General features: G+C 42.0%; 2 protein-coding genes, 2 long non-coding RNA genes and 1 pseudogene across 4 annotated transcripts; 3 read left to right on the plus strand and 2 right to left on the minus strand.

The window, feature by feature from the left end:
* The first annotated feature begins 34,286 nt into the window (after nucleotides 1-34,286).
* On the plus strand, nucleotides 34,287-193,356 carry LOC117553508 (annotated as a pseudogene).
* A 7,720-nt stretch (nucleotides 193,357-201,076) lies between these two features.
* LOC117553566 lies at nucleotides 201,077-208,641 on the plus strand. The gene is made up of 2 exons (XM_034227564.1): nucleotides 201,077-201,175; nucleotides 207,180-208,641. Exon 2 carries the CDS (start codon nucleotides 207,324-207,326, stop codon nucleotides 208,233-208,235), a length of 912 nt encoding a protein of 303 aa, XP_034083455.1. The 5' UTR covers nucleotides 201,077-201,175; nucleotides 207,180-207,323; the 3' UTR covers nucleotides 208,236-208,641.
* Nucleotides 208,642-209,741: 1,100 nt separating this feature from the next.
* On the plus strand, nucleotides 209,742-210,974 carry LOC117553561. Its single transcript, XR_004570159.1, has 2 exons — nucleotides 209,742-209,811; nucleotides 210,161-210,974. It is a non-coding gene; the product is annotated as an uncharacterized LOC117553561 (long non-coding RNA).
* On the minus strand, nucleotides 209,812-211,607 carry LOC117553560. The gene is made up of 5 exons (XR_004570158.1): nucleotides 211,277-211,607; nucleotides 211,144-211,177; nucleotides 210,976-211,042; nucleotides 210,512-210,583; nucleotides 209,812-210,407 (listed from the first exon to the last, which is right to left on the minus strand). It is a non-coding gene; the product is annotated as an uncharacterized LOC117553560 (long non-coding RNA).
* A 1,379-nt stretch (nucleotides 211,608-212,986) lies between these two features.
* On the minus strand, nucleotides 212,987-286,970 carry LOC117553551 (formin-like protein 1). Its single transcript, XM_034227546.1, is given in 28 exon segments — nucleotides 212,987-213,812; nucleotides 215,191-215,270; nucleotides 216,497-216,611; nucleotides 217,400-217,495; nucleotides 217,679-217,780; nucleotides 218,793-218,956; nucleotides 219,969-220,098; nucleotides 220,235-220,315; nucleotides 221,377-221,445; nucleotides 222,128-222,362; nucleotides 222,735-222,937; nucleotides 223,263-223,387; nucleotides 224,054-224,180; nucleotides 224,182-224,342; nucleotides 225,323-225,566; nucleotides 226,840-226,941; nucleotides 251,308-251,457; nucleotides 251,607-251,717; nucleotides 252,878-252,952; nucleotides 258,906-258,999; nucleotides 259,216-259,292; nucleotides 260,240-260,345; nucleotides 262,441-262,584; nucleotides 262,705-262,788; nucleotides 263,228-263,301; nucleotides 264,188-264,271; nucleotides 265,402-265,485; nucleotides 286,203-286,970. Coding segments are annotated over 28 exon segments (3,276 nt in total). The 5' UTR covers nucleotides 286,356-286,970; the 3' UTR covers nucleotides 212,987-213,806.
* Nucleotides 286,971-288,358: the final 1,388 nt, after the last annotated feature.

Genomic DNA, 288,358 nt, shown 5'->3' on the forward strand with positions numbered 1-288,358 from the left:
CATTATGAACACGGGAGCATCCACGCTCTCAAGGCCCAGCAAGCGCTATCTTTAATTTATCGCTATGTTTTATTAACCAGCAACTCAATTCAGGCCACCGACTAGTGTGCCGCGTCCGGTCTACTTTGTAGGTCACTTTGTAGGGCTGCCACTAGGGCTGGGCTTTATGGCCTGTAAATAATATCTCAAAATGTTTTGACGGTGTATACGATATTGTTCATCACGATATTTTGAAATCCCTTTCCATAACCATCACATCAATATTGTCATCCTATTAGTAACTAATAATATTAATATTATTTTGTATATTGATTAATGGCTTCTATTGGAACAGTTTTTAACTTGCGTGCAAATTGTTTTTATATTAAAGGTCCCATGTCATGGCCATTTCGACTGATCATAATTCCATTGTTGAGGTCTACTAGAATAGATTTATATTGTGCAATTTTCCAAACTCACATTGGTTTATCATACAGCATCTCTGTATAGTATGTGTATTCACTCTCTGTCCTAAACGGCTTGTTGGAGCTCCTGCCCCCCCCCCCCCTCCCTGTGAGCCCACTGTGCTCTGATTGGTCAGCTCGCCCACTCTGTTCTGATGAGTCCACCACGTTACAGCGGAACATCAGTGATTATGTGTTACAATGGCGTTTGTTAGCAACCAGGAAATGACACCAGTAATGACAAACAGATGAGAATGCTGCGTGGGGTCTGGGTGCCGTGTTAGCGGAACGTTGCGGAGCTCGCTGCAGGAGCGGACAGTGTGAGCTGGCTTGCTGGTGTTGTTTCCTGGTTGCTGCATGGGGTCTGCGGGACACGGCGAGGCCCGGGTCGGGCCTCGCCGTGTCCCGCTGTCTCAGGCTGAGTCCAGGCTGAGAAATCCGCGGAGCTGCAGCTGAGAAAAATAAGGCTGGCTGAGTGTGTGTGTGTGAGGAGCTCCGTGGATTGGTCCATTTGGATCGTCGTTACGTCACTTGGTTCCCGGAAGAAAAAAATGGAAAAATAAAATGTCCAACGAGGCGTTCTGGGGCAGCATAGACACGTATTTTCTGTGTTAGAGTTTTACTCGGTACAGGTTGTACTTTGAGGGTTTGTGACTCTGCAGACCTTTACATGTAGAAAAACCTACAGAACACACAAGGGGACGGGTAACCGGAAAACATGACATGTGACCTTTAAGACATCAAGGTGCTGTCAGAGAGCTGAACTAAAGCAGGTCGCATGATCGTGAAGATGACTCAACAAAGTGAAGTAATTGCCTCTCGACTGCCGGCTGGTGTCTTGCTCTCAGTTTAGTGAGCGCTTGATTTAATATGCAGCAGTGTTATCTTTGTACGCATATTTGCCCAATTCAACTCCTGCTGTTAATAGACGGGCAATTGTTTGTGACATAAACGTGTGAGGAGCAAAACGCCAAGTCAAAAGCCGGCAGCTTGAAAATAAATGACGAGACGATTTGTACTGTATTTGGAATATAGTCATTTCATGTATCTTACGTAGAACACATTTAATCACATTTGAGTGTCATAAAAATGGTCATCCCTGTTTCTTAAAGGTGATGTCTTTTTAAGTGTCTTATTTTGTCATTACAATATCCAAAGATAAGGCTTTAATGTGATATAAAACAAAATGAAAGCATATTTGAAAGGCTAAAAACAGCATTTTCTCATACTTTTAAAAAAGGTCTCTCATACATTTAAAAAATCCCTATCATTATTAAAACAGTAAGAGATATTTTTTGTAAAGCAACTAATCAATTAGTCAAGTTATTATTGCAGCTCTATCAGTATGCAGAGTGGCGGTCCTGCTGATTCATTGTTTTTTTTTTTTTTTACCAGGATAGAGTTGAGGTCAGGGTGTCACCATGTTTTGTGGTGAGCAAATATAACGTAACTCCTCTCTCAGGGCATCCTATTATCAGATGTCATAGTGTGTATGACATACTGCCCCTCTGACCCTGAACACACAGTCTCTGTCTCATTAATTCATGGCCTTCAACTCAGGATTGAATTACAGCTGCTGTTAGTGCAGGATTCACTTTGACAATATCCTTTGCTGTTGACACACACTCTAAGATCAGCTTAATTTCACAGGCATATAACATAGAATTCGTGATATCCTCTCAGTGTTTGCTATTCCACACTTTGCTTTCTGGTATTCATAATTCATTGTGACTGCTGAAAAGTGTCAGATCTATCTGTATATACTTTTTTTTCTGGATTCCTTTTCATCCCTCCATCACTTGCTTTCTTTCCTCAGTTGCATGGGGACAAGTGTCAAGTATAAATAGTGATATTGAATTACTGATGTCCTCTCCGGTAAATTCCCACAGACGCGTCATTAAAATCCAATGCGCATGGCATCGGCGGCGAGATCAAAGGCAGCAGGATTGGGGATGCAGGCCCTTTAAGAGCGGCAGAGTGGGGAGGGCTCTTCATCCATAAAACATGAGTTTATTCAGTGGCCGCGCTGAGACATGGTTAGGAGCGCCTCTGCACTCCAGCGTGCTCTCACTACAGGCAGAGCATCCCCGTCCGAAAACAAGCGCTTCACACAGACGCTGAGGCATGGACGCGCAGAGAAGAAAAGGATAAAACTGGAGCGTGGGGAACGGCAGAAGAAGAAGCAACAGCAGAAGAGTGAATAAGGAAGAAAGAAGAGCTTCTGAACAAGATCAGAGAGAAAGTGACGGCGCGGTAGAGGACAGTACACAGGTGCATCCAGGCGGAGAATGGGCAATTCCTCCTTCCCAGGCATGTCCCCTCTCTCTCCGTCCATTCTGTAGTTGCAGGTATTTCTAACTTGAGTGCCCTTCTCTGACGCGCTGGGGGTGCTGGGAAACTACTGCTGGGTGCCTCCGCTTTCTTCTTCAGTGTGATGCTGTGTGTGTTTGCTGCACATCTGTCTTTTCCTGCATGATTCTCAAACATGCATCACTTTACAGAGTTAAAGTACATCCCCACCCCCCCAAAGCTGTATTGCACTGTATGAATATATAACATGTGGAAGTTACATTTTTTTATTTGAGATATAGCCTCTAGGTTATCCTGTTGTAATGCTCAGTTTTAAATGCTACAGCACATTTGAAATGCATTAGAAGTGTGTTTTGCATTTTAGTGCAGATATTGACCAGACTGAGTGTGTGATGGGACCGGGGGGTGTGAGTGTGTTATGGTGTCAGTTGTGTCTGGCAGCCGCGCTTGTTTACTGCCTGTGCGGATGGGAGACGGTTGATGTTCTGGCTCTCTGCGGTTGGCATCTGGGGCAGCATGAAAGGGAGCTATTGAAGGATTTCCAGAAGTGCTGTTGGTCAGAGAGATGGAAAGAGTGAGGCAGACAATGAGGCCAGTTTATAGACTGTTCACTGGATGCTGCAGCAGTTTGAAATATAGAAGCACTGATAAAGACAGCTGCAACATCAAAAACAAATTTGCATCGGAAACATGGAACTCAAATATTCTTCTTTTTTTGGGGGTTGTCCTCCTTTAAAATCTGCAGTTCGTGAATATTTATATAATTATCTTTTTAGATAATTACATTGAGAGCTAAGCATTATTTTTTCTGAAAACGAAATTGTCAACTAATAAACCGGATATAATAATAATGTTTTTAATCCATTCCCCTTTTTAGATGTGATCAATAGATTTAAAACATTTGGAGTCAGGACATTCTTGTAAACTCTGGCAGGTGCAGCTGTTTTAAATTGGAGTTGCTTGAAACAATTAACATCATAAATAAATCACAAATTAATCAAATAAAAATGACCCTAAAGAGAAAAGTATAAAGGCACTATGGCTACTTGATTATGCCAAAAATCCTAATCGTGATATTTTGGTCAATATTGAGATCATGATTATTCCATATGATTACTCATTGACTTTGGAACCCTTAAGCATTTATTGATAAAAAAAAGTGTCATTTTAACTTTTTGAATGTTCTAAACATTATATTCAGTTTTTGTTATTGTAACTTCAGTGTGCGAAAAAGCACACGTCCCACCGTCTGGGACGTGTTATTTACAATATCGGACAAGTAGATCTTTCAATTGACTTGTCCGGTGGACAAGTGACGTTTTTCGCCCTCATTTATTGACAAATTATAGATAAATTCAGTTTACAAAAGGCAGAACTTGTTCGCAAATTGTCCGTGTCCGCCATTGTTCGTTTAGAAATGTCAGTTTCGGTTCTGCTTGTCGATTCAGGAAATGCATCTCGCCGCTTTCTGTACTGTAGATGGGGGCGGGGCGGGGGGGGGGGGGAAGTGTAGCACAGTGGCAGGGTTCAAACTCGGTTCCGATTAGGAACAAATAACAATTGTCCGGTACCGGGATTAATAAGAGTTGTGAGGACAGGAGGCGAGGCCGAGCCCCGCGGACTGCACAGCGGATCCGCTGCCCGTTTAACAGCCTCATCTTTGTCAAACTTTCTTATGTTCTTTCTCTAACACGTAATGAAGGTTATTAAGCGCTTTAGCTGCTATGTTGTTAATATTGACCATCATTTCCTTTATGAAGTGAAGCAGCCTCCCTGTCTGTGTCCTCGCGCTGTCCTCACATCCCCGGACCCCCAGACTCGGAGGAGCACAGGGATGTCAGTATTGTTTATGAAGCAGGGTATAGAAAGTACATTATTGAAATGAAAATACTATTTATTTACTTTTACAAACAGTGAGCAGCTGGGCAGCTGCAGCATGTGTATTGCAGGACATGTGTAAGCGTGCAAGCGTCTTTGAGTTGTAGAAAAGCGCTAGGCCTATAGGCTATAAATATAATGTATCATTATTATTATTATTAGGCCTATGTGTTGGACATGTGTGGTTGGACTCTGTCTCACAGGCAGGTTGCAGTGTAACATCAGAGGAGACTGGGCTAATTGTACATTCTCAAACTGCACCACTAACTAACTTAGAACTAACTAAACAATGCAGAGATTATTTTTATATAATTGTATTCAATAATCGTAAGAAATTAAAGAGTATGAAGTGATTTGTAAATAGGAATACAGATTTGACTTAATGTTTTCATAAATATATTTGTCTCCCAGTTTGTCATGGACTTATTTTTACCCTCTCAAAGAACCGGAATCGAGAACCGAAAATAACCGGGATCGAAAAGCAGAACCAGAATCGTTAAAATCCAAACGATACCCAACCCTATGTGTGATGCAGTAAAATCTTACCGCTCACTTACGTTAGCGGTGTCGTAAAAACCGTGGGAAAATGTAAAATACGATGGCGAAGAAGAAGATTTCAGTGGCCCCAATTTTTACTCTCTAAAAACTTTTTCTCACACTGAACTCATCAGACACTTTCAAACCAAAATGTTTCGAGACAGCTCAAGTGCTTTTAACCTTCCCTGTTGGCCAAAGGCTCTCTCACGCACACACATCAGTGGGGCTGTAATGTGAAGACCACAAAGAAGACGCACCTGGCTCTGGACAAGGAAAGCTGCTAGTCGGCTTGACCCAGGGGAGATACCAATATGCCTTCCTACACTGTGACAAGTGTTCAGTTTTAGTAATTTATTCTCGCTCTTAATGCTTTGTGTTGTTACTACTCCTCTGATTCTCCAAATCATACGTGCAAAAGGTTACCCAAGTAAGTCTGTTGGTCGGTTTAGTTAATACTGAAGTCAGCCCGCTGCAATGGTATGCATTACAGTGGCCCTACTCGAGTTGATTTATTGGGAATGAGTCCTAAAGCAGGAAATTAGTCAGCATTGTATCATTTCCGGTTTGTTCTTCTCAAAGTCAGTTACTTTTTGAATGACCCTTTGGCCTGAAATAAGATATGTAGTAAACACAAGCTGAACATATATTTTCACATTTTGTTTTGTCATAAAAATGTATGAGTAAATACCCCAATGGTGAATATCTTAAGCTTCTATTTGTCATTAAAATGTTGTCTGTTAACAAGTGACTAAATTAGACTGCAGAACATTAGCTGCCTTTTAGCATAGCGATGGTGACCTGAAATCATGCCACCATGATATAGCCTAATGTTGGCTTATAGCTAAACATTTCACAGTTTTATAGCCGCCTTTAGCTTAGTGGTGGTGACAAGAAGTCATGCGATTGTGATATAATTAAAAGATTGCCTGGTGTTAGCTTTTTACTTCCGGCGATTATTTAGTCTTCCTGCTAAAAAAACTTGTACGCGTTTGAAATGTTTGTTTGCCACAGATACCATTGACTCTTTGTGCAAAACTTGCAATGCTAACTTACAGGTCGGCCTAAAATATGTAATCTCTGCATCACTATAATCAGGGCTGCACATAACTGGTGCGCAGGTGCGCATGCGCACCTCCGCCAAAAAAAGAGCACCGGGTCATTTGAAACAAAGCGCGTTTGCGTACCAACATTGAGAGAGAGAGAGAGAAGGGAAAAGAGAACAGAGAAAATAGAGGAGAGATGAGAGAGAGAGAGAAGAGAGAGAGAGAGAGAAAGATATTTGCGAGTTGCATATGAACCATGATATGAACTCAGGGCCGGCCCTAGGGTGCCAGATCTGTGGAGGTACGCTGGTAGTTCTGGGAGGGAAAAAAACATTTTGATAATCCTAATTTTCGGCCTTGATGTAATAATATTCATAATTAAGTAAATGTAACACCCTTTTCACCCCGGTTACACGTTTCATTTGCCCTGTACGATGGGCGTTGTAAGTGATGAAAATGGGGGATGTTGGCTTATCTGGCGCCCGCAGCTCACAGCCAAAATGCGAGGGAGGGAGAGAGGGAGGGAGGGTGGTACCAGCGCTGTTATTATTATAATCTGGTGCCGTGCTAGCTGCTCTAACGGAAGAAGAAGAAGATGTTTCTACAATAATGTGGAGGGAGAGTCCTCTCCAGTCAGACTGAGAGGCTGATACTACAGCTCAGTGAGGTAAAGGACTCTGAGTGTTTAGATAGTTCACTTTAGTCTAAGTTCAAACGGTTTGGTCACAATTTATGTAAACACATATTTCCAAGGCACTCCTTTATAATTATTTGGATAAACAGGTTTTAAATCATTCCAATGCATATACTATAGGACAGTAACCAAAGATATCCTTTAAAACTGGAGAGATACAAAAAAATGCATAAATAAATGTTAAGGTAAAATAAGATATGAATGAACAACACAAATAAAATAAGTTACATTAATTTGTTATTGGCTATGGTAGGTTATTGGTTATGTTCACATACTTATGTGATTACATCCACTTGTCTAAGATGACAACAGAGACTTTCCACCCAAACCCAGCTGTTGACTTGTGGATGCAAGCAGCTAATCACAGACTCAACCAGAGAGGAAGTAGTAGGCCTACATCATCAGCTACCATGTCTGACAGAGAGGAAGACAGTGAGGAGAACAGTCAGGAGGGAGTGATGACAGCTTGTAGGATTACTGGTCGTACTAATGTTGTCTTGTGTTCACCTCTGCATGTGTGTTCTGTGTTCACCTCTGCATGTGTGTTCTGTGTTCACCTCTGCATGTGTGTTCTGTGTTCACCTCTGCATGTGTGTTCAGTGTTCACCTCTGCATGTGTGTTCAGTGCCGTGTGTCTGGCAAATAAAGTCAAGACCCCTCAAAAGTTACAGTTTATTTCATTTTAAGGATGAGCACCAAGCAACATCTCCAGGTGCTCCTTTGAGAACCAGGGCAAAAAAGTTATGTGCACCCCTGACTATAATGCTTATACAATGAAGAGCAAGGACATTTTACCTGTTGCCACATTTGTTTTCGACATCTCAATACAATGGGAAATCAAATATTCCCCTAATGGGAATATGGTTACATTTAATTTGCATCTTGCCACCATATACGACGATGAATATATTTTATTCAGAAGCAAAGAAGTGTGAGGATACTGCAAATACTTTCACATTGCCTGGTTGATACACCAACCTTCTAGGTTTTTCAAAGATCACCTGGTATTTATCTTCTCTCATGAGAGAGGCACAGACTATTGCTGCAGACTTAACTGACAGACTTAACTGACAGAGTGCAAAATGGAGGTGTTCACTATCTTTAATCTGTATTGATTTAAATGATACTCATCTTCACCATCCGACACGCTGCACAAATCTTTGTCAGAACAAGAAAAATACTCTGGTGTCTTGAACACGTTGGGGAAGAAATACCAGCTATCTCAAAATTCGACGTTGTTCGATATGAGGCTTGTCACATCCTGCATGCCGTCTCCCCCGGAAATCGCTGAGAGGATTATATCTGAACGGAGCGTTTTGAAACACAGAATATATAGTCACCCTTGAACATCTCAAACTTATGTGAGTCATGTCACCTCTATGAGATGTAAAAGCCCTCCCCGGCTCCCCAGGGGGTGTCAGAGAGGCGGGGGGCGGTGGTGGTGTTGGTGCAACAGATCAAGCATGTTGGAATCACAAGTGACTGGGGAGAAGAAGAGAAAAGAAGAGGCAGGGTGGAGGATCTTTTAGAGCAGCAGCCAAACGGCAGTTTTCCCATGTCAGCCTAATCAAACTTGTTGACATATGGAAGGATATGGAAGGGAGACAGAGAGAAAGAGATGGAGGGCAGAGAGGAGGAGATGAAGGGCAGTGAGGAAGCTGCAGAGCGCAGTGTGTCGACATCACAGGGCTGATTGATGCCGAGCCACCAGGTGAGGGCGACTTTAATATTGACTCAGGAATATCTTTTCCCCTGAGAAGCTGCTTCTCACTCTGACATTTAGAGACTCTAATGCCTTTTCATCCTTAATCTTGCTCTCTCTGACTTCTATTAGAAGTCAAAACAACATTTCCCAGAAATGTTGTTCCAAGCAGCGAGACTGCAGGGACCCCAACGCAGCTTTCCACACCAGAGACTTCTTTATTTCTGTTGAATGTAAAAGAACGCTTCAACTGACAAATGATTTCATAGTAAAGTAAAAGTTTAAAATGTTCCACTCTGCTCAACCTTCTAATATATAAAGCTAAAACGGCTGACAACCCACTTCCTATCAATAATCAATTATCAAGTCTTTTACTTTTTTATGAATTAGATTTTATAACCTACTGAATAATCATTGCATCTATCCATATCCTTCATAGACTAAGTAGAGATGCCCTTTTGCAATTTACCATATATTAAAGTAGCATCGAATAGCTTTTAAAAAATCCAATAGGTTTGATAAATTAAGAAATAAATAACACCTTTCCTTAAAGGAGTTTATTTGGGTTTTTCTGTATGTAAATGGTCTGCAAAGGCCAAAGCTCCCTCAAGAGGAGGTTTCTCCCCAACACACCAACGTAAGCATGACGTATTGGTTATTGGTTCTTGCCGGGCAGCCGAGTGGGGCCAGCTAAGAACCGGTTTTTGGTGCTTAGAGCTGGCTCTGCTGCGGTGGAAACAGGAAGAACCGGAGCTTAATCAGGCTCTAGCCCTGGAACCGGTTTGGTGGAAAAGTGGCATAAGCGGTTGACCAACAGAGCTGGCCAGCTAACCAATCAGAGCAGACTGGGCTCTGGTTTCAGACAGAGGGTGAAAAGAGGTGCTGCAGCACAGGCAGTATGACTAAAATAAAGAGCTTTTTGAACATCAAGGGCTGCTCGATTATGGCAAAAATCATAATCACGATTATTTTTGGTCAATATTGATATCACAATTATAAAATACGATTATTCATTGACTTTGAAAACATCAATTTATTGAACTTTTAAAAAAAAAAAATAGTATGTTTTTAACAGTTGAGTACCCTGAACTTTAAGTATAATTCAACTGAAAAACCAATAAAACAATCATAATGCATTTATATCTACATTTAAATAAATAATATCTAAATAATAAATACCAATAAAGATCAACAAATATTTTGGAGCACACTTCCACAACCTACTAAACATATATAAATATGATAACTAATGTCACTCACAATCTGTAATGTTTAATGTCTAACCCTGCGACACGCAGTACTCTTATTTTGATAACCCCTTATCCGGAAACAGGAAGTAGCGAGCTAAGAGGCTCCGGCTTGATGAGGTTTTGTATTAGTAGAATTTGACTGTATGCTAGAGACCGGAGAATAAAGACATGGCAACTAAAGCTTCCCTTGTAACGTGTTTATATGGATTTATTAAACAGACTGCAAGTCACAACACAACCTGGCAGAGAGGGCTTTTAGGGAGGGGTGAAAGCGCACGCACGGGCAGGATGTATAACGCAAGACAAATTGAGAGCATCATTGCGAAAGGGAATGCAGCAAAAATAATCGTTTTATTTCGATTACGCTGTTTTCGTAATCGTTGCAAGCCAAAATCGTAAACGAGATTAAAATACGATTAATTGCACAGCCCTACATCAAAGCATGGAAACATATCACAGTAGAGGCACAACAAACTAATATATACCTGAAAAATGAGCATAATATGTCCTCTTTAGTACTAAAAGCCAAAACACATTCAGTCATTATTTGTATTGACTCCTCTGGTGCCATAGGAATGGATATGTCTTTATGATTCTCGCTGAAAAAGCAGAGTCCCTTGGTAAAATGTAACAAATAATAGCGAAACAGACACAGTATGAATAATCTTTGCATTCATTTAGCTTTATTGTGTATTGCTTTACAATCAGAGAACATACTTTCTCTTTATATGAGATGTTTGTTTGCTGTCGGGCGTCTATCGAACTACGCAAAGAGAAGAACATATTTTGCCTAAGATTTCAGCCCTTGTTGTCTTCAAAGATCTGTCTGTAGACATTTCCTCTGTGTGCAGCTGGTACTAATATTTATATGATCAAGTGTTAGCTGGGACACAGCTGCAGAAGTATAGATCCTCCTGTCTGAACGAGATGTCCTGAGTCCTGGGGCAATTGGTTTCCAGTAGATTAGCAGGCTGAAAAAAAACAACTCTGCAGACTTGTCAAAGCATGAATTCATTGTTTTTACTAACCGGTATCAGTATGTTGTTACTTGGGCATCATTTTGAAACGTGTGTTACAATTAAATCACGGTAAAATATGTTCATTTTGTTGTAGTTGCCAGCGATTCTCTCACTAGTTTAGCATTCTCAGCCCGGTTGTTGGCCCGGAAAGAACCTCGATTTTGGAGAGCCGGAAAACTGTGAAAAAGTACCCGCTAGACGGAACTACGCCTAGTGAAAACGCAACCAAAAACGTGCTGGGCACGGCACGCTTAAACCGCGCTCCGCGCTGTAGTGTATGTCATAACACTGATGCCAGGTGCTTTGAGATGTTTTGCCACTGGGTTGAATATCATGATGAGGAGGGTCACTCACACCGGCACTCAACTTTCAGAATAGAAATGCATGAAGAATCTCCTCACATTTTTTTTCTAGGGCACTCAAAACATCTTTCCATCCACTTTGAAATGTTCCTGACTCGACCTGCTTTCGGCCCCGAGTGCACCTTACTTATCTTTACAGGCAGATACTGCTAACATGCAGCAGGACATGCATGGCTTAAAAATCTCCTTTAACCTTAACTTTTTGTTTTCTCACATTGAGGAACATGTGAGGACTTTGAGAAGAGAATAGAAGATAGTTTTAAAATAGAATATGTTGTTTGTTGTTGTTGACGACTGTCACACAGCACTGCTTGCAAAGGGAGATTTTCTTCTCTAAAAATCATGTCTGATGTCTTTATAGGCAAAGCCCTCCGTCTGAAGATAAATGATATGCAATAAGCTTTGAGCGGAACAAAAGTCAGACAATATAAAGTAGGATAAAAAAAAGAAGTGAAGCAGCCTTTTATGCTTTTGTCATCAGTATTGTTGTATTCCAGCCTCCTGAAGCTGTGTACAAGGGGAAGAACAATGGAGAGAATAAGCAGAGAGAAGCCTCTCCTCAGAAGGGATGCTGGTTTGCTTTTCTGCTGTAAATCAGCTTAATTGCAGACCACTGCGTCACATTTTTCTCAGTAGCAGCCGTTCCCATTTTCTTCTCCCATCGACAGTTGCTGGACATAAAGTGCTGATAATGACCCCAGGTCTGCTAATGTGGGCACAGTGATGTGTGCTCATTTAATCTCCTCTGCACCAGAGCAAGCCTGGACGCTAGACAACATATCTATTGCAGTTTCTAACCAATTATGCATCATTTTGAATGAGCTGCACACATGGTCCCCATCATCAGCGACACAATAGATGTATGCAGTGTATTATCCTCAGCTGCAGTAGTGACTGACTGACTGAGCACATGTGTGTGTGTGGTTGACATGCAGCATGATGGCTGACAAAAAGAAAAAGATGGTTGAGAGAGGCATGGCGGGGTCATTTCCAACCTCACAGGTACGATTAAAAAGCTAGAACGCATCTGCCTGCATCAGATACACAAGGGGGTACTGTATATTGATGAAATGAAGGTCATAAAGTTGTGTGATTTGAGTAGATGCATGTTGGGAAATTGGACTGTGGCATATCTTGATCAGGTGATGGTCAATACACAGCCGGTAAATTGATTACTACTGATCTACTATGTCAGGTATGCCACAGTACCAATTTTCTGGTATTGCTGTGCAATTAATCACATTTCTATTTCAGCGTCAATTTTTGCTTCCAAAGATTATGAAAACGACATAACACCATGGATTCGATAATACTTTATTTTCAGATCAAGTCTGAAATGTTTCTTTTATTCAACATCAAACCAGGGCAAATATTTCAGACAAGACTCAAGGAAACAGACATTAAACATAACATCACAATCACTGAAGACAACATGTTCAAGACCCTCTAACGTACACTTGACCTAGGATTTAACTCTTTAATCAACATAAAATGGTTATTGTGTGTTTTATCTGTGTGTGGGGATTCCAGTCAGTTACTGCCTCCTTTTAACAGACTGGACTAGATGTTTCTCTGACATTATCAGGTTTCCTTTAAGCATTGTGTTTGATTCTGAAATATTCATTACTAGGGGATTTTGCTGTTCGCCATCGTCTTGTCGGTCAACTCTCCTTACTCTCATCACGTGATGAATGAAATCTGACTCCTATGTGCTGCGACTCTGCTCTCGGCCTTACTATTGTAGTCAGTCATTAGAATCAGCTTTGAATACACACACTTAGTATTTTACATTGAAGTTTTTCTCATTCAATGGACGTGCGCGCTGATGAGTTAAATGAACTTGGGTTTGATTTATTTAGAAAAAATACAAAACGACATTGGGAAAGCAATGTAATTGGTTTACTGTATGCCCAAACATATACTACTGCCATAAGCTTAATATTGTTTTTAATTGTCATGATTTTCCTTTATGGGTTGTTTGGACAAACTGCTGCTTCAGGTTCAGTGACAGGATTCAGGTAGTTTGAAACACCGCTTATTGATTTATAATATTATGAGGAAGGGTTTTACTGCCCTGGAAAGCTATCATCATATTGTATTCTTTTTTTATGACGGCGAGGTTAACCAGAGCGTTTAGAATAAAAAGTAAACCACCTTCAGTGTGTGCTTCTGGCGCGATTTTAAAGCTTGATGACAAAAGTGATAATTCCTCTTTAATCGAAAAGAGGATGGATTTTGTTGTTCTGTGTGAGCCAGGCTCTATCTGTTCATGACAAAGGCACCAGGGTAAATCCTACCTCAGGACATGGTGCTGTAGTCGCATGGTGTACTCCTCAGACTGTGGAGATATCAGATCAACTGTATTGATCCCACAAGAGTCTTGCACTTCCTTTGACATGACACAAGATGCAAAAACTTGTATCATTTTTTAAATGAAAATCAGAGCTCCAAAAAAAAGGCCTATATGTTTGCAGTTTCTGTGATTTTCAGAAACAACTTTTTTCTGCAGTTAAAAGGCAGACTGTGGCCGTTTCTCAATCTCGAGGAAACTGGCTTCCAAGCCAATATTTCAAGGATGCTACGTCATCGAGTGCCGCCGAAGGACTGTTCCAATCTCCAGCATACTTGGAATTCCACCGAGGCCGCGTCCTTGGTTTGGGGGTAATTTCGAGGCTGCACATGGGTAGACTTTGCGTCCTTAAAATCCCCACAATGCTTTGCGCACGGACCAATTTCTAAAACCCTTGCGGAGAATGGCTGAACCGACGCAGCACACATTTAAATGTAAGTATCTAGTGGCGTAGAACATGTGTTGGTAAATATGTTACTTTGTTACATTTGTTTGTTATCAGCATAAATGTGTTCCGTGAAAGTAAAGCAAGTTCATAATTAGATAGACATCGTGAGGTATTTATTTCCGGTACAGTTTATGTTGAAACCGTTAGAGAGAGTGGCACACTTGTTAGCCTGTTCCATTCTTCTTTGTTTTCCGAAGCCGTGGCTTGGAAGCATACTTGCTTCGTTTCTGAAGGAAGTGACTTGGAAGTACGCGACTACCAAGCCAGCATCCTCGCGATTGAGAAACGGCCACTGACTATATTCATCAAATAAAGTTATTTAAAAAAAATTCTTACTCATATTCAAATCTAGGAATTTTTATTTAAAGTGGACCTATCATGCTATATTTGAAACATATATTGTAGGGCCATACCTATATAAAGTATATAAATATATATATTTTTTCAAAATACCAAAACAGATCCTGCATTTTAGCCATGCCTCATTTCGCTCTATTTGCTCTTTCCAGCCCTGTTTTTGCAGGGGGCTGATTCTGTGAGCTGCAGCTGACCACGCCCCCCTGCAGGAGAGGGGAGTTGGCAGTTACTTTGGCATTAGGGCAGGGATATCTAGATACTTTCCAAGGTTTGACATAATGAATTGTGCTACTTTTCAAGCAAGAAACGATGTTTTCAAATCTGTAATCAAAAAGCTCCTCAAAAACACTATCGAAGCAGTTCCTGCCGTTGCTACGTTAGTTCAAACAGTAACAACGGACTATTTTTCTTAGCGGATGCATGTCAATTTAAATCAATACAACTATTTTTTAAATCAATAAAATAATTTTCTAAATCCATAAAAGCATTTCAATTAATATTGGGAGTCATGTCGTTACTTTGTTGAGAATGTGGCCATGTAATAAGCGGGATAATGTGCAGCAACGCGGTCATTATGGGGAAAAGAACACCGACAGGCTGATCAGGAGCGCAAAGGGATAATAATGACCACGTCGCTGCACATTATCCCTTACATATGATTATATAGAGTCATTATTCATTTGTTTTAAAGCAGGAGGCGCAAAAGCTTGCCTCGAGGAGGGAGAAAAAGAGCCACAGCGGAGAATAAACAGAAGGGCAACCATGGCAACCATGCAAGGGAAGTCTTCTTCGATGCTTTTGTGGCAGACTACAGCGCCACTTACAGGCCTGGCATATGTACTACAGCGTCTCCAGCGCTTTCGAGCAGCAATGGCCGGCCGTGGCCCAACCTCTCATTCCCCTGATAGGTGGAGAATTGACCAATAGCTGTAGCGCCACCGTCCTGATGTCAGGACAGTGTTCAAATCTGGATCAGTCTGTATCAGATCTGTTGCAGCACTTTTTTTAGAGATTTGGGTATGGAGGAAAATAGAGAGGGTTGTGTTTTCTGACACTTGGTGAGTTCCCTGGAACGCCGGGGACACATATTCATGTATAAAAGACGTACAAAAGTGCATTTTGCATGATAGGTCCCCTTTAAGCTAGGACATCCACAAGAACCTCAATAGAAGTTTGAATGAAAAACACGGACATTCATTACAGCACTATTTTTTAAACCCTCCCTGCCTGGAAAAACTAAATCCCCCCCCAAGTTTATATACCAAGGTTCTTTTTTAAATAATGTCTCCAAACCGAGGTAAAGAACGTTATTTTCGTAGGAAAAAAAGTGCCCACCGGGACCTATAAATTGACTTGACAAATTGGTGAAGTGTCTCTTTAAATCCCACAAGGGACTTGTTACATTAGTACAGCCTATAGCTCTTTCTCACAGCCAACATTTGTACCCTTCTGACACAGGTGTCACTATTAATATTAATAAAGACTTCATTCTGTTTAGCAGTCCAGGATCCTGCCATTGGTGTAGAGCTTACCAATTGTAATGTTATCAGTAAAACCTTGCTTCCTGCTTAATTAGTCAAAATGACTGCCCTTTCACGCATAGAGGCTACTACAGTGGACAGCTTTTCAAAGCGTCATACATCAGAGTTCCCGTTAGCCAGTAATTATCGGACTATGACCGGTAAAATATGCTGAAGACCGGCAAATCTAAATGTCCGGTCAAAATCATTTCCCTTTAGCGCAATACCGCTTCAGTTGCGCCACTTATGTGACAGACAAAAGAATATGTGACAGACAAGAATAGTAAATTCTAATGTCTAACACGTAATGTGGAGAAAGAGATGTCCTGTATTGATTGTGCGTTGATCTGTTGGTAATGCCTCGGGGTTCCGGTGGGCATGTAAACAAATGCATAATGCTGCGCTATACTTTGCGGCCTCACCCGGTTGCATAGCGACGCTTATTGTTTAGGTGTCTTTTAATAAGCAGGTAGTCATATCATTAGCTAGAATTAGCTAGATCTGATCGATATGGACATAAACGCGAGTGAAGTCTAATCTGACGGGAGAGAGAGATCAGCTGCTGCTAACGAGTCGACACGCAGCTCTGCATGATCACCTGCAGCGGTGAGCGGAACAAAACACACACTTCAGGTTAGAATATCACACGTAGCTATTTTTATTACCTCTCAAACTACCTAAACTAGTTATAGATATGTTTAGTTTTACTGTCGGGTCACTCATTACTGATCCGCGAGCTGCATGATACTGACGGGCTGTCAGGAGAGGGAGAGAGTGCTCTGTTTATTATTCCCGTGTTATTGTAAATTACTGTACACTTTTGAATAGTTAATCTACTATAATTAGTTTGTTTAATATCGAATCATATCAATTTGTTTTAAAGCTCATTAAATAACAAAGAAGACCTTTGACCGGCACTTTTCAAATTTTGACCAGACGATTTAAACATGTTGACCGGCGAAAAAATATTCTAATGGCAAATCTGTCCCATACACTGCCACTCAGTGGAAAGTCAGTGTAAGTGCATGATACATTTCTCTAAACCAAGATGGATGACAGAAAGCCAGATGGACCAAGCCCCCAGGAAGTGCGCCGGACTCTGGTGAAAATATTCGTTGTGTCCAAACGGCAGTACTACAATTTCCGTATCAGTCCGTGACGTCACTGGGCCCAGAAAGGCTTTTCCCCATTGACTAACATTGGGAAAGAGACGTCTGTAAATCAGCGGATACTTTTTTAAAAACTAAATAAACTACCCAGTATGAAGTATTTGATAGCCCTTATTATAATAATTAGGTCCTTAAAGTTGTAAAATGCACTAAAAGCCGAATCTAGATTTATTTTCTGTCTCCATTCATTCTGCTGAGCCGAGAGTGGGAGCTCCGGGGGCAGGGCTTAAGGGGCGCATGCTCTGTGACCCACATACGGGTTCTTCTGCTCTGACAGCTAGGCATGATGGGTAATCTGTGACGTTTCGCTCTCTCAAAAGTTGGGCCATTTTGTCCTCATGCACCAATGAGCAGCTCTCATAGGAAAGAAGGAGACCCCGCCTCCGACTGTTATTCTTATTATTATAATATAATATTTCTTATTATACATCCATGAGATGGACCGAATCACTCGTCGATATCTTGCCAATCCTTTTATGGAAAGCGCCCCCTGCAGGTAACAACTAAGGATTCATATCATTCATAAATTGTCAAAGTATTGATTTTATGTTTGCAGGAATTTATGATTAATCACCTGTCCACTAAAGTGGACGTCATGCATCACTGGCTATATTTCAACTAGAATTCATACTGGTACTGCTGCTGTTGTTCTTGAAAATACTTCATCTGCTAAATCTTTTTGGGCCGTAAATCAATACACAGGGTTCGTATGGGTGCTTGAAATCCTTGAAAATGCTTGAAATCTGACGTGGTGTTTTCAAGGTTGGGAAAGTGCTTGAATTTTGGGAATGGTGCTTGAAATTGAGATAAAGTGCTTGAAAATGTAAATGCTTTACTTTTACAATAAATTGCTGTCTGACTGAATAGTTCGCTTTTTAGATTAAAAGAAAATAATTGCTTCGCTTCTACATAAAACAGCTCCGCTGCACCTTCCCGCGCTATGCGCGCGACCTGCAAGTGTTTGTGTTACGTGTGACCTGGGCATTCTGATGAGTGATAGATGACAGTGTGCCAGGAGGTTGCCGTTTCAACGAGCGTTGGCTAGCAGAAGACAAATACAAGCCATGGCTAAAACGAGGGTCAAGCCCACGAGTGCAAAAGTTGCACTCGTGGGCAAAGTTTGCAAACATAACGATGCGAGAGTCTGCGCTGACGAGCCACATGAAAGGTACGCCGTAGAAGAGCATTTTAGATTAGGCTAACGTTGCATGTTACGTTTGTTTAAGCTAATGTTAGCAAGCTGAATAGCGAACTCGATGAGGGATAATAATAATAATAATTGCAGCGGACAATCATTTCAGAGGAGCGTACCTATGTTATGTGCGTTACAGTCGCCATCCTGTGGTGTTCAGAGGATGAAGCACTCACTGTTGTAATTCAACCCAGTCTCACGGCATTTTGTGTTATAGTCACGAAATATAATCTATTGATTCGACACAGAGCGATTTTAAAAGCAATGTATTTCTACTGGTAGTATGTTTCGTGCCTAAACCAAATGTGACTTGCTCTATCGAAATCAGTCACATTGACCCGAAGACACAGTTTCGTTTGTATTACTGGTCTGGGGGAAGCTCGCGAGTATGTGTGTGTATTTTTGCGTTTGTGTACCGGGGAAACACTCACAAGAAACACCGGCTGTTGTTATGCTTGCTGTGATGTTACATTAGTCCGTTCTCTGCTTGTAATTATGCCGAAGCTTCAAAGTTGTATTTATCATCTACATTTGCCGAAACAAATTTAATATTCTGGAAGCCAATACTTTGTTTATTTGAAAACAGATGAAAACAAACTGTCTTTTATATCAAATTGAAGTATTATACAAGTAAAACTACATGTTGCTTTAATCCCATGTAATTGTAGAATGAACACAGTCTTCCTTTGAAGATGTATAAGTCAGGTGTCTTGAGTGGTCAAAATTACCTACAAATCATTGTACACATTTGTAAATATTATTTTCCACTTGTTACCATTGTGAGTCTATTTTTATGCAGCTCCGTGTGATTTTGTGGCTACAATTCAGGCTAATACGCTACCAGAGGTGGAATAAGTACTCAGACCTTGTACTTGAGTAAAAGTACAAGTACTCAGATCTTGTACTTAGTAAAAGTAGAAGTACCAGAGTGTAGGAATACTCTGTTACAGTAAAAGTCCTGCATTCAAAATGTTCCTCAAGTGAAAGTAGAAAAGTATTCTCATCAAAATATAGTGAAAGTAGCGACAGTAAAAGTAGTCGTTGTGCAGATTGGTCTATTTCAGAATAATATATATGATATGTTTTATAATGATTGATCATGAAAGTGTTCTCAAAGCTGGTAAAGGTGCAGCTAGTTTGAAAGACTTTGTATACTGCAGGGTAGCTGGTGGATTTACTCCAGGTGGAACTAAAGTCTGATTCAACACTTGATTATATTTCACATCATTCATCCACATCTGTGAAGTAACTAAAGGGATTAAATACATGTAGTGGAGCAAAGTACACCATGTACCTCTGACTTATGTTCACTGCCAACCTAAAAGTACCTCAAAAATAGTAATCAATAATGTATTGAAAAGTTATTTGGCTGATTGTTTTATATTGGCTCAGACAGGTTATATGGGAGGCCCAGTCTACGTACAGGTCACTCATTTTGAAATATTAAACTTTGTTTTCTTTTCTTTAATTGTTCATCCTCGTGTAGAAGGCTATCACGAAACACACATTTGGTTGTTTATAGCATAAAGAACATCTGATTTAATGTGAGGTAGAGAAATAATCATTTGAGTATGTGTATATAAATATGTAATTTACAACAGCTGTAAGATGCTTGAAAAGCTGGAAAATGCACCTTGAAAATGCTTGAAAAGTGCTTGAATTTGACTTTGGAAAAGGTGTAAGAACCCTGAATATACTTATGTTATTATAATGTAATTTTAAGTTTGCACATCTTTATTTATATTTTTTTCCAAATGTACATGCCTTCAGTTCAAACGTTAACGCAAACTGTCCACCTGAGTAGACATATAAAACATGTTTTTTCTAAATTTGAAAAAACTAGATAAAAAGAATCTTGTTTTTCATGCTCCAAGGGCAATAAACACACATGGTAAAAAAAATCCTGACTGAGGTTTTCATAATTCATGCATGAAAGGGGTTTGGGTTTCTTAACAGAGTACATGACTCCTCTCTCAGGTTGGTGGATTGGAATGAGGATGTTCATGATTTAGTTTTGTAATAAAGCTCCAAACAGATTTAGTCTGTCTGCAGTAAACAGGGAATATGTTAAATCACAGTTACACTTGACAGAATGTCTGAAGAATCCATTGTTCACACATCCCTCTGCAGAAGGTCTCTTTGCTCTTGCATCTTTCTGTGAGCTTGTTTGGTATTGCAAGAGATGTCTCTGGATAAATGTTTCTGCCATATAAAAGCAAAGTCTGATTTTTAGAACAGAAGACATGCCTCTAATGGCCTTTGTTGCAGTTGTTAAGGTACCTTATAAGGCATTTACAATCGTCATGGGGTTGTGGATTTTGCTATATGTGTTTGAGGGATATAAAGGACTGGCTTATCTATAGCCAGTTGAGTAGCACTTGAAATGTTTGGCTCTATGAAACCTGATGTACTTATATGATTCTGTTTTCTTCAAGGTTGTGTCTTCCTGGTCGAATGTACTTATTGTAAGTCGCTTTGGATAAAAGCCTCAGCTAAATGCAATGCAATGTAATGTGTTTGAGCGTGTGTGTGAGGGGTTACCTCAAGGTCTTCCTGCTGCTATCACACTGTCTGCATGTCGAGTGCAGTGGGAAATGCATTCAGAGTCTAATTTGACAACTTTCCTTGAAATACTGAATCATAGATATTCATCTCCTTATTTTTTCCTACAGCTCTAACTTTTCATCCTTGATAAGGGTTTGATATTCAGTGACATCCCCGGGAGAGAACAGCCTATCACATGGCATTACTGTGGCAAGTCTATGCACAGAGTGCAGAAAGGAATAGGCACAGGTACAAAGCGTATTTCTGTGACAGAAGAGAGAGGTTAGAAGATGAAGAAAGTACCTCTGTGTGCTTTATTTGTTTTATGTAGCAGATTTATCAGTGTGAGATTGGTTTGTGCTTCAGGCACAACACCACACAATGTTTGACATATCAGCCATTGACATGCTGGATGTGTAGCCAGAACGGCTCAGACATCATTCATCAGGGATATCAAGTCTTATTTGTTCAAAGCACAGGATTATATGGCAGAATAGGGACTCCGGTTTATAACTTGAACCACATACAAATTGACTTAAGACGTGTCATCGAGTCTAGATTTGTGGCTCAATAAGTTTCTATTAAACAGCCCTACTGGTACATGTTCAGAGCCCCGCAGACATCAGGTAGACATGTAATTTGTGAGGTGTGACACCATGGAAAACAGTTCTGCATCACTGCAGCAAGCAGAGAGGTTTCCCACCAAAGGGAAGGGAGAACAACCTGTTCACCTGCTGCTGAGCTGCTTTATCCATGTTAGCGACTGGCTCTTAAGATGGCAGTGTTGCTCTTTCAGTCGCTCCATCACTGCACAGTGAGAGCTATTAGGATGAATGTTAAAGACTTTTTTTTTCTAATACCTGCGATACTAATCAGCATCCGTTTGACTTTTTCCTAGTGCAAATCTTGCTCATGCTTACACATGTAACTAAAATAATGGCACAGGGTAAACATTTGACTTGCTAAATATTTGAGCATTTTGATGTTGGCTCTGAATGCTTTACTAAGAAACAGGGGTGTCTTGTTTGACATTTTAACATGGATAAACCAATGTGGTTAGACCCTCGTCCTAACAACATAATTTTCACTTATTCCTTATGGAATCTTAATTAGTTTTGTCACTGTCATCAAAATAACAACATATTTTTATTTAAGGGAATAACTGTTCATTTGCATATTGTGTTTAATCGAAAATAGACAGAATGCATGAAGATATCTGCATCTGCTCAATCTATGTCGGTCACCTTCAATATAAAGTCATTGGAAACAAATTGATTGACAAAGTCATAACATATTGTAATGATACATTTGAGAGTATACCTCTGGGGTCTGTGGGGACCTCAGTTGGCCGGCTTGCTTATCTTTCTTACAGTGCAGACGCTTTTCTGCTTGCTCTTGCCTCTGCTTACTTTTTATGCTGATTTTCCTATTCTTATTTTCTGAAAACTTCGAGCCGGACATTAACTTATCACTGGGACAGTTCATCTTCGTAAATAGACGGAGGGTTTCAGCCATATTTCAACATTTTTACGACGACCTCAGTCTTACAGTAGCGTGGCCTAGCAACAGCTAAAGCCTGTACTACATGCTATTTAGCTTAAGCTAATTAGCAGCCAAATGCCTCCGTTCTCTACAGATGACTTCCACAAACGTATACAGAAGATGACTGATAGTGTGTTTAACAAACTTAAACTGGCTTTATTAAATGTCAGATCTTTGCCAGGAAAAACATTTTTAATCAATGATTTTATCACTGAGCACAATCTCGATTTTATGTTTTTAACAGAAACTTGGATTGAACAAAATAACAGTGCAGCTGTTCTTATCGAATCAACCCCTCCCAACTTTAGTTTTATGAGTCAGGAAAGAATGCATAAGAAAGGGGGTGGAGTTGCTATTCTGTTCAATGATTCCCTTCAATGCAGGAAGACAGCGTATGGAAACTTTGATTCTTTTGAATATGTGGCCCTTCGGCTGAAATGCTCCTCTCGAGCTCTGTTCCTAAATATCTATAGACCACCCAAATACTGTGCAAGCTTTTTTGATGACTTTACTGAACTGCTGTCTATAGTGTGTATTGACTTTGACCGTCTAGTCATTGTTGGTGATTTTAACATCCATGTTGACAACCCCCAGGACAGAGGGGCTAAAGAACTGTTTTGTGTTCTTGATAGCTATGGACTGACTCAGCATGTGACAGAGCCCACGCACAATAAGGGGCACACTCTGGACTTAATTATCTCAAAGGGTGTGAATATCTCTAAGGTTGTGGTGACTGATGTTGCACTCTCTGACCATTCCTGTGTTTTCTTTGAGAGCTCTATTTCTGTTCACAAAAATGTTCAAAAAGAGGTAACCACAAAGCGATATTTAACTGAAAATATTAGGGAAATGTTTACTCAGAATTTCTCTTCCACACTTGCCCCTGCTAACATCTCAGTAAATGAGCTAGTAGATCATTTTAATTCAAAAATTCAAAATGTTATAGATGCCATTGCTCCAACTAGGTTAAAGGAAGTGTCTGGGAAGAAAATATCTCCATGGAGAAAGGCCATGACCGTGAGAGCAGAAAAAAGACAGTGTCGAAAAGCTGAACGCAGGTGGCGAAAAACAAATCTCCAGGTTCACTTTGAAATCTATAAAGAGAGACTTGGCCTTTATAATTTGGAATTGAAAAACGCCTTGGGTTAGATTAAACATTCAACATCTGATGTGTCTTCCTGTGTCTCTGTATTAAACCAAAGTGTTAAAACTAAATGCAGTTAGCATCTAACCAATAGTGCAAGAGAAGCGATTAACGTACATTTAAAAATACAACACCTACACCAAACAAAATGTGTAACACACACACACACACACACACACACATACACATACACATACACATACACACATACACACACACACAGGACTGTCACGATAATTAATTTTGTTGGAAGATATGTTTTCCCGGAAATCATTGCGATAAACGATAATATTGTCGGCACCGTTGTAAGACCATTTTAGACCACTGACATAATGATAATATATAATAATAATAATAATTCAAGTACATCCTTTCAAACAGAACTTTTTTATTGAACATTCAACATTTATTATTAAACTGTGAATAATGTATTCACTCAAATAAATACAAAATATAATAAAATGAACATTAAGGTGCAGCATTTCGATGAACTGAAATAATCTGTATTTGAACTGTACTGTACTGGCACCTAAGCAGCCAGCTTGACATTAGGACTTGCTTGTCATTGTATTTTCATGTTTTTTTAAAGAAAGATGAACTTGTCCACATTGCTGCTGAAAGGGCAGATCTGCTGGCACTAACAATGTCTCCTGCTGTGGAGAGCACCCTCTCGCTAGGGACAGAGGCAGCAGATACAGCCAGGTAGCGCTTTGCTAACATGGCAACATAAGGATATTTGGCGTTTGTAATAGCTTTGGCTCGGTCTGATCTTTCTGCGAGTGGTGGAGGCTCACATGCTAGCGGGAGTTGTGTTTGCACATCAGTCTTTTTTCTTTTGGTACCGGTGATATTCACGTTCGGGTGATGCCTTTTCAAATGAGTGTGATGTATTGCCAGCCGCGTAACCAATGTTAGTTGAACAATGCCGACAAACAGCTTTGGTTCGGTCCACCTGTCTTTGTCCGTCATCCTTGTTCGTAACTGCGAAACCAAAATGTTCCCAAACCGGAGACTTCAATGATGCTGGAGGATTTTCTAGCTCAACTTTATCTGCGTTCACAGTTCCTCAAATTACTGACTACATTTGAACGCATCCCTCTGACCAGCTCTCATAGTATGCCTCTCGTCCAATTAAATGACTTGGTCGCTCTATGACGCGTTGAACCCAATGTGAGCAAATTACTCTGAATGCTGCGACGCTGCACCTGAGATTACTTCCAAAAAGTTGTTCACGTTCTCAATTTTTTACGTTTAACGTTATATTCGTTCGGTACACTTCGGTACACACACACACACACACACACACACACACACACACACACACACACACACACACACACACACACACACACACACACACACACACACTCATTCTGTGTGTTTGTTGGCATCATGTGTGTGAGCTGCTTATACTTCTACATGTGCTATGTGACAGCTCTTTGTTTTCTCATGAGCCGGCGTGACAGCTCTGACACGTGTCTCCCTGAAAGCACACATAACTTATGCAGCCAGGCAGCGCTGACGTCTAAATTACAGTGAACAACATTTAACAAGCTACTCATTTGCTGATTATATAGAAGGGTCCTTCTGAAACCACGATTAGATTCTCAAATAAAAAGCATCTGTCTAGTGGAATAATAGGGTCTCTGAAATGAGGAGAGAGGGGGGTGAAAGAGGGAGGGGGAGAGTGATGATTAGAAAGTTAATGGAATTCTTCAAGGCTTGGAAATATCGAAAACAAATGTGTTGATACAGATTTATATTAGGTAATCAAATCAATTGAATATTTATGTTCATATGTCAAATGACATGTCAACTTTTTTATTTAGAGAGGAAATTCATTTTCAATAAATCAATAAACTGATAATAAATATAATTAATTTAAAACCCACAAATTAACCACAATCCAATTAAATAACTACTATCCTCCCACAATTCTTCCAGTGTGTGTTGGTGTGATATCCAAGAGTGTGAGGCTGTAACTTTGTAAGAAGCACATAGTAAAACCTCAGTTTACTGCTGTTTGTTCCGGTAGATGGATTTCACTCCTACACTCTCCCCTGCTTTATTTGATGCTTCGGGTAGGAACAAGCCAGGTTTGCGCTGGTTCACATTGTTGTTGGCCTGGTGGACTGTAAGTAGGAGTACAAATCACAGGCATGTTGTTAAGAGCTCTTTATGTGACTAAGTGCAAGCTTTTTTCCGGTGTTTGGCAAGACCAAGTGAAGGGGCTCTGGTTAGCCCCGAAGCTAGCAACGAAACCAACGACTCATACTTTAGGTGGGCTGACTTTGAAGGTGGACCATCTATTCACTTGTGACAAACCACTGCTGAGTTTCTGCAGCAGAAGCGAGACCAACCCCCCCCACCCCTAAATGGAACGATTGTTAACAGAACACTAGGGCTAAAATGAATGATACACTATTATTTAATGAACTTATGATCTATAAAAATGTGTGCGGGAGAGAACTTTGGGATGTTAGCCTTTGTACAAACTACAGCAAAGGGAAAACTCCAAAAAGGATAATCGGGCCCCTTTAGGTCTCCAAGTGTCAAATTAAAACATTTGGTCACATAAGTGAAAGAAAAGCCGAGCCCAGCGAAATAACTGTTACTGATCAAAGAAGTTGCCCCACATTTTGTAATCAACTAATTGATTAATTGTCTAATCATATCAGCTCAGAGGCTACTACTTACAATCATTTGCAGTAATTTTAGAGGCCACTTTATTGATTCGTGAACCCTAAAAACAATTACTATTATAACAAATGATTTGCTACTGCTAAAACAGATTTCAGTGTAATGCCATGTTGCTTTATGGATCACTGAAGTGAATACCGACATGCCGACACAAATCATGTCATGTTGTTTGTGGTGTTGAGAGACGCAGGAAGCAGATTTAAGAGCGAGACAAATCTGCAGACTCTGAGTGCAAGAAAGGAAAGATAGCTATAATAAGCAAGCACGATATGATCAGCAAACAGTTTTTGGTCATAGTTTTCTGTCTCTTCCACTTGTCTTGCTTTATGTCTTACACACACACATTCACAGGCTGTAGAATCTCATCTCTGAGCAGCTTTCCTCAGCAGCCCTGGAGAATGATTTCATTGGGATGATAAGTGTGCCTATCCCTCCATATTTCTGCCACCTGGGCTCCTAGCCTGGATCCAAAGGCCGTCTGCAAGAATATAGGCTGTTTTCTTTTCAATTTTTTTCCTGCTATTTTATCTCCGTCTACCAAATCTGATTTAGCTGTGCTGAAAGTAGCATTTTCTCCCAACATCACAACATCGCTAATGCTTACTTTCCTTCCCCTCTCAATCCCTTTCATTCCTCTCCGTCCACTAAGCAGAAAATGGGTCCAGTTGCAGTTGAAGGCTATTATCTGTGCGAGCTATCTATCTTGATAATTGACTTGTCGGGGTAAATGTGACCGTGATCGGTGTGACGCTAATACATTCTGCCAATTTGACATGCTCATAATCCGCTGAGCTCGCGTCGGTTTTTACAACCTGCAGCCGTGGCGGCGGAGGCGAGAGGTTTGACGCGTTGGAGCACAGGATACACACAGTATAGGCCGAGTGCGTGGGTGGAGAGAAACACTCGGTCTAAATAAGGAACCGGGAGCTTTTGAGGGGGCATGGAGGAAGAGGAAATTGGTCTAAACATGCAAAGGCGCACATGATAGAAACATGCGCGTACAGATGGATCTATCTGTCACAATGTGGATGTGTAAGCCAAACTTGAACGCATCCTAACATCACGACCAATTTGTTCTGTTTGCTGCTGATTGCTCTTGCAGAAGTCAGTCGCAGTGAAAGTGAATGACATGAATAGGAGGCATACTGTACATCCGGAGCACAAGTACTGATGTCTTAGACTAATTCCACCTGGTATGACATCCTTATTTGGCACCAGGAACAAATAGCATCCTGGTATATTTATAAGAGCATCCCAGGCTGTAAAGGGTCTGTTTCCCCAGTGCAACGGAGGCAAATGGAATTGTGAGGTGGCCACAAAACACAAATGTTCTTAATATTCTGCCAGTGGAAGGATTGAATAATTGCCAACAATTTTGATGTATTATAAGTTATTTCTCATTTTCCCACTGGTTCCAGCTTCTCAAATGTGAGCGTTTGCTGGGTTTTATGCGATTAAGTATTTTCTACAGCCGTTTAAAGGCCAAAGTACAATCGGAGTAAAGGTCAGTCATATTTCCCAGGAGACGATCCTGAGCGCCCCTTCAAGATGATGTCGATGAAGACTGCAAGCTTTGATTGGTCATAGAGTCTCTCATGTCTCTGGGCAAGGCACACAAAGGTTTTTACGACTATAATGAAATATAATCGCCTAATCTGACTATCGTTACTGACGATAACAAAAGTCAAAACCTGGCATGAAAAATGAAATCATGTACATTCAAAATAACCTGGTAAAATAAATGTCTCGTTCAATAAATAATGTCCTGGTAACTCTGAATAACCTTCACTGTGGACAGATTTACAACTCTGTAAAAACAAGTGTGTAAACTTCTTAGGAAATTAATGTTGCTGTTGATTTTTTTGAATGTATCATTACTTGATTCTATAAGCAAGGACCATTTGATTATATTCACCTACATTGTGTGGTGGAGGTAACACATGCACAACATAGCCAAAAGAGCCTTGGATTGTTGAAGAGGTATTGTATCCAGATGTGCAGTAGCACTCTAGAACAGACTCCAGCCAACAGCTTCCTGCCAAAGACCCAACGGATCCCAGCGGCTGGGAATGTTAAGCCCTCCCACTATTTTCCAAGAGGGCGTTGCCAGATTTTCAATTTCAGGATTTAACCATTAGATGGCGCTTCATTCACAAATACAGAAAGACAAGTTTCATGGACTTTCAGTACTTCAGTTGTGTTTTGAAGAGGATTTGAACACATATTTGTTATGGTTTTCACAGGCTACTACAGTATAACGAAAAAACACCAATATTTTAGATCAAATAAAGTATATTTAATCTTGTAATTCAATAATATATAGTCTTTATATATTAAACAATCATAATAATAATGTAAATGTTTACACTTCTTTATTTGTTATGCTCATACTTTTACCTTTACAATAAATAGTTTGCTTTAATATGCAGTATATTTTTTGTAATATTTTGTTTGGTGTTTGCTTCCTCCTGCTCCCTTTCGGACACATACTGTATGATTTATTATTATTATTGATATGAAGATATTATTAAGATAAGATGTTACTTTATTGATTGAACATTTTTGTTTAGAGTTCTCTGGTCACATTCCGACCATTATTTAAAACAATAGGCGCTTTCACACCGTCTACAGTTTGATTTGCATAGAGGGAGCTGTGGCTGAATGGCCGGCGATTAGGTGTGGCGCATTTATCATTAGGTGACACGAAACACAATTAAAATTTTTTCCAATTTAATTCATATTCCTGCCTTTCTACAAATATATTAGGGGAAAAATGTGTAGGGTTGGGAGGGTTACTGGAGACAAAAAAAGCAATAGGAAACTGAACGTGTTTTTACTGTTTGAATGGCTTATCAAGAGCACAACTGAAACATAACATCTGAAACGATGTAACAACATAATACTCTTTTTGGGGATGCAGCTTGGGATGTGAGGAGTGAGAGACACGGCTTAGAACGGGCGTGTCGCCTTCTACATGAATTAAAATGTCGAACTCGGACTTAATTTTAAGGACATTTCGGCCAGGGGTGTAGAGCTATATTTGTTTAAGCCTATTGTATGATAACTGTGATTACTATTTCTTTTCAAATGCATATATGCCACCCATTTACACCGCTCTTCCCGTCAAGAATTGGAATTTGAATAGAACTTAGTTTTAGTTTTTGGATCTCACGGAGAACACTGTCTCGCTTCATTGTAGGATTTCTGCCTTGTCTCCACTTTATACATAAGTAATTAGATAGGCCACCTTGCCATTACTGCGCTCATAAAGAATGATAAGATGTCCCTGGGCAACACTTCACCCCAAATTGCTCCTGTGGGGATTGCCCTCAGTATTGAGTATGTAAGTCGCTTTGGATAAAAGCGTCTAACAAGTGACATGTAATGTAATGTAATAAGAATAAGAATAATGTCGGCGTGATCAGATCACATGACCTGTTCAAGCCGGTGCCGCATAAAAACAACAGTCCGGACAAGTACTGGCTTGAAACTATATGCCAGTCTTTGTTTCATGCAGAAAGACCCAGTAAACACGGAGATACGATGATATAAAGTTAATACAAATATATTTCAAAAGTATGAAAAATGGAAGCACATGTATTTTAATATCTTCGCCGTATTTTATCATTTTACGTGATTAGTGAGTTTATTTAAGGTAATTAGGTAGAAGCCCTTTTTTATCAGTAACGAATTTAGCAGTTGAGCATAACAGTCAACTGAGTGTGACTTGCAATGACAGTGTTGTGTTTTTATTTGATCAACCTTTTACATTAAAAATTGTTGTTGAATATATAAATATTATTATGAATATGGATAAATACTAGGCTATTTATTTTAAACGTTAGTCCTTAACATCTATCACTATGTATATCACCATTCTTTAATTACATGTTTGATAAGTTTCCATGAAATAAGAAATGAATCAAATTAAAATGTAATTATCATATAATCAGGGTTGGGTTGTAACGGAATACATGTAACGGCGTTACGTAATCAGAATACACAAATCAAGTAACTGTATTCAGCTCGCGTTACATTTGAAAAACGAGTAATCTGATTACAGTTACTTTCGTAAACCTGAAGTGAATACATTTTGGATTACTTATTGGAATTATTGGTGGAAAGCTTTCCTCACAACATTTAATATTCATTACTAAAGGTATACAGCCGAATCATCACAGCCCACAAAACCTATTACCGCCGCAGATGGACCAAAAAAGCGTTTGAAAAAAAATCGCGGGTCCGCTCAGTGAAACAATAACAGCGAAACATGGAGGAACACAAGTCTGCGTTTAAATCGCGTGTGAGTGGTTAAAACACATCAGCCTGCGGTCGCTCTTTCTTTAGCCTTACTAATGATTATTTCTGAAGGTAAACACGGTGAAGGCGGTGCGTGAAAGGCACTGCGTGCTCGTCTTCTCAGAGGCTGAGTTAACCCTCCCGCTGCCTCCTGGCGCTGCAGAGATGTCATGAAGTGAAGGAGGTGTTCCTTCTATAAAACAGCTGCGGGCAGCAGATACTGTGAGAGTCACGGACATGAATTCATAGATCAAGGCAGACTGGTGCACACACTCTCCTGTTTTGCCAATCCGGTGCTTAAACAAATATAGCTCCACACCCCTGGCCGTAATGTCCTTAAAATGAAGTCCGAGTTTGACATTTTAATTCATGTCCTGCCAACACTGGCAGGACAGAAGGCGACACGCCCGTTCTAAGCCGTGTCACTCACTCCTCACATCCCAAGCTGCATCCCCAAAAAGAGTATTATGTTGTTACATCGTTTCAGATGTTGTGTTTCAGTTGTGCTCTTGATAAGCCATTAAAACAGTAAAAACACATTCAGTTTCCTTTTGCTTTTTGTGTCTCCTGTTCACCAAAACATATCTGTGATGGAAAAAGAAAGTAATCCAAAAGTAATCTAAAAGTAATCTGATTACGTTACTTTTTTAAGACACGTAACTGTATTCGGATTACTTTCAGGTTACTTTGTAAATGTAATCAGTAACTGATTACATTTACAAAGTAACCCTCCCAACCCTGCATATAATATATTATAATGTATATTGGATTATTAAGTAATATCATACATTAACCCCATTATAGCAGATGCCACATTGAATGGATGAACATATTTATGCATCAATAATTACAATGGAGTATTTCTAAATACAAGTTGTAAAAATACTTATATGTATTTAATACTAATAACATAATGATTAATTTTACTTTCAGATGATAATACTTTTCAGGGTTAGGTCCGGTCTGACAGCGCTTAGCTCTCTGCTGCAGAGAGGAAGAGAAGATCACTGCTCTAAACAAAGTCAAAAATCGTACATCCAAACGGAATAAATATAATTAATTATTATTAATACGTTAAGTCTTGTTCATTGTTTTTCACTTTTATTAAATGTTTGATATTTCCGGCACAGACCCTTTCATACCGGCAATGCGTGATAGAAACAACAGGAACTGCGACAGCATAACTACTGTATGCGAACACAAACCAGACTGCTGGAGAAGAGAGATCACAGGGGGGGGGGGTTGGGACACACACATTCCGATGGCCAATTAGTTTTAAACAAAGAGTTCGCAACATACATAGGCAGGGGGGTGGGGCTGGTGAACGGTATGGTCAATGTTTGTAAACACTGTGAAATGTTGACTTTATTTGATCATTTCAGTTAAAAACTAACGTTCATATTTCTCTTTTTGAGAAGAGAAATATGAATATGTTAGTGGCTGACCCAGCCCCATGGTCTGTCACAGTAGTGCGGGAAAGAGAAGTGCCCTGTTTTGCCTGGCTGGACCTGTATTGTACAGGAAAGGAGTGAGCAGAGGGTGGAGTTGTCCATTCTTGTTCTGTTTTCTGTGAACAATCTTCCTCACCCTCTCAGACTTTCAGTCTGCTGGGCCATTAGGTGTATAAACACACAGCTGAGAGCTGCCGTTTCATTCTGACTGTTTAAAAAACGGTAACAACGGACTATTTTTCTTAGTGGATGCATGTCAATTTAAATCAATAAATACAACTATTTTTTAAATCAATAAAAACATTTTCTAAATCCATAAAAGCATTTCAATTAATATTAGGAGTCATGTCGTTACTTTGTTGAGAATGTGGCCATGTAATAAGCGGGATGATGTGCAAAATCTAAATATTGTTAGTGAATTACTGAGTTTAGGCACGTTAATAACGTTTTAATGAAGTGGACTACAGTATATTCATATTTGTCAGTGCTTTCATGTAAATTCGGGGAACATAAACACAAAGGATCGTGGTGAAGATGATGATTAAATTAGAATAAAAAATCGAGAGCATTTCCTCCCGTTCGTTTTTGGAGCCGGCGGGCTTCCTGATGTTTTTTGTACAGTAGTTGTGGACTAACCAACATTATTTTGTTAAATAAAAACATGGTGATGTTTTGTAAATGATTAAATGTCTCTTATTTAGCACAGAGTATGATCCTATCCGTGACATATGGAACTTAACAAAGATCCGCTATACAGTAGAACCAGACATAAATCTACCGTACTGTATCAGAGTTTATTTCACATGAGCTCCATACTGCACTCCATACTGCACCCCCTGGTGGATCAATGATCCATTGCAGCTGGCTTCATTATAATTACATTTATTTATCACGGGGGCGGTCTCAAGTCACACTGGAGGTTTTCCTTTGAGCGAGGGCAGACCCCGTGCCGGCCACGGCCCTCGCGTTTCAAACTGTCTGAAATGCCTCATTTCAACTTCTCAAAATATCTATTTCTCATCCAATGCAGCACTGTGAGCAATGGGCACAAATAGAAACGGGATGCCTGAGGAAAATAGTGTCACACTGTGCCAATTAGGACATAGAGACAAATAGAACACAATGCATCCAATTTAGATTTTTGCCACTGTTTCACATGCGTCAAATTGTGTTGGACTTTCTGGGACCTGCTAAAAATTGAGATATGAATATTCCTTCCAAAAAAACACAGACGTTCTTTTTGGCCAATTTTGATGCCAATGATTGAGATCAGGGCCCTGTGCCGAGTACTATCTTAATAAAATGAGAGAAATAGTTCTTATTGGAGCTCGCCAAAAGCCCAATATTTGTACTCTATTAGGAAACGAAACAAAAGAACGTGCAGAACGCATTCGTTTTTGCTTGAAACTGTAATTTAATTAGAAATAATTGGAGACATTTCCTGTAGATTCAATACTTGTTTAACTGACTCGTTGCAGCTCCAGCAGCACAACATATTTTTTCTTTCAAAAGCAACCCCGTACCGAGATGGCATCAAAAATATGTAGACAAGCGGTTACACTGCAAAAACCAATATATTTGTTATTTGCCTGAACTAACTCTATCTTTATGAGAGGATTGTAGAACAGCAGTTTGAATACATTATAAGGCTATAAGCATGGAAGCTCTAATTACAAGTATAGAAAGAGAAAATCTCCACAAACATTCATTCTGTGTGTATTTGCCAGACATTCCCAGATGGAATAAGGATAGTCTGAGTCACTAACAGCATTTGCATAGTGCATCTTAAAGTGTTGCCAGAAACGAGAACACGAAACCTCAAATGCATCTGAAAGCCTCGGCACAAACAAGCCCGACTCTAAGCAAGCAAATGACACTTAGGTATTATCGCGCCCTTAGTGCTTTTATAAACAATAAAGTTGCACGTCTAAATGGCACAGCTGGAGAGACGGTGTTATCGCAGCGAGGAGTCACTGCGACACAAACAAACTCTGGCGCTGTTTTCAGGACCCGAGTGAGAAAAAAAGAGGACTTTATAGAGTTGTTGCAGTCATTAACAGCAAGACTGCTCTCTGCAATTCTGCCTTATCTACGGCAAGGTGGAAGCATGGGGAGGGTAATTCTGCTCGAGGCTCATGTGCAAAGCCGAGATACAGAGTGAGAGGGAAGTGGAGGGAGAGATAGAGCTGGTTCATTTGCAGCTCGTCCCCTTAGACTGTGGAAAGGATTATACTCGCAGAGAGAGAGAGTGAGAGAGAGAGAAGAGAAGAGAGGGAGGGAGATGCACAGCTCTGTCTTAGCACACACTGAGTACCCATCTTCTACCCTGCACTCTCAACAGCTGCTCTCTCTCTCCTCCACACACGCACACACACATGTGCAGACACAAACACACCAGTGCCATGTAGAGTCTCGGGCCAAGAGGGGGGACACCAACCTGCACAGGACCACGAGCCAGGTACGCTTCTTCGTTCCTTTTCCGCTCACATCATGCAGCAGCAAATGTTTTGGGGTTGTCGCTGTGTAAGTGAGCCAGCTACTCACTCTCTCTGCAGAAGACTCTCGCGGGCTGCATGCACCAAGATTATCCGGCTTCTTTTTGCATAGCCCCGAGAGAACCAAAAAAGAAAGATAAGAGAGGAGCCAGAGAGGAGAGGAGGGGAGTGGGGGATGAAAGGACAGTGAAAACAAAAGCCAAACTCTTAGCAGTGTTTTCTCATGTAGGGCAGAGAAAAGTATGCAGCAGGCGGCCAGCTAACCTGGGTCGACCTTCACGTGGAAAGTATTGCTTATACTACCTACCTATCCCACTATAAGTTGGATACTGCCCACAAAGACCCACATCCCCTACCCCAAACTCTTAATATATTCTCTCTCTCTAGAGGGCCGTAATAATAATCATATGCCGAACATGCTCAGGGGATTGGCTGCGATAGGTTGAAATGCAAATGGACATGCAAGAGTGCTTCTTGTGAAATTCATGTGTCTGCTATGTCCTCTGATGGTAACTCTTGCTCTAACTCCATGGCCCCTAAAAACTCTTTAAACTCGCAAGGCAAGGCAAGGCAATTTTATTTATATAGCACTTTTCAGCATGTGGCGATTCAAAGTGCTTAACAGATTAAAAGCAAACAACATTTAAGAACAAATACAGCACAAATACATTATTAAAAAGGCATTTAAAAACAGGCATAATAAGCAAAGGTAATGAAATAAATTAAATAAATAAACACAGCAGGTACAGAATACATGACTGAAAAGGCATAGCCTATACTGTAGTGTGAGTATGGGCAGCTCAATTAAAAGCAGCGGCAAATAGGTGCGTTTTTAGTCGGGATTTAAAAATAGGAAGTGTTTCGGCGGACGTGCACGATTTAGGCAGTTTGTTCCAAATTGTTGGGGCATAAAAACTAAAAGCTGCTTTTCCATGTTTAGTGGTTATTCTCGGAACAGAGAGCAGACCCGACCCAGAAGACCTGAGACTCCTGGATGCTTCATAGTGATGGAGTAGGTCGTCTATATTCCTCGGTCCTAAGCCATTTAGTGATTTAAAAACTAGCAGTAGTATTTAAAAATAAATTCATTGGCAGACTGGAAGCCAGTGTAATGATCTCAGAACCGGAGTGATGTGATCCACTTTTCTAGTGTCAGTGAGGACTCGAGCAGCAGCGTTCTGAATCAGCTGCAGCTTTCTGATAGATTTTTTAGTGAGACCTGTGAATACACTATTGCAGTAGTCGAGTCTACTGAAAATAAAAGCATGGACAAGTTTTTCTAAATCCTGTTGCGACATTAGTTTCTAATCCTTGATATATTCTTCAGGTGGTAGTATGCAGTCCTAATAACTGTTGTAATGTGACTGTTAAAATTCAGGTCTGAGTCCATCACTACACGCAGATGTCTTGCTTTGTGAGTTACTTTGTAGTCTGCCGACTGAAGCTCTGTGATTACTTTTAATCGGTCCTTCTTTGCTCCAAAAACAATGATCTCAGTTTTTTGTTTGTTTAATTGGAGAAAGTTCTGAGTCATCCAGTCAGTGATGTGCTCAATGCACTTGCTCAGTGTTCTAATCGGAGAATAGTCTCCCGGTGTAATTTAAAAATAAATCTGGGTGCCGTCTGCATAGATGTGATAGCTTAGATCGCTCTTTTTAATAATTTCAGCCAGAGGTAGCATACAAATATTAAAAAGCAAAGGTCCTAAGATGGAGCCTTGAGGAACCCCGCATGACATATTTATCAGGGTTGATTTGTAATTGCCTATTGAGACAAAGTTTGTTCTGTCCTTCAAGTAGGAGCTAAACCAGTTTAGAGATGTTGCTGAAACTCCCACCCAGTTTTCAAGACGGTCTAACAATATGTTGTGATCAACAGCATCAAAGGCAGCGCTGAGATCTAATAATACTAACACTGATATTCTGCCACAGTCTGTGTTCAAATGGATGTCATTTAAGACCTTAAAGGAAGGCTCCAGTCATTAGATAGTTAATCAAAACTTCAGTATTTAGTGAAACATTATGTTTAAACCATACCCTGAAGAAATCAGCGATATTCCCCGGTAAATAATGATTTTATAGCTCTTTTTTATCAAAACCTGTACATTCCGTCAGGCAGCTGCCATTTTGGCCATTTTCAGTAGTCACATGATCCGAAAAACTAGGTCGTGACGTCATCTATGCGTTCACTTTGTAAACACACGACGAAAACATGGCGGAGTATTTGAGTTCGGACTCGTCAGCCGAGGAAGAAGTTTAGAAAAATAAAGTCCAGGCGGACTTACTTTGAATTATCACTATAGGTATTCATTCCATCCAAATACAACTGTAAAAAAAATAAAAAACATACTCTGTTATCCTCTTAGGCCCCACGGACCCGGTTCCGGGGCCGAAATCGCGTCATTTGCAGGAAACAACGTCTAAGGAACCTTAATATTTAATAAACTATGAATATTTTATATCCATATAATGGGAAAAAAACGAATTTAACTGATCTTTTTCATTTTTTTCTTCAAAATAAACACACAATGCTAACAGTGAGCCTCTGAATTAGCCCCGAGCGAAAAATGCTAACCTATTACTGCACCGAAAATCACTCCTAGCTCCCTTATTACTTATCCTAGATGCACATCGTTTATGATTGTAAAGACACAGAATCTAACGGTGCTCACCTCAACACTGAAAGATACAAACTCGCGACGTTATCAACAAAAACGTACATCAAAACAAGTGGCGCTAGGTACTAACATGCGCTAGGCTAACATGGCTTACCTTGGTCTTTGTCTGGTCTAAACTGGTCTTCAATGGCATTACAACGATAAAAACGATGATGTAGTTAATCCATAGGTTAATATCCAATGTGACTGTGTCCCCTTTGAAATGTTCTGATAATCTATAAGCAATAAAACTGCAATTCCGTTATCTGCTGTCCGCTCTGTGCTCCGTGCGCTCTGGGTCCTGCCAATTCCTGCTTCCTTACGTAGTAAACAATAAGTAAAGTCTGCTGCGTAATGTGCTTACGCTGGCTGGCATTGGCAGTGAACTGCATCCCCATTAAGTAATGGTTGATTAATAAATCCCATTTTATGTTTCATCATACTCTCAGAGTAGTCGTCCGGAAACTTGAAATGTTCGCTGCATACATGCGCCTGTGGATCTTTCGGTTCGGGCCGAGCACATTTCGCTAGCCACTGCCTCCGAACGTACTTCCTACGCTTACCCGTTGGCAATAGATGGAACCGAGCATTCCGTGGATTGTTCCTATCCGAATTGTGGCAATGTTTCGCGATACAATGAGGCATATTTCAATAGAATTGTGAGAGTAACTAGAGTAAACAACATGAACAAAGCACATACGTCAATTTGTCCTCGACACCAAACGCATAGTTCACGTCACTTCCGGTAAAATAAGTCACGTGACTCGTCAAAATGGCGCCGCCCACAGGGTTGATGTTATTTCGGTAATTAATCAGCTTAAAATCACTGATAACGTCATCGGATTAAAAAAAAAAAAAAAAGACTGGCAGAGACTGGTCTGTTTTGTCGGATGATAATTATTTAAAAATGCGTGTCATGAGGATTGCCTCCCTTTAACAAGTGAAGTCACAGTGCTGTGGTTAGGTCGAAAGCCCGACTGAAACACATCAAAACCATCAGTTAAAAAAACATGAAATTACTCAACTGTTGAAAAACTGCTTTTTCAATCAATTTGATTAAAAAGGGAAGGTTTGATATTGGCCTGTAATTATTCATTATGATTTTGTCTAGGTTATGGTTTTTTAGGAGCGGTTTAATTATTGCAGTTTTCAGGGCCTGTGGAAATACACCTGGTTGAAGAGACTTGTTTACTATGTGTAGTATATCTGAGGCCAAGCAATGAAAAACAGTTTTGGGATGATGTGGAGGCTACAGGAGGAGGATTTCAGATGTTGGATAATGTCTTCCAGGTCTTTAGCATTTATCAGACGGAATTGTGACATGGTGTCTGAATTGGCTTTAGGTGAACATAGGGACAGTACATTTGCTGTACCTGATACAGAGGCACTGACTGCCTGTCTAATTTGCATGATTTTGTCAGTGAAGAAGGAGGCAAAATCATTGCAGGCCCTGGTGGATAGAAATTCTGAGGCTATCGACACTCAGGGGTTTGTTAGTCTGTTGACGGTAGCAAACAAGGCACGTGAGTTGTTTTTATTTTTGCTAATGATGTCAGAGAAGAAAGACTGTCCTGCTTTTTTTTATTTCCTGATTATAGAAACCGAGTTTCTCTTTATATATTTCCAAGTGAACCTGGAGATTTGTTTTTCTCCACCTGCGTTCAGTTTTTGCTTTTCTCACAGTCATGGCTTTTCTCCATGGAGATATTTTCTTGCCAGATACTTTCTTTATTTTAATGGGAGCGATGGTATCCATTACACTTGTTATTTTAGAATTAAAATGATCAACTAGCTCATTTACTGAGAAGTTAGCATGGGCAATTGAGGGAGTACAAATCTGGGCAAACATTTCCTTGGCGATCGGAGCATCCCTACATTTAATAAAGCCAGTTTGAGTGTGTTTGACATACCACCACTCTGACTGTTAACGATAGACCGTGGAGCACGTGGAATCACGACACAATTTGATACATTACATACATTCAGACGGATGCCCGTGGATCCTCTGTTCTCAGTCCGAGTCGCCAGCCTGTGTAAGCAGGCCACAACACAAATGGGACGCTGCACTGGTATAGAAGCCTCTGGTCGTTGGGTGGCGCCAGAGAGCGAGACGGCAGGCGAGGAAACAGTGGCCTTGGATGACACCGCCGGACAGGGGGGTGTGTCAACGTGGCGCAGGAAAAGTCAGGGAGAGGTCTGAACAGCGTGATGCATGTTAGCCGCTAGCATGCGGCTACCAAGCCTGCTGGGGTGGATGCCATCAGTGCCGAAGAGGGCGGGTCGGTCCCAAAATAGATTGAAATTGTCAATAAAACCAAAATTGGCAGCTCTGCAGGCGGATTGGAGCCAGGTTTGGAGGCTGAGGATCCTGGTGAAGCGCCCTGCTCCACGGCCTAGCGTTGGGATCGGACCTGAGATAAAAACCGACTTTTCACAGCTCCGTAAAAGAATAAAAAGTTTCTTAAAATTATTTTTTGTCAGCTCCGACTGCTGGCGGGCTGTATCGTTAGATCCCACATGGACGACTAGACGATTGACGGAGGACGGGAGTGAGTGCAGCAGCCCCGGGAGTTTCTCCAGGATAACCGGGACGGTGGCTACAGGGAGGCAGCGCGTGGCTGCGTTGAAAAATCGGATGTTTCTGATTATGGAATCCCCGATTATTAATGTGGTTGGGGCGAACAGGGGACGAGGGGGTGCCGGTGATTGAGGATGTGGTGACTGAGCAGAAACAGCTGGGCTCGGAGAGGATTTTCTTGCCGGCTCAGGGCCCGAAAAACTTCCCGAGTGTCTCAGCACGGCCTCTTTGAGGAGTCTACGACGTGAAAAGGTGGTCGCCGGGCGGGATGAGCGACGCCGAGTTGACTCCACAGTGGCCTGGGAAGCAGCACAAATGCTGTCGGCTGCCGGCGCAGAAGTTGCAGAGGCGGCAGGGTGCAGATCTGGACGGGTCGGTGCCGCGGAAGCACCAGCTGGACGGGCCAGATCGTCTGGACGGGCCAGCGCCACGGGAGCACCAGCTGGACGGGCCGGATCATCTGGACGGGTCAGTGCCCTGGGGGCATCAACTGGATGGACCGGATTGTCGGACAGGGCCGCGAAGCGGTTCCGAAGGCCCAGGCGAGGCGGTGAAGTTACCCCATTCAAAAAGCTCTTGCGCACCACTTCAGACCACGACTTCTGGTGGCCAGGTGTCGAGGAGTCGGAAGGCCGCGGACAGGTGGAAGGATCCCACAGAACTGTGTCGTGGATAGTTGCATTGAACGAGGCAAGCTGTTTAGACTGCACCGATGCTACCTCCATGAGACCGGACACGAGAGACTCATTTTCTTTCAGCTTGTCAGAAAGCCGTCGGATATCCTCCTTAAGATCTGTTATCTGTTTATTTGTTCTTTGAAGTAGCACATCATCCTCAGGGTGTTTTGATGGCATTCTTGAGTGTGAAAGGTTTAGGGCAATTACTGTCCCATGCACCAATGCCAAACTGCGTCAAGATGTTGTATAAGCAGGGATGGCTAAATGTTTGTAAGCAGGAGAGCTAGATGCTAAAAGATGCCAGATTAAAAGGTCTATAATTGTCTCATAACCAATTTTATAGGTGTTCAAATGAATTATCCACTGTTGTGTTAGCGGCTAATAATCAAGAGGAGAGGATCCATGGAATTTCTCCAACTTGGTCTGAATTTCCCCCATGAAGCACATTGTCACTCTGCCGTTGTGACTATAATGCTACCCTACCAGCTTCTTAAGATTAAATGTATCTATATTTAGGGTTCTGCTATACTTTGCTGCAATGGGGAAGTGCAAATTCAACCAGCTATGGAGGGATACTGTATTTAATATGTGGTTGAGTTCAGAGCAACATAGTTCATAGTGATTCAAGACTTTTTCAGACTTCTGTCAGTATGACAGCCACATATAGATGGGTATTAAATGAAATTCAATGTGTATTGGTAAGCGTAAAATTTGACCTGCAGAAACTAGGGATGCTCCGATCGCCAATTTTGGGGCCGATCGTCGGAATCAGTATCGGCCGATACCGATTGCAGATCAGATCGAGTGGGCGGGGCCTATGGGGATCTTCCATTTAAAGTGATGTTTAAAACTCAGTTAATGGGGCTCATTCACTGGCGCTTCCACAAACAACAACCAACATAATTATTACATTCAGATGAAGTACATTATTCAAGTTTACATTAACTTAACACGGGAGAAATGAGCGGAAGCGCTCTCTTTTCCTCTCACTCCCTCCCTCTTTCTCCTGACAGCCTGTCAGTATCTCATGCAGCTCACTGATCCAGTAATGAGTGACCCGACAGTGAAGAATAAATATATTTATAACTAGTTTAGCTTGTTCCAGAGGTAGATGAAATAGCTAAGTGTGTTAGGTCTAACTCTTAGTGTGTGTTTTGCTCCGCTTAGCGGTCCGTCACAGCGGGTGGAGCTGCAGGATTTCTGCTTCACACACGTTGCATACCGCTATTTTATTGTCCTTTTCGGACACCTTCAAATACTGCCAGACTGGTGAAGCCATTTTGGCGAGCTTGTTTTGCAGCACACTGAGAAAAGTGTCATGTATTTTACGTCATAATTTTACGTTATGCGATCGGCTCTCGCGATCGGCATTTTTAGAGAGCACCGATTGATCGGTAGAGAGTGAGTATCGGCCGATATCGATCGGCAGCCGATCGATCGGAGCATCCCTAGCAGAACCATAGAAGACAACATTGTGAGAGAAGAAGCCCTGCTGACTCCCAATCAATTTCAAGCTTTTTGAAGTGGCTCTACAAATGAGGTTTCTTTTTTCATTCTGGTAGTGACTCAGAATCTGGGGCTTCAGACTTTACTTTGATGCTGGTTTGATATCAGTTTGTACATCTCCAGACTGCAGGGGCCTTCCTGCTTTCAGGAATATGTTGGAATGATGTCGTGCTGGCGTAGAGAAGAAAAGAAAATCAGCTCCAAATGAAGTTTTTAATCTTAGTCATTGCTCATGTTTTCCTTCAGATTCCTTTGATCTTTCTCTTACCGAGGCAGGGTCTGAAAAGCAGCTTCAAGACAAAAAAAGTTGTGATGCAGCGTTTAAAACAACAGCAACATTTTTCTGTGTTGGGCGTTTGTTACGTAAGTCTTTATGATTAAATCACCGCCCTAGTTACATCAGTCCTGCCAAAGATCTGTTGTTTAATTATTTTAGAAACTGTCAAATCTCTTCATCCTTAATAAATACAATTTGGCAGCATGCCATGAATAAGTTAATAGTCTAGACAGAAGCTGATCATGTCTGTCGTGGGAACTTGAGAAACACCTGCAGTAAACTCCTCTTGTTGCTAAGAAACCATCCATCGAGCGTCACTACTTTGCTAAGAAACAAAACGCAAACTAAATATTTGTGCATGTTCCGCATGCTCTGGGGCCTCATTTATAAAGGGATATACGCTCAAAATGGCGTACGCCAGTTTCTACGCAATGTTTGCGATTTATAAAATACTAACTTGACGGAAAAATGTGCGGTCCTCCACGCAAACTCTAACCCATGCGTACGCACTAAGCACAACAACGGGAGAGACGAGAAACTGCGACGCCGTTGGCAGAAGGAAGAATGGAGAGAAATATGTGGAAATAATACCATAAATAAAATGTTACCTCTCATTTATCATATATGAATAATTCATTTTCACACATTGATTAAAGCCAATCTTAAAATGATTAAACAAACGCCTGTTTGAGACTCCTCAGTGCACACAAAAACATAACTTGGATAAATAAATAAATACGGAAATGTTATTGAAAACCACCTCGAATATGTTCTCTTGTTAAGAAATGTATTCTCATAAATGATGCGGTAAACAGAAGGACAGAATTACTTTAAACTGACGCCCTTTTGCTTTTCTATAGGTTTTTAGATACGAGCATGGTTTTATATACTATCATGTTTAATCATGTTTTATGCCGTTCGCCAATAGCCTACTTGATAAGTCGCTCGTAAAACACAGGAGGTATGGAAACTAAGAACACCATATGTGGTCAATTGTATAGCTAATATAACACAACACATTAGTTGTATTTCCTTTAACTGGTGGATTATGGTTATATAGTTGCTGGTCGACAGCTGGAACACAAACCACCAAATACAAACAAATAATTCAGATCCAGTCGTCATGACTCCACTCTGGAGGGATTCCCCGATCATTTCTTACAGTTCTCATCAAGGGGGGGGGGGTGTCCTGTCCCCGCTACAAACACACTGCCTGAGGAAGCTTAGGCTATGTGTATTTTCAGTCAAAATGAATGAATGAATGGGCGTTTCTTTGACTATTTACTGTATAGGCAAATATGGGCGTTACGTGAAGCCCGCAAAAGCTGTGCCGCATTTCGAGTTGATTGTGATTTATAAAGGGAAACAGGCGTAGGAGGTGCCGTACGCACTTTCCTCGCCGGTACGCAATGTTTTGTGAATCGGAAAATGTCGGAAAATGTCTGTACCTATTTTTTTTATTTCTACTACATAAGCAACCTTCCCACGTGAATCCTACGCACGTCATTATAAATAAGGCCCCTGACCACAACGCTTTTTTTTCCTTCTCGCTCTTTTTGCCTTTTTCCGAACTTGAGCACACACTCTAACAACCGAGGCACACACTCAGCATGACCTGTCTGAGCTGGGAATATGTTCTTTTTCCTAGGGGTTTCAAGAAATACACTGTATCTATATAAAGCTTACAAACTGTGTTGATCGTCACATTACTATACATTTGAGTTTAATTTAAACCATTCACCTCAAATAAGAATCGACCACCAAAATGCAGACAAATAAACTTGTAACTTCAAATTTGACATTACAGGGTATTCAAACAAACCATAGACCAACTTTGATTAAGACACTATAAGTCTGTCCATATTCAATTTTGTTGTTATTGTTAGTAAATCCAATGAAAAGACTAATACCAACAGTAAATGTAACTCCTTACACTATTGTGTGTTTCAAATCCTGATATATATATTTTATTTGTGACATTGATCTTTATTTCTAGACATGGAAAATTATAAACAATATTCTCTAAGAATTAAAATGTTTTGTTTTAATTAGATGGTTGTTGTTCAAAGCGTCATACATCAGAGTTCCCGTTAGCCAGTAATTATCGGACTATGACCGGTAAAATATGCTGAAGACCGGCAAATCTAAATCTCTCCGGTCAAAATGTCCGGTCAAAATGTCCGGTCAAAATAATTTCCCTTTAGCGCAATACCGCTTCAGTTGCGCCACTTATGTGACAGACAAAAGAGTATGTGACAGACAAGAATAGTACATTCTAATTAGGGATGCACGCTATTGGGTTTTTGAAACCGATACCGATACCGATAACTTCCTGCTTCTCAAGAACGATATCGATAACCGATAATAAAAAAACTTTTACGCCACTAATTATTTTAACGCGATTAACGCATGTGTATTTTTTTTCCTCAGCTGCCCCGTAGTTTCAGAGCGCATCGAGTTTAAAATACCATCTACAAGCTGATGCTGACAGCCCCGCTCCTGCCGTCCGCTTGTGGCAGACCACACTTCCACGCTCACCGGCAGGCACCGACTGGCTATCTGGAGGACCGGGAGGGTGTGTGTATGTGTGGCCCGAGCGAGAGAGAGACCTTACGTGCATTGTTGTTGTTAGCATCTGGTGCTAGCTAGCTGCGCTAACGGATATACGGAGCTGTTTAAATGAAAACAGAGGAGCGATATTTCGCCACAACTGCGCCGAGCACTTGACTTTATGCAGGAAGCCAGACAGTGGGACATTGTACGAAAAGTCAGCATACTCAGCACGGATAGTGCGCAACATGATTGCAGCGTCCAGGCAGCTCCGGTTCGAGCATATGCCTTGAGTAGCTCCAACGCCCATACCACCGACGACATGTTTGTTTACTGTCCTGGCTTCACGGCCGCACACCATTTACGTCACAGCCAGGCATGAGTTAGGGAGCGCTGGATTTGTGAAGAACTCCCCTCTTCCTAAACCACTAATACCACAGTACTGGCAAAACGGGAGGAGCCGAGTGAAAAACAAGCGCCCCTCATCCCAATCCACCCACACCGCAGTATTTTTTTCTTTTTTTTTACCCAAAACATATATTGTATATTATCGGGGCTATTAATACTGGTATTGGGTTTATCGGGATCCCGATAATTATCGTGCATCCCTAATTCTAATGTCTAACACTTAATGTGGAGAAAGAGATGTCCTGTATTGATTGTGCGTTGATCTGTTGGTAATGCCTCGGGGTTCCGGTGGGCATGTAAACAAATGCATAATGCTGCGCTATACTTTGCGGCCTCACCCGGTTGCATAGCGACGCTTATTGTTTAGGTGTCTTTTAATAAGCAGGTAGTCATATCATTAGCTTGAATTTGCTAGATCTGATCGATATGGACATAAACGCGAGTGAAGTCTAATCTGACGGGAGAGAGAGATCAGCTGCTGTTGACGAGTCGACACGCAGCTCTGCATGATCACCTGCAGGGATGAGCGGAGCAAAACACACACTTCAAGTTAGAATATCACACGTAGCTATTTTAATTACCTCTCAAACTACCTAAACTAGTTATAGATATGTTTAGTTTTACTGTCGGGTCACTCATTACTGGATCCGTGAGCTGCATGATACTGACGGGCTGTCAGGAGAGAGAGAGAGCCTCCGTTTATTATTCCCGTGTTATTGTAAATTACTGTACACTTTTGAATAGTTAATCTACTATAATTAGTTTGTTTAATATCGAATCAAATCAATTTGTTTTAAAGTTGTTAAAGTTGCCGATATGATGTGTTAGCTGTGTACGCTAAAGACTACAGTGACTAGCTGTCTTAAGACAGGATTCATTATTTTTTAAACTAGCTCGTTCATGCATTCACAGACACATCCTCAGAAACACTTGGCCTCCATGCTAAATGTCAGCCTCCTTGGGGGAATAACTGTGGCTGTCAAAGGATGGGAATATCCATATAGCTGTAGGCGCAGCTGAAAATGAAACTTTTATTTGGGACTTTGTTTCTATAGATTTTCCTCATATGAATGTTTGTCCGTAGGGCTGAGAGCCACAGACAGGATGGGTCATTCATAAAGTAAGGTCCTTAAAGTAAAGAATAAGAGTAGTTTTTCCTTCGAAATATAGAAGTGAGTTTTAGCTCCAAGTTTAAAAACACTCACCACAGGGACCTCTCAATTCCCAGAGCTCCCAACCAACCTTAGGTTTAGATACTGTGCACATCCGGCATTAAGTGGGCCTACTTTATGAGCATTTAGCAGCATTGCACACTCAGTAGTGCCTCTGAGTTCTTTTATGATACCCTGTATATAATGGTAAGGAGATATGAAGGAGGAAGACATGTGACATCCTCAGTGCTGCAGGAACATCACCCTCAGAGCCACCAGGGCAACGCCTCCTGTTAAACGTATTGTGATTGCATGTTTGCACCCCCCAACCCTCAGAGGCAGTCTGACCTACAACAGACAGTAGTATCAGCTCTGGCCCCAAGCCCACTGAACTGTCAGCCTCACATGCCAGGCTAAGAGGAGACGGTGGACATGCACAGTACGGGGGAGATGGGGGATAACAAGCAGAGGCTGAGGTAGACTGCAGTCTGTCTGAATAAGGTGGAGAGAGGAGAGCAGTATCCAGTTCATGAAGGAAATTGTGTGAAGTTTTTCCTTCATGTTTCTTCTATCAGATAGTCTGGACATGGGTAGATTTTAAGTGGCATTTTTACCAACAGCAGGGCCTCTCTCCTCTTCTCTTGGGGGTCCCTCCCTTGCTGCAAACTCTACATTTTATGCAAATGATTGCAAAATGACATCATCCCGTATGCAAATGAGCATGCCAACTACTTTTCATTTGATAAAGATTTAGCTATTGCCTTCTCTTGGCTATAAGTTACCTCTTTTAAAACATTTGTTTGAATACTGATGAGTACTTCCTAGGTTTTGTAAATCAAAGACAATCTTTTTTAATTGTCTAATTGTCTACATGTATATGCAAAAATGTGTGAAGAAAATGGGCTGGACAAAGGAACAAGGAATGGCATGACTGCGCAGGATTACATTTTATTTTCCAGTTACTTTGGTTTTCCCGACCTCTTACATTTTTGTTCAAAGCAAATCGAGATATTCTCTTCGGTTGACGCTGTAAAAGGAGGCCTTATTTTCTATTGAGTGAAAAGTGGGTTTATAAGGAACCAATCTAAAACCCAATGGTGTCATTATTCTAAATCCATAATGATAAGCTAAAGCAGAAAACATGTCTGTTGCCACTTTAAGAAAATTGTTGTTCTGGGTACACAGTGACATAAACATCCTTTGGGTCACAGTGCCAGGTTTAAAATGACTCACTTGCACTTCACGTGGGTTGACAGATGAAAGGTTTTTGAAAATGTAAGGAAGAAAAAACGTTCTCACTAAGTGTTGCAATGAGTTTTTGGATATCAGGGCTCATGGTTATTTCAGGATTTATGTATTATTTGTATAAGCGGTTGGCATTTACTGTGATGGGATTTCATTATCAGCAAGGGAAGTTACAGCTTTGAAATTCTGAAATATGCATATACAGTATACAAACAGGCAGGCCGAGACAGACACACGTTCCTTTGAAAGTGCCTTCTCAGCTGAGTGGATTTCCCTCCTGCTTCACTTTTCCTCCGAGCACATCAGTCTTGTTAATTGCCTGGCGAACTCCATATTTCCCATACCGATTGACTTATGACCATTGATGTAACACGCATCCAGTTTGAAAGATTCTAATCTCTGAAATGATGCAAGCACACGATCTGCACAGAAAGCATATTTTTTAGACAGTTTGCTGGGAAGGTACCAGTTAACGTGAATTATATATATAAAGAACACCATCTGCTTATAAAACGACTTACTTTACAACGCTTTAACCTCATACCAGCTGGTAGATAAATGGAAAAATAAATGTATATATAGTATGGTTTTTCGTTTTTGCCTTGCTGCTGTGACGAGTAGCTTGTAAGCTTCTTGTCGGTCGACAGACTTCTCCCAATCTTTTGGGGGCTACAGTTTTAGACCTTCGAGGCTTAAATGTATTATGGAAGTTCAATGTTTGTTAGTTTGTGTATGAATGAATTATCGCATGGTGGATGCACGTGTGTAAGTGTTTGCAGCTATAGGTAATTCATGGGGGTTTTAAAGCAGACAGGCACCTACATACCCCATAGTTCAAATTTTGATTAATATATGTACTTATTCTGCTGTTCTGATTCTGTTTCTACCTCTAAGCATGACCACTGAAGGACTATTCCACCAAATATGGGTTCCAACCCTCGCATTAGATAGTTCAAAAATGGATAGAGACATAAATAAACCTAGATAAGTCCAGTTTGAGTCCATGTCAAGTTCCTACTGTTGCTCCTAAAGAAGGTCAGTACTTCAATAGGATTAGGAAGGTTTGCGTTTGAAAAAGAACAGAGGAGAATGTACATTTGCTTAAATATTAGACCATTCACAGAAGTTGATCTCATCAAATGTGTTGCTTGGTGGCCACATGTCAAAGATATATGGTGTAAATCAGGGGTTTTCAAAGTAATGGAAGGTGAGCCTATCCCCAGAGAACATAAGAACAGCCGAACGATTATCCATTTACTTTGAAAACATCCATTTATTGAAACAGTATGTTTTTAACAGTTGATTACCCTGAAATGTAAGTATAATTCAACTGAAAAACCAATAAGAACAAATTAAAATAAATAAATAGTCGTTTTATTTCGATTATGTTGTTTTCATAATCGTTGCAAGCCAAAATCGTAATTGTGATTAAAATACGATTAATTGAGCAGCCCTACACTCACCCCCACTTTAGTGGGAACAATGAGTCTGCGTCTTTGATGCGCACAGGCGGATGATGCAGGGATACAATGTAGACGGGAACAAACGCAGATCATCCTCTGGCAGCAGCCTTGACCGGTGCTTGCTTTTGATCAAAGTCAATGCGGAAATCCCGCACTCACACAGGTAGGTGGAGGCAGGGGCGGACTGGGATCATCAGCCCTGGAATCTCACCCAGCCCAGCCCACACACATTGGTAGAGCACGCTAGAGAACTGTCAACGGGGGGGGTGCTTGTGAACTGTCAACGGGGGGGGGGTGCTTGTGAACTGTCAACGGGGGGGAGCCTCGCTGCGTGGAAACGGCCCGCTGAACGGACCTCTGTCAGCGCAACTTAAATGATGCCGTCTAAAACATAAAAAATCAAGGACGGTGCAGGCCGTCAGCGAACCAAGCCGGCCGCCAACGGCCCGCTGACGACCGGCCGTTCTGTGATTCTCCAGAACACACAGATGGCCAATCCGCCCCTGGGTGGAGGTGAAGGGAATTTTTACAGCCTTTTTGGCGAAGTGGGGGAACTCGGTCTCCACAGACAGCCAAAAGTGTGCAAGTGACACTTTACTCGTCTTTTTCTCGTTATTTTTTTCTCACGCTGCTCCTCCCCTGAAGTTCTCTGGCGCCCACCCAGGGAGGCGCGCCTCACACTTTGAAAACCGTTGGTGTAAATGATGCCGGCCAAAACTAAGATTGGTCTGCTATAATAATAATAATTTATAAAAAGGCAGTACTCAAGTTCTGCAGCTTTGGTTTTTGTTTCTGTTTGCAGACTGCCTACAAACCAGTCCCTGCCCGTGATGAAATGTTAAGAGAATTTCCTCTGCAAATGAACATTGCTGCTAAATGTATTATCTTACAAACCTTCCATAAACAACATATTTATCTACTGAGTTCTTGGACCGTATTTTACAACAGCATTTCACAATTAGTGCCTCATGCTGCCAGATCCACACTCAATTGCTCTTTATTTCTGTTTGACACATGGTTGTAACTTCTCTCTGTGTATACAGCCTCTTCCTGTATAATACCACTGGGTATTTATTATTGGGTATATATTAAGTTCATACTTTAATTAATTTAATTTCAGATACGTTACCATTCATCTGTGTGGCGTTTATAAGGCTAACTCTGAATACTTGAAAATATGTTCCTTCCAATTTACATGAACAAATAATGGTGCTATTTTGAAGTCATCTCGTGTACTCGGTGCTCTCCTAGGATCAAATCTAAATATTACTTCGATAAACCTTCCTGCAGGAAAAACAGTTTGAAGCAGAGGCTTGTTGTGTCTGTAAAAAGACCCTGAGGGATATTTTATTCTCTCTACATTAAAACTTAAAACAATTGTTATATTTCATTTCATCTTTGTTTCAGCAGTAATTTGGCTCTGTTATTGATATTTATACATGTATTTATTTGATAAATGAATCATGCTCGTCAGATTTCAAAGTCTCCGTTGCCCTAGTTATGGCTCAAATGTTTCGTGTTGCATGTATTAATACCAAAGAGCTTCCCTTTAAAGTAAGATTACCTCAGTTTGATAAGAGTAACAGTCAGTCAGATAAAATGATTGTAGAAAAAAATCACCCAGTTCCCTGATTGACTTTTGAAGTGATGGAAGAAGCCCTTATTTTATTGATTAAAAGTAACAATACAACAGCTTAGAAATACTCTTTTACAGGAGAAATAAAAAAAATGTAATGCACATTTTTTTTAAATAGTATACCAACAGTAAAAGTACTGATTACTGGAATTATTGATGTATTCACCACTTTAATGCTGCAGCTGGTAAAAGTGGAGCCATTTCAATGTGCTTACAGTATAAACGCATTATGTTTAAGGAATAGCTCACGACAGGCCGAACGTGAGCTGTTGCTTAAACGGCGTGCTTCGCGTCGGGCCGAATCACGGCCCTTAGCTGTGATATAATGACCATATATCACGGCCTGAAGTGAGCTATTGCTTTTATAAAACGGTTACCAAGTGTGGCAATATGAAAGAAAAATACACACTCTAATTTAAATAGTTTTTATTAGTAAATAATGATGTTCAAAATAAAATAGTCCCCCCGTTGCCTTCTGCACAAAATAACAGTGCGAGGTGGTTGCTATGCAACAACACTAACAGCTAGCGAACATATTAGACAGAGAGCGTTGATCGATTTATTTATTTGTATGTTGCCGTTTATTGTGCACCCATTGAAAACCTGTCCAGCATCAGTAGCATGGCTTACGAGGTCACTTGTATCGGTTGAGGTTGTTCTAGGCTGTTGCTTGGCGTGGCCAGAATATTGCTCCACTTTCTCCGGTCCCCGATATTCGGCTTCCAGTAGCTCTGGAGAGAGCTTTCGCACCTTTGGCCACTAACGGTCATCATTTCTCTGCTTTGTTTCAAGACCCGCATCAGAAAGCTTTTGAATGGTGCTACTTTTCCAGTTGGTCTACCTGCTCTTAGCTCTGCATGTCGTCGTTTAGGTGCTTTTTTTCTGGAGATAGGCACTCCTCAATCCACTCCTCTATAGTAAGGCCACCCCGGAGGTCGAAGTTAACCTTAAATGTTTCCATCTTAAGCTTTGTTAGTTAATTTCGTAACTGATGTAATGTAACAGTTGTAGCGGTTGTAGCTTTTTCTCAGACGCGGAGGGATACTGACTTGTGAAAAGTAACTACAATTCTACCCGTGATATACGCTCATTATATCATGGCTAAGAACCAATCAGATTGCTTGATTTGACTTGTCCGTTTTATAATAAACTTTATACAGATGGTTAGCTTGTGAATTTCCTTTTTCCGAACGCTCCTTCATCAAAGTTCAAGGTTCTTTATTTGGTCATACAAACATAGCTACAGTGTGGTTATGCCGATTCAATTCTTTGGTCACAGGCTTCTCCAACAGTGCAACACAAAACACAGATAAACAGAAAAATATAGTGCATGTAAATCGTAAATACTTATGGCCTGTGGGATGAAACTGTCCCTGAGTCTGGTGGCTTTAGTCCGGATGCTGCGGTAGCGCCTGCCAGACGGCAGCAGACAGAACAGTTTGTGGCTGGGGTGATGGGGGTCTTCATTTCCGTGATGCCACTCCCAGCAGTTCTAGTCTCATTTGCAGAAAAGAGCTGGTGACTTATATATCTGGCTGCGTCCGTCTATCTAGATCTTAATATGTCAGACACAAACTATCATTACAAAGACAGGAAAGCCCTTTAGTGGGAGCTGATCGGCCGGGCGGACACTGAATGTTGCTGCCGGTGAGTGTTCTACTTTTATCGCCGTACATCGATGGACCTCTTTGCACTACAGCTGTCAGATGGAGTGCTGACAACCTCATTCATACAGAGTATGAAGACTGGCATCTTGCGGTTGTTGTTCATGGTGAAAAAGCAATATCAAACGAGAAGATTGTAGCACAAATAGATAAAGGGGCAATGTATTTCTTTCATACAACGGCAGGAAGAGTGGTGGTTTGTTGTCGTTTTTTGGATGAAAAGCAGAAATAAGGCTCCACCCAGCGCCCTGCCAGAAGGAGACACTGTGTACACATACAATGAAGCCTTATATCAGAATTGGTTTGTTGATTATATGTATTTTAGCTTAATTTGGAAAGTAAGAAGTACAAAGTAGCAGAACAAATACAATAGTTGTTTGCAGTACTGTGAAAATGATATATAAACACGGTATTTTTAGAGTCACTTCTAGACTTTAAGATGTATAATTGTAGTTTATTGTGTGTGAAATGTATGCCGTGTATGGTGATTGTTCTCTTGTATGTCGTTGACAAAGACAGTTTACCAATGTATAGGAATTTGTTGGACAATAAAGTAAAATGATCTAGATTTGATAGCACTAAAGTAAAATAGTTACTTTCCACCACTGAATTTTGATTGGCTGCAATAAAACTTACTTCAAATACAGAATGTCCAGTCCTATGCATTTAGCATAGTTTCCCAGTATTGTGACACAGCATTCTTCCAGCTGCCTGCCTCCCAGAGCCCGGTGTGACACTCTGATTAGGGGCCACAAATAGATCTCCATCCCTGACTCATCCTGTCCCACTGTTCACTCAATGATACCAATTACTCACCTTCAGGACGTGTCGCGGGCTCAGAGCAGCCAAAAATATCACTTTGTAATTACCACTACTTCCTCTCTGAGCTGGAATTGATGTCTGGCCTCCGACCAGGTCTTGTCCTGTCATTGGCCAAGAGTTGAGGAGAGTGCCAACTGAGTGTGGTGATGTTACCGAGGCATGTGCATTCACTGTTGGCTCTTCAGGGGCTGATTTCAATCACACATCTGTGTTGGAAGGGGGCAGCTGGATACCCTCCATCACATACCTGTACACACCCACTCCTCTTTTCATCTAACATCATGCAGCCTCCCAGTGTTAGTATATATGTCCCACAGCTTGATACTTGGACAAGGATGAGCTCATGTGAGTGTGAAGTAAAAAAAAAGAAGGAAGAAATAGCAGCAGATTCACTGAGCATGCAGTCTAGTCAGTTAGAGGATCAGAGTGGAGGGTAAAGTGAAAGAGGATTGAGACTCACATGTCCCCGCTTCTCATCACGAGGGCACGTCCTAAATTATTACTCCCGTTAAAGATGGATCATCACATTTCTGATCTGCTCCCAGTGATGTTAGGAAATGTGCACAGTGGGTTGTCCTCGGCTGGCACAAATCCGCAGAGATGACACCCAAAAGATAGAGTCGGCGTTTGCGCAAGGCGAATGTTGATACAGTGATAAATGTCAGTGTTTACTGACCGTGTAACGGCATCAGCGCGGTGGATAAATGTCACACGGAGGCATCACGTGGGATTATTTGTGCTAAAAATGTACCTGGCTTTATTATAGCCATCATTCCTCATTTCATTTCCTGCCAGGACTCTGCCTTCCACATGATCTAAAGAAATACAACACAGGAGAGAGGGGTGTGAGGCATGCTCTTAAACGTGTATGACAACTGTGTAAATTATACACAGTTATTTACTTCCACAGAAGAGAAGTGTGTAGCTTTCTCTCCGGCTTGTGAAACATTACAGGAAGAAAATGGATTAAGCAGATCATTTACTGTTGGCTTACAGTATGGTCTTTAGTATGAATCTGTTTTGCTTCATATATAACTGTTGAATTTGCACTTTATACTCAGCTCTACTGATTGCATTAAAATAACACTATGCAAAAATGACCTGCAACTACTTAGCAAATGTGTCTAATTTACATTTTTATATTTGAGTTAGTTAGTATATCATGCCTTTTTACTAGTCTTTCTGGTGTTGTTATGTTTATATTTACCATATACTGTATTATTTACTGCAGTGCATTAAAAGCCTGCTTCTGGTTTACACCATAATCTTCTCATAACCTAATCTTTTCAAAAACTGAGCAGAAATACAGGGTCTTAATGGAATAAAAACCCAACAAATATAAAAGGTAGAAGCTGCTTTCAAGTGACGATTGAGAATAATGAAATCAGAGTTTTGAACGCAGCTCAAGGTGTTCAGTGATACTACTGTTAGTTCAATCAGGAGAGACGGTTTTGATGTAAGAATACATATTTATTGCAGAGATACACAAATGAATGTATGGTGATTTTGGCGATTAGGCCCCGTTGTGCAGGAAGTATCATTCGGGAGGGTAGAGCCGATCCCATGAAACCCCCCTGGGGTCTAGACACTGGTGGTGGTGAATGGATAGTTGGGGTCGGTCTGAAGAGGAGTGGTTTAGCTTGACCCTGGATTCAGCGGGACGGGAGGTGAAAAGGGGGGGAGGAGGGTTGCGTAGAGTCACCTGAAATGACAGCTGTCAGAGGGGGGAGAATAGATTTAAAAGATTTGGCAGAGCGCTATGATAGGCTCTTGGGAATAGAGCGAAGTGATTGGTTAAGCTGGAGAGGGACACCCCCGATCACTTATTGAGAGGAGAGAGAGTAGTTACATCGGAATAGTAAATGAAGAGTAGAGACGGTCTTCCTGGTGGAACTTACGCTGAGCTTCATTTGACCGGTTGGTACACTTTGGTCCAGATGGACATAATGACTTCATCATCCTTGTTCTCTCTGGGGAGTACATTGAGTCACCATCATTTATATTTGGCAACAGGATCATCTTCAATTATTGGGTAAACTGCCATAAAGTTGGGTACAGACACTGATGTTCCCCAGAGGCTTAGACACTTTGGAGCTCATCTGATTTCAGGCCATCATTTTAAAGTGTTATTTTTACTTTGTGTTTGATGCTAACAAGCTCATCTTTGGTGATACATTTTTAACAGCTCTGTGTGTCCCTCAGATCCTGATGTGCGTTGTTTAGTGTTGAGATCTGAGGTGACATGTATACTGTGATAGCTGTTACCAAAGACTGTCAGGGTTTGATTTGAACTTCACGAAACATACAATATATACTGGCCAGCTTTCCCTTCCTTTTGACTTTTCAGCGTTCCTCTGTTTGTTGTTGTTAGCAGCTTTAGAAGATCAAAAACCTTAAAAAGATATTTACTGCACTTTGATGATCTTATGTAAGAGGGGAGTTGGGAAATCGTATCAAACCTCAATCAAAGTATTGGGATGGTGATGGATATCGTTATTGAGTAATGCTCTATTATGAAAGTTCACACGTTTTAGAAACTCAACCACGGCCAAGATGAACAATGTTGCCATACATGTGGCTTTATTGAAATTCATATGATGTGACATGGTGAGACCTTTAGTTGTTACACACATGATGCTTTGTGGGTTGAAATGGAGTGGGGGTATGGGGTAAGAGACAGTGATGGAGATGAGAGGGCAGAGACATGCCCAGCAGAGCAGAGGACAATACGTTCCAATGGTGCACTGAAGTTATCTCCAGGATAACCAGTTAGACTGAGAAGCACACACAAATCGAGGGGTAGCATTTTTAAAGTTTAAACTGTTTTGAATCAATTTCTTGAAAGGGGTTCACTGCAAATGAAAAGACTGATCAATGATAACAGATTTGATTGCCTCTTGTTTAGGCCTATAACCGGATCCAAGACAGGATGGGTGGGAATTACAATAACATACTCTTACTCCTGAATATGTCACTTTATAGTTTTATTTTTATGATATTGAGAAAAAAATAAATGACCTAAAACAAATATATAATAAATAGTTATCAATGACCCAACCAAGTGTCTGTTTTGTAAAACATGCTACAAAGTAATCTAACACTCTTAATAATATTAAAAGTGATATCTATCACAGTTTACTGTGAGAGTGTAACATTGGATTCATCTTTGAGACATGAAAAAATGTTTTTCATAATGAACCATATGTAGCTGGGTAAATAATGTACATACAAACACATACTATTTACAAACAATGAAATGAAATAATAATACAAATGCTGAACATTCCCATGTTTTAGCCCTTATAAAATAGCTTCATGTTTTCTTTTGGACAAAACACGCAGTTAGATGACATAGATTTGAGTTCTAACAAACTGTGATAAGCAATGATAATATAATGAATCAGTTCATCAACACGGCTGATTAAAATAATTGCAGCCCGACAGAGGATCCCCTCATCAGAATCAGAATCGGGTTTATTGCCAGGTAGGTTCACACATACGAGGAATTTGACTTGATGTCATGGTGCAGACATACCATATAAAACAAAAACTCTCCATATAAAACAAAACATCTTTAAGGACATTAATAACATATAGTTAGATAGCAATAAAATAAAGCAGTAATTTACAGCTAAATGGAATGCAATGAGTTATAGAATATGAAATATGTGCAGTAAGCAGTATTTGAACATTGTGTGCATTAATGTAATGCATATAGAGTCTACGTTGTGGCTGAGGTAAAGTGTCAGTTAGTTTGCTAAGACTTGATAAGTCGCTCATAAAACACAGGAGGTATGGAAACTAAGAACACCATATATTTAGTAGATTTGGCAGCTGATACAACTCAACACATTAGTTTTATTTCCTTTAAGTGGTGGATATAGAGTTGCTGCGGGGGGGTTGAGACGGAGACGCTGCACACAGCTGATCGACAGCTGGAACACAAACCACCAAATACAAAAATAAACATGAATTGACTCCACTCGGCAGGGATCCCCCGATTTCTTGTCATGGGGGGGGTCTCCTGTCCCCGGCACAAACACACTGACACTCTGCCTGAGGAAGGTTATGTGTATTTTGTCATTAACTTTTTTCGGAACACTTATTTATTTATTTTGGTGACGATCCGACCTCCATGCTGCTACTCTAGTTCAAACTTTATCTCCACCTCCCCAAAATAACCAAAATCTTTTTTAGCTGTTCTGTCGTCATTTCCTGCGATCTTCTTCATGCAGTCAGTCAAAATGAATATTAATACGGGGCGTTTCTTTGACTATTTATAGGCAAATATGGGCAGTACGTGAAGCCCGCAAAAGCTGCGCCGCATTTCGAGTTGATTGTGATTTATAAAGGGAAACCGGTGTAGGACGTGCCGTACGCAAGTCCTACGCCGTTACGCAGGGTTTTATTAATTGAAAAATGTCTGCGTATTTAATTGCGTTGTCCTACGTACAGTAAGCAACCTTCCCACGTGAATCCTACGCAAGGCTTTATAAATGAGGCCCCAGGTCACCAGATGGTCCATCTCCCACCTGTAGGCAGACTCGTCCCCACAAGAGATGAGTCCGATGAGGGTGGTGTCGTCTGCCTCTCATGGTGTCGTCCACCCTTCACATGCATTCACCAAGACGGTTCATTTCATTAAAATCTGTTTAAAAAAATAAGTACATTCAAGAGTCAGCGTGGCTCTCTTCTTCCACACCTCCCCTCCCTCCTGGGTGAGGTGTTGGCTTTACAGAGACACCATGTTGAAGGTCAGCTGTCCTTCAGGCCTGTTACACTGCCCTGCAGGCTGAAGATTGACGGGGCAGGACTGGGTGACATGCATTGTTAATTTAGGAACTATGCACCGAGCCCGCTCTCCTATCGGGAGAGATTTTAGAAAGTCACTCTGTTTTTTAGAGGCTCCCCATAACTCTTTTATCATTCTTCCGGGCTGTACATTAATTATAAAGGACTCTCAGAAGTGAAATTGAACTGGAGGTCAAAGAAAGAAGTGGAGGCTTCTTTAAATTAGTAACGTGGTACAGACTTTGTTCTCCCACAGCAGGAAAACTACACCTTCAACCGTTAATAATGACTGTTATTAAGTGGCCCAACTCTGAGAATAGTAATGCTGTTAAATGAAGGAGAGGCTAATGTACATGGTACCTTAGGGGGAGGCACAGTCAGTTCTTCACACCGGTGATTGTAGCATTTTAAAGCGTAACAATTGATTCACTGTGATCCTGAATCCAGTTCCTCCCTCCCGGCAATAGTTTGGAGAAAAATTTGTATTCAGGGAAGACAGACCTTATTCCAAATATAGCCCGCTCGGTGTTCTCATTCAGATCTTGTTTGGGTTTTATTTTAATTTCCGAGTGCCCTGGAGAGCCGGATATTATAATTTGTGGAAAGAGGAGCGCCGTATATATATATATTTTCACTCATTCCTGCCACAGAGCCTTCACTTCTTAATTAATGGTCTATGATGAGAGGAAAGGATTTCTAGTGGGGAGAGTGAAAGGAAAGACTGAGTTGGAAGTTGCAGCTGATGGAAAGAAGCCACTGGCTGGAACTTGTGATATGATTGAAATGTGGGGGGAAAAAAATGAATAAATGGATGAGTTAGTTGCAAAGAAGAAGAAGAAACAAGAGACGAGAGAGTAGTGAGAAACTTTTCACTATTTAACGGATTTAATGAGAAAACTAATGACTGTTTACTACAGTTGTGGGTGACATGTAAAGCTTTCAACATCAATGTACATTTATAACAATTTGCGGGGTTTTTTCATGCTGAAAATAAATAGTTTCTAAAAGCGTGATAGCCTAATGACTACTGGCAGGGCTAGTTTGTGAACGACTGTAGCAGGCAAGCTAATTGCTAAAATGCTAACGCCATTCAGTCAAGATTTTAACTTTTCCCTGTACTTTGTGTCACTGCTGTTTACTCAATACTAACATTTTGATTCTCAGATTATATTTGATTTCAAAAGGATATCGTATTTTTCACCAAAGTCTCATAACTGTGTGAAACACATTTCCCTTCGTTCAGCAGTGAGCACTCTGGTGGAGGAAAATGTACGTCTCCTCAAACTAATCCACTATCCACAGCAGTTCCATTGACATGCATTGATTTTTCAGCAAAAATGTCACATTTGTAATGCTTGTGTAAGCAGTTTTCTACGCCAAAGGAATGTGTCGGTGCCTATTACAGTATCGTTTTGTTGTCTAACACAATTATTATGCAGCTTTTCTATCATTTGTTAAATAATTTAGTCAGTTCAATATAAAACGTCAGAAAAGACATGCAGATAGTTCAATATAAAACGTCAGGAAACTGAAAAAGACCCTACACGAAGGAGAACAGATTCACTATAATTAAAACAAAATAATAAACCTGAGAAAAGACATGAAATATACTATGTATTATAACTAAAGCATGCTATAAACATCATAGCAGGACTAAAGCATGTTAAAAATAACATCAGCTGTGAGCATTTTCTGATTATTATCAATGAACATACCGTCAGTGGTCCTCCCTGTCTGACACACTTGTGTCCATTTTTTTTCAATTTGGTATATGCAAATGTAACTGTATAATTAATGTCAATGTTTGAACATTAATTGAGTTATTATTTTTGGCTGGCTAAGATTTAAAGACCCCAAGGGATTCAGTAAACATGATGTACACAATTCTAACTTGATATGATTGATGACATCATACAAAAGCTTTAATTAATAGTAGGATAAGATTATTAATTGTCAAAATTGTTTGCGATAATTTTTTTAATCAACATGTGTTCTGTAATTTATGAATGTATATTTCATCCCTGCAGCAAATACCGATGTTGAAAACTAATTCAAACCCCACTATAGACATGTTCATGCTGCGTGACAGTGCATACAGTCATCAGCAGGCTGTACTGTGCTCCTGCAGGCACATCAAAACAAACCACAGCTCAGACACTCAGGAGGAAAATAATTTGAAGTACATTTGAGTGAAGTACAGGCGAGTGCAAATTATTAGACCTCAGCGTGATAAAACCATAAAGCTAACAAATGGCCTCTGTCAGACAGCAGCCAACAGTGGCCAAGGTTGTACTAACAACACACACATAGACACTGACACAAACGCACACTTGTAATGAGAAATGTTTGGACGTAGCCTTGAGAAGTCTTTTGGAATGAGTCCCGGACAGCTGAAATATGGTATCAGCGGCACAATGACAATCACTCACTTGTTTTTAAGTCTCCTCTCACTATAATGAACATAAAATAATGAATCATGCAGGCAGCCCGGTGTGACAGTGTTTGAAAATACACACACATTTTATGTTTGCGTTTGAAATATTAGAAGCAACAAATAAAAACTGATTTAGTTGGGTTTCAGTAAAACATTGGGATTTTTGTACATATTTGAGTATGATGAGGTCAACAACAACACAAAGTTGTGCAGAAATGAATCGTAAAAGCCATAAATGAGTTAGCATTTAAAGGTGGGGTATGTCATTTATTTCAGAAACACTTTTTGTTATATTCCATGGAATGCTCTTAACATCCCGATAGCAATGAATGTATTAAATGCTTTGACAATAAATCCATACAAAAACGTCATCTGTGGAAGCCGTGGCGCTGTAAAAAGCACGACCAATCATTTTAGCCGGCCCGGCTAAAGTAACTGGATGGCCTACCTGCCTGTCAGCCTTCCATCTGTGCACAAACTTATCTCGTGCCCTCATTGGTCATGTGCGCGTTCGTGTGTGTTGGAGGAGGGGCTCTGGAAGGAAGTGGCAGATTTTTTCCGGCTGTGTATTTTCAAATTCTTGCGCACTCGAGCTGGTTTCTCCAAAATTACCTACCCCACCTTTAAGCACTTCCGGTTCATTTATCTCGACGTCTACGTTTAAAAAAAATAAAAAGTTTATTCTTAAGATGCCCAAAGTAAGATCTGTGATAAACACAATTTAAGAGATTTTCACATCTTGTTCTACAACATAAAATATGTCAGTAAACACCCCACTTGAGAATTTCCATAAGCTACGTGTCATAGAAAATGGCGTCTGCTTACAAGTGACCAAATGAGAGAATATGTCATCACGTCCAACATTAGCCGCTTTTAGCTTAGCTGTGGTGATTAGCAGAAATGCACCTGGGATGTAGTGTGTTTTTAGCCTAGCGTTAGCTTTTACACTTAAAAAATCATAAAAGTGGTCTTAATATGTGGGAATGATCCTGGTCAACAAAACATAGATTATTTTAAACGCGTGTTTGCCAATATCTTATTTTCTGCAATAAAGAATGGTTCAGTGAGGACATATTTCGGTACCAAAAGCAATGTGATTTCCCCATTGGATTTCAGTATATTGCAGAAAAGAAGCCTTGTGGCCAACACACTTAACACTTAACACGTTTTTTTTCCTGCTTTTTGAATTTTTGGGAAAAAACGCTATCCCCCCAGAAATAAAAAGCTAACGTACTGCTATAGATGAACTACATTACGGTGGCATGGCTGCGCGTCACCACCGCTAAGCTACAAGCGGACTCGTGTTGGGGTGATGATGTTTAGTAGTCTCATTTAGTCAACTGTTAGCTACCGCATAGACAGATAGAAGTTTCGTACATTCACAAGTGGCATAAATACTGACAAATTGTATGTCTTAGAACAAAACGTGAACATTTCTTCAGCTTGTGTTTAAAACAGACCTTATATCAGGCTTCTAACCTCAAACCTGTTAAAAAAAACATTGTGTTTGAGACGAGGTCACTGGAAGTAAGTCTATCTAAAGTTTAACTGGTTTTAATTTAGGATTCATTACTGCACTATTCAATTAAAGTCCAAAGGAAAAATCCCATAACTCTTTGTAGAGGTACTGCGTTCCAGGTTGGCTTACAGTACATATACATCAACACAGAACCACTTTATAGCCATCACATGTATGCTAATTGAATTCCTTTTGGGCTTACATACATGTTTGCAGAGCAGTATTAATGTATACAAAGTTTTACATGCATGTGAGTGAAGCTGAAATATTACATCTTCCCAATGGCGACAACATCACAGTTAAATATTAACAATGTGAGCTAAGTAAGACAATTAAAGGGCAATCCATCAGCCGGAACTGGTAGCGCTGTTAGCTGTTAGCGGGGCCATAATAACAGCGGAGGTGCCAGGAGCATGCTGGGAGGAGGTGGCAGCCCATTAGCCAGCGCCATGAGGAATAATGACAGGCTAGAGGTAAGACAAAATAGAGCACTGTTGCTGCTTTCACACATGGATGAGTAATGTCATGATTGAAATAATAATGTGCTGGTGTTGGCTTTATGCACACAGTGTATGTGCCTCTCATTGAACACACAGAATATATACCACACATTACAGGCCTGAATATAATGGAATAGAATACATATGGATGCAAGGAAAAAACACTGTACTTTTATGTTGATAAGTGAGCTTGGAAGCAGAGGTCAACCATTTAAATCTGTGATCAAAAGGTGTTTTTGCATCAATTATAGAAAACAACTTCTTAATACTCTAACCACAGCTTTCACACTGGTCACACAGGTTGTTTTACGGGTCTATCAATTCCTAATTATTTCCCAGACTATTTCCTGAAAGGAATGCAATGTTAATTGGCACATATTATATGTGAAATAAATAACTGACTCAGCAGATAAAGCAATATTTATCAGCTCTGACTCCAATGGGCAATGATGGAAACATGATACACAAGCTAACTATGCCGCACTTTCAGAATGATGCTTTGTGATGCGCGTAGAATAAACAAAATCAACAGGGGTTTCTAAAAGATAAAAAACATACAGTTCAAATGCTCCCTTCAATGCCACCAGACTCCTCAGAACATATACAGTACATAAACACTTATTAATGAAAACGTTTCCAATAAGAGAATACTGAAAAACATTTGCCTAAGTTCAAACAGGTCAATTCTGTAAAATAATGAAGAAAATTGATTATACTAAATACAAATAATTGTTGTGTGAGATATAAACAAAAGAAGGAATAATACTTCATGAAATCGCAGTGAGCAAGATGTCCCTTTGCAGTTAGTGAGCACTGGTTGTACTGGAAAGCTCCCTCTGTGATTATATTTCATTCTGTGATTAAATGTATTTCTATGAATATAAATGACACATTTAGGGATGACTGCTCTGAATACAGCAAGTGAAATGTAGGACAGATGTTCTGCATTATCACTGTTACACAGTTTCTTCAAAGAAGACCGTTAAGGCAGAACATGCTTCTTATGGTAAAATATAGCATGTCTTTGTCCCACGTACCGCACATACACCCCCTCCTCCCAATATGGTAGGGCTTTGCTCAAGGCTCCACATAAATTAAAGTGACAAGCTCTTGTCTAGTTGCTCCCTCCGTACAAGAGTTTATTTTTATTTCCCCTACCATGGAAACACACCGGCATGCTGCTGTGCTCCTATTGGAAGATCTACATCTGTGGCCAACTCAACACTTTAGACACTTTTCAGATTCGAATGTTGCTGTTGTTAGGCTGAACCCCCCCCACCCCCGGGGAGACATTTCAGGTTCCCAGAGATGAATAGAAATGAAACTCTCAATGTAGGGTGTTATGTGTGATGGGAATATTCTCCACTCTTAAACATCCCAGTTTTGCAATTTTGTTTGGTTGAGGAACTCTTGGTTTTTATTGTTACTCTTTCATTAATCAAATTGAAAAAATCATGCAAAATGGCCCATTTCAGAATCATTCACATTATATTATTGGATACAAGTTATTGGTGTCTTTATGTGTTCCTACCTTTATTCTTTAAGCTTTCAATATTTGGGCTCATACCATTTTCTTGATTTAAAGTTTGATGATTATTTTTGGAGTTGATTTATGTTATGTATAGGGTTGGGTATCATTTGGATCTTAATGATTCCGGTTCCTACATCAGTTCTGCTTACCGATTTCGTATTTCTTTCTATCTTGGATTTTAGTATGAGAGGGCAACAGTAAGTCAAATGCCTATATAGAAACGTATTTATGAAAACCTTACATTTATGTGAATATGCATGGATCTTTAGGGCAAGGTCCCTGTCCAACTTTGATGAATATTGCCATAGTGCCAAGACAAAACAAAGTGAATTGCTTTGCTTAGCGCCACCCCTTCCAGAGCGAGCACACAGTTTGCTGGTACTGAGGAGCAGAACCCAAATAAAACAATTTCTTTGGGTATCCGGTGTTGGGCAGTTCGTATCAGTTCTTACAGAGTTTCAATTCTCAATCCTAGTTTGTTAAGTTGTGTATACCATCTCATCTTGGGCGTCTAAAATCCCCATCGCTCACGGCAGTCGGTGAACGTCACGCTTCAGCTCATCTAGCCGTGAAAGTGAAGACAATGCAGAAGACGTCAGCTGTGTGGAAACACTCTTACTGAATGATGACACAACAGAGGCAGTGAGGCAAATATGTCATGTTCAAATGTCCTGCCATGTGGCACAACAAGCCTGAAAAACCACCTGAACGCTGTCAGTATACGCTCATAGATGAAGGGATTTGAAACACGAGTTGTTCCCATGGTGCACTGCGGCTCCCCACTGGTCAGGATGAAATTCATTCAATTTCCTTTTAATGTATGCAATAACTTTGAAATAACAATAAATTGATAAATATATATCCTAAATTATGTTTGGATTCAGAGCCTATTGTAATGAGCTATGATGTAGGTCTAATCTATTCAAAATACAACTAATTGTCACAAGCTGTTGTGTCAAAAAAAGTGTAATCTCAAAATCTCAAAAAATAATGCAAATTATTATATTATTATTATTATTATGCAAATAATTTAACACACACCAAATCACTTGAAAAAATGTGTTCCGTTTTGTTCTATTAAAAAATAAATTGTGCGGAAGCTTCAACTTTCCACTTTTAAGTACAGCCAAAGCTCCTGGGTTTAGCAAATGGCACTCTGGGTAGCCCTACTGTTTACCAAGTGTGCCTTTATCCTGTATTTATATACAAAATGTAATGAATACAGTAACTTCTCCCTTCAGTTGCTGTAGTCTTCTGTAAAGTTTCTTTAAATGCAAGCTAAGGAAGTTCAAGTTCTTGCTTCAGTGCAGCTTTTGTAGCGCAGCAGTGAAATAAAAAGGACCTTATAGCACAGATCAATAATGTGTGGCGAATGTACCGTTTGCATAAAAATAACGTACTGTACACAAACGAGAACATGTTAGGAGCTTGTAGTATATAGCCTCTGAGTGTTCACTATTAAGTGTGTGTATCGAGACATCTTTTTACTTTAGTTACAGTATATATATCTGTGTGGAAGTTCCTAGAAATTCTCTCTGGTGTGACTGGAAATTCAAAAGGAAAGATATCACATCTACAGCATTTCAACAGATCAAATCTTCAAAACAACTTAAATTCATTACTTAGAAACACTTTGACAATACGATATAACTAACAGACTGGACATAATCTACAGTAGTATTGGAAAGGGCTTTTTTCCCAACCCCTTATTACTTTTTTATTTCACCTTATCATCATATTTTATTTCTGATTTGAGCAATATACCTTACGCAAAAGAAAGCCAGCGCTGAATAAGCTTTATTATGATTTGATAAGTAAATGTCGTTATTGTCACACTTAATAAACACTATTGCATATTTTCCCACAATCTAATCACCTTCTTCCAAAATGTCTCAATATGTGAGGTAAACTTCTAAAACATAGAAAGTCGTTTTATTGAATATCCTCTGTATCTGTCTGACATATATAATGTACTATTATACAATATTTATAGTAGGTAGAAGGATGGAATATTGACTCCTGCACATTGCTTTCCATCTCTATTTCCATGCCTTTTATTTTCCTTGTTTGAAACGAACATAAATTGGTGTATTATGTAAATTCTACGCTTCAGGTGTAACTGATCACCTTCAGACTAAGCAGTGCTTTGTGTACCTCTGGTCACAAGAGGGCACTACAACCTGTCCTCACAAAGAGGACATCATCTCCACTTCTGTCACTTTCCCTTCACTGCGCTTGACCGCTGTGAGACATTCCTGCTGTCACACAACAGAGAGGACGCTGCTGCAGAGCAACACGTTTTTCTTCCTGCTTCTGGGCTCCGAGGACAGTTGTTGGAACAGACAGATGTTGCAGCTGTTTTCACAAGGGCTATACTGCTAGAGGTGTGTTTGTGTTTTGTTCTAGTGTGTGTGTGTGTGTGTGTGTGTGTGTGTGTGTGTGTGTGTGTGTGTGTGTGTGTGTGTGTGTGTGTGTGTGTGTGTAGGACAACAAGACTGTTTTCTGTCCCCCCCCTAAACAAATGCACAGTGTTTCTTCTCCACATGAATGTGCGGTGCAGGTTGCTCGGGGACAGACGGAGTGCATGGATGCATTGTGGTTTGTCACATTAACACTCGCTCTCTTCACGTGCCTTAAGGTCTAACTTTCTAACTGCTGTGTGTTTACCCTGTACACTGTTTGCTGTTTGTTACCATTAACCAGATCATTTTCTTGCAGTGTAATGACCCACACTGATGACAGTAGACATATTTTACTGTTGACGGTTTTATTTTGGATCTCCACTTTTCAGGCAGCCATTGCTTTTTTCATGTTGTCCTATCTCTGAAAATGAATTTTCATCATAATAAACAATTGGTAGAATTTGTTTTGCTTTTATGCAGCTACTTTCATTTCCAAATATGTTTCTACAACTGTCTATTAACTCTCCTGAGAGAAATATTTATTTATATTTTGTATGTATATTTTCTTTATAACAGTAATCTGATTATGTCCAACCTGAGTTTAGAAAACCAAGTCTTTGCAAACAGCATTTTATAAAACATCTTCCTAAAGGTCGAGTAGCTGCCTATATTCATGTCACATGATCTCAGTCCACTGATAGAGTTGTCCTCACACACACCCATCTCACCACGATGCCTCTATAGTTATTGCCTTGCTTGAATTGTTTGAATTATGATTTCATTTTCGCCTTTATTGACGTGTCACCTGTCTGAGGAAGACAGGCTTCCTGATCAGTATTTTGATAACAACAAAGAGGCTACCTGGAAAGTAAGAAGGTCTACACACTTGGACAAATGCTGCATTTTATCATATGATATAATGGCGTCTCGTAATCATGAGTAGCTGTTGCACTGCTTACTCCTTCACTTTCTACCCCCCACTCTCTAACCCTCCCACCCTGACAATCTGCTGCAGGTCGCGACAAGAGAAAGGGTCCCATGATCTCTGCCGGTGATGCTGAGTTCCCGCGGGATTACCACACCCTGGCTGCCGGCGGGGGTCGCGGGGTCCGGCGGTTCCCCGACAACACCAACAACACCAACGGGGGGTTCACGTCATCCTCGTTGGACCGCCGGCACAACTCCATAGCCGCCAAGAGCCTGGAGGCCCTGAACAGCATCCACAAGGCAGATATCGAGCGCCAGCGGGACGCCCTCATGGATCTGCAGAAGAACAAGTTCTCCAACAGCCCGGGCAGCCTGTCGCAGGGCTCCGCCCCCGCAGGACGACAGGTATTTCACAACAAACACACCTTATTAGCTCCCAGTAAGAAGCAGAAAAACAAAGAATGCTTTCATCCTGCTAACAGGGTTATCATTTTAATTGCACCAATGGTCGTCAACTCAGTTAAAAAGATCCTTCGAAAGGTCACCTATCATGCAAAATGCACTTTTTGATGTCTTTTATATATAAATGTGTCCCCGGTGTGTAAGGAGACTCACAAAGTGTCAGAAAACAAAACCCTCTCTCTTTTCCTCCTTACCCACATCTCTAAAAACGGGGGTACAACGGAGCTGATCCAGATTTGCTGCGGTCATGACATAAGATCAGAAATGCATGACGTGTTTTGGACGTAAAATGGTATGAGGCATGCTACAATGTGTGATCTGTTTGGTATTTTGAGAAAAACACAGAGAGATGTTTTGTATAGATATGGCCCTATAATATATTGTTCAAATATAGTATAATATGGGACCTTTAAAAGTTACATTGCCAACTGGTCAAATATAGTAATGTAGCAGGCAATTTGGCTTTGAGATTAGATGTGGCATGCCATAAACAAGCCAATTATAATGTTGTAGTGTGGAAGTGGAAACAAGTGGAAACTCTGCTCTTGGCATTTGCTCCATGAGTCCTTCACCACTATTATAGAAGAACAAAGTAACAGGATTATCAGGAAAACAAGATTAAGTGCTATGGTGGAGATCATATTTGTGAAGGTTTTAGAATTATATAATGAATAAATACTCTATGATAAATACCAAGATATAGTTTGATTTTGACAAACCTGAACAACATTTGAAAGCTACCTAATGTTATATTACTATTACAACATATTGTATCAACACCAGGGTAGGATTTTCACCGGCCATGCCGTCATGGCCCTCGGTCTGGCCGTGAAGCCCAGAAAATAATTGTACATCCTACGGCCACCATGGCCTGTGTGCCCCTGAGACTGTTAACATCTCGAAGTTGCGTCAGAACCGTAGTTTCTGAACTGCATTATGCTGCGTTCACAACGGACGCGATGCGAATATTCTCATCGCTCTAACCGCTGGAGTTTCACCGCGGCTGTCAGCTGTGTTTACTCCTGTCATTCAAACAGGACGCGCTGGAGAGGGGGCGGGGCTTATATCCATCTAAATACTATGGTGGAAACCAACTACGACAAAATTAACCTATTTTACCGTGATTTAATTGTAATAGACATTTCAAAATGATGCCGAAGTAACTAAATACTGATAACGGTTAGTAAAAAACATGCTTTGACAAGTGTGCAGACAAGACGGCAGGCGAAAAACTTTTAAAATGCGTGTTCTCTGAATGGAGCGATCTCCATTCGATCCGATCAGGCTAAACTAACCTGTATCTGCTTCGTCCAAACTCACAACATCGTGCTAAAGACAGAATTAAAGCAGCGACTGTATTCGCCATGACACAGACAGTCTGTGGTTTGTTCATGTTTAATTTTTGTCTAGTTTCTGAACAGATATGAGGAGCTGTGAGGAGTTGATTAAAGAGAGACACACACACACACACACACACACACACACACACACACACACACACACACACACACACACACACACACACACACACACACACACACACACTTTTGCATTCCAAAGTATTGCTTGTTCATACAGTTGAATGTTGGAGCTTCACTGTGCACTGCTGAATGATGTATGTGCAGAGTTGGACCCTTCAAGGCTGTTTCTTCTGCTCTGAAATGGAATATATTTGTTACATATTAATAGAATTTTAGATTTTTTGATTTGATTTTGGATTTGGGAGAAGTAGTAGATGGAAAAAATACCAAACACTAATTATTCAAAGTAGAGTATTTCATTTTATATACGGTAATACTAAGGAGGCATAGGCCTACAGTATATGATGATATAATGTTTGACATGGTTGATATTAAAAAAGCGATTTGTTTTCCATGTCATTCGTGTGTTTTTCTTATCAGAAAGTGAAGTTATTTATTTGTAAGCTCCAAATCCAAATGTTTCCCTCAATGGCCTTTGTGCCCTGAAAAAATGTGTGACACCAAAGGCCAAATGGCCTTGCCCCTAAAATGACGAAAATCCAAGCCTGATCAACACCAACAACAATTATTGTCTCCTAAACTACTACACCTTTTTAAAAGAAGACATTTTGTAAATTGCTGCCTGTAATTTACTGCAGATCCACATTTCTATATAATAACACATGTATAATAATAACAACAACGTAGCCTTCAGGGAGAGGGGCATCAAATCTCTGAGTGCTTCCTTTTTCCCATATGTGAACATTTTCTTCCTTGGAGATAATAACAGCTCATCGGTGGGCATTTTGTGGCGAGAATCCTCTGGGGCTTAAGATGTTCGCAGTGGAGGCTTTTTTATGATCACCGGGCCATTTTTTAGTGGTTAATATCGGAAAAAGTAAACGATAGAATATTGAGACAAGGATTTAAGTGAGAGAACATTAAATATTGAACTCAACGCTCCATCAAATCCTGCTCCTGTCTCTCTCCTCTTCATAGTCTCTGTTTCATTCCTCCATCAATCACCACATGCTCTGACGTGATACCTGACACAGATGGGCTGAACACAAGCTGCAGCTTCTCTCCCTGCACAGCTTCAAGGAGCAGCTCAGCATTCTGTGTGCTCTCTGTCTGAGACTCTGTTAGGAAGATTGATGTCAATATAATATCTTCTCTGTGTAAAGTACAGAGCTAGAGGCTAGACAAAGCAGCCATGAACAATATTGTTTTTGTTGTTTCTTTCTAAAGAGCCCATTGAGTGAAAAGAATCATGTCTAAAGTTGGGTATTTACTTTATCTCTGTACTACCATTATATAATACTGTCACTTCAAGGTTAACTTTAAGTATATATAGTAAATGCTGATGGAACATTCTTTAAATAAACCTTGGCATTCTGGTTCTAGTTTTAAAAAATATTTAAATGTTTAAGCAGAGACAAACGACCCAACTCTCTCTTTTCAGTTTAAACGCCTCCATTGGACTCCTTTGTTTACATCCGCAACTTGTGCTTTTATTGGCAACACAATTTACGTGATAGTCTAGAGCAGTGGTTCTCAATCTTTTTTCAATAATGTACCCCCTTTGAAAAAGCAAAGTACCCCCTGATCAACGCAAAAACAATTTGTTAGGGACAAAATGCCTATATAAAGAGGTACAGTACAGCGCTGCACCATCAGTCTGATTTATTAAAACAACAACATTGTAACTGAGAAAAACTTAAATGTTACATTTCAAATGTTTACAATCCATCAATAAATTCATGGCAAACCAATTTTAACATCATACAATAACACTAAGACGACATTAGTTGCATTGAACTGATCTTTTTAATAAGTTATACTTACAATTTAGTGAGAATCATGGGTATTTATTTATTGGTATTTATTTAGGGGCGTGGGAAATGAAGAGAAAAAAAGATATGAGCATTTTATGAGCATGGGATTTTGACCCCTCATATAAACATATGCATAATGCTGCGCTATACTTTGCGGTCACACGCCATTGCCAAGCAACGCTTATTGTTTAGGTCCTTTGATAAGCAGGCAGTCATATCATTAGCTAGAACGAGCTAGATCTGATAGATTTGGACATAAACGCGAGTGAAGTCTAACCGGACGCGAGCGAGAGATCAGAGATCAGATCAGCTGCTGCTGACGGAGAACACGCAGCTCTGCATGATCACAGCTCCGCCGCTGTGACAGACCGGTGAGCGGAGCGAAACACACTAAGAGTTAGACCTAACACACTTAGCTAGTAAATCTACTCTGGAACTAGCTAAACTAGTTATACATATATTTATTCTTTACTGTCGGGTCACTTATTACAGGTTCAGCGAGCTTTACAAGACGGGCTGTCAGGAGAGGGAGAGGAAAATAGAGCACCCCGTTTATTTTTCCCATTTTATTATCCAGAATTACTGTAAACCTTTGAATAAAGTAGTTCATCTACTATTACTAGTTTGTTTAAAGGCATTAATTATGTTTTTTTTCATTAACATAAAATAAATCTCACGTACCCCCCAGAGTTCCCGTTAGAATATTTTTCCGCCGGTCAACATGTCCGTTAAAGTTTAAATCTTCCGGACAAAATGAGAAAAGTGCTGGTCAAAGGTCTTCTTTGTTATTTATTGTGCTTTAAAACAAATTGATATGATTCGATATTAAACAAACTAATCATAGTAGATTAACTACACTATTCAAAAGTGAACAGTAACTTATAATAACACGGGAATAATAAACGGAGCGCTCTCTCCCTCTCCTGACAGCCCTTCAGTATCATGCAACTCGCGGATCAGTAATGAGTGACCCGACAGTAAAACTAAACATATCTATAACTAGTTTAGGTAGATTGAGAGGTAATTAAAATAGCTACGTGTGATATTCTAACCTGAAGAGTGTGTTTTGTTCCGCTCACCGCTGCATGTCGACTCGTCAGCAGCAGCTGATCTCTCTCTCCCGTCAGATTAGACTCGCGTTTATGTCCATATCGATCAGATCCAGCTAGTTCTAGCTAATGATATGACTACCTGCTTATTAAAAGACACCTAAACAATAAGTGTGTCGCTATGCAACTGGGTGAGGCCACAAAGTATAGCGCAGCATTATGCATTTGTTTACATGCCCACCGGAACCCCGAGGCATTACCAACAGATCAACGCACAATCAACCCATCCAGGACATCTCTTTCTCCACATTAAGTGTTAGACATTAGAATTGACTATTCTTGTCTGTCACATAAGTGGCGCAAATTGCGCAACTGATGCGTTATTGTGCTAAACGGAAATAATTTTGAACAGACACTTTGACCGGAGAGATTTAGATTTGCCGGTCTTCAGCATATTTTACCGGTCGTAGTCCGGTAATTACCGGCTAACGGGAACTCTGGTACCCCCTGCAGTACTCCAACGTACCCCTAGGGGTCCGCGTACCCCCATTTGAGAACCACTGGTCTAGAGCAGTGGTTCCCAAACTTTTTGTGCCCAAGGCACACCAAAGGACAAGTAAAAATCTCAAGGCACACCTATTGTGCAAAATAGCCCTTATAACACGTGTTATCACTCATATCATGTAAAATATCTGTAAATGTGCATAATTATTTACTAATGCCAAATAAAATGTGACAAAGACAACTATATTACTCGTGAAATATTTATTAACGAAATATTTCAGAAATTAATTTGAAACTTTATCAAATTAGGCTTCATCAAAGCAGCAACACAGTCATTTAAACCAGACAGGTCACAACATTAAAAATGAGGCAAAGGAAACTCAGCAGAAATTCAGCACAGAGAACTGTCAATGCAAGGAAGCTGCATTGTCCATGGTCCTGAACTACAAATTATAAATGTAACATTTCAGCAATCAGCATTGAAACATGTGCTATTGTAAATATTTTGCTGACTTACAAATTAGTGAGATACATGTGAACTACGAACTGCGCATGCGTGAGTGGCAATAACTTTCCTTACCAGCAGGCGGCGGTAGTGTGTATTTGTTATTCAAAACAGGCAACAACCGGAAGACAGAGAAGAAGAACAGACTACGTGATATAAACAAACAACAAATAGCTGTGCGTTAGCTTCACCTTAGCATGTGTTCTTTGCAGGTGTTTGTTGAGGTTTGACGTGGTGTTTACAGCAGTGGATAACAGCTTCTGGCCTGGACACAGTTTGCACCTCACCGTCACATTCCTGTCTATTCTTCGGACGAACTCAAAATAATGGGCATACCTCCACCCCTCGAAAGTTATCGCTGACTCAGCCATGTTTATGCAGCACTGCACGTGGAGATGTGGACGCGCAAGTCGCGCAGATTACGTACATGTAAACCTACAAAGTACTGATATAGTAAATAAAAAAATAATTATTTTTGTGTAGTTGTATATTGCAATAATAACAATGTATGGTTGTCACAAAATCCCACGGCACACCCGGACTTGCCTCACGGCACACCAGTGTGCCGCGGCACACCGTTTGGGAACCACTGGTCTAGAGGATGGGACATCTTTTAGTGGTTGACAAATCACAACGGAGCTGCCCAGCTACTGGGCTCTTGTTTCAGACAGAGGGGGAAATATGTATAAGAACAATAAAGCACTTTTTCAACATTTAAACATGTCACAGTAGAGACACAAAATACTAATATGAACCTGAACATTCATACTCAGGGTGATAAGGTCATACAATATTACTAAATATATTCTAGGCTTAATTTGAAAACATCAAATGAGATTCAAACGTATTAAGAGCATTAGAGTTGGTTAGTTTTATTTTCTTCTCACTTATGACAGAGCCAGGCTAGCTGTTTCCCTAGCCCCCAGCTTTTATGCTGAACTAAGCTAATCCTGCTCTGTATTTACCACACAATCTGAGATCAATATTCTTATCTAACTCTCCTGGAGGAAGCAAATCAATTCCCAAAAACGTTGAGCTACTCCTTTAAGTGTGCTCTCATTCTCCAAGCCTCCGTCAGCTTCTGTCCATCACGTCTCCGTCTACTCGCATCATCTCACATCTCCTCCTTCCTCTCCACCCACTCTTTGCTCTTTCATGTGCTGTGCCCAAAGCCCCACCATCTATCTCCTGAGGAAAAAGGTGGTCTGACAGGGGGAGAGAGAGATAGAGAAACAGGTGGAGTCTGCTGTCGTCATGGCAACCCACCGGTTTCCCATATAAGGAAACTGAGTGATATCATATGGCTGGCAATGCCTAGGCTCTGGAAGGAGGCACAGGCTCTACTGAGTGAGAGGTGACAGCAGCAGGGGAGAGACAGAGTGGAGGAAAAGAGGGAGGCTGTTCTATCGCTTGAGTCAGGGGCGAGAGAGGGTGACGGCTAGAGAGATAGAGAGGTGGGGAGAAAGAGGGGAAGGCACAGGAAGAGGAGGAGCAGGAAGAGATGCTAACTGCCTCTGAGGCGATACTACGGGTACCAGCGAGGGGGGACTCCGGCAGATCCTCAGGGCGCGGGAAAGACACAGCCGCAGTGAGAAGAAAAAAAAACAAAAAAGATGGAGCGAGGGGAGGAGGAAAAGAGAGGCGTGTGGAGCGGGAGGATGCGCCAGGCGGACGACATGCTCATTAAGTAGCCACGGTAACTCAATCTAACCCCGTCTTTGCATGCTCAACTGAGACGTTTCAGTGGCGCTGCCATGGCTGTGTGACGCTTGTACTGCTGCATAAATGATGATGGAGTGTGAAAAGTACAGGAGTGTGTGTGTGTGTGTGTCTTCTTAATGTGTGTAGTGGCTTGTGTTAACTTATCCTCTGCTTCTTTTCTATATGATGTGAGTGCATGACAAAATGTGTGTGTGTGTGTGTGTTTGTGTGTGTGTGTTCCCATAGCTGGCAGGTGATGACCAGGTGTGTCTGTGCTGCTGCAGTGACGTATATGCATGTATGTGAAGGCTATGTGCATAATCACAAAATAATGTGTGTTGCACATGTGTGTGTGAGTGCACATGTGTTGGTGTGTGTGTTTGGGGCTTGAGAAGGAAATAAAAGAGGGTGGGTACAAAGATGGCTACTTGGCATGCAGGTCAGGCATGCATGTGTCTCTGCTCATCTCTGTCTCTCTGCTTCCTCGCGCCCCATCGTCTCTCTGAGCGCCGGCCGTCACTAAGCATATGTGCGCTTTGGGATTTCAGCTCAAGTGATTGAGAAATATAGCAGGCAGTAATCACTGAGTCACTGTGCATAGGGGGCCTGTTTGCGTTAGATGAGACAGGGTTTATATTCCCAAAAGTGTCCGCTTGTTGGTGCATTAAATTATTTGTGGAGTGACTCGGCGGTAGATTTGGCCATTTCCAATTTAAGGTGAATGGACCAGTAGAAATAGTGATTAGTTCCTGTGAATGGCAAGATGTATATTAGGGGTTATAACCCAACGGGTGCTCGGCCATCAGCTGTTTGTTTCGGTCACAATGATTCTGTGAGGAGGCTGATGATACCAATGTACATTTGTCATTATGAAGCCAATGATACCAATGCACATTTGTCATTATGAAGCCACCACATGGAGGTTCTTCAAAGTTTAAAACATCAGCTGGAGGTTACAGGGGTTGTTAGCACTATGTCATTAGAAATTATCCTTGACAGCAATATTATTCTTTTATATAAGTGATATTACATTAATGCATAATGTGAAGTTTGGAAGTGATTTATTGATTGCAGATTTATTATTAGAGCTTTCTGTAAGCAGTTGCTTAAACGCCAACTACTATCTAGTCCAGTCTAGTCAACTACTTAATTGTATTATTTTTTTAATTCTAATAACATATTTTAATGAACAAGTCCCAAATCGCAATGTGTATACATAGCTCTAGCTGCCAAGTAAATATGTGGGTAGTCTTGTTCTGTATATAATAAATATTTGCAAAAAATCAACAAACACATTTACAATTGCATTGATTGCACGGACAGGGGTGTCCCCATTAGACTGACCCCTTCAGAGAATACCAGTAATAAAAGCATAATGAAGTCGACTAATGGCGCTGGATTCCAACAAATGCTACAGATATATTAATGGGATTAATAGATGAAAGAACTAATTAATAATCTTTATTTGTTTAAAATGCAAACACACACCTGACACGAAGGACTCAAAAAGATTCTTCCTTGATTTCAAAAATACCTTTTATTATCCAAAAAGGGTTTCTAGGATCTACTAGGACTACTAAATAGTTCACTAGGTTCGACTAGCTCAAAGTGTGCATGAGAGAGTACAGACATGGACTTGGTAGACAAGACGAACTGACAAAAGACAACAGAAGAACAGGGCTACATATACACAACAGTTAATGAGGCACAGGTGCAAACAATCCAGAACAGGAGATCACAATCAAGCTGGCAAGTGACACACAACGACAGGAAGTGATGACACCTGAAACGAGAGGACAGAGTCAACATTAACATAAACTGCAAGGCCACCAGAATAAACACAAAACAATAAGCTCACAGACTCTAACGTTGAAACCTTACAACACTAAAACAGGCCATGTAGTTAAGGTCAGGTCTATTGATTTCCATTCAAGAGTAGCCCATTTAACTGGTTTCACAGAGAGTAATCAACATATTTTGATAAAATAGCTTAGACAGTTGGGCACACTGAGTCACTTGCGTCCGTCACTTATGGCCTCGAAGATTTCATACCTTGGAGTCCACAAACAACAAAGAAGGAAGTGTCCCAGTGCCCCCACAACAACAGACCATCTGTGACCTAGTGTTGCCCGGTCACAGAATGGGAACAATAACATTATTGGCTGAAACAGCCTGTGTCCTTAAAGGAGGTAAACAGACGTCAGGGTTGGTCCTGTACGTCATATCTAGGAGTCTAGGACAATTATTTCCCTAACAGTCTTCTCTTTTTATCATTTATGATAACCTAAAACATTAGTCTAATAATAATTTGGTCAATACTTAACTCAATAGGCATCTCTAGATTTGAGTGTGGTCTCACCTTAAATTAATTACATCACAAAGTAGAATAAGACTGAAACATTCAATCACAATGATTGATAAAGCCAATCATAATAGGAAAAATCATCTCTCATCAGTGTTTGATCATCTTTCGTCAAAAGCACAATAATGAACACACATAAAACACAGATGCATAAATAACTAAATATTTGTTTTAAACTAATATCTTTTATCATTTACCATTAGTTAATTTCACTCATCAAACTATAAAATCAAAACCAGCTTGCCGCTTTAAAGATTTACTTCAAGGCAATCACTAGTCAAAAGCATTTTAAAACTCAGGATCGTAAGAGATCCAGCTAAAAATGTACAGTTAGGGTATAAAATTCACACTGGTGATTTGATCAATCTGTAATCTGCAAAAGTGCAGTGTCCTCAATTTTAGGATTACTTTTACGTTTACTTAAATACGCTTTAGTCAAGAGTAAGGCACTTAGTGAAATCAATACATTCATTTTAGTCAAGTACATTGTTCAAAATCTGAAAAGGAAAAGTTAGGCAAATATTCAAAGACTTTTGTAAAAACCTGGAAAGGAAGGATTAAACATTCTTAAAACTTGAATTATTACATTTGTGAATGCTACCACTGATCTGTACCAAATTAAGTATATCAATTATTCCTATTAGCCATACTTACCTGAGCATCTACTTATGGTACTTGGAAAGGATTCTTCTGTGTTTATCTAATGTTGAATATAGAATATCAATTTCTTTAAATTATACTTCTCTAATTTGAGGATCAAATATGCTACATAATTGTTATATGAAATATTATAAATATTTGTTTTGGGCCAAAACTGAAATGAATCCAGTACTTGAAACATCATTGTAGGTCTTTCTGTGCATGGATAATACATTAAAGAGTAGTGTTGTTAAGCCTGATTGCTGGACGATTAAGGATATTAACATTATCTGTGGTAATAGTAGAAATATCTTATTATTCAATACTTTATAATCTGAAAATATTAATTAATTAATTTTGTTTAGTGCGAAAGTGTAATCTGATCCGGCAAAAATATATGAATCACCACTATTCAACACATGTCTGGTCATTGGAAATATAAAGACAGTCATTAATTGTACATCTGTAAACATCCAAGATATAAAATCAATTCAAAGTTCATCTTCGTACGAGAGCTGGAAGAACGTGTCCTTCAGTCTTTCTGACTCGTTCTCCTCCTCTCTTTATGACAAAGAGTGTCTGGTGTGTGTAAAGGCATCCTGATACTGTAGATTAGCACTGAAGTGCTGATTGGCTCAAAACTCTTCTTCATCAGAGCGCCATATTTCAACCCCCCAATTGCTCTGCTTTTGTGTGGCTCGTTCAGTGAGCACTGTATGATCCCCCCCCCAGTGAAACGGAGGCTCATCTGCCTGCATTCCTTCTGCTATCTGCTTGAGAGCAGTGCCACTGCGTATTCCAAGTGGCGCATCCAGGTGTCCCCCCGTGATGGGAGAGGTTAGGAAGACATCTGCTCCTCCAAGAAACAAGGAACCTTGTATGAAGCCTCTGAAGCCCTCGCTCGTCCCGCAGGGTTGTCTGCCTGAGCCCATCAAGCAGAAAGGTGAAGAAGCATCCCATCTCCTCAGATAGTTGAAGATTAGAATCCTCTCATCTCGAACGACCTCGTGCCTCCTTGCCCGTGGATGGGGGTGCCCTCTGCAGCCGGAGAGTGTGACCCTCTCTCTCTGACCCTTGGCTTTCAGAGCTGTCCTAGTTATTGGGTTAACACTTGATAGGGATGTTTTCCTGAGTGCAGACAACTCATAGTAATGGATTAGCACATTATCATTTAAATACAAAAATAGGATAGGCCCCTCAGAATTATTTGGGAGCCTTCCTGACACATGCACATGCATACATGTAAGGTTTGTGTTAGTCATTTAACATGCAAGAATCATATACTCATCAGTCCAAAGCAGAGACATTTTATTTTAAGTTAAAGGTGAGCTAGTCCCTGTGGATATCACCCCTTCTCAATGATTCTAAATGTTATATTAATTCACCGTTTGATAAAATATTAGTTTATCAGAATTTTTTTTTTTCCTCTTCCATAAAACAGGTTTGAGAAATAAATGTTCCAATATAAAATCAATTACACAATATAATTGACTCTTCCCTCCCTTTTCTTACATATGTCTCATATGAAATAATAACTTAGGAGTCTATTTAAGCATGGTGTAGTTTATAAGCTATTACTCGAGAAGACTCAGTATCACCTGTGCGCAGCTTACAAAAAAACAATTGTGAGAAACATATTATGCAGGAAATGTATACCTTTGTTGAAAAACAAAGCATATCTGATTTGGGAGGAAAAGCTTCATCCCCCTTAACATCTGAGTCACTACTGAAGGCATAGCATGAATGGAATTGGGTGTCTGAGGGTGTCACTACTGAGAAACATCAAACAAATTCAAAACCTTACATTTGGAAACAGGTTTGCATTCCTCCACTTAAAGTGACGTTATCATTGGAAACAATAAAAGCTAATTGTTTTGATGTAGAATCTATCAATTGAATCGTTAGAGCAGAACAGAATGGTCGTATTGTAGCCTGAGTACCGTGCAGCCTCTAGTTTTTACCAGGTGGAAACATTGTCCATATAATGTGAATACATGTAGAACTAAGAGGCCCCTGACATTAGGCCTATTTTAAAAATAGTAGGGGCTTTTAACAGCTTGCCAACCTACAGGCATCCTCTGCATAGCAGTATGAATAGCTTTAAAAAACAAACAACCCACTCTGTGGTAACGAGAGTCATATTTCTGAACCAAATGCCCTAAGTCAGTGACCACCAACTGGCGGCCCGTGGGCCACATCCGGCCCGCCAGACATTCTCATCCGGCCCGCACGACGGGGGTGACTGCGGCGTGGTTACTGCGTTCGCAGCACCGGAGTCCAACAGAGAGGCAGCAGCTGCGGGACAGTAGACTGCGTACTGCGAAACCTGCCCTGCCTTGAAGAAGAAGTGATCCTTCGTTGTGAAGAGTCTGGTTTGTGCGCTCCGCACCACAGCAGTAGCTCTGCTGCGACAGAGTCGAACAGAGAGGCAGGAGCTGCGGGACAGTAGCCTAGAAGCAGGGTTGGGTTGTAACGGAATACATGTAACGGCGTTACGTAATCAGAATACAAAAATCAAGTAGGCTAACTGTATTCAGCTGGCGTTACATTTGAAAAACGAGTAATCTGATTACTGATATACTTATTGGAATTATTGGTGGAAAAATGTCCTCGCAAAATGTAATATTCATTACCGGCAGAGCTGTGTGCACACTGCACGGCGCTGCAGCATGTCTGTGAGCGAGAGAGAGAAGCAGCGCGTCTATGAGGCCCCGCCCCCGCACGCAGATGAGAGAGAGATCTCTTTTAAAATATATTGAAAGTTAGAAACGGAGATGGTTAGATAAAATGTGCAAGATAACGTTTATGTAGAATTTCTTTATTGTCGAAATGATGACATTTAATAACAGGATGAAATCAAAGTGAATGGCCTGCTGCTGCTGAATGCATGGGGCAAGTGACTGGAAAAAGTTTTAAAAATGATAACATCGTTTCAGATAATAAATAATAATGATAATTCATTCTATTTAGGGGCGCCTTTCAAAGCACCCAAGGACACCTTACAATTCATAACATATTCTAAGGAAAGGTTTTAAGACAGTACAAAGAATGCAGTCCGGGTGATGTTTTTTATGTGTGGTGCAGAGGAGAGGGAGCTGTCCAGAATGACACCAAGATGTTGTGTTTGAGTTCTTGATAAGCCATTAAAACAGTAAAATACGTGTCTCCTGTTCACCAAAACATCTGTTATGGAAAAAGAAAGTATTCCAAAAGTATTCTAAAAGTAATCTGAATACGTTAAAGTAGACCCGATTCCAACGTTTAAGACACGTAACTGTAACTGTATTCTGATTACTTTCAGAGCCATGTATTCAGTATTTAGTAACTGATTACAGAACACTCAATACCCCCCCCCCCCCCCCCCGGTCTACAACTTCAAAATTCTGGACTATATAAAAATCGCTGGCCCGCGATAGTGTCTATTGGATACATTTTGGCCCTTGGACAAATGTAGTTGGTGATCCCTGCCCTAAGTGAAGCCGTTAGTCTCATCTGACTGACCCAAGGGTTGGTGCTGGTGTGACAGGGAGGCTTCCAGGTGTTCAAAGCAGATGTCAAGCTTTCAGTTCATGGCTTGGTGGGGGGGAGCAGACCCACGTGAGACAGTATCAACGGCTGTAATGTTCAGTTTGAGGAGCGTCATTCTCTCTGGGAGCAGGAAATGGTGTACATTCTCGGACCAGACCATTAATGTCATTTCATGTAGAGCAGCCATAGCATCTCTGTGACTGCACTCAGCCGGACTGTAGCAGGATAGAACTGGGTGACTCTTAGTGAAGCCGTCCAAGGCCATAGACAAAATGGAACCACGTACCAACAAAAGGGACACAAGGTCATCAATGTCTCTCTTTACCATTGGCCTAATTGCACAACAAATGAGTGGGAAAAAAATGTGGAACACTAATCCATCATGTGAAATGTTGAGTTAATCTAAATAATTACTTATGGGTTGAAATCAAATTAACATTAGAACTAAAGTCAGTCAAAATTGGACTTGCACGGATCAGAATCTAAGCAATACACCATTTTCCCAGCTCTGTAATGAAAAGGATAACAAGATTAGGTACATTACAAGAGTGTTAAAACACCCAAACATGCACACGTATCTTATTCTAGTAGAGATTAGAGGACAAGGTCTAATGTTGTGAACAAAATTATCAAGTCAAAGTTATTTTATTTATTCTATGTTATGTACCACATTTAATTTAATAATTAATCTTGAATTACTAATAACTTTAAAGAAGGCAACAATTTACAATTTGGATAAGGTGAATACTTATCCAAAGTGTGTGTGTGTGGGTGTGTGTGTGTGTGTGTGTGTGTGCTTGTCTGCGACCTTTACTCTGTTGTTCATAAGCTCGGTTTTAGAAAACTTGTCAGTAGTTTAACAACTATTTTAATTTTAGTAATGTCTATGGAGACCAATTGGTTGATACGAGAAATAATTTGAAGCAGTTTAATAAAGAATGTTAAACTATTTTTAAAACTGTAATTGAACTTCAACTTATATTAATTACCTGATTCCAGTGGCCAGTTGGAATAGATAATCAACAAAGTTTCCATTTTGCAGCAACAGCGCAAAAGGTTTCAACAACAATTAGTATTATGTCTGAGTCTAGTTCTGTCTTATCTGCTTTGTTTCGGAATGTGTTCAATACATTACGTTTTTATTCATTATTACCATACAATACATAGATTTAAGAATAAATTAAACAAATAATACAACATTGACCTAAAAAAACAGATTTTGCAACCCTGATCTCCTCAGGCAGGTCTTTACGACCAGCAGTGATACCTCTGAGGGTCTAGGGGCGCAGGACGATGCATAGGGTTTATACAAGGTCACAAACATATCTTAACATACCAGCAATACCATTTAAGAATGGATTCTTAAAGCAATATAATCTTCTTTTCTTACACTCTTACAGCGCACACCCTGAACAGTGGGCTTCTTGTTTACATTTTCCTCTGCACACTCAGATGCAGGACATAAAAACACTCTTTTGCTATTTATTTTCATTTTGCAGCACATTTATACTACCAGAATTTTGCTTTACATCTTTATATTATTTATTTTTCTCAAGTCATTTACTTTTGGTGAGATAACTAAAGTTTAGTTCATTTTACCCTGGCTGTGGACTGATTCATTATTAGTTGTTACAAAACATACACAAGACGGCGGGACAAACCAATATAGACCCCCCATACAAACAATCAGACAAACAAAACATGAACTCGTAATAAACACCAGCATGACAGCAAAGCTTATCCAGCTCAATTTAGTCCGAATTAGGAGGTTTCAGAGGGGGTGGAGAATTGTAGATGGGGCTCCTTGACTCGCGCGTCCACCCTTGTATACAAGTCATAGATTGGTGCCTGAAAGCCGTCCAAGAGCGATAACTAGCTTATCCACTTGCGACATCACTACTCTTTTCTAGTGGCGCTGTGCCCCCCTGATCGGAGCCCACAGACTTTTCCCTCTTCCCTTTCTCTCCAAACGACAGCCCAGTTGACTGTAGTCCGACACGACCAGCCTATACACTTGCTATCGAGTTCATCACAACGATGAAACAGTTTGCTCTACACTTGCTTGCCACGACCCACCCGTGATCAATTAGCCTATAATTTTATGTATGCACCCCTGACCGCCACCTGCTCCTCAATGTGTAGGGAACTGTGGCGCATCGGGTGATGCACGCACCTCGCGCTGGCCCGTCTTACCATGAGAAAGCGGTCGCAAACAACGAGTGCTTTTTAGACCATCTCGTTTTTAATAGAGACGGCGGTGGTGTGAGTTCAAGCTATAGACAAAAGGCTGTGACTTTCTCCCTCTCAGCTGCACTTCTCCAGCCCCACAAACACGGGGAGGTTTTACACACACACACCCGCGGCTGCAGCTGGAGCCGTGTTTTTACTGAGAGGCGATAGCAGTAATATCTCCGGCTGCTTATTTTCAACTGCTGTGGTTGGCCGCTGAAACCCCCAGAATTCGGCGATTTGTCCAATACAAATCTTTACATTGCTTTCACACAGAAGCTCCACCTTACTGATGCCTTTCTTTAAGGTCTCTCTAAACATGAGCTGTGTATGCTTGTATGGCACTTCCGTCCCGAGCAGCACACACAGAGGAAATCAGCCAGGACTGAGTCCCCAGACACTGATCCCCTGGGTTTATTATCCCCAAATGTTCATTAACCAAAAACGAAACACAGCCGCTCAGTTTCACAGGTAATTTTTAGGATACCGTCAATCACAGATTCTGGGAAGGCAATGTCCAAATGTAGATTTGAAATCACACTTACCAGTTCTGAAGATTTGTTGGTATCCTGCCGACAACGCCAATTTGTAAGGGAAACTTCTGTGTAGCAATGTAGTGGGAGTCACCGACTCAGGAAGGAGACACGGTAGAGCAGGAGCTTTGATGTCAAACACTGATGATTTATTTGGAGTTTCGGCCGGAGGATTCACATCACAAGTCACAGCAGTCACGGTGAGACTGCACGGGTGGGTTGCCACGTCAATTCTGGAGAGCCTCTCTCTTGTTAGCCCATTTAACTGGTTTCACAGAGAGTAATCAACATATTTTGATAAGATAGCTTAGACAGTTGGGCACACTGAGTCACTTGCGTCCGTCACTTATGGCCTCGAAGATTTCATACCTTGGAGTCCACAAACAACAAAGAAGGAAGTGTCCCAGTGCCCCCACAACAACAGACCATCTGTGACCTAGTGTTGCCCGGTCATAGAATGGGAACAATAACATTATGGCTGAAGCAGCCTATCTCCTTAAAGGAGATAACAGACGTCAGGGTTGGTCATGTACGTCATATCTAGGAGTCTAGGACAATTATTTCCCTAACAGTTATACTCGCAAAGCCCTTGTTGGAGACCCTATAATTAAAATATTTGAGATTAGAGATTAGAACACGTTTTTTTTCTTCCACAAAGGACCAAAAACTGTTGTTCATCAGTTTGAAACGGATACCAAAAACAAAACAAATCAAAATGAGTCTCTGAGGTTTGAGTAAGCCAACTTCCCTTTGGTATAATGCTATGACGTCCTTGCCGAAAGGCTTTCTATAGTACTTACCAGAGTTTAGCTTCTAGAAAACAGGTCATGTGATCAGTTTAATTTCCACATTAATAACCCTCACTAGCAAGCTCCTTCAGATGTCCTGCATGCAAACATCGTAGGACAGAACCATAGACTGTATATATAAATGGACGTAGTGTCCGTGACGTCACCCATAGGATTCTGCAGAGTTGCCGAGAAGCCCTTCGTAGGCGGAGTCGGCCACTAACGGCTTGACAGCAACGTCATAGTCTAATCCCGCCTGCTCCAAATAAGGGCAAAGAGGCGGAGCCGAGGCGGGACCTGCTGCCTCCGAACTGGAAGTAAACAGAGCTAGCTCAGGCTAAGAAGCTAAGCTAACATGACATACATGCATTACAGAGTTACTGCTAATAGTGTAGTTCCCCTATATAAACGTTACATTCATAATCAAACGAGACAATCTGCAAGAGAATTAGCTATATTTTGTTATTCTTAATGCTTGTCATTCACACGTTGAGAAAAGACGGACTCCACCGCCCGGACCTAATGGAGCCGCAGTGGGCTAGCTCCGGGACGCCGGCTGGAGCTAGCCCCCTGCGGCTCTGTTAGCTCCGGCGGCCACCACTGGGATAATTGGGTCCCCTATTAACATTTGCTCCCGTTTAGCATTATGGGCGTCATAGCCATAGACTATAAAAGTCTTACCCAAGGCTGAATCATAAACTAAAATGTATATGTATGCATAAAGGGTTACGTCCTTAGCTGGCTAATAAGTAACAAGCTAAGCTACCAAGCACACAAAAACTTGCGAACGGGGTTAACATGTATAATATTATCATTTTAGACTTCTTGGAAGTTCTGTTAGTACATTCAAGCGCACAGCACAACATTTTAATTGTCTGGTATTTGTAACAATATTCCCGAAAAGGCACAATCACCACGAACACAGCTAAAGCTAAAGGGTCAAGTACAGTACTATGACTAACTAACGTTGTAGCCTCTATGGTTGTAGCCTAGCTGAGTGGACAAGTTGCTGTTAGCTGACATGCAAAAACTTTAAGACCTAATATAAATAAAAGGGTAGTGTTAGAAAACAATTCACTCACAGATTCATAATCATGAAGGTGGAATCTAACTATATCGATAATAATATTTATTGCATCCATGGGTAGAAACATGTTTTTTTCTGCTGTAAAGTTGGGCATTTTAACATGGGGGTCTATGGAAATTGCTCCTTTCTGCAGCCAGTCCCTAGTGGCCCATGTATGAACTGCAGTGTGTGGCACTTCCGTATTGGCGTCCCGGCTGTTCCCCAGAGTTTGCCGCTTGGACAGAACGTTTTCAATAAGAACTTGCCCTCTCAAATTCAAGTGAATATCTCTAAGCACATTACGTTTCCACTGGCTGACCATTACTGTTACTGGCTGTGTGGTAAAGACCTGTTTAAAGCAGATAATGGCACATTTGTTTTACTGGAGTTAAGCTCCAATGCACTTGCTGTAAAAAGACCGTATGCAATCACATCACCCCCAAACAAAAGACTAGCAAAGACCACGTCATCTGCAGATACATATAAACCATAGTTTATATAATTGATTTCATAATAGCATTTGTAAATAAGGTAGAATGAATCCAATAGATATAATGAGTGGAAGTTACACACAAAGCATTTTTTGCTGATGTAGTTCTATGAGGATCAACTGCACTATAAATATATATGAATAAATAGTATTTAAAGGACAAAGGAATACAATTGAACAGAGTGTATACACTACTTCCTGTAATTGTCTGGATGGCTTCAGATCAGGTAGGATTTGTGGTTTTGGTCAGCACGTTTGGATTGATGCCTACAAACCACACGGAGCTCTGAAATCTGGGTCACAGCAGCCCACAGGCCTGTTCTTTCTTTCACAAACACTCTTCTTATACCCTTCAACTCCATTTTCAACATGAGTGAGACGGATTTCAAAAGTTTGCAACTGAGATTTTTGGAGAGAAAATATTTGGGTTTCAGGCAGCTCCCTGAACAGCTGCTCAAACATGAATTAAGTTCTACCTACACCTTAGTTTAATTAATAAGGGAAACGTTTGCATCAAAAGCTCTCACAGCATATGTGGTGCAATTACGACTCGCAGAAAACTAAAATGAGATATTAATTGGAGGTTAAGTTAAGGCAAAGTGCAAATCAGTATTTGAATGAATGCAGTGACTACATTGTAAAGAGCAATCAGTTTTCAAACATAAGTACAAGCCAAAAAACAGCTCGCAAGTTCTGTTCACACCTGGAGAACAGTGAAAGCTCTGTAAAAAACATTGAGACAAAGAATAATATTCAGAGAAGCCAGCATTTTGGCGTGAAGCCAGATCCAAACATCCCATCCTCGCCCAGAAGCTCAGTGTGCCATCATGTGTGATTAATTGATGGGTTTTAAGATGACTGTTGCCTCTTCTCTGCAGGCAGAAGACTTGAATAAATACAGACTGTTATTGGTCGATACTGTGACAACCCTGTGGTTGTCCACCATGTGGTGTTGTGGTAACCTGGGTTTTCCTTGTAATCAGCAGTGATGAGACCCAGCTGTGGCACCTGGTTCCACTATTTAAGAGGGCTGCAGAACAGGCTCTCGCTCTCTCTCAGCTGCCCTGCTCGGTGCACCAGGACACCGCTCCTGTGTTTGTTTTATTGTTGGTTGTAACCATTGTGTTGGTAAATAAATACTTGTTTTGGGCAACTCCTGTGTGGAACTGTTGTCCTTATGTTGCAAGCAGAGCCAGCTTGTAACATATGGGGGCTCGTCTGATCCAAGAACCAGGTGATAGTTGTTTACTTGATTTGTTTGCCTTGATTGTGTAGACAGCTCCTGGTGTAGGGCATTAAGGAGTAGCTTTGGAATTACCTTTCCTAATAGGCATAAGCAACATCTGCTTTAGGGGAGCTTGTTGGTTTGTTATTTTTGTGCATAAACATGATTCGACATTTGTGTCATGGGTACACGGCTGTGGCTGTCTTGGTGAGTAACAGCTTCGCTGGGGCTTTACTGGGTCATTGGGTAAGTGTTTAAAACACCTGTCGTGGCATGCATGAAGACTAGGGTGAGACAAGATAGTTAGTATTGGGTAGGCAGTTAGCTAGGGGAGAGGTATTCCAGAGTTAAAAAAAAAATATATATATATACAGTGGGGCAAAAAAGTATTTAGTCAGCCACCAATTGTGCAAGTTCTCCCACTTAAAAAGATGAGAGAGGCCTGTAATTTTCATCCTAGGTACACTTCAACTATGAGAGACAGAATGGCGGGAAATAATCCAGGAAATCACATTGTAGGATGTTTAATGAATTAATTGGTAAATTCCTCTGTAAAATAAGTATTTGGTCACCTATAAACAAACAAGATTTCTGGCTCTCACAGACCTGTAACTTCTTCTTTAAGAGCCTCCTCTGTCCTCCACTCATTAACTGTATTAATGGCACTTGTTTGAACTCGTTATCAGTATAAAAGACACCTGTCCACAACCTCAAACAGTCACACTCCAAACTCCACTATGGCCAAGACCAAAGAGCTGTCAAAGGACACCAGAAACAAAATTGTAGACCTGCACCAGGCTGGGAAGACTGAATCTGCAATAGGTAAGCAGCTTGGTGTGAAGAAATCAACTGTGGGAGCAATTATTAGAAAATGGAAGACATACAAGACCACTGATCTCCCTCGATCTGGGGCTCCACGCAAGATCTCACCCCGTGGGGTCAAAATGATCACAAGAACGGTGAGCAAAAATCCCAGAACCACACGGGGGGACCTAGTCAATGACCTGCAGAGAGCTGGGACCAAAGTAACAAAGGCTACCATCAGTAACACACTACGCCGCCAGGGACTCAAATCCTGCAGTGCCAGACGTGTCCCCCTGCTTAAGACAGTACATGTCCAGGCCCGTCTGAAGTTTGCTAGAGAGCATTTAGATGATCCAGAAGAGGATTGGGAGAATGTCATATGGTCAGATGAAACCAAAATAGAACTTTTTGGTAAAAACTCAATTAGACGTGTTTGGAGGAGAAAGAATGCTGAGTTGCATCCAAAGAACACCATACCTACTGTGAAACATGGGGGTGGTAACATCATGCTTTGGGGCTGTCCTGACCAGGACGACTGATCCGTGTAAAGGAAAGAATGAATGGGGCCATGTATCGTGAGATTTTGAGTGACAACCTCCTTCCATCAGCAAGGGCATTGAAGATGAAACGTGGCTGGGTCTTTCAGCATGACAATGATCCCAAACACACCGCCCGGGTAACGAAGGAGTGGCTTCGTAAGAAGCATTTCAAGGTCCTGGAGTGGCCTAGCCAGTCTCCAGATCATTCTCAACCCCATAGAAAATCTTTGGAGGGAGTTGAAAGTCCGTGTTGCCCAGCGACAGCCCCAAAACATCACTGCTCTAGAGGAGATCTGCATGGAGGAATGGGCCAAAATACCAGCAACAGTGTGTGAAAACCTTGTGAAGACTTACAGAAAACGTTTGACCTCTGTCATTGCCAACAAAGGGTATATAACAAAGTATTGAGATGAACTTTTGTTATTGACCAAATACTTATTTTCCACCATAATTTGCAAATAAATTCTTTAAAAATCAGACAATGTGATTTTCTGGATTTTTTTTTTTTCTCATTTTGTCTCTCATAGTTGAGGTGTACCTAGGATGAAAATTACAGGCCTCTCTCATCTTTTTAAGTGGGAGAACTTGCACAATGGGTGGCTGACTAAATACTTTTTTGCCCCACTGTAGGTGTCTGTACACCAGGTTCAAGGGAGTTTGCATAATCATGGCTACATTGACAGATTTTGTTAAGTGTCCCAGTGTGGAACTGCTGGAAAAATGTACTAAATACCAACTGTTAAAAATTGCAGAGCATTTTGAGGTAGACGTTCCAAAGCAGGGTCGTAAGGACACCATAGTGACTACGTTACAGGCCCAGTTGGTACTGCAAGAAGTTCTGCAAGCAGTGGCTGTCGATGATGGTTCTGAGGATGAGTTGGCTGAGAAGGCAGCTATAAGTCCAGAGCGGCAGAGAAGTGCAGGTTTCTTCTGGGTTGTCCCCAGCTACTTTTGATGTAGCTTATAACTTGAGGTTGTTACCGAAATTCGAGGAGAAGACTGTAGATTTTTTTTTTGGACTTTTTGAGCGACTTAGCCAAAGACGACAGTGGTCTGATTCGGAGAAAACATTGCTATTACAGTGTGTGTGTTAACTGGTAGGGCTCAAGTAGCATTTTCTGCATTAAGTATGGCTGACAGTGAAGATTACTTAAGGGTAAAGACTGCAGTGCTAAAAGCTTATGAGTTGGTGCCTGAGGCCTACCGTCAGCAGTTCAGGAAGCTAAGGAAGTCAGAAGGACAGACCTATGTGGAACTTGTTCGGGAGCTGACGATGACATTTAATCGGTGGGTCACGGCTTCCGTAGTAGTACATCTTAATGATTTGAGGGAACTGTTCCTTCTTGAACAATTCAAAGATATCCTTCCAGAACGCGTTGCTACGTACCCGAATGAGCATAAGGTTAAAAATGTAACAGACGCCGGGGTGTTAGCTGATGAATACACGTTAACACACAAGTTTCATTCAGGGGAGAGATTTGACTGGGGGAGCAGAAATAACTGGTCTGGTGACCCCAGAGGTAAAGTGGGTGAAGTGTTAAGGTCGGAGCAAAGGTCCGTGCATGGCTGGAGGGATAAAGTAGATCTAAGTACTTGCAACCTTTGTTTGGGTAAAGGTCACTGGGAAAAGGAATGCCCAGTACTTGCAAAAACCAAGGGACTCCAAAATGTCCAGTTTCCCAGGCCTGTTGCCCTTGCAGCTTCTGCCCACAAGGTTGCTATAGGGATGAGGCTATAGCTGCAGTTAAACTCCATACTGCCCACAAGGTTGCTAGGGATGAGGCTATTGCTGCGGTTAAACTCCATACTACCCTGCAACCAGTCGCTGCTGCGGTTTCTAACTTCGGACCAGCCCTGCAAGAGGTGAAACCTCGCCCCTCCCAGTTGGCAGATGAAATTGATCCAGGGTATGCCCCTTTCATACGTGAGGGTTATGTGTCTTTGCAAGGAAGTGAAAAAAAATCCTTGTTAAGATACTGAGAGACACAGGTGCTATCGATTCGTACATAACTGATGGTGTTCTTCCATTTTCCTCGGTAACTGACACTGGAAGTAGTGTATTGTCTAGGGGAATGGGGATGCAGTTGTTGTCTGCTCCAAAGCATCGGTTGGTGTTGTCCTGTGATTTACGGCAGGGTGAGGTTGCCATGGGAGTCCGGCCATCTTTGCCTGTTCCGGGAGTGGCATCCTCGGTAATGATTTGGCTGGCGGCAGAGTGTGGCTTGATGTGCCTCTTTCACCAGTGGTTTCCTCTAAGCCAGTGATGGGCGAGCTTGCTGACCCTGATAAAAAGCGGACAAAGGTTCGCCCCCGCCGAGGAAATCACCGAACCCAAACCAGCGGTTGATGGGATGGTCCCTGTTTTTGTGGTAAAATAATGTAACATTTACACCCCGGTAAGCTCTGTTTAATTTAGTCTATGTAAGTATAAGTTCTATTAATAATTTGATGTTTCAGTGTCTTGGGGACCCTTTTTTATGGGGGGGGGGTGTGACAACCCTGTGGTTGTCCACCATGTGGTGTTGTGGTAACCTGGGTTTTCCTTGTAATCAGCTGATGAGACCCACCTGTGGCACCTGGTTCCACTATTTAAGAGAGGGCTGCAGAACAGGTTCTCGCTCTTTCTCAGCTGCCCTGCTCGGTGCACCAGGACACCGCTCCTGTGTTTGTTTTATTGTTGGTTGTAACCACTGTGTTGGTAAATAAATACTTGTTTTGGGCAACTCCTGTGTGGAACTGTTGTCCTTACAGTATGTTGCAAGCAGAGCCAGCTTGTATCAATACCATGCCTCTTTAAATAGATCATGAAGTTATTATTGGACCTTCAAAAATAGTGTGAGCAGCTGTTGATGAGAACCTTTAACTACAGAATCAGAATGTTAAACCAGTGTCTGTTGTCATTGCTGTGTATTATTTTCAAACATTATCAAACACAACACCAAGAGCCACACTGGAAACAAGACTTGAACTTTATTTAAGTTGATGACTTAACAGATCTGAATCTATAATTGCTTTATTCTAATGGAACAATCAGAGATCACAAATCTCAGCCAGTTTCTGTAGCAGTCGACTGCTCCCACTTTGGTTCAGGGTCAGATTTAATTAAGTGTGCAAATACCAGTATTGGACGGATTGCAATCACATTGAAACAGAGAGACATGTGACTTCAGGAACAGTTATAATAGCCTTTGTGATCTCTTTTTATCTAGCAACATCATCAGCCAAAATGTTTGACTTAATAGTCCTTCCCATCAGCCTTACTGTACTTTGTTTTGTTCTTCTCAGCTAATGTTAGCATGCTAACAAGTTACGCTTAGATGATCACATGATAAATAATGTCCTTGCTAGGGTGGATGTATATTAATAGGCAAATGGTATTTTTTGCTTAGGAAGCACCGTGCATGCCCTTGAGCTGCATCCACATGATAGGTGGTAAAACGGTTCTGCTCTATGAAATATTCCATTGAAGGCCGAGGAAATGAGTTAGGAAAATACATACGACGGCCTTTTTTGACTGACCACAGCCTCAATCTTTTTTTGATGGGTATGGATCTGCATTCAAATGCTGGTCACAATCTTTTTCTCAAGTTCAGAAATGCAAAAAAACAAGAAATATATTTACAATATTATAAAACTGTAGAGTTTTTTGAGATGTTCTGCTATGTAAATATATTGGGCTATACACGTAACTTCAATGCCACAGAAAACCAATAAAAGTTAAATATCTGAGATCAGAAAAATGGTAGTCACTACAAGGTCACTTCTCTTTGAATTCAACCATTCAACCAACTCTGTTCTACCTTTTCCTTTTCACCGGAGTCTTGAAAAGTACTGAAAGACCTTGTGCTTATATCCAGGGGTGCACATAACTTTCTCAGTGAGGTACTCAGATGAGTACCTGGAGTCAGTGTTTGGTACTCCCACTTCTGGCTCCAGTCAAAGTTATTTGATGAAGCCTTCTGTATCGCAAACGTCAACGGGGGGGGGGGGGTGCTAGTGGAGTACTTCAGGAAAGTCGACGGGGGGGCTAGTGGAGTACTTTGTGACCACAGAGCTTGAACGTTGTAATCAGCTGTTTTAGCGCAGTTCTCCAGTGAAGGGGGGGACTCTCCCTCCGCAGCCGGTTGGCGTAGTTTTGACACAATTCCATTGTACAGGCCGACGTTAACAGCAGCCCTGTCTGTGCACACGGAGACCGACTCTGTTGTCCGGTGATCTAACCGCCTTCTGGAAAAGCTTCACAAGTACGTCGGTACGCAAATGCGCTTTGTGACACAAGTGACGGTACGCATTTCAGATTGTTGCCGCGCATGCGTACCTGCGTCAGAGTTCCCGTTAGCCGGTAATTACCGGACTACGACCGGTAAAATATGCTGAAGACCGGCAAATCTAAATCTCTCCGGTCAAAGTGTCCGTTCAAAATAATTTCCGTTTAGCGCAATACCACATCAGTTGCGCAACTTGCGCCATTTATGTGACAGACAAAAGAGTATGTGACAGACAAGAATAGTCAATTCTAATGTCTAACGCTTAATATGGAGAAAGAGATGTCCTGTGTGGGTTGATTGTGCGTTGATCTGTTGGTAATGCCTTGGGGTTCCGGTGGGCATGTAAACAAATGCATAATGCTGCGCTATACTTTGTGGCCTCACCCGGTTGCATAGCGACTCTTATTGTTTAGGTGTCTTTTAATAAGCAGGTAGTCATATCATTAGCTAGAACTAGCTAGATCCGATCAATATGGACATAAACGCGAGTGAAGTCTAATCTGACGGGAGAGAGTTCAGCTGCTGATGAGTCGACACGCAGCTCTGCATGATCACCTGCAGCGGTGAGCGGAACAAAACACACATCAGGTTAGAATATCACACGTAGCTATTTTAATGACCTTTCAAACTACCGTAACTAGTTATAGATATGTTTAGTTTTACTGTCGGGTCACTCATTACTGATCCGCGAGCTGCATGATACTGACGGGCTGTCAGGAGAGGGAGAGAGCACACCGTTTATTATTCCCTGTGTTATTGTAAGTTACTGTTCACTTTTGAATAGTGTAGTTAATCTACTATAATTAGTTTGTTTAATATCGAATCATATCAATTTGTTTTAAAGCACAATAAATAACAAAGAAGACCTTTGACCGGCACTCTTCTCATTTTGTCCGGAAGATTTAAACTTTAACGGACATGTTGACCGGCGAAAAAATATTCTAACGGGAACTCTGACCTGCGTACCAGTTATGTGCACCCCTGCTTATATCCATTTACTCAATCAACACATTCAACACTTACCAGTCCATGATGTAAAGGAAACTTCTGTAGCAATGGTGAGTCAGGACTCAGAGAGACACGGGACTAGCAGGAGTTCTGATGTCAAACACTGGCAGTTTATTACAAGCCTCGGCCGGAGAATTCATATCACAAGTCACACAGTCAAAGGTTCTGACTGCACGGGTGCGTTGTCATGTCAATTCTGACTCACCCTCTCATCTTGGTAGACCTTTTAACCAGTTTAGAGAGAGTCAACCCACATATTGGGGGAAGGTATCTGTGAACACCTGGAGGCACTGAATCACTTTATCTGACTCTATGGCTCTTGTGACCGAGAGTTAACCGGTCATAAAACTGACAATGGCAGCAATAGCTGACACTTCCCATTCCTTAAGACAGATAACAGACTTCGGCTTGGTCGTAAAACGTCAACAGGCCGAAAGGTCAAATATCTTAAGTAAAGACAAAATTAATCCCTCACACATGATAATGAATTGCAGTTAGTTCAGGAACTAGCGTTGCCTTTTTAAACATTACACATTCCATTGAGGTATAAATCAAAGAATCTTGTGTCGGTAGAATATCAGTCATGACCAAAACTGTAGCATATCTAACGTGTTCCAAGCTTTAATGGTGTATGCAGAACTATTAAAATGTCCTTTTTTTACTAGTTGTAAGCCTTACCCTCCCCTATAGTTTGTCTATTAACCACAGTCAATAATTGATAGTTACTGGAAATCAGTTTCTAAAGAACCTCAGGATGCCTCAAGGGTACTTTCATATCACAATAGGTTATGAGAAGATTATTGATAATTAATGCAAGGGAAAAATGTGTGCAAAAACCTTCAGAGAAAATGTGCCATCTTCTCGCTGGAGGCTGATTACATTTCCACTTATCAAGCACCACTGCTCCTGTTGCTATTTGCAGGAAAATACTATAGGTCTGGTATTATTCTATGTTTTGTCGACAAGTTCCACAAAAAGACCAATACCAACAATGAATGTGTAAAAGGCTGATGGCTCTTCTTTTTCTCCGCCATAGAGCTCCATTTCCCCCAAACTATTAAAACACATAATTAAGCCACACTGCTGCATTGGGTTACATGTTCCTTTATTACCATGAACGTACATACTATATTTTATGTTGACTAAATTTCACATACAATTTCACAATTCCTGAACCTGTTACCACAACTGCTCCAAAATTTGATTCATCCACTATAGGAAATAGTCCCCACAAAAAGCTCTTTTCATTCTGTTTGAGTAATTTTTTTATTAAAGAGAAGAGTGACAGGAATTTTAACAAAAATGTAACTTTACATTTGTGCCCGGTTTTAAAATAGTTATATCTTCACCTTGAAGATTTGAACTTTGGGATTAGAGTCAGGATGCCAATATTGAGAGATGGACTAAAATGTCTTAAAATAGGATTTTGAGACATAAACGATATATAGCCATCGTTGAATGTAAGATCTATGCAAACGAGGAATTGGAGCAGAGTGATGGCGGAAATTATCCAAAGTTGAAGTCTACCTGTGATATGTTTGTTGAGTCAATTCGGAACCAAACAAACCATGAAAAGCAGTCCCAAACATATACAGTATTCGGATAGGGTTGCCAAAATACATTTGATCACAAAGTGTACACTAGTGGATTAGCATATTCATTATAATGCATGAACTGTATGTCACGGACGAGCAGACATGCAGCCGCTGTGTCTTAAGGAATCAGAGGAACGTTGACCTGCACGCCGGCCTCCTCTCAGATAAAGCGAATATGGCAGTTTCTTAATCCAGTGTGTGCATTGCTTTAATCCTGCTGCTGGGTCCACGCCAGACTACTCTGCATCTCTGGAGAGCGATGGGTAGAGTTTAGGAGCTACATCATTAGTGTGTGTGAAGTCACTGTAAACATTTGATTAATTGCTGAGAAGCAATTACAAGCAATTAAAGTCCTATTATGATGGCAGTGAAGGACAACGCAAGTTAATCTGGCTATCATCACAATAATTAGCCCATCATTTTCTCCCCAAGCCTAATGTATAAGAAAATGGATACATTTTTTTGGCTATGGTAGAGACATTTTAGGGAGCGTACCACACTCGCTGCATGGAGAAAATGTCCCGTTTAACCTTTATTAGTCACACTTTGTGGTATCACGTGCATATCTTCCCATGGGAACGGAGTGACAAAGCATTTTTTCTCAGCACCGGTTTTCCCTAGCCGGTGATCTTTTGTAGTGTTTTGCAGTTTAACACATGACAAAATGTCTCACACTAAATCCTTTTCCTCCTTCTTCTCCCCTCCCTGTCCCTTTTCTGTCTCCTTGGCTCTTTGTTTTTCTTCTGCCCCCCCCTAGCAACAACCAAACTACTGGAGCTTCAAGGTCAGTGCCAATATTGTGTTTGTGTTTCAGTGTAAATCTGTTCCTCTGTGTGGATTTGTCTCTAATAGGATAACTTCTCATTGTGTCTTTGCATGCCTGCTTGCCTTTTCTCCACCGCTTTCAGTCTTGGTCACATGTTGGCACACACTTTTGTTTTTAACTCTCTCTTGTACCGAATGCTAGGGCATTTCTGTATCAGGAAGTAAGGCAAGGCAAGGCAAGGCAAGGCAAGTTTATTTATATAGCACTTTTCAACACAAGGCAATTCAAAGTGCTTTACAAAAAATGAAAGAGATTAAGAAAATGGCATTTAAAATCAGTCATTAAAAAGAAAAGCTAATAAAATAAACATTAAAAGAAAAAAATACATGGATAAAAGTTACAGTGCTGTCAATTAAACATTAAAAGAAAAAAGTACATGGATAAAAGTTACAGTGCAGTCTAAGATATGAATAGTTCAATTAAAAGCAGTAAAACAGTAAACAGAATTCTTGCCTTGAAATGGAGTTTGATTGGTGGCTCATAAGTGCTTTGTTTCAATTGAGCTATGCTCTATATATTGCTGTCCTTTTATGTGAATATGTGGTCTAGTTGAGAATTTGAAAAAACTAGTTAGAGTTTAGTTCTGTCCTGCTGCTTCCAACATTCTCTGTTCATAAAGGCCCATAACGTCCTGTTTGTATGTAGGTAAGAATTGGCTACTCTTATAGGCTGTAGTTGAATAGTCAAATAAATGTTCTATGTCTTCTCCTAGCCCCTTTTTTTTACTTCAATAGGCTCTTTCACACCGCAGTACTTTTCCCACTTTAGTTCCGATATAGTTCCGAAATGTTGCGTTCACACCAAAAAGAGCCGGAACTAAAATGAGTTAATCAGAACCTTTTCACCCCCTTTTCCGTCCCTGCTAGAGAGCAGGAACTTTCATGGGAGAAAAAGGTTCCTATGTCTGATTGGCTGGGCGGATTGCAAACCACGCCCCGTAAAATTCCCAAAAAGTTTTGTGAAGCCGCCATTTTATTATCCTCGCATTAGCATTATTAGCATTAGCCCAGCGCACAAACGCAGAGAGACTAACTTATGGCAACACAAAAGAAAACATGGGAACGGTGGAGATGAGGAGGTGTCGGCGTTCTGGTGATTTACTCGGAAGAATTTACCCAACTCCGGGGACTTCCGGCCGGGGACTTTGGGCGGCAGTATACGCCGTGAAGTTGTTTGCGGCCTCCCAGTAAACCCAAAGCAGAAGAAGAAGTAGTGACGTCAGCGGCTTCATTTGCCTAATCCACCCCCAGGGACTTATTCCGGTGTGAACGCGATCTGTACTTAGTTCATGAGAATGAAGAGTTCTCATGAACTAAGTTCTGATAACCTGTGATAAAGAGATAAGAAAAGAAGCATTGAAGAACTTTTTAACAGCATTAAGGTTAATCAATAAGATCTTATCATGGCTGCCACTTAGATATTTCTAGGTAATTTCAGTCATTTAGGAACTTTCCGATGACAAAGAGACTATTGGGTTGCAGCTTTAATCTACATCCTTGTTTAATAGATGTCATATATAAAGTTATCTTCTCCAACATGATATAGATGGGACAGAAATGTCACTTTACTATTGATTGGTTGACAACATTTTCCTAATAAGGTGTCAAACCACTTGATTTACACTGCAATATCTCAACATGTATGCAGTGGATCATCTTTAAGTTTTGTACAGACATTCATGAGGTTGTGGTCTAATGACTTTGGTAACTTCTTATCTTCTCCTCTATTGCCACCAGCAGGTCAACGTTTTCATTTATCCTGTGAAATATCTCAAAATCTACTTGATTGTTTGGATAGGGAGGCATGTGGTGCAGTGGGTTGAGCATTGGTGTTCAAATCAGGGGGTCACAGGTTCAAACCCCACTGCAGTCAGCATGTCGTTGTGTCCCTGAGACACTTCACCCCAAATTGCTCCTGTGGGGATTGCCCACAGTATTGAGTATGTAAGTCGCTTTGGATAAAAGCGTCTAACAAGTGACATGTAATGGATAAGTCATTCATGTTCCCAGGGGCTAAAATCGAATGGATTCTGTAATCGGACAGTTAATTAAAATTGAAATATTTCAACATCTATTGGATTCATCGCCATAAAATGTGCTTCATGCATTCAAGCGCCAAAAATGCTGCATGTGCTTAGTGTGCATCATGCACATTGTTGTTATTTATCACAATTCAAGCTCAGCCTGTACAGTAGGTGTGAGGTTGCTCTTAATGTGCCTCTCTTGCAAGTTTGACTGCTTCCTTGCCTCTGGGCCGTTACACCTGGGTTATTATTTGATTAGCTGCAAGAGAGCTTCTGAGCAGTCCCAAGAGTGGAAATGGAGACAGCTGTGAAAGTGCAATGTGGTGAAAGATTATTCATGGCCTCTTATGTATAAGTATAATAATAAGATAATATTAATGCGATCTGTACTGTATTACCGCGTTTACCTAGTGACAGATGGGATTATTGTCTCCATGAGAAAAATATTTTAACCCACGCTGTTAGAAACACATGATTGGCCTCCAGGAATGTTTGAAACACTCGGTTGCTTCTGAAAGTGTGCCCACACTGAATGCTCACATCAAAATTATACTTCGTGGAGTCAGATATTTTTACCAAGCACTGGCCAGGTTGGGATGTAAATGGTGTGAAATTGAACAACTTGTTTTGAAATTGGAGCCATCAGTGGCCAGTCGCTGCCAGCTTCATGCTATTTCTCTTTTTATATCGTAGCCAACACCGACTGGTTTCAAGTAACTGTGGAACTTAACTCTCATTGTTCTTTTTTATAAAAATGCAAAGACTAATTGTAGAGAGATGAAGCCAGGCTTGTTAGGACCAGAGGTGTTAATTTATGAACTCAGCTCAAAGTGCTGGCGAAGTGGGCTCATTAAGCGGAAGCTTAATAAAAATGAGAAAATAATCCTAGTAGTAACAGCAAAAATAAGTTCTCCCATGTGGTAAATGTATAATGAGCTCATGTGAATACTTTTAGGGGCCGGTTCACTTAAATCACGGAAATAAAAACCAACCGTTTGCTGTATCAGCCATGCAGAACATTTTGGATTCATACACCTAGGTTATGGTTTGTGGACTATCAGGGTTTTTTAACATTGTTTCAGATAAACAAACTGCTGGTGTTATACAAAAAAACATGACTTTCATTGTGTTTTAGCTGGATCATTAGAGAAGACAAATCGTGCGTGTGATTTAGAGCTTAAAGGTAGGGTATGTAAGTTTGAGAAACCAGCTCGAGATCGCTAGAATTTGAAAATACACGACGGGAGAAAATCTGCCACTTCCTTACAGAGCCCCTCCTCCAACACACACGAACGCGCACATGACCAATGAGGGCACGAGATAAGTTTGTGCCCAGATGGAAGGCTGACAGGCAGGTAGACCATCCAGTTACTTTAGCCGGGCCGGCTCAGATGATTGGTCGTGCTTTTTACAGCACTTCGGCTTTCACAGATGATGTTTTTTTATGGATTTGTTGTCAAAGCACTTCAGATATTCATTGCTATCGGGATGTTAAGAGCATTCCATGGAATATAACAAAAGGTGTATCTCGAGCCGGTTTCTCAAACTTACCTACCCCACCGTTAAATTCAAAAGTCAGTGTTTCCCTCTGAGCTTGGCAAACTAATGCTATAATGCATTATTAGTTCTACCTCAGACTTGGATACATTATGCTCATTGAACAGAGCATTTTGACCCCTTACTTTAATGTAGCCTGCGGGAAATTGTCCTGCTATGCATATGCTGACCTAAGCAGTTACTGCAGCTTACAGCATCCTATCCATAAAATGAGTCTATTTGCATACTTACTGTATTGCTGAACCAGCGAATATGCACTCTGCTAAAGAATTTTCTGAAATACAACAGAAGATAAGCTGCTGCTTTCGAATTCATTCAAACATAAATATTTTATAGCTATATTGATAAGTCTGAATGTTTAAAATGTTAACGGGTAACACTGACATTCTGTTGCATTGGGTGACATGTTCTTTCATTACCATGAAAACACACACACGCACACACACACACACACACACACACACACACACACACACACACACACACACACACACACACACACACACACACACACTGTGATTTACCTCTCTTAAGGGTTACAAGAGGACAAGGCAACTAAATGCTGATCAAATGCAAACACACACTTTTAAAAAGTGCAATACGTATATGAAAAATCTAGATAGTTGTTCCAATATCATATGGATATACTCCTGCCCCTGTTTGGATATGATTGTAAGGCCTAACTCGGGTTAATCCCTTTGTAAACACGAGTAAATGCATACAGAGAACAAATGCCAGATAACTTTCTTATATTGCCTAGTTTTCAATCAGTCATATTTTAAAAATAGCTAAGACCAGCCTGATCGTTACTGCACATGTGCATATCTTACCAAAGCTGAGAAAGATGAGAGATGGGTGATTTGCTGGCTACTGCACATAATAACACATGCATTTAAAAGAATAATTATGTCTTTTTTATAAGAGGTTTTCAACAGTGAATTAAAACAAAAAATATATGAATCCATGGCTGAAAATAATCCCTTCCAAATGTTAACTTCCACAACAGTGAACAGCTGTCTTAGAACATAACCACGCCTTTTAAAAGACACCACTTGTCTCCCACACCCCCCATGCCTGAAACGCCTCCATTGAACTTTTCCGTTTTCTTTTGTAACGTAATGACTAGGGGTACGCAAACAAATGGATTCACATAAGAATCGCAATTCTATCTCTGCCCATTCAGAATCGATTCAGAAATTGCAAGAAGCGATTCACATTTTTCAGTCTTGCCGCAACGCTGTTTTCCATTTTTTCTACAGCGTGAGCTCCGTAATGTCCCGCTCACATGGCACTTTATGCAGCATCCAGGGAAACACACCAGGAAATCCTCTTCACTCTGTCCGCCCTTCATGCCTCACAGGGCGGACTCCTGAGCTATTTTGAATCGAGAATCGTTTTGAATCACGAATTGATTGTGAATCGAATCGTGACCCCAATAAATGGAATGGAATCGTGCACCCCTAGTAATGCCTAGTAATGACATCACTATGTAACACTGCCACTTATATTGGCTAGCTGTCCAACAAATTGGACATGATAGGCTAAGGGGCGGGACATCTCTAAGCGGTTCACCAATCTCAACAGAGCTGGCCAGCTAACCAATCAGAGCAGACAGAGGGTGAAAAGAGGTGCTGCAGCACAGGCAGTATGAGAAAAATGAAGAGCTCTTTGAACATTAAAGCATGGAGACATGTCACAGTAGAGACACAAAATACTAATATGAACCTGGCATGGCATTATAGGGCCCCTTTAAAAAAAACTGTATCTTATGAGCTTAAGACTGAGAGTCGGGAAGTATTGACAGATGGACCAACACATTGTTGGTGTTTTCATTTCAATTGTTAAGACAGATAAAGAATAACAACTGACGATACTGATGCCAGCCCTGTGCTCAGTACTGAGCGTATTCTTTTTAATCATGATGTGCTTTATTACATAACCACACCCTCTGTCATTTTTTCATTTGCATAATCTTTCCATATTACTGGTCCCTTGTGTTCCTCTTCGTCATGTACAGCAGCAGCAGCTCCCTCCGTACATTTCCCTCCTCTGTTCAGCTCGTGACGAACACACATGCTGGTTTTTTTCCCTCCGATCTCCCCCTATTTGTTACTGGTCGGCAGCTCATACAGGATTGGTTATCGCTCCCCTTCCTCTTGGGGAGTTCTTCTCCTATTCTGATACAAGAGAATCCCCTGCAGCAGTGCAACGCTGTGTGTGTGTGTGTGTGTGTGTGTGTGTGTGTGTGTGTGTGTGTGTGTGTGTGTGTGTGTGTGTGTGTGTGTGTGTGTGTGTGTGTGTGTGTGTGTGTGTGTGTGTGTGTGTGTGTGTGTGTGTGTGTGTGTGTGTGTGTGTGTGTGTGTGTGTGTGTGTGTGTGTGTGTGTGTGTGTGTGTGTGTGTGTGTGTGTGTGTGTGTGTGTGTGTGTGTGTGTGTGTGTGTGTGTGTGTGTGTGTGTGTGTGTGTGTGTGTGTGTGTGTTTAATAGTCCCCCACTGCTCCCCTTTGATGTTCCATTGGTGTGCCAGCTCACTTAGTGCACACACAAGCATGGGAGATACACCCACTGCAAACAGCACATCATACATTAGCAAACAACTACGTTATGTGAGATATGAGCACACACATTTTCATAGATGTGCTCAGGAGTTGGGAAGCGTGAATATGGATGTTCAAACAGCACAGGGAGAGGCGATCGACAGGGTGTCCATATTTAGAGAGAACATGGATTCTGCCACTGTCAGAAACACAATAGAGCAGAGTGCTGCATAATTCTCCCCTTTTCTTTGCACCCAGCCTCACTTTTACAAATATGAATTCCCCATTTTGTATCTCTTGTGCCCTCGTAAGTCTGAATCAGCCAAAGTAATCACAGCCCATTGTCATCTCTCCATGCCTCGTTGTTGAATTCAGAGGAACGTACCACACTGTGGGTTTCAGACAGTGACAGGGGATCCATAGTTGTTCATCAACCATCTTCATGAAGCCTATTTTTCTTCTGTTAAAGTAACTACAGAGACAGAGCCAAGGAAATTATTAATTTTAAAGAAATATCGTTGCTGCCTCAGAGCATTCTATAGGATAATAACAGGCCATGAATAGTACTGCACCTCATTATCACGTGTACTCTGTTTATTGATCGTAAAACAATTGATAGGCAGGCGTTACAAAGCATTACATCATCATTTTATGAAACGTTGAAAATATGTATATTGTGCTTTTGGCATCAGAGCAGCTGTGGCTGGAGTCGACTCGTCCTCGCAGGTCAATTCTTGGCTAAAATGACCAAGAGTGGTTTGGAAGGCTGGTTCAGCATATTCCTGAAGTACTGAGAGGACACAGTCATTTTAAATTGTGGATCTCTAATTCAGTCTATTTTAATACAATTCAAAATTGCTGAGAGGGATTTTTTTTCACTGGACATTATGACTGAGGAGATCTAAATATGTCTGACTTCAACACATTTTGCAGAAACCCTGATTATGACAGCTAATGTGCACATCATACTACTTTTCAAAAGTGTTCCGACATATTTGTTGAAAAGGTATATAAGCCTAGTTCAGGAGCTGCCCATGCCAATGTTGCAGTGACAATTTAGAGACGATGTTGCTAGGCTACCCTTCATCTTCCACTGTGTGATACTGATGAACACATATGTAATATCATATGCATATTTATAGGAGGTGGTTTAGGTCTGTATGGCTTTCTATCATTCGTTTGGATTTATTTTGGAGATGAAAGGTAGTAATCCTTTCTTGCTAACTTCTTGTTGGGCCTTTTGATTCTATATTTTATATTTCACATTCCTTTTTGAACAGATACGTCTTCAGTAGGAACGAGTGCCACAGATTTGAATAGCAGTGCTAAATACAGCATAGGGTAGCCGAAAGGAGCCAGAGAACGTACTGATTTGTGAGATCATTTGTTGAGTCTGGCAAAACTACAAACATGCTGAAAATGTTTGTTTTCAACTAAAAGAGAAATCCTTTGGAAGATCTTTGATTCTGTGTGTAGATCATGTATCTTTACATTATGGCTTTTCAGTGGCTTTCCCATCTGCACTTTAAAAACAGAAACTCTACGTTTAATGTGATTCTTTACTCAGCAGTCTTAAACAAGATGGTACCAAAAAAAGGACATCATCTGCAAACATTTATTAAAAATGTTTTGAAAGGATTTGTGCCATTTCAGGGAGCCTGGGAGCTTTGCAAGTCGCTCCTCTGTGTCTCACATGTCTCACATACAGAAAGACTCCCCCCGCTGTATATGTCCCAGTGAGCTAGCTCAATGCTAACCCGTTCAGGCAAACCCTTTTGTGCCCTCGTGCTGTTTGGCTGTTGATATGATGCTCGGTGGAAAATTGCTATTCCCTGTTCAGCGGCGCAGAAAAGCGGGAGTGTTTTCTGCCGTTAAAAGGCTTAGGAGTCCGGGCGCTGACGAGTTCCCCGGCTGGCTCGTCGACAGACTCTGTGCCGAGGCACGTGGCCAGAATCACTTATTGACACTTCTCTGCCATCTGCCAACACTGCGAGCTATGCTTAGCACATCTCGCATTAATAAGGCTGAACTTATTAGAAAAGCAATGACAGGATGATAAGTTCACACAATATGTTATTTGAAAGACAATTATCTTTCAGAGTAAGCTATAAATAGGAAGTAATACAGAGACACAAATTGAATGAATTACACATTTACCCTGTAGACTTGGATAACTTTGGCTCACAGGGACAGAGCGGAAAACTGGATATACAGTAATTACTCAAATAATGTGGTTGAGTACGATTTTGATGTACTTATACTTATTTTCCTTATTATTTATGTATTTGTTACTTAGTGTTTGTAGCATTGTCCACTATTGTATACTTTCACCTCACCTAATTTCAGAGGGAAATATTGCTTATTTGATGATAAAGATAACAATACATTAATGTCCTCTAAAAAACTTGCTTTATGGACAGTGGTCCAAAAACAAAGACATTCATTGTGATGACTATTAAGATAAGCTATTTTAAAGATTGAAATTATACAATACATAATATGAATCAATAATAAAATATGCCCAGCAGTATATTAAGTAGTCAAGCTCCATTATTACCAGCTGAACACATGAATGCATCACTAATTCAAATCCAATAATATAATGGGATCATTCAGCACCCACATTTATGGCACAATTTAATTTGAATCTAACATTTAAAAATAATAGAAAATCCAGGAAGGGAACTGCAGTGTCTTTTAGATACTGCCACACATTGTATACATCAATACTGTGCTTTTAAGGAAGATCCTACTCATTCTTCCCTTTGACATATCTGAATACGTCTGTAACCACTCCACAAGAAAACGTTTGAAATTCCTGGAGATTTCAAGGTCAAACCCAGACTTTCATCATCAAGTCTTAAAACCTGTGACAAATCCAGAGTTCAGCAGGGAAGAGAAGAAGAGGTTTCTTCCTCTGACACAAAACAAGTGCTCTTGAGCAAGGCAATTAACCCCAGCTTGTCTGTGGGACCCACATCATGACTGGCTTTAGTGAAGTTGTCATGTGAGCTGCTTCACCTGCCTCTCCACCCTCAGGCTGTAGTAGCAGCAGTGTAACTGACAGTTCATACGCTGTGACACAGAGTCATATCTGCTGACCATGAGGGATTCAGAGGCTCTCTCAATTATCACTCTCACTGGAAAGGAATGCCACGGTACGCAGCTGTAATGCCCGTGAAATCTCAGAGTTGGGGGGCGTGACAGCTGTCCGTCGGGGGGGGCATGTTACAGCTGTGCACAGCTGCCTCATCAATCAAACTTCTGTGTGTGAGCTGCTGGGAAATCTGGGTCTGACCAGCCAGTCGTGGAGTTAAAACACTGAGCCGGTTTAACAGCGACAAAGATACTGTGCATTGATATCATCTTTATACAATTCTTAAAGATTTCCTATATCACAGTGTCAAGGAGAGGAGCTAAAGAGTAATAGACTCTTTTCATGCTAAACAACATGCTGGAAGTCGAGGTAAGGCTCAACTGTACATAATGGAAGATGGTATTTAACGTGCTGCCTCTGCTGCTGCTCTCTGAGGAGCTCAATGGAAGGATATTTACACCTAAAAATTGATTAATATTTTGCATAACTTACGTAATTGTTGGTAATATCACCCTGTTTGACTAATAAGTAGCACTAATTGGCTTTGCATGTGGTTATGGCCGCAGCTATTATCGATCGTCATTATCTATTCATGCTGTTGATTTGTTTCTTGTTCGGCCTCCCACAGAGCGCTTCTGTATTGTTCAATAATGATTGAAAAAACATTCAATTAAAAAAACAATCAGATTAATTTGTAACATTCTCTTCAAATCAAAATAAAATCAAGTTTTATTTATATAGCACATTTATAAACGATTTTTGGTCGAGCCAAAGTGCTGTACATAAAATAAAATTAGCCTACAGTAGAGACACTTTACAGCTAATACAACAGCACAGATTGTTCAGAATATCAGTATGAGAAAAACGACACCCTCTATCCTTAGACCCTCTGTCCTTAGGCCCTCTGTCCTTAGACCCTCACATCGTACAAGGAAACACTTCCAGAGAAAACCCACAGTTTAAAGGGAACATGGGAGAAACCTCAGGGAGAGCAACAGAGGAGGGATCCCTCTCCCAGGACGGACAGACGTGCAATAGATGCCGTGTGTAAATCGAAGAGATAATACATTTTTCTCTTGATATAATTAAAACATAATGTGTAGAACAGCATGGAACTCCAATAACTGAAATCCAAATAGACTAATTTGAGGGGGAAGTAATGTGTAAGAAGTACACAAATCACAAATAAACTGCAAAGCATATTCAACATGTATTTAGTGATGTTTTACAGATAGTAAAAAAACTCAAATACATCAGGCAGCTTCTGAAACAAAATGACGTTCACATAAGATTAGGAAAAAAACATCTGTTGGAAAGTTACTAGGTGCATTTCTTATGTTCAATAACCAGGTCATTTGAGGGATGTATTAGCAAATAAATGATACTGTGTTTCATTAGTGTATAATCACCTGAAAAATGGTTGTGCGCTCTTCCAAGGGGCGTCTGCCATTATGCATGTAGTGTTTTTAAATTACCACTACAGTTCTGCCACACTTATAAAGTGCCATAACACTGCATCCTGAATTTCCGGGGTAGTAATACAAAAACTACAATTTCTTAAAATGTATAACATTTTAATTTTAAATTTGAATGGCATGATATCCAAAACATGTTTTTTGAGGAATAGCTGGAATATGAAATGATAAACATTTTTAATTACAAAGATACTTCAAGAAAACCACCTCACCGGGTCAAAAAGGACCCACCTATGGAAGCTTGGGGTAGTAATACAAAAACTACAATTTCTTAAAATGTACATTTTAAATTTAAATGGCATGATATCCAAAACATGTTTTTTGAGGAACAGCTGGAATATGAAATGATAAAAAAATGTAATTACAAAGATACTTAGAGAAAACCACCTCACCGGGTCAAAAAAGACCCACTTATGCATCTAAGGGTTAAAAAAAATGATGTATCAGAAAATGTGTTTTAAAAAACACATTTTCAAAATACTTGTGATAGTCCAAAGCCCTAAGTTATCGCCTTTAAAGAGCATTATAAAATAGAGAGAGTGAAATAACTGTGACTATTTGGTGTTTCAGCTATATGAGGAATGTAAGCTATGTATCAACGGTTACATTTCTATATTCCATCAGATGTTAAAACATTGTCTGAAACAATTATAAAGTTTACCTCATACAGTAAAGTCATTTATGTACTTACAACCAAGGTTTCTCTGAGTCTCCCATTAAAAAGATTGTGGTAGCTTTGTTGGCTCAGGGTTGTTGCTGTGTGATTATCAACAGTGGTGCAGCCAGAGCGGATTATACAGCGTTCACCGCTCAGTGCGTTGTGGAGGGAATTGGCTGGTACGCAGCCAGATGTTCGGTAATTGTTACAGAGAAAAAAATGAATCTAAATGACGTGTTGAGTAAAACCCTACAATGTTCGACGAGATGGTGTTCATTTAAATTAATACAGTAGATTACACACACAAAATAAAATATGTTGAATACATTTCATGTACCCATCAAACTATTTCCCTAAAATTAAACAATTTCTCTGCTCAGAAACTCAGAAAGATGTTTGGCAGAACAGTGTAACAAATGTGACACATGAAGGTTTTAAAAGCTCATATGACAGACATATTCTTGAATGGATTTAAGTCAGACAGAATGGTGAAACGAGTCAACTCAAACAACTCTTACGATTGTCTTCCTTCAGTGATTACATTTCAATTTCAAGCTGTAGACACCCAGGAATCTTGCATGACTTGTTCAGCCCTCGTGAAATTCATGGAGTCTCTCATGCAAGAAATACAAATGGACTGGGTCTGACTGGGTGTATTTAAGATTTCAGGAAAGTCTGATGTTTTTTGCACATTCTGTAGCAGCTGGTTCGACTTCAATAACCTTTGAGCTGTCCATTATGTGGCCTGATGAGTGTGTTTGACCCTGGAGATATTAAAGTCAAACACAGCTGTGCTGCACGGCAGCTTATTACTTTTGACTCTTTGTCTATAGAGTGGTGCAGGAATGAGTCATAAACCCACAAATGAGTTAGCATTTTTTTGCTTCCATATCTAGGAGTCAAGTGTACATTATTTTCACAATTCTTTAAAAGTCATAAAATACTTCAATACTACTTAAAAACAGTGGTGGATAACAAGTGGCTAGATAAGACCACTAAACGTCATCACGCCGATCATTAGCCACCGTTAGCATAGCGGTAGTAAAACTAAGAAATTAAACAGTCATGTAGTTTATAGCATAACGTTAGCTCATTTCTTATTGCATTTGCATATATGCTTAAACTATTATAAAGCCCTTGCTATGCTAACTTTGGTAGGTCTACACGATTGCGTCATCACTGTAACACTCTATAAGCTATTAGCTATAGATATTCAATTGATTTCACAACCCTGTTGCTAATTAAATGGACCGTAAGTGTTGACTCTTCAGATGTAAAGTGGTACTTCAATCAGGAGAGACGTGATGTATGAAATACATGTTTATTATCGGGACACATGATATGCGGGAATAGTGATTGACGTATTACAACAAGTAACTGTAATGATGTTTTGGCGATTAGGCCCCGGGTTTGCAGGATGATCATTCAGGAGGGAAAGAACCGCTCTGATGAACCCCCCGGGGTCTAGACACTGGTGGTGGTGATAGTAGTTCGGTCCAATCTGAAGGGAGAAGGTTTTAGCTTGGCCCTGTATTAGGAGACAGGAGGCGAAGGGGTGGAGGAGGGTTGTGCGTTGACACCTGAAATGACAACTGACAGGGAGGGGAGAGCAGATTTAAAGGGGTTAGCAGGTGCGATGATTGGCTAGCCGGGGCGTAACACCCCTGATCGCTTATTGAGATAACGTGTGACACCAGATGATATTGTCTTCTTGATTGAACTTGAGCTAAGCTACATTTCAATCAGGAGAAACATGATGTATGAAATACATGTTTATTATCGGGACACATGATATGCGGGAATAGTGATTGACGTATTACAACAAGTAACTGTAATGATGTTTTGGCGATTAGGCCCCGGGTTTTGCAGGATGATCATTCAGGAGGGAAAGAACCGCTCTGATGAACCCCCAAAAGAAGTGAAGTATGAAGTACTGAGCTGTGAGCAATTCTTACCTTGTGGCTGGCTGCGGAGATCTATGGATGAAATGAGAGATTAACATGGGGACGTGATGAGGCGCCGGAATCGCTTCCGGGCTGCGGGGTTAGACATGCGCGGACCCACTGGCCGCAACCTGCACTGCAGGGTTAAACATCATTCGCAGGGTTAAACCTACCGCAGACCATGTCCGCAACCTGCATTCGCAGGGTTAAACCTAACGCAGACCCATGTCCGCAACCTGCACTCACAGGGTTAAACCTAACGCAGACCCACGTCCGCAACCTGCACTCACAGGGTTAAACCTAACGCAGACCCATGTCCGCAACCTGCATTCACAGGGTTAAACCTAACGCGGACCTGTGTCCGCAACCTGCACCCGCAGGGTTAAACTTAACGCAGACCCACGTCCGCAACCTGCACTCACAGGGTTAAACCTAACGCAGACCCGGAGGTCACAACCTGACGTGTAGGGTTAAACATGAACGCGGACCCGGAGGTCACAACTTCGGAGGTCACAACCTCGGAGGTCACAACCTGACGTGCAGGGTTAAACATGACGCAGACCCACGTCCGCAACCTGCACTCACAGGGTTAAACCTAACGCAGACCCGGAGGTCACAACCTGACGTGCAGGGTTAAACATGACGCAGACCCACGTCCGCAACCTGCACTCACAGGGTTAAACCTAACGCAGACCCGGAGGTCACAACCTGACGTGCAGGGTTAAACATGACGCAGACCCGGAGGTCACAGCCTGACGTGCAGGGTTTAAACAGAACAGAGACCCGGAGGTCGCAACCTGACATGCAGGGTTAACATGAACCCAGTGACACGTATACATGCTGACGTGCTATGAAACCACCACCAGTTATAGGCATAATTACCATTTTTTAGTGTTTGAGAGACCTTGGATAGCCAGCACACGCTGATGTCCGGGCGAATGGGGATATGGAGGCGGAGGAGGACCGCCGTCCGAGTTGCAGGGATGAGGGAGAAATGCCTTGATTGGCAGCAGAGGTGGCTGCGCCTATCTGAACGAAAGCCCTGATATGCTATTAAGACGCCACCACCAGTTATATGCATATTTACCATAGATAAACTGAATAGATCTTGGATTGGCAGCACGAGCCGATGTCCGGGCGAAGAGGGAGATGTAGACAAGTAATGCACGAGAGCTGTTAGCTGGAGTACAGTGATGCATGAATATCATAACCTGGATTAACACGAGCCATGTGAGCATGAATATGAATGAAGTGCAGGATGCACGCAGCACCATACACTTACTTAAATACTGAGACATGACCCGTGATATAGTCTAGCTCAGGGCTGGACTGGGACAGCAAATCAGCCCTGGCATTTAGACCTAGACCGGCCCAAATCCATAAAACAAACGAATAGTAGCGGTTCCTGACAAGAAGAATAACTCAGTATAATTTTCAAAAAACGCTATTATTATCCTTTGTACGTACCAGGGGAAAACAAAACTAATACATACCACAAGTATGTGTAACTATCAATCATTAGAAATTAGACCTTCAAACCCTCTCACAAAGCGAACAGTGACCGAGCACTAATAGGGGGGTCTGGGGGGGTATGCCCCCCCCCTCCCCCAGAAGAAAAGTTTTAAAAATAACCCCTTAAATGATGACTTCTAGTGAATTTAGGGGGGACACACCCTATAGTGCCCTGCCTCCCCTTTCTATGACAACACAATAGAGATAGGACCAGATGAGTCTACAGGATGAGTCAACGGCATCTTTTCTTGGGCTTGTTTCTCCCACAGATTGACCCTCTGATATGACTCCCTGATAAACACTGCTATGTCATTGATTAGGTTGAAAAGTGTTCCACATTCGATTACAGTTTGGGAGGTTTCAGCCAGGACAAGATTAAGAACATGAGCATAGCACCACACATGGACATGAGTGGGTGACTGGGAGGTCATCAGTGCAGAAAATCCTTTGTACCGGCCTTGCATATTGGATGCTCCATCTGTTGCATTACCTATACACATGCCCTTGTCCAGTTTCAGATGCTCTAAGACCTCTGAGAGCAAGTTCACAAAGTATTGTCCGGTGGATGCATGGCACTTCACTAAAGCCACAAGCCTCTCTTGCACAGTCTCATTGACATATCTTAAGATTACTGAACACTGATCCTGAGAAGTTATGTCTTGTGTTGTGTCCAGCTGAACAGAAAACATTCCGGCCTTCTGGACATCACTGGAGATACTTTCTTTGATTAGACTACCAACAGTTTCTATTATGGAGTTAACAGTAGTTTTGGAGAGTAGGGGGGTGAGAGACCCTCTACCTTTTGTTCCACTGGATTGGTGCAATTTCTTGCTCTTCTCTACGCAATCATCCAGATGCTCTTTTAAGCAGACTTCATACTTTCCTAATAAAAGGATGAGCTCCAAAAAGTTACCGTGGTCCACGGTGTTGTCAGCTAGCATATACAGTATGCTCCCTCATTCTCCACCTGCCTGCACTTTCACCACATCCACCACACGCTCCAAAACCTGACGTCTCTTTCGGACTTGTTCCCTATGAGCAGACATCTGACTGCCAGCAAACAGGCTTTCAATGTCTGCTTTAGAGCACCGTAAGAAAAAAGCTTCAGCACAGGTTGAATGTGTAATGCTCTTTTCGTGCTCCTCTGTACGCTGGTGTGCGTGCCTCCAATCTGACATTCCAGTTATAAATGTGCCAGTGTCAGTCCTCTTCCCAAATGCCAGACATACAAAACAAAACAACATATGACGTCCCTTGCAATATGTAAGCCACTTTCTGCTGGTGCCATCTTTACAGGTCAATCAATCAATCAATCAATGTTTATTTATATAGCCCAATATCACAAATGTTACATTTGTCTCAGTGGACTTTACAGTTTGTACAAAATATCAGTATGACAATACGACACCCTCTGTCCTTAGACCCTCACATCGTACAAGGAAAAACTTCCGGAGAAAACCCACAGTTTAAAGGGAAAAATGGGAGAAACCTCAGGGAGAGCAACAGAGGAGGGATCCCTCTCCCAGGACGGACAGACGTGCAATAGATGCCGTGTGTAAATTGAAAAGATAATACATTTGCAACATAGGTAGTCCAAATGTTTGGAAATGCATGTGTGTATAATAGGAAGATGAATCCACGAGGATATCCATCCAGGGCCTATGATCCAGGACCACAGCCACGACTCAAGATCCAGGGCTCGCGATCCAGGACAGAGGAGCGCAGGATCATCCATGACTCCGGATCCCGGCGTATATAGACACCAAAAAGAAAGACATTTGGGGAAGCTGGGTTAATCGGAACATGAGAGTACACAGGTATAGACAGAGAGAAGGAAGAAGTAAGATGTCCCCCGACAAACTAAGCCTATATCAGCAAAACTAGGGGCTGGATCTAATCAGCCCTAACTATAAGCTTTATCAAAAAGGAAGGTCTTAAGCGCACTCTTAAAAACGGATAGGGTGTCTGCCGCCCGAACACAAACTGGAAGCTGATTCCACAAATGTGGAGCTTGATAAGAAAAGGCTCTGGCTCCCATTGTACTTTTAGAGACTCTAGGAACAACCAACAACCCTGCATTCTTGGAACGCAATGCCCTAGTAGGACAGTAGGGTATAATGAGTTCTTTAAGGTAAGATGGCGCCTGCCCATTAAGGGCTTTGTAGGCGAGAAGAAGAATTTTAAATTCTATCCTGTGTTCTATAGGGAGCCAGTGTAAGGCAGCCAGAACAGGAGTAATGTGGTCCCTTTTCCTAACTCTGGTTAGTACACGAGCCGCAGCATTTTGAATCAGCTGAAGCGACTTGACTGACTTCTTGGTACACCCTGATAATAAAGAGTTACAATAATCCAGCCTTGAAGTAACAAATGCATGGACTAGTTTCTCTGCATCGTTTTGAGGCAAGATATGCCTGATTTTTGCAATGTTACGTAGATGGAAGTAGGCGGTCCTTGAAATTGATTTTATGTGGGCGTTAAAGGATAAATCCTGATCAAATATAACACCAAGATTCCTTACAGTCTCACTGGAGGCCAAATTAATGCCATCCATAGTTAGTATATCCTTAGATAATTTGTTTCGTAGATTCTTCGGGCCAAGTACAATAACTTCAGTTTTGGTCGTGTTTAACATCAAAAAGTTTAAGGTCATCCACGTTTTTAAGTCCTTAAGGCAGTCTTGAATTTTATTTAGATGATTAATTTCATCAGGCTTGATTGATAAATATAGTTGAGTATCATCCGCATAACAATGAAAGTTTACAGAATGATTCCTTATAATATTGCCTAACGGAAGCATATATAATGTGAACAAAATAGGTCCGAGCACTGAGCCCTGTGGCACTCCATGGCTAACTTTGGTTTGCGTGGAAGATTCATCATTGACACGTACAAACTGAGAGCGTTCAGATAGATAGGACCTAAACCAGTCTAAAGCAGTTCCCTGTATGCCAACTAAGTGCTCTAGTCTTTGCAATAAGATATCATGGTCGATAGTATCAAATGCAGCACTGAGATCGAGCAAAACAAGAATAGAGACACGTCCCTTGTCAGAGGCTATTAGAATGTCATTTGTGACTTTAACCAGAGCTGTCTCTGTGCTATGATGTGTTCTAAAGCCAGACTGAAAAGCTTCAAATAAATCATTGTTTTTTAAGTAATCACACAACTGTTTTGCGACCGCTTTCTCAAGAATTTTTGAGAGGAACGGAAGATTAGAAATAGGTCTATAGTTGGCTAAAACCTCTGGATCGAGGTTGTGCTTTTTAAGAAGCGGTTTTATCACTGCTACTTTGAATGATTGTGGAACATAGCCTGATAATAAAGACATATTCATAATATTTAATAAATAAGTGCTAATTAATGGAAAAACTTCCTTCAACAGCTTAGTTGGAATTGGGTCTAACATGCACGTTGATGGTTTAGAAGAGAGAATCATTGAATTTAATTGTTCAAGGTTTATGGCTGAAAAGCATTCTAGTTTACTATCTAGTGTAATATTAGAACTTACGTTTCCGGGAGCTGTTGATAACACTATACTGGTCAAAGGCAAGAGGTCATTAATTTTGTTTCTAAGAGTAACAATTTTATCGTTAAAAAAGCACATAAAATCATTACTACTGAGTGCTATGGGAATAGAAGGCTCAATCGAGCTGTGGCTTTCTGTCAGCCTGGCTACAGTGCTGAAAAGAAATCTTGCATTATTCTTATTCTCATCTATTAATGAAGAGTAGTAAGCTGCTCTCGCTTTACGCAATGCTTTCTTATATTCATTGAGAGTAATATGCCAAATTAAACGAGATTCTTCAAGTTTAAGTAGAACGCCATATCCTTTCAAGTTGTCTCGACTTTTGCTTTATTTTGCGGGTTTCGGCATTATGCCATGGAGCTAGTCTATGTTGTTTTATTTTCTTCTTTTTCAAAGGAGCAACAGAGTCTAATTTTATTCGCAGCGCATCTGTAGCACTATCAACAACATGATCAATTTGGGGTGGTGTACATTTTGTATAAGTTTCCTCCCTTACATGCAGACATGCTATCGAGTTAAGTATTGGTGGAATCTCTTCCTTAAATTTGGCTATAGCACTAACAGATAGGTTTCTGCTGCAGGAGCTTTTGACTAATGCTTTGTAGTCTAGTAACAGTACTTCAAAAGTTACTAAGAAATGGTCGGATAAAGCAGGATTATGCGGTTCGACTAATAGTTGCTCAATTTCAATACCATAAGTCAGAACAAGGTCGAGAGTGTGATTATAGCAGTGGGTTGGTTTATTTACACTCTGACAAAAACCAACAGAATCTAATATAGAGTTAAATGCAACAGTAAGGCTATTTTTATCATCGTCAACATGAATATTAAAGTCACCTACGATAATTACTTTATCTGTTTTAAGAACCAAAGTTGATAAAAACTCAGAGAATTCAGATAAGAATTCTGAATAAGGACCTGGTGCACGGTACACTGTAACAAATAAGATTGGCTGCAAAGTTTTCCAGGTCGGATGCGTAAGACTAAAAACGAGACTTTCAAAGGAGGTATAATTTAATTTTGGTTTAGTATTGATAAGTAAACTTGAGTCAAAGATGGCTGCAACTCCACCTCCTCGGCCCGTGCCTCGGGCAATATGAGTATTGATATGGCTGGGTGGAGTGGCCTCATTTATGCTGACATATTCTTCATGTCTCAACCAAGTTTCAGTGAGACAGCATATATCAATATTATAATCTGATATTAAATCATTTACCAATATTGCTTTAGATGCTAGAGATCTTATGTTTAAGAGACCACATTTAATATTCCTGTTTTGTTGCACTGTAGTAGTTGTTACATTTACTTTGATTAGGTTATTATGTATGACACCTCTATTAGGTTTTACCTTAACTTGTCCTTGGGCAGACACAGGTGAATACCTTCTGCACAACTGGATTTCTGGTATGTTGTTGTGGGTGCTGTTCTAAAAACATCTGTAACATAGATGGCTCGGGGCGGGCAAAGTAATCTATGTCCTCCTGCTCTTTGCTCTCCTCACTCTCGCTGACACTCTCCTCCTCTGGGGATGCGACCTGGCTCAACACAATGATACAGAATGAATGGATTCCCTGATAGAGGTCCATACAAATAGGCATTGACATAACAATACCACAGTTAATGGTCAAAACTACATGTTTTATCTATTTCTATATTATTCATTCTATATATTGTCAATCAAAACTACTACAAAAAGCTGACTATAAACATTTTTTTCAGGTCCCAAAAGACCACTGTTGCCCTTATAACCAAATAAGTAAATAAACTAAACAAAACAAGCTGCCAGCTGACAGTAATTGTTCATGAATGTTGGTTAACTTTCAATGAGACAACGTATCAGAGTCCCATTAAGCTATATTTTAACTTGCCAGGGAAAACCTAAAAAAGACAGCTTACTAGCTTGTAGGCTAACGAATGTTTCTCTTATAATATTTGTCTTATTAGTGCTTCATCAAGGGGATATTAATGGGTTCCAGAACTACAGAGTATCATAACCTTAATAATAATAATCTTTTCCTAATTTTCTTAGCTTCTGCTTACCGCGAGTTCTCCTCCCTCTCCCCACTCGCGCTGATCTCTCTCCCTCTCATCATCTTCCTCACCACCAATATCGGCCACGGGTGCTGAAGATGGACCTGCACCTGTACTAAACATGTCGGTTATTTTGACACAAGCGGCAGCATCAGCACGAAGGGCCTGCTTTTTTCTTGCCCGCACATTTTCTGCTCCCCCTTTTCGCTTGGCCTTCGTCTTCGCCTTCGCCTTCTCCATTTCTAACTCGAACTTTTTTTTTTTAGCGAAAAAAAAGGCACTTTGGCTTCAACGGCCGGCTGACCTCCTGGGGGCGTGATTTAATGATGGACACCGAGCGGCCCAAAGGGGGAGGTGATTAAAGATTTGATTCGGCCGGCCCAGTGTCAATTACTAAAAACATTTAAACAGAGGGCCAATCTACTCGTCTTATGGGCCGGGACTTCAGAAAAAAAAAAAAATGACGTGTCGGCCCAAAAGGCACGTCGGCCCACCGGGAAAATGCCCGGTATGCCAGATGGCCAGTCCAGCCCTGGTCTAGCTTAATTAGCAGTTAAGTGCGCCAGGATGAGTCATAGATGCTGATAAGCTGATTGAGTGATTAAGACCGTCTTCTATCATCTGAGTGAGGATGATGGAGGGACCCTAGTGTTAGATCCAGCGAGTGTGATAATAATGTGTAAGCAATAGTGGAAATCTGAGCGTGCCGCTATGGCGGAAGATCTCATACAGATATTCCCCCCAAAACAGAGGATGTGCAGTGCATGTCCTTAAGTCGGGGAAAACGCGGTCGTCGTGAGGCCGGCGGATGCCACGTCCAGGAAACGGGAGATGATGGCGTGCCGAAGAATATCCGCATGCAAAGTATGGTTGCCCGGTGAGGAAGAGCAACTGTTGTTGGAGATGTTTGCTGTATACGCCTTGACGTTTATGTGGATGCACACAGTTTGTTTAGAGCAGGGGTGGGGAACCTTTTTCCTCTCAAGGGCCATTTCAATTTTTTCAACATCCTCCGAGGGCCGCACAAATTATTGACCTCTGCTTAAAATCACAGCCCATTTCATTTGGCCTTTCTTTCAGGCTGTGCAAATAAAAAGCAACCTCTTAATCCAGATATCTTGCCATGACTCGCGCATGCATGCACGTGCACGGTTGTGGCATGATCACCAAACAGAAAGATATGGACACAAGATGTGTGCAAATGTATTTAGTTTCCTATCCATGTGGACATGATTTAAGTGTGGGGGGGGGGGGGATCTAACCTCCTCTAGGGCGGTCCAGGGGGGCAAGCTCCCCCGGGAAGATTTATTTTTAAATATTGAAGTTGAAAGCATCAATCTGGTGCACTTTGAGAGCAAAATGAAGAGATCTATGGATACATCTCTCAACACCCATATGAAACAGAACTGTAAGCAGATTTACTTTTTCTTTATGGATATTTTACAAATCACTCTCCTTTCAAACTGTATTCTTGTTTATTAATAACAACTTTTTGTTACTATCATATAGTATTTTATACCTGTTTACTATATTCTCTTATGTTTTGATAACTATAATGATCATATAAAGATGTGCCTTTACCTCACTGGTTGGAGAAAAAGCTTCTTATATTCGTTAGCATAGCGAGCTAACCAGATGCTAATAACAACAAAGTTATGATCAGTATGACAGATGAACAGATCACCACTGGGCTTTCGACTAAAGACACAGCCACGCAAAAACTGCAGCATGTGTACGGACTTATGGGTACTGCCATTTTTTGAAGTCCCGGAGCGGCGTTCTAGTGCTCTCCGTCAGAATTGCACCCCTGTCAGACGAGACATATACCACGTGATGACACGTTAGTCTCGTGTTGTGTTCAAGGACCATGACCGTTGCCAGGAAAAACAGGCACTCGCTTGTTTAATTATTTTGCGGTCTAGATTTCTTTATTTTTTAATTTTTTTTGCGTGTGTTTATAAATTACCTCGAGGGCCATACCAAATGGTCTCGCGGGCCGTATACGGCCCGGGGGCCGGAGGTTCCCCACCCCTGGTTTAGAGGAACATTAATACCATGAGCTTGATGTGATGCCTAGGAACTCCAGGTGTGTGACTGGGCCTATAGTTCCTCATGATTAGGGACGCTGTGCTCCTGGAGGAGTCTCTTCTTCTTTCTTCTTCTCTTTTCCCAGTTGAGCGGAGTTATAGGTTAGTAATGTTGTATTTGAACACTAGATGGCGTAAGGCAACGCATGAGGGGATCTCCCTGAGCAGTGGGTGATGCACTGGGTAGAGACGACTATTCATATTATTTACCCGAATAGCCGGTGCACGCGTAGTTTCTCATTACTTGACTCCCGCTTGAGGCTGAAAGAGTTCCGCTGAACGGATGATGGAAACTTTAAAGCGCGTCGTTAATATCTGCTTTGAAGAGCCAGCCTTGCCTGCACGCTATAAGATTACATTATCTCCGTGCGTAGAAGGGGGAACATTGACCGTTGTCATCGAGATTGCCCTGAGCCATACCAGTCATGCAAGTAGCTTACGCTAAAGCGAAAGAGTTGTAACTAGCAGTGGCGCTTGAACCAAGTGACTAGAACGCGACCGCACTTTGAAACACAAGTCGGGCAGCACTAGGAATCTGTTATTGTGTAGGAAACGGTTTAATGCCGCAATGATAGTGACAGTAGTCAAGATGACTGATTAGCTCAGTTACTAGCAATGCCATATCTAGGATGCCAGAGAATCTTAATGACGGTGTTGTGATGCCGACGGCGTAAATCCATACTGAACGCATCGCTAAGAGATGGGAAATAATTATCGGCTGCTTATATGACGTCGGACAGTGAGTGCTTAACGGCGACCGCTGGCGTGTGAGTTAAAAATGGAATAAACTCCGATGCATGCGCACTGCAGCGGCGTTAATGCCGCTGAACCACATGATAACCGATTCATCACGGCGTTCTAGAAGAAGTATAGTTTGAAGAAGTAGTTCTGATTGAATCTGGCTTCGTATGATTAAAAACTACCCGACGCCATCCTCTATTGATGTTTGTTTGACGCGGTATTGGGAGAGAAACGGCGACGTAAGCAATTACGTCATGACGCAGACGCGATATTTCACCTTTGAACCTAATTCACCTCTGTAATGTGTAAGGATTTAGTGGATCAGAGACTGTGAACGGATTTGGACGGTGCTGCTGAGGAGATTTTGTTGTCGCAGATCCAGCCGTTGCGCACCGAGGAACGGAATATTTCTTAGTGGAGAAGGAAAAAAAAAGAAAAAACGATCATTTCAGTCAATAAATCCTTCAATTAATATTGGGAGTCAATTCCTAATTTATTTAGTATCTGGTCGTGTCATAAGCGGGATAATGTGCAGTGACTTGGTCATTGAGGAAAATAAGCTCTACGAAACACCATTCATTCCAGGAACACTGTGTTGAAGCTGGACACTGCGTTACTTACTGAGCATTGTAATGGGTAGTAATTACCCGAACTGCATTAGTAATGCGTTACATTACTTCGTACGCAAAGTAATACATTACTGAAACTCCATACTGTAACACGTTACGCCCAATACTGCCTGGAACTCACCTTAACCCTGAACTAAAGGTAGCAATGCATATTGTTGAACTTCCTGTCGGCTCCCAGACCGTAGTCGAGGAAACAGGGGGGGATGACTCTCTGTCGTCTCCCAGGGAAGAAGCAACACGCTTCGGGTTCGATAACCCACTTATCGGAATGACTGGAGAGAGGCGAGCTCTTCTTGGGAGGTCGTTGCATTTATTTAGCTCTTCTGTTTCGCAAGATAGATTTGCAAGATCACAGACCTATCCTTTTTGCTGCCTCGTTTTACTTTTAGAAAACATATATCCCGCTCGCTTGCTCTACCATGCCCTCGCACACATGCACGCGCCACACCCCTCTCTTAAAGGGGTAGCGATCTCACTCTGCATGACCCTAATGTCATGATATAACGAACATCTCGTAAATTTGTTTCAACTGCCTCTTGCCAGCGCTACCCTGACGCCTGTTTTAGAGGTGAGGCGCAGGAAAAGAGGCGAGAGCCTGGGCTGTGCAATGAACCTGCTGCCGCCTAGACGCACTTAGTGTCCAGTACTGGCTACTGAGCCGGGAGGAGAAGTAGCTTCAATGGGATGTAGCTTAAGCCCTGCCTGCCTGCAGGAGGGGTTGTGGTTGAAGCCAGAATGGGTAAAGCTTCGCATTCGATGAGGGCCCGTTCCGCGTGAAGCCGGAAGCGCCGCATTTGAGCGGCCCTGATGCCAGTGATGCCCTCTCGAGAGACTGAAGGCGTGCGTCAATTGTTTGTGTGAAGTAGGCCATTTCCATTAAGCCGGAGGAACTTCCGTGGAGCCCGATTTCCTTGTCTTTTCCTCCCGCGTCCGGGTTTGCGGGGCGGCCGGCTGGAACCGCTAGCTGACTGGGGAACGCCGCCTGTAGCTTAATCCGCAAGACTGCGGAGCTGATGAATATATGCCTGGAGCTGGGACGAAGCCCTGCTGCTGCTTGTGCGTTGACACCTGAAATGACAACTGACAGGGAGGGGAGAGCAGATTTAAAGGGGTTAGCAGGTGCGATGATTGGCTAGCCGGGGCGTAACGCCCCTGATCGCTTATTGAGATAACGTGTGACACCAGATGATATTGTCTTCTTGATTGAACTTGCGCTAAGCTACATATTTATCATTTTGTAAAGGCAAAAGAGCTGTCTGATACACATTTCCTTCAGACACAACCCACATAGTCCATCCTGACTACTCTTTAGTTTTCTGCTGCTGCCTCACTACAAGCTAACGCCTACTCTAGTAGCATTTTACAAAGTCCATTTTTATCAATGGTGTCGTATACAAAGTGATTCTCCTCCTCTGTTCTTTCATAATTATATCAACAATGGCAGATTACTGAGAGTAGAATATGCATTTGGTCAAACAGCTGCATTTTCATTCAAAAGATAATACGAGATGCGAGTGTTTCATTTTCCCCACATTGAAACGATAGTTTGTATTTGGAATAAGTAATGACAGATCCAGTAGACATTTGTAAGTATGCTATGCATTATACATTGACTTTATGCAGAGTTAAACATTTTCGAAGCACTGTCTCCATTGGTTACTGTTTTTGTTACGTTTCTAAGCATGTCAATGTTTCATTTTTAGCAATGCATGTTCACAGGTATAGAGTTGACACTCTAATTAGCTAGCTTAATTAGTGCTTACTTATTAGTGAGTTGACTAAAAACAGTCTCTGGTTTACTTTTTTAATGTTTTCCCTTTGACTCTTTTAGAAATAACAACCCTGTAAATGCATTTGATGGATACATACTGCACAGCACATGATATTCCACCTCAACAGTTACCATTACTGATCTAAAAGGGCCGAGGCTAAAGCTTGTAGGAAAAGTGTGAAACATTCAGCTGATAATCCCTGTAGAAGACATGGAAATATGCACTTGTAATATGTTATAGCAGTGTAGAGCTTGTTGGAAGAATACCCACATGGGCTGGATAGAATAAAGTTAAATCAGATTTATTCATTTTTTAACATAAATTCATTGGAACGCTTCCAAATAATAGATAGAATAATAGAGATATTACAATCCCTCTGATGTTTCTCTCAGTATTCAGCACCTCATCCTTCAGGACTAACAGACGATTATTTTTCTGTTTGATGCTACGGTTATATGTCAGTTTACATAACTTCAATAAAACACGGTATGAGTTGAGAAGAGAAGAAGGATTCTGCTCTTAGTGTGTTGAATGTAAAAAATGTAGATCCTTTTAATCCTACGTTTGAGTTCTTTTGACCAATTATCCTCTATCTGTGGAAAAAGTACAAAGAGAACCCATTTCTTTGAAACATTGGGAACAGGGCTGCACATAACTGGTGCGCATGCGCACCTCCGCCAAAAAAAGAGCACCGGGTCATTTGAAAAAAGGCGCATTTGCGTACCAACATTGAGAGAGAGAGGGAGAGAGAGAAGGGAGAAGAGAAAAGAGAGAAGAGAGGAGAGAGAGAGAGAGAGAAAGATATTTGCGAGTTGCATATGAATTCAGGGCCGGCCCGTAGCCGCGTTATAGATGTTCGCCTAGGGCGCCAGATCTGGGGAGGCGCTGCGCTGACAGCTCTGGGAGGGAAAAAAACATTTTTGACCGTTGGCGCTCATCCTAATTTTCGGCCTTGATGTAACAACATTCATAATTAAGTAAATGTAACACCCTTTTCATCCCAGTTACGTTTCATTTGCCCTGTACGATGGGCGCTGTAAGTGATGAAAATGGGGGATGTTGGCTTATCTGGCAACCGCAGCTCACAGCCAAAGTGCGAGTGAGCGTGGCAGCGAGGGAGGGTGCACCGGTTCCGGCGCTGTTGTTATTAGAATCTGGTGCTAGCTGCTCTAACGGATATAAGAAGAAGATGTTTCTACAATGATGTGGAGGGAGAGTCCTCTCCAGTCAGACTGAGAGGCTGATAACTACAGCTCAGTGAGGTAAAGGACTCTGAGTGTTTAGATAGTTCACTTTAGTCTAAGTTCAAATGGTTTGGTCACAATTTATGTAAACACATATTTCCAAGGCACTCCTTTATAATTATTGGGATAAACAGGTTTGAAATCATTCCAATGTATACTATAGGACAGTAACCAAACATATCCTTTAAAACTGGAAAGATTAAAAAAATGCATAAATAAATGTTAAGGTAAAATAAGATATGAATGAACAACAAAAATAAAATAAGTTACATTAATTTGTTATTGGCGATGGTAGGTTATTGGTTATGTTCACATACTTATTTGATTACATCCACTTGTCTAAGATGACAACAGAGTCTTTCGACCCAAAACCAGCTGTTGACTTGTGGATGCAAGCAGCTAATAGCAGACTCAACCAGAGAGAAAGAAGTAGGCCTACATCATCAGCTACCATGTCTGACAGTCAGGAGGGTAGTGATGACAGCTTGTAGGATTACTGCTCGTGCTAATGTTGTCTTTTGTTCACCTCTGCATGTGTGGTCTGTGTTCACCTCTGCATGTGTGTTCAGTGCCGTGTGTCTGGCAAATAAAGTCAAGACCCCTCAAAAGTTACGGTTTATTTCATTTTAAGGATGAGCACCAAGCAACATCTCCAGGTGCTCCTTTGAGAACCAGGCCTGATTGGGAATCTGTATTCAATTGTATACAAAAACTTGAGTTATGTTAATCGCGCAAATTGGCATTGTGATAAATAAACAATACATTCTGCTGCCTAACTAAATTACACTTAAGTCAAGAAAATACATCATGTACACCCACTACATTGCATGACATTTTGTGATTATGATGATGTTTATCAACCATTTCCTGTGTTGACTTGTCACAGCTACCGGAGAAACTTAAAGGGGCCCTATTCTGCTCATCATCAGGTTCATATTTGTATTTAGTGTCTACTGGGACATGTCTCCATGCTTTAATGTTCAAAAAGCTCTTTATGTTTCTCATACTGCCTGTGCTGCAGCACCTTTTTTCACCCTCTGTCTGAAACCAGAGCCCAGTCTGCTCTGATTGGTTAGCTGGCCAGCTCTGTTGTGATTGGTCAACCGCTTAGAGATGTCCCGGCCCTTAGCCTATCACGTTCTATGTGTTGGAGCGCTAGAAAATCGAAGCACGAGTGTTACATAGTGATGTCACTATGTTATTGAAGAAAACAAAGGAGTCTAATGTAGGCGCTTCAGGCAAAGGGGTTACCCCTAGATTCCACCGGGTCCGTCTGCGTCGCGTCACGGCTGCGCTGCGGTTTTGGTCTGGCCTCCTCCGGCGTCATACCCTACCGGGCGCGTTTCAGGAGCATTTCAGAAGCGGAGCGTCTTGCGTGCCGGCTCGCAGTTTTTGTTGATTTTGGCATATTTCCTGGACAGGCTACTTTGTACAGACAAAGTTAATAATAATTGTAATATCCCAGTTATAAACTACATGAATCAAAGATGTGTTGCTGTATTTTAGTGGTAAAAAAATGCATTCATCGTCATAATTATTCTATATATATAATTTACACAGTGCCTGTAAACCGGAGGAGAACGCAGGCATTTCTCCTCCTACTTGAAAGACATCGGAGGGATAGGGTCTGCAAAATTAGTTTATTTTGGGGATTGACTGGATGCTCTGACCAGTCCACTTCCTGCCCGGTGCCTCTGCAACGCCTCGCGTCGAAAATAGACTTGCATCCTATTTTGAGCGGAGCCCACCGCTGAGACGCTTCTGGGACGATTCTCAGCCGTAACGCGGCGCGTCTGGTGGAATAGCACCCATTGACTAGAGTGGCCGCGATCTCAGCGAACGCCGCGGCGCAGCCGTAACGCGGCCGTCACACGGCGCAGACGGACCCGGTGGAATCGAGGGGTTAGTGTGTTGGATAGAAACTCCCTCTGAATGCACACAAACCTATAGAACACACTACAGGAAAGGGAAAACACAAAAAAGCATAATAGTGCCTTTTTATGAACGACAACTGCAGTGAGTGTCTTATGGATGATTTCCAGGAGAGAGTAAGAGCGAGGGAGTTCACTGAGACATCCCATGGGAAGCTTTATTGACTGTTGCTCTGGAAAATAAAACACCAGTGTTACCCAAGCTCACTTTCTTTCTTTCAACCTGAAGAAAAGTTCCTCTGCTGCAAATCGAAGAGAAAATCGAACCTAGTTAGGGAAAAGTTAGAGAACATTTGGCTTCATCCATCTTTAAGTTCCTCTCCTTTATTCTTTCTTCTGTTAGAAAATTATCTTCTTCATTTCTCCTGTGCATATAGACTCTAACAAGCACTCTTCCTAACCCCTATCTTCTCTCTTTTTGTTCACACTTCACTAAACCAAAACTTCATAATTCCAGTATGCTGCGTTCCTCGACTCTTGTGTGTTTGCAGGCAGAAGGTGTGCGGCGTCTGGCTCACTCTGAGACCGTAAATCTCCAAACATATGAGCGGCAGCTCACATAATCCGTAAGGCTGCTCTCAATGTTTGGGAAAGGTGTTTCTGTTTGTGTACACTTTAATTTAAGAACTCTCAAAACAGTAGAAAGATCCCAAAGACATAATGTGATGCAACAGTTTATGTGTGTGTATTTGAATCTTTTATGTCTTTGGATTCGTTAGTGTTTCCTTCATGTTTGCGCACACATGCCTGACCAAGCTCCACGCTTGCATGCTTGTTGTCGCCTCAAGAAATCAAGCGTGCATCCGTACATTACTCAGGAGGGCTAAGCAAAACCCACGGATGCATAAGGCGATGCTTCTCACAGCACTGTGGGAGCTCATTACTGTATTCTTTGGGCTGGAAAATGTCTGTCAGTGAGGATTCATTAAAAGCCAACCTGCTGCAGCAGCTCCTGGTAGAGCTGTAATGAGAGGTCCTTCACAATTTGGGCTCCCTCGATGGTTGCAGTTGGACAGGTAAAATATTGGCGATAATCTGCATCACGGATAGAGGCTTTGATATACTTTATTAATCCCTGTGGGGAAATTGTTTCTCTGCATTTGACCCATCCTAGTGTTAGGAGCAGTATGCTGCCATTTTGAACGGCGCCCGGGGAGCAGTGTAGGGTGCCTTGCTCACCTCGGTAGCACTTGGTCTTGAACTGGTGACCTTCCAGTTATAAAGCCACAACACTAGGGCCAAAAGGGTGGGTGGAGGGAAACTAACAACATGGAGGAAAAACACAGGGAGAGGGACCAGACATTATACAAAGAGGAAAACATTTCAAAACAAAGGTGGAAAACATAAATCCAAAACCATGACAGAACCCCCCCCTCAAGGGACGGATTCCAGACATCCCAAAAAACCCTAAAAAGTCCAAAACCTCTAGAAGGGTGGGTGGAGGGGGTCCGGAGGAGGGACTCGGACGGACATTCCGGGGCAAAGCATAATCCATGGAGGGGATCTCGGCGGATGGCCTGGGGGCAAGGCAGAGTTTGAGGAGGGGGTGTCGGGCGGACGGCCCGGGGGCAAGGCAGAGTTCGAGGAGGGGGTCTCGGGCGGACGGCCCGGGGGCAAGGCAGAGTCCATGGAGGGGGTCTCGGGCGGACGGCCCGGGGGCAAGGCAGAGTTCGAGGAGTCAGGGGGCCGGGCTCGAGGGCGAAGGCCGCGCCACTCAGGGGGCCGGGCCCGGGGGCGAAGACCGCACAGCTCCGGAGGCCGGACAGGACCCGGTGTCGGCCGGACAGGCACCGGAGCCGGTGGGACAGGCGTAGGCAAGGAGTAGGCAGGGCCCCCGGCGGAAGAGTACAAGGAGTTGGCAGGACCCCCGGCGAGACAGGTGACGGCGGGGCCTCCAACGGGACAGGACACAGGGTTGGCAGGCCCCCGGCAGAAGAGTAGTCGGCGGGACCCCCAACGGGACAGGACACAGGGTTGGCAGGACCCCCGGCAGGAGAGTAGTCGGCGGGGCCCCCAACGGGACAGGACATAAGGTTAGCAGGACCCCCGGCAGAAGAGTAGTCGGTGGGGCCTCCAACGGCACAGGACATAGGGTTGGCAGGACCCCCAGCAGAAGAGTAGTCGGCGGTGCCCCCAACGGGACAGGACATAGGGTTGGCAGGACCCCCGGCAGAAGACTAGTCGGCGGGGCCTCCAACGGCACAGGACATAGGGTTGGCAGGACCCCCGGCAGAAGAGTAGTCGGCGGGGCCTCCAACGGCACAGGACATAGGGTTGGTAGGACCCCCGGCAGAAGAGTAGTCGGCGGGACCCCCAACGGGACAGGACATGGAGTTGGCAGTAGTGTTAATTTCGTCAGCTATTTTTTAATTTAGTTTTAGTCTTAGTCCTGTGTTACATTTTCTTTTTAGTTTTAGTCATATTTAGTCACCTTCATCCTGTTTTTATTTAGTCAAGTTTTAGTCGACTAAAAGTCTGAGCATTTTAGTCTTTTTTTAGTCATAGAAAACTAATTATTTTAGTCTACTTTTTGTCAATGAAAACTGTTAAGTCTTTTTTAGTCATCAGATTATATAGAACATTTCAGTCAAACTAGTCTAGCCAAAACCAATAATTTGTCATTTTAGTATATATAAATAAATAAGATTATATCTTGTCCTTATTTGATGAAAAACACAGGTTGAATGATTAAGCAGCTTTGCAGAGAGGATCTGCTCAGGTTTGTGGTGTTTTCACCAGCTGTGTTATGGCCACATTGCTTCCCTTCTGATAAAACAATGCATTTGCTTTTTTTCTCCGCCTCATTGTAGCGAAAATGGGCCCAAATATCACATCGTTTCTTTCTCCCAAGCAGTGGTGGCTTTAGACTTTTTCGTTGTCAGTCATTTTGATGGACAGGATCGTAACATTTCCGTCATAATCCATTATTATCCGTCGAGTGCACAATTTATCTCTCACTCGCGCTGACGGGGGGGGGGGTCTTCGGTTAACGCGAGTGCGACCACTGCTCCCAAGCCCTGTTGTTGCCATTTTATTTTCTGTTAAATAAGGTTAGTTAGACCATGAGTTAGACCCGAGTCTTCCTGACAGTTCACAGTGTGCCGCTGCCCGGTGTAATTCAAATCTACCGCCGCGCACAGCACGGACACACACAGCTGCTGCCCTGCCGCAGCACCGGAAATGGAACTGCTGGGAGAAAAACTGACTATCAGAGATGTAACGTTATCTTTGATAATATTTCGTCTCCTCATTTTTCGTCAACGAAAGTAAAGAGAGATTTTGGCATAGTTTTTATTTAGTAAACTACATTTTCGTCTCGTCACTTTTCGTCAACGATATTGCATGATGATTTCGTTACAGTTATTGTTTACTGCCGTCGGTGCCGTCTCGTCATCGTCTCGTTTTTGTCATGGTAAAAAAGGTCGTTGACGAACATATTTCGTCATAGTTTTAGTCAACGAAATTAACACTAGTTGGCAGGACCCCCAGCGGAACCTCCAACGGCACTTGAGTAAGGACTTGAGTAGGGACTCGAGAAGGGACTTGAGTAGGGATTGGAGAGGGGACTCAAGACGGAACTCGAGAGGGGACTCGAAAGGAGGCTTGAGAGGGAACTCGAGAGGAGACTTGAAAGGGAACTCGAGAGGTGACTCGAGCGGTGACTTGAGAAGGAACTCGAGAGGGGACCTGAGAGGGAACTTGAGAGGGGACTCGAGAGGAGACTTGAGAGGGAACTCGAGAGGAGACTCGAGAGGGGACCTGAGAAGGAACTTGAGAGGGGACTCGAGAGGTGACTTGAGATGGAACTCGAGAGGTGACTTGAGAGGGAACTCGAGAGGTGACTTGAAAGGAGGCTTGAGAGGAAACTCAAGAGGTGACTTGAGAGGAGACTTGAGAGGGAACTGGAGAGGTGACTTGAGACGGTCGGTACGCCGACAGGACACGGGGAGCTGGCGTCGGCCGGAGAGCCAACAGGAGACAAGGTGCTGGAGTCGGCCGGTACGCCGACAGGACTCGGGAGCTGGCGTCGGCCGAAGAGTCAACAGGTGACGAGGAGTCGGAGTCAAGACCATGGCTGCTGGGCCCGGTACTTGAGCCGGAACCATGGCTGGAACTGGGGCCGGAACCATGGCTGTATGGGCCGGTTCTGGAGCAGGGACCATGGCTGCTGGGGCCGGCACTGGAGCCGGAACCATGGCTGCTGGGGCCAGAACTGGGGCCGGAACCATGGCTGCTGGGGCTGGAACCATGGCTGCTGGGGCCACGGCTGGAATCCTGGCCTTGCGTCTCCTAGAGACCTTTTGGAGGCTCCGTGGACCTCCTAAGGCAAGGCGGGATCCCAAGAAGGGGTTTGAGGCTTGAGGCTGGCACTCAGGGCTGCTAGTAAACATTCTTAGCTTCTCAGACAACAAGCTCCTAAGCCAGGGCCTGCTGTCAACCTCCCTGCGTGCCTCGTTAAGGGCAGCCTCTTTGGCCTCTCTGGATGAGGCCCTCCTCCAGTCATTGAAAATACCCTCCAGATTGTATTTAAGCTCATAAAGCTCTTGGCTAAATGAAAAAACTGCTGGGTCCATACTGGTCTATTCGTACTGTCAGGTTTGGGGAAAATAGGACCCAAGTGCAGTTAAAAAATACAAAAAAAGGTTCGTTAACAAAAAGCGAGCTTTATTATAAAAAGCCGAAGGCATGAAAAAACAAGAAACTAATTAACAGAAACAAAACCGGGGAGCACGACAGACAGGAACAAACTTACATACGGGAACAGGCAGGAGACACGGACAAGCATGGGTGACAGTGACATGAAATGACGATGAACAGACATGGAGCACAGGGGAAGACAAGACGAAATACACAGAAGGGTAATCACAGGACAAGACACAGCTGGGCAGGGGAGGAGAAACACAAGGGCAACAGGTGAACACACTCAGACAATTAGACACACCAGGGAAACTAACGACAGGGAGGAAAAACACAGGGAGAGGGACCAGACATTATACAAAGAGGAAAACATTTCAAAACAAAGGTGGAAAACATAAATCCAAAACCATGATACACAATCAGACAATCAGACACACCAGGGAAACTAACGACAGGAAGAAAGACAAGACACTGGGAGAACAGAATTGCAAAATAAAACCATGACAAGACAGACCAAACTAAAACCGTGACATAAAACTAAGATTGTGACAAGCTCGCTGTCACCTGCTCGGGGTTAGAGGGCTTTCTATTCGCTCCAGAATAACATCCATTTACCTTATCTTCCCTCAGCAACACTCGCCAACTGCCGCAGCCAGCCCAGTTTTTTTTTGTCCACGTTTCTACACACTCTCCCCTTTCAAAATGTAATTAAAGCATTGTTCAGTAGTTGTTGTCCCAGGTAGACCTTTCCGAGGGCAGTCTGGGCGTATTTTTACTCTAGGTTAGTGTAGGTTTGTTCAGCGCTGCTGCCGCTCTATCTGAGGCGCTCTAGTTTTATCTTCAGGATTCAGCTTTCTTTTAGTTAAGCTTCTGTTGGCAGAGTAACATTTAAAGGCTGCTTTGTCTGAGCTAAACTGTTTATTTACTCTGCGCCTGTGTGCTTAAAGCTTTCTTTTTCAGTCCCTGTTTTGTCTCTTTGCATTGATTTCCTGAGGCCAAGTTGTTCGTTTTTGTGCCTGTGTAAATGTTTCTGTGTATTACCATGGAAGCAGCAATAGATGTCTCCGCATCATTTGTCGTTATCTTTGCAACTAACCTGGCTTTTTATTATCTTCTCATCTTGTGTCTTGCAGTCTCGCACCCCACGTGTGGCACGCCTTAGCCCGACACAGCCGGCTCTTGCTGACCAGGCCAGCAGGGTTTCCTTTGCGTCAGCTGAAAATCTGGAGACCATGTCGGAGCCTGATATGCCCATTGGCTTTAACCGGATGAACCGGCTCCGCCAGAGCCTGCCACTGGCACGCTCCTCCAGCCAGGCGAAGCTGCGAGCGCCAGGTCAGAACTCAGAACATTTTGATTAACACAATGTTTGTGCTACACTCTGCCTTCAATCATAGACATCTGTTAGCAAATACAGGAGTTAGCTTAGCATAGGTTTTCTCTCTATATATCTACATATCAGAAACAGAGTTCCCGTTAGCCGGTAATTACCGGTCTTTGACCGGTAAAATATGTTGAAGACCGGCAAATCTAAATCCCTCCAGTCAAAATGTCCGGTCAAAATAATTTCCCCTTAGCACAATACCGCATCAGTTGCGCCACTTATATGACAGACAAAAATAGACAATATATTCTAATGTCTAACATTTAATGTGGAGAAAGAGATGTCCTGTATGGGTTGATTGTGCGTTGATCTGTTGGTAATGCCTCGGGGTTCCGGTGGGCATGTAAACAAATGCATAATGCTGCGCTATACTTTGCGGCCTCACCCGGTTGAATAGCGACACTTATTGTTTAGGTGTCTTGATAAGCAGGTAGTCATATCAATAGCTAGAACTAGCTAGATCTGATCGATGGACATAAACGCGAGTAAAGTCTAATCTGACGGGAGAGAGAGATCAGCTGCTGCTGACAAGTCCACACGCAGCTCTGCATGATCACCTGCAGCGGTGAGAGGAGCAAAACACACACTTCAGGTTAGGTCATCACACGTAGCTATTTTAATTACCTCTCAAACTACCTAAACTAGTTATAGATATGTTTAGTTTTACTGTCGGGTCCCTCATTACTGGATCCGCCAGCTGCATGATACTGACGGGCTGTCAGGAGAGGGAGACACAGATTGGGCAGAGGCGGCCCTGTAGATAGATCTTTTGGGCTTGGTCATTTTTAAAGTAGCTCCCATGCTGAAAAAGTGTGGGCACCCCTTTAAGGCCATGTATAACTGAATGCATTATGTAACCCTGCATAAGCTCTAACGTGACTCTCTCTTTGAATTACTTTTCAAGAACCACCTCAACAACATTAACACTGTTAATTTATGCGTCTTCACTTAATATTACTTGAAACTCTGGTGTGAATCCTCACTGTGCTCACATTGCCTTGCTGCTTCCAGCTAATATACTGATGATAATCAAGTGTGGTTTCATGGGACTCTCTTTTATTTGTTCAGGTGTGATAGATAAGATGACACAGAAGACAACCTTAGGAGCATTGTTGGTTAGCAGAAGTTATTTTTAAAAGTTGTAAAAAAAATACACTTTTTTCTAAACATTATATAAACAGTCTTGTTTTTTGCATTATCAAATCCCCAAACATTTTGAAAAATTGTTTTTATACATAAATCAACAGAAAGTGTTGTAGGAAACATTGATTTGAATTCAGTGTCAGTGGTTGCGGGGTAAGTTTGAATATGCAAAGTGGGCGTATTCAAGCTAAAATTGGTATTTAGTTGACTATTACTCCTTTAATCAACAAAAAGATGAATATTTTTAAGGTAAAAAATATCCCTCCACTTTCTATTTTCACCCCTGACATTCAATTTCATTACCCCCCTTCAACCACCGTGGATCCCCCTCATTGCTCCTCCCCATCCATAAATGCAGGGATCTTGTTCCTCCAGCTCGGGGAGGAGACCCGCAGGGTGCACCTGACCCACGAGCTGACCAGCCTGGAGACCCTGAGGGCCCTCATCGTGCACATGTTCCCCCAGAGGCTCACCATGGCCATGCTCAGGTACGCCTGCATTCAATAAAAGTGTGTGTGTACACAAGTAATTGAACTGTATATCTTCTAAACGGATAGAGAATGATGGCAGGAAATAAAGAGGAAAAAAAAGATAGAAATCAATAAAGCCAAAGGAGGCAGAAATAGACTCAGGCAACGGGAAAACATGCATAACATCTATACTTGAGAGTTTAAACAATCATTTAGGTTTAACTGAAAACTGAATCCTCTTAATTCTTTATCTAAAAGAATGCTACATCTTATTTACACATTTTCCAAGAGAGGATAAACTAATATAAAACATGTTTGAGACAACAGCATCCAAGCTTTAAGCCTCAAAGTGGGCTTTTCCTGTAGTGTATTACTAACAGGAGCTTTATATACCTCTTTGTAGCCTACAGATTTTGATATAGGAGTTCTAACCTTTTTCCACAACAAAAATATAGTACCTTTCATACAATCAAGTAGACCAAATTGCATATAGAAAACAAATTAAATAAACAATAAAAACAACTTTTCAAGAATACAATTCTGCAATATCCAGAGAAAGCTAGTTCATAGTTAAGGGGCACAAAGCAGACGGTAATCTGGTACCTGAGTGATCTAGCTTGAACACAAAATGTAATCTCTTATATGCTGTCCGACTTCATGACTGGAATTAACTCCACATGCACACTTGACCCAATGCCCTCCAAATTTGTTAAAGAGAGCCTCCCTGCCATCTTCCAACTCATCGCCACCATCAAAGTACGTCAGTAGCAGCCATGTTAAGCGCCGTTCCAATTCTCTAAATGAAAGGAAAGGAGGTTTCAAACTTCCTTTATAACTGTTAGGGCTGTACAAGGGCGTGGAATCAAATGCACATGCAGAGACAAACAAAGTATCAAAAATAAAGTGTTTTAATGTAGACAGGTCATAACACACTGAATACATAAAGCAACAAAACAAAAACTACTAATACACTAATCTAACTCTATGGACGATAACTCTATGGACAATGACAAAAGGATTTTACGCTGGAAGGCTTGGAACACACAAGACAATCTCGCAACGAGACCGGGGAAGACGAGAACTATATATACTAGACAGACAACACCAGGTGAAGACAATTAGACAATCACAACAGTGGGAAAACAGACAAGGCAGGAAACGTACTTTAGACACATGAGGGTAGACAAGACTATCAAAAATAAAACAGGAACCTATCTAAACACATAACATGAAACCTAAACTAGGGAACAATCTTAGCAGAGCCGTCTACTAGGGCTGCACGATTTTGGAAAAAAATCTAATTGCGATTTTTCTGACAAATATTGCGATTGCGATTCGAATTGCGATATTTGTTTTTAAGCGACCCAACAGAAGTTTATTGTAAAATGCGGCCATAACTCCGGCTAGGAAGGTCGTATCAACGTACTCCCGTCTCTAGCACCCCCGCAGCCCGAGCTACGAGTGAAAAAACTAAACTTACATGAAACTTCCGTTGGGTTGCTTTAAAGTCAAGCTTCAGTTTAAGATTCACCCTGTAATAGAAACATGTGATGGAGCATTACTAACCTGACCCAGATGGTTTGTTTCACCAAACCATCTAAAGCTCCATTGGAAGCCATTTGGAAAGAGAAGGCACTTTCAGAAGCACTTGGCAGGTGATTGGATCAATCTGTCTATCACCTTCTATCATGGGCTACTTCTGATTGATTAACAATGGCTGGTACATGTGGAGCACAGCACTTCTGATTGGTGTGGATGACTGACACACAAGAAAAAAAGAAAAAAAATTGTAAATATTTTAAAAAAATATATATATTAAATCGTAGGCTTTGCGATTTGATAATCGCATCATTTAAAATCGCGATTTCGATTTAAAATCGATTAATCGTTCAGCCCTACGCACAACAGTACCCTCCCCTCTAGGGACGACACCTGACGGCCCTGGGACCTCCGGATGACACCTGTAGTAGTCCTCGATTAAGTCTTTGCCCACGATAAAACTGGACGGGACCCAGGACCGTTCTTCAGGACCGTAGCCCTCCCAATCAACCAGAAATTGACGACCTCTGCCTCGATTTCTCACTGACAGGAGACGTTTGACAGAGTACACCGGACCGCCATCAACAACATGGGGGGGGGGGGGGGGGGGGTTGGAGGGTGGAACCAGGGGACTCTCCAGAACCGGCTTGATTCGGCTGACGTGGAACGTTGGATGAACCCGTAGTGACCTGGGCAGACGGAAACGGACAGATACAGGATTGATTATTTTAGTGACAGGAAATGGACCCACAAACCTCGGAGCGAGCTTCTTTGCCAAGACCCTGAGTGGCAGATCCTTTGTGGACAACCACGCCCGCTGCCCCGGTCTGTATGTAGGTGCCGCCCGCCGCCGTTGATCCGCCACCGTCGTCATCCGGTAGCAGAGGTGGGCAAAGAGTTGCGTGCATACTCCACCCATGTCAGATGCTCGCTCCAGGTTGCAGGGTTTTGAGAAACCAGGCAGCGCAGGCACGTCTCCAGCTCCTGATTCAGCCGTTCCGGCTGTCCGTTGGACTGGGGATGATAACCTGAGGTGAGGCTGACGGACGCTCCCAGGAGGGTGCAAAACTCCTTCCTGAACCTGGAGGAAAACTGAGGACCTCGATCCGACACAATGTCTCTGGGAATACCATGAATACGGACAACATGAGTCAATAACGCCTGAGCAGTCTCTTTAGCTGACAGCAACTTTGGCATGGCAATAAAATGGACCATCTTAGAGAAACCTGTCCACTACAGTGAGGACAGTGTTACCCTTGGATGGAGGAAGACCCGAGACAAAATCCAACGAAATGTCAGACCAGGGCCTGCTGGGAACGGGGAGAGGCTGCAGCAGTCCCATCTGTGATTTTGATGACGTCTTGTTCCTGGCACAAACTACACAGGCAGCCACATATTCTGAGACATCGTTAACCAAGGAAGGCCACCAAAACCTCTGTCGAACGACAAATACGGTCCGCTTGACCCCTGGATGACAAGTGAGCAGTAATGTGTGAGACCAATGAATAACCTGTGACCGCATGGATTCAGGCACGAATAGCCTGTCCAATGGACAGCCACTAGGTTTCGGCCCCTCACCATTGACACGTTTCACCTGATCTACTATAGGCCATGTCACCACCCCAACCACACGGGAGAGTGGAAGGATTGGCTCTGGATCCTTGGCTCTGGGTCATGGAGGCGTGAGAGGACGTCAGGTTTGCCATTCTTGGACCCAGGTCTGAAAGACAATGTAAAGTCAAAACGGTTGAAAAAAAGTTGCCGCCTGGCGTGAGTTCAACCTCTTAGCTTTGCAGATGTATTGAAGGTTCTTGTGGTCGGTCCAAACCAAGAATGGCTGTGGCGCCCCCTCAAGCCAGTGCCTCCACTCCTCCAGAGCCATCTTGACTGCCAACAGCTCTCGGTTTCCGACGTCGTAGTTTCCGACGTCGTAGTTTCTCTCTGCGGGAGATAGTTTGCGAGACAAAAAGGCACAAGGATGCATCTTATGATCCCCAGCCGCTCTCTGTGAGAGAATGGCCCCCACCCCATCATTGGAGGCATCCACCTCCACAACAAACTGTCGTTGAGGATCAGGAACAGTCAGTTTGGGAGCTGTGGTAAACCTTCTTTTTAACTCATTAAAAGCCTCCTCGGCCCTGAGGCCCCACACAAAGTTAACCCCTGGTGAGGTCAGTGCATGAAGGGGAGCAGCAACAGAGCTAAAGTTCCTAATAAATCGTCTGTAGAAGTTAGCAAACCCCAACAACTGCTGTACCTTCTTCCTATTGGTGGGGGTGGCCCAGTCTGCCACTGCACTGACCTTTGCAGGGTCCATCAGGATTTGTCCAGGAGAAATGATGAACCCCAGGAATGAGACAGTTGATGCATGGAACTCACACTTCTCTGCTTTTACGAACAGGTGATTATCCAGTAGGCGCTGTAGTACTTGATGGACATGTTGCACATGAGTCTCCTTATCAGGAGAGAAGATTAAAATGTCATCCAAATACACAAAGACAAACACATTCAAAAACTCCCTGAGTACATAATTGACCAGCGCCTGGAAAACTGCTGGGGCGTTAGTTAACCCGAAAGGCATTACGAGGTACTCGTAATGTCCTGTTGGGGTATTAAATCCAGTTTTCCACTCATCCCCCTCCCTTATTCTTACCAGATGATAAGCGTTGCGTAAATCCAGTTTTGTGAACACTTTAGCATCCTGCAATAGGTCAAAAGCAGAGTCAATGAGAGGGAGGGGGTATCTGTTTTTTACCGTGATGTCATTCAGTGGACTGTAATCGATGCAGGGACGGAGAGAACCATCTTTTTTCTTCACAAAGAAGAAGCCGGCTCCGGCAGGAGAGGAAGACGGTCGGACGAGTCCTGCCTTGAGTGAGGTGTCGATGTAATCCTTCATGGACCCCTTTTCTGGAGCTGACAGGGAGTACAGACGGCCCTTGGGAATCGTGGATCCTGGCAACAAGTCTATAGCACAATCATAAGGCCGATGGGGTGGTAGTGCACTCGCCCTAGCTTTACTAAAGACTTCCTTTAGATCATGATAACATGTGGGGACCTTTGATAAATCAGGGTAATCAGAAAAATAGTCAGAAAGAGGTTCGTTGTGACAGTCTGCTTTAGAAGTGGAGATTTTCCTCAGTATCAACTTACTCTGATCGTGTACACACTTCTGTTTACACAACATTCCCCAATCTTGTACTTTCCATGACCGCCAATCAATGACAGGATTGTGCAAAAGTAACAAAGGGTAACCTAAAATGATCGGGTGTTGAGCTGATTTAAACACATGAAAAACTATGTTCTCAACATGAGTGTCATTGATTGTCATTTTACAGGTGTGGTGCAATGAGTCACTGTGAATAATAATAATAATAAATTATATTTATATAGCGCCTTTCAAGGGACCCAAGGTCGCTGTACATGGTGGACAAACAAAACAATCAACGGGCAAACCAAAGAAAGAAATAAAGGAAGCCAGGGGACCAGAAAAGGGCTAGGGCCCGAAGGCCAGGGTGAACAGGTGTGTTTTTAGTGATAATTTGAAGATGACCAGGGAGGCAGCATTACGGATCTCGGCAGGAAGTGCATTCCAGAGGGTGGGGGCCGCAACACTGAATGCCCTGTCACCAACAGTACGGAGGGGAGAGCGGGGGATGGAGAGCAGGCCCGTGTCTGAGGACCGCAGACTCCGAGAACGGGTGTAGGGATGGAGGAGGTCCGATAAGTACTAGGGGGCGAGGGTATGGAGGGACTTGTACGTGAGGATGAGTGTTTTGTATTGAATCCGGGAGTTGACCGGCAGCCAATGTAGGTGGATGAGGGTGGGGGTGATATGGTGCCATGGCTTGGTGTGGGTGAGAAGCCTGGCGGCAGAGTTCTGGACATATTGGAGCCTATCCAGGGTTTTGCTGGGAACCCCGGACAGGACTCCATTGCAATAGTCCAGACGGGATGTAATGAAGGCGTGTACCAGGGTTTCTGCCACAGAGTCAGAGAGAGAAGGCCGGATTCTGGCAATGTTTTTTAGGTGGTAGAAGGCGGATTTGGTGACAGCTTTGACATGCGCCTGGAAAGAGAGGGTGGTGTCCAGGATGACTCCCAGGTTGCGGACTTCAGTGGACGGGGAGATAGAGCAGCCGTCAATGGAGAGAAGCAGGTCTCCAACCTTCTGGAGCTGCGTCTTGGGAGCCACAATCATGAGCTCTGTTTTATTGCTGTTGATTTTGAGCAGGTTTGATGACATCCAGTTTTGTATGTCCTGTAGGCAGTTGACAAGGGATTGAGGGGGGAGCTGAGTGGACGGTTTGGTGGAGAGATAGAGCTGTGTGTCATCAGCATAAGAGTGAAAGCTGAGACCATGTTGGCGGATTATTTGACCAAGTGGGAGCATGTAGATATTGAATAGGAGGGGTCCAAGCACAGAGCCTTGAGGTACACCTTGGTTGACTGGGGCGGGAGGGGAGCTGCAGTCACTGATGGTGACAACGTTTTTCCTGTTAGACAGGTAGGACACGAACCAGGCAAGAGCTGTGTCACTGAGGCCAAGGTAGTCAGACAGGCGGCTGAGGAGGATGGAATGGGATATGGTATCGAAGGCTGCTGAGAGGTCCAGGAGGATGAGAATGCTGATGAGGCCAGAATCAGATGCGATGAGGAGGTCGTTTGTGATTTTGATGAGGGCAGTCTCAGTACTGTGATATGGTCTGAAGCCAGACTGGAGGGGTTCGTAGAGCTCATGCAGTGACATGTGGTGTTGCAGTTGTGCGGCAACTGCTCTTTCCAGGATCTTGCTCACGAATGGGAGGTTTGAGATCGGCCGGTGGTTGTTGATGTCCTCCGGGTCCAAGCCAGGCTTCTTCAGGATTGGAGAGACTGAGGCAGTTTTGAGGCAGGGTGGGACTGTGCCAGAAGACAGGGACAAGTTCACAATGTCAACAATGATGGGGAAGATGGTGGATAGAGCTGCCTTGACCAAGGCTGTGGGCATGGGGTCAAGAGAGCAGGTCGATGTCTTGGCCTTAGTAACCAGCTTGGTAATTTGGATGACATCCACTGGGGAGAAGGTGGAGAGGCAACACCTAGGTGGACGAGTAATACCTTGTGGCTGGGGTGCGGTTGAAGTAGGTGGGGGGCCAGGCACCAGAAGCTGCTGGTGGATGGAATCAACTTTTGCCTGGAAGAAATCCAGAAACTTCGAGCAGAGATCAAGAGCACCTGGGGGATGGGGGGGATCAAGGGGGCGGAGAAGCCGGTTTATGGTTGAGAACAGCATTCTCGGTTGGGATTGTTGGATGCCAATGAGGGTGGAGTAGTAGGAAGACCTAGCCAGGGAGAGGGCTTCTTTGTAGACCTTTACATGGTCCTGGTATGCTTCGCGGTGGACAGCGAGGTCAGTTCTTGTTTTGAGTCTCTCTAGCCGACGACCAGAAGCCTTCAGGGCGCGGAGTTCAGTGGTGAACCAAGGGGCCGAACGGGTGAAGGAGACAGTCCGGGTTTTGAGGGGGGCTAGAGAGTCAAGGCTGAGGGATAGAGCTGAGTTGTAGCGAGCAACCAGGCCATCCACAGTGGTGGTAAGGGGAATGGAGGCTAGGTGGGCTGCTATCATGCTGGTCAGGGCTGGTGCACTCAGTGATTTTGTGTTTCTGAATGTGATGGTGCGTTTTGCACGCTGAGTGGGCAGGGGGACAGGAACAGTAAAGAGTATGGCAAGATGGTCCGCAACAGCTAGGTCCAGGCACTGGAGATGGGAGGGAGGGGTGCCTATAGAGCACACTAGGTCCAGCGTGTGACCTTTGGTGTGGGTGGGACCTTGGACGTGCTGTGTGATGTTGAAGCAGTCGAGTAGTGTGAGAAATTCAGAGGCAAAGGTGCATGTACTAGAGTCGACATGGATGTTAAAGTCACCAAGCAGTAATGTGGATGGAGACCTGGAGCAGACACAGATGAGCAGCTCAGCGAACTCAGACATGAAGATGGCGGAGGCTTTGGGGGGGCGGTATATGAGGACAACCTGTAGCTGTGATAAACCAGCCAGAGAAAAGGCGATACACTCAAAAGAGGTTGTATTTACCACAGCTAGTTGTTTTATCGGGATTTCTGCTCTGTGGATAACAGCCAGCCCACCACCCCGACCCAGGGAGCGGGGCTTCTGTCGGTAAATATAGCCTGGGGGTGTGGCTTGGTTTAAGGTGAAAAAGTCTTATTGATTTTGCCAGGTCTCCGTTAGGAAAACAAAGTCCGTTTTCCTATCAGTGATGATGTCCTGAATGAGTGGTGCTTTATTATTGAGGGAGCGGGTATTCAGCAGCATGAATGTGGGGGCGTTGCTACTGGATGCTGGTGGTGTGAGCAGAATGACACGGTCGACACAAACCAGGGCCTTCAGATTGCCAATGCACGTGCGAGGTTTGTTGTGATGATGTAGCGAGGCAGGGACGGTGCGCGCGCAGGACCAGCTGGAGAGAGGCTCCGACCCAGCGACAACAAACCTACGCCGAGAGCCTCTATGGATGTACTGGGGTCTGCTACGTAACAGCCCAAACTTGTTGAGGACTGCTAAGCGTAGAGGTTGCATAATACAAGTATTGAGAGTAACCAGTTGTGCGGTGGAGTATTTCAGCATCATAGAGCCGGTGGTATGGTAGCACGATGCTACGTTAGCTGAGAGCCAACTGGGAGAGGGTGGTCCCAACCAAGCGGCTACCCACTCCGGGATGGATTTGAATGTGTCGTGGAACAGAACTCTCAGCATGGACAGCACAGAGGGGGTGAGACGGGTGAGGACGGGTGATCCAGATATGTTCTGAGGAGGGTAGCCGAAGCCCCAGCCGTTGAGATGGAGCGGAGCTAACCCGCACCGGCGGGCAGCAGTGGGTTTGTCGAGCACTCAGTGGTGATGTTGGCACAGGGTAGAGTCGGCAATGAGTGATCGAAAGTCGGCGACGGGTAGTCCAGAGTCGGGGCACGCAGGGAAGGCAGGACAGAGCAATCCGTCGGAGATGACAGGAAAGCAAAGAACACCGAGCCTGGAGCCGGAGTAGCTGCTACAGCTAACTGCTACAGCTAGCTACAGGAGCTGGTGTAGCAGCTGCTGCGTACAGGTAAAAGATCAGAGGAATTGGGTGTAAAGACGTGTTCACATAAAACGTGAAGTATGAGATACACGGCTGAGTAAGAGGCCGACAGTTAGAGCTGGCAAAAGACAAACAAACAAAAACACTACTAGGTGTAGCCGGAGAAGCGGCGAACAGTCTACGCCAGCGTCCTCTCACGACCACGAGAAAAAAAGAAGTGAATAGTAGGCGCCCATCTAACGCGTTCGCTTTTAACGGCGAAGGTAATGGCGTCAACGTCAGGTTAAGCCTAAGAGCTAGCTCTTTATCCAAAAAACTCTCATCGGCTCCAGAATCTACAAGTGCCCCCTGTTCAATAACCTGATTACCTTCACATAGCATAACTTGAGTTAATGTGCGTGGAGGGAAGTCAAAAAAGTCCGATTGGCTCACCAGTGTCTTCCCTTTCACCGGCGAGCCTGTTCTTTTACTGGACACATGGCTTGTTGATGACCCTGTTGACCGCAGTAGAAACATCTTGCCTCCACTAGGCGGCGACGTCGTTCCTCCGGTGAGATTCTGGCCCTGCCGAGCTGCATCGGCTCCTCCGAGTCAATGGGGGGCGCTGTGGCCTCTGAAGCAGGTGACGAGCCGAATGATGTCCTCCGGACAGGATGAACAACTGTTGAGAACCCTCTGGTTCCGCTGGACGAAACGGCAGTCTTCTTTCTTTCTCTATCTCTCTCACAGATGCGATTGTCAATCTTAATAGCAGCCGCTACCATACTTTCTAAGTCTGTGGGAGGATCCATAAGCAATAAATGATCCTTAATTTTCTCTGATAGTCCGTTCCGAAATATGTCCCTTAACGCTGAATAATTCCAATCGCAATCAATAGCCATAGTGCGGAACTCAATTGCATAATCCGCCACTCGGCGTTGATTTTGCTGAATGTATGTCAAATTCTGTGCGCTCTCTACAGCTGGTGTGTGATGTGCAAACACTCTTTTAAACGAGTGGATGAACTGAGAGACAGAGTTGCAAGTTGCATAATTTTTCTCCCACTCCGCCGCACGGCCGGACAGATGAGAAATGATAAATGCAATCTGAGCATAATCAGAGCTATATATGTAGGGCATTAACTTAAAGTGTAGATCACACTGAGTCAGAAAGGATCTACAGTCATTGGAATCTCCGGAAAACTTATCTGGAGGGGCCAAGCGAGGCAACGGGACAGCATGAGATCCAGGAAGCGGCGCCGCTGTAGTAGGAGGGGCTGCCAGCTGTTGAGGATGAGCCGCAGCATCAGGTAATGCCGGAGCAGTGGCACCGGCGTCCAGGCGTGCCAGCACACGATGCACCGCCTCCGCCATGTCGCTGATTTGGGTGTTGACCGAGGCTTGGAGTCCATGTTGCTGCTCCGCCAGGTCCCTCACTGCCTGGTGTATGACAGAGAACTTCTCCTCATGATGGTGTAGACGTTCGCCCTGAAGTCGTATCGCTGTTTTAACTGGTTCTGCATCTGCTAATTCCATGTTTTGGCCAGATTGTACTGTTAGGGCTGTACAAGGGCGTGGAATCAAATGCACGATGCAGAGACAAACAAAGTATCAAAATAAAGTGTTTTAATGTAGACAGGTCATAACACACTGAATACATAAAGCAACAAAACAAAAACTACTAATACACTAATCTAACTCTATGGACGATAACTCTATGGACAATGACAAAAGGATCTTACGCTGGAAGGCTTGGAACACACAAGACAATCTGGCAACGAGACCGGGGAAGACGAGAACTATATATACTAGACAGACAACACCAGGTGAAGACAATTAGACAATCACAACAGTGGGAAAACAGACAAGGCAGGAAACGTACTTTAGACACATGAGGGTAGACAAGACTATCAAAATAAAACAGGAACCTATCTAAACACATAACATGAAACCTAAACTAGGGAACAATCTTAGCAGAGCCGTCTACGCACAACAATAACCTCCTTTAGCTTAGGAACCACTGGACCTCCCTTGACGAAAGGAGAGGAGACAATGCTGCCCCACAATGCATTGCAGCCGCAGCATTTGCCGTCACTCAACAGTCGGCCGTTCACGGAAACAACCGATTATGACCGAGAAATTATATCGTGAACGTTACGGTGCTTATTAAGCATTTTAAAACGAATGTGGTAAGTTTCCAAACTGCTTTGTTTTGAATCAGTATTATAATCAAAAAGAGAAATATGAACGTTAGTTTTTACTGAAATAATCAAATAAAGTCAACATTTCACAGTCTTTACTGAGCTGTGCGGAGTTTGTTCAACTTTTAAAAGATGTTTGAATGGTGATATACACAGTGATAGATGTTAAGGACTAACGTTTATAATAAATACATTTGTATTGATTTTAAGATATTTTCATAGTTCATACAATCATACGTATTGGGATCATTTGTATTAATGTGGACCGGAGGGAGAGGGTGACGAGCATAAGTTTCACTTTCCTTTTTTATTTAAATTCCAACTTTGGTCATGAAGAATATGTTTCTCTATTGTCCACGTTCATAAAGCATAAAACAACAGCATCAGAGCACGGTGCAGAGTCTCTAGATGAGTTTACAGTAGTCCCTCGTTCTTATTAAACATCCATGTTGTAGTCCGCTGTATAGAAAACTGTAGTTTCCATAGCTTCCCCACAGCAGCAGATGCACATTCATGACGTCCAGGGCTGGACTGGCCATCTGGCATACCGGGCATTTTCCCGGTGGGCCGACGTGCCTTTTGGGCCGACACGTCATTTTTTTTTTTTCTGAAGTCCCGGCCCATAAGATTGGCCCTCTGTTTAAATGTTTTTAATAATTGACACTGGGCCGGCCCAATCAAATCTTTAATCACCTCCCCCTTTGGCCGCTCGGTGTGCATCATTACATCACGCCCCCAGGAGGTGAGCCGGCCGTTGAAGCCAAACTGCCTTTTTTTTCGAGAAAAAAAAAAGTTCGAGTTAGAAATGGAAAAGGCGAAGGCGAAGACGAAGGCCAAGCGAAAAGGGGGAGCCGAAAAATTGCGGGCAAGAAAAAAGCAGGCCCTTCGTGCTGATGCTGACGCTTGTGTCAAAATAACCGACATGTTTAGTACAGGTGCAGGTCCATCTTCTTCTAACCCGTGGCCGATATTGGTGGTGAGGAAGATGAGGGAGAGAGATCAGCGCGAGTGGGGAGAGGGAGGAGAGCGAGGAGAACTCGCGGTAAGCAGAAGCTAAGAAAATTAGGAAAAGATTATTATTAAGGTTATGATACTCTGTAGTTCTGGAACCCATTAATATCCCCTTGATGAAGCACTAATAAGACAAATATTATAAGAGAAACATTCGTTAGCCTACAAGCTAGTAAGCTGTCTTTTTTAGGTTTTCCCTGGCAAGTTAAAATATAGCTTAATGGGACTCTGATACGTTGTCTCATTGAAAGTTAACCAACATTAATGAACAATTACTGTCAGCTGGCAGCTTGTTTTGTTTAGTTTATTTACTTATTTGGTTATAAGGGCAACAGTGGTCTTTTGGGACCTGAAAAATGTTTGTATAGTCAGCTTTTTGTGGTAGTTTTGATTGACAATATATAGAATGAATAATATAGAAATAGATAAAAAATGGAGGCACACATGTAGTTTTGACCATTAACTGTGTGGTATTGTTATGTCAATGCCTATTTGTATGGACCTCTATCAGGGAATCCATTCATTCTGTATCATTGTGTTGAGCCAGGTCGCATCCCCAGAGGAGGAGAGTGAGGAGAGCAAAGAGCAGGAGGACATAGATTACTTTGCCCGCCCCGAGCCATCTATGTTACAGATGTTTTTAGAACAGCACCCACAACAACATACCAGAAATCCAGTTGTGCAGAAGGTATTCACCTGTAAAGATGGCACCAGCAGAAAGTGGCTTACATATTGCAAGGGACGTCATATGTTGTTTTGTTTTGTATGTCTGGCATTTGGGAAGAGGACTGACACTGGCACATTTATAACTGGAATGTCAGATTGGAGGCACGCACACCAGCGTACAGAGGAGCACGAAAAGAGCATTACACATTCAACCTGTGCTGAAGCTTTTTTCTTACGGTGCTCTAAAGCAGACATTGAAAGCATGTTTGCTGGCAGTCAGATGTCCGCTCATAGGGAACAAGTCCGAAAGAGACGTCAGGTTTTGGAGCGTGTGGTGGATGTGGTGAAAGTGCAGGCAGGTGGAGAATGAGGGAACATATGCTAGCTGACAACACCGTGGACCATGGTAACTTTTTGGAGCTCATCCTTTTATTAGGAAAGTATGATGTCTGCTTAAAAGAGCATCTGGATGATTGCGTAGAGAAGAGCAAGAAATTGCACCAATCCAGTGGAACAAAAGGTAGAGGGTCTCTCATCACCCTACTCTCCAAAACTACTGTTAACTCCATAATAGAAACTGTTGGTAGTCTAATCAAAGAAAGTATCTCCAGTGATGTCCAGAAGGCCGGAATGTTTTCTGTTCAGCTGGACACAACACAAGACATAACTTCTCAGGATCAGTGTTCAGTAATCTTAAAATATGTCAATGAGACTGTGCAAGAGAGGCTTGTGGCTTTAGTGAAGTGCCATGCATCCACCGGACAATACTTTGTGAACTTGCTCTCAGAGGTCTTAGAGCATCTGAAACTGGACAAGGGCATGTGTATAGGTAATGCAACAGATGGAGCATCCAATATGCAAGGCCGGTACAAAGGATTTTCTGCACTGATGACCTCCCAGTCACCCACTCATGTCCATGTGTGGTGCTATGGTCATGTTCTTAATCTTGTCCTGGCTGAAACTACCCAAACTGTCATCGAATGTGGAACACTTTTCAACCTAATCAATGACATAGCAGTGTTTATCAGGGAGTCATATCAGAGGGTCAATCTGTGGGAGAAACAAGCCCAAGAAAAGATGCCGATGACTCATCCTGTAGACTCATCTGGTCCTATCTCTATTGTGTTGTCATAGAAAGGGGAGGCAGGGCACTATAGGGTCCCCCCCCCCCCCCTAAATTCACTAGAAATCATAATTTAAGGGGTTATTACATTGCATTTAGCTGAGGCTTTTATCCAAAGCGACTTACAATATGTCCGTTCCACCAGGAAGACACAACCTTGAAGAAAACAAAATCATATAAGTATATCAGGTTTCATAGAGCCAAACATTTCAAGTGCTACTCAACTGGCTTTAGATAAGCCAGTCCTTTATTAGTATATAAGTGCTTTGTTAGTAATTATATCGCTCGAAGTGGAGTCGAAAGAGATGAGTTTTCAGTCTGGAAGATGTGTAGGCTTTCTGCTGTCCTGATTTCAATGGGGAGCTCATTCCACCATTTTGGAGCCAGGATAGCAAACCCACGTGTTTTTGCTGATGGGAACTTGGGTTGGCCTACCTGCCTGTCAGCCTTCCATCTGTGCACAAACTTATCTCGTGCCCTCATTGGTCATGTGCGCGTTCGTGTGTGTTGGAGGAGTGGCTCTGTAAGGAAGTCTGAAGTTGGTGCATCATGGCATGTGGCTCATTAAAAAATAAGTACAGCTATTATCTCCCTCTTGTATAACTGGTCGGCCCCACCTGCAGCAGGTAAATCAGGGTTGCCAACTCTCACGCATCTAGCGTGTGACACACGCTTTCACTCTCAATCTCACGCTCTCACGCTGCCCAAACTATTCTCACGCCAAAAACAAGATGAACCGGTGATCGTTTTTGGTTGGTTATTTACAATGTTGAGTTGACAGCTGCTCAAGCTGTTGATCCGCTCCCTCCCCGCCTCCACCACCATCAGACCCCCCTGCTCGGTCACTGTTCGCTTTGTGAGAGGGTTTGAAGGTCTAATTTCTAATGATTGATAGTTACACATACTTGTTGTATGTATTAGTTTAGTTTGCCCCTGGTACGTAAAAAGGATAATAATAGCGTTTTTTTAAAATTATACTGAGTTATTCTTCTTGTCAGGAACCGCTGCTATTCGTTTGTTTTATGGATTTGGGCCGGTCTGGGTCTAAATGCCAGGGCCGATTTGCTGTCCCAGTCCAGCCCTGATGACGTCCGCTGGCGCATCATAAACACGTCGGATAGTGAAAGTGCATTCGGATTCTCTAAAGTACCGCAGTCTCTTCTCCTAAGTCCTTTTTAATTCTCCTATCCACTATCCCTTAACCCCATGACGTTTCACTCAGAGGTCAAGGAATAGACGATAGGGTTAGACGTTAGGAGCTGATTTTTTTGGATTATCGGAACGCAACCCTGGACTCACACCTGACATCATGTCCAACTTCCGGCCCATCTCAAATCTCCCCTTTCTGTCAAAAATACTTGAAAGTGTCATTGCCTCACAGCTAAAATCCCACCTCAGCTCCAATGACCTCTGCCATTTCAATCCGGTTTCCGATCAAAACACAGCACAGAAACAGCTCTTCTGAAAATCACAAACGACCTCCTCCTCTCCTCTGACTCCGGCAACCTGAACATCCTCATCCTCCTCGACCTCACCGCAGCATTCGACACCATCAACCACACCATCCTGCTGTCCCTCCTCGAATCATCACTCAACATCACCGACACTGCACTCTCCTGGCTGAAATCCTACCTCACCGACAGACATCAGTTTATCAACATCAACAACTGCACCTCCTCCACTGCTCCTCTGTCCCAAGGCGTCCCCCAGGGTTCGGTGCTTGGCCCCCTCCTCTTCATCCTCTACATGCTCCCCCTTGGCAAAATAATTAGTCGCCACAACCTTCAATTTCACTGCTACACCGATGACATCCAGCTTTATATCTCAACAAAAACCATCACCCCCACAACACACTCCACTCTCACCAACTGTCTCTCTGAAATAAAAGCATCTCCCCCCCTCACATCCGCAACCTCGGAGTCATCTTCGACAGTCAGCTCAAATTCAACCACCACATCAATCACATCCAGGACCGCCTTTTTCCACCTCAAATTATTTGACTTTAACTTTAACTATATATTTATTTGTTATTCCTTTCTTTTCTTTTCACTACATCTGTAAAGCGTCTTTGAGCACCTGTAAAAGCGCTAACAAAATAAATCTATTATTATTATTATATAGGAAGCAACGTCATAATATAAATATTCTGTTTGATTTGAAGTCTATTTTTTGAAACTGTTCCAAGTAGGTATTTTCATTAAGGTGTTATTATTATATTATCTCTGAAATCTGATTTGAAGCTTGTTAGCTATCAATTCACATTGTAACTGTCAGCTGGACTCTCTTAACTCCAAACTGAATTATACACAGCTGATGAATTCAATATAAGACTGCACAGTTGATTCTCTCATTACAAGGCCTCATGCAGTAAGATTTTCCAATCCTCCCTTGTCTGTACATCAGTGATTATTAGCGGGTAATAGGTGCTTAAATTGTTTTTGCATGGGACTATTTATCAGCGTTTGATTCTTATTTTGTTCTTGTTTTGACTATTATTGATGTTCAGGTCTCCCAACACAGCTCTGCTGATCAAAGATGAGACCCGTAATGTGTTCTATGAGCTGGAGGACCCGCGGGACGTTCAAGACCGCTGCGTAATTAAGATTTACTGCAAAGAGCCCATCTACGGCACCTACCCCGGACACCAACACCCACACCTGGCCAACGGAGACCTGCGGGTAAATATTCCGGAGTTAAATTGTGTTTTTCTGCTTCACTGAGTTACCCTTACTTTAAAACATTTGGAGAAAATTGTCTTTTCAGACTCAAAAGTGTTGGGATACCCTGCGTTTCTCTTTTTTAAATCATATTAAAGTTAAAAAAAAATTGGTCTTGGACTGGCCAAATAAATCCTTGGACAGGGATTGGACATTTTTCACATTTGTCACTACTTTTAGATAAACTAAATAATTGCCAGATTGGTAAATAATGAAACAAATTGTCTTTAGCAGCCATACTCACCGAGTTTTACATTTCCAATACTTTTCATTGCATAAGGTTTTAACTATGATGCCAAAACTGATGAAGAAAATTATCCAGCTTCAGTCTTAGTCACCTTTTTCTTAATTAATTTCTTAATTTCTCTTCATTAACAATTCACTCTCTGTGCAGCTGGCTTGTGACTCATAGTCTAGGAAGCGAGACAAACACGTTCTCTTTCTGGCGTTTAGGCTGATAGCAGCCGACTAAATAATCATACTTAATTCATTCACCCACACGCCAGTATCCATCTCCCACAAATCACTGACATTATTTATTTTCTGTGTTTTCAAACACAAGTTTGCTTTACAGAATGTGTCCAAGCATACATTAGTCTACATTCCCTGAGAGTGAATGATTCATGTGACCTTACTTACTCCAGCACTACTGTTCCTGGATCAGTGCCAGTCCTTCACTTCCAGTGCTGACTCGGCTGAATGCCGGCAGAATGTAAAATAGCGTAAACACTTTATTTGAGGTCCAAATCATCTGATCGTAGTAGTAGTTGGTACATTAAAAGTTGATTAAACTTACTGAATGTAATGTTTTTTAACTAAGATCAGGACAAAACACTTTCCAACATAATTGTTAATTGTCACCCGTGTGCACTTGGAAGTGAGGAGAAGATTGGCCATTGCAATAGCTCAGCTTGCCAAACTAAATAAGATATGGAATCGTAAGAACATTTCCCCTGCCAGAAAAATTCAACTGATGCACTCACTGATTATATCCATTGCCCACTGTGGATGCGAAACTTGGACATACAACACAAATATGGGAAAGAGAGTAGACGCCTTTTGAAAAGCATTGCTACAGGAGGAGCCTCGGGGTGACATGGCAAATGCACCGTACAACAACTCTGTGAAACAGGAGATACAGACACTGGCAGGGTTTTTCGAACCGCTGACGAAAACTGCCAGACTGCGAAAGTCACAGTGGTTTGGACACATCACAATAACCAACGGGTCGCTAACAAATACCATCATGCACGGTGTAGTTGACGGAAGAAGAGGTCGAGGAACATGGATTATAAAGAGAACAGGATACACCGTTGGAAGCGGGCCCTCGTAATTCCTATGAAAGTTGCTGGGCTGTGCCTCTTGAGAGCAATAGTACCAATATGTTGGCCCATAGAGCATGTGCAGTTTAGCTTTCCCTTAAGCCCCGCCTCCAATCTCCCGTTCTCCGCTCAGTCTGATTCATGGAGAGGTAAAATAACTCTGATTTACATTTTTTTTTCCAATGTTAGCCAATGGCAAAAAGTATTTTTGGGCCCAATGATGTCACGGGCTGACACGGAAGGTGGTGGAGTGCATTAGACTGGCGGATGATCGGGATGTTTGGAGACGGGTGGTGATGTCATCGAAGAGCCCCAACCTAACCCTGACACCCATGTGCACATACGTACCATTACAAGGCGCTAGCTAGCTAAATAGCTATGTCCCCCCCCCCCCTAACTTTTCTATTAGAAACTTTTGGTGCAGCTTTCTAAATTGAGCCAATTTAAAAAACGCTTTTCAAAGTACAAAACAAATACAAGAACAGAGACGTTCTGCAAATAAAGTAGATGTGCTGCCGGAAAGCCAAAACAAATACATTTTATTTTTTTATAAAAGAGCATCACATTGGAGTGTAGTTTCTGTGTTTGTGTTGACTTCCTGCACCAACTTTTCCATTTGCAGCACATTTACAATATATTCGTTTTGGATTCTAGTATCTTTGTTATTTTTAATTGGAAAATTCCCAGGCTGCAGCACGTTTCTTGTAATAGTTCTGGCCGTGGTGGTATAAACAATATTTTGAAAGTAAGAGCTGTTTGAAGACTGTTTTGAAGATTATTTTTTTCTTCCTTTGTCTTCGTACCGGTAACATCCCTCCTGTTCAGTAGCTGAGCTCTTATCAATGCGCCACAAAAGGATGTTATCTTAATCTATCAGTGAGCTGCTGGCAAATTAAATATTTAATGTGGCATTATGCTGATAAGCATGATTATTAACAATGAATGCATTTAATTAAAGCTGGGAGAAAAACAAACCATTTGCAGTTGATAGACAGAGCGTCTGATGTCACTCAGCGCTACTTTTTTCTGCACAAGACCTCGCATTTTTCTGCCGTCTAATTACAGTGCCATTATGGAAATGAGAATGCAGCAATTTAAAATGTTAGAGAATGCTGCTTTTATAGAATAAAAATAAATTATAAACCAGATAAATTGTGACTTGTGTAGTTCACAAAATAACTTTGCATGCTAAGCAGCTGAGATGGAGTGTTGTCGTCAGCGGGGCTTTTTTTACCACATTTTTGTTGCCGTCAATCAAACACCCTGGGGTTTTATTGTTTGTCAATGCTTCTCTGCCTGCTCCTATTCATGATACACTGCTGCCCTGCCAATATTTTAGAGGTCAGCTGTTCGCCCCGTTAGGTCAGTCGTTGTGTTCATGTTGTCCACGGCTCTATAGTTTTTCTAGCGTTTTACAGCCTTATCAAACAACAGGCTTACCTTGAGTTACGTGTGTGAGGTACATGGCAACTTCCTTTTTTTTTTAAATATACTTTTTATTTATTGGTTTATTTTATTAAAGAGATGCACTTTGTTCAGAATATAAACTCATATTTTTACATACAGTATAAACAAATCACAACAGAAAAAAAAGAGCAAAATTAAACAAAGAAGAAAGCATTAATATATTCAAAGTTAGATTATAGCTGATAACAAAGTAATTGCTCATACAGTTTATTTGTTGTCATAGTTCGCCACAATAGATGGATGATTTTGCACATTCATACACGCTTACATACACATGTTCATAGACTTTCTTGTAGAGAATAAGAAAACATACTTAGTACTTTAGCCCCTTTCTAAAATCATTAACATTTGTGTTTTAGTTTTTGCTATATTCAAACACTGCAGTTTCTAGCATCACCAAGGTGAGTGACTAGGACATTGTGTGTGTGAGAGAGCTTATTGAACCCCAGCCAGCAGATCACAGATCCCCTGATTGCAGCCCACAAAAGCATGACCAGGATTACTGCCGTCCATCCAGCCGGGTCCCGAGGACAGGCTGTGGTTAAGGATCAGATTGATTGTCAGATTTTTGCTCAGCGGGAGAAAGGCCACAGCACAAATGTTCCCAGAGCGTACCTGCGATAGACGTCTTCTTCAGGGGTCTTGGAGGTTGAATGAAATGTCTTCTGTTAAGGGACGGTTTTAGATGCGAGGCGGTTGCTAAGATACAAGATGGAAGATGATGGCACTAGAGTCATTAGTCTGCTGCGAGGCTGTCCATGGGGTGTTGTTGTAAGAGGCCTAAGGGTTATTATGTGGAAATATTGGCTTTACCATTTGCACCGTCTCCAGGAGATGGCTTTGTGCGTCATAAGCAATTACAGCAATGTCTTCTTTTGTGTCTTCCTCACTGGATCTATTACTCTTGGCCGGTATACCCTTCGACATGCGTTCACTTACATTCTCCGTTCTGCTCCGCTTTGTTTGTGCCTTCCTCTCTGAAAATGTGAGATTGATGCCAAAAGATAATTCCATCATGCTCGGTCCGTCAATAAGCCATCAAGTGAAACTCAAAATGCAGACTTTCCTGTCAATCTTGAAACTGCATCAATGAAGTGCTGTAAAAAGTTACAGTAAACTGCACTGGGAACGTTTTACTGACTACCCGCCAGAACATTTCTTGCTTTTCCTGATATAAAAGTACAAATTCAAATAGATTTTGAAGGGTAAGTCATCATGTACAATTTCATCAGTGCTCATCAAGCATTATCAAGCAACTCCTTCTGATTTATTTGAACCAACTAAAGACCATCCTAAATGTAACACAGAAGATCATTAATGTTGGGAAGGGTCATACAATTATTGTAATACTAGAGTAAAAGTACAACTAAAGTAAGTTATGTTCAGACTAGGCCGGTCGCAATGGCTCACAATATATTTTTCCAACAATATTTGCACTAAATGAAACAATTTTATGCCACTGATATAATTATAATGTAAAATCATAAAAATGCATCTGCACCCTTTGAAATAGCAATGACAATTTATTCTGAATAAAGTAAAATAAATATCCATAATCGGTTTAAATTAGAAATAAACACCCAAAGAAAAAATTAACAAAAATCTCACTGTGTTAACAAAAATGTCACTTTAAAGGTCCCATGTCGTGCTTTTCCGGTTATTACCCGTCCCCTTGTGTGTTATGTAGCTTTTTCTGCATGTAAACGGTCTGCAGAGTCACAAACCCTCAAAGTACACCCTGTAGGGAGTAAAACTCTAACACAGAAAATACCTGTCTATGCTGTCCCAGAACGCCTCGTTGGAGATTTTTCTTTTTCCATTTTTTTCTTGCTGGGTACAGTGACGTGACAATACCCAAATGTAAACCCAAATTTGGACCAATCCGTGGAGCTCCTCACACACACACACACTCTCAGCGGCAACACTGTGACGCGCTGGGGGGGGGGGTGCTAGTCAGAATTCTGACTTTAATCTCAGAATTCTGACTTTAATCTCAGAATTCTGACTCTTTTCTCAGAACAAAAAAAAATTCTGACTTTAAAGAAAAAAGTCAGAATTCTGAGATTAAAGTCAGAATTCTGACTTTTTTCTCCGAAATTTTTTAATGTTTTTTTGTTCTGAGGAAAAAGTCAGAATTCTGAGATTAAAGTCAGAATTCTGAGATTAAAGTCAGAATTCTGAGATTAAAGTCAGAATTCTGACTTTTTTCTCAGAACAAAAAAAACGTTTTTTTTTCAAATCCTCCCATAAAAAAATCATGTGGCTCTAATCCTCTTCTGTAAGTAACAGCCAGTGTTGTAGTCAAGTCACCAATTTACGAGTCCAAGTCACTCTCGAGTCACCACTCTTCGAGTCCGAGTCACCAAGGGAGAGTTGTAGTCGAGTCCGAGTCCAAGTCCGAGTCACCCAAGGAGTGTCCGAGTCGAGTCCGAGTCATCATTACCTGTGTTCGAGTCCGAGTCCGAGTCACCCAAGGAGTGTCCGAGTCGAGTCAGAGTCATCATTACCTGTGTTCGAGTCTGAGTCCAAGTCCGAGTCACCTAAGAAGAGTCCAAGTCACAAGTCTTCATGTATTAATCTTCGTGGATATATGTGTTGAAATGTAGCTGCTCCTCTACATTGCTTTTATCCTGTCATGTTATACTAATCTGTCTATTGAACTGCTGTGAAGCGAGTTTGGCTACAATTCTTGTAATAGGTGCTATACAAATATAAAGCTTATTACTAATATTAATATTATTATTATTATTATTATATATAAATAAACTATATTTAAAATGAGTTACCTTTTAGAGAAATGATTATATTTGTATGCCAATATTTTCCTATGGTAAAGTTTTCGTTTTGTACTTTTATTTTGATAGTAATAAGATCGGGACTCTTATTTTGAAGGAACTTTTACCGGTTAAATCGGTTTACTGATAAATATTTAGCCCCAGAAAGCACATGGCTACTTAGCATGCAAAATTACGTCATTCTGCATGTTAAGTAGCCATGTGCTTTCGTGTTAGGCTGAATCTTTATTTATTGATTAGATCACGTTACTCTGATGATAGTGTTCAAGACAGCCTATATGTCTGAACTCGATCCTTAGAGTAATGTGTTACGGAGCCTTCTCTTCAATCTTGTTTCCACATAACGAGCATTTTGCGCTGCTCTTTTCCAATGTGGAAGCAGAATGTGTGAAAGCATACAGCACGATGCGGTGTGTGTCTCTAGACATCTTTAGACTGGAATACCAGGCCCAGTACGTGAACTCGCCTCGCAGGTGCACACGCCAGGATAGAGGACATCAGACTCCAGAGAACATTTTCTCAAGTCGGAGCGTCAATGTACAACCTAACCCTAACCGAGTCATCGTGGGGGAGAAAATTCACGAGTCCGAGTCCAAGTCAGCTTACTCGATAATTCATGAGTCCGAGTCCAAGTCATCGTGCGCGAGAATTCACGAGTCCAAGTCCGAGTCGCGTCAATCAGTGCGCGAGTCCGAGTCGAGTCCGAGTCGAGTCACGAGTCCCGAAAATCGGCACTCGAGTCCGACTCGAGTCCGAGTCCAGCAACACTTGGTTGAACCCGGTGCTGCAGAGGATGAATTGATAATGTGATGGTTGTGACTGAGATAGTGGAAACATGACAGTAGCGTGTGTTCTCTGGTGATTCCACAGAGGGAGATGGTCTATGCCCCTCAGGACTCTTCACCCAACCGCCGCCTGAGCAACCCCCCCATGTCTTCCCAGCATTCCTCTTCCTCGGCCTCCCCTCAAGGCTCCCCGTCCCGCACCCGCCTCCTCTACAGCGGTGGCGGTCGGCCATCTTCCTACGCCGGGCCGGCCCACCACACCCACTCCCTGCCCCACCCGCACCAGCAACCACACTCCCAGTCCCACCACTCCTCCCCCCACCAGCAGCCCCAGCTCCACCAGCCGCACCACACCCAGCAGGCCTGCTTCGCCTCGTCCAGCGCCATCCTGGAGCGCAGGGACGTGAAGCCCGACGATGAGGTGGGGGGGTCCAGGAGCATGGTGCTGCTGCGGGGAGACGACCGCGGGGGAGGGGGGATTTACGCTGACCCCTACTCTCTGGGCCCGGACCCGGGGAGGCTGAGTCTCGCAGGGCCTCACTCCCCTCTACCGGCCAGAGCCGACCCCTACGGCTCCCTGTACCGGCGAGGAGGAGGAGTGGGGGGAGGTGGGGGTGCAGGATCAATGCGATCACTCACCTCCTACACAGCAGCCGCTTTACAAGGAGAGCTGATGGAAAGCGGGGCCCTCTATAGACCCGGGGGACCGCTTTACAACGACGCCTACGCTGCGTCCATGTTGGCCATGGGGCTACGGGTGCCTCCCCCCTCTTCCCCACAGAAGATCCCCGACATGAGGGAGTCCTATGGGGGCACCATGCCCGGCCGGGGCTCCCCGGGCAGGCAGAGTTTGAGAAGGGACTCTGTGTCCTCGTCTGTGTTCGGGGACAGCCCCAAAGCGCGGGGCCAGGGCCCGGGGATGGGGCTCACCTCAGAGCAGCTCTGCCTGATGGCCGGGCCGATGGGGGAGGGAGGGGGCGGGGGGGGCTTCGGCTCAACTCTGCTGGTGAACGAGCCAGAGACCAGGTAGGGAGTATTTCTCAACACTTAATTCTGCATGCTGGTGTTCATTTGATCAGTTTAATTCTAACCAATGTTGCATGTTGATATAATCACAGTTAGTGTTAAATAATGTTTGTGGCGTCTAAGCCAAGGACTTTTATTTTCTGGATGAACATATTCAGTCATTGTTTTTGTTAGAAACTGCGAAATGTTCATGCTTTATGTTGTCCACACAGTAAAAAGGTGATACGCAGTGTTTTTAATTTTTAATGGGGTACTCTGATTGGCTACATATACATTATGTAAAGAATATGCATACACTTAGTAGCTTAAATTAAAAGTTAAACCCTTTGCCCAATACAACGCACCATCTTGCCATCTTTGTGTCTTGTTATGATCATCAGCTTATTGAGGCTAAAGCTAACTCATCTTAGTAAAAGCTGAGTAAGTCTGTTGACACTATCAGGCCAAAAAGTGCATGTGTATCGGCCAGGTGATTCTGTAAGCTTAGCGACAAAGTTCCTACTTTAGTACTGGACCTAGTGGGAAGAAATTATTGTTTTCATCCTTACAAATGTGAGGATTTTCTTCCTTTTCTTTGCATTTAATCCATTAGTGAATATTAACTGAAGTGGATTTTTTTTGGACTGAAAACAAAAGACATTTCGATAAATTACCCAACATTACAGAAACTCTGATGGACATTATCCGCAATTTGTTGACATTATAGTGTAAATGATTAATCAATTAATTTGGAAAATAATTAGTTAGTAGTTATTTAAAAAACAATTATAGTTGTTATATGGAACCCCATTTGACAACGTTTGTGCCTTTGTGCCATCAACTATCTTTTTTAGAGTAGTATATACTCCAGCAGAGCAGGATTATATCAAATGAAAGGCTGTGACATAGTTTAGATGACAGTTTCCTAATGTAGGGTTTTAAGCTCTCGGAGATCAGACAGTTAGCTGTGGGTCAAAGAAACAACAACAAGGCTTGTGGGAGATTTACTTAACTGAGCATGGCAATTCTATTTAAATAATTGATTTATTTCTACAATTCATACATTCTGTTGTGAATCTAGTGGTTCTAATGCATGTACTTTTGAGGGTATAACCATAATTACATATATGACATATTGTCCAGTACGTGTCATTATTCATTAGCTTTTTTTAACAAGTACAAACATTCATCTTGGAGCAGGATGAAAATCATACCAAAAGTCCTTTCTTCCACGTACAAATGGGGCTTAAAATGGGAATTCCTTGTACGATCTGAGGGTCTAAGGACAGAGGGTGTCGTATTGTCATACTGATATTCTGTACACACTGTGAAGACCACTGAGACAAATGTAACATTTGTGATATTGGGCTATATAAATAAACATTGATTGATTGATTGAATGTAGTTTGAACACTGGGAGGGTTTATTAATATTTATTAAGCATTATGGGATAGTATTTTATGTATGTGTCTGTATGGAACAGGGAGCGTATGGAGGCCATGGAGAAGCAGATAGCCAGCCTGACCGGGCTGCTGCAGAGAGTACTGAGCAGAGCACCTGAGGCAGAAAGCCCGTAAGACACACACACATACACACACACACACACACACACACACATACACACACATATACACACACACACACACAGTATGTTAAGACACTCTTTTTGTACAGACTGTTCTACATCTGCTACCTAATGCATTTTTCACTGATCGTTTTTATTATTGTATATAACACGTAGTAAAACAATTAGACCATGTGTATTGTTATACCTATTTTTGTAAAACTAGGACGTTTATTTACTGTTGGGCTTGTATCAAGTAGTTCAAAGCTTTAAATCTTTATTTATAACGTCAACATTCAAACTCTTAATCCGCATTCCAATAGAGTGCCACAGTGACGCATCCTAAAACCCGGAAGTAAACTCCTTCCGGTTCCTTAGACAAAAAACAATGCAATTTCTCGATAGGATTTTGGAAAATAGCTCGAAATAAGGTCTGTGGTTGACACAAATTGAAGAGACAGATCACGTTTTGTTCAGCCGGATAATCTCCACATGTTTACCCTACTTTTATAATTTTCGAATAATAAATATATCGATCATAAATCTATCGATTAGATTTATGATTAGAAAATTATAAAAGAAGGGTAGACATGTGGATATTATCCAAAATCCTATGGAGAAATTGCATTGGTTTTTGTCGAAGGAACCGGAAGTGGTAAAATGCTAACTTACTTCCGGGTTCTCATTCATAACACTCCGTTCGATGTCTCACTATGGGATGCGCCTCAACGCAATCCTGATTGGCTGGTGATCTTGACGTCTACGTCAGGGAATCCACCCACCCTTTAAGTAGCTTGCGCTACGTTGCAGCGTCATTCAAACACCTCTTCTCGCTTCAGAGCACATCTCGAATATCAGTAACCGGGCTAGCTTAACGGTCCACAGACTGAACCCAAGCTAACATTCGGTCGACGGGCGCTTGCCGGTTACTTTTTTGCTTTGCAGAAGAATTGAACAAATATTAACACACCAGTTAATATTGTAATCTGCCCTGCCGTTTTTTCTTTCGGAATAACGTTAAGGTTTGATTCTTTCTTCAAACAGTAACATACCTGTTGCTAGTTTATCCCTCCGCGCCGATGGTGTCAGCGAGCGAGGACGGACTCTTCTCTACCTCACACCAGAGGAGACGGAGATAAGAAAGATATTAACACACCAGTTAATATTTTTTGGGGAAAAAATCTACCCCCTCGTTTTTCCTTTCGGAATAACGATAAGGTTGGATTTATTTTCTCTGTAACATACCTGCGCCGACACCCCGGCAAACGAGGATGGACCCTTCTCTCCCTCACACCAGAGGAGTCGGAGGCTCGGCTCTGCGGCTGCGGGTTTAAGATCTCGAGCACGGACTCACACCAGGTCTGCTCGTCCTGCCTTGGGCTGGAACACGCCCAGGAAGCTATCGATACCCCCGGTTCGTGCGGGCATTGTGCCCGCTTCACCATCAAGAGCCTCCCCTGACGGCTAGCGTGCCAAGCTAGCCTGTCGGGCAGGGGCGGCGCCAGGGGGGGAGCTAGGGGGTGCTGAAGCACCCCCTAGCACCCCCCCTAAGCACCCCCAAGAAATATGTTTTTTTTTAATTAATTAATTTATTATTATTATTTTTATTAAATTAAATTAGAAAAATTATTGATTACATCAATGCAAATGTGAAACAAACACATTTTTTACCAAAAACATAAAGCCAACACAGGTGATATGATTAGGCCAATGGCCAGCACCCATTCGATTTTTGACCTACCCATAGGCTAAATTACTTTGTGACACTTGAGTGACTTCCTGTTAGCGAGAGCGCCAAATTATTTGCTGACAGCAAAGTGAAAAATTCAGCGTTTTTTAGTCCTTAAACGTCCACGTGTGAACACTCAATCAAAACCACCTGAAAGCGAGAGGGATTCTGCACATAATAGGCCTTGTGAGTACAAGTAGCTTACTTCTGGGTCTCTGTGTTTCATTCAAGCTCTGCTCTGTGTGTGTGTGGCATGAGCCATTTTGTGTGCGTGCGTGCGCGAGCGAGAGAGAGAGAGAGCTCGCGCACCGGTGGGTATCTACTGGAGATCGTTGTGGTTAGCATCTGGTGCTAGCTAGCCAAGCTAACGGATATAAGGAGCTTTTTCAACAACAAGGTGGAGGGAGAACTCTCTCCTGTCAGACTGAGAGTCTCAGATAACCAGTCAGCTCTGGTGAAGTAAAGGACTCTCAGTGTTTAGATAGTTAACTTTAGTCTAGTTATCTCAGTGGGTCTCAAACGGTTTGTTTTAAAAGGGGAGTGATTTGTAGAATATCTATAAAGAAATAGAAAATCTGTTTACAGTTCTGTTTCATATGGGTGTTGAGAGATGTATCCATAGATCTCTTAATGTTGCTCTCAAAGTGCACCAGATTGATGCTTTTAACTTCAATATTTAAAAAAAATCTTCCCGGGGAAACATGCCCCCGGATCCCACTAGAGGAGGTGAGGTCCCTCCTAGAGGAGGTGAGGTCTCCCCCAAAAAATAGCACTTTACCCCTGCTTACACCTATATTCCGTGAGCTGATTATCGAGCCTTCATTGTAACAGTCGTGGGTGCACTGTGTGTGCGTGTGGGGAGTGTTGCAGTAGAAAATTAAACTGTAGCGCTGGTGGGAAACCCTTAATGTTTGAGCACCCTCTATGAAACGTCAAGCTACCCCAGAGCACCCCTTAGAGAAAATCTCTGGCGCCGCCACTGCTGTCGTGACAGGACCCCTTCATGTCCGTTGATTCGCCGGCCGGCAATCGGGACATGGTGGCGACCGCCGCGGAGATTGAGCCCCGCGCTGTGTCAGGCTGGGGCTCAACAACGGCGGTAGCCGCGGAATCGGAGCCCCGCGCCGTGTCAGGCTGGGGCCCGGTGGCGGCGAGAGCCGCGAGAGCCGCGAGAGCCGCGAGAGCCGCGAGAGCCGCGAGAGCCGCGAGAGCCGCGAGAGCCGCGAGAGCGGAGCCCCGCGCTGTGTCAAGCTGGGGCTCCCAGCTGGACCTCACCGTGGTTTCACCCGTGGAGGATGTCCTACAGCTGGATTATATGGAGGAGGATGAAGAGGATGCCCCTGAGTTCCTCTTATCCGACTCGGATGAGCACGAAGATGACATCTTCGTTTCATCTGCCCAGGCTGCCAAGCAGGAGGCGATGTCCGCTCCCCCGGGCGAAAGCACACCAGCTTCGCCCTGCCTCAATATGGACTTGCAGGCCGTGTGCCAACGCGCTGCGTCCAGGCTGGACATGCCCTGGCCTGAAGTGGCCAAGGAGACCTCCAGATCTCGCTATGAGGGGAAGAACTTGCCCCAAGCAGCGAGGATGAGGAAGCAGCTTCTCCCAGTCTTTTCAGAGATGCTGGACGAGGTGTCGGTCTCGTGGAGAGACCGCCCTTTCAGCAACAAGGCCTCAATCCAGGGTGCCTCCTCTTTGGACTGTGACGGCATGGAGAAGCTCGGCCTGCTCAACATGCCGCCCATGGAGCCGCTGGTGGCAGCCCACCTCCAACCGCGGCTGGCTTCGGCACCAAGCAGGAACCCCACGCTACCGGCAAAGGCAGACAATGACCGAACGAGCCTATAAAGCCGCAGCTTTGTCCGCCAGGGCGCTCAACGTCTCCTCGCTGCTGACCGCCTACCAGGCGGAGCTCTGCGAGGACATGACGGTCAAACCTGAGCCTGCCGTGTGGGACGAAATCACAGCAATCACGGACATTTGTCTCCGTGTGCAGCGCTGTGCAGTCCAAGCCACGGGCAAAGCACTGGGGATAATGGTGGTATAGGAGAGAGCCAGGTGGCTTACCCTGACGAACCTTCCAGACCGGCTCTAGCTTCGATGCAGCAGCGGTGTGAGTCCAAAAAGAAGGAGGATGAGGCTCTCCAGCTTTGTCTTCCCCGAAGTGTCCAGCCGCCGCCTTCAATGGCCCCGCGGCAGTCCTTTGCTCAGGCTGCCTCACGTCCTGCCCGTTTCAAGATCCCGAAACAGCAGAGGCCACAGCCCGCCCCGGGTCTCCAGACACGAGGCGAGGACGGGCTGGCCAAGAAAGTCTCCGGTTCCGGCAGCAGCCGCTCAGGCACAGCCGGCCCAGACTTTCAGCCACCAGACGAAGAAGAAGAAGAACAAGAAGTGGGCGGCCTGACAGCCTCCTCTCCTCGATAAAAGAGCTGGAAGTTCCCTGTTCTCCAGCTCCAGAACACGTTCCAGTGTTAGATGCTCATGTGTTTCCGGGGTGCAACCATGCCCCCATCTTCCCGCCGCCTCGAGTGATGTCAGAACGTCATCCTCAAGTTCGCGCCATGAGGGAAATGGACTTAACATCAATGACAGCAAGCTCCGCTGCTCGTTTAAGTCACACAAACACATGTCATCAATATTGTCTTTTAATAAATCATTTTCCACTGTCGTTTCCAGGCTTAAAGCCAAGGGCGCAGTCAATAAAAATGAAACGAAAAACAATAAAAACAATAAACAGTCTGACGTCTACCCCCCTTCTAAGAGTGGCTGCTACCTCTCTCAGAAGGCGGACGATGGACGGGGCTGTGAAGGCATCACCGCCACGCGCATGCGCAGTGTCGACCGGGGATGTCAACCTGGGGTACCATCGTGTTCAGACACTAGAGGGCCCCATAACACAACAAATAAAGACACAGAGGGCAGACGACAGAGATGTGACATCTCCACTCGCTTTGAGAAGCGAAAAGTGGAGGATGCTCACAGATTCTGCTTGGGTTTTCAAGACAATAACACGGGGTTACAGACTCCAATTCGCTGTCACCCCCCCTCACTCTTCTGGCTTTCTGCATTCGCAAGCCCGGGGAGAGTCGGCCCATATTCTAGAGCAAGAGATCCTCTCGCTACTAGACAAGAAGGCTATATCTATAATACCCTCCGAACAGAGTCAGAGCGGCTTTTATTCCAAGTATTTCCTCATTCCCAAACGGGGAGGGAACGGGATTCGGCCTATACTAGATTTGAGGGCTCTGAACAAATATCTCAAAAGATACAAATTCAGAATGCTCACTCACACATCTCTGTTGCGTCTCGTGCGCCAAAACGATTGGTTCACATCAGTCGACCTGAAAGACGCGTATTTCCACATCCCAGTATATTATCCACACAGGAAATATCTGAGGTTCGCTTCAGGGTGTCTGTTACGAGTACAGAGTACTTCCCTTCGGTCTGTCTCTCAGCCCACGAGTGTTTGTACGGTGTACGGAAGCCGCGATAGCCCCGTTAAGACAACAGGGTATTCGCCTGGCAACTTATCTGGACGATTGGCTCCTTCTCGCATAGTCGGAGCAAGAGGCTATTACGCAGACGAATGTCCTCGTAAAACACCTGCTCGACCTGGGTTTCGTAATAAACACAGAAAAGAGCATGTTGTCCCCAGCCCAGACTGTACTCTTCCTGGGCCTACGCCTGAATTTGGTGCCCTTCAGGGCTTGCCTCGCTCATTTCCAGCCACGCAAATATGTTCTCTTCAGATCATGTCTGCGGTTACTGGGGCTCATGGCGTCAGCCTTCCTGGTGGTACGACTGGGACGCTTACACATGAGGGAATTTCAGCGCTGGGTGGCTGCCCTCAGACTGGACCCCGTGCGTCATGGCGCGCGGAGAGTGATGGTCACTATGAAATGCGTAATGGCACTGCGCCACTGGCTGCACCCGACTTTTCTAGTACGGGGCGTGCCTATGGGTGCTGTCCTATCGCGGAAGGTGTCACCACAGACGCATGTCTGACGGGCTGTGGGGGTATATACGAAGGTCGACCTGTGAGGGGTCTCTGGAGCAGAGACCTCCAACGGTCACACATAAATTATCTGGAGCTTTTAGCGGTGTTCCTCACCCTGAAACGCTTTCTGCCTTTCCTCAGAGGACATCATGTCCTCGTGAAGACAGACAACACGACCACAATATCGTATATAAACCGCCAAGGGGGTTTGCGTTCTCTCCAGTTACACATGCTGGCACGCAAACTGATCTTATGGAGCTGCGGACGTCTCCTCTCTCTGAGAGCGACGCATGTACCAGGAGTGATGAACCTCGGGGCAGATCTGCTGTCCAGAGGTGCACCACTATATGCAGACTGGACTCTACATCCAATAATTGTGAGTCAGCTGTGGGTGCGTTACGGCCGGGCCGCGGTGGATCTGTTCGCATCAAAAGAAAACGCTCAATGTCAGCTGTTCTTTTCAATGCGCGATTTAAATGCACCGTTAGGCGTGGACGCGCTCGCGCACGCTTGGCCTCCGGTCCTTCTGTACGCGTTCCCACCCCTGGCTTTGATACCCCCAACTCTGGCCAGAGTGAGAGAACAACGCCACACACTGATCCTAATAGCTCCACACTGGCCTACAATGTACTGGCTGCTGCTGTGCGGGCAGCCGTGGCAGCTCCCGCTACGCAGGGACATACTGTCTTAGGCGGGGGAGACGATTTTTCACCCACACCCAGAGTGCTTGGCACTATGGGCCTGGCCCGTGAGTGGTATAACCTGAATACAGTGGGACTCCCTCAGAAGGTGATAAACACTATTCAGAGTGCAAGAGCTTCCTCCACCAGGTCCCTCTATGACTGTAAGTGGAGGGTGTTTGAGGAGTGGTGGCTTCAAAAAGGACACATCTCTTTTCAATGTCCTGTCGGGGTGATTCTATCATTTCTACAGGACCTGATTGATAAACACAGAGCTTTCTCTACGATCAAAGTGTACCTGGCTGCTATTTCTGCATGCCATGTGGGCTTTGAGGGAAAGACGGCTAGCCAACATCCCTTGGTCTGCCGTTTTATGAAAGGGGCTCGCAGGCTCCTCCCTGTTTCCAGGTCACTGGTGCCCTTATGGGACTTGGCAGTGGTTTTAGATGGGCTCACTCGACCTCCATTTGAACCCCTGGAAGAAGCTGACATGAAACACCTGTCACTGAAGACAGTATTGTTACTGGCTCTGGCATCTGCCAAGCGAGTCAGTGACATTCATGCGCTCTCTGTACATCCTTCATGCACTCAGTTTGCCCCGGGGCAAACAAGATTGTTGCTGAAGCCCAACCCTGCCTTTGTACCTAAGGTGGTTGGCTCATGTACACCCATTGACATTGAGGCATTTTCCTCCGCCACTGTGTTCCTCTGAGGAACGAATTTGCTGTGCCCAGTCCGTGCTTTACGCACCTATATGGACAGGTCAAAAGAGTTTCGATGCAATGACCAACTCTTTGTATCCTGGGCTAACCCTCATAAGGGCAAGCCCGTTACCAGGCAACGGCTCTCCCACTGGATTGTGGAAGCGATTCCTCTGGCTTATATGAGTCAGGGTTTGCAGGCACCAACGGGCCTGCATGCTCATTCTACTCGTGGACTGGCTACATCCTGGGCTTTGTTCAAGGGTGTTTCCATCCAAGACATTTGTGCAGCAGCGAGCTGGTCCTCACCGCTCACTTTTGTCCGCTTTTACAGGCTAGATGTCTCTGCTCCAAGTGTGGCCCGCGCAGTGCTGGGCCCCGTGTTGAGACAGGGTTCTACCTGTTAAGTTCTGGTTGTTTTTGGTGATTTTCGAGATAAGCATGTCTAGCAATACGGGAGTTTCAATATCCCATAGTGAGACATCGAACGGAGTGTTATGAATGAGAACTATAGGTTACTTACGTAACCCCAGTTCTCAGAGTAACATGAAGTCTCACCAGACGGCCCTTCTTGCTAAGGCGAAGTGAGAAGAGGTGCTTATTTTGAATGACGCTGCGACGTAGCGCAAGCTACTTAAAGGGTGGGTGGATTCCCTGACGTAGACGTCAATATCACCAGCCAATCAGGATTGGCGTAATGAGATTGATGCTTCTGTTTGCATACGCGTTGAGGCGCATCCCATAGTGAGACATCTCACTTCATGTTACTCTGAGAACTGGGGTTACGTAAGTAACCTATAGTTTTAGGATGCGTCACTGTGGCACTCTATGCAGATCATTTGATGTATTGCATTTATTTTCATTATATTTAAACTCTTATACATGAACAAATTATCATCCATTATTTGTTATATACGTTTGAAGAATTCGATTCCAATTGTGGCTGTGTATGATTGTTTCCAAGTCATATCACCCAAACATTTCCAATAAGTCCAAAAGTATAAAAAAAAGATAAAAATAGATCAAATTAGTTCCATAATTTATAATGTTTTTTTATCAAAGAAATTACTCTTTTACTTTTTATTTAATTACAATGATACACATCTTTCTTATAAAATTGAAGATTTATTTTGAGGATTTAAACATTATTTTAGGGTAATGATGTCATTTAAATACCTAAATTGAAGCTTCAAATTACATTTTAAAATGACATTTGGTACAGCCCTGTATTTACTTTTCCTATACATGTAAATTACAGTTTTACACGACAGAATATGGCACTGATGTGTGCAAATGATCACGATTCGTGTCTGAAATACATATTAACTGCCTGCCCAATACTGTAGATCATGTCAGGAATACTAACCGAGTGATGTCAGACTTAAGTACATTGTGAATAAAGCTGCACGTAGCCCATATATTCCCCACATTTTCGTCCATATATCAACAGCTTCTCAGTCACTAAGTCGATAGTGTGTTCTTGCTGTAAGTACTTTAACACTTGCCTCTTCCAGGGAGAAGATTGAGTCAGCCAGTGACTGCTCGGGAACCGACAGTAAGTGCTCACTACCAAAAAAAAACGATTCCCTATCACTGCTTGTCACTGCTCCCCACTGCTGCCTGTTTGATAGCCACATACATTGGCTCGTCCTGCTCTCACAGAACTGCCGCTGTGCTATTTCATATTCTCTGCATCATTTTTAAGAGCCTCCCATATGTGATCGTAATGGCTGACTCTGCAAGCTTCTTCATTCGTTGTGCTGCTGTGTAACTGGTGCCCATGCTTCTTGTTTTAGCTGGACGAACTAAAAAAAAGAAAGGTAGCTATGAGTTCCTGAAGTGTCTGGTACTTGTTCCCTTGTCTAGCCTTCCCCCTGTTGTCTTTATTCTCTCGCTTTTAGCTCCTAAAACATGTTTGTGTGTCTTGGAAGATGTACCTCCCTCTCAGTTGGTGTCTTTCACTTCCCCTCCTTTCCTGTCTTCTTGAGTAAGAAACCTTTAGAGTTGCATTCATTTTGTGTGGGTTATTTATGGTAGGATCAATCTTTAAAAGTGTTCAAAAGGCTGCATGTTTTGAAAGCAACATAGATTTATTTAGATTAAGTACTCGGCTTGAGCTGCAGCTTCTCTGTTTTGAAGTATCCAAGAGAAATTGAATTATTTTTGTTATCAGAAATGTTTGATCCCATGTCAAACTATAGATAAGCCTGGATCTTCTTAATCTGATGCACTTTAAAGACTTTCCTATTTGGAGACCTAGTTTAGTTTGAACATTTATTTTTTACAATTTCAGTGATCCTTCACAATTTTCGATGAGTTCAGCCCTTTATGTTTCTATCTTTCTCCTGTTAAGATCAGGTATTATTTGCCAGAACAAGAAAGTGTATATCGTCAGTGTTTATTTTAGTCTGATTGACTCAAACTGTTATCAGTTCAGACTGTCTTTGTGCTTCCTGTTAGATTCAGGACGACTGTGTCTGTCAGACTCCTCTGAAGCTCTCTTGAATTACGTGTAAATAAACACAAAAACCCAACCGTGTCTGCAGGGTGAGAGTTTCTAGGACACACTCCAGCTACAGTGGGAAGTCATCACCTTGTCTGCAGAGGTGTTGAGGATATGACTTTGAATGTTGTTGGTATGGTAGCGATACAGAAGACTTTAGTCGATGAAAGTGGCCTCAAAATGCAACTCTAAAATCTGTTATCGATTATTTGAGTTATTTTCCCTGTGTTTTGTTCTGCATGATGCGTGTGAGTGTGACTCAACACCCACATTAATGTTATAGCATTCATCGACATATCAAATGTATCATCTATGGTGGCCGACAGGTATTAACGTGCTTCAACAGCCTGAAACACTCCCATTAGGAGAAACACGCTGCACTTTCAAAAACGATGTACATATAAAAACACAAATGTGCCAAAACACATGCAAATGATGAAACATCTTCACCAACTTGACAACTAACGCACAGCATTTAGAAAATATTAGCCAACTAATGTAATAAACAAAACACTGCAAATACAAAATGCTTCAAGAAGCTCAAACACAACAGAAACGGGAACGCCAAGGTATTCTCGCAGTTAGTCTGTTTCATAATTGTAAGTGTTTTGTCAGTATATTTGAAATGACTAGGTTAGCTATGTTAGCTAGTGAGATCTGCAATAATATCGGAAGGAATCATATCGCCAATAAAACTTAGATTTTAGTCAAGTTTCCACTGACAGTTGGACAACTTTATAATCCCTGAATGTCCACAAGCGCTCCATTCCCAGCTGTGTTTTGAGTGTTTTTTTATTTGCAGCGTTTTGTTTTTGCAGTGCTTTCAGTAAACACTGCAGATGAGTTGTCAAGTTAGTGAAAGTGTTTCTTCATTTGATTGTGTTTTGGTACATGTGAGGGTTTTTTTCATTGTTTTGTAACCCTTTAACTGCCGGACCAAGAAAAAAGCTATGGAAAAAAATTCGTTTTGCATGTTCTTATCAAATGAGCCACAAATAAGCACAAACATTTTTATTTTTTTTGACTGACCACACAGTTTTGTTTTTATGAGCCTGATGGGTGTGGTGCGGCTGGTGGGACTGGGAGTGTGGTTGCTGGTGCGGGTGGGGCAGGGAGTGGGTGTGGTGGGCCGGCCCGGCGTAGGAAGATGGCCGACCGCCACCGCTGTAGAGGAGGCGTGTGCGGGACGGGGAGCCTTGAGGGGAGGCCGAGGAAGAGGAATGCTGGGAAGACATGGGGGGGTTGCTCAGGCGGCGGTTGGGTGAAGAGTCCTGAGGGGCATAGATCATCTCCCTAAATGTTCAACAATCATCATATGCAGTACAGTATTTGTATGCATCAAACTCAAATAAAACACAAACTCAAATACATTTGTTTCTTTTATGGAAAATGAGCAATATATACAACCAGATATATTCATAAAAGATACTGTAATAAATTCTAATTGTAAAAAAAATTAAATGGAAAAAAGTAATGTAAAGTGTTTTTCATGATAAAAAAAAGACTTGCTCATCTTACTGTAGATGCTGAATTGGCCTAACAGGAAACCACTGGCCTAACAGCAAATGTCTATATCCTGTGTTGGCCTAACTTGCTCATCAGTGTGCAACTTTGGGCTGAATGCCATGCATGAAAGGTGCTATATAAATTATTATCACTCTTTCACTCTGAGACTCATAAGGCAGTACTACGTAGATTTAGTAATATTACCATGAATCTAGCCATTTATTTACCATATTTTATTGGAAAACATCACTGAAACTCTGAAAAAGTCATATTACTAGCTTACCAGAAAAGGCCAATTCGACCGATTGGTTGAGCATATTTTCCAAAAAAAGAATTACACCCTTGTAAAAACTTTTTTTGTGCATCAAGTTATCTAACTATGTTCAGTCAGTGCCCTGCCACTAAAATATGTCAAAAATGACATGGTTACCTTACAAAAGTTGACCAAAAAGAGTGATTTCTTCAGCAGTGATTTTTAGCATTGCCAACTTTCTCAGTTGAAGATAGTCGAAGGGCTTTCTGAGGTTGTTTTGTGCATAACATGTCAACCAAAGGGTAGAGCTGGCTGAATCAGATGCAGTTCAACATTTTTTATTTTTTTTTCAACAAGATATCAAGACACAAAATGTGCTCTACCAAATGGTGGTGCTGGCAGTTAAAGGGTTAAACTGGACCGTGTTTCTGTTTTAGGCTGTTGTAACGCGTTTGCCGCTGTCGGCCACCGTAATTATCTCAGTTGGAAACACACTGATATTTTCGGCTGTCATAATGGGAGAGTTAAATGTCGTGGAAATTCAGTTTTTCACTGCTGATCCTGTTTGTCCATGAAGCTTCCATGCTGTTCATCATTGTTAAGTCTCCATAAGACTGTAATCTCCACCGTTGACCCACAGCACAGATAGAACTTGTCCTGAATTGCTGCTGCCAAATCCTGGAAACATCCTGTGTCCAGTCAGACAAATAGTTTTTCTACTGGATGGACATCTGAGGTCATGAGAAACAAACCTTTGGGGATTTGTTTTCTCTCATGCTCTCTGCACGCTTCTTTGCTAGCTTTCGATTTGCTAGCTTTCGATTTGCTAACGGTGTTTCGGGACAACTTCTATTAGTTCCACTGTGATCTGAAAGAACATCACCTGAGTTAAAGTCCTGTTATTTTGCTCGGCAGCTTTGACACCGTCGGCTCCCTTGGCCCTAATGCCACCTCCATCCTCGGGGGGGAACCAGCCCGTGACAGTGTCCCGTCTGCAGATGCAGCTCCACCTCCAAGGCCTGCAGCAGAACACCAATGCACTGCGCAAACAACTGTCGCAGCTACGCAACATGCAGGTGTGTGAAGAAAATGACCAGATCACAGGCATTATGGCTCTATACATCTTTGTCTCTTTTAGAATAAATTCTTAACTATATATATTGTTATTATTACTTTAGAAAAGCTCTAAGTGGTAGCTTCTCTATACTCCCACTTCTTAACTCAGGTTATCAAACAGCATGTAAGAAAAATAAATATTAAGTGACATCCTTTTGTTATTATTGACCAAGAGCCCGAACGTTCATATTTTACATGAAACATTATACATTCCACCGTAACGGCGTAACGCCTTTATAATCTTGTGGAGTAAGTACTTTTTATGCCTTTAACTTCAATTGAATGCATTTGTATGTAACACTTTAGAGATGCGGTTCTAAATTGATTTCAAGGATAATAACCTTTTTAAAAGTAGAAATGACTGTTCAATTCATTCTTTTCAACTACAGCTGCAATTATATGTCAATCCACCCAAAATATACCTTAACCCACTCTTATAATAATCAAATATGTAATGGTAATTTTTCATAAAACATTTGCCTAAATATTGGATGTATGGAATGTGGATTTCCTTTTTCCTATTTTTAAATCTTTCTAGGTGAAAATCTCTGGGTTTTGAACTGACAAAAGAAAAACATTCAAAGATACTCACTTCGATGTTTTCACAATTTTTTTTTTTTTATTTATATAGAAATTACCTGGTGATTATGAAAAATGTTGGTTGCAGTCCTAATCTTACCTAGTATCTAATGTATGTTAGGGCGTGCTTGCTCATACATTAGTTTAGCAACAGTGTAAATACACATGACAGAAAGGTAATATAAACCATGTTTCTTGGTGTCCCAGCTGGAGAACCAGGACTCAGTGCTGGCCCTGCTGAGGCAGACAGAGTCCGAGCTCAGCCTCATGATGCTGGACGCCATGCGCACACAGGAGGACCCGCTTCAGAGACAGCGCCTCCTGGTGGAGGAGGAGAGACTCAAGTACCTCAACCAGGAGGAGCTGCTCATCCAGCAGCTGCAGTGAGTTCAGATCACCGTCCATTTATTTAAAAAACACAATAAATAAAGGAGAACACACAGGGACAGTATGGAGGGATATGAATCTGTGACCCTGGTCCCCCACAGTGACCTGGAGAAGTCGGTGGAGGAGCTGCAGAGGAACTCTTCGGTGAATCACGGCCTGGTGACGGAGCAGGACGTGGAGCAGAAGAGCAAAGAGCTGAGGATGCTGGGAGAAAACGCTCACTGAGCTCAAAAGTAAGTGTGGTCGTGACCTCGAGTGTGTGTCGGGAGATTACTGTGATTTTTCATCATATTGCAAGCTTGATGCAGCCACTTAAAGCTTTCCCTGTCTGTCTCAGTGCTTTTACCCTGAAACTGCCAAGCATTTCAGGGCAGCTGCTTTCAAAATGTTCAAATCCTGCCTGGCTTACTCTGTTTCCCACCCTGCTGTTTACAACTGCTGCAGCCTCATTACACATAAGCATGTTTCTTTCAAAACCATTGGCGAATGCTTCTACGAACAAACACTGTGTGGTGGGAATCAAAGCTGTTCTATCTTCCTCGTCTGTACCATAGAGCTCCATTGTTGTTACATCTACAATACATTCACACTGTTGCCCTTGGTGACTTATATTATAATGAACACAAACCGTTGTTTATTTTGTATCAATCACATATTCACTAGAGGATCAAATGTGGATTATTCCGATGCTGAAAATAGTCCCCATCAAATGTCCTCCTGTTGGAGGAATACCAAATAAGACTACATTTCTGCTTGATTTGTAAAAATAAAACGTCCTATATATACCACCCAAACATTTATAGTATGCCTATTTGGGATTTTACCATTTAAGGTCAGATATAAAATGGCATTATTTGTTATTAGTGCCAGTATCCAGGTAGTCCTTTTGCCCTATGTATTTCACTACAATGTGGTTTCCTAATGCTTCTCCATACAAGCATTTCATATGGAAGATGGGGTATTTAAAAAAAAGAAAAGCTCAAATCTGTTATTAACTTCAAATATGGCCATGATGGTACCTCATCTTATTTTTGTCCAAGGTCCTTAGGCTCGTTTGTTAAGAGGATATGAATTGCTCAAATAAATAAAAACAGCTCTATACTCATACATGTAAATCTCAAGTGCAGCACTGGAGACATCGTTTTTTGGGGTCAAAGTTCAAGTACTGGGATTGCTAAAATACTACGTGTACAGTATGTAAAATTGGTGTAAAACAAAGTCACTGATGAATATTAATGAATCCTCTCAGGCTTGATATTCATGAAGTTCCAGGTTTAGCCTCTTGTCCTGCGACTCTGACCTGTGTACTTCCCCTCTCCATCTGGAATACTAATGAGTACTTCCTCTGAACCGAAAGGAGTCTTTTGCTCCTGCCACATTTTACTCACTGTGGCCTTAATTTACCCTGCAATTTAGAAGATATTATGGGGAGAAAAGAGGGCTTGGCAGTTATACAGAATTTGAGTCATATGACAATGATGGTCGTAGCCGAATCGTAGATGACTTCAAACATCTTTTACATGACGTGGTTACTGCAAATGGTTATTTTTTATTTTAATTATGAATGAGCTGCTTAAAATTACGTGAATTTAATAAAAATGCTTTTATGTAATACTGTTTGCTTATAGAAGCATTCGAAACATGTTTAATTCCAAAAACGTTTTACGATTATTTCTTTATTTTTTCAACCACTATTTTTGGTTTCAACAATTTATACAAACATATGAACATGTACCTTAAAGTTACAAAAAAAATGGGATATTCGTGTGTAAATGTATGCATTATTTCAGTTTTAACAGTTCCTGGCCATGATAAATGGTGTTATTTTTGCATTTTCTTTAAAGAAAACATACCTTTCAATTCATAGGTTCCTGGTTAGACTAGTTTCTACCAGTGGCGAACCGTCAGGGCCTTCAAGGTATTCAGAGAATACCCTGGAACACTCAGATAAAACAAACAAAAAATCGATTTAATTAATAAAATGTATATACAATGAATAAATGAGAATGGTATCTGTGTTGTTGATCTGTAATATTACAGTGTTAGGTTGATTTGTTTGTCCTTCTCGGACCATGCACTACGCATTTCAGTGGTGTTGTGTTAGAAAAGAAAGCAACCAATCAGATCTTGTTCTGGGTCTCTGGGTAGAATATCCTTCAACCAGGTATTCTACATCCTTGATAGAATGCCCTGGCCGTTGCACTGAATGAGAGCGTACGTTTGGACTGACAGTTTGATCAACCAATCATATATTGATTTGTAGCCAATGGGCGTATTCTTTCAGAGTTTCCCTCGGTTCCAGGGTATTCTAGAAGGCTAGTTAACTGGCTCCAGACAGAGGATCTAGAACGAATGCGACGAAGCAATTCATGCCGTTTTATTGTTTTTAACGTTGAAATGACAAGTGCAACCGGTGAAGATGAAGTTGTTGCGGAATTGTTGTGAGTACCCTTTTCAAGACGACAATTCAGTGAAAAGACGGACATTATAATGCTGCGGAGGGGGGGCAGCGGCGGCGGGGGGTATGTGTGTCTATAGAAGGTCCAGTTGAGATAGACACGGTTCGCCACTGGTTTCTACTGACCACTTCTAGTTGGCATGTCCACCTCGCGCCTACAATTGCATCATTGTCCTTTTATTCAGTGGGGTTTTTTTGTTGTTGTTTTTATTCAGTGTTTGAGTGGCAGTTGGACTGTGTCAGAAAGCGTGAAGTGTCCACACATACACCCACAGACCAACACAGGCCGGCTTTTTGTTACCGCACATCCAGCATGCCCTTCCCTCTCACTTGGCCGACCTCCACTGAATCCTCCTGCTGGCTATGACAAGAAAATCCAACAGATTCGAAATATAGCTGCGACAGAAAACAGCATCCTGTCTTCCTCTCCTATAATCCCTTCCCTCTTTACCCCCCCTCTTTCCGCCTCCATTCTTCCACACATCATTATCTCAACACATCCCTCTGACAATGCCACTCCGTCTTCTTCATCCACCTGTCTCTCGTCCTTATCCCTCTCCCCCCCCCCCCCCCCTGCAGACCAGTTCCCCGGCCTGCAGAGTAAGATGCGGGTGGTGCTCAGGGTGGAGGTGGAGGCTGTGAAGTTCCTGAAAGAGGAGCCTCACCGTCTGGACGCCCTGCTGAAGCGCTGCAACACCATGACTGATGCGCTCAGCTCGCTCCGCAGGTATACATCTCAAACACTCCTCAGTTCACTCACATAATACCTCACTATCCAAGGTCAGCTCACATACTGTACCGGTTTCCTCTCGTAGGTGTTTTTATGGGGATTTACTTATAGACAGCTGTAGGATTCAAACTTCAAACTCAGTTTTTTGCTGAAAAACAGTGCTGCTAGGGTGTTGTCATACCCCAATTTGATGGCAATTAATTTCTTACTTTGAGAAATATATAAAAAAAAATTTTTATTTTTGCTTGTACAACAAAAGATATAGTATCCACACAAAGACATTCACGTTTATCTATGTATAGAAACATACTTTTACCTGCCATCTATACATGGATTCAAATAAATAAAAAGGTTAGGTAGAAAGACAAAATCATTGAAAGACCTCTTTTAAAAATGTTCAGATTAAAAAAAGAACTGCCTTGAAATGCATTACAGTGAACTACAATGATGTCATACAAAACATTTCTGAAAAATAAATAAATGCGAAACAGGTCTGTCTCTTATACCACTTTGGGCTCTGAGTGTGTGATGAAAAATGCATTAATTCAGACAATGATAACATTTAAATGAATAAGAAATAATCAGAAAATAGGATTACCTCTTGGTTCAAGGCACCGATTATGCAACTGGTTTGAGTCTGGCTTGAGACCTTTGTTGCAAGAGCTGTTAATTTTAAAAAGGAATACAAAATGTTTGGTACATTGAGTGTATGTTATCTTTAATTTATTGTAGTTTGCTTCCTTCATTGTGTCCTGTGTGTATTGTAGTTTCTTGTATCCCTCCTATATGTACAGACAAGTGACGGAGGGCGTGTGGAAGTGCCCCGAAGACCTCCCCAGCCAATCACAGAAGAGATCTGAGGACATGAGCCGCTGCTCGGACCTGGACATCCTGAACAGTCCTCCTCTCAGCCTCACGGACATGAGCTCCTGCTCTGGCCTCGCCAACTGGATGCCCATATCCGCCGGCGACGCAGACCCCTCGGGCCCCGAGCAGGACCTCCAGCCTCTAATGAGCTTCAGGAACCGGGTCCTTGATGAGCTGCCGAGTCGGCGGGCTGGAGATAAGTCCGTGTCAGCTGAAGTCAGACTGGTAATGAGATGCTGATTATGTTTTTTTTTTGTCTTTTCAATGATACTTATTTTTCACAACAACAGAGTATAAGGGCCATGTAGGTAAAATAATTATAATTATGGAGTTTGAGGACGAGGACTAATATCGTGAAAATTTCCAAGATGAAAGTTGGAAATAAAAATAAATGCATGGATTATTTGAGATCTAAGTGTTCATTTTGAAGAAGAAATCATACATTTACCTGAAGAATAATAGATAACGGTTCATTTACAAAATAAATAACTCACATATTAAAGAAAAAATTATTAAATATTGTTTTCAAATGTCACAAATTTGTAAAAAAAAAATCGTTGCTGAATACATGAGGGGATATAAAAAAATATATTGCATATCAAAAAAACATGTATTCAGTCATTGTCAGAAATATCCCAATAACAACAAAATGTCACTTCCAATTCAGTGATATTCCTTCAAATTAAAAAGGCACACAGGAAATATGTTAAATGTTTTTGTTTTAATATGATCCAATCACTTTTCCTTCAATTTCTGTACTTTTTGGCAACTTGTTTTTCAAAACGAAGGTACTATGTATCCTTTCGTTAACTTTAACAACACTAGTATGCACATTTTTCAACGGTAGTAATACCTGTCCACGATAGCCCAGATGGCAACAATGTTCCCCCCCTTTACATTTAAAAATCACATCTGAAGGTGTTTAAATGGTCCTATTGAGAATCTGGTTCACACACCAGCAGCAGTGTGGTGAATAACTCTCATTTATCCTTGGAATATAGAAACACACTGCATCAATGTGTCTTAATTATGTTTTCCCAGCTTGGCCTGATAGTAGTTTAGCATGTCACAGCTCATCCGATGTGTGTGTTGTGGTGTATGTGTTGGTGTGTGTCGTGGTGGTGTGTGTGTGTGTGTTGTGTGGTGTGTGTGTGTGATGTGTGTGTGTGTGGGTGTGTGTGTGTGTATATTGTTGTGTGTGTATGTGTGTGTGGGTGGCTTTGTGATGTGTGTGTGTGTGTGTGTGTGGTGTGTGGTGTGTGGTGTGTGTGTGTGGTGTGTGTGTGTGTGTGTGTGTGTGTGTGTGTGTGTGTGTGGTGTGTGTGTGTGTGTGTGTGTGTGTGTGTGTGTGTGTGTGTGTGTGCGCGTGTGCCGTCAGGCGGCAGAGCGGGACTGGGGAGGAGAAGCGTGCCAGCCTGACCCCAGTTCAGCGCGCAGGACATCAACCGGCTGCTGGAGGAGACCACAGGCCGAGCTGCTGAAATGGCCATCCCCAGACCTTGGACTTCGCTTGCCAGGCACAATAAACAAGCCTGTAGTGCCCCCCCAAGCCCCAAATCACCATCCCAATCACCTCCACCACAGCCACTTCTCCTGCAGCTGGCACCACAGGGACCTCCAGCACCACGCCCAGCGGGGACCAGCAGCCCAACAAAGTGCAGATGGCTGCCCAGAAGTTGAACAGCTTGGAGGGGGGAGGTTCACACCGAGGGTCCGGTGAGTGTCTCCATACCAGCTATGCAGTGATTTCAGTTGATTTATGTTGAAGTGTTTTAAATTGTTTACAATTGTTAAAAACTGTACCTCACTGCGTTGCTTTAAAAAATACCCAAAAAAAATGTATGATGCCAGTGTTATTTTATCTACATTTTAAGTGTTGTATATGTTGTACTTAAAGTTTGCCATTTCTACTGAACTCAAGCAATTGTTTGTATATAGATTGAAAAGATAAGATTGAGAAGATAGATTGAAAATTGTGATTTTTAACATTATTTAGGTAAAGGATTTGAATAAGCCCAATGGCTCCTTCCTGCACTGTTCGTCATATGTCATCTGTTATGTTTGTGTATTATTCAGTTGTGCCAAACCATTCAAACCATTGTTCTGTGTTTGCAGTGGATCTCAGCGTGGCCAGCAGGTATCGCACAGAGAAGCCCTCCAAGTCCCCGCCTCCCCCCCCACCTCGCCGAAGCTTCCCCTCTGCACACGGCCTCACCACCAACCGCACCGGAGACGTCATCGTCACCTCCAAGAACATGAAGGTGAGATGCTCTTTAGGCGTGAGATCAGTAGTCAAGCAGTGGAAAGGTCTGTCACACTGATTTAATTTAATTGTTACATAAAACTGAATGATTATGCCCTCAAACGCCATCTAATTGAGGCATGCCTCAGCTAATCAGTTAAACACAGTTGTGAAGGAATTGCTTTGCTCCTTTACTCAAATTAAAATGATAATCCCTCACTTTGAAAATAATCTGTTACGAAAAAAGGTTATTTATTTTACTTTTAGCGCTTTTCCCCCTATTAACTAATTATTATTTGTATTATGGATTCATTTACTGATTCATATTCCCAATAATAAATAGATTGTTTTGTAAAAGATTGTGAGATTGCTGATAAATTGACCCACAATTCCAAAGTGACCCATTCAGCAACATTATTATTAAAACATATTAAAACACAAACAAATTAAAACAGCAAATATTCACATTTGTGATGCTGCAACAATAAATAGTTTGATATGAATATGATTTGAACATTCAAAATAGTTGCCACAAGATGTGATTGTAAAGTACCGAGGTGACCAAAAATATAAAGGAAAGGCTCAAGAACACTGGTTACAGATATAATAACCAATGTTGATCTTGTTCTTAAAGCTAAGGTAAGAGGGCTATGATGAATACATCCTAGTTATTAGAAATGACAGTATGTTTCCTTCAGGAGTGACAGCTGCCATTAAAACACTGGCCGGTTTGTTCCCTGAGAGCGAGTGAACCTCGCAGCTCCTAAATAAACACACGACAGCCGGCAGTTTGAATGAATGATGTGACAGTGAGTGTCACTGAGAGCAGAGCTGCTTTAAGTTTCAACAGCAGCTGTTTAATTTCTAATCTTAATGACATTTCACAGATGAAACCCATCTCTATAGCACCGCGGGTTGAAACCTTCAGTGTTTTCTTAAAGGAGCCCTATTCTGCAAAGGCGTTCTCTCCAGAGGGAGTTTCTCTTCCACACAATCCCCCCCTGTCTGAAACGACTCCATTGGACTCCTTTGTTTACTTCTGTAGCATCAGAAAGTAACACTTCTATTGGGTACAACAGAGCTGGCCAGCTAACCAATCAGAGCAGACTGGGCTCTGGTTTCAGACAGAGGGTGAAAAGAGGTGCTGCAGCACAGGCAGTATGAGAACAATAAAAAGCTTTTTGAACATTAAAGCATGGAGACATGTCACAGTAGAGACACTAGATACAAATATGAACCTGAAAATTAGCTTAATAGGGCCCCTTTAAAGATCTTTGACTGTTTTGTTCGGCACAACTTGTGTGAAGTTTAAAAAGGCACTGTCAGCAAAAACAAAATAAGAAAATCATATAAGTTAGATGTAGCTTAAATAGTTAGCTTCACCAACAGTCCCCGTGGTTTTCCATGTAGGGATTTAAAAACATGCTGGATATTACATGTACATCAGTGGGGTGTGATTGGGAGGAACGGCCCCCCTGATCTGAACCGGAGTGGTGGTTTGTTACTGGACTTCTGTGCTAGTCATGGATTGGCCATAACAAACACCATGTTCGAACATAAGGATGGTCATAAGTGTACGTGGTACCAGAGCACCTTAGGCAGAAGGTCCATGATCGATTTCGTTATCGTATCATCGGACCTATTCATGCCTGTGTGTGGACGGGCCGTTAGGGATAAGGTGAGAAGTTCGGTCATCCGGGAGGGACTCGGAGTTGAACCGCTCCTCCTTCGCGTCGAAAGGAGCCAGTTGAGGTGGTTCGGGCACCTAGTTAGGATGCCACCTGGGCGCCTCCCTAGGGAGGTGTTCCAGGCACGTCCAGCTGGGAAGAGACCAAGGGGTAGACCTAGGACCAGGTGGAGGGATTATATCTCTTCGCTGGCCTGGGAGCACCTTGGGATCCTGTTGTCTCATAGAGGTAAATATACTGAAGAACATGAAAAACTAAGGCTGCAAATAATTAGAAAAATATTTCCTTATTCATGAATTAGCTGATCATTTTCTCGATGAATCATATACTGGTTTGGTAAATAGTGAAACATGTCCATCTCAGTTTCTCTAAGTCCAAGGTGATGTCTTTAAATGTCTGAAAGGTATGAAAGGTGTTCATATGAAAACAAAATGGAAGCATGGCAGGTTTTAATTACGTCTTCTTCTTTATTATCATTAAAAAAAATGATAACATTTAACAATAACTGAGAAGTTGACGAATATTATTCAGTCAGTCAAAAGTCTGTTTCTGAGATCCTTAAACGGAGATGAAATACAATTGAAGTTACTTTCAACCATTTCCTGTTGACATTAGGGCTGCAGCTAACAAATAATTATGGATTACTATATTCAATTATTTACTGATGTGTTTCTTCTATAGAATTACCCCAAATAATGAACAAATAAATGTCTAAAGTGATGTTTTCAAATATCTATTGTATTCTACTAACAGTGCAAAGCCCAATAATATTCAGCATATCATCACATACAAATATAATGACAAAACAGGACCGTAGAATATCATTGTACTTAAAAAGAATACCTTCTGAAATGGTTACTCTGTGTGAATCCCAAAATATCTTTAATTCACCAATGAGGCCTTTGTGGAAATACAAATAACTGTCTGGAAGTAATTGCTGGTCCATTTGAAGGTGCAGACTGTGCGCTGTATGCATTCTACAATCTACCTGGGCATTTAACCTCTTACATTCTCCTTTAAGATGGAAGAAGATGGTGACATGCCTAAAACTCTGGTGAAGCTGAGGCGGACCCCCTGTGACACCCCCCGCCCCGCCTCCACCCCGCCTGTGATCGCAGCGTCCGGCATTCAGGACGACGACGACGAAGAGAGGATCATAGCCGAGCTCGAGGTAAATAACTGATTTATTCTCAACACATTGTTGATTTGTGCTCCTGAAGCTTGGTGTTTTAACATGTTTCTGCCACACTCTCTCACATCACGGATCACAGATATTTCAAAGAACACCTGTAAAAGATTGTAATAAAAGCACCCAACCAAAGGCCACCCCCACCCCTCGCTGCATCTTTGGGTCCTTGGGCAGAAAGGTAAAGTAAAAAGCGGCCCTCTCCGGCTGCCACGCCTCTGGACTGTGCTTCTACTGACTCCCCTTTGCCGTCCTCTTCCCTTTTTGATTCTCTACTTTACTACAGCTTTTAAAACTACTAACACCCAAACTGTCAACTCCACGGATCAAGATTATAAAACACATCTTTTCAAAGTGTTCTAAGTCAGTTTTAATCACAGAGAACACAGAGAGGTGTACACAGTCTTTCATTGTGTAAAGTTTTGAAACTACTCTAAGTCCCTTAAGCAAATAATGTAGTAATGTTGCATAAAGCCTCTGAGGTTGATTCCTTGCCCATGTGTTTAAGGCTTTTACCTTAGTTTATGTTAGTTTACTAAGCAACACATTTTTTTAACTTAACCTGCATTATCGTCCCTAGCAACAAATCAAATACACAAAAAGAAACAAAACTGGAACGATGTTGCTCTCCGCGAAGAATATGATACACAATACAATAAGAACATGTATATGTATAATATATTAGTTTTTATTTTGAAATACACAGTCCCTTTATTACTTTCTAAAACATCTCTTAGGGTCCAGAGGTTGTCTTAAGAAAGGCTCCTTGTCTTTAATCACCATAATTAAAGCCATCGTCCCACAAATGATTTCACTATTATAAGACTGGTGGTATAGATCCCTTTAAAATGTCCTGAGGAAACGGTTACTATTGACCTAGCAACAGAATACTTGTGCATCTAAGGGTAAACACTTACTCTTGACTTAGTTTACCTTACAACATCTTAAGGAAATCATTTTTGGATTTGAAATAACACTTATTGGATTAAAGCAGGGGTGTCAAACTAAATTTCATCACGGGCCACATCAGCGTTATGGTTGCACTCAAAGGGCCGATTGTAACTTTAAGACTCTATAAAAATACATATATAAATATTTAATATAATAAAATAACGTATTATATTACATTATTGCCTCTGCATTGGATTGTTATCGGATAGGGTAAAAACTTCATAATTAACTACGCCTGAAAGCAGAAGTCCAGGGCAAATAAGTGCAAGTCTCTTCAGTGAGAATGTCACAAAATTATTTTAAAAGAAAAGCCACATTTAAAAAAAAAAAAGTAACAATTTATAAATAAAAAAAAAGTCAAATTCTAAGAAAAAAGACAAATTTAAGATGCATTGTGGGACATGTAGTTTATGGACATCGTGCATCTGTAAATCGGCCTGTAACCGTATAATAAACATATTACATTCTTTCAGAGCTCTTGCGGGCCACATGAAATGAAGTCGCGTGCCGGATTTGGCCCCCAGGCCTTGAGTTTGACACCCCTGGATTAAAGTCTTCCTTAGATAAAGATTTAAGGGTGATCTATAATATATATATCTTCCTATAATGCATTAGGGATGTAATTGGTATTGTTACCTTTACCATGTTTTGACACTGCTATTAATCAACCATCAAGAAATGTTATGTTCCGGTAACACTTCTACATCTCAACCACAACATTATATGGACGTTTCTTTCAAGTATCTACTATAGAAGACCAAGTTAACCAAATAGAAAAGATAAAAACATTTGAACGCAGATGCTCTACTGAACTTCTCTTTCTGACCTTGTTAACAGTTCCTCTGCTGCTTCCTGCTTCCTCTGAGCTCTGCACATAATGTAATGTTTGTTTGTGTTTGATGGTCTCAGTTAACTGCAGCTTTAGCAGTGTACACATTGTAATTGATGGTGTGATGTGCAGTGAGTCACAGATTCAGGCAGACCATGTATTCACTTTCTGTCTGGCAGTCTGTGAGCAGAGAGAGCACTTCCCGACAGCTCTGGTGACATCTAACAGAGAGCAAAGAGTCGCTTTTGCTGCTTTTTGTTGGAATTATTGCACAACGACGACAAGCAGGTAGCTGTCAAAAGAAAGAAAGGACAGTGAGGGGGAGGGAAGGTGACGGAGGGGGCTGCAGACAGAAATCTTCTCTCATGTGTTCAATTCATATCCTTTGTTTGCTCACTGAGACAGGAGGGGCCCTGTGCTATGTTTTAAGCAGCAGAATAACACAAAGTCTAATAGTTCAAATCATGTTTCCAATGGTAGAGCACTTTCATTTGCTGTGCATTTGCTGTTTTCTGAATGTATACAAGGTTAAGGAGCTGAACTGGACCCTTCTGGGAGTGCCTGTAACATTACTTGGTCTACTGTCTTTGTGTCCATATTTGATTTACCCAGATATTATTATGCCCTCATTGTTTGTGTGAAAGAGAAATATTTCTCCCATTTTCTAAGAAAGGTCTACCAAGTTTTCCTCAGGGGAAATATTCATTTGAAAGGTGGGATGCTCCTTTTTATGGCAGTGATGTTGACACTATAATTGTAACATAACCAGATATCTTTCAGCCTAGGACTCTGAAATATCTCTAAGGGTTGAATATTTATTATTATTATTTATTATTACATGAGGGAAAGCAATTTTTTTATTTTAAAGTATATCTCTACAAGTTTATAAAGTTAGTCGGGTTTCTAATTCGGGTTTATATAAGACATTTTGGGATTGGAATGTCTTTAAAGGCCGTTGCTGGTGACTCTTCCTTGTTTGTTAGTTGTGTACTGGGCTAAATATGCAATGTCTCTTAAATAATTACAATAGTTTTTGTAATACCTCGATGTTGAAAACCTGCTCTAACATGTCCACAAAGAGTTAAACATACATCCAAACGGTGCTTCGGTCTATTTATTAGAATAGCAGCAGATTAATGCCCATTATTTTGGAAAGAGATGATTAACAATCACATATGTAGTGTAGTGAACACTTATGGTATGTATTATGATGTAAACAAGTCTTATACCTGCCCTGTCCCTGCTCCCACAGAACAGCACTCACTCTCCGGGGCCGACCAAGGGCCCCACGGTGGCAGCCCGGCTCAAACACCTTCAGCAAGGCAGCCTGGAGCGGCCCAAAACACGCAAGCAGAAAGAGGATTTCCCCAAAGTCCAGGGCCAGCAGCAGGTATTCCACTTCTAAACCCTCCACCTGACGCTCCATCTGCCTCCTCTCTGCTGCGCTTCAGAGGAACCCCGGCCCACCAGCTGACTATCAGAGACTACTCAAACAGCAGAGGGGCGACTATCTACAGAAACCTTGGTTTTTACCAGATCTTGGTGTGTGTTATGACATTTGAGTTACTGGATCTAACCTAGCTTGCTTAGAGATCAAGTTTTTGTCGTTCGATTATGTTCGATGTTTTGATTTCCAGAGGAAGGTCGTGGTGGTGCTTGTGACTGATTAAACTAGCTTTACTATAATAGTCAGATCTATTCACAGACATCTTTCTCTTCCATAATAATCTACAGTGATGCCACGGAACAGTTTCATATCAAATTGATATTTCCTCCCCATGATCCAGCCGTGTAGTCTCTCCCTGACTCCTCATCTCTCACTCTCTTCTTCACACTGTCTCAGTGCTCTGCTGGTGTTGAACAGCCAAGAGGCCAATCCAACAAGCTAGCTTACGCTGAACTGCCTTTTAACAGCTCTAATGCTACGACACATTATGCAAGATGACAAGAGTGAAGCACAAGACGCAAGGTCACCAGGAAAAGGTGTTTATGTGGAGGAGCCTTTCAGTTTAATGTGTGCAGAAACACATATAAGATAGGTACAAGAGAAGAAATTGAGAACGAACAAAACAGATATGGAAGTTAAACCAGGATTTAAATCATTCAAGCAACTGTATCTGATTATGAAATGAAGACCACTGATATATAACTTTGAACTGTTTTCTTTTTAAGACCCCCACTACTTTTAGTTTGAATATCCCATTTTAAAATGTCACTTACTTGTAGTACAATATAAGTGCGTTTTTTCTTTCAAGAACGATTTTTCAGACAAAACTTGGACATTTAATTTGCTTGTGAGTGACAGTCATGTTATAGCATAGCATAGCATAGGGGTCTCATTCTCAGTGATGAATTGCACGGCTTCTGTTTGTGTGAACCCCTGACCAGGTCAAAACAATGGCCTGCAGATGCTCCATCAACCTGGTCATCAGCGTGGTGCACACATCTGGGGGGGGGGGGCAGACTTGCACGACCACCTCAATCCCCGTCATCCCTGAAATAACCACATCCCCATTGATTTCAGGAAAGCAGAAAGTCTACCTATATTACGTCTCAACCCATCTGTTTTGACTGCACCATCGCCATTTTATGTGCAATTATATTGCATAGGCAACAAAAAAAGGGCACATAGATCATTTACTTGAAGAGTGTGACATTTCGCTGTTGGAAGCCATCACATATTCTCAGGTTAATGTCCATCATGAAAAAAATCTAAACATTTTGAAATTGCCAAACTTTGAAAAAACTGTTTGGGAAACACAAAAATTCAAATCACATCAATTCAGATAGAAAGTTAAATATTTCTTAAATAAGAAAATGTTTCATTTTAACACAATAACATTAGCAACAGGATGAATAAAATCCGAGCAGAAAGGCTCATGAAGAGTGGGACACTTGAGAGTGTGTGTGAACAGGAGGTTAGACCCAGTGCTGGGCCTCTGAGATGTGGAGCTGCTCTCGTCTTATCTGCTCCGGCAGACCCTCCCTGCTGCCCCGACCTGCAGACTGCAGCAGCCTTGACCCATCCTTGACCACGGCACTCTTAAAAAAAAAAAAGAGCTTTGAGAAAATACTCAGAAAGAGAAAAAGATAACAGCCAGTCAGTCCCAGCCGGGGAAGAGCTTAAACTGCTTCACATCGATCCATATTTTCCTCTCCGCATGTGGGGCAGTTTCAGGAATCTGTCCTGATTCATTCATGAATTTACAACATTAAACATGCAAGACCCCATTTAGAAGTTTATTTACAGTCTATATTTTCCAAACAACCCGAAGCCGCTCATCCACAGGAGCCCAGAAGTATTTAGAGGCTCAGCTTTCATGCATCAGGTCATGACTTCTCAGACACTGACTACGTTTACATGCAAGCTAATATTCCACTTTGATTTGGAACAGGGCAGTGAAGAGTTTAAAACAGGAAACAGCATATTGTGTTTGTTGATTCCAAGACCCGAGGAATTGAACTGGACATTGAAACAAATATTCCAAGTGTCCAAACGGCGGTACTACAACATGCTCTATGGGCGCCGATACGGGTACTTTTTCTCTCAAGTCAGGCCATTTTGGCTTCATGCGCCACTGAGCAACTGTCATAGGAATGAACGGGATCCGCCTCCATTGCTGTGTCCAGTTCTCTTTATCTTTGTTTTGAATATAGAATTTTCCGATTAAGATACTGTATGTGGTGTATGCTTATATTGTTCAGGTTAGAACCTTTTTATGGATACGTAAAGCGGATTTGGAATATGCATCTCAATAGGGGTTTATACTGCAAAACAAGTAGAGATGCATGCAGAAAAGAAAAACTAACCCTCTGGTCGAAAGGAGAAAAACATTTACTTTGAAAGTTATGAAAGAATGTTGTTGACAGAATGACCAAGGGGCATTTTGTTGCAAAGGTCAAGAATTTCCGCCACGTTGAAAATACTTTCAAAAAACCTATTCATTTTGGTTTGCACGATGGCATGTAAAAAGGAATATTGGTGGAATATTCATTGTCATTAGTCATAAACAGCGTAAGGGCAAAACCCTGAATATGTAGTGCCTCTAAACGTGTTCAGTGTCTTTGACAGTAGCTCCTATTAGCCGTAACAGCAATTAGAACACGGCTGACCTCCACTTGACATGCTGATGCGGTCCGGCCCAGCGCTGCACCCCCTCCTCACAGACCGCCAGGATTAGTATTCAGGGCCGCAGTGTCTCGTGCTGCTCTGATTATCAACTCCGTTTTATTTTACGGCTCATTTCCCTTATTGCTTTTTAAAAATGTATCACCCAGAGGGCCTGAAAGCAAACACTCACTTGTTGTTGTTTTTTAGCATAAAGTCTATGTTTACAGAGTCCGGAGTGAGCTCATGGCTTGATATCAGATATTCAAACACATCCCTTTCACAGGGAAAGATTCAAAATGATTGCAGACGTAACTGTCATTCACACATAATGGGAGTCATTTTTGAATACCATATCAGTACATTATACTGTAAGTTCATCCCTGTCACTTCAAACTGTACAGTCCGTTTTATTTATTTTGACGCCATCCCACTCACTTTGAAAAATCATCCTGTTTCCTGTTTGGTGCTGGATGCAGTAAACCCCAAATGATGCCTGTTCCAGGATCAGCAGAAAAGTGGTGCAGTGTGTGCACTTGCCTCTGGCAACTGAATGCATTTTGATTCAAATTGTTTTTAAACCAGAGGCTATTTTACTACAGCGTCAATCTACAAAAGCTGACAAAAACAATGTGGCCACAGCAAACCTTAAGTCTGCTTGTTATTTTGATGAAAGTGTCTGCTCTGCTGCAGTGAACAGAGGCGTGTATAATATCAGGCTGGTGCACCTGTCTGCTCCTCCTATTTTCCCAGAATAAAGCACAGAGCACATAAAACACTGTCCCCCTGACGCTCCGAGCGGAGCCCTGCCACCACATACTGTTTTCTGTCATTGTTTAACTTAAGCTGTGTCAAGCTTGGATTCTTCCTCCTCGTACAGCCTGTTCCAACATAGTTACACACAATATGAGCTTTCAGAGCACGTGAAAGGCTTTTTAAATGTGTTTCATTCAGTCGGCTGTTCATCCTCAACGGTCTGCAAAGAATCCATCTTCATCAGAGCAGCCAAAACTCAGATTCTACTTTGATCATTTCCTTTTCACACACACAGTATCGTCCAGGGGATTTGATACTATAAATAGGCCCTATTCTGCTTTTTGGGGTTTTCGCTTTCCTGTAGTGTGTTCTATAGAATTGTGTGCATGTAAATGGTCTGCAAAGGCTAAAATCCCTGTGTTCTCTCCCACACACTCGCCCCCTCCCTCCGCCTGAAACGCCTCCATTGGACTCCTTTGTTTACTTCAGTAACATAATGACATCAATATGCCACATTCGGGCTTCTATTGGCTAGTGCTCTAACACATTGTACATGATAGGAAAAGAGGCGGGACATTTCCGACACATCTCTAAGCGGTTGACCAATCACAACAGAGCCGGCCAGCTAACCAATCAGAGCAGACTGGGCTCTGGTTTCAGACAGAGGGTGAAGAGAGGTGCTGCAGCACAGGCAGTATGAGAAAAGTAAAGAGCTTTTTGAACATTAAAGCATGGAGACATGTCCCAGTAGAGACACTACACTGATATGAACCTGGAAATGAGCAGAACATGGCCCCTTTAATGAAGCCAGGTCCATGGAACCGGATATTTAACAGTATCTGCAAACCGAACCAAGGATTATTTACAATATGTGATGGTTTGACTGCTCATGTTTCTTGTTATGCTGGAATTTATACTTTGGTGATAGCCACGTTATGAAATCTGTCAGAGTTCAAACTACTAAAACCGTGTTCTTGATGGTTTCTCTCTGTATCTTCCTCTCAAGGACAAACTAGAGATTACATTACATTACATGTCACTTGTTAGACGCTTTTATCCAAAGCGACTTACATACTCAACACTGCAATTTGGGGTGTAGTGTCTTGCCCAGGGACACAACGACATGCTGACTGCAGCGAGGTTTGAACCTGCTGTGACCCCCTGATCCGAACACCAACACACTAGCCCACTGCGCCACACACCTCCTCCAATCCATCAAGTGCTGAATCCAGCCCGGTTCTATTCCTGTACTCAGTACACCTTACACATACATTCCCACTGTGGCATGCATTATAGGCCCGGTGTAGTAAACTGTCCTTCATTCCTCTTCCTGAACGTAACTCACTCGTCCTCAAAACCCTTTTGCCTCACATTTGTATTGAGGAATGGTCAGCGTCCATGAGTGTCCACAGACGTGTGGATACGGGTGGGGGAGTCACAGAGACGTAGATTGTCTCTGGCAGCAGAGGGGACGCTTGTCTTTCCACTTTTCTTTCTTTATTCTGCACATTAAGAGCCTCTGAGAGTCCTGCTGCTGCGAGGTGTTTAAAGAAAGGTCAGGTCAGTTAGGAGGCGATGTTTCCACCCAGGAGGCTCGGTTCATAAAGAGATCCTTCCTCCTCCTCCTCCTCCACACCTCTACTTATCTCTTCTATCATTTCCTTCTGTACTTTTTTATTTCTTGCTACCCCTATTGTTTTGTATCTTCTGCTCTCTCTTCGATACCCCTTCTTGTTTTTTGTTTTGCACACTTTTGAATTCCTCCCTTATCTCCCCTCCTTGTCTTCTTTAACACATCTCTACTCTCTATCTTTGTTTCCTTGTTTGGCTTCTCTCATTCCTCCCCTCTCTTATCTCATCTCCTTGTTCACTCTCCTCTCCTTGTCTCCTTTCCACATTTCCTTTTCTTTGCTTCCTTTTCCCTTCACTTTTTGTAACCACTGCTCTGCTTTTTTCTTCTCTTCTTAATTCCTCGTTCTGCTCATATCTTCTTTCCTCCAATCTCTTAATCTTATTTTATCTCCTTGTTCCTTCACCTCGTTTATTTTCCCTTCACTTCTCACTTCCTATCCTCATCCCCACACCCTCCACATCTGATCTCCTTTCCTCCGCCCCTTGCTTACTCCCATCATCTCTCCTCTCCTTCTTTCTCGTTGTTTCCTTTCCTTGCCACTCCTCTTCTCCCTGCTCTTCCCTTCGCTTCTCTCCTTGTTTCTTCTCCTCGCTATGCTTTTCCGCTCAAAAATCCCCTCATTTCCCCTTACTTGTCTCCTTGTCTCCAACTGCTCTTTATTTGTACTCTCTTTCCTTGTATCCTCTTCTTGTTTCTTCTCCTCTCCTCCTGTACGAATCTGCTATCTCCTATGCATTGACACTATCCCTCCTCTCCTTCCTTTATTTTTCTGGCTCCCCCCCCCCCCGCATTACACAGAGGAGAGGAAGAAGGACATATTTTCAGTCCCAGCGCTCTGACAGCAGACTGTGATCACAGCATCATGTCTAGCTGTGTGCAGCTCAGCGACACACACACTCCTCTCTCTCTCTCTCTCTCTCTCTCTCTCTCTCTCTCTCTCTCTCTCTCTCTCTCTCTCTCTCTCTCTCTCTCTCTCTCTCTCTCTCTCTACACACAAGCACAAGGACTGTCACGCCGATGCACCAAAACCCAACATCCCCAGCGGCCAATCAGGAGATGGAAGCGTAGGGTAGTGGGAGAGGAGGGAGGTGGGGCATAAAACCTCATCAGACACACATGTAAGATTTAACAAAAACTTGAAATACATTTGTCTGTTTGTAAATTTTCATTTTTGTCTTTTTTTCTTTCCCCCTCCCTTTCACCGCTTTTTGTTTCTTTTCAAATTGTTCTTGTCTTGTTTGTTTTTTTCTCTTAAATCTTCCCTCTGCTTGCTTTTTTTGGGGCAGTGCTGAGATTTGTTCTTCTTCTTGTGCTACAGAAGAACCGCTGCTCATCCTTCTGGCCAATCACCATTAGTTTCGCTGCTGTTTCCCTCCGCTGCTTCTCCTCACATCTCTTTGGTCTGTGAGCCAGCCTCTCTTTCCTCTTCTCTCTGTTGCTTTACTTTTACATTCTCTGTCTGCCTCTCAGGTCTCAGCCGGACTAATAACGCGAGGAGCGAGCACTCGGATCATTCTGGGTTTGGACTCGATCCTAGGTCAGAACTTGAAAGTGTGAGATTTTTGTCGTTTGAACAATTTATCCGTCTTAATAAGATGGAGGTCCTCAATCTAGGATGATAACACCCCAATAATTAGTTCAAATGATAAGATCTCTCCTACATAATGCAGTTCTGCTTCACACTTCATAAAGATTTGGAGGTAATTGCTTCAGCTCTGGCCCCGCAGTATGAAGCAGTTTGGGGATTTGACTTCTAACATCCAGCATATCTAACAATCAAACCCATATCTGTGTCTCAATATTCATACTAATACACTTTACTACTATACAAACTAATACTGAGTAGTCTGTAGATTATACTGGAAAAGTGACCAAGTCGATAAAACAAGCCGTCGGTATGACTTCTTCTTTTTGCAGCAGAAAAATGTAACGTTTCTCCATACCAAGAATCTTCTTCCATATGGTTTAAAGGCCTGAAATGAGAATTTGGTGAAAATTGAAGCGAAATGTTGATATATCCTGCATTGAAGTCCGTAGTGTGGGTCGAACCCCTACCTACATTTCCCTTAATGCAACTTGATGGCATATTTTAGTCAAGAAACCAGAGTGCTTCTCCAGCTTTTCTGTGAGTGGAGTGGCTTTGGAAACAACCCTCCTCACACTCAAAACCTTCCATAACCTACAATCACAACCACTGTGAAGAACTGAGAAGGGCTTTTCCCTCCCCTCCATTATTTTGAGTGTATCACCATATATATGTCTTCCAGGAGAGACTGTTTGAAAATGTTTACCGGTATCCACAAATTCAAACCATATTGCGTTAGGATTAGGTATGAACTGTTTTCATTTCCGACTACACTTCGTATGAACTATTTCAGGTTGAGCATAATCTCAAAAAAGCCCAAAATAAAACTCGGTAAAAGGGTGTAGCACGGGTAAAAGGAAGAGCCCCTTACATTTAGAAGCGGATTGGAATCACAAATTATTGATCTTCATTTTGTGGTTTGTATTGCGATTTGTCGTTGGAGGAGTTAAAACGACAGAGTTTATCGATAGAAAATATGCCGACCATGCTATAAAGGAATCTACCATTTCTAACGTAAACTTAAATACATGTGTGTATTTGTTGTCGTTTCCTGTAAACAAAACAAAATTAAGATTATGGTGAGAAAGGTAGTGAAAATCTTTAGAAGCTAATCAGTCAAATCCTTTTATTTATGTGCTAACGCTAACACAATGAAAACATTATACTATTACATTAGTTATCTAGTATTAAGTATGAAATTGGACCAATATCTTCAGTTTCCCTTCAACATTTTTGTATTTTCTGACTGCTAGTATTAGATGTTGCATAGTGTGATTGGACCTGGGTTGAGATGGAAGGTTTTTGGGGTGAACTGTGTCTTTAATAACAGGATACATAATCCTGCACACAGGCTCTGTGCTGCGCTGACATTTTGCTGTAGGGAAATATTAATCTCGCACTGTGAGTGTGGATTTATACCACTGGCAGAAATTAAATTACAGACGGATGTTTAACCGTATAGTTAATAAATTTATGGAATGTATTAGTAGTCTCAGATATAGCATTAAAAGCTAGCACGGATAAAGAAAAAAACAGCAGTTGAAGTATAACCTGAACCACTGCTCAGATATATTGTATGTATATTATAAGACCATTTAGTTTTTGTTTTGGAAGACATTTCTTTATTATCATGTAAAAAAAAGAAAAGTATCATCTATGTTTTATATAATCAAGCTTTTTTTGTATTTTTATACTTGAAGAAGAGGAGTCATGAGCATGCAACACAATTTGTATCTGTACATTTTTATTTTTCTGTGTTAAAGATTTTTATTTTTTTTCCTGCTAACCATAGCAACAAACCATGATGAAACTTTGTTGTAGAAGACCAGAGTGGGAGGTTCTCCAGGTGAAAAGTGTATAATAGTACCACCACATTTATAAAAAGCACATCTACTTCCTGGAAAACAATCTGATAGGACGCCCCATTTTGTAGCTGTTTTCCTCTATAATAACCAATAGTGTACGTACACTGCACAGATTAAACTATTGATGGTTTATTGATGAATGTGTGATTGTTCAAACCATTTGTGGATGTTAAAAATTGTATATAAACCCAAATGATATATTACAGAAATTGATTTTATGTGGACATTTTTTAAATGGGAAAAAAAAATCCAAAATGGCATGCATACTGTATACATTCCTGAAAATCTGCACGCTGGGTCAACAGAGGTCAAATTTTCTTGTCAATAATTCTGTGTATACTTGTGAGTGTATGATAGAGTAAACAAAAATTGTACAGTAACATAGATTTTTGTATTATGTTCCAAATGGGTCGGTAAAGCCCCTTTTACTGTCAGAATAAAGAAAAAATGATAAGTATTATAGAGAAAGAAATATGGATGAAATTGTATATCAAATACATATTGTTCCTCCAGTCTGAGAGTGATGCTTGCTGTGTGAGGTAAGTGTTGTTTGTGAATTGTGAAGAAGAATGATAATCTACTACCAAGTCAGTATAACTAAAGACCAACTAATCCGTGCAAAACACCACGCAACTTTGTGTATGGAAAGTAAAAGTTGCTGCTTTGTGTGAGAAAAATCAACCAAACAAAAAAAGGTTGCTGCTTTTGTACGTTCCTGTTGTGTTTTGTGACAATAAAGGTGACCCTCTTATACATGAGGCTTGTGAGTGACTCTTCTGTGAATGGACACAAAGGAATCATTGAGCTCTAGCTGCAACAAACAAGTATCATTATTTATCAATCCATGTGTAGTTTTTTTAAAGTTTGTTTTAGTCTGTAAAATAGACAACTATTATACAAGATGCATCACTATCACTAAGAGCTACATTTGAAGTCTAAATATTTAGTTAGGTCTCAGTCTCGAACCTAAAAAAGGATATATTTGCCATCATTAAAGACAAAGAAAAGTAATGAACTCTCAACATGTATCACCTGCAACCATTTTTCTTTTATGGCTTTTTTCTTGAAAATCCCTTAAAGGAGACCTATCATGCTATATTTGAATAATATATTGTAGGGCCATACCTATATAAGGTATATTCATACGCTTTTTTTTCTTCAAAATACCAAACGGATCATGCATTTTAGCCATGCCTCATTTTGCTCTATTTTCCTCTCCTCCACCCTGTCTTTGCATGTGCTGCAGCTGACCACGCCCCCCTGCAAAGGAGGGGGCCGAGTTACGAGCGTCATGTTACCATGCTGTTACCAACACACTCTCACTCCATAATCGTCCAGGAGCGACGTTTGGTCAGGGTCCCGTGGCGTGTAGTTGTGACGCTCCTAGGCTCCTTCAGCTTCATAAAGGGACGCAAATAGCTTTCAACTGATTGCAATGTATTCCCATCTGCGGCGGGATTTGACGCTCATGGAAGCACGGCATTCGTTTGTGTCGGCTGCCCTTAAAGGCAATGTGAGCGTCCATTCTCATTGGATAACGGAGAATTGTACACCCGGAAGTAAGTATTCCCCTTACTGTCGATTGATTTTACAGTGATATCTGCACTACCAACCCAGTCTCATACAAAAACGTGTAATACCTGCGTTGGTCCACAACGTAGGACGTAGTATTTCTACAAAAACGCCTAGAAATTGTAAGATCTCTACGTTTTTTTTCACCATTCATTCCAATGACTGGCGTCTATGTCACGTGATCTTCACATTTCTCCCTGCAGAAAAAAAAAACATGGCCGAACTTCGTTTTATTCTCGGTGTAAAATGCCTATTTTAAAGTTAGTTTGGCCATTAAAATGCGTTTTGATATCATTTGATGCGAGAAATATGAGTTTTTATTTCAGATTATGTGTGCAGTGGATGTACATGATCTTTAGTTTGCTAGTTATTACGAAGATTACTTCAGGAAATTGTGTCTATACAACGTTTTCATTGTTACCAAGGTGGTTGCTAGGGATGCTGCTATCGATATGATTTATGTTATGTTGTGTAACAGTTTAATGGTGTAATCTTTATTGCTACCCCCTTCCCCGTCAATGTATAGTGTTGGTCCACAGCGCAAACGTATTAGTTTAACAAAATCCGCATCTAAAATTGTGGCATAGATCTACGTTATTTCCCCCTGTGCAATTCCAGTCTCACATCTCACAGCACATCGTCATAAACAAATACCGGAAACAGACCGAAAACACTTTATTCCGAGTGTGCTTGCTTTTCTCTTTGGAGGTCATCACATAACGGCATTGTAATACACGGTTCGGCTGCATTAAATATTACATATCTGCCGTAGTTCTCTATTTATAGAGCCCTGATGAGAAGACTTCTAGACAAACATGAGGAACTGAAAACGTGACGTGGATCATAAATATATCAGCAATTAAACAACATTTTACATTTCTTTTCACACAATACGTCTCCTTGCAGTATCAACACTAATTCGGCTGACTTTTATATTTGATCCAATTGGTAGATAGGCTGTATTTACACCATAAAGGTGCACAGCTGATATAAAGGGACACCTAGTGGTTAAAGCATGTTATTGAATTTCATTATTTGTATCATTAGATATTAATAGGATCCCTATAAAGTATATTCATTACTCGTTATTCTCTACTAATAGTTAATTAAAGACTGTATATAATGACTATTTTGCACATCCCTTTCAAGATTTCAAGATTTTCTAAGGTTTATTGACATCATATTCACAACTGGTGTAGTTATGCATTGAACCCGCGGTGGACCCGTTCAAATTCAGTTTTGGACAGTCTGCCGTGGTTCCATCCCATTTCAAGTGCTGTTCGACGCTCGGCGTAACCCTCGGAGCACACTCTCCAATCACAGAGCTTGAGGACTATCACGGGGTTTGTCAAGCGAAGCGGAGAGAATACTTACTTCCCGGTGTAATATTCTCTAAAGCAAATGACCTGCTCCGACCCTTGGTCCTGACGGACTCCAACTTGTGTTTATTAATCAAACAAATAAACACAAGGGTAATTATGCGTTATTGTTGAGTAAATGGAGAATTGCACAGGGGAAAATAACGTAGATCTATGCCACAATTTTAGATGCGGATTTTGTTAAACTAATACGTTTGCGTTGTGGACCAACACTATACATTGACGGGGAAGGGGGTAGCAATAAAGATAACACCATTAAACATTTACACAACATAACAGAAATAATATCGATAGCAGCGTCCCTAGCAACAAGTAACAAGTAGTTAATAATAATAAAAGACATTAAGAAAAAGGTATTTTAAACAGTCATTAAAAAGCAACACAATCTACCTGCATTGAATTACTCTAAACGTGTAATAACGTGCTTTAACCAGTAGGTGGTTTGGGTTAAAAAGCTGTCAAGTTTACAGTGTTAACAAAATAAAATATACTGCTGTTTCTGGTTTAGTTTACGACGGATATATTTAGTTATTGTTTTGATATTTGTAACACAAAAGCGATGGAAAAAACCCACAGCAACACAGAAAAGATGGTCTTAACATGACCCAGCGGTCTAGTAGTTAATAAAAAACAATAATATCAAAACAAAATATTACTCCTAAGTTTATTGTGAAATTCAAACTGAACGGTAAAAGAATAGTTTCTGGTCTATTCTGAGCCCGATCTCTGTCGATAAATAAAAATAAAGAACTACGACAGATGTGTAATGTATTTAATGCAGCCGAACCATTTATTACAATGCATTCATGTGATGACTTTCAAAGAGTAAAGCAAGCACTGCTGAATAAAGTATGATTTTATCTTTTACGAAACGTTTTTTATATGGAATGCAGTTGGAGGTTAACCAATCACAGAGCTTGAGAACTAATCACGGGGTTTGTCAAACAGAGCACATGGTGTAGTCCTAAACGATAGCTGGGGATTCTGGGTAGTGTAGTGTCTTCTGCCATCCTTTACTCCGAAAAAATATTTGTTTCTCCGAATCGAAGGGGAAAAATACAAAAGCATTGCACACAATTTAAACCAATCAATGTTGTGTAATTAACAAGGATAATCTGGTGTTTTTTAGTCGATGAGTAGTGCAGATATCACTGTAAAATCAATCGACAGTAAGGGGAGTACTTACTTCCGGGTGTACAATTCTCCGTTATCCAATGGGAATGGACGCTCACATTGCCTTTAAGGGCAGCCGACACAAACGAATGCCGTGCTTCCATGAGCTTCAAATCCCGCCGCAGATGGGAATACATTGCAATCAGTTGAAAGCTATTTGCGTCCCTTTATGAAGCTGAAGGAGCCTAGGAGCGTCACAACTGCACGCCACGGGACCCTGACCAAACGTCGCTCCTGGACGATTATGGAGTGAGAGTGTGTTGCTCATTCCCCTGATAGGTGGAGAGTTGCCCATATAGGCGGAGCTCCTCGTCACTGACGTCAGACTATTTTCAAATCTGTATCAGTCTACTATCCGTTGCAGCCCCGTTTTTAAAGATTTGGGTACGGAGGAAAAGAGAGAGGGTTGTGTTTTCTGACACTTGGTGAGTTCCCTGACACACCGGGGCGGGGACACATATTCATGTATAAAAGATGTACAAATGTGCATTTTGCATGATAGGTCCCCTTTAAAGGAGGAATTGATTATCAAAATAGTTATTTTAGATTTTAAATGTAGATGTGCTGTATAAAAGTGTTTTAAAATGTACCTTTGGTTGACAAAATGACTTACGATAGCAATAGGCCTACTGCTAATTCGCTCAATAATTACCTGCTAACTGCAGCATTTAAAACTTAGACATTTCATTGGAAATACCCTGATCACTAGACCATTTTAGGGCTGAAATAAATGCATACACATTTTTTAATTCTGCTTTTGTGAACTTTGCCTTGCTATTTAACGTGGCTAACTGATTGCTACCGTCTTAGCAGTGCTGAACTGGAGAGTCCAAAATGGAATTAAAGCCATCATAGCTTGGTAGCAGTTTTGCACCATCAACTTCTAAAACTGCTCTTGTCAAACATTCAAATCCTTCAAAAATAAATGCTTTGCAGACAGTTATGAGCCAAAAGCCAACGGTTGGAATACATATTTTAAATAAACTGACTTTTCTTTTACAATACCTAGCTAACAAACATGATAACTGACAGTTAGCCAGCTTGTTAGCATGCGTGATGCGTGATGTTGAGTGATCAGCACAGAGAAAATAGAAGTGTTTTATTTTACCGTAGGTGACTTTCTTAGCATAATTAGACTTCAAATGTATTCAGCCTCAAGATAGTATTCTTCAAGTCACACAAATATATATTTAGTTCTCTTAAAACTCTTATGCGTGCTACTTAAGAAAAGCCGTGTTTAAACAAGTGTCTATTAATGAATCATTGCTTAGTTGAACTAAAGACATAAAGAGTTATTGTCCATCCATCCATCTTCTCCCGCTTATCCGTGGTCGGGTTGTGGAGGTAGCAGTTCCAGCAGAGAGTCCCAAACTTTATTTTCCCTGGCCACATCAACCAGCTCTGACTTGGGGATCCCAAGGCACTCCCAGGCCAGCGAAGAGATATAATCCCTCCCCCTGGTCCTAGGTCTACCCCTCGGTCTCCTCCCAGCTGGACGTGCCTGGAACACCTCCCTCGGGAGGCGCCCAGGTGGCATCCTTACTAGGTGCCCGAACCACCTCAACTGGCTCAATCTCGGCCGCTTGTATCCGCAATCTCGTTATTTCGGTCATGACCCTTCCTTCATGACCATAGGTGAGGGTAGGAACGAAAATGGCCCGGTAGACAGAGAGCTTTGCCTTCTGGCTCAGCTCTTTTTTCGTCACAAACGGTGCGGTAAAGCGACTGCAGTACCGCTCCCGCTGCTCCGATTCTCCGGCCCATCTCACGTTTCATTGTTCCCTCGAGAACAAGACCCGGAGATACTTTAACTCCTTCACTTGGGGTAAGGACTCATTCCCTACTTGGAGTGGACAGTCCATTGGTTTCCTTGTGAAAAAAAGACTTATTGTGTAAAACATCATATTATAAAGTTAAAATAGGCGGCAGAATGCAGCTTTGTAGCCATTAATAAATCATGAAAATATCATCATGTAATACAGTGCAAACACGTTAAATCATGTTGACTTTGAAGTACTCCGCATGGACAAATAAATGTCACGGATTAGTTAAAACGCCTAAAACCAACCAAATATGTGCTGACAGAGATTTAAGCTGCGGTGTGATGAGGTTGGCCGGAGTTCATTTAGATTAGATGAAAGTTTAATGATTCATCAGGAATAGCTGAGCATGGCGTTAGCAGAGAGGAATTAGAGAAAGATACAAATCAAATGAGTAAGATGTAAGATAATGAGGTAGTCATTAAATATGTGAAACAAACATGTTTTTGGGGTAAAGGGTTGATTTATTTCTGGCAATGGTATCAACTGTGAGTGCAGTTGAAGCACAATTTAAAGGAATAGTTTGACATTTTGGTTATTACACTTATTTGCTTCCACTCATGTCTGGGTGTGAAATCCGGAGCTGAAGGCAGGACATGGTTAGCTTTGGTTAGCTTAGCATTAAGACTTCAAGCAGAGGGTGAAACAGCTAGCCTGGCTCTATAACCAAAGTTAATAAAATCCACCTAACTGGAATGCTGTTGAGTGAATGTTTTGTTTGATATGTCCAAATGTAGCTCAACTATAAGCCTCCTTTTACCCCAAGGTGTATAATCAGGGTGTAGTGCATGTCTGTGTGACAATTATATCTGGGCTAACGGATATGAGAAGCTTTTTCTACAGGAATTTGGCGGGAGAGTTCTCTCCTGACAGACTAATGGCGCATTTCCACTGCAGCGCGTAGCACGGTTTAAGCGTGCCGTGCCAAACCCGGTCCGTTTTTTGTTGCGTTTCCACTAGGGGTAGTTCTGGCTAACGGGTACCTTTTCACAGTTTTTCTGGCCCTCCAAAATCGTGGTTCTTTCCGGGCCAACAACCGGGCTGAATATGCTAAACTAGTGACGTGAGTGGCTACAACACAATGAACATATTTTACCGTGATTTAATTGTAATACACTTTTCAAAAGGATGCCGAAGTAACAACATACTGATACCGGTTAGTAAAAACAATGAATTAATGCTTTGACAAGTCTGCAGACAGACGGCAGGCGAAAAACCTTTTGAAATGCGTGTTTTCTAAATGGAGATCGGCTAAGCTAACGCTGTATATGCTCCGACCGTCCAGCGAGCGGCCCCGTTGAGGGAGTTTACAGATGAAAAGACTCAGCCATGTTTATGCAGCACTGCACGTGGAGATGTGGTCTCGCAAGTCGCGCAGATTACATAGGCCTACATGTAAACCTGCGGCGGAAACCCCTCTTGTCTGTCAGTGAATGTGATTATTTTATAAAAGTAACGAAGTAACGCGTGTCGGGGCAATGTTAGTAACTGTAGTGTGATTACTGAATTATAACAGATAACGGCTGATGTTGGTTTTGTGGTTCGCATTGTAGATGACGTCACGGCTCCGCCTACACTGCGTTACTATACGTAGTTACTGCCCCAGCTACTAAACTGTAATGGAAACGCAGCATAAAGTGAGCCTGGCCTACCTACTAAGCTGGGCAGGGCCCAGCAGTGGAAATGCGCCATAAGTGGCTCTGATAACTACAGCTCAGTTAAGGGCTCTCTGAGTGTTTGGATAGTTAATTTTGGTCTAAATTAGCTCAGTGGGTCTCAAACGTTTTGGTCACGATTTATGCAAACAAGTATTCCCAAGGCACACCTTTATACAATTATTATAGTTATTTAAAAAAATAAGAGATAAATGAAAAACAGGAATGAAATAATGAAATTGCATTCTATAGAACATTAAATAAAAATACAGTTTAAAAGGGGATTGATTTGTAAAATATGCATTAAAAAAAGAAAATATGACCATATTATAATAATGTTATGATTATTGAAATGTATACAGTTCTGTTTCATATGGGTGTTGAGAGATGTATCCATAGATCTCGTCTCTTAATTTTGCTCTGAAATTCACCAGATTGATGCATTTAATTGCAAAATAAATACAAAAAAATCTTCCCGGGTTTAGTGTTTAAACTCTTCTTTTTTTTTTAAACAGCTTATGACTAAGATAAGATATATCATTTTGTTTTACTTGAAGGGCTTGTGCAGCAGTTACAGTAGGCCTACAAATGAGGAAAGCATTAAAAACCAAAATATACACAATGCCAACAATAAAGGGCTAGAGTTGCAGAGAGAAATATGTTTGCAATGTAAAATATGAGGAACAGGTAAGGGAAAGTTTCCTCATTGTGTCTCCGGAATGTAATGAGAGAGTTCTAATAAAGCTATTTGCGGTTTGATAGAAACTGGGCAGTTTTCCAGTTGTTTGAGGCACTCGAGGCACTGGGAACTGTGGGAAGTAGAAGAGACTCCGCTCCGCCCTGCTGATCTTATTCACTTCCTGCTTCCACTTTGTCCTCCAAACTAAAACAGACTAGCTGAGTACAGTATGTAACATTGTCTGTGTCTGGAAACAGCATTTGGCATTTAACTCAAACAAATAGAACTGGAAACAGACTGTAAGTACGATTTAATATGTTCTGAATCTGCTCTATCTCACTGAGATCATGTTTAATACTTTTTGAAGAGATTTATGTATGCATTTTGTCCTCTGTTTTATTTTCCACACCAGAACGCATTGTAGCAGCTTGTTGAGATTGTAATGTAGTCTTCGTTATGTGAAAACATGTTCAGACAGAAGGCTGCAACAGAAAATAAATGTCTTCAGATTATGCAGTTTAGAAACTTTTCTATGGAGCTAATTTCCTGCCATAACTCCACAAACAAACTAAACCGATTTGACAAACGCCTCTTGATTCACTAACAAACACAATGTGGTTTGCAAATACGAAACACCATCTACAAACTAATGCATTAAGTTTTGCATAGAAAAAACGTATCTATCAAACAAACACATAACATTGTTCTTAAATCATGTTTCAGAGATAAATTCAGGTTTTACAAGTACAACACCTTTTTTTACAAGTACAACATTTGTTCTTCTTCATATTACTGCCAAAAGTCACGTGACTCACTCACGTGACTTTTGGCAGTAATATTCCGCCTTGGCTCGCTCATACACACTCACACATGCTCCACGGCAGCAGCAGGGGGCGCTACTGAGTCCATTGGGAAGGCGGGAGGTTGAGCAGAGCATGGAACAGCCCTTGCCAGTCTGATGACAGCGGTGTTTCTAGCGATCCAGCGATCTGGGTCAGTGTTATAGTGATAATATTTAGGGCCGGGACTTTAACGCGTTAATTAAGATTAATTAATTACACAAAAATTAACGCGTTAAAAAAATTAACGCATTTTAATCGCACTTATTTTTGCACCGCGGAACGTTTCTCACTGGATGAGTTTCAGGCGTACCGATTATACTGGAGCACCAACTAACGTTCATGACTTCAGACAACAACAAACCACAGTGAACAACAGTGGGAAATGTTGTTTAAAAAAACGGACGGATGGAAGCGTCGATAAGAGCACGGTTGTGTGCAAATTATGCAAAAAGGAATTCGCATATCACCGCAGCACATCAAGCCTCAAGTATCACCTCAATGCAAAACATATAGCAGCTAGCGTGGACGTTAGCCTCTTTTATCGCGTTCACACCAAAAAGAGCCGGTACTAAAATTAGTTCATGAGAACCTTTTTACCCCCACGAAAGTCCCTGCTAGAGAGCAGAGAGCTGCTAGGGAGCAGGGACTTTCGTGCGGCTCTCTTGTGAGAAAAGAGCTATATTTCTGATTGGCTGGGCGGATTGCAAACCACGCCCCGTAAAACTCTTTTGTGAAGCCGCCATTTTATTATCCTCGCATTAGCATTATTAGCATTAGCCCAGCGCAGAAACGCAGAGAGACTAACTTATGGCAACACAAAATAAAACATGGGAGTGGTGGAGATGAGGAGGTGTCGGCGTTCTGGCGATTTACTCGGAAGGCTGCTGGGACTCCCAGCAGCTTCTACTGAAGCAGTCCCTAACTCCGGGGACTTCCGGCCGGGGACTTTGGGCGGCAGTATACGCCGTGAAGTGGTTTGCGGCCTGCCAGTAAACCCAAAGCAGAAGAAGAAGAAGTGACGTCAGCGGCTTCATTTGCCTAATCCTCCCCCAGGTTCAAAGAGTTCTCATGAACTAAATTCTCATGAACCTTTGTGGGAAAAGTACTGCGGTGTGAATGCGCCTAATGGTATACTAAAATCCATGTGAAAAAAATTGCTTCTCACTGTTCTTAGGTCAAATATGTATATGTGATTAAAAATACGATTAATTTCGATTAATTAATTACAAAGCCTCTAATTAATTAGATTAATTTTTTTAATCGAGTCCCGGCCCTAATAATATTATAAACAAGGTGAATTTAGCGATCACAACGAAAACAGCCAAGAAGACACACATTGAGCCCAGAACATGAATGTTATTAGGGCTGTAAATATAATAAGCCTTTGTCTAAAACAGGCCCGGCTCCAGGATGAAATGACTGAGGGGGCTGTTAAAAAATCCGAGGGGGCGATTTCTTTTCACAACAACGAAAAATACTGGCATGTAATGAATTGACACACTAAGTTGTTTTCCTTCTCACTGCTCTAAATCTCTTTGCTTCTTTATTTGTTTTCCGGATTGACCCCTCTCATTCTGTTCTTTTCCTCTGATCTTTAATAATAGCCATGAGAAAAATCAAATCAATGTTCCACAATCCGTCACTAGATGTCGCTCATTGTACCAATACGGTTCATATAATACATAACATATTATTATTATTATAGTAAAAGGGCTTGCTTTGGCAAAATCCTGATCCATACAGGCAGCCCTAAATAATAACAAGTAAGCATCATGTGTGGTGCTATCTGTAAGTCTGTCTTATTTTTTGTCGATTTCATATTGTTTTCACAGAGCTGTGCAAATGAATTTCCCCCTGGGGACAATAAATCTAATCTAAACTAATTTAATATTCAATCCCACATTTGGCGATTGAGAACATACATTCGTAATTTACCATGTTTAAAGCACTTTTGTTCTAATACTATGAATTTAGTTGACACTACTAGCCGACTTTCTTTTGTCCAATATTTTGCGGGAAGGTACATTGAATTAGAAGTAGAACAAGAAGAAGGAGAAGAGGTAGAAGAAGAAAAAGAAGAAGAAGAACAAGAAGAAGAAGAAGAAGAAGAAGTAGAGGTAGAAGCTTCTTATTATACATCCATGGGTAGAAGAAGAAGAAGAAGTAGAGGTAGAAGAAGAAGAAGAAGAAGAAGTATTAGAAAAATAAATACGCTAACGCTACAAACAGGCACAACACTGTTACTCTGTTTTTACTGGCATGTAACATTTTATTTCACCTTGCTGTATGTTTTTTAACGCACATTCCGAAAAAGGGGACTTTGCCCGGAAAACGGGGACGTTTTGGTCCCCCATCCGACTGTGTTTACAGCTAAGCACACATGCTAACATTAATTAAGACGACAAGCTCACTTGGGGTTGAGGCTTTTTTACACGTTGCTTGACTGCCTGCCTACATATCTGATCTAGACATAGCAACGTGTGGAGGGGACTGACAGAGGATTACTCACAAAGTACACAGTAAAAGTACTTCATTTTATTTCTGGTAGCAGTCAACTAGTACCGAGTCTAACAGTGTCAGTTTTATTAAGAACTTGTGGTAAAAAAAATGTGTATCACTCATTGAATATAGCAGGAAAGAAAATGAAGAGCACCTGATTGACCGAGTGCAGAATCGCTGTAGCCTATAGTTTAAATGTTGTCCATTTTAGACAAAGGCTAATAACATTAATGTTCTGGGCTCAATGTGTATCTTCTTGGCTGTTTATGTTGTGATCGCTAAATTCACTTTGTTTATAATATTATCACTATAACACTGACCCAGATCGCTGGATCGCTAGAAACACCGCTGTCATCAGACTGGCAAGGGCTGTTCCATGCTCTGCTCAACCTCCCGCCTTCCCAATGGACTCAGTAGCACCCCCTGCTGCCGTGGAGCATGTGTGAGTGTGTATGAGCCAGCCACGGTGGAATATTACTGCCAAAAGTCACGTGAGTGAGTCACGTGACTTTTGGCAGTAATATTCCGCCGTGAGAAGAAAAAGTTTTGTACTTGTAAAAAAAAGTGTTGTAGTTGTAAAAAAAAGTGTTGTAGTTGTAAACAAAAGTTGTGGACTTGTAAAAAAAAGTGTTGTAGGCTACTTGTAAAAAAAGTTGTGTACTTGTAAAACCTATGCTGAATTTGTCTCTGAAACATGATTTATTAGAAAAATTGTATGTGTTTGTTTGATAGCAGAGGTCGCGTTAACCGAATATTTGCCGTCTATGACAGATTTTATTTAACAATGACGGACAAATCTGAAAGCAGTCCGTCATTTTGACAGATTAGAACAAACTCGGAACAGCGCCAAAGTTTCCCCGCAGCGAGGCTCCGGTGTTATGCTGTGTTATGCATGCCCTCCAAAAAGGAAATTATACCGTTTCCAAACCTAACTGTGCCGTACAAATCATTGAAATGTCTGTGAGTTTTGGCTTTACGCTGTGCACGCTCCCGCGAGGTGCAGCAGCCATGCATAACACGGCGCATGTGAACTGTCCCCTCCCGTTGAAAGTTCACGAGCATGCTCCCCCCCCTCGTCAGAGTTGTGTAAAGGCCGACGGGTAATTCTGGATCCTGTCCGTCAAAATGACGGGCAGCGAACCTCTGTTTGATAGATACGTTTTTTCTTTGCAAAACTAAATGCATTAGTTTGTAGATGGTGTTTTGTATTTGCAAACCACATTGTGTTTGTTAGTGAATCATGAGGCATTTGTAAAACCTGTTTGTTTGTGGAGTTATGGCAGGAAATTAGCTCCATACTTTCCGAACTGGAAAATGCGACAGAACATGCGACAACGGTAGCACCTATTTTACACACCTGAGTCTCAAGTGTACCATTTTGCTTTAGGCATTGCATTCAACAGTAAATGTCAAATTATATACTAATTTAGAAATGGCCCATTTTAATACTTACTCTCTTCTGAAATATATTAATTATTGTATTTTTAAATGAAAGCGCACGATACATTTTTTTTAAATAATCTTTGGCGTAATCAGTTTATATATTTATAATTATAGTTACCACATTCAACATTTTACAGCTGTTCTGTGTAAAGACTTTTATATAATGTTTAAATGGTTGACACATATTTTTTAAATTAACATTTCTGTTAAAGCTGAGATGGAAGAACAGACCAATTACCCAAAGTAAAAAAAGATATAAGTTTGCATCTTCTTGGTTTTTCCTTATTTATTTGCAATCTTGAATTCAATTGAATGAGTAAAGTATTGTTGTTGGCCAACTAAACTTGAACGACACAAGTAATTGTTTATTAATACAAATTGAATAAATACACTTAATATTCAAAGGTTTTCAAAACTTTTAGTTAAAAAAATGAATGCTCATTATTTACAGTGTTACTGTAACGCCGTTATTTTTTGGCAGTAACTAGTAGGCCTACTATAACGCATTACTTTTTAAATGCAGTAACCCAGTTACCGTTACTACATGGTGCGTTACTCCGTTAGTTTTTTTATATAGTCAACAGCCAGGCGAACAGATATGAGAACTGTACTTAAGTATAGTACTTGAGTAAATGTACTTAGATACTTCCTGTGTCACATGCGGAGACGGGCTGTGGGCGTGTTTGTGTTGTTTACTAACAAGACTATCATGGCGGCGGCGGAGCTCAAGTCTAGTTTCTCCACCTGGAGATATTCTCACTATTTCACTTTTGTCGAGCACTAAGAAAAGAACGTTTTAGTTAAATGTAAGTTGTGTCTTGGCGGGTCAAATATCCTATCTACTGCCCAAACCAGTCATTCAAATCTCTTAAAACATCTGCAAAAACAACATGCTGGGACGAAGCTAGTAGCTAGACTCAGCCGACGCCACTCCACCTCCACCTAAGCAACAGCGGCTGGATTTTAACCGAGGGACTGCTAGCCAGGGAAAAGTCGATAAAGCCATTGCACGGTATGTTGTAGAACACATGCAGGCTATTGCTACAGTGGAGTCACCCGCTTTCAGGGAGCTAGTTAGCATGATAGCATGTCCGGGCGGCACACGGCATATGGAACGGAACACTTTTTCCAACTACCTGGAGAAAGAATATACAAAAATGGAAAGCCAGCTAATATCGATGCAATCCAGATTGCATAAAATGCATGTCAAGTTGATCAACAGATTGTATTATTCTCCAATGCAATAACAGTACTGAAATGAAGGCTAAAAAAAAAAAAGTAGGCAAACAAAAAAGTTACTTTTCACAGTAACGCATTACTTTTTGGTGTAAGTAATCAGTAGAGTAACTGAGTTACTTTTGAAATGAAGTAACTAGTAATGGTAACTAGTTACTGGTTTTCAGTAACTAGCACAACACTGATTATTTAACATTCAGGAGTTGAAATTATGACGAATATTTTACAAAAGGAATACCAGCAAGTTTTTACTCTAAATGCAACTTTGGTTTTTCATTCACAGGCTCACAAGCAGACCCCTTTCAATCACAACAAATAACCGTTATTTTATTATCCTTAACAACCTCTGACAACCTCTACACAGAACTTTTATCAAGTAAATAGGCTACCCCAGCACATTGATTTTTGTGAAAGAAAAAACACAGAAATGTCTGCTTCAACTGATCCAAAAGGCGAACTCGCATCACGTTTGGTGTCTTTCATTCATCTCTACAGTCAACACAGAGATGGCCTTCAGAAAGCCTCAGAGGGCTTAACACTGACAGCTGCTCAGGACCAGCACGAGGACTCTTCTGTGGTCGAAGTCCTCTGTGTGGTAACTGGAGGATTCCTTGGAGCAGGCTTTGGTGGTGTTACTGGTGGAGTTGGGGGAGCGTTTGGGGCAGTTGCTGCTTCAACTTGGGCCAGGATTTCCAACCACATTAACGCAGCGGAAGCAACAGTGGGCTTTGTCGGCAGTGTGTTAGGTGGAGTCTTTGGGGGAGCGTTCAGCGGCGCTATCGGCGGTGCAGTCTGTGCTGGAGGTAAAGCGATTGGCAGTCCAGTTAAAGGGAAAGTCACAAAGGTAGTGTGGCTCACCTTAGGCCTTGCAACTGGTGGTGCGATCGGTGGTATCTTTGGTGGGAGAGTGGGTGCAGAAGGTGGGGCAGTTGGTGGTGCTTTTGGAGTGTTGTGTGCTACGGGCTTGGCAGGGAGTGCAGTTGGAGTCGTCAAATATTTGTGTTCTTCTTCAGAAGAGAAATCAACAAAAGCAGAACAGATGTTGCGGAAAACTGCACATTTCTGTGAGACTTTCAAACCGCTGGTGACCGAGCTGAATACCATAAAAAACATCAGCGAAGGAATGGCCTCCAGTGCCAGAGTGCAGGGTGTAGCCGAACAATCTGCCAAGACTCTGGCTTCTGTGAACCTGATACTGAAAGTCACGAATGGCTCTCTGCCCGTCACAGATCTGACACAGTTTGAAGAATGGGCGCAACATGGCAAGAGAATCACAGAGGAACTGGAGCAGATGAATGAGGAAGGGGGAAAAATGTTGGCTTCATTGAGGACATTTTGATGCTGTAAAACAAGAACCTGACAAACCTGGTAGACTGCTGTTTTACAAACCCTTCTTAATAACAATATAAGGAAAATAAAAGTTGTAAATATGTTTCCACCCACCACGGTAAATTCTATTCACACACCACTCACTGATTGTCTTTAATATTTTGCTATTTTCTTCACATGACGTTTAAACAACTTTATGGAAATCTTCTCCATTTTGTTCCTTTGTACTAATTAAGGGATGTTACATTAATCGGCCTAAAGATGTTATTAAAAAAAAGTATATTACACGTGTTGCAGATAATGTTTGATTACAAATGATGATGTTTAACTATAATAAAAGTTACTGTTCAAGTTTTCATTAAATGACTTTTGTCTAATGTGTCTACAGGAGCCCATAGTTACGGTGGCCGGCAGGTGCAAACGCGGAACAACGGCCTAAAACGCATACATAAGCAGAAAACACCTGCAAATAATGAAATGAAAAACAAACAAACCCTGAAAACAAATACAACAGAAAAACGCTGCATTTACAGAAATGTTGCAAACTAAATACAACACACAAACCCCGAAAACAAACGCAACAAAAAAACGCTGCAAATACCAAAATGATATGCAAAGTCCAAAGCACGTACAAATCCCAAAACATACAAAAAAAACATTCCGGAAGTGCTCCAGGCCTCTAGGGGGCGCGCTACGTGGAACAGATTGATGTCTGACCAGACATAGAGAGAACAAACAAGAGTGATGGAAATCGAGAGGAAAGAAAGTTCATTTAAGTGGAGAAAGATATAAGAAGGTAAGTTTTGTTTTGATACATAGAGCGTCATATTTATATAGCTAGAGCGTTAGCGTGCCTAACTGCTACACCCAGCTGAGGAGAGCTTCACGTGAAGAGAAGATAAAGTGAGGGAAGAACATTGTTAAAAGAGATGACAAATCAAGTGCAGGCAAATAACACGGGCCATAGTGAGTACCCGCGGAAAAAAAGGACATTTGAATTCTTAGCAGTTGTTTATATGTATATATTTGTGTATAGATGTTGCAACTATACAGAAGCTTTAGGCAATTACCTGTAACTATGGTCATGCTAATAAAGCTATTGAATTAGAGGAGAGAGAGAGAGAGAGAGATAGAGAGAGAGAGATAGATAGGAGAGAGAGAGAGAGAGAGAGAGATAGAGATAGAGAGAGTAGAGAGATAGAGAGAGAGAGGAGATAGAGAGAGCGGGACTTGAGAGAGAGAGAGAGAGAAGAGATGAACAACAACATGTGAAGAGGGACCAAAGTAATGACAGGAGAGTAGTGTGCATTAGGACATGCTCAAGAACAAATATAGAGACATTCAAGGAGAGAGGAGAACACAGATTTCAACGGTAAACATGATGTATCTTTCTATTTATTTAGCTAACCACTATTTAGACTATGTGTTTTTTGATTAACTTGATTAAATGGATTTACTACATCAATGTATGTCTTTTCAGGCCGCCATGTTTTTGTCCTTTCTGTGGCCAGCATCTGGGACAGTTCAAGTGTTCTGTGGCTCCTGTGGCAAACATGTACAGTTTTTGGCAGAAGTTGAACACAACAGTAAGTTCACTTTTTTTATTGTATCTGTTTCAAATGCAAGAAATAAGGATTCAACACACTACTCTGTTTAGAATACTAATTGGCAGATACACTAGTTATCAGCATGAAGGACACATTTTTTCATTGTCTGTTTATGTGAAATATGTAGAAGCCATCATTAAATTGTAGACCAATGCATGATTAAATACACAAAACAGCTTATATTATACATTCATAATTGTGTATTAGTTCTATCTTTATAGAGAACATTATACATTTAGAATCAGATTTTGAGACAGTGAGCGGCTGGGAAAGTCACACCGCCATGGGGCACAAACAGTTGCTGACGTGATGTTTTCTTCATTCTCAGGCATTCCATAAGGAGGGTCAGGAACTCACGCTTGGGACCACCATTGTCCCCTCCATCCTCAGTGTGTCCCTCATCATCAGTGAACTTAACTGACATCTCATGAGAGGGATCGAATGAGGCACCTTTGAAGCCACGGATTGCTCCATCGCACACATTGGCTCTATTAATATTGAACCTGCTGCAAGATGTATTTGTTATTTTTGCAGAGAGTTCTGCAACAATGTGTGCCGCAGTCAGGTATTCTGTGCTGGGAAAGACAAAGTGATGTATTGTAATATTAAATGATGAAGCTAGTAATAAGATTTACAGAATAGAATAGACAAATTAAGTGGTAATAGTAACAATTAATACCTTTGCTCCATTGTGTCTTCTGGCTCAGACTGGCTATCAATAATGATAAGTGCATACACATTTGTGTGGTTGCTGCAGTGAGAAGACAGTTGAATAATTACTTTCAAATACCTAATATATGCATGACAGTCATATTTACAAAAGGATGTCGATCCTCTTCCTGTTTTTTCAATACATTGCGTTCTAAACTGACAACAGCACTTTTGTCATACTCCTGCACAATCCTTGTAAACATTTGAAATGGATGCAACAAAAAATATCTGATCTTTGAAAAATATTTGTGGGTGTTTTTTGTATTGTCTTCACTAAGATGTCAGATATTGTGGGTGTCATTTGGAAATGTATAAAAGTATAATTGTTCTGCTTCCTGGCAATGTTACCCACTGTGATTGGAGGCTATACAAACAAACAAATGTAAAATAAAGATACACAGCAAACAACTGTGTTACGATGCAACTGTCAACCTCGTTTATATAGAAGTGGTTCTGACCCGGGGCAGACTGGACCTCTTCCTGGGGTTGGTGCTCCATCCTATTTTTACCCAGAAAATAAGTGCACACAAAGGTATTTATTGATTTCATGTTCACAAATTCAAACCTACATGGTATAATTACATTTGTAATTAGTCTTACCCGATCAGACGCTGGTTGTGGGTGCCTGAGAGGTCTGATAAAGGTTAACAACAAATATATTCAAACTACTGTACTGTTAAAACATTCTGCTTCTTGTGGCACAAAATAATATGTTGACAATGTTTTATTTTACCCTGCAAACTGTTGTCCATTCGTGGAGTGCTCACTTTTGGAACATTTGGAATGTCCCACACCTGCATACAAATTCACTTTAATTAAGAATAAATGCCACGATAAATCCAAACTGACCAAGGTACATTATATTGTTGACCGTCCTTTAACTCTCACATTAGGATTTACATTGAAGCACAATAAACCAACTCCTCTCTGCACCTATAATATATCTATATGATGTCAAGAGTTACATTTAGGTGCACAGACAGTGCTGTCTCTTGACTTGCAAGCTCTTTCACCAAACAAGCTAACGCTAGCTGGGTAAATATGACGCTCTTTGTATCAAAACAAAACTTACCTTTTATATATCGTCTTTTTCCACTTCGATCAACTTCGTTTCCTCCGGCTTCAATTTGCAGCACTCTTGTTCGTTCCCTCTATGTCTGGTCAGACATCAATCTGTTCCACGTAGCGCGCCCCCTAGAGGCCTGGAACACTTCCGGAATGTTTTTTTTTTTGTATGTGTTTTGGGATTTGTATGTGCTTTGGACTTTGCATGTCGTTTTGGTATTTGCAGCGTTTTTTTTGTTGCGTTTGTTTTCGGGGTTTGTGTGTTGTATTTAGTTTGCATCATTTCTGTAAATGCAGCGTTTTTTGGTTGTATTTGTTTTCAGGATTTGTTTGTTTTTCATTTCAGGATTTGCAGCTGTTTCCTGCTAATGTATTTGTTTTTGGCCGTTGTTCCGCGTTTGCACCTGCCGGCCACTGTACATAGTGGCCGAAAAAAGGCTGACCTCGCGGCAGAAAGAAAGTGATAGAATATTATGCCAAAACCAGTCATATTCTAGTATGTTGAAAATATCAGAAAAAAAGTAATTGTATTTTGGAAAAAAGTCATCCTATAATAAGAGAAACATATCAGACAGTCTTAGTATAGAATGTTTAAAAATCGGAAAAAGCCGTATTATATAATAAATATTTACTATAAATCATATCATTTCAGTAAGTTGTAAAAAACAACAGCTACAAATATCTCAAATAAATGATGTCGTAAAAAAGTCACGAGATAGTAACGGTACGTCCACACGGCAGCGTGCGTTGAAGCTTGCCGGTGGGCGTGTCTGAAGCGCGACCAACAACCAATCACATTAATTTCCCGCCCCGGACACACAAGCACGCGGTTTGGCTGACGCTTCCGTCGAAGCTTCAAAAGTTGAACCTTTTTCAATTTTCGAAGCGAGCAACGGAGGCAAAGCGACGGAACCACAATGCAGTTCGGCAAAGCCTGACGCCACCCCATTCAAAGTGAATGGGAAGCTGCGTTGAAGCTTCAACGCACGCCGGCGTGTGGACGGGCCGTGAGTTATATTAATGTCATAGTATAGCATGTCATAACAAGGTTCAGTTCAATATGTTATAATAATATTATTTTATAGTAAAGTAATTCAATAAAATCATAACAATTCATAGTACAGCATGTCAAAAGATCATAAAGATTTCACAGTTTATAAATTCATAAAAATATAATAGTATAGTATGTAATCGAAGTTTCTTATGCTAAACTAAGATGGAAAACGATACACGTGAGCATTCAGCTAAAAGCACAGCTGTACACATAAAAGCTAGCATGGATGAAGGCATTACATCTTGTTCAATTTGATATATTTCCATAAAGGCCTAGAAATGATACGTCGTACACTGCACTAAGAAGAGAAAGACACTAAAGCAGTCACAGTAAAAAATGCTTTATTTGTTGAAATGCAGAAGCAAAGTAGAAGTTCATCATTCTTACACTTCAGTATTAAAAATAATTTAAATATATTACAAATCTTCAGCCTAAATCTTTCAGACCTCCTGCAGGACAGAGAGATGGATAGCAGTAATTAAGAATCTATTTAAAATTAAACCAATTAAAAAATCATGTCTGGAGCATTTTTAGGAAACCTATCAAAATGATTTATGAGTGGTCCGTCCGTCAAAGTTGATTTTAAATGCTTTTTGAAGATTTACTTCAAGCTGAGCAGGGTAATGAAGCACTCTCGTTACAAATCAGCCCCTTCTAACACGTAATCGTCCTAACAAGCTCGTATGACATCCAGTGTCATTAGCGTCAAGTGCAGCTAATATTCACCAACTTCAACATTAGATTATTCAAATCACAGATTCTACAGTCATCACTTTATTCAGAAAATGCCTCTCTGTGTGTGTGTGTGTGTGTGTGTGTGTGTGTGTGTGTGTGTGTGTGTGTGTGTGTGTGTGTGTGTGTGTGTGTGTGTGTGTGTGGTGTGTGTGTGTGTGTGTGTGTGTGTGTGAGGGAACAGCTTCACATGCATTATCAGTCACCTCTGCATTCCTCAACATGCATGAGGGAGAAAGACGGTTGCCCCGGTGAGTTAAACATCTGATATTTGTTGTGCTTTTCTACTTGAAGCTGTCAGTGTGTGCAGTGTTTTTTCAGAGCGAGATGTCTGAGGACACGTGGAGCTGTTGTCCTGGTTTCCACTTGGCACTGCGTCGGCCGGCGTCTGCCCGTCTGTACGGCTGGTTCCTTAAATCTGAGGGGGGGACCAAACAGAATCTCAGTGTGAGGTAAAAGAAGTGGAGTAAAGAGCACAATATTTACCTCTGAGATGTAGAGTTACAACAGTGCATCAAATGTACTCAAGTAGAACAATTGAATGTAAACGCAGTAAATGACATGAATAACATCTGGAAGAAGTACTCTTATCTTGTACTTTAGTAAACATGGAAATACCAGTTACAGTAAAGGTCCTGCATTGCAATTGTTTCTCCAGTTAAAATGCAAAAGTAGCCTACTAGCATCAAATATACATAAAGTACCAAAAGTAAAAGTAGTCGTTGTGCAGAATGGTCCATTTCAGAATAATATATATGATATGTTTTATAATGATTGATCATTAAAGTGTTCTCAAAGCTGGTAAAGGTGCAGCTAGTTTGAATGACTTTGTATACTGCAGGGTAGCTTGTGGATTTACTCCAGGTGGAACTAAAGTCTGATTTAACACTTGATTATATTTCACATCATTCATCCAGATCTGTAAAGTAACTAAAGGTATTCAATAAATGTAGTGGAGTACACAATTTACCTCTGAATTGTAGTGGGGTAGAAGTATGAAGTAGTAAAAAATCTAAATTGTATACAATTGTAATTAAGTACAGTAGGCTACTTGAGTAAATGTACTTACTGTAGTTAATTTACACCACTAGTTACTTTACCCCACTGGTCATTTATGACACCCAGAGCCAACGCTTGTGTATCTTTGGTCTTGAATTTATTGGGTTGCCAAGTTTTGTAACAGCAATTACTTTTTGAAAGGACCAGACAAATATTTGTAGTAGTAGAGGCCATGTCTTGTTTTATGATACATTTCCTGAGGTGGTTTTTTGTCCTTCAAAGAAATGTGTAAAGTAAATCAACATCAGGGGTACTAAAATACATTATATTTATGAATAACCATGTTTCAGTCTCAGCCTTAAATATTGACATTAACAGAGCCAGTGAGCCTTTTCAATAACCCCTAAAAGTGTTTTACAGATATTGTAGGTAAAAATATCTTTAAGAATTAAGTTGTAACATTATGCTGTCATATTACAAGATCATGATTTTACAAGAAAGGTCCAATTCTATGATATAAAGTTACATTTTTGCTAGAGAACCATTGCAATATTCTGAAGTAGGGATGGGTTAACCCCAAGCCCAATATGGATTCTTGGATTTTAAAGAATAAAGTTGAAGAAAAGTCACAATAATGAAGTTGTCATCGTAGTGCATTTATGATATTTCCCCGTAAAACATACAGATATACATTAAGAGTCTGTGAAAGGTGCAGTGAGAGATAAACAGCTGCTCATTCAACCTCACAGTAAACAGAGTGGAAGAGAGACAGAGCAGCGAGGGATTTAAGAAGTCACCTCGTCGCTGAACACCGAGTCGCAGAAGAGACGGGACGAGCGTTTGGCAGAGCGCGCCGTGAAGGGCACGGACTTTAGAGCTGAAGACCAGAGAACCCACAGGGAAGGAGGAGAGGAGAAGAGGCAAGGACAAATACAAGTGAGGTAAGCATAAAGGAAGGAGTGAAGGATACAGAGAACACAGGTTGTGTTTAGTTATGCAGTAGTGAAGCCAACCAAGGTATTACTTAGAAACAAGTCACTAAGCTATAAGATCCCCTTTGAAGAAACTTTAACATACTGGAAAACATTTCTCTTTTCCAAGAAGATTGATATCATGTCCATTTCATTCAGTGCTGGAAGTCAGTATGTGGTTAGCCTAGCTTAGCATACACACTGGAAGCAGAGGAACACAGTTGGTGGTCTCTGTGAAGGAGTGAAACGATGCAACCAGGACTGCTTTGCCCTGGTCCCCAAGAAAAGAGTCACTCAGATTTTGGATTATTGCAACCAAACAAGAACTTTAGCAAACAAATGTTTATATACTTACACATTTTGTTAAGCATGAGAATGTTACCCTAATGAACACATTTATGATTTTGACAGCGTAAATGCAATCGCCAGAAGTAAAAGCCAACATTAGGCCATAATTAAGCTACACCATGGTGGCATGTCCGCACGACACCACCACTACGGCTTCAGCTTTTAATTTGTGTTATTGCACTGACCCCTTCTAAGAATAACGCCTTGGAATGTGTTTGAGTTAGAATAGTTGATAACTCAGGTTGTAAAGGTCAATAAATAATAAAGGTCAGTAAATCGTTTGGAGTGATGATGTTCAGTAGCCTCATTTAGCCACTATTCAGCAACAGTTTTGTTATAAAGACAAAGGACAAGTGCTCTATTTATTTTAGCTGGTATTTTAAGTAGATTGGTTTAGTTTTATTTCTTTCATTATCTTCAACTCCAAAGCTAAACAATTACATGTTTAATCTTTAAACAAACAAAAATGTAAAAAACGTTTTGAGTTTAATGGAGATCCATTTTGTCTTTACATTTCTGTTAGTGTTTAGTTTAAACAACATAGTGTTAATCAATGAGCTTTAGAGGAATTGTATTTCTTCAATCTAATTAAGGCTGACTGTTTTACCTGCCTCCCGTGCTAATTCTAAGCTAGGCTAACCACGTCCTGGAGCTAAAGTGTATTTCCCAAAATGTTTGTTTGATTCATTTCAGTCAGAGAACCAGAGGGATAGTGATTGAAATCCTCTTGTGTACAGTGTATTCTTGTGTTACAGCCGGTGTGTGTGTGTGTGTGTGTGTGTACCTGTGATGATGTCCTCTATGGCCCCGTCCTTCCCCTCCCTCACCAGAGGAGACACCTGCCTCTTCTTCAGCTCTGCTATCAGGTCCATCTGCGGCAGTTTGGACGCCATTGATACCTGAAACATCAAACATGTCCATGTCTGAATCTTTTTCTTTTCTCAAAAGCTGCTGATGAAAACCTAAAGGATAACTGGTGTTTTACAGCCTAGATGTTATGATCTCCCAAATTACACATTTGACTCATAATACATACAGCATACAGTCAATGCATACCTTGGGCCGGTTTCTACCTACTCAGTTTGCACATGTACAGAACAGTACACACATAAGTCTGTTTTAGGGATGGCTGTTTTTTACTGAGCTTTAAATTCCATATTTTCACTCAAACTCTAATAACATGCAGAAGAAAATGAAGCGTACCTCCTTTCATTATAATGGCATTCAATTGTTTTATTTTGTCCCGTTCCACTTTCAGCTATTTGTAGTGGATTCGATTCATTTTAATTGTGTTATTTATTTGCGAGGTTTTCATATTTTACTTATTTGGATTTGTAGTATTTTAACTTTTTATCTAAATTTTTACATAATTATTTTCTTTCTTTTTTGAAGGAAAAACGGATGTAAAGATCCTATTTACAATATAACTGAGTCAATTAAAGGTTGAATGAAGGAGTTTAAAGTTTCTAGGTTGTAACATTTTTATACCAACCTGTTTGCTTTAAACATCTATTTCTGGTTTTATTTTTAATATTATATAAATGTCCAATCTTCTCAAGTAACTGGGCATGTACCATATTATTATTATAAGAGATATTATCCTTTATACAGTACTTCTTTATGGTAATTGGATGGTTTATGAATATGTAGATGCTTACACTGTATTTTGAGTAGAAACGAAATGTACCTTATTCCCCATGACTTCAGGTTTGGGTGGAGTTGTTGGAGCGTCACAGTTCAGCACATGGTGTTTCTTCCTCTGCTCGTTCTCCTGCTCCGCTTGCTGCCGGGGGGAAATCATTGAAATGTTTTATACTTATCTACGAGTAAAGGTCAAATAGAAAGCGTGACAGTAGCTCACTGATAGAGCTGAGAGTTTACAGTAATAGCTGTTTTATCAGTGGAGCAGCTATCTGCTCTGTCTGCTCATGCATGCTAGGAGTCAATATGATGAGCGTTATCTGACCTTGTATGCTTTGATGAACCTGACAAACACAGGGAAGAACATGGAGGGCGGCGTGGTTTTAGAGTTCTCTCCAAAGTACTCCACGGCAGAGTCAAACACATCCTGAAAGATAGAGGAAACAAATCTTTAGCTTCAATTCAACTCAAATAAAAAGGGTGTGAATCCTAATTGTATGGAGGCACTTAGGGGCAAACATAGACAAAATGATTTATTTTCTAGTTCTGAAAACATTGTTTTTTCTCCAGTGTATATCACTTAAGAACACATTAAAAAAGGGATTTTTAAGTTATTTAATTATTATTTTTCCAGGATTCAATTCACACTTTTGTTCGGTGTCAATGTCTCATTAATGGCATAATAACATTTTACATAATTTTCTAACATAAAATATACGTATCTGTGTTTCACCTGGAAGAAAACATGGATTCTTTTGATCCTAAAATCACATTTTATTCTATTATTCAGGGTTCATACACTTTTTCACCAATGATTTTCAAAGACTTTTCCATGACCTTTACCTAATTTTCCATAACCAAAGAAATGACTCTTTCTCAGCGGTGTCACTGAAAATGGTTTATTTTAACATGGAACAGGAAAATAAGGTCTGAAACACGTGCCGATCTAAAGCAACTCAAATCTCTCACCAGCAAAACACCTCGTCAGTTAAATGCCATTTTACGTTTCATTACTATACGATACAGTATTTATTATCATTATAGTATTACTATTTCGGCGATTAGATAAAATATAAATTCTATTTGATGCAACTTAATTAAATTTCCATGACTTTTCCAAAACTTTAGGAAAAATATTGTTTTCCATGACTTTTCCAGGTTTTTAATGATTATTATTATCATCATCACAAAAACAAAAGATTGACCCACGAAAATGACTTAATTGCACCTGTTTTCACAGACATAAATATATATATTCTTAAGTCTTAATAAACTCAGGAGATCAGTCGTAGGAAAATTGATCAACAGAATTATTTTCTGCACCGTGGCCTCTCAGGGCTTCTGTACATTATCATCTAGGAGTCAAATGGTGTCCTGCTGTGTGAACTCAGTGCAATAACCTGTGGTTTATGTTTATTTTGTAGGTAAATAAAACCGACCTGGGCAGTTTTTCCATCACCGATAAGGGATTGGAGCAGCTCAGTGTTGCTGCTGAGGAACGCCTGCAGCACAGGGTTGTCTTTCTCCACAGAGAACTCCCTCCTGGCGGCCTCCGTGCCTCGCTCCAGAGCGCGCACATCCTGCAGGATGCTGTCAAGAGAAACTACCAGAGAAAGGGGAAGGACTTTAGTGTCATTTCAAAGTTCAATTTAACACCCTTATCAGTGCTGATAGTAAAGTCATTCCATGATATGGTATTCATGGTAATGTAGGGGTCACACTGTGCCAGGGTGAAGGCAAAGATAACCTGCACAAAGGGAGAACTATGAATAAAACCATCTTCTCACTGCCATAACTCCTCATTCACTTCTGATGTATGACACACACTTATATCTGCACTGGTTGGATTTACTGTCTCAGTGTAATTGGATTTAAAGCCATAGATCCATTCAGTTTCAATATAAACTTTATTTGAATTGCTACAAATCATCCTTAGAAGTCTAATATATGTTAGATAGTCTTGAAAAAGCTTGGCAGATGATCAAATTAAACAACTTGACACATTTCGAAATATTATATATTATGATTTATACTACTACCTTTATTTTACTGTGATAACAAATGTAGTTTTTTATTATAAAACTAACAGCTATAATTCTTTTTTCCCAACACCATTTTTAGGCTCTTAATACAATAATTTACAATTTCAAGATTTATAGTCATAAGGACTCTACATGAAAGAAAATAAGTCCTTGTCTTGTTTCCAGTTATAACGAAAGGTATTCTGTTGATATGGCCAAAAAAAGGAATTATATAAAGATAACAATAATGATTTCTAAGCTTTATTCTAAGATTACATCGATTTATAAAAATAGGATGTTATTAGTTTGACACTTCTCTTGATCACACTACTGCTATTGTTATTTAGTGAACAGATACTTGCCTCATTCATTTGTAATTATTTGAAGCGCTACAAAAAATAATTTAGCATGTTTCATTTTGTTTTGATTTGATTTATTTGACTCAAATCTGTCACATACAGTATTGCCTTTGAAGTATGCGTCTGGATTGTGAAGCTAAAAAGTACCTGTCAACATGACACTCCTACAACGATCTGCCCCTGAACACACCATTCCTACCACAATATATTGTTGCTCTGCCCCTGATGTACTCACCGAGTGCCGCCTTGTCCAGGAAGTGCAGCTCTGTGTAGAAGGACTGGAGCTGCGGGTACTTCTCCGTGATGATGCTGACGATGAAGTGCAACAACGTCTGCTTTCGGTCTGTGGATTTGGTGTCCAACAGCTTGGGGTAGAGAGCAAAAAACAATACATTTTGTTGTTCAAATCTACCTTACTATACATATAGAAATTCTCAATTCTAGGTGACAAGCTGTTTGTAGTATTATAAGAAAATACAAGTATAACAGCCTTTTACTCACCAAATCTAAACTCTGCAGACGGAAGCCGTACGCTGCCTCACGCTTGCTGCTGTTCATGTAGTTTCCAAACGCTAAGATGATCTAATTGTGGAATCAGAGAAGAAAATGTTGCCAAAAAACTCAAAGTAATGAGTAGAAAGATGGTTTGTGTCAGGCACCTTGAAAGAGGCAAACAGTAAGACAGTTAAGTACTGTTGTTGTGTGAAGTGGGGAAACAACGTTTGTGAGAAAATAACCAAACCTCCTATATAAACATTATATTTATAATGAATAACTCTCCCCCCAAAACTACAAAACACATAGACAGCAAAAAAGAAGACTTTTACAAAAAGTGTTTCCTCTAAAGGTCTAGTGTGTTAGATGTAGGGACATCTAGTGGTGAGGATGCACATTGCAGCCTGTTTAATACCCCTCAGCTCACCCCTCCCGCAAGAAGACACAAAGATGAAAGGCCTTCTATAGAGCCACAGTTTAGTTTGTCTATTCTGGGCCACCGTCAAAGAACGGTGCAACACATATTACGCAATAATAGCTTTCGATATAAAATACATTTCTGCAAGTTAATCCCCCTAAATCCTACACCTTTAAATCACCAGGTAAACATTCATAAAACCTAAGATGTCCTTCCGTCTCATCACTCAACAAACAAGTTATTTTCTCCTCATTGAAAACATTAAATGTAAGTGTTTAAATGTTAAATGCACACACAAATAATCAGATACATTATTGTCTTATAATCTTTTATTTCAATATGGACTACCATCTAGCACTTTACTGCTCATTACTCGTAATATAGCCTTTATATACAAAGTGTTTGGTACTAATTTGATGTAAACTAAGGGTACATATAATCATAACAAAGAAAGGGACTTAGAACTGAATGCAATTATCACGAAACAGTCTTATATCACCATCATATAGAGTTTCCTGGTGTAAGAGTTATTCGACTTCACGCCTTTGCAGTTAACATCTATCTGTTAATCTACTCTGCAAATGACCCCAAGGCTCACATCAGCTTTATCTTAAGGTTAAGATCCATTTATTAATCCCTTAGGGGGAATTCAGTCACATAAACAAGTGCCAGGAATATAAAACATTAGTCGTACATCAACAATGAATAAACAAAACGGTTCAGTACTGACCTCAAGGATTTTCTTCAGCTTGCTGGAAGATTTGATCGACATGGAGGCCGCGATGATGGCGTTCAGTTGCTGCCACAAAGAGTTGAAATGGTTTGTCAGCCAAATAAAACAAAACAAATATTTAAGATGTAACAAATGACGTCTCAAGGCTTCCGTACATAAAGTTTCAGGTGCCAGGTTTAATTTACATTAAGCCTTTGTTGTTTTTAATTAATATGAAAATACGAAATCCTTTGCTAAAAGACACCTTTGATTTTAAGTTATATTTTAGTTTTTGTAGTTTACTTTAATTTAGTTCACCAAAATTATAGTAAATTAAATTATTATTATATAAAAACGATTGTTTTTGTATTCTCTAGTTGCTGTGTATTTGTGAAACGTGTTAGTTAATATTTCCATTGTAAACTATAGTGTATTGTTTTATATGTATCTATGTTTTCTGCATGCATTTCCTTGTTTTATTATTTCTGCTTGATTTAAAAAGAAAATGTGTGTGACGAGTGACGACCTAGAAGACAAGCAAGATATTTTCAGTGTGGAGGAAAATGGGTATGCAAAAATAATTATGGAAGAGAAATGAGACCCTAGTAATGGGAACTATAAATTCTCTGGTAAAACAGTGTTTTATCACGTCATTATTTGCTGGTTGAGATACACATTTCTTCTGTGTTGTATCTGAAAGACTGGATGCCTCCTACCTTATAATCTGAATGACGGGTGAGGTCAGTGAACATGCCTCTGGAATACTCACCGGCTGAATCAGCTGCACGCTCTCGGGGAAGTTTCCCATGAAGGTGAGAGTGCTGATGCGCTGGGAGAGCCGCGGGATCTTGCTGAAGCGCACCATGAAGCGGTCCTCCTCGCTGAGCTCGTCCAGGGGCCTGCCCTCACACTCGTATTTGTGGATGAGCTTCATTTCGTACTCTGTGGGGATGAAACGCTCCAGGAGCTCCAGGAAGTCCAGGCTCAGAGCTCTCTGGTTGTACCTGTGGGGACACATGGTATAATGACACCATTTCAGAGTCCAATATTATCCAGTACAATAGAGGATGTCGCAGACCCTGATTATTTAGAGGTATAATAAAGGTATATTACATTCCTGTCTAAATCGTGGGAGTCTAAAAGTGAGTAGTGTACCAAAATTATCCCACATGTTTCAACACTTTTTAAACCTTTTAGACCTTCACCCCAAATAATCAGAAAACGATCAGATAAACAAACGGAGGTTTCGAAAAAACAATTAAAATTAGTGGCCCCTGCAACATCCATACCAATGACTTTTGAAGTCAACCTGCTTATTTGATGTTTTTACCAGGGAGTTTTTTCAAAAGGTCAAGGATAATGATACCGCTACATACGTCTCGATTGCACAGCAGATATCGGAGGCAGCCATCCCTTCCTTGCGCAGGGTGATAGCCAGGTTCTTGGCCCTGTTGGGCTCCATTAGAGAAACCTTACTGGGGGTCTTGTGGGCCAGCTTCATCTTGATGGTCCCCATCTCCAGAGGGCTGGACTGGGCCTTCGTCTTGAACTGCTCCTCAAAACACGCCATGTTCAGCTCCTGGGAAAGATAATGTTGGAAAAATATCAAACAAATAATTCTTCTTTTAGGCAGGAAAAGAGCCAGATGGACCAGAGCAATTGTTTGTTTCAAAATGATTTATTTGTTAATTAACAAAAAGGGTTAGGGTTAGGGTCCTCTACAGCAGGGACTGAGCCCTAGTAGTTGGTAGCAGCTCTACCAATCGAGCTATGTAGTGGCCCCCAAAAATATACTCTTAATACAAATAAAACAAATATATAAACATTTAAAGAATGACCTGCTGTATACTCAATGAAGAATGTTAGTATGTACAGTATGTTGTGTATACATGGTGATGTCTGACCTCTAAGACGTGCTCGTCGTCCAGCTCGTTGAAGATGGTTCCTGCCACCTGGCTGGATTTCAGGGCCTGCCAGTTCAGCAGAGGCATGCGGTATTTGGTTTGAATCGGCTTCTTCTTTTTACAACCTAGAACAAAGAATAACAAATCAAATAAAAATCATATTTAGAGGTCTACAGTTATGGAATCAGTGATACAGCTAGGATTAAAGAAACATCTGATTGAATCTTGAACCTTAAATCAAGATGCTTCTGGTGGTTGTACATATCTACTTATTCTACATTCACTTTGTCCTCTTCTCTTCTTTCCTACAGGCTTGTGTGTTTTCATACACAGATTCCTTTTGATCTATGTTGTTTAGTTTGAAATTAGTAATCATTTCATTTTGATTTGTTTACAAGGGGAGGATTGTGAATGAGCGTGTCAGGCTTCCTTCCTCTCCTTAACTGTATCCCCCCCATATTGTATGCATGTTGTTTATGGAATAAACTGTATGCAAAAAATATATTTTGGAATTGACTTTCCCCTATTATTTTTCTTTCTAAAATATATTTTTTAATAATTGTAACCTCTTCCGGGAACTAAATCGTATTTAAATCAAACTAAAGCGTTTGGGAATCATTCTTCAGGATGGCTAATGTTCTTTTATTTGGGAGAAAGAAATAAGCCTAAAGCTGTTTTCACTCGTGGTCAGAAATTAGGTCACATTTAAATAAATAAGTCTTTAATCATTTGCTCTGAAGTATTCATGCTCAGTCTTCTTTAAGAACCCCTCTCCTTCATTGTGGACTTACCTGAGCTCCCATCAGTCAGAGACAGCTGGGTCGTACCACCTCCAGGAGGCAGCAGGGGGGGTGAGGGTACTGGAGGAGGAGGAGGAGGAGGAGGAGGAGGAGGAGGAGGAGGAGGAGGAGGAGGAGGGAGGAGGAGGAGGAGGAGGAGGAGGAGTTACAGTTAAGCCTGGAGGTGGAGGTGGAGGAGCAGGAACTGCAGCCTGCAGAGCATCCTCAGAGGGGGGAGGCTGAGGGTCTGAGGAGGGGGGGGAGGCTGAGGGATCTTCACCTGAGTCTGCTTCTTCTTTAGCTGTCAGGGGAACAAAGTGGAGTCTTAATACCTCAACATAACGCACACTTAATTTTTCTTTAAGCGTCCTTTAAAGAAAAACCTTATTTGGTACAAATTAAGAGAAAAACAGAGACACTTTTTTTCTTCATATATGATGAATCTTGTGCATCTAAACTCACACTAGCTCGACAATTCATTGTACTTTCTTCCTTTGAAATACTCAGTTGTACTGTACTGTACGTGCTTATTAACTATTATGTCCAGGGAACTGAACTTCTGGAGCTTTCCACTCAAGTTGAGTTTCAACGTCTCTGCCTTCAATACCAACCCCCAGGGGAAGGTTCATTTGATGTCCAATCACGTCTTTGCATTGATTTTATATGCAATCGCCTACATTAGAGAAGACGCCACCTGGGCATGAATTACATTCTGTTGTGATGGCTGAAAAACTAGACACAAGATGAGTATATACTAAATGGGGCCCTTTCATCACAGCTTTCCATTCATTTCATATATTCATGTAATACTAATCGATCATTGTCACAAAATGTTGTCGAAGCAGCAAGATGAAGGTGATTAACACCAACAAATATTTTGAATGCATTATCAAAAATGTGAATAACTTGTGGGCCTTGATCAAGGCACGCTCAGTTGATGACATTAGTGACAGTCTTTTTTTAGGATAAATCTGGCCTGCAAATAGGTCATTTTTTCTCCAACAATTTGTCCACATTTTCCAAAGCATGAAATCAGATCATCAAAATGAACAGGCAACAAAATATGTTTTCCTGACCCTAAAATAAAACTTGATGAAGGACAGACAGTTTTAAAATAAGTGACTTGATCTGTATGTTCTTGTCTCATCTGCAAGGAGAAAAACACAAACTTAAATATTATTCATCTTAAAATATTTGAGTAGTATTGTTTGATAGAACAAGCTGCCCTGAGGAAATGACAGTAGATGTTTCTAATTCACAATGTCAGCCTGCAGCTCTGACCTTTCTGAATCACGTGCTGGATGACGGGGACCACCTGGACGTCCAGCTGTCCAGAGGAGGACCGCTTCATTTGGACCCGCCCCTGCTCCACCAGAGCCTGAACTTTGACCTCCAGCTCCCTCAGGGCCTGGGTGGAGAGATCCTTGTCTCGCTCTATCTCTCTTTCCCTCTCACGTTCTATTTCTCTCTCTCGCTCTCGCTGCTGCAGGACGATCACCTGGGAGCAGGACTCACGCAGACCCTCCTACAGAACACAGTGCAATACACACTATGTATAAGGAAACTGTGTACAGTATAAGAACGATACACTCACAAGGGGCTTAGAGTATCAAATACTAGCAATAACCATCACCAGCATTATATATTGCTAATCAAAATATCTGATGTGTTATGGCGTGTGAATAACACAAAACTACAACTGCATATATTATAACTCGGGCTTTGTCGTTGTACATCTGGATATTAATATTGTAATATATTGTTTTGTCCTAGTGCTTTACTGAACTGCAGATGAATATTTTGGGCCCTGCTAAATACATTTTTTCTTTAACAACAAACTCTAGCATTTCAAAAGAATATTAACTTTAAGTATAAAACATAGATTAAATGGAAGTACAGGTTTTTTGTCTACAGGTATTTCTTTAAAAGTATGCATTGGCCGCACCAACCCTCGTAAATGAGGTAATTAAACAAAATATGGGGCAAAATAGTTATGAATAAAACTAAATACATTTACTCTAGTACTGCACTTAATTATAACTTTATGGTATTTTCATTTCATGCTATTTATACATTTACTTCACGTCATTTTAGGGCAAATACATTTTATCTATCAGCTCCAAGAGTGAAATGATGACCCCATTGCACATTACATACATTTGACTTGTAACAGAACATGTTTGTAGTACTAATACTTTTACTTTACTTAAGATGTAAAAAAAAAAGTAAAAACAAAAGGGAGAAGGGGTCGGATTAAATAAGTGTAAACTTCTTCCGACCGCTTTTCGGACGTGTAATTAGCTAAAGTTTTCTTCTTTTTTTTTGTATTGTTATCAGACAATGATACTACAGATTATTCAATTATTATTTAAATATTTCGTTTTGTTATTGCATTCATTTGTATAGTACTGTATCATGTCTGTATCATCTTTTGTTTCATTTGTATTTTCTTTGGTTTTACATGCTCGAAAAAAAAAATAAAAATAAAAATACTTAAGTAATAGATCTTAGTACTTCTTTCACTACTGATCATCAACAACTATGCAAGTATGCAAGGTCAAAACTGAACCACAAAGTCAGGCAGAAGAGATTCTTTTGGTGCTTTTTCTGAAAGCTTGCTTTCTCCTCCAAGTATGTTGGCCAAACTAGTTTTGCTTTGTCTAAATATTTAAGCTATTTTTATGAATCAATGTTCCAAGACTTTGCAATTACTTCGCTGCACAGAATATCATGAAAATAAAACACAAGTTATACTTTATTTAAGAAAAACATATAAAGAATAGAATGGTGTACTGTACCTTTAAGAGCTCCACTTCTTTCGTGGTCTGAATGAGCTTCTTCTCCATTTCTGACATTTTCTCCATCGCCTCCCTCTCACTCTCCTCAAGCCTGGAGCTCAACTGTGAACATTTCATTTATACATTATGATTACCTTCCTACATGCTGTGTACATCTGCATATGTGTGTGTGAGTGTGAGTGTCAGGGTTCTTACACCTTTTCCAAAGTCAAATTCAAGCACTTTTCAAGCATTTTCAAGGTGCATTTTCAAGCTTTTCAAGCATCTTACAGCTGTTGTAAATTACATATTTATATACACATACTTATACTCAAATGATTATTTCCGTACCTCACATTAAATCAGATGTTCTTTATGCTATAAACAACCAAGGACTTGGACAACCAAGGACTGTTGACCTCTGGGTGAGTGCTGCTTCCTACCTTCACTGGACTAACAATGGCTAATCCCAAACTGTACTGCTTTTTCCTTGCGTTATTCGCCGCCTCCCTACCCCCTCCTGCGCATAACAAATGCAAACCGCCACTACTATCATGTGTGATTATGAGGTCTCTGCACAAGATGATTATGTTACATTCCACTGTCAATGTGCGCACAAAACAATAGGCATTGTGACTCACTGCTATCTCTTGGCCGTGCTCTGATTGTATTACTACTGATGATATCGGGAAATGTGTATGTTCATCCTGGACCTTCTATTGTATGTAGCCCTAGTTCTGACTTGTGCCCTGGGGCCTCATTTATAAAGGGATATACGCTTAAAAAATGGCGTACGCCAGTTTCTACGCAATGTTTGCGATTTATAAAATACTAACTTGACGGGAAAATGTGCGGTCCTCCCCCAAACTCTGACCCATGCGTACGCACACAGCACAACAGGAGAGAGGTTAGGGTTAGGGTAATGTTGTGAATCGAGTGGCCTGTGTTCGTCGTCCATAACATACGCCTGCCCATACCATAACCCCACCACCACCATGGGCCACTCAATTCACAACATTACCCTAACCCTAACCCTACCCCTAACCCTCACACCAGATACTGACTGGTTTTCGGACCCCCCCAATAAAGAAAAAATGCACGTTTCAGAGTGGCCTTTTATTGTGGCCAGCCTAAGGCACACCTGTGCAATAATCATGCTGTCTAATCAGCATCTTGATATGCCACACCTGTGAGGTGGGATGGATTATCTCGGCAAAGGAGAAGTGCTCACTATCACAGATTTTTTCAGATTTGTGAACAATATTTGAGAGAAATGGTTATTTTGTGTATATAGAAAATGTTTTAGATCTTTGAGTTCATCTCGTGAAAAATGGGAGCAAAAACAAAAGTGTTGCGTTTATATTTTTGTTCAGTGTAGTTAGATTCCACCTTCATGATTATGAATCTGTGAGTGAATTGTTTTCTAACACGACCCTTTTATTTATATTAGGTCTTAACGTTTTTGCATAAATTAGGGCGTGGTCACTTTGATGGACATGTACATGCCTCACTGTCAGCTAACAGCAACTTGTCCACTCTGCTAGGCTACAACCATAGAGGCTACAACGTTAGTTAGTCATAGTACTGTACTTGACCCTTTAGCTTTAGCCGTGTTCGTGGTGATTGTGCCTTTTAGGGAATATTGTTACAAATACCAGACAATTAAAATGTCGTGCTGTGCGCTTGAATGTACTAACAGAACTTCCAAGAAGTCTAAAATGATAATATTATACATGTTAACCCCGTTCGCAGGTGTTTGTGTGCTTGGTAGCTTAGCTTGTTACTTATTAGCCAGCTAAGGACGTAACCCTTTATGCATACATGTGCAAACTTCCCTGCTTTGGGACGCCCCCCAGGCAGTCCAGAGATAGTTACCGGACGCACCCCTCACACTGTAACGTCATTAGTCACATGCTGCGCGCGACCGGATATAAACAGACTTTCAGCAAGTGAACGGGTCGTTGTGTGTTCCACGTTGTGCGTTTATGAAACTGTAAGTATTGTTACTGTGGCATAGGCACCTGTTTGTATCAATGTTTGCATTTAAATAACAGTTTACAGACAATAATCGGCGTAGTGTGTATATATACTGTTTACAGTAGGCCTACTTGTTTGCCGTAAGTGTGACTGGCTGCCTATTAAATGTTCAGTAGTTTAACTTTCTGTCCGCTGTGACTGTCGATATAATTATTTTTGGTATGTACGATCGCCATATATTTCCAGTCTTGTGCTATTGCGGTGAGCTGTGTATAACTGTATGCCTCTGTCAGCCGCCATTACCGAATGTACAACGTTATCCCCCTGTAAACCGCCATTATCACGTGTTAAAACACTTGCACTTGTTGCGGTCAAGTGAGCCCTCTTGCGGGCATTTCTGGTATTGCTTACCAAAAAGCTGACTGTTCCAGCATTTATGTATATGTACTGTTCCTAGCAGGACATCGTAATGTAACTATTAGGATTAATATTGTCATTCACTAATTTGATCTACTCTGTTTATTTATATTTCTTAGATAACCACAACATAACAAACGAACATCCTGTAACACCATAACTCCTGTGAACAATTCAAGTTTGGATATCTACACCCCCTGGATTGCTGCAATCTTTCTGACAGAAGATTTAGGCCAGACTTGTATTGTAGTGAAATATTTGTATGTATTCATGTTAGCAAACTATGGATAAGCTTAAAATGGGAATAATTTGGGTAAAACTGTGAGCTGGATTTGGGGCCTGTTGACATGTGTTTTTGAGGACAAAGGAAGATGGGGGAAGGTGAGAGCATGTCTTGATTTGCATTCAACTTAGATCTAGCTACAGTGATTGGGGAAACCGGAGATCTGAGGTGTTTGTGATATTTGGGGCTGCCAATCAAGGAGGTCCAAATGGGAGGATCGGATAACTCCTCCCATTGTTAAAAAGTATAAACACAGAGACACACGCGGTGTTCACTCTCTTTCCTCTGGCTGGCACACGTGCAGGTAAATTCGGGATCCCAAAGATAATTTGTATTGAATTTGTACTGTATTGATTGTATTGCATTGTCATATTACCATTAAAGTAGATTATTGTTTACTTGGTGGCACTGGATTCCTTCCTGTATTATAACCAGCTTGATAGGGACGCGCGGAGATTTGAAAAGCGGATCAGTTATCCCTTTAAATCTCTAACAGTATACACCAGCATTCATTATTCATAATTTCACAATACATATACATTTTAGTTTATGATTCAGCCTTGGGTAAGACTTTTATAGTCTATGGCTATGACGCCCATAATGCTAAACGGGAGTAAATGTTAATAACAGAGCCGCAGGGGGCTAGCTCCAGCCGGCGTCCCGGACCTAGCCCACTGCGGCTCCGTTAGGTCCGGGCGGTGCAGTCCGTCGTTATAACTGGAGATCAAGGAATGCAGCGAAACGCAGACTTGGTTCGCCTGCTGTAGTATTAGCTAAATAAATTATGCTGAACAAGGCTTATTAAGCTGAACATCGCCACAATTGTTCTGCTATGTATCGGTACTTATTTTCTTAACGTGTGAATGACAAGCATTAAGAATAACAAAATATTAGGGGTCGACCGATAATCGGCTTGGCCAATTATCGGGGCCGATATTCCGCATTTGACCGATTATCGGTATCGGCCTTTTTTTTATCAAATTGCCGATAAAACTTTGGCTCTGATGCGACCGTTTCTCTGGCTGCAGTCACCCAATGTAATGCAATGTCCCGCCCACAGCGCTATCTGATAGGCTATTACGGAAGATTTTCCGGGCGGGAGCCAGCCAGAGAGGCGGGACCTTCTCAGATTACAGGCAGGTGCGAAAGAACGCAGACACAGACTGAAGCAAGCAGCAGCGCTGAGCGGCAGAGCCATACATGTGTTAAACCGAAGTTCAATAAACATCCCTATCCCCTATGCTGAAGTTGCAAAAACACCACGATCTTATGATCCAATTCTATCAGTTTCCCAGTTACACAGGGACGCGGGAAGTCAGTCAGAGTTGGGGGTGCGTGCAGCGTCTCGCAGCGGAGTAACTGTGGTGCGGAGGGGGAGGGGGGGGAGGGGCTGCGAGTGGAGCCTCGCAGTTTTTCAGGTTGATATGTGAAGCTCATTAGCTAGCCAACATGTATCTAGCAAATGTTTAGCAAAATATTAGAAGTGAGGCTACTAGACTAACGTTAGGTCTACTGTGATAGCCTCACTTTTAATAGTTTGCAAAACATTAGCTAGCACTAGTGTTTTGCAGTTGCTAGCAGCTTATTGGGATTTTATGCTAGATAGACAGATATAATAAATTAAGCATTATTGTTAGTTAAGCATGTCAGCCTGCAGCCCCACTTCTTGTCTCTCTAACTCATTGCAGATGACTGCACTAAAGAAAAGGGCACAGAGAGGAAACCAGTTGTAAGATGTTTAAAAGTTAATTAAACATAATATATGCTTAAATGCAATTAAAAGAAGTTGTGTTGAGTTGTGTTGGAGTTTGTGTTATTCTACATTTTGACACCAAGATTTTCTGATTTTACTGCAAATGTATATCGGTTCCAAATATCGGTTATCGGTCTCCTTGATTACTAATAATCGGTATCGGTCTTGAAAAAGCCATATCGGTCGATCCCTACAAAATATAGCTAATTCTCTTGGAGATTGTCTCATTTGATTATGAATGTAACGTTTATATAGGGGAACTACACTGTTAGCAGTAACTTGGTATGCATGTATTTCATGTTCGCTTAGCTTCTCAGCAGGTCCCGCCTCGGCTCCGCCTCTTTGCCCTTATTTGGAGCAGGCGGGATTAGACTCTGACGTTGCTGTCAAGCCGTTAGTGGCCGACTCCGCCTACTAAGGGCTTCTCGGCAACTCTGCAGAATCCTATGGGTGACGTCACGGACACTACGTCCATTTATATACAGTGGGGCAAAAAAGTATTTACTGTAGTCAGCCACCAATTGTGCAAGTTCTCCCACTTAAAAAGATGAGAGAGGCCTGTAATTTTCATCCTAGGTACACTTCAACTATGAGAGACAGAATGGGGGGAAAGAATCCAGGAAATCACATTGTAGGATTTTTAATGAATTAATTGGTAAATTCCTCGGTAAAATAAGTATTTGGTCAACCAACAAACAAGATTTCTGGCTCTCACAGACCTGTAACTTCTTCTTTAAGAGCCTCCTCTGTCCTCCACTTGTTAACTGTATTAATGGCACTTGTTTGAACTCGTTATCAGTATAAAAGACACCTGTCCACAACCTCAAACAGTCACACTCCAAACTCCACTATGGCCAAGACCAAAGAGCTGTCAAAGGACACCAGAAACAAAATTGTAGACCTGCACCAGGCTGGGAAGACTGAATCTGCAATAGGTAAGCAGCTTGGTGTGAAGAAATCAACTGTGGGAGCAATTATTAGAAAATGGAAGACATACAAGACCACTGATAATCTCCCTCGATCTGGGGCTCCACGCAAGATCTCACCCCGTGGGGTCAAAATGATCACAAGAACGGTGAGCAAAAATCCCAGAACCACACGGGGGGACCTAGTCAATGACCTGCAGAGAGCTGGGACCAAAGTAACAAAGGCTACCATCAGTAACACACTACGCCGCCAGGGACTCAAATCCTGCAGTGCCAGACGTGTCCCCCTGCTTAAGCCAGTACATGTCCAGGCCCGTCTGAAGTTTGCTAGAGAGCATTTAGATGATCCAGAAGAGGATTGGGAGAATGTCATATGGTCAGATGAAACCAAAATAGAACTTTTTGGTAAAAACTCAATTAGACGTGTTTGGAGGAGAAAGAATGCTGAGTTGCATCCAAAGAACACCTACTGTGAAACATGGGGGTGGAAACATCATGCTTTGGGGCTGTTTTTCTGCAAAGGGACCAGGACGACTGATCCGTGTAAAGGAAAGAATGAATGGGGCCATGTATCGTGAGATTTTGAGTGACAACCTCCTTCCATCAGCAAGGGCATTGAAGATGAAACGTGGCTGGGTCTTTCAGCATGACAATGATCCCAAACACACCGCCCGGGCAACGAAGGAGTGGCTTCGTAAGAAGCATTTCAAGGTCCTGGAGTGGCCTAGCCAGTCTCCAGATCATTCTCAACCCCATAGAAAATCTTTGGAGGGAGTTGAAAGTCCGTGTTGCCCAGCGACAGCCCCAAAACATCACTGCTCTAGAGGAGATCTGCATGGAGGAATGGGCCAAAATACCAGCAACAGTGTGTGAAAACCTTGTGAAGACTTACAGAAAACGTTTGACCTCTGTCATTGCCAACAAAGGGTATATAACAAAGTATTGAGATGAACTTTTGTTATTGACCAAATACTTATTTTCCACCATAATTTGCAAATAAATTCTTTAAAAATCAGACAATGTGATTTTCTGGATTTTTTTCCTTCTCATTCTGTCTCTCATAGTTGAGGTATACCTAGGATGAAAATTACAGGCCTCTCATCTTTTTAAGTGGGAGAACTTGCACAATTGGTGGCTGACTAAATACTTTTTTGCCCCACTGTATACAGTCTATGTATCTCACGCACTCACGCCACACTTGCCTTTCCTCACGCTAAGTTTTCGTCCAAAATAAATGTATATAAATGTAAAAATAAAGTGAAGGAACAGCAAACCGAGCGGTCTACGAAATGATACGGTCTTCTGGCTTAGTTCAGTAAAGTTGGAACGATATTGGGAGATTCTGATTTCACGGATCAATAACTCATGAACAAAATGTTATTCAGACACAAATGACGTCTCCTAAGTACCGTGGTAAGGTTGACAACGAACTACAATCACATTTTGATCAAAAAAAGCCAACACGCGCCGTCCTCCGAGCTGGACACATTACATTGGTCTCTATGCGCAGCCGGAGAAGAAACGAGTGCTCAGGGACCGTCTGCAAAGTGCAACTCCGAAAAAAGAGAATACAATAATATTCAATCACTATTATACAGCTTATTTCTACCAAACTCACTACACACATCAATAGTCTCATGTGTGTCATACTACAGCAAGGAGTTTGGAAGAATATGCTTTTGAATAATTTTGGGGAATATTTATAATGTAAAATCTTCAATAAATATGGCATCATCTTAAATAACTTTACTATTATACAGTATATTTCTACCAAACTCACTATTTGCATTGTTGTTGTTAGCATCTGGTTAGCTTAACGGATATACAAGCTGTTTCTAAAACAAGGAAAGGGAGAGCTCTGTCCTGTCAGACTGATAACTACAGTTCAGTGAGGTAAGGGACTCAGTGGGTCTCAAACATTTTGGTCACCATTTATGAGAATAAATGAAAAACAGTTATGAAATACTATATGACAGTAAAACAAGAATACAGTTTAAAAGGTGAGTGATTTGTAAAATATCCATAAAGAAAAAAATCTTCCTGGGGGAGCATGCCCCCGGACCTCCCTAGAGGAGGTGAGGACCCCCCCCCATTTATAAAATAGCACTTTACCTCTGCTTACACCTATATGCAGGGCTGCACATAACTGGTGCGCAGGTGCGCATGCAGGGGAGGCTCTGCGCTGGCAGCTCTGGGAGGGAAAAAAACATTTTTGACCGTTGGTGCTAATCCTAATTTTCGGCCTTGATGTAACAATATTCATAATTAAGTAAATGTAACACCCTTTTCACCCCGGTTACACGTTTCATTTGCCCTGTACGATGGGCGCTGTAAGTGATGAAAATGGGGGATGTTGGCTTATCTGGCACCCGTAGCTCACAGCCAAAGTGCGAGTGAGCGTGGGAGCGAGGGAGGGTGCACCGGTTCCGGCGCTGTTGTTATTAAAATCTGGTGCTAGCTGCTCTAACGGATATAAGAAGAAGATGTTTCTACAATGATGTGGAGGGAGAGTCCTCTCCAGTCAGACTGAGAGGCTGATAACTACAGCTCAGTGAGGTAAAGGACTCTGAGTGTTTAGATAGTTCACTTTAGTCTAAGTTATCTCAGTGGGTCTCAAACGTTTTGATCACAAGTTATGTAAACACATATTTTCAAGGCACTCCTTTATAATTATTGAGATAAAAAGGTTTGAAATCATTCCAATGTATACTATAGGACAGTAAACCAGACATATCCTTTAAAACTGGAAAGATACAAAAAAATGCATAAATAAATAAATGTTAAGGTAAAATAAGATATGAATGAACAACAAAAATAAAATAAGTTACATTCATTTGTTATTGGCTATGGTAGGTTATTGGTTATGTTCACATACTTATTTGATTACATCCACTTGTCTAAGATGACAACAGAGACTTTCGATCCAAACCCAGCTTTTGACTTGTGGATGCAAGCAGCTAATCGCAGACTCAACCAGAGAGGAAGAAGTAGGCCTACATCATCAGCTACCATGTCTGACAGAGAGGAAGACAGTGAGGAGAACAGTCAGGAGGGTAGTGATGACAGCTTGTAGGATTACTGGTCGTGCTAATGTTGTCTTGTGTTCACCTCTGCATGTGTGTTCTGTGTTCACCTCTGCATTTGTGTTCAGCGCGTGTGTCTGGCAAATAAAGTCAAGACCCCCTCAAAAGTTACGGTTTATTTCATTTTAAGGATGAGCACCAAGCAACATCTCCAGGTGCTCCTTTGAGAACCAGGGCAAAAACGTTATGTGCACCCCTGCCTATATGCCCTTTTATATGCTGTGAGCTGATTATCGAGCCTTCATTGTAAGAGTCGCGGGTACACTGTGTATGTGCGTATTCCACTGTAGCGCCCGGTACATTAATGGGAAACCCTAGTTTGTACATGTTCAATACCAGTGGCGAGCCGTGACTTTTATACCTAGGCCCTCTGACCCCCCTTCCCTCGAAAAAAAAGAAGAGATATTACGTCACAGCGTATACTTCAGCGGAATATCAAAACAGCGGCCCGGGGTGCAAAACGCATCAATGACAGCGACCCTCTACCACACAAAACAACACCATTTATATAAACACCTATCATGACAGGGCACCCACAGCCAAGTAACAATTGCAAATGAATTAAGTCGGCACGGCGGCCCACATTGAAAATGACTTAGGCCTACCTTTGATGATCAAATCACTTAAACACAAAGTCCATCCTCCTGTCCTTTTGGATGAAGTACTTGCGGGTCATTCAGCTGATCCTTTGCCACTCCAGTTTATCATTGTAACTCAATCTTGAAAATGACTCGGTTAATAATTTCGCAACGATGTCATCACTATCACTGAAGTGAGCCATCATGAACGAACTTATGCTAATTATAAATCTATCGATCATAAATCTATTGTTTAGATTTATGATTCGAAAATAATAAAAGTAGGATAGACATGTGGATATTATCCGGCTGAACAAAACGTGCATTTATCTAACAGGTTCGTTTTCCACAGACCTTATTTCGAGCTATTTTCCAAAATCCTATGGAGAAATGCCGTTGCTTTCTGTCGAGGGAATCCGAGCGAAGCTTACTTCCGGGTTATAGGATGCGTCACTGCACCACTTGCATAGACCCATGGATGTATAATAAGAACAATAAGGTGTCAGAAGTAAAAGTTCAACTCGGATTAACGGTAGCTAACTAGCGGCGTGCTACAGGGTTTGCTGCCATACAGCCTACAGTTTCCATCTCGGTGAGAACATGTCGCTGTGGGACTACTCTAAAATTAAACGGGAGGAGGAAGCTGACGAGCAGCAACACAGGGTCTGGGAACGGACAGCCACAGAGAGCGGGTGAGAGAAATTACCATGAGAATGGCCGCTGAGGCTGGCTTCGACCGCTCCGGCTACTCCCCCGATAGAGACGCCACACACGGGAAAACAGAGACAAAGAGGGCAGGCACGAGTCAACACACTGAGCAGCACAGAGAAGCCCTACCCTCATCTATGAAAACCCCCAGGTATGATGGCAAAGCTAACTGGGAAGCATTCCAGGCACAATTTGAATTGCTAACCAAGGCTGGCAGGTGGTCTGTTGAAGAAAAGGCCCTCCAGCTCGCAATGTGCCTTACTGGGGATGCTTTAACCAGCCTGCTGCTACTTAACCCTGATGATAGGAGTGACTATGATGCTTTGGTGGGAGCTTTAAAGAGGCGCTTTGGACTATGCTCTGCAGCTAGCCTGCTCCGCTCTGAACTGTGTAGCCGCAAGCGTCGGCCTGAGGAGCCGCTGAGGGAGCTCGCCAACGACATTGAGGGGCTGGTTCACCGCACCTATGCTCACATGCCTCCTTATCTAGAGTGAGTTAGCCCGGGACTACTTCCTCCAGGGCCTACTACCAGCCGACCTGCGTACACAGACTTTGCTCGCCCACCCCAAGTCTCTACAGGAGGCTTTGGAGCTAGCCACAGAGAGAGAGATGCTATGTACTGCTTCATGGAGGGCGGATGACCACACACCGAAGGTGAGCGCCGCATGTGGTATTGAGCTGAATACAGCAGAGCCGGCCTGGGTGGAAAAATTGACACAGCTTGTGCGTGTCACCACGCTGAGAGAGGAGCAGTCTCCGAGACCCCGTCAGAGGATCTGCTGGGGGTGTGGACAGCCTGGCCATGTGGTTCGAGATTGCCCTCGCAGCACAGCTAACCAGGGAAACGGGGCCGGGTCTGCATAACCGGGACAATGCGGACCCCTGATGATGTGTCCCGTCCCTCCTCAAATGAGGAAACGTCGCAACGCATTAACCAAGCAGAAGTGTTACTACCAACAGAAGAGGCTGGCGGCCAGCCTGAGCGAATCATCAGGCTGGGCCGAACCTGGGTCGAGGACTGCTGGTATACCCCAGTGACTATTGCGGGAACAGACTGTTTTGCGCTGGTCGACACAGGTTCTTCAGCAACCCTGGTGAAGCCTGAAACGGTGAGAAATAAAACAACTATTTGCCCCACCATAGTGAAATTACAGACAGTTACCGGGGAACGATCTCCGATGGTGGGAGAGACAATTGTGACAATGGGGATGGGAAAGAAGTCTGTTCGCTGCCCAGTGTGGGTCGCAAACCTGGAAGATTGCATCCTGGGGCTGGATGTTCTTGGGACATTAGACTGTGTCATTGATACAAAGAGGGGTATACTCACTTTTCCAGATGGACAGGTCGTTCAGATGTGTAGGCGGCCACCCCAGACAGGCTGTCGTGTGACCCACACCATTATAACACAGACAACCGAGACAGTGACCGACGCCGTTGCTTGTTGCGACCCCCAGATGACGGCACCTGCACAAACACCCACCCTGCCGACCCTGGACCCTTGCCTTCACCCAGTCATTGCTGCAGAGAGTTTCAGCAGTGACAGACGTCTGGCAGAGAAACTCTGATGGACTAACTCCCAATGAGCAGAACCTGCTGCTGCAGCTCTTGCTGGAATTCAAAGACTGTTTTTCACTGTCTGAGGCCGATGTTGGCCGGACAGATCTCATCAAACACAACATCGACACTGGAGATGCACAGCCCATTAGAATGAGACCACGACGCCTCCCTCTGGCCAGACAAGCTGCAGCAGATAAAGCACTGGGGGAGATGCAACGGGCTGGACTCATCGAACCCTCCAACAGCCCCTGGACCGCTCCAGTAGTCATGGTTCCCAAGATAAAGAAGGAGGACTTTCGGTTCTGCGTAGATTTCAGACCGCTTAATAAAGTGACCAAGAAGGACCTATACCCAGGGGCAGGGCTAGAGCTCAAGGACGTCCCGTCGTCGAAAAAAAAATACCCTGCTAACTCTACTACAAACGGCGATGAAAATGAAACTGACTGCACGTTTTGTGTAGCACACAGTTATTAAACCTCCTTGTCAACATAAACACACACGCACAAAACATTTAGCAACCCGCAAAATACACACACACGTACCCTACGTAGCTACAGCTGTGTCCGCGAATTCCTCGGGTCTAGCTATGTACTGAGTGTGTGCAGCGCCATATTTATCTTATATGGCTCTGAGTGTGTGTATTTCGCAGGTTGAGTGATGTACAATCCCGTGGAGGAATTCTGAAATGTTTTACCGTTAATCACAAAAATGCACAGCAGAACCAGACCCTGGAGTGCCGGCCTCTTTATTTACTTACTCCTCTTCATCCCCTATGGGTAATAAGGCTGAGATGAGAACCCTCCATCGTATTTAGTCCTTAGCAATATCCTGCGCCTCTCTCCATGTAGGGATGGGTACCGAGCCCCGGTATTAAACGGGCCCCGGGCCGGAATTATTAAAGACAGTGGTAACGTTAAGCTCCGACGTTATCGGACTTTTTATCGGTACGAGACATTTAAAAAATAGCCTATATGTCATATGTATTATTGCTACATAAACATTATATCGCAGTTTTAGTTTCGCCAACTCCGTTTCTAATATGTAATATTAAGATTACAACATGCGTCTATGATGTATTTTCGAGTTTTCCAATCCAGACGAGATCTCTCTCTCCCGTCTGTGTGCGAGAGGGCGGGGCAGTTTGTAAAGGTCTCCTGACTGTGTTACAGACTGTCATCCTGGTTAGTGGTTACTCTGGGTTATGTCTTCAGGAGTGTTGGATTTTTTTGTTAATTGGATGGGACTTGATTGGATTCAATATTAATTTTCTCGTTTGTGTGTTTGTTTAAATATATTTGGCCTTTGTTTATGTGATTGAATAATTTACTCAAATAAAAAATGTAAATGATCATCTAATGATTTGTATGATGTTTTATTTATGTTAAAGGTCACTTTGAATGATTTTAACTAATCATAATGTAGAAAAACTAATATTTTAAATTCGGGACGGTCCACATTAATTTCGGGACGGCTTAGATTGTATTTCGGGACGGTTCCGGGAGGATGGTGAAAAAAGTTAGTCGAGAGCCCTGCCCAGGGGTGCACATAACTTTTTTGCCCTGGTTCTCAAAGGAGCACCTGGAGATGTTGCTTGGTGCACATCCTTAAAATGAAATAAACCGTAACTTTTGAAGGGGTCTTGACTTTATTTGCCAGACACACGGCACTGAACACACATGCAGAGGTGAACACAGAACACACATGCAGAGGTGAACACAAGACAACATTAGCACGAGCAGTAATCCTACAAGCTGTCATCACTACCCTCCTGACTGTTCTCCTCACTGTCTTCCTCTCTGTCAGACATGGTAGCTGATGATGTAGGCCTACTACTTTCTCTCTGGTTGAGTCTGCGATTAGATGCTTGCATCCACAAGTCAACAGCTGGTTTTGGGTCGAAAGTCTCTGTTATCATCTTAGACAAGTGGATGTAATCAAATAAGTATGTGAACATAACCAATAACCTACCATAGCCAATAACAAATGAATGTAACTTATTTTATTTGTGTTGTTCATTCATATCTTATTTTACCTTAACATTTATTTATAAATGCATTTTTTTATCTCTCCAGTTTTAAAGGATATTTTTGGTTACTGTCCTATAGTATGCATTGGAATGATTTCAAACCTGTTTATCCCAATAATTATAAAGGAGTGCCTTGGAAATATGGGTTTACATAAATTGTGACCAAACCGTTTGAACTTAGACTAAAGTGAACTATCTAAACCTCACTGAGCTGTAGTATCAGCCTCTCAGTCTGACTGGAGAGGACTCTCCCTCCACATTATTGTAGAAACATCTTCTTCTTCCGTTAGAGCAGCTAGCACCAGATGCTAATAACAACAGCGCCGGTACCGGTGCACCCTCCCTTTCTCCCTCGCTCACTCGCATTTTGGCTGTGAGCTGCGGGCGCCAGATAAGCCAACATCCCCACTTACAGCGCCCATCGTACAGGGCAAATGAAACGTGTAACCGGGGTGAAAAGGGTGTTACATTTACTTAATTGTGAATATCGTTACATCAAGGCCGAAAATTAGGATGAGCCCCAACGGTCAAAATGTTTTTTTCCCTCCCAGAGCTGCCAGCGCAGCGCCTCCCCAGATCTGGCGCCCGAGGCGAACATCTATTACGCCAGTGCGACGGGCCGGCCCTGAGTTCATATCATAGGTTCATATGCAACTCGCAAATATATTTCTCTCTCTCTTCTCTCTTTTCTCTTTTCTCTTTTCCCTTCTCTCTCTTCTCTCTCTCCCTCTCAATGTTGGTACGCAAATGCGCCTTTTTTCAAATGACACGGTGCTCTTGTTTTGGCGGAGGTGCGCATGTGCACCTGCGCACCAGCGCACCAGTTATGTGCAGCCCTGCCTATACCCCCATCCTCGCATCGATGAGGCACTCGATACAGTGGCAACGTCTTCCTGGTTCTCCTCCCTGGACCTGCGCAGCGGATATTGGCAGGTCCCCCTTGCCCCTGAGGCCAGACAGAAAACAGCCTTCATCACCAACGGGGGTTTATGGCAGTTTAAAGTTCTCCCATTCGGCCTCTGTAATGCCCCTGCCACGTTTGAGAGGCTTATAGACCAGGTGCTGGCAGACATCCCCCGCCATGAGTGTGTTGTTTACCTGGACGACATCTTCGTCCATGGGAAATCCTTCGAATAAGCTCTCGGGGCCCTCAAACGTGTGCTGGTGAGAGTGGCTGGAGCAGGACTGAAATTGCACCCCCAGAAGTGCTGTTTCGTGAAGCGTGAGGTGACTTTTCTCGGGCACAGGCTAACGGAGGGTGGCGTCGGCACCATGGGAGAGAAGGTGCAGGCTGTGAAGGACTGGCCCACCCCCAGCTCTGTGCAGGACCTGAAGAGCTTCCTGGGCCTGTCCTCCTACTACAGGAGGTTTGTGAAAGGGTTCTCCTGCATAGCTGCGCCGCTGTTCCGCCTGTTACAGAAAGGAGAGGTATTTTCATGGACAGTGGAGTGTCAGGCAGCATTTGCTTTACTACAGGAAGCCCTAGTGGAGGCACCGATCCTCTTCCCCCCCTGACCCCACCCTTCCCTTCATCCTCGACACCGATGCCAGCAACAGTGGAGCAGGAGCCGTGCTGGCCCAGGTGACACCAGAAGGAGAGAGAGTAGTGGCCTACTATAGCAGAACATTTAACAAAGCTGAACGCCGCTACTGTGTCACCAGACGGGAACTGCTTGCTGTGGTCAGCGCCATCCGGCACTTCAAGTACTACCTAGGGGGCCTCCACTTCACAGTCCGGACTGATCGCTCTGCCTTACAGTGGCTCATGTCCATCAAATAACCAGAAGGCCAGCTGGCACGCTGGATTGAAGAGTTACAAGCATATGACGTCACCATAATTCACAGACCTGGCGTGCAGCACGGCAACGCTGATGCACTCTCCCGCCGCCCCTGCTACAGTGATGACTGCCGCTACTGCGAGAAGAGAGAGACACAGGAGAGGGAATGTCTACATGCTGAGGTGATACGTATGTGCAGCGGTGGGACCAGTCGGGACATCAACTGACCATGGACTTTTAGCTGTAGATGCTGCCGAATGGAGGAAGAATCAGGAGGGGGATGTCGACATCAGGCCGGTAACCGCTTGGGTGGCTGCTAGGGGTGTAACGGTACACGTACCAGTACCGAAATTATTCGGTACGGGCCCTTCGGTTCGGTACAGGTGTGTACCGAAGTGTACCGAACGAATATAACGTTAAACGTAAAAAATTGAGAACGTGAACAACTTTTTGGAAGTAATCTCAGGTGCTGCGTCGCAGCATTCAGAGTAATTTGCTCACATTGGGTTCAACGCGTCATAGAGCGAGCAAGTCATTTCATTGGATGAGAGGCATACTATGAGAGCTGGTCAGAGGGATGCGTTCAAATGTAGTTAGTAATTTGAGGAACTGTCGAAATGGCGAACGCAGATAAAGTTGAGCTCGAAAATCCTCCAGCATCATTGAAGTCTTCGGTTTGAGAACATTTTGGTTTCGCAGTTACGTACAAGGATGAAGGACAAAGACAGGTGGACCGAACCAAAGCTGTTTGTCGGCATTGTTCAACTAAAATTGATTACGCGGCTGGCAATACATCAAGCTAGCACACTCATTTGAAAAGGCATCACCCGAAAGTGAATATCACCGGTACCAAAAGAAAAAAAGACTGAAGTGCAAACCCAACTCCCGCTAGCATGTAAGCCTCCACCACTCGCAGAGAGTTCAGACCGAGCCAAAGCTGTTACAAACACCAAATATCCTTATGTTGCCATGTTAGCAAAGCGCTACCTGGCTGTATCTGCTGCCTCTGTCCCTAGAGAGGGTGTTCTCCACAGCAGGAGACTGTGTTAGTGCCAGCAGATCTGCCCTTTCGGCAAGCAATGTGGACAAGTTAATTTTTCTTTAAAAAAACATGAAAATACAATGACAAGCAAGTCCTAATGTCAAGCTGGCTGCTTAGGAACTAGTACAGTATGCTACAGTTCAAATACAGATTATTTCAGTGAATCGAAAAGCTGCACCTTAATGTTTATTTTATTTTATATTTTTTTAGTGAAGATTCACAGTTTAATAAAAAATAAAAAACCCAAAACTAATAGTTTATGTTTTGTGAGTACTAGTAGCCTACAGTAAAGTTCAAATACAGATTATTTCAGTTCATCGAAATGCTGCACCTTAATGTTTATTTTATTATATTTTGTATTTATTTGAGTGAATACATTATTCACAGTTTAATAATAATAAAAAAAATATATATATATATGTTTTATTTTGTGAAAAAAAATTCTGCTGTACCGAAAACGTACCGAACCGAACCGTGACCAAAAAACCGAGGTACGTACCGAACCGAAATGTTTGTGAACCGTTACACCCCTAGTGGCTGCACAACACAAACCCCGGTGGGAACAGTTTTCTCGTGCCACTAAAGGGCTATGGTCAATGTTTGAAGCCCTGCGCCTGTGGGATGGAGTGCTGCAGAGGGGGTGGAAGGAACCGGCTGCAGGAGTGACACGGTGGCAGGTGGTGGTGCCGAGGATCCTGCGGGAGACGGTACTTTGGTCAGTGCATGGAACTCCAGGATCTGGTCACTTTGGGGTCTCTAAGACTCTCCGCCGCCTGCGACAGAGATTCTACTGGGGCCAACACAGACGAGATGTGGAAGATTACTGTCGCCGCTGCGACAGCTGCACTGCACGTAAGGGCCCTACCGACAGATCTCATGCCCAGCTCCAGCAGTTTCCGGTAGGGTGCACAATGGAGAGGATTGGGATCGACGTTCTTGGGCCATTTCCCCGCACAGAAAAAGGGAACTGCTACATCCTCACAGCCATGGACTACTTCACTAAGTGTCCTGAGGCATACAGCCTACCAGATCAAGAGGCAGAGACTATTGAGGACGCTTTGGTGGAGGGAATGTTTAGAAGGTTCGGGGTGCCTGAAGTCATACACACAGACCAGGGCCGGAACTTTGAGTCCAGAGTGTTTAAGGCTATGTGCGAAAAACTGGGATCCCATAAGACCCGCACCACACCCCTTCACCCACAGAGCGATGGCCTCGTAGAAAGGTTCAACCGCACACTGGCTCAACAGCTTGCCATAGTGACGGCAAAACACCAAAGAGACTGGGATGCCCATGTCCCCCTCGTGCTGATGGCGTACCGGTCTGCGACCCAAGATTCCACTTCCTGCTCCCCTGCCCTCCTCATGTTAAGAAGGGAGATGCGCACACCGGGCGAGATGATGATGGGCTTGCCCCCCGACGCTCCTGTGGACCCCCCAGGGTTAGAATATGCCAGGAAACTCCAGGAACGGTTGCAGTCTGCTCACGACTATGCCAGGCGCCAGCTATAGAGTGCAGGGGCGAGGCAGAAGAGGAACTACAACGTGCATGCTAGAGGACGGCATTTCAGTGCAAGCGAGTTGGTCTGGGTGTATAACCCACAGAGGAAGAAGGGCAGATGCCCAAAGCTGGACAGCAACTGGGAAGGGCCCTGCAGGGTTCAGGCTAATACGAGTGAGGTTGTCTACAGGGTCCAACTGCAGCGGAGAGGGAGAATAGTTGCTCTTCACCGGGACAGGTTGGCACCCTATCGGGGTACAGCGACTCCACTAGGATCAAGTGGTGAGACACAGGGGGCTAGGGACACTGTTCTTTCTTCTTCCCAACCCCCCTCTCACGACCCGGGGACCTTGCCTGGTTCCCCACAACCTGGACTTTTTTTTCCTTGCCCTACTCTGGGCCCCCACGGTGGGCCTGTCTCCCCCTGCCGCAGACCAAGCACGGGCGCAGAGAAATCGCAGACCCCTTAACCACCTGAGAGACTATGTTTATTCCCTCGAGGACGAGGGACTTTGAGGAGGGGGGAAAGTGTAACGGACTGGTTATAATGTTGATGTTTGATGTGTTTATTGTTCAGAGTTTGTTTGCATTTTACAGAGTGTCAGTGAACGTGCCACTGTTTTGATGGACGGTTATTGTGACCTGTAGCGGTGGGAGAGTGTTGTCTGGTTGGTTGGGGCTGGAAGAGGGAGGTTCCTGGGGGGAGGGACGCGGGAAGCTAGGAGAGAGCTAGCGGGAGACGTGACGGAGTGTGAGAATACGACAGGGTTAGTGGATTGTTTTGGCGTGGTTATGGCCAACAGTAACCTGTGATCTGTACAATAAACTCCCGGATAAAGGACAAACTAAGCCTCCCTGTGTTCCTGTAGCGAGACGCTACAATATGATTTATCTCGACCTCCCCAAAATAACCAAAATCTGACACGGTGTGAGATGTTTTTTTTTAGCTGTTCTGTCGTCATTTCCTGCAATCTTCTTCATGCAGTCAGTCAAAATGAATGAATGGGCGTTTCTTTGACTATTTATAGGCAAATATGGGCGTTACGTGAAGCCCGCAAAAGCTGCGCCGCATTTCGAGTCGATTGTGATTTATAAAAGGGAAACAGGCGTAGGGGGTGCCATACACACTTCCCTCGCCGGTACACAATGTTTTGTGAATCAGAAAATGTCGGAACATTTCTGTACCTATTTTTTTGCTTTGTACTACGTAAGCAACCTTCCCACGTGAATCATACGCAAGGCGTTATAAATGAGGCCCCTGATGTCAATCTTTGTCACAATGATCTGAGTTTCCCTGACTTCTGCTCTCATAAAGCTTTAGGTTTTCTACATGTAAATGCTAGAAGCTTACTGCCAAAAAATTGACCAGATAAAAGTACTCAAATCCGGAGGTACTTGTCATCACTGAGTCTTGGCTGAAGAAGAATAACCCAGACTCTGACATCGGCATCGCTGGTTATAATGTGTTTAGGCAGGATAGATCATCTAAAGCTGGTGGAGTAGTTATATTCACAAAGCAACACCTCCAGTGTTCTATCGCCACTAGAAAATCTGTCCCCAAACAATTTGACCTACTTATCGTAAACATTAAACTGGCAAATAGCTCTACACTGACAGTCGCTGGCTGCTATCGCCCACCCTCTGCCCCAGCATGTACCCTACCTGCTCTCAGCACCCTCCTGGCACCCCACACTCATTCTGAGTTTGTGCTACTGGGGTATCTAAACTGGGACATGCTCAACCCTCCTGCGCAGGTCCAAAAACAATGGGACTCTCTTAATCTCTCGCAGATTATCCTCACTCCTACACGGTATGACACAAAAAATCTAGAAAAAGCCACCCTCCTTGATGTCATCCTCACAAATAACCCTGACAGATACAACACTGGCGTCTTCTGTAGCGGTCTCAGTGACCACTGTCTCATTGGCTGCATTCGTAATGGCGGCTCAATTAAACAGCCAGTCCTTACCACTCGCAGACGAATAGTGAAACATTTCGACGAACAAGCCTTCCTCTACAACCTGGCTGCTATCAAGTGGGACAGAATTAGCCTGATCCCTGACATCGATGCTGCATGGTCCTTCTTTTATGACTCCTTTGGTATGGTAATCAATAAACACGCTCCCATAAAAAAAAAACGATGCAGTCCTTGGTTCAACCGAGATTTAGCTGAACTGCTTCACCTCAAGAACTCAAAAAATCCCACGACGATTGGCTATCATTCAGGAAAATTTGAAATAAGTCTATACAGACTATCCGCAAAGCCAAGGTTGATTACTTCCATAATCAATTCAACCTCTGTGGATCCAATCCAAGGACATTCTGGAAAACAGTGAAAGAGATGGAGAATAAACCCCCATCCTCTCATCTGCCTAACTCCCTCCATATTGAGGATACAGTAGTCACCGGTAATGAGCGCATAGCAGAGCTCTTTAACCAGCACTTTGTTAAATGTGGGAACCTATTTGACTCTATAGCGCCTCCTAAGCCCCCCACCAACACTCTGCCACCCAGCCCCTCTAGCGCAGCCCCATGTCACAGCTTCTGCCTGCAGGAAGTTAGTGAGAACAATGTGCTGGAGGTCCTTAGTAAACTTGACCCCAACAAACCTGCAGGTCTTGATGGGCTAGACCCCTTCTTTTTTAAAGTTGCAGCCCCAATTATTGCAGAAGCTATCTCCCACCTTTGTAATCTGTCCATACAGACAGCAGTGCTACCTTCTGCCTGGAAGGCAGCCTCAGTGCGACCTATGTTTAAAGGGGGAAACCATGCTGATCCCAACTGCTATCATCCATTCTACCCTGTATAGCGAATGTGTTAGAAAAGTTAGTTTGCAAACAGCTAACATGGTTTCTGAAGGCTTACAATATTCTATCTGACATGCAGTCTGGGTTCCGTTTAGGTCATGGGTGTGAGACGTTGACTCTTAAAGTCCTAAATGATATCATCAATGTCCTTGACTCCAGACAATACTGTGCTGCCATTTTCATCGATCTTGCCACACTGTAGATCACCAACTGCTTCTGGGAAAGCTTAGATGCACATTGGTGTCACTAACCAATCGATAGCCTGGTTTGAAAGCTACCTGTCCATGCGCACCCAGTGTGTAAAATCTGACAATCTGATGACACAGCCCCTATCCATCTCTAAGGGAGTACCACAAGGCTCTATCCTAGCACCCATCCTATTCTCAATATATATAAATGACATGGAGAAATTAGTGGGCAACTCCTCTATCCACCTATATGCCGATGACACAATTCTGTACACTGCTGGCCCTTCCCCGTCCTAAAAACTCTTCAGGATAGTTTTCACATCTCTCTGCCCTTGGCCTGGTCCTGAACACCACTAAAACCAAGATCATGTGGCTTGGCCACAGTGGTGCCTCCCAAACTGGCACTATTGTGACCGCCGATGGCCGGGACCTCGAAATAGTTAAATCTTATAAATACCTAGGATTTTGGTTTGACAGTAATCTGTCATTCTCAGAACATCTCTCCAAAATTCAGACCAAGGTTAAAGCTAGACTCAGCTTTCTATATAGGAATCGCTCCTCATTCAATTAATCTGCTAAACTCTCTCTGGTCCAGATGACTGTCCTTCCTCTGTTCGACTACAGTGATACCATCTACCCCTCGGCGTGTAAAGGCGCTCTCAAACATTTAGACGTTCTGTATCACTCCGCCATCCGCTTCGCCACCAATGCCCCCTACCGGACACATCACTGTGATCTGTACTCTCTGGCAAACTGGCCCTCTCTTGAGACCAGGCGCAACATCCACTGGCTGATGTTTGTTTATAAAACACTCCTAGGCCTCACCCCCTTCTACCTCACACAATTACTGCAACTCCGCCCACCCCCGACGCACAACGCACGCTCAGCTACAAGCATCCTGCTAAAGATCCCCAAAGCCCATACATCCTTTGGCCGCTCCGCCTTTGAGTTTGCAGCAGCTGATAGCTGGAATATCATACAAAAAACCTTGAAGATGGAGACCGTTATCTCCCCCCCGCACCTTCAGGGACACTATTACAAACCCCCCTCATTGAAAATAAGAATTTGTTCTTAATTGATTTTCCTGGCAAAATAAAGGTTCTTCTTCTTCTTCTTCTACTTCTACTTCTACTTCTACTTCTACTTCTACTTCTACTTCTACTTCTACTTCTACTTCTACTTCTACTTCTACTTCTACTTCTACTACTACTACTACTACTACTACTACTACTACTACTACTACTACTACTACTACTACTACTACTACTACTACTACTACTACTACCACTACCACCACTACCACCACTACCACCACTACCAAATGTGTGTTTCGTGATAGCATTCTAAATGAGGATGAAAAATTAAGAAAAGAAAACTTTAAAAGTTTTGAAAGTTTAATATTTCAAAATGAGTGACCCATCTGTAAGTAGACAAGTAGATCTGTAAGGCATCCCATATAACCTGGCTGAGCCTAAAACAATCAGCCAAATAACTAGCTGCACCTTTACCAGCTTTGAGAACACTTTAATGATCAATCATTATAAAACACATCATATCTATTATTCTGAAATGGACCAATCTGCACAATGAGTACTGTCGCTACTTTAACTATATTTTGATGATAACACCTTTCTACTTTTACTTGAGGAACATTTTGATTGTTTCCCTACACTCTGGTACTTCTACTTTTACTTAAGTACAATATCTGACTTATTCCACCTCTGGTAGCGTATTAGCCTGAATTGTAGCCACAAAATCACGCAGAGCTGCATACAAATAGACTCACAATGGTAACAAGTGGAAAATAATATTTACAAATGTGTACAATGATTTGTAGATCATTTTGACTACTCAAGACACCTGTTTTATACATCTTCAAAGGAAGACTGTATTTATTCTACAGTTACATGGGATTAAAGCAAAATGTAGTTTTACTTGTATAATACTTCAAGATTTTAAATAAAAGCCTGTTTCTAAAAGTATCAACCATAGCGATGCGGTCAAATCCTCAGTTTATAATTTATAACAACATAATAACAAGCTAAGGTCTAATTACGCAACCAAGTCTCACGGCATTTCGTGTTATAGTCACGAAATACATTTAATCTATTGATTCGTGTTCACCAACACGATTTTCCCCTTTTTTTCGTGACACACAGAACGATTTTAAAAGCAATATATTTCTATTGGTAGTATGTTTCGTGCCTGCGTCTTTTTGTCCGGTCGGGTCTTGGAAGACCGGAAGCTGTGTGGTTCATAAAAACATGTTCTTACCTTTTATGTACACAGTCTATGGTTCTTACTCAATATCAACCCACGATTATTGATTTTATTTTAAATCGTATAATGTCTGGCTTTTTTTTGCCGTCCGTGAGGAAAATAAATGGGGCTCAGAGCCTCAGAATACTGAAATCTGTGTATATTTTTTTCCTTCTTATTTGTGACCCGCTCTATCGGAAGTCGCAACGGCTCATTTAGAAAAAATAAACGTGGATTTGTGTAAAAAAAATAGTTTTCAGGGTTCGGGTGTTTTGTTTGATTTTAAATAAACAAAGTCTTGGCTTTCAGAATATGAAATTGTTATTGCCAAAATCTCATGATAAATACATTTTTGAAGCTTGTAAAGGGAAGAAGAGGCACCTCTCAATTCGCACCCTGCTCTTCCGCAGCGCCGCTCCCCCTCCCTCCGCTGAAATTATGAAGTAAGGGCGTATAGTAATCATAGATAACACGGCAGGGTCTGTGACAGTTTGTTTTCATCCGTTTTCAAATAAACAAAGTCTTGGCTTTCAGAATATTAAACTTGTTTCAGCAAATTCAGATGATAAATACAACTTTGAAGCTTGTAACGGCCTAATTACAAGCGGAGAACGGAGTAACTTAACGGCACAGCAGGCATAACAACAGCCGGTGTTTCTTATGAGTGTTTCCCCGGGAAACGGAAACACACACACACACACACACACGAGCTTCCCCCAGACCAGTAATACAAACGAAAATGTGTCTTCGGTTCAATGTGACTGATTTCGATAGAGCAAGTTACATTTGGTTTAGGCACGAAACATACTACCAGTAGAAATACATTGCTTTTAAAATCGTTCTGTGTCGAATCAATAGATTATATTTCGTGACTATAACACGAAATGCCGTGAGACTGGGTTGAATTACAACAGTGAGTGCTTCATCCTCTGAACACCAGAGGATGGCGACTGTAACGCACATATTAACATAGGTATGCTCCTCTGAAATGATTGTCCCCTGCAATTATTATTATTATCCCTCATCGAGTTCGCTATTCAGCTTGCTAACATTAGCTTAAACAAACGTAACATGCAACGTTAGCCTAATCTAAAATGCTCTACTACGGCGTACCTTTCATGTGGCTCGTCAGCTCAGACTCTCCCATCGTGAACAACTGAAATTATTTTTTTGCAAACTTTGCAGGAGGCTACTCGTGGGCTTGACCCTCGTTTTAGCCATGGCTTGTATTTGTCTTCTGCTAGCCAACGCTCGTTGAAACTGCAACCTCCTGGCACACTGTCATCTATCACTCTCATCAGAATGCCCAGTTCACACGTAACGAAAACACTTGCAGGTCACGCCCATAGCGCGGGAAGGCCGGTGCAGAGCTGTTTTATGTAAAAGCGAAGCAATTAAGCTCGCTCTGACTTCTTTATTTTCTTTTAATCTAAAAAGCGAAGGAAAGCATTTACAATTTCAAGCACTTTATCCCAAATTCAAGCACCATTCCCAAAATTCAAGCACATTTCAAACCTTGAAAACACCTCATAAAAGTTCAAGCATTTTCAAGGATTTCCAACACCCGTAGGCTACGAACCCTGTGTGCGTTTGTGTGCGTGTGTCTCCACCTGTGTGTTGTGCTCCTGCAGCTCCTCCATGTGCTCCAGCAGAGCGTTCTTGGTCTCCGCGTCCTCCAGCAGCGCCCCCACATCAAACACATTGTCCAGATATGCCTGGATCTGTACCAGCAGCCGGTCGCTCTCCGTGAACTTCAACTTCTGCACAAACAGGACATTTAAAAAAGATTAAAACATTTGCCATGTTGTAACTGATTAACAAATTACAAAGGGACTACATCAATGTTATCCAATAGATTATTCTGAGTCTTAATAAATAAAACTATTAAATGGACAAACATCACACTTGCCTCCAGGTATTCATCCAGCCCGTGGCGGGTGAACTCGTACTGCAGGTGGACCCTGAAGTTCATGTTCTCCACTGAGTGCACCACGATGTTGATGAACTGCATACAGGCCACCTGGTGGGCAGACAGAGGAAATACTTTTTAACTACAGGTGCCAATATTATGGTTGATAATTATTACAGATGAGGGTAAGTATGTAAAGCTAAATGACAGGCAGTAGGTAGACATTTATCAGACTTTACACCAATATTAGAATCGTTATGAAGTTACAATTTGTATTACAGATTGAATTATCTATTTTTAGTTTGTATCAGTTTAGTTTACTTCAGAGCCAGGTAAACTGTATTTATAGAATGCATGGTTAGAGTCCGGGGTTCCCAGCAAAACCCTGGATAGGCTCCAATACGTCCAGAACTCTGCCGCCAGGCTTCTCACCCACACCAAGCCATGGCACCATATCACCCCCACCCTCATCCACCTACATTGGCTGCCGGTCAAGTCCCGGATTCAATACAAAACACTCATCCTCACGTACAAGTCCTTCCATTCCCTCGCCCCCCAGTACTTATCGGACCTCCTCCATCCCTACACCCCTTCTCGGAGTCTGCGGTCCTCAGACACGGCCTGCTCTCCATCCCCCGCTCTCGCCTCCGAACTGTTGGTGACAGGGCATTCAGTGTTGCGGCCCCCACCCTCTGGAATGCACTTCCTGCCGAGATCCGTAATGCTGCCTCCCTGGACATCTTCAAATCATCTCTAAAAACACACCTATTCACCCTGGCCTTCGGGCCCTAGCCCTTTTCTGGTCCCCCGGCTTCCTTTATTTATTTATTTGGTTTGCCCGTTGATTGTCTGTTTGTTTGTCCACCATGTACAGCGACCTTGGGTCCCTTGAAAGGCGCTATATAAATATAATTTATTATTATTATTATTAGGGAACTTCTGAAGCCACAAAATCGAAATGCATTTTCTTAAATGTTCTTTTTTCCTCTTTTTTTTAACCAGGCAATACCGATTCAGTTTGTTTTACTGAAAATATATTTTATACAATTTTTATTTTAACCTTTTTTTTTTAACTACTTACTGCTATGAGAGGTGGTTCCACTTTAACTACAATAAGCTGGTGATTAGCATCAGTTTTTCTACTATCACATGACCAGCATTAGTATCAAGTTATATCCTCTCTGTTTGTATATGTGAGACTTCACGTTGATCACATGCCGTGTTATTGGATGATTGTTTGTATCATTGGTTCTGTTTGCTTCCAGCTTTACCATGAAGTCGATGTTGCTGTCCTCATGGCAGAAATACTCCATGAGCTTCTCAAAGCGACTCTTCTCTCCACACACCTGAAACACAGTGAGAGGAGTGAGAATTAGAATCAGCTCACAGCGGGCAGAGTGAAACAGAGGACGATTAATGATGTGTTCACTGAGTTTTGAGGTAAATCTGGATGAAGTCCTGTGAGACATGTATGAGATACAACTTGTATTATGCCTTCTCCGTATGTACACACATGGGGGCAGTGTGCTCACAAAAATCAGTCCAAAAATCAATCAATCTAGCTATCTAGCCTATATATCTATATATATATATATATATATATATATATATATATATATATATATATATATATACAGCTCTGATTTTTTTTTAATCTCTAGATGTACGTCTGCCATTCCATTCCGGTGTCTGTTGAATGCCATTTATTTTACTCAAACACGTAACTTTAAATAGTAAAACCGGAGAAAATTATAATGGTGCAGTGGTCTCTTTCCAGAGCTGTATTTATATATATATATATTAGGGCTGTCAAGTTAACGCGTTAATAACGTGTTAACGCAAAAAAAAATGAACGCCACTAATTATTTTAACGCGATTAACGCATGTGTCTTTTTTTTCCTCGGCCGCCCCGTAGTTTCAGAGCGCATCGAGTTTAAAATACCATCTACAAGCTGATGCTGACAGCCCCGCTCCTGCCGCCCGCTTGTGGCAGACCACACTTCCACGCTCACCGGCAGGCACCGACTGGCTGTTGGGAGGACCGGGAGGGTGTGTGTATGTGTGGCCCGAGCGAGAGAGAGACCTTACGTGCATTGTTGTTGTTAGCATCTGGTGCTAGCTAGCTGCGCTAACGGATATGGAGCTGTTTAAATGAAAACAGAGGAGCGACATTTCGCCACAACTGCGCCGAGCACTTGACTTTATGCAGGAAGCCAGACAGTGGGACATTGTACGAAAAGTCAGCACACTCAGCACGGATAGTGCGCAACATGATTGCAGCGTCCAGGCAGCTCCCGTTCGAGCATATGCCTTGAGTTGCACATTTTTTTATTTAGCCTTTATTTATACAGGTGTAGATCTCATTGAGACACAAGGTCTCATTTTCAAGAGAGACCTGTCAGTGGTAACACTACCACACAAAGTTACAGACAGACAGGACACTAAACACAGAGGCAACACTAAAATACAACATCGTAAAAAGTAGTCATTAAAATCCATATACAGCAGTTAGATATAGCAGGTGCAAACACACACAGATGATTTCTCCAGCTTTTTTAAAATGACTTTAAAATCCGTGATGGGTATCAAAGTGGTCAGCTTCAGTTCCTGCTGAAGTGTGTTCCAGGTCGAGGGGGCAGAGTACGATATGGCTTTTTTCCCAAGCACCGTGCGTACTAAGGGGACGGACAGAGTGATGTAATGTTGAGATCTTAGTCTATAGCTGTACTGTTTGTGTGATATGTAAGTGGATATGTAGAGGGGCAGCAGTCCAAGCATAGCGGTATAGATGAGTTTGTACCAATGCAGTGACCTGCGCATTGATAATGATGTCCAGTTGACTAAAGCGTACAGCGTGCAGTGGTGTGTGAGCTCCAACGATCCATCACACACACACACACACACACACACACACACACACACACACACACACACACACACACACACACACACACACACACACACACACACACACACACACACACACACCACACACACACACACACACCACACACACACACACACACACACACACACACACACACACACACACACACACACACACACACACACACACACACACCATTTGTATTGTATTATTGAATGAGAGGTTCCAGGTTGAATTGAGGCGAATATTTGTAATGTTCAGAGGTTGTTGTGTTTAATATTCATGAGAATATTTGTCATTGTTCAAATGATAATAAACATTAGCATAAAGCATATTTGTCCACTCATATGTTTATAAGAGCATTAAAAACTTGAAAAATATACCTCTAAGGTACATTTAGAACAGATCAAAAATGTGCGATTAATTTGCGATTAATCGCGATTAACTATGGACAATCATGCGATTAATCGCGATTAAATATTTCGACTGACAGCCCTAATATATATATATCTACCCATCTAAATTGTCTGTATTTCAGAAAACTATTTAAATACACTGACAAAAAGATAATGTTTCCTTGTTTTAAATTAAAATCTGCTTTTGTGTCTGTGGGTTAAGATGAGGCCCAGTAATGGACAAACTCCGGCAGTGGCTCAGTCCGTAGGGGCTTGGACTGGGAGTCGTAGGGTCGCCGGTTCAAGTCCCCGACCAGACCTAAAAATGGAGTGTGGACTGCTACTTGGAGAGGTCCCAGTTCACCTCCTGCCCTGCCGTGGTGCCCTTGAGCAAGGCACCGGACAACCCCCTTCCCATCTCACTCCATCTCCCCGGGCGCTGTACAATAGCTGCCCACTGCTCCTAGTACTAGACTCCTGGTACTAGGATGGGTTAAAAGCAGAGAACACATCACTGTGTGCTGTGTGCTCTGCATGTGAGACCATTAAAGAGGGTTTCATCGCTCACAATATTATTATTATTAACTGACAAACTGACATAATGGCAATAATAAAAACAGACAAACATGAAGATAACAATAAAAAATGTATTAAAATGAAAAGTGTTGCCTTTAGATTGTTGCAGGGTTTTTGCTATGCTACATTGATTGTTCTTCATTCTGCAGTAGAACCATCACATAAACAAGGCTTTAGTATGTGCTTGAGAACAATGTGGTTAAATGATTTGGTACCAAATTGTGCTTCCTTAACTCACAGCTCAGCAGATTCCCTGCCTGCTTCCATTAGCAGTCTCTGTGTTTGCGATCTTTTACTCTGCCTCCCCCTTTTGCCCACTCATGTCTGTTAAATAATGCAGCATGCCAACCTGACAGCCTGCACAACCCAAAACAATGCTGCCCACGTTCTGCTGCTGAGGGGACACATGAGCCAGCTCCTGGCTGTGTGCCCCCCCCACTCTACGACCAATCTATCGCTGCTCCATCTCTGGCTCTCGCCCACACACACGAAGCGGTGCTGCGGCACCAAAACAAGCCACTCTGTGATACTCTAGTCTCTGTGGGGTAACTGATGCTGCACTGATCAATAGGATTTGTCACCTATTCTGTATTAAAGGATGAGTTTGGTAATATTCTACATTTCTCCCACTCTTAATAAATTGAATGAAAACAATAAATCAATTGATCCGTACAAGTACAAGTACAAGTATGTGTATCAAAGCCTGATATATATTTTTCTTCAGTGCCAAAGTGCTGCATTGATGTTAACAACTATTAAAAAGACATCAATAAGTCATACTGTTGCGTCTTCATTACTGTGAACACTTTTGTTTATTCTGACTAAATCTCACATACACTGTCCTGCTGCCAAAAACACTCATAAGAGTACCAAACGTGGATTAATCCGCCATTTAAAAATAGTCCCCAACCAATGCACTACTTCCACCTGTTGTTTGACACAAACTAGTGACCAGCTCTGTTATGTAATTACACACTAAAGAAATAATTACATAATGATAGATTTCTTTTTAAAGTCGGAACAGATCATATTTATCACTAATGCGTCAGACACTAGTTGTTTGTTTTCTTTTCTGTCCCTTCTGCTTCTGTCTGTGGCTGTTTCCAAATTAGGTCTGGTTAGAAAGTTTGAAATGTAACATTTCCGGATAAAAAATGATGACCTACTGTATGTTGTATATGTTGTTAAGTAATGTATTATATTAGCCCAAACGTTTCCATAAAATATTGAAATCTGCTTTAAAATTAAAGTAGTGGTTCGTTTCAATAGCCATAAACTGACCTTTTATCCAATTAAAGCAACTTTTCTAAGATATGCTTTAGATATTGGTCATTTAAACTAAGCTGGATAAAGGATTCAAATCATCAGATACCGGGGTCTTCAAAGAAAAGAGTTGAGCTAACGTTAGCGGTTAGCTAGCAGCCCCATACATCCTGCGTCTGCTTGAGAAACAGGCTGATTATTAAGATATAGCTACTTTATTCTGTGTTTTTATATTCAGATTGTATGTTTGTTTTGGAGATAAAGAGACGACTGCAGATGATAAAAACCTTCTGAACGATGAATACTGAGGGAATCCTTACTGATTGAGAAACTGACTGCAATGAGGCCAAAGGTGTAGGTAGTGTAGTGTAAGTGATGCGTCTGTGTCAGGTTGCAGCCGCTCTCAGGGTGACAAACAAGGAAATAACCTCATGGGAGTAGAGGCAAAACTAATTTAATTCAGCTATAGAAATGTAATTTGTTATTTAAATTCAAATAAAAATGAGTAAAACACCACTGGAGCAGCTATCCATTCTAATTAAACTGCTTTCTCTGAAATTAAAAAAGGTAGTTGATGCTGACAGCTGTGGGCTATTATAAGAAATGATAAAAGTGAACTCTAAAAACTTGAAGCTAAAACTTAAAAAGAAAAAAGTCATCAGTTTCTAAGCATTTCTTAGGAGTTGCGTGAACTTTAGCATATTTGGAGTTGGTTAAACTTGTCTGTATGTGAACTGAATTGTAATATCTGAATCCAAAAGCCACTAGGCGTTACATTCCTTCTGTAGAGCGTGTCGCAGGGCAGATTTCTAACTTCCTTGACGTTTGCTAATAATAGCCGCTCCTAGTTCAGGTTTATGCTGCTTTCTGCCTGCGTTGTTGTAGCTGCAGGAGGCAATCTGTTGGCAACAGTTGCTGCTTTCTCAGGCAAAGATGAGAGAGGGCCAAGGAGAGGTCAGAGTTAACCCAACAAGTGTTTCACATACCTCTACATGCAGTGAGATTGCTCTGGCGCTGGGACAACTGGGCAGAGCAGCTGAGAGGGGGTGCAGGTGGCTCTGGGGTTCCCCTTAACCTGCGTTTCCGTGCATAAAAGGGCTACTGGTATGTGGGCGCTGTAACACTAATACCCCGACTATGTTAACCATATGAGCGGTTTAAAATAAAGTCTCAATGTAGGCTGAGTCACCCCTGCTGATGCTGGTTATATAGGTCGGCATGGATATTTAAAAGGAAAATAAAGTGGTAAAAGTGAACTTTAGGAATGAGTGTGTCTAATCAAGTGAGTGCATTTTTGCAACAGAGCCTGGTTCAGTTATTTACTGTATAAGATGTAAAACTATTAAAACATACCAAAATTGTACTTCTGATATTGGACTAACTGATTATTTCCTTGTTAGAGATTGGTATCAAATGCTCAGAACAAAACTTAATATTTTCTAGTTACAGTACCAACCAGTGGTGGAATGTTGCAAGGTACATTTTTCAAGTACTGTACTTGAATAAAAAATCAAGATACTTTTACTTTACTTACATAGTAGGTTACTTTACATTTCTTCTGCACTTTATTTGTCTCAGCTTTAGTTACTTTTGTCTGTGTAATGATAAAACCGTGACAGTGATTATTTTGCTGCACAATGACTACTTTTACTTTTCATACTAAGTACATTTAGCTGAAAACAACTTTACTTAAGTAAGGTTGTGTTACAAAATTACTATTACTGTTCTATTTGAATAACTATTATACTACTATTTTACTTTGACTGAATTGAGTATTCATTTCACCAGTGCTATACTGTAATGTGAATGTAGCACAAAGTACAACAGATTTGTAACCTTTTTGAACGTCCTTTTTTATCTCCATAGTTAATTTTTTTAAGTCTACCTGATGGTTGTTTGTCATAAGAGCTCTCACTTTACACTTATAAATCAGTTTATTAGGTGATCAATGCAGCACAATTTCCCCCAGCAAGTCTCTAAATGTGGGCTGAAAGTTAAACATTAGTGAGAGGGAACCAAAACAGTTCAGTGGTTTGTGACTAGTTAGATTAGCAGTACTTAAATAGATCAACATTCATTTAGATCAACGGGTGTAAACAACAAATCTGTGATCACTATGATAATTTAAATCAACATTGCTGAAAGTCATTTAGATAAGGTGTTATTGCTGTAGTGTACCTCTTTGAAGTTGTCGAAGGCGGAGAGGATGATGTCATGGCCTCCTCGCACCAAACACACAGCAGCCAGCAGCTCCAGCACCAGAGCCTTGGTCCTGAGGAGCAACATTTAAAGTATATTAAAATGAAATGTGTTGTTTTTATTTATCTATGAGATTAATAATGAGGGATTTTCAGTCTCAGTCTCAGTCAACCCTTCTCAGCTCACTCTGATGTAATGTTGATAGAGTTACATCGAAGTAAGTCATGATATTAAGTTAGCTCTCAGAAAACACATTGCACACACATTAAAGTGTATAACGTTCCCGTACCGTGGGTTCCTGTTGTTGAGGCTCAGCGTGATCTCGTTGACACAGCAGGGATGCTTCATCACCAGGTTGAACCCAGACTGAAAAATGTAATCATGATTATGGTGCGGTTCTTAAAAATGACTTCATTTGAACTAATGACATCATTTGATTTGATTTACTGCCTTTTCATTTTAATTAGGGGCGTACGGCGCAGTGGGTTGTGCGTTGTTGTTGGGATCAGGGGGTCACAGGTTCAAACCCCACTGCAGTCAGCATGTCGTTGTGTCCCTGAGACACTTCACCCCACATTTCTCCTGTGGGGATTGCCCACAGTATTGAGTATGTAAGTCGCTTTGGATAAAAGCGTCTAACAAGTGACATGTCATGTAATTAACAAAGCCACATACTGTATCTGAATTTGTGTCAACATTTTTACTTTTAAGTCGGAATTCTGACTTTTGGCTATCTGATTACTGTTTTTTAACTTATTAACTGGTTATCATTACTTAATCATTTAAGAGAGAGTCAAAAATGATGACGTAGTAACTTGGTACTCACAAGTCCAAATTTGGTAGTCAAAGAAGTCCAAAAATACTCATGTATCTCAGGAGTATTTTATGCTTTTATTTCCTGGCAAAATGGGCTTCCTTGCATATTGGTCAATCAGGACGTATGAAGTAAAAGCTGTGCATTACATTAATGCACACATCATGCGATCTTGTTGTTCAAAGACAACCCAGCCTTTAAATCAGCACAGCTTTCCACTTTTATTTGTCATATTTTATTATACTGTACTCAGTTCCTTACATGATTATATGTTGTGTAGATTTTGTCTTATTTTTTATTTGTTAGAATACTCCTAAAATATATTCTTTAAAAAACTGTACTATATTTATTTTAGCTACATATTCTTCTTTCTGTGTCTTACCACATACACCAAAGCCAATTCCTCCTATGTGTAAACCTACTGGGTAATAAAACCGATTCTGATAAAAACAAAGTATATATTTTCTAAAGAGGTAAGAGAGTGTTTTTTTTTGAATACCTGATAGTTCATGATGGCACGTAAACACATGATGCAGAGATGGACGTCGTCTGTCTGCACAACACGAGAGTTCCTCAGGGCTTTCCTGTGTTGGAGAGAGTTGAATCTGCAGGTGAGAGACGTGGGGTTACAGCTTTACTGTCCCTACACGCATATGTGTCTATATTTATCAACCACAAGTTTAAGTATGTTATCTTATTCTGTTAAATGTTCTGTAGCAAAATGGTGGATGCAGTGGCTGTGTGTGCTTGGATTGTTGATAAAGATATTCAATATTTTAATTAGCATTTTGCAGATTACAGGTAAAATCCCAGACACTCCCAATTTGTCAAATAACAGGTCTAATATCAGCAGTGTCGCTCAGACTTCTCTCACTGCAGTCTGAACAAGAGCCCACCGCACTATGAAAGGAATGCAGTCACTTCAGAAAGATGACATGTCTTAGTGTGTGTGAGTGTGAGTTCACGTGTAACTGCACAACTTCATTTGTAGTGTGACATCTTTTTAAGAAAACCCGCAGAGTTCATGTGCTGCTTTAATAACAATTACTCAATTATTTTCTGCCAAACTAAAAATATCTGAAATTTGAACATTGAATATTTATATATAAATATAAAAAGTATGTTATACTTTTATCCTTATTTTATATTGATTCATTATGAAATACAAAATGTAACAACTGCGTCATCTGTCGAGGGAGGGATCAGGAGGGAGAAACTAATTTGAAATTAATCTGTGCAGCAGATGAAGAATTTCTGTGTGTGTGTGTGTGTGTGTGTGTGTGTGTGTGTGTGTGTGTGTGTGTGTGTGTGTGTGTGTGTGTGTGTGTGTGTGTGTGTGTGTGTGTGTGTGTGTGTGTGTGTGTGTGTGTGTGTGTGCGTGTACATACATCACAACACATACTCTGTGTTTTTATGGAAAAGTGTACATACAAGTATGCAGTATGTGTACATGTACTTTAGATTTGTCTCATTAAGCAGGAAATATTATAGATTTACAGTACGTTATTTAGGGATTTACAAGTGATAACTTTAAAGTTAAGTGCTCAAATATCTGCTCAAATATCTTTGGACCTCAACCCTATCCAACACTAGCCGGATGAGCTTTCTTTGATTTATCTTCTTAGTTTATACATGGCCCTTTAATAATAGCAGGGTTCATACACTTTTTCACCAATAATTTTCAATGACTTCTCCATGACCTTTACCTAATTTTTCATGACCAAAACAATTACTCTTTCTCAGCGTACCACTGGAAATGGTTTATTTTAACATGGAACACGAAAATGTGGTCTGCATCTGAAACATGTTGTGCCTATCTAAAACAAATCAAATAGGCTTACTAGCTTCTATAGGCTAAAGCAACTAAATTCTCCCACCAGCAAAACACCTCATCAGTTAAATGCCATTTTACCTTTCATTACTATACGATACAGTATTTATTAGATGGATAAAATGTAAATTATATTTGATTCAACTTTAGTTACATTTCCATGAGTTTTCCAAAACTTTGGGAAAAATATTGTTTTCCATAACTTTTCCAGGGCCTGGAATTAGCATTTTGAATTTCCATGACTTTTCCAGGTTTTTAATGACCGTAAGAACCCTGTAATAGTTTACTATACTGATATGTATTTCTATTAACTTGATGTATCTAACTCACTGTACTCAAGCATTGATTTGTAAACCTTGATAAAAAAAACGACACTACCCTCTAATCACATGAAGGGGTTAAAGAACAGGCGAACAATACACAAAGCAATTCAGTGATGCTCCAAAGAGTCCAAAACAAAGAGCTGCAGAGACTCACAACTACTACTAGTGGCGATACAACTGCAAGGGGAAATAAAAATAACTAAGTAGGGCTAGTCAGGTAAAATAATAAAATATGTCCATGCCAGTTTCTCCAAGGTATTTTCTTAAAATGCTTTGTCGGTTAAAAAAGAGGCTAAACAACTATAAAGCCTGTGTGAGGCTCTGGGGGATTGTCCATGCCTGTGCACAGGGGGCCATTGCCTGATCATCCACTCATAGGTGTAAACCCTTTATGAATACAATACATATGCCTCAATAGAATATAAATCTGTTAAAAGAATATATACATGTGATGTGTACAGGATCAGCAACAAACCAGTAAATCTCACTCTCAGCTGGGACAGAATCTTATCCACCTCACATGAAGCATCCTCTCTCTGTCCGTACCTGACTGTGAAGCCCTTGCTGGCCTTGGAGGCGCTGTGAGTGGGGGAGTTGCTGGCACTTCTGCTCAGATCCTCCACTGACTTGTCCACTATTTTGCTTTTGTCTGTGGGCAGCACTCCATTGTCCAAACTGTCCACATCATATCTGTAAATCACAGAATCTGAATTTAAACAAATGTTGCCGTGGTGGTATTTATGGGGAAGTTTGATGCTGTTGAGGCTGTGTGGAGGAGATAAGACTTGACTGTTTCAAGCTTGTACTTACGTGACAGCACTGTGGGCAAAGGACAGATAATCCACAAGAACATCCAAGCCTTGGTTCTCTTCATTTAGGAACTCCTGAGCCCAGCTGCAAGAAAGAACACATAACACTAATGTGGAAAATGTGCTTTATAGGCCACAAAAATCACATCTTTCTGCCTTAAACATCACCTGAATTTGTAGAATTGAAAACTTTCAAAGCATATTTTCAGTTAATACAAACGTTTAATATTACAATTTGTATTTAATGTGTGAAAAATTCCCTTTAAAGCAAGACTGATGTGTCCAATCATATTTTAGGAGGTTTTAAATGAACATGACATTTTAATATACTGTGTTAAGACATGGACACACTTTTAAATTCAACATGTCCTTTAGTGTCTCAAATGCTAGCAAGATAGAAAGTTTTATTCTGAGGTTTTCTCAGAATGTATTGGCTCAACTTTGAATGTGTGTTATAATTAACGTCTCCCCTTTAACAGAGGGTTGAGCTTGACAAAGCCTTTGAGAACTGGAGTGAAACTCACCCGATGTAATTGGTCCTCAGGGAAATCTCCAACTCTCTCAGGATCTGAGTGGATTCCTGCACACGTCTCTTAAACTGACAGCACACATGGAAGCAGGGAAGATGTGAAGTAAGTAAAAGCTTACATATCAGGACATCTAAGAGACATGTATTGAGTTAAAGCATTGACTGCAATGATATGCATTCATATTTAAAAGAAAAGCTTCCTACCAGTGAAACTGACACAAATATATGCCACATGAACATTTTCTTCTCATTCCAATCCGTCACATTTCTAAACGGAAATGAAGCTATACAAAATTAAAACGTTTCCAGGACGGGAATCTAGAGTTTTACTGTGTCATCTAATTCAATCAATGTTGACTGCTGTTAAAGGTTTTAGGTCAGCAGAAAACCTTTTCAAAATATTGTTATGAATGCAGGAGAATGAGTGGGTTTTTAGTATTTTTGTGAGATATGAAGAAATTCAAGTTATATGCTACAGGTAGGATGAATGATTCATGTTTCTTGGGATTTTGGAATGTATGCTTTGGTGTTGTTGTCATCGACAGCTCTGTGAAAGTATCCACATTTATATTGGGAATAGGCTTTTTTTCTTTAAATCAATATTGAGCTGACAAAATGGAAATATTGAAAACAACTGAGAAAAATTCTTTGAGGATTAAAATCCAAGTCAATAAGGTTTTTTCCGATGCGTCCCTATCTATAATTAAGATCATTAACAGTCTTTTACTGTAGATCACGAACAGCATAACAAATAAGCTTAGGTTACTTTTCTGATTTAGAATAAGTGTAAAAGTCCTTTTAGATCCAGCTTAATCGTTTGCAAACATAGTATTAACTGTAAATCTTAAAGATAAGATCTGAGGAACAATTCAGTACAGAGTCAAAATATGGAGGAACGGGATTTTGTGAACAGAAACTGAGCCTCATATTAAGAGGTGAGATGGGAGTGTTGTACCTTACGACTGACTCCTCCATGATCCAGATAACTCTTCAGCTTCTCTAAATAAGCAGATGGAGGATTCTTCACTTGAAAGCGCTCCTGAAGAAAGAAACACACACACACACACACACACACACACACACACACACACACACACACACACACACACACACACACACACACACACACACACACACACACACACACACACACACACACACACACACACACACACACACACACACACACACACACACACACACACACACACACACCTTGTTATATCTGATTGCAGTACTGCAGTGATGGGGGGGGTCCAGAGGGCAGAGCTCAGGCGAGGCTTCACACAGGCCGTTTGACTACACAGCGTCTCTTATGCAAATTGGTTTGATCTTAACATGCTTCTAGAGAAATGATTCTACAGTAGAGCAGGAGTTATATCCACACACAGTCCAGCAGTCCCTTCAATCACACCATCTTTTAAGTTCTTTTTTACATTTGTATTCATGGAGAAAACAATAAGAGCTTACAAACATCTAAGTATGGAAGCCTATTTCCGCCAATGTGATGCAAAAATACAAAAACATACTTCAAATCATTATAAAGACTTACTATCTCACAATAATGACTTAGTATGTCGAAACAATGGCCTAGTATCTTGATATAATTTAATTAGAGTCTCAAAATGATGGCACTTAGTATCTTAAAATAATGAGGAAGTATTTCAAAATAATGACTTAGTATCTCAAAATGACTTTGTATCTTAGAACACTGACTTAGTATCTTAAAATAAAGACTTGGTATCTCAAAATAATAACTTAAGTCTTCAGAAATATTGACTTAGTATGGAAAATATGGAGAAACTTTGTCAAATGACGAGTTATTATCTCAAAGTGAAAAGGTACTATCTTAAACTCTCTTGGCTTTCATTTTCTTTTTCATTTTAGGAAAATGAAAAGGTTAGTGAATCTCTCTTTGTTATTGATAGGGGTCCACTGTCACTCTCCCATCATGTAGCAGGTTGTTATTAACCTTCCTTTGGTTACTAGGGTGATGAGTTTCTGCATGTTTGTGTGTGTTTGAGGATTAGTGTGGTGTGTGGCATCCACATTGCATCACTATATATTGTCTGCCAACCACAAAACAAGTGCCTTTATTTGGCCAATTGTAATATGCAGAGAGAAGTGCATGGTGACAGCCTGGGCAGTAAATCTAGAGGGCACACCCACCTGGTCACAGATCAGATCCCACTTCTTCTCGTTGTCATACTGGCTGAGGATCTTCACCTTATCTGGAGGAAGATTCATTGTGTTCTGAAAAACAGAGAGAAAGAGGAAACAAGATGCAGGCTTTTAGATAGAAAGATAGAAAATATAATACAGTATTATACTGTTTATCTATTACTGAAAAGGAACAGCAATATAGATGCACTGAGAAACAATGTAGAAACACTTTTGGGAAATATGGCCTCTTGTTAGCAGCAGTATTGAAAGTTCACGGTGTACATTTGTATATAAACTAATAATTGTTATATTTGCAGATTTTTTTATTGTTTAATTACTACTGTGAGCATTCAACATGCAAAAATACAACACAGGACACATTGATTATCTTGGAAGCTCAGTCTGCTGTCAGCTGTTAGTCAGAGTCTGTGTGTCAATAATAGAACAGACACGTGTACTGCTTTAAGCAAAAATGACAACATTTGGTTGGTCATATGCAAATAAGCTATTTGTCTGCGTAGACAGAATCAACAGCATTCTGACTCACTCAGGCACAGATAGGAGGCAATGTCTTTCAAAACAGGGGGTTACGTATTGTAACCCTAGTTATATAAGCACAGGCAGAGCCCTCTACTGGACTCTATGGGTACTACTCTATCATGCTGTGCGTGCTTTCACCTACTGAGTTTACGTAAAGGTAGCCGGCCAATCGGGGCGAGCCTACCTGAATGCGCGCGCAGGCCCACAGTATATAAAGGCGGCTACACCCGCCGCCCACTATCCTATACACTCTTCAGCGAGCGGACTAGGAAAGACAGGGCCCCCAGGTAGAGGGCTCCGCCTGTGCTTATATAACTAGAGTTACAATATGTAACTAGTGGTGCACGATAATTATTGGTCCGATATTAGGAATTATGACGTCATCCCGATAAACCCGATAAAAGTATTAATAGCCCCGATAATATACAATATATTTTTTGGGTAAAAAAAAAGAAAAAAATACTGCGGTGTGGGTGGATTAGGGGCGCTTGTTTTTCACTCGGCTCCTCCCGTTTTGCCAGTACTGTGGTATTAGTGGTTTAGGAAGAGGGGAGTTTTTCACAAATCCAGCGCTCCCTAACTCATGCCTGGCTGTGACGTAAATGGTGTGCGGCCGTGAAGCCAGGACAGTAAACAAACATGTCGTCGGTAGTATGGGACTATTTCAAAGTTTCAGAGTTAGATAGTTCGCTTGCTATTTGTATTAACAAATGCAATGCAGAAGTTCCACGAGGAGCGAAAAAGGCAACGAGCTATAATACTTCCAACCTGATTAGTCACCTGAAACATCGCCATCGCTACGATGGTGTGTTAAAAGCGTACGCTTTAGCGCTGCTAAACTAGCGGTGAATCCAAAGCCAGCTGCAAAGGCACCGGGGCTTTTACCTATCGACGAGGCTTTTGAAAAAGGCAAGAACTTTATTTGGGAAAATAAATATGGTCACTGTTCTTGGCTTTGTTTTGTTCATAGTAGTAATGCTCATGTCATTTGCTCACTACTAGTCTTTTTTTTACCACCAGGTGTGCAAAAACAACAGGTACATTTAATATATATATATCTATTATATTATTATCGGTTATCGGTATCGGTATCGGTCTTGAGAAGCAGGAAGTTATCGGTATCGGTTTCAAAAAAACCAATATCGTGCGTAACCCCCTGTTATATTTCACACAGGCTCCTCTACTGGACTCTATGGGTACAGTGGGCGGAGCCCCGATGTATACACGCCCTGTCATCCAACAACATCGACCCACCACACCGTCCCTGACCGGCTTTTGGCAAACATCCATTGCATCCCCACTTCCTCCCATCCGGTTGTAACCGTAGAGAAGTTGGGGCCGCAATTTGGATAAGGCACACTCACACACGCTTACCTCGTGTAGAGTGTGCATGGAAAAGATCTGTGCGGAGACTCTGTCTGGAGCCTACCACGCACCATGTTCCCCAGGTCCCTCAGGAGCATGGGAAAATATAAGTGCACCACGTCCCCCACACTCACATACGCTCCGTGTAGAGTGGGCATGGACAATAGTGAGGAAGGCTCTCCCAGCCTGCCTCCAGCCCTGTATGGGGCTGATTGCGCACCATGTCTCCCGAGTCCCTCAGGAGCATGGGAAAACACAAGTGCTTTATGTCCAGGGGGGGGGTCAGACACCTGCTGACCCACAGCCACCCCCCCTCTCACCAGTCATGCGTTGCCTCGGCAAGCACAGACGACGAGAAGGAGCCAGACATGTCCAGGAGATAACATTTTATGAAGGAGCCTGGCGTAGACCAAGACGCCGACGTGCATATATCTTCTACACTCACGCTGCTGAATAAGGCTGTTTGACACAGCCACAGCCCGTGTAGAATGCGCACGGACCCCAGTGGGGAGGGCTCTCCCCGCCCGTAGGCATGTGTAATGCACCTGCATAGCCATCCTGTTAGGGAGCTTTTCTAGCCACACCATCCCCAAAGCACACAAACAGCTGTCCAGTGCGTCTAATGGCAGCCGTGCGCTCTACATAACATGCTAGCGCACGCACTGGGCAGAGGAGGTGCAATTTAGCCTAACTGAATAGCCCTTGACCTGAACGAACTCCTTAGGCTCTTAGGAGTAAAGGAGGGGCTCGATCTGAGCGTCGCCCCGCTACGGTCACCCCGGATCAAAAGGCAGCTTGGGTGCACCGACAGAGCGGTCAGCTCGGACACTCATTTGGCCGAAGTCAAGGCAAGTAGCAATGCTGTCTTCCATGACAGTGCTTTCAGGGAGGAGAGCTCCAGGGGCTCAAATGGTTCTGTGACCAGAGCCTCGAGCACCAACGGCAGGTCCCACTGTGGGGCGGAGGCGTGCTCTACTGGGCGCTGTCTCCTGACCCCCTTCAAAAACCACGACATAAGCGGCTGACTGAAGGCTGACCTGCCTCCAAATCCCTCATGTCAGGACGAAATGGCTGCTGCATACACCTTAATTGTGGAATGAGCCAGCCCCCTGTCCACCAGTATCTGTAAGTAGGTAAGAATAGAGCCCAGCGTGCATGACAGAGGCTCTAGACTCCTTCCTTCACACCATCGCCGGAATCCCGCCCCCTTTGGCCTGTAACAGGCTGTGGTGGATTCTGCTCCTGCTGCTTGGATAGTCTGAATAACGTTGTCAGACAGCCCCACCTGTCTCAGCCTGTCCCTCTCAGGAGCCAAGCCTGGAGAGGTTGGCCCAGAGTGGGTAACGCCCCTATTGCCCCGGCTTCCTGAGACAGCGCTCCCTAGACCTGAGGAATAGCCCAGGGCTGGCCCCCCATCATCTGTGTTACCCCGCGTACCACGGCGCCAGGCGGCGATCTGGGGCCACTAGGATGACTGACAGCTGCTCCCGCCTCACCCTATCCAGAAGGGGGGGGATAAGGTGCAGCGGTGGAAAGGCTTAAAGCAGCTTCCTTGGCCATGGCTCGTGTGCAAATGCATCCACCCCCAAGGGTGGATTGTCCCACCGGGCCAGGGAGAACCACAGGGCACAGTGGCTGTTGCGCCGATTGGCGAACAGGTCCACCTCTGCTCTCCCGAACTGAGTCCAGAACTGCTTCACCACCTCCGGGTGAAGCCTCCACTCGTCTGGCAGGGGTCCGCCTCTTGACATGAGGTCGGCCCCCCCGTTCTCCAGTCCCGGGATGTGCAGGGCCCTTAGAGACAACACAATCTGTGAAACCCACAACCACAGGTTCTCTGCCGCGGTCAACAAGGCTATTGAGCGGACTCCGCCTTGCCTGTTGATGTACGCCATTGTGGTGCGGTTGTCGCTCCTCACTAGCACATGTTTGCCCTGTATTAAGGGTTTGAAGTGCTGTAGGACCAGCATCACTGCTTGCAGCTCCAGGAGGTTGCTGTGCCGAGCCTCTGTCAGAGGCCAGCAACCACCTACAGCTCTCTCTAGGCACGTCCCCCCCATCCTGTCACTGAAGCATCTGTAAAGACTGTGATATAGGAGGTCACTTGCCCCAGTGGAGCTCCCCTCCGCAGATTCTCTGGGGATCCCCAGAATCGGAGGTTGCTCTCTACTGAGGGGGGATGATCACCAGACGTCGTTTGTGTCTTGAGATCTAAACGAAGGCCGGTAAGCCACCTCTGTATGCGACGTGCATGCAGAAGTCCGAGTGGCACTACGGAGTGAGCAGCTGTCATGAGACCCAAAGTCTGCATGATGATCAAAGCTGTCACCGTCGCCCCCTGACACAGCCTGCAGACTGCCCGCAGCAGGGATGCCTGTCTGCTTTCTGTCAGGGTGACACGTAGTCTGCCTGCATCGAGCATCACCCCCAGATATTCTACCTGCTGGTGAGGTATGGGGGAGCTCTTCTTCCAATTGACCGCAACTCTTTTTCAACCCAACTTGGTTAGGTGTAGGATCAATTGGGCTATGTGAAACATTGCCCATTCCCTGGACCTGGCCATGACTATGAGGTCGCCCAGATAAAAGAACACCCTCATGTCATGGTCCCGCAGCGGTTGCAGCGCCGTAGCGTGCATGGGGATAGGGAGTAGCCGAACGTCAGTCTATTGTACTCGTAGGCTACCCCCTGGAAGGCAAAACGCAAATACTTTCTGTGTTTTGGAGCAATTTCGCCATGAAAGTAAGCGTTCTTCAGGTCGATGGTTGTGAACCAATCGCCTGGCTGCACCAGTCCCAGTAACTGTTTCATAATTAACATATGGAACTTCTTGCATGCAATGTGCTGGTGCAGGCATTTGAAGATCCAGAATGGGCCTGAATTCTCCTGTCTTCTTGGGAACCAGGAAGTACAGGGAATAGTGCCCCTTCTCTCTGACTTGAGAGTGCACATGCCGAGAGGAAACCTATCTCCTCCTGGGATGACAGATTTGCCTCTCGCATGCCTCTGAACGGAGGAGGGATGCTGCAAAACTGGAGTGAATAACCCAGTCTCAGTGTCCTGTCCGTCTGCCCTGTTAATACACCACCGATGTTCCATTCCCCATAACATTGTGTTAGGCCGGATGTGCAATCAGCTGCGGAGCCGCAGCTATGAGGCTGTGGTACTCTCTGGTGGCCCACTCCGCCGTCAAACGCTCCATAAAAGGAAGTTTGACCCATGGGGGGCTGACACAGAAAGGGCCGTTTTTCTATAATGCAGTTTCCACTCAGAGAACAAAACGGCCGATTTTTTACTGAGGTCCTTAACACACCACGGCACGCACCGTGAGAGCGCACGCTCCGTCATAATGCTGTTTTCTCTCAGAGAGAAAGGGCATTAATCTGAGCTTCTTCTGTCCATGAACGCACCGCGGCCCGCTCTCAGGGGGGTCGTCATAATGCCGTCTCTTTGAAACGGACATTATGGGGAAATGTGGAATGTGGAGAGAGATGACTCTTACTCTGGGATAAATGCACTCGTTTTTACTGAATGCATTTTATACACACATATCACTCTAGAACTAGAGTTACACTACGTAACCCACTGTTCTTCTGCGGAGGTCCCTGAACGCACCGCGGCCACTCTCACGGGGGCCGCGCCTCATGGGTGTCCAATTAACATCATATGAAAACGGCCTTGCCGATCTCAACGAGACTGTATGGGAAAATGTGGAATTGTGGAGAGAGCAGTGCTTGAATTGGAATGAAAAAGGTGCCAGTACTCTAAAATCAGCAACTTTTTCAAGTCAATTTTATATATACAGCCCACAAACAAGAATTTGGCTACTATAATGCTGGTGGGTTTGTCGCTTTACTACTGTATATTTTAGAAAGGTTCACTGTACTTAACATTTTTTATGATAGGCAGCGGATATGGCTAAAGCTCAGTAAGGTCAATATTAACTGAAAATATAGCAATCAAAGTCTAGATCTTCTGCTGAAGACACATGAAGCAGAGACCTTTCAGGTGAGAGCCCCTCTGGTGGTGTTCAACATTAATGACAAGGAAACAAAGCTCTGGTCAGAAGCATTTTTTATAAAAAGCTTTAACAAAATTAAGTATTTCTGTACATTTTGAATGCAATCTAACTTTCCAACCCAGAAAACGAAAAACGAAAAAGTGCCAAAAGTCTTCTCACATGGCTGAGCTGCTTTGCAATATACTTCACCACTGAAGAATACAAATATGTATAAAGTAAACTATGATGCAATCTAACTTTCCAACTCAGAAAAATGATAAAGAGCATGAACAAAGAACATGTAAAAACAAATGCAAAATTTGCACAATCTAAAATGAGAAACTGTAACTGCAAGTAACAAAGTCTGAGCCATGGTAAAGAGTTACATTGAACACCAAGCTGATCAGATAACTCCCTGGTTGGTCTGAAGTCCTTCTATCTCCAGGATCTGTACAAATCGGCACATTATGCCAAAAGTCTTCTCACTGGGTGAGCTGCTTTGCAATATACTTCACATTGTTAGAAAAGGCTCCAGAAGGCCTTGGGGACATCAGAATCAGGGGCTGGAGCTGGACAGGCTCTTTCATCAGCACTTCTCCTTCCCTTTGCCAGCCAGGACCTCACATACTGTTCCGGATTGAACTGTCCTAGTGATGGTCCATTACATTTAATGAAAACCAGGCTGGACAGTCGGCTGACAGAGAGAGCATTCCTTTTTGCAGTAAGGATATCGTTCATGCAGCTGAATGCCCGCTCACACTCACTAGTGGAGACAGCGATGGTTCGGACTGCTTTCAGTAGAGGCTCCATGGCAGCAGGTGTACGGGATGCCCTGGTTTCCTTGTATTCACGAAAGCCCTGAACAGTCTCTCTTCTGTCCACTTTCAGCACTTCGCACAAACGTAGCACCTCTACGTCCCCATACTGTACGTCTAACTCCTCTTCAGGCCAACTTCCAGGATGGATAACTTTCATGTCCTGGATTAGCTGATTGTCCCGGGCCTCCCGGCCATGTAATGGGATTTCTCTTGTGCTGACATGAGAGGAGGTTGTGGAAGTCATTCTGTGTCTCAGATTCTCTACCATACTGCGGAAAAAACTGACCTGCATGAATCTGTACAAGCCTGCCATTCTCACGCAGGGCAACACCCTTGAAGGACTTCTCAGCTAGAGCTGTATGAACTGTAGTCATGTGTGGGCCAGGCATGGTGACCATGGATTCAAAAACTCGTATTTCTCGAGTTAAGAGCCTATCTGCTGTAGGCAGTGTCATCTCTCTTTTTTGGAGTTGCCGAGAGAGGTCGCTGAGCTCTGTGAGCGCATCGTACATCAGTCCCAGATTGCTGACAAACGTTGCAGATGTGAGCACATCATCCAGGCCCTTGTACTTTGCTCTGTCTCTGGAATCCCTGCTCGTGTCGTTTGCAGCATTTGTGAAGTGATCATGAAGCACTCGGTAGTTTTCCCAGACTGCTCTGACGCTCCTTTCACTTGAAGCCACCCAGCGGATGGACAAAACACGCCCTATCACCAGGAGACGCTGTCCGACTGCTTGCGCACACTGCGCTAACTGCCTCTGATTTTTGGGGGAGGCATGGAACAAGGAATAGAGTTTGTCAAAAAAGATCTGGAAATGATTGAGCCCTGAGACCTCCTTGACCACATCCCCAACTGCCAGCTCTAGACGATGATTGGAGCAGTGCCACACAAACAGGCTTGGGAATTTACTACACAACTGGGTAGCAACGCCTGTTCTCTTCCCTAGCATGACTGAAGCCCCATCACATGCAAAAGAAACGAAACACTGACCTAAAAAGTCCTCGTTAAAATCTCTTCCAAGACACTCCATTAACGCCTTTGTGATTTCATCAGCCGTTGTTCCATCCAACTCGATCAGCTCCCAAAAAAACGTTTCGGGCTCAGCATCAGCTAATGCTGAGCGTAGACACACAACAAGCACCGTTTTACCACTAATAGTGGTAGATTCATCGACCAAAACACAGAGTTTTCTTTGGTTTTCTGTAATGTCTTTTGCCATTTTTTTCTTCAGCTCATGAGCTATGTGGTCGATGATTTCGACACAGGTTTTATTGGAGTGCAAAACCCTGCCCACGTTCAGCCCATTCAGTTTCTGTACATTCAAATCAATTGGCATGTCTGTGAATGGCCGGCTATGTTTGCCAATTTTATATGCCGTTCGAAAAACTCTGATAGTGGTGTCTAATTCAGATTTATGCATAGACTGCACTTGATGTTGAATAGTTTCACGTGAAGCAGATGTAAGGATGTCAGCAGCTTTTACATGGGCTTGTGATTCTTTATGTTCTTTGATTTTTTTTCTCAGGCTAGCATGTTGTTTGCCCTTGTCAACACCGAAATGAGACACTGCACACTCACCCCATTCAGTTGACAGTTTCAGTCCTTGTCCAGTGTGTATTCCCAAAGATTTGACATCTCTGCATATCCGACATCCTAGCTTCTTATCTTTAAGAAGGAGCCATGCATTGGTCTTGCAAAAATATTGCACCTGGTCCGTTGTCCAGCAGTCAGGTGCATCGCTTTGCCCGGTGTTGGTGGTGGCAGTTGAGCCAGCAGCAGCTAACGTTAGAGGCTCTGGAGGAGGCGGCGGAGCTAGTGCTAATGCTAATGCACTAGAACTTGGAGCAGGAGGATCAACCAAAGAAAGCTCCCCATCAGACACAATTTCCAACACAGGCACAGCATTTTCTGTATTTGAAGTTTCTTCCGGCGACAACCGCTGTCTTTTTGCACTTTTATTAATCCACGCTAACATTTTAGAAATGCTAATTTGTGACGTGACTTGCTTTCCTTCTCTCGGGGGCGTGCCTGCTCTGTTCTATCACTCTACATAGCCACCCACTGGGTGGGAGTTGCACTGCATAAACACAACACACGTGCATCTAGGTATGTAAATTGTAAAGCATTAAAACATGGTTTTACTAACAGTTTTCAGTATGTTGTTACTTCGGCATTATTATTATTATTATTATTTTGAAACGTGTATTACTATTAAATCACGGTCAAATAGGTTAATTTTGACATAGTCGTTTCCACCACAGTATTTACATGGAGAAGATAAGCCCCGCCCCCTCTCCAGCACGTTCTGTTTGAATGACAGGAGTAAACAGCTGACAGCCGCTGTGAAACTCCAGCGGTTTAGAGCGATGAGAATGTCCGTTCGGCACCTCATGACGCATCTACTGAGTACCGGGCGGCTGTATATATATATATGGATGTATAATAAGAACGGCGGGAGAGTGTTGAGTACTGGCACGGTGCATGAGTACCGGAGTACCGCCAGCATGCCGGTACTGAGCAAGAAGTGCCGGTACTCCATGGGTCAGAACCAGAAGTGCCGGTACTGCGTACCGGTGAGTACCGGCCCAATTCCAGCACTGGGAGAGAGATTACTCTTACTCTGGGATAAATGCCATAGTCTTTACTAAATGCATTTTTCACACACACACACACACACACATCACTCTAGAACTAGAGGTTACAATACGTAACCCACCGTTCATGCAACAGGGCCTCTTTTCGACTTCCTGTTGAAAGGAAACCTATCTCCTCCCGTATATTTGACTCTCTATTGCCCCTGAATGGAGGAGGGACGCTGCAAAGCTTGAGTGAGTAACCCAGTCTCAGTGTCCTGCCCCTCTACTCTGTCAGTACACAGCTTTTGTGGGGCTTCCATTCCCCACAAAACTGTGTTCAGGGGACATGCCAGCAGCTGTGGAGCCAAAGCTAAGAAGCTGTAGTATTCTCTGGTGGCCTACTCCGCTGCCAAACCTTTCCATAAGAAGGGAGTTTTGGCATGGGGGCTGACACAGAAAATGGCCGATTTTCTACTGAGGTCCTTGAACGCACCGCGGCGTGCTCCCGTGGGGCCGCGGCTCTGTCCTAATGCCGTCCTTTTGAAACGGACATTATGGTGAAATGTGGAAATGTGGAGAGAGATGACTCTTACTCTGGGATAAATGCAATCGTTTTCACTGAATGCGTTTCTCACACACGTGTGTTTTGACAGCACTTCGGGTTATTCCACTCACGTGCACGCGCCCACCTGCTGGCTCCTATACTGGAGTTTACAGAGGGGGCGGGGAGTGTGGGACAGTGTTATTTCCTCTGGGGATGAGCAAGAAGCAGCCACGCTGCGACTACTCCTCACCCACGTAACCAAGGAGATCGATCCAAAGAGCCCTTCCGTAAACACGGGGGCTCCCGGCCCGGGAGATCAACAACACGGTCCTTTTGGAAAGTGCCATGCGGCGTGATCCCTCACCGGGATATCACACGGCAGACAACGGTGGCGGCCACGATCAAGCTACAAATAATCGCTCTGATCTGGTGAGGTGGGGGCATCCCCAGCAATAAGCGAGATGTCCAACACACCCGTGTTTATTTGCAGTCGCCTTGTCACGCGGTAGCGTGGCAGAGCTGTTTTCAGCTCCCTGCCCAGCCTGCTGCCCGCTGGGAGCAGCTGCGCTCCGCCGCCATGGTCATCACCTAGGGCGGTGGACCTCCATGGACCGGACCCGGAAGTGCCCGACAACGGCAAACGGAGCCATCCGCCCCGCTGGAATGGCGACGTGAATGGCACCGCCTCGGCCATATCCTGGTCCCCCAAACACTCTAACCCCCTAATCGCACCAGGAGCGTCTGCGCTGCGTTGCGCTGCGGCTGCGGCGTTTTTAGCGATTGCGGCCACTCTAGTCAATGGGTGCTATTCCACCAGACACGCTGCGCTGCGCCGCGGCTTGAAGCGTCCCAGAAGCTGGCGCAGCGCGGCGCAGGCAGGAAGTGGAATGTTCATCCAACAACTGCGAGGCTGCACACAAGACGCTCCGCTTCCGCAACGTTTTGAAACGCGCCTGGTGGGTTAGGACGCAGGAGGAGGTCGCAGCGCAGCGCAGACGCTCCTGGTGCGATTAGGGGGTAACCCCCTGATCCCACCGGAAGCGTCTGCGCCGCGCTTCGACCTCCTCCTGCGTCATAACCCACCAGGCGCGTTTCAAAAGGTTGCGGAAGCAGAGCGTCGTGTGTGCAGCCTCACAGTTGTTGGATGAACATTCCACTTCCTGCCTGCGCCGCGTCAAAAATAGGATTCATCCTATATTTTAGAAATTCCTTGCGGCGAGGAGCTTCTGGGACGCTTCGAGCCGCGGCGCAGCGGGTCTGGTGGAATAGCACCCATTGACTAGAGTGGCCGCGATCGCTAAAAACGCCGCATCCGCAGCGCAACGCAGCGCAGACGCTCCTGGTGGGATTAGGGGGTAAGCAGAGGTGGTGGAGACCGGCGCCCGCGATCAAACCAGGGCAGGTGCACGGCCGAGCTTCCAGTAATGGTGAGTCCATTTTTCCTTCTAATCTTCTAATCTTCGTTCGTTTAACTCTTCGGTTGTCAGCTCGTCTGAAGAGAAAAAGGATAGTGGGCGGCGGGTGTAGCCGCCTTTATATACTGTGGGCCTGCGCGTGCATTCAGGTAGGCTCGCCCCGATTGGCCGGCTACGTTTACGTAAACTCAGTAGGTGAAAGCCATAGGTGAATGCACGCACAGCATGATAGAGTAGTACCCATAGAGTCCAGTAGAGGGCGGTGCCTGTGTGAAATATAACTAAAATATAACCAATACCTCCCTTTTGGTGCTCTGTGACTAACAAAGTTAAGCAATTAAGAGGACATTGCTTCCTTACTGCATTAAAAGGTGGTTTGAAATTGAAATAATAACCTGTATAATTTTAGGAAAAACTTATTTTAAGAAAAACTTATTAAAGAAAATAAATACATAGTATATGGCTAAGTGGTTAACTGGTCGAACAGTTGTTAATAAATAGAAAATGTCTAGTTAGTTAGCAAATGTTGTTCACAAAAGTTTATAACTAACACTATGTCAAAATAATGTATGATTATAATTTTCAATGGAACCTTTGCAAAAAAAAACGTGTGAACAGTGACAATCTTAACTATCAGAATAAATGTAAATGTAAATAGATAAGTCAAAAGTGTTTTTATTTTCTCCCCTTTAGTTGTATTAATTTACTTTTGTGTAAATTATTTTTGAAAAAGTGTCAATAAAGATGGATTTTAGAAAAATATATACAAAAGTTGTCCGCAGCCATTCCAAACTAACAGTTAGTATGCTTTCTCAAAATCTTACCACTCATGTTAAGTGACCTGTATGGTCTTACATTATTTTATGGCAGGATTAGTTAATGTCGTCTTAAGTATTCATGGCCACGGGTCAAGTTGTGGATCTCCAAACTCAAGGTATAATTGAACTAAGCAGACTCAGTCCTAGAAACAACAAACACAAGTGGACAGGTCCCCACTATGGAGTCTTCTTCAATAATGAATGTTTTCATGGTCATGACCTTCCTGTTCAGTCACTCTCTGAGTCAGAAGTCACTGGTGCTAGGTGAACATTGCAATTCTGCAAAGCTGTCGTCACAACACAATAACTGTTTTGTTGCTAACGACGCAGCACGTCATTCACCTTCTCATAAACAGTGATATAATGTTACCTTACTAATATATTAACCGCAAATCTGAAATGCTGCTTTGTGTGCTTTATCTATAAAAGTCTATGAAAATACTATACTTCGATAAACTGCTCATCTTAATCTCAGCTGTTTGAGGATACATTTGTTTATGTGGATTTTTAAATATATATTTTATAAAAACGTTGCATCCTTGGCGATCTTCACAAAGTTTTTTGAGAGGCTCCAAAGAAAGATTCTCATCACACACACACTTCACACCAGTTGTGGTGTCCCATATAACAAACAGGTTCCATCACACAGACAAAGCAGCTGTACTAATTATAACACACGCACGCACACACACACGAAACTGGGCTAGTCGACAGGAGACATCTAATCAAGGACGACGTGCAGACAGCTATCTGCTCACTGTTTAAATGCTACATATCCTCCTCTTATCTCATCTCTTTCTTCTCTTTGTCCTCCCTCACACTCCTTCTCTCGTCTAAGTTGTAGCAGTGTCTCATCACGAGGCCAGTGCCACAACACTGACTCAGTTTGCTGAGGAATGTCCCGCAGTGGTTACTTACTGCTGACTTTACTTTATTTTACCTCTGAGCCGCGGAGATTAGCCCAAGCTTAACCACATAAGTCTTTAAATGTGTCCTTTTATAAAATGGAAATCATACAATCATTATACAACATTCAATGTTATCCTGAGGTCAAAGCTGAAGCTGAAACGCAGGGAAAGCTACAGTGAAATACAGTGGCTCAGGAAATTCTAAATGGCACAGCAAATCAATGTGAGGCTGGATGTGAATCTGATAAATCAGACCTGATGAATGGAGCCGCTGGGTCAATATGTGCCGGTTATAGGCCTGCTGGAACACTCAGAAAAACAACTCTAATACTGCAAGAGACAGGATTTAAAGTCCCTGAAATGACAAGTATGTATTTGTCTATAACATTAAATAATTATGTTTGCAAAGGTAACTATCAACTTTTGAAAAGGATTTTAAGGTATTATTTAAGAAGAGTTCAAAACTTCAAAACTCTGCTCCATCAACACTGTGACAGTTAACGAATAATTCACAAAATGTGAGCAGAATTTAAGTTCAGTCAGACAACTCACGTGTTTCTTTAACATGTTTATTAGAAGCAGCATATAGTTGAGTTTGGCGTCTAGGCTCGTGCCTCATCACTCCACAGATATACATAGCACCATGAGTGATGATTAAATAACTAACCCCCCGAGCCTACAGGTGGAAGCTGGGGTGGAAGCTGGGGTGGTGGTGGGGCAGCGAGCAGCAGCGACGTAGAGGTAGCTGCAGCAATAGCAGCAAGCAATGCATGGAGAGAGATCTGGCAGGTTAAATAGAGCGGCATATTAAGGAGACTCTGTTTGGTTGGTTGTAGAGTGGCAAGGGGTATGAATGCAGCATAAGTGCTCGAGTTGACTGCCTGAACTAGCTCGCAGGCTTCGCCCCATTACTTCACTAGTATATTGTCACATTTATCCAACAATATCAAAAGCAAGTTTGACCCACATGAGTTTCAAGAATCAGAAAAGCTGATTTTGCACAGCTTTCTGTTAAAAGTACAGAAAGTCTTACACGGTTAGCTTGTCCCATTTATGTCAAAGCATAGAACAATATACGGAATCCCTGAGCTGCGAGGAAGAAAGGGAGGAAAATCTGGAGATACATTTTCTATAAAGTCTGATCTTAAGAGTTTTTTTGTGCTGAGTAAGATTTTGCTAGTTCTCTTCCAATCTGAGAATACAGGTGAAAAAACGTTTTGCAAGGCAATCTTTTTTTGTCAGGATTGTTTTATTCTAAATCTCTTTCAGGTGAGTTTAAACACAATGCAAATATTGCTTTGGAACTCTGTATTTTAACGGGCTGCATCTTTCTATACATTAAATCAATAGGTGCCACATTTCAGTAGACCAGTGTTTCTCAAACTTTTTCATACCAAGGACCACTTAACCAATAAAAAAACACTCGCGGACCACCTAACTCCACAAATATCCAAAAACACATCGTTTTTTACAAATCGCCTGAAAATGGTAAAAACAAGTGGCCACATGTGTGATGAAGGTGTTGCGCTGGGCTATATCATGCAATTGAAAGTGAAACTTAAGCTCGCTCCATTGCGGAAATATTCCCGCGAGAGTGCGGAAAACTTTAATTAATTAATTTATTTCAAATGTGAAATTTTACCAATATACTCACGGACCACTAGGCGGCGCTCACGGACCACCAGTGGTCCGCGGACCACACTTTGAGAAGCACTGCAGTAGACAATGCATCTGAATGACCCAGTACAAGCAAGAGGCTTTGGCAGAGAGAAAGTGAGACTAGGCAAAAGCAGTCACTAGTGTAGTTAACTCTTCAAAACTGGACGTAGAATAAGTTTGCTGTAAAGATGCTGAATTTTAGACCTATTTTGTACGACTGAAATTACAGTCGTAAATACAGAAGAAGGTACTGTTTGGTACTGAATTACAGGTACTGGTAGCAGTTTGAATGTAAGTGGTACCCAAACCTTTTTGTGTCCAAGCAACAAATGTATATTTAAGTGTTGTATTTGTTCAGAAATGTATTTTAATCTGTGCTAATCTGCAGATTCAGAACATGGGGTAGTGGTGCTCTTCAGCTATGTGTGGCTGAAATTAAGATTACATCTTTCACCTGTTTTTCCAGATGAAGAAAAAAAAAGATTAGAAAATGATATTAAACTCAGAAAATTGATTAACATGAATACACACAAATGAGTAACACTACTTTTTGTGTTGGGTTATTTTCATGAACGATTACATTAACAAAGCACCTGGCCAAGAGCTCCGATCAGCATCAAATCAGTCTCTGGTGTGTTGTCTGAATGGAAGAACCACTCTACTGAAGTGGGGTCAGACATCTAACGTATAACCTGTGTTCCGTATTTAAACAAGTTTAATTTTCATCTCTAGCGTGCTGATTTACCGTGTGATCCTTTTACACACCCTAATGCCTCATCAAGTGTGAAAACATGTTGTCACACTCAATAAGACACCATGACAACCTGCGCAGTTACTGCCTCAGTATTCTCTACTTTAGAATCCCTCTAACACAGCCTCCATTATGCTGATTTAGAGGCATTTCAAGAAAATAGAGGACCTTTTACACCTGATTGTATTCTCTATGTTGAGTGACTGGACAGTTACCACACGTGAGGAGAAATGGAAAGAGTGGTAAATTCAAGAATACAGGGCTCAAAACTGGCAGCGGGAAGACAATGTGTTGAATTCAGCGGACAGAAATGGGGAAAAATGTGTGTCGCTGAATGATGCACTCTGAATTCCTAAATGTGCTGACTACCCCGAAAGGACATGATCAATGGATTTATCATGTGAACAGAAACAAGCTGCGTTTGCTATCTAGGCTGAATAATTGCTGCTAAATCTGTGTCCTTATTTCTCTCCCTGCCCTACTGTCTCATACAGTGGAAGTCTGCGTCTGTTTTGCATGTAATCTTATTTCTCTGTAACACATGTAATCACGTTAAAACTAATTTCAGTATCAATCCATTTCATTATGAAGAAATACACTTTAATATACATTTACATGCAAGGGTATACTGTATAGGGGTGCAGAAGGAGCTGGAGAAGCTTAACATTGTATTATTAATAAAATGCAATAAGCTATACTGGCAAAAGTGGAGGGAGCCTTGTACCACATTGCATCCGATAAGGGTGTTTCTATGTATCGGTATTGAAGTTAACCATGATATAAACATTTAGATATTGAATTTGAAAATGTGATATTAATAATTCCAACGTGCAATAAAATGTTCAGGCTTGTGCGTATTTTTACCCTTCCAGTATAGTCACTCTTTGGCTTCCCTATTCACTCTCTTTACAGATTAAAGGCATGAAAAGTATCCATTTATAAGGCTTTTTTACCCATTAGGTCGAAAGAAATTGTAAAAGTCAAATTCTGATCATATACCAAGAATGATTTGCGGGAATTTGCAATGCTCGTTAACTGTATATATTGTGTAATGATTGATTTTAGTTTGGTCTCTGGCCACTGCACCAACAGTATCACCAGGACTGTTCCTGGTGGGTTGTGTATCCATCATCCCAAAGGTTGTTCAAGGCTCGCTGCGGGCCACTCCATTTCACACCAAACTGGAAACATATTTTTTTTTAAATGGAGCTTGGGAGTGGGACTTTTGGTTGTGCAGTCTTACAAGAAATTAACTCTTTATAGGAGATGTAATTTACTATCTGGTTATCCTGCTAAATCATTATGAAGTGTGTTTTAATGTCAGTCTTAAAACTCCTAGTTAGGATAAAACACAGCAATGACATTATTGCTCAATTAATTCTGCCAACTAAGTTTGACAAACAATCGTATCCTATCTTAACTCTTAACCAGCTGTATGATTAGAACGACTAACAAGTGACTATTTTGTTCTGTGGTTTTTCTTCCTGTCGCAGTCTGTAAACACAGTACGCAAATCAACAGATGCACATTTGCAATTCCACCCACTGCCGCATTCCCTGTTGGGAAATATGCAAAGTGTTATGTAAAAGTGGGAAAAGTGCTCCACGCTAACTTGGCTGTGCCTAAAGCGTTTGAACACTGGCACAAACACTACTGCGTAGATTTCTGTTGATTCGATATTGATTCTCCCAGTTCTGAAAACACTGCAGTGGCACCAGACACATCCATCAGCACATGAATAAAGCATTGATGAAAGCTGCTCGCAAAGAAACCTATTGGCTTATATAACTCCCAAACACTGCCTGTCCTCATGCCAATGTGTACATGAGAGAATGCACGCACTCATTATCCTCCCTCCTCCTAATCCACACCTCTTCTCTTGTCCCTTTGAGAAGAGAAGAATAAGAGCAGTGACAGTTTGGAGCATCCCTCACTTTAACATCCCGCACACAGGCGGGCGCATGTTTTGTATGCAGACAGAGTATCGTCTCCGTTTAGCACAGGAGATTTGCTGTGCAGACTCAGCACAAGATGTAGGGGCATGAGGAGGGGATGTGTGGGAGAAATGATCTACGTACATTTGGTGGGATGCAATGATGATGTAGCAAAAAAAAGAATGCCGGGAATGTGTTCAGCAAAGGGAGGAGAAATGATTTTAGATGCAGTTAAAGTGCTGCAGAGTGACGCCTGAACATGAAAGAGTGCACATTCACTGCAGCTCCACACATGCTGAAGCAGAAAAACCTGCAGCAGCTGGCACAGGGCATATGCTGGTGTCACATTCATTCATTGCTGTGGTCATCCCATGACCCCACACACAAATCATTCCACTGCCAGAGGGATTGCATCTACTCTGGGCACAATATGGATATGCACTCTAGGTAAAAACATCCTTTGACCACGACTTCCTGTATGCAAAACAAGGATAAGAACAGAACGCAGTATCAGATAATAATAATAATTCCTTACATTTATTATAGCGCTTTTCCAGATGCTCAAAGCGCTTTTACAAATACACATTACACATATCATACATGCAATGGTCATGTACTGTGGACAATACCCACAGGAGCAAGTTCAGGTGAAGTGTCTTGCCCAAGGACACAACGGCTTTACAGACGCAGCAGCGGCGGGTTTCACCCCTTGATCTGATGATCATTGCACAGATGAGGAGATATCCATGACCTCCACTCACTGACAGAACTAACAGACTATGTTTCAAACTGGATCAGACATGTTAAAACATTCTGCATAAAATACTGTTTATTTACTCTGAATAGTAGAACATGTAATATTGTGGCCACATAATGTTTTTATGGTTTCGGAGCTTCATTTCTAATGATTGGAAAAACTAATGCTACAGCAAAGAATGAAAGAGATAGCTTAAAATACCTTGTTTATAAGAAAACATGTTATATTTAATTAGATCACCTTCTAGAGAAGGTCAAATGTTAAAAAGACATGTATATTATATGGCCAAAATGATGTAGATATCTCTGACAAAACACTTTGGATGTAAAATGACTCTACTTCTCACTGGATTTATTACCATACTAAACATTAATCTAATATCTTTATAGTCTCAATCGTTTCAAGTCTTATTCAATACAGCTTGGTGTTAAAATCTTAAATTATGATCACATTTAAAGTAATAGAAGATATGGCAGGGTCTGCTTTAGGGTGTGGCTACCGTGTGATTGACAGGTTGATACCGAGGTCTTGTCCGGTCTCAATGCACTTTGTGTTGACTAAACTGTGGAGTTTTGAACATGACTTATTCCAGGGTTTTGGAATCATGTGGAACCATAATATACTTGTGTCCACATAATTCTTAACAATCAATGTAGAGTATTTCAGCTCCAGGCGACAATGTGTGGAAATACAAAATAATTGAAAATGTAATTAAAAGGCTGACTGAAACTATTTCCGACTTCACAGAGTACGGTTGAGAGATTCCCTATTGAGAAAACCCATTAGCTCTTGAGCAGGCAAAATGAGAGTTTGGGTTCTGCGCTATCAGGGAGGGTTTTATGCTCATACTCATTGATTGGCCTGCCTCTGTGGAAGGGAGCAGCATTTATCAGGGCTTTAATTGATTGCCATTCACCTTCAGGAGGGTTAGAAGGAAGCTGTTCCTGTAAGTATACTCACTGACTAAAAAAACCTCAAGTCTGTGTTTTTATCTTCCGAGCTAAAATCACAGACCAGCTCAACGTGATGACACATATCACCCATCACCACAGAGATGAGGACACAATAGGAATGCAGCTCAACATACATACTGTAATGTCGTCCGGCCACATATTAAACATAGCTGCATTTTCAGACTCAAAACCGTCTCCCCTTGTTTTTTTCTGACTGTCACCACCAAGACATGAGTTCAGTTTGTCACTGCATACTGTATGTTGTCACAAACAGGAGACAGAAGGACGTAATGGAGAATAAATGAAGTTACGGTAGTACGAGGAGTGCTGTTCTGGTATGAGAATCATTTTGTGGCTTTGACTCGAAGGGCCAGGCAATAAACAAAGTACATTTATTTAACACAATATGTCAATATAATCTTTGCACAAGAAACATGAAGGCTTCTTGGTGAATGAAAGTCAGGGAGAGTTATTTTCAATACAACCACAGCACACAGCTGCTAACCACTCGGCTAAAGAAAGTTATGACCTGGTCAAAAGAATGTGGACGCCTCAATAATGTATCAGAAATGTGATAGTTGAATATGTCAAGGTATCACAAATCTTGGACATAATTTTGCTATGACAACCTACACTCCACTTTGATCTTACCAGATGTTGAACCTGACTATGGTCCCAATGGTGTATCACTACCCCACTGATCCACAGGTGGCTGTGATGCACCAAAAACACAATCATGTACCAGCTAAGTCGTTAATAAGAAGTGTTTTATTCAAATGGAAACATCCATGTCAGGAAAATGAAGCCACTGCACCCTTTTGTGTTACTTCTGGTTCCTAAAAAACAAGATGGCGATGGCCAAAATCAAATGTCAAATTTGTGGCTTTAAAACCAAAAATTAAAGCTCAGGTCACTGAGAGTATCCTACATCCACTTCCTGTCAATTGTCTTATGGTTTCATAAGGAAGTGAAATATGCATTGGATGCCTTTGTTAAATCTCAAGTATACACGTACATGTGTTTTGGTGAATAACACAACATGTAAACATTTTAAAAGATGGGGTGTAGAAAAACAAGAATAACATGTAGGTGTGAATAGTATGTTGTACCTGCAGTGAGTTGTTTTCACAATTAGAAATTATTATATTATTGCAATTTAGTTTGGAAGACCTTTCCACTTATTTTGAAGATATATTATTATTTTGGAGAAGACACAGTTGGATCTGGCTTGCAAAGTGTTCAAGTGACATCCTAATGGGGTTGGAGGGGTTATTATCAGAGATTTGTGCATATGAGTCACTAAACTGGAAGTAAACATTTAATCCTGGATTTGGTTTTGTCACAGGGGCATTGTCATGTTGGAACAAACACAAGACAAACATGAACTGTTGAAACTAAATTAGAAATACACAAATTGCATGTCATCACACATTTCTGTTAAGCAGGACTAAGGCTTAGACCAAACCAAGTAAACACAAATTGTGTCAACAAGTTGCACCTTTTATGAAATTGTAAACAGATCTGACCCCCCTCTATCATTTATCCTCCAGCAGACCATGCAGTGAGCCTAATTCTGTAGTAAGCTCCAGCATAAAGGACCTCTTATGTATCTTTCCACAGTGGCATTGTGTACCTGGCACTGTGATAAGCTGGTTCGAAGGACATGCACATTTCCAAAATATTCCAAATTCTTAGTTTTTATAAACTGTTTGCCTTGTGTCCCTTTGTGTTTATGTGAAAGTTGTAAAGTGCCAAGTGCACAACTCACCAGCACTGCACTGAAGCGTTGCTCCAGTTCTTCTTCAGGTGGCATCAGGAGTTTTGCAGATGGATTTTGGGAGCCCGTGGACCCTGGAGGGGCCGACACCGCCTTGCCCTCTTTCCCCTGGGGTACCTCCATGCTTCCTGCTGCATTTCCCATGATTGTAAATGTAATAGATCCAAGAAAATACACATTCAAAAAAAACTTCTCCCAAATATAACTTTGAATCTAGTTTGTCAAAGTTACATGTGAGGCTCTGTGTGGCCCGTGACCTTTTGTTATTTCCATGACCACAGGCTGATCCTATAAAGTAGCATTCATTACTGGTCCATACTCAAACAAGGAGAAAGCAGTAGGATGAAATGCACCCCTGCCCCTGAATGAGATCCTGATGCATTATGAAACCCTAGACAGAGGGAAGGGGATATCCTGAGAGTGACGGACAGAGTGACAGCTGAACCAGTGAAAGAGAAGGGGAGGAGATGAAGTTCAAAGCCTGGAGCTCTGCATGCAGGACGAGGCTACAATAGGAAGAAAAAATATAGGATTAACCAAGAAAGGTACCACTTCCCGCTGCACAGGTGGGGAGAGAACTCTGTAGGAAACTACTCCAAAAGCTGCAGTGCTCTCGGGTAATGAGTCTTAGTTGGGCGTGCAGGAAGTCCGTGGAAGCCCTCCATCTGCTGTTGGATGCTGGGAGACTCTGGGACTTTGATCTCCATATCCAGAGGGAAAAAGAGGAACAGAGGGAAAGGCAGAGATCCAGCAGGCAGCACTGTGTCTATCCGAAACAGAGACAGAGACGGAGGGCAGCAGTCCTCACAGCCGACAGACCAGCCAGATCCAGCACCCTGGGTCCTAAAGCCTCCTTGTACTAGAAGCAACATGTTACTTCAGTAGGCTACAGAAAGCTGGAGCAATACGAAAAGACACAGAATTAAGCATGTCTTCAAATGCCCTATCAGGAATGTTAACGATACATCTATAATGGTATTATGGCTTGCAATAACCACAATAAAACGAAAGTTGCCATAGTTCTAAGGAGATTACTGAGCCTTGTTAGTCACTAAATATTGGCACAGACCAGAAAAGCCTTGAAGAAAACATTTGAAATATTATTATGGCGCTTAAAATCTGCCTTTTGCATGGCAGTCTGGGATTGATGTCGCAATACAGTGGGAAAGAAAGAAAACTAATGATGTCTGACATGTATTAAGCAGCTTTAGTTTAGGGGGCTTGGTATGGTTAGCTTTCCCACGATCATGGTTTACTGACACTTACATAGAAAGTATATTTAATGATATAGGTAACTCCTGTGCTAATGTATTAGTGTGAACATATTGTAAGGACCTATTGTTTTTATGTGATCATTAGAAGTTATTTTATACGTTTGCATAGGCTAGAAACAGGATATGAATTTTCATTTGGACTAATTGTAAATTACATGAAGTTATGGTAGAATCTGTAAATAAAAGCAGCAGTAGGCATCTTTCTTACAAACAGGTAAAAGGCCAAATATTGGCAGTTCAAAGAGCCTCATTCATACCAACATGCGTCATCAGAAACTCATAATACCCTGCATTCTAACCAACCAGTGGCTGCTAAAGAGGATCACACACTTAATCACAATCATATGTTGTGTGGCTGCAGTGATGACCTCATTGTGTTGTTATTGGCTACAGGGTGTAACAGGAAAGGTGGAAGCAGACGTTAATAAATGATGAGTGTCACACTGATACCTACATATATGTCTGGACATGCCTGCTCAGCGGCACACAGGACATAATAAAGTGTGACACATTTACTGGAGGAACTCGGTCACTGGGTTTAGTCTGAATTCAAGAATAAAGGGATGAGGAGCTCTGTGAGGTTAATAGATAATGGTCTGGAGTGACCAGTCCAAAAGTACAGCACACATATGATGAGTACCCTGACTCAAAATAAAGATCAAAATATATGTACACTTATTTTTATAATCTAAATAATTTACTGGAGATTGTATCATAACATGCAGTCATGGAGATTTCTCACATATCGTATTTGCAATATCTATAGAGATGTACTAATTTTCTTGGTTAATTCCATTTAGTTTGTTTTGTTTTTATGAATGCAACTGAATATCCTTGGGCTTTATATCGCTGTTTTGACACAAAAAAAAGCAC

The sequence above is a fragment of the Gymnodraco acuticeps genome, unplaced genomic scaffold, assembly GCF_902827175.1.
Source record: "Gymnodraco acuticeps unplaced genomic scaffold, fGymAcu1.1, whole genome shotgun sequence".
Taxonomy (NCBI): Eukaryota; Metazoa; Chordata; class Actinopteri; order Perciformes; family Bathydraconidae; genus Gymnodraco; species Gymnodraco acuticeps.

What these genes read in the sequence shown, in the direction of transcription:
- LOC117553566 (XM_034227564.1), top strand. Translation starts at nt 207,324, where the DNA reads ATGTCTGCTTCAACTGATCCAAAAGGCGAACTCGCATCACGTTTGGTG.